This window comes from Danio rerio, chromosome 1 (assembly GCF_052040795.2).
Source record: "Danio rerio strain M-AB ecotype USA chromosome 1, GRCz13ab, whole genome shotgun sequence".
NCBI lineage: Eukaryota > Metazoa > Chordata > Actinopteri > Cypriniformes > Danionidae > Danio > Danio rerio.
The window spans coordinates 21,372,241-21,660,598 of NC_141021.1; the positions used below are offsets into that span (position 1 = coordinate 21,372,241).

General features: G+C 36.8%; 5 protein-coding genes and 4 long non-coding RNA genes across 27 annotated transcripts in view; 4 read left to right on the forward strand and 5 right to left on the reverse strand.

Moving 5' to 3' along the window:
• Nucleotides 1–3,244: 3,244 nt before the first annotated feature.
• On the forward strand, nt 3,245–95,803 carry apbb2b (amyloid beta precursor protein binding family B member 2b). 12 transcript variants are annotated; one of them, XM_087237091.1, is made up of 19 exons: nt 3,245–3,288; nt 35,268–35,313; nt 41,568–41,693; nt 43,229–43,274; nt 44,294–45,253; nt 59,565–59,782; nt 59,861–60,052; nt 62,337–62,411; nt 62,695–62,748; nt 64,805–64,890; nt 64,980–65,040; nt 71,474–71,620; nt 76,394–76,521; nt 82,634–82,748; nt 82,979–83,066; nt 85,515–85,598; nt 89,035–89,150; nt 89,266–89,445; nt 93,476–95,803. In XM_087237091.1, exons 5-19 carry the CDS (start codon nt 44,296–44,298, stop codon nt 93,644–93,646), a joined length of 2,673 nt encoding a protein of 890 aa, XP_087093217.1. In that variant the 5' UTR covers nt 3,245–3,288; nt 35,268–35,313; nt 41,568–41,693; nt 43,229–43,274; nt 44,294–44,295; the 3' UTR covers nt 93,647–95,803. The 12 variants fall into 12 exon arrangements, 8 of the variants coding, with proteins under 8 accessions (XP_087093217.1, XP_087093218.1, XP_087093219.1 ...); XM_087237092.1 differs by having other exon boundaries at nt 85,518–85,598; XM_087237093.1 differs by lacking the exon at nt 62,695–62,748.
• LOC147846796 (uncharacterized) lies at nt 23,511–29,280 on the reverse strand. The gene is made up of 3 exons (XR_015476538.1): nt 27,628–29,280; nt 25,379–26,857; nt 23,511–24,915 (listed from the first exon to the last, which is right to left on the reverse strand). It is a non-coding gene; the product is annotated as an uncharacterized LOC147846796 (long non-coding RNA).
• Nucleotides 95,804–99,399: 3,596 nt separating the features above from the next.
• Nucleotides 99,400–153,676, reverse strand: LOC101882573 (protein NSUN7). 4 transcript variants are annotated; one of them, XM_087237103.1, is made up of 13 exons: nt 153,457–153,676; nt 153,247–153,373; nt 149,361–149,816; nt 143,035–143,093; nt 142,816–142,952; nt 141,190–141,342; nt 140,411–140,594; nt 140,125–140,338; nt 137,952–138,095; nt 137,756–137,857; nt 135,014–135,131; nt 134,456–134,555; nt 99,400–103,835 (listed from the first exon to the last, which is right to left on the reverse strand). In XM_087237103.1, exons 2-13 carry the CDS (start codon nt 153,251–153,253, stop codon nt 102,981–102,983), a joined length of 2,529 nt encoding a protein of 842 aa, XP_087093229.1. In that variant the 5' UTR covers nt 153,254–153,373; nt 153,457–153,676; the 3' UTR covers nt 99,400–102,980. The 4 variants fall into 4 exon arrangements, with proteins under 4 accessions (XP_087093229.1, XP_087093230.1, XP_087093228.1 ...); XM_087237104.1 differs by lacking the exon at nt 153,457–153,676 and having other exon boundaries at nt 153,247–153,439; XM_087237102.1 differs by lacking the exons at nt 153,247–153,373; nt 153,457–153,676 and having other exon boundaries at nt 99,400–103,832; nt 149,361–149,843.
• On the forward strand, nt 107,458–129,054 carry LOC137495487 (uncharacterized). Of its 3 annotated transcripts, XR_015476540.1 has the most exons (9): nt 107,458–107,838; nt 108,900–108,963; nt 109,132–109,300; nt 109,386–109,504; nt 109,629–109,713; nt 109,941–110,014; nt 128,285–128,553; nt 128,620–128,799; nt 128,932–129,054. It is a non-coding gene; the product is annotated as an uncharacterized LOC137495487 (long non-coding RNA). The 3 variants fall into 3 exon arrangements; XR_015476539.1 differs by lacking the exons at nt 128,285–128,553; nt 128,620–128,799; nt 128,932–129,054 and adding an exon at nt 110,810–111,696 and having other exon boundaries at nt 107,458–107,528; nt 109,150–109,305; nt 109,383–109,504; nt 109,941–110,675; XR_015476541.1 differs by lacking the exons at nt 128,285–128,553; nt 128,620–128,799; nt 128,932–129,054 and adding an exon at nt 110,810–111,696 and having other exon boundaries at nt 107,458–107,528; nt 109,237–109,300; nt 109,383–109,504; nt 109,941–110,675.
• LOC147846797 (uncharacterized) lies at nt 131,001–135,261 on the forward strand. The gene is made up of 3 exons (XR_015476544.1): nt 131,001–132,043; nt 132,393–132,872; nt 133,732–135,261. It is a non-coding gene; the product is annotated as an uncharacterized LOC147846797 (long non-coding RNA).
• Nucleotides 153,677–160,650: 6,974 nt separating the features above from the next.
• On the reverse strand, nt 160,651–165,903 carry mettl14 (methyltransferase 14, N6-adenosine-methyltransferase non-catalytic subunit). Its single transcript, NM_207071.1, has 11 exons — nt 165,746–165,903; nt 165,519–165,607; nt 165,233–165,320; nt 165,050–165,127; nt 164,373–164,460; nt 164,204–164,294; nt 163,159–163,300; nt 162,582–162,674; nt 162,262–162,378; nt 161,918–162,128; nt 160,651–161,191 (listed from the first exon to the last, which is right to left on the reverse strand). Exons 1-11 carry the CDS (start codon nt 165,809–165,811, stop codon nt 160,887–160,889), a joined length of 1,368 nt encoding a protein of 455 aa, NP_996954.1. The 5' UTR covers nt 165,812–165,903; the 3' UTR covers nt 160,651–160,886.
• Nucleotides 165,904–167,840: 1,937 nt separating this feature from the next.
• Nucleotides 167,841–238,733, forward strand: prss12 (serine protease 12). 2 transcript variants are annotated; one of them, XM_087237106.1, is made up of 13 exons: nt 167,841–168,617; nt 171,334–171,472; nt 177,613–177,791; nt 177,877–178,027; nt 185,949–186,127; nt 187,568–187,709; nt 188,441–188,637; nt 203,236–203,377; nt 207,742–207,944; nt 212,728–212,806; nt 212,958–213,080; nt 225,782–226,080; nt 234,734–238,733. In XM_087237106.1, exons 1-13 carry the CDS (start codon nt 168,302–168,304, stop codon nt 235,039–235,041), a joined length of 2,457 nt encoding a protein of 818 aa, XP_087093232.1. In that variant the 5' UTR covers nt 167,841–168,301; the 3' UTR covers nt 235,042–238,733. The 2 variants fall into 2 exon arrangements, 1 of the variants encoding a protein (XP_087093232.1); XR_015476534.1 differs by lacking the exons at nt 212,728–212,806; nt 212,958–213,080; nt 225,782–226,080; nt 234,734–238,733 and adding an exon at nt 211,164–212,397 and having other exon boundaries at nt 207,742–211,053.
• LOC147846798 (uncharacterized) lies at nt 188,441–197,961 on the reverse strand. Its single transcript, XR_015476542.1, has 3 exons — nt 194,964–197,961; nt 192,579–193,968; nt 188,441–191,362 (listed from the first exon to the last, which is right to left on the reverse strand). It is a non-coding gene; the product is annotated as an uncharacterized LOC147846798 (long non-coding RNA).
• A 4,837-nt stretch (nt 238,734–243,570) lies between the features above and the next one.
• ndst3 (N-deacetylase/N-sulfotransferase (heparan glucosaminyl) 3) overlaps nt 243,571–288,358 on the reverse strand; it is a 403,362-nt gene continuing 358,574 nt past the window's right edge. For both annotated transcript variants that reach the window (XM_087237100.1, XM_087237099.1), the window contains exons 7-14: nt 271,096–271,278; nt 268,143–268,239; nt 267,425–267,548; nt 263,490–263,664; nt 257,869–258,039; nt 257,615–257,724; nt 246,229–246,331; nt 243,571–244,573 (exon numbers count right to left, since the gene is read on the reverse strand). In XM_087237100.1, the coding sequence (XP_087093226.1) occupies nt 244,454–244,573; nt 246,229–246,331; nt 257,615–257,724; nt 257,869–258,039; nt 263,490–263,664; nt 267,425–267,548; nt 268,143–268,239; nt 271,096–271,278 (1,083 nt within the window). In that variant the 3' untranslated portion in view covers nt 243,571–244,453. The remainder of the gene's footprint in view (nt 244,574–246,228; nt 246,332–257,614; nt 257,725–257,868; nt 258,040–263,489; nt 263,665–267,424; nt 267,549–268,142; nt 268,240–271,095; nt 271,279–288,358) is intronic.

Genomic DNA, 288,358 nt, shown 5'->3' on the forward strand with positions numbered 1-288,358 from the left:
ATCTTTTCTGTTTCCACTTCTCATTAATTAAATTAATACCTGCAACTAAGCATAAAATCTATTGCATGAGGCCCTTCTTCCAGATTTATAACAAAACATTTATCAGAACTAATTTCAGACAAATAGATTTCTCTATTTATTGACTTTCCAACTTGACTGCTATAATACAAGCATTTAGTTAACTCTTTATTATAGTAATTGGAGAGTCTGAATGACTAAGTTCAAGGGTGAAGAGCCCAACCAAACCAGCCCCTCACTCCATTACGGTGACACAAAAAACACCTTAATTTCTGTTGGATCTCAATGAGAATAGTATGGAAGTCAAATCAGTCAGTAATAAGTGTGTGTCTGCTGTTGTTTGTGGAGTTGTTTAATGATCCTCTGCTGAGACTGAAGCTGTTTTATTTTATTTGATTTTATTTAATGTTGTAACTCAAGTCACTGTTTGTGTTTCTTGTTTATTTTCTTCAGTAATTGTAATTATTAACAGCAGGTGTTCATCAGTGTCTGAATTCACTCATTAGTGTTCATTAAAACTGTCAGGTGAACTATATTAGTTAACTAGTGTATGAAATAGTGAACAAGGACACAAAGCGTGATTTCAAACACAGACTTCAAAACATTGAATCTGAACTCTGTTAGCTCACAGTTTTCTGCAGTTGGTTACTTTCTTGAAAACAAAAATGTTACCCAGAAAGCACTGTTTTTAACAGAATATTACTGTTTTAGTGAAAAAACATTATTTTACCGTAGAATCTGACCGTTTTTCAACAGCAATTTTTTACAGTGCACATGTCATTCATGAACTACATATCCCAGCATGCCTTTGCACAAACCAGTCACCATTAATCACACACAGCTGAATATTGTCATCATCAATTGTTTGGACTATTTATACACATTGCACACACCAGTCTATGCGGAATCTTTGTTTGTCAGTACCTGTATGGTTTCAGTGAGTGTCGTCCTGTTTAGTTTTTCTAGTTATGTTTTGATGATTGTTTTGTAACTTTTTGTACTTTGATCATTGCTTTGTTTTTGCATTTTTGATGCCCTTCATGATACCCGAGTTCTTGTTTTTTGACCTCATTTGTTTTTGCCTGCACGAATAATCTTTTTCATTAAAAATTGCATTTGGATCCAACCTCTTGTCTTCGCTCCCTTGACATCCGGTGACAGAAATGCAGTTTAGGTCTAACCAGGAGTGCAGTAGCAGCAATATTGGATAAAGGATAAAGGTATAAGTTATAAAGTGCAATTATAGAAAAACTATGGTGATAATTACAGATGGATGTACTATGAATATATATATATATATATATATATATATATATATATATATATATATATATATATATATATATATATATATATATATATATATATGCAGTTTGCTATTAATAATGAAAGGTATGCAGATAGATATGAACATAATTACAGATGCATATGTACGGTAGATATGTACAATAGAATAGAATAGAATAGTACAATAACTGCTTTTGAATGTTTTGTGACTTTGCAATTTCTAAAAATCAAAGGATCTATTTGTAAACACTACAACATAAATATTCATTTGTTTTTGGTAAACAAACTGTCAGTTTTACGTGCGAGTTTGTCTATGTATGGAGTGAACGCGCTCAACACCGTTTGTAGAGGCTGTGTTGGACAGGCCGAATTGTCTCACATTGACACATGATTACATTTTATTTTGCCTGTATGTGTTTTATGTTATTATTCTTTTTTTCATTATAATAACAAAGATTTCAGCTAAAAAAACAACAACTTTTATTAGGTAGGTTAACGTTAAATAAATGACATGTTTAAATTATCGCTTTAAGTAGCAGGTGTCTGTGTGGGCTACATTTGCTGCAGTTGATTCCTGCCTGATTTGAGCACGGTTCTCTTACTGACTCTCATTCGGCAAACTTTTGGTTGTGCTGGCTCTTCTCTCCGGGAATGTGTTTCCTGTGCTCCGCTGGCCGATTGGTCCGCGGCCTTCCGGAGAGACGCGGATTGGAAGGCTGACTGCGCTCGACATCTGGAAGGGAGGGGAGTAGTGATGGGAAGTCCGATTCATTTCTTTGAAACGATTCTTTCGAACTACTTGAGTAGGTTTAAACGATTCAGCAGATATTTTACTTCAGGTAATAGTATGAAGTTATATGTGGAAGTAAACGGCTTCCTCTAACTCTACAAGCAAAGTAGCCTATTTATAAAAGAATGGGTCGACGTGCTGCTTATCTGTTCATTTAGAAGAAAACAGTTGCTTATTTTGGTATTGTGTTTATTGTAATGAATTTAACCTTTTGTATTTAGCCATGGACGTACGTATTTAATTTAATAAAATATACACTTTTTCATAATTGTTTAAAAAAAATCTTCAAAAATGTAATCAGTCTTACATTAAATGTAGATTAGATGCCAAGATATATACTGCCTCAGGCTTCTAGTAACTGTAAAAGTGCAACATATTTCATACACGTGCTGCTTATCTCCTCACTTTGAAGAAATAGTTACCTATTTATTTTGGTACTGGGTTTATTTCAAAGAGTGCAATCTTTGTGTAAAAGTGTATTTTATTTAATTAAATATCATTTTCATATTAAGTATGATATGTAACTTTTTGGTTTCTTAATATTCATTTAAACTAAATGTAACTTAATGTAAATGTTACTTGTTAGCTTGTTAGTTTTTTTATAGTGCAATTCTTATTTTAATATGATTTATTTTATTTCAGAAATATAGAAATATTGTAATTTATTCCAAACTTTATAGATTTGTTTTTGGTAACTAAAATATTTTAAATAAAATGTATAATTACTTGATTACTATTCCTTTTCAGAATTCTACAAAGGTTATTATATGTACAATAAATGCAGCCTAGATCATTTATATTTTCAAAACTCTTTCCAAACAATTACCAATAATTTTATGATAGACATATATTTTGGTTCGTTTATTTGGGCTTGCTTGTAATTGTTGAATTATTATTAAAATCATTGCTTTTAATTAACATTTTATTACAATTCACATGCCATAGTATATGTGTTGCTGTTATTTGCAACACATAAATGTCATAATAATAATAATAATAATAATAATAATAATAATCATCATCATCATCATCAGTAGAGATGTAAGGAACGAATCATTTTTGCCAACCAATTCACTGAAAAGATTCGATTCAAATGAACGACTCGTTCGCGAATCGTACATCGTTAGAGGAGGAGAACGGACGAGAGGTAAACCAGAAAAAGAGGAGAACGGGAGAGGGTGCTGACATCTGAGGTGAGTGATGTATTACGGCAAAATATTAAACCTAAACTTAAGAGCATCAGAATTTGTGATCCGTGACTGTTTAATTTTTTTTTTGCCACTTTTTTATGACGACAAGTGTTATTGGTTTTGCAATGCGAAGTTGTGGACGTGCTTCGCCCAAACAGCGATAGCAGAAGGCGGATAGGCGCCTCGGCGGACGGGCTTACAACTAACTGTTCCCAATATTATCCTTACAATTAGTCGAATGAACGTTCAAGCATTGCTACAGCAACATACACGATACGCCTGGAAACGCTGTAACGATTTTGACGCGCATTTCGTGCTGTTCTGTTCTGTTGGCTTCAGTTGCGATGGAATGGTGTAAACGGGGGTCGTACGTGTGGTCGCAGCCCTCCTTCTCAATATCCCCTGACATAACTGTTTGCTCAGGTTTCCCTTTCGATTCGTCTCTTTCACATGTAATGTCACTTGAACATTAGGTTATAAAATATTAAATAAGAACGATTTACGAACCATGTTTTTGGCCATGGTTATTGGTACGCGCCTCGCCTCTCCCCTCGCAGGTTTTATGGCAGGCTCCAGCCCCCTGTTCAAGGCCAGGCCAATGGAAAAGTCAAAGCAGCGGGAATCGATAATCACACACGACTGAAGCAAACGCGCCCGTATGCCCAGTTTAAAGCACCAGCATGTGCATTTATAGAATCATCATAATAGTGTGTATGTGTGTGTGTGTGTGTATATCCGTAGGCCCATATATATATATATATGTGTGCGCGTTATCGCTGTTGCTGTAGGTGCGCGTCGCAGTGGCGAGACTCCAGCCCGGTTTCATGACGCCCGTTCTGCGGCAGGCACCGGCAGCTCTAGGGGCAGACATGCTCACATACGCCGGTCTTCATAACCGTGGAGAAAACTACAATAGCCCGTTATATTGAGTACCAACATAAAACCCTCCACTGTAAAGGCGTTTGTGAGCTCTAGCTGTCGTATATGGTTGTGATGTAGAAAGCGCACTCTGAGAGCAGCTCTGGGAATTGTTATTACTTCAAAGTCTTTGCCACATTTCTGCAAGGCAATATTGGTTTCAGATGAAATGGTAGCGGTGGCTTGTTTGTTTTGTGTTCTGGTTAGTGTGTTTGTAAATTACAAGACGTCATTTCCACCGAGTTGCATCCCTAGGCCGTTCTCTGTTATACACAAGAGATGTAGGGTGTGATTTTGCTTCATGGGATAATTTTTCCTCTCATTACTGCACTGTTTATAAGCTCACAGTAGACTGGGAGATGAATTCATAAATGTTATTAACAGTCTGATTTTTAAAAAATGTATATTAAATTAATGCTGCTTGTACGATTGAGCTGTCTCTATTGTTCAGAAAAACGTGTGGTGTGTAGGTTTGCATCTCATCTTCTAAATACAAAAGGAAAGGGATTAGTAAAATTGTTTGACATTTATTCTTTAATAATATAATATATTTCATAATTATTTTTAATTAAAAAGGATAAGAATAGTAATTACTCAGCAAGCAGATGTCAACATGACGTCAGATTGATTTTGTACCCCAATATCGTGGGACTTAGCATTTTGATTGGAAATGAAAATTAGGTTGACGTCAATGTCCAACGTCGAACAGAAATTGCCTTTTGGTTACTTTCCAATGCAACTAAAAAACAAACAAAATATCAACATCTAATGATGTTATAGCTTGACGTTGTGTGGATGTTACCAATATGACGTTGGATTTCAGTTGTCATACCTGATGGAATAAATGTCAATATTTGATGTTACTTTGACGCTGGTATAAGATGTTGGCTCAACATTAGATATTGGTCAGTTTCCGACACAACATTAAAATCAATCAAATATCAACATCATTCACATCATTATAGGACGTTAAAATAACATTGTCCTTAGATGCTGCTGACCTAAATCTAACCTAATATTAACATCTTATGACGTTGTGTGGCTGCTGGGTAATTCTGTCATAATTTGTCAATTTAAAAAAAAATTCTTAGAAATTTCCTTTGAAATCAATAATTTTTTGCACAGACTTTTAGTTTTTATTTTTTGTATTGATATAAACAACATTTGCAAGGTAATATGTATTACAACAGTAATACGAATTTTGCTGTTTAATACAAGTGTTCTAAAAAGATATATTCACCGTATATGAGGACGTTTTTCAATGAAGTTTTTATTCTTATGTAAACACTGACGAATGCAGCACAAACATGCATGCTTGATGAAAAAGCCTCAAGGTTTGTTTTTTGTGTCAACTTCAAGGCAGTTTTCATATGTGAATTAAAACTATAAATATTTATGCATCCTTCAAAGTTTTATTTATGTAGTGATAAGAGAAAGAAGAGATATTTGTTGTTTGAGTTTATGAGAGTGATGACAGAGTTTTCAATGTGGGATAAACTGACCTCTAACAACATTGTGTTGTCAATTTCGGACCAATTGAGTCATTTTGGAAAAAAATAATTAGGATAATCTGGTCAGTGGTCTAAGTGGTGCTTTGGGGGAAATCTAACAAACACTACTGACTTTTAATATGAACTTTTATTCTACCAAATATATTATGTTTTCATTCTGATTAAAAAATATTATCTGGAAATCATGATATTAATAACAAATATGAATAGGTATCTCATTGTTTATGTTAAAGGCCTCTAAATCTAAGGCTCTAATTGTATTCATTGGCCTAAGTTCCTTGGCAACATTAAAGCAAGGTGTTTCATTACGGAGGGATTTATATCACACGTAACATTTTCCTCATGAAACAGCCAATGCATAAAAACATACAGCTGCCTTTGGATTTTTGTAAGGTGTTTTTTTTGTAAGGGTGTTGTAATATCTGCTTTGTTGGCATCAACAAGAGAATGTCAAAAAGTCCAGCGACTTTTTAGGTGTTAAAGATTTTAAGGTTTTTCATAAGATCGTTTTTTGATGTTCTCTTGGAAACATTCAAACTGCCATCACATTTGTATTGAATTAGTGATCTATAAATAGTGCAAAGTCTTTGTTTATTTGCTGGTTTAAATAATAAGATGTTCAACTTAGACTCTTAGACTTCAGCAGTTGTTCCAGTAAAAGTTGTAAAATTACTTTACAACATCAAGTTTCAAAGACCGAGTGCTGCTGTTATGATGAGTAGGAATTTAGAAACATACCATTTCTTTAAAAATGTGGCCATGCATACTGTTTGCGTAGCGTCGGAAATCTCAGTGTAAACATTTGTCCTTTTCAATGGCGCTGGATTTTATCCTTTCACTGCTTGTCTGTTTGTTGTGCAACAGGGTTTTTTTTTTCACTCTGCTATAGGAATAGTAACAGTATCCTTGTTAAGGATTCAGATTTCTTGTGCTCTGGCTGGGATAAGGTCGCTGTGTCGGGAATGTGAGTCTTCTGGAATGTTTTGCTGAGGGCTGTTGTGGTCATACAGTCCGGTGCTCATCGGGGTTCATTGTATGACGCAATGACATAACATTCATCATGAGGTTGTATTTCGGTTTGCTGCTTGCACTGGGTTATGGCATTTTATCCAGTTCTCAGCATGCAGACTGCCAGCCTATGCAGAAACAGGATTTTGTTTGGGTGCAAATGTGCTCGCCACCACAGGGTGTTTAGGCTGGTGCTTCTAAGACATTGTTGAAAGTTAAAAGAAATGGATATATTTAAGGCATGTGTTGGCTGCCTCATTCGATGTACATGTCATAAATGAGCAGTTTTGTTTTTGTTTAAAGTTTTTCTCAAATAAAGCTGTACACCATGGGCAAGCTTCTGTCAAGGTTGCTCCGGGAAACCAAACCACACCATTCATTCACACATACACAACATCACTCTACAGTATATTTAAAAAGTGTGTTTGCAGTTCAATATTTAGACACTAGTCAGTGTTAGTCTTGTCAAAAGTATCGATTTTGATACCAATTGGTACTAAATAAATTAAAGTAAATAATTTATTTCTCATTAATGTAAGCGCTGTTGAGTAGTTCTTAAACACCACGCACTGGCCATTGTGTTCATATTATCAACAAATAGGACTAAAGGTTGTCGATTTACCACTCTTCACTGCTGTTTACCCAGCACTAGCACAGATACACAGGCACTTGAGGGTTTGAAAGTCCATCAGCTAATCCATCAATGAGCAGACATATAAGGGATCTGCTGAGAGATCAGCTAATAGACGCAGCTTTCAAACACTTTCAAAAAGTAATGGCCTTCAGAGCAATCACAGTTATTTCTGTTGCGCATGTGAGCACAATAATGGTGTTTAAGGACATCCTCAACAGTCCTAATTAAGATTTCCTTTCTGGATTCTACTATTTTGTCTGTGTTTTCCACATCACATAAATCACAGGGCTTAACAATTTAGTTTTTTAATGTTTTACAAATTTACCACTTAAATTGCATGTCCTAACTACTCACAATGAGACACTGCGAAAAATGATGAAAGCTATCTTTTCCATATTAAAGAGTTTTTTTTCCCTAAGCCTAATATGAAATTTTAATATGAAAAAGACAATGCTCTAATTACGAGTCTACTATGTAAACAGTGATTTTTGATTACCTTAATCTAACTTAAGTTATAATCAAACTAAACAGAAATCAAATTTAGGCATGTGGAGTATTCCTATTTTAGCCGCATTATTGAAGTGCAGTACAGACATGTAAACATCTTAAACGAACAATTACTATCGTGTAGGATTTTAGCCGCATTAGTCTATACACCCGTGGCTGTCTGACACTATTCTTTGCACCTTCCGAGTCAGTAAAGGGCACAGACACCTGCATCGCAAAATATGGAGATTTTTTTTCCCATGCGGCGTGCGGTGTCAAATTCGATTAAAACTAAACTCTTCCAGCAGTTTATACTTGCATCCAATATCTTGTTTGTCACGGGGGAATACTTGAAACATTCCTAAATGAAAGTGAAAGTGCCAAACTGCAGTTAAAGTAAATGAAAAATGAAACACCCAAAACTACACGAAACTCCAGAGAGAGAGTGAATAGTGTGGTGACCCAATGATGTTAATTGTACTATGTGCAATAACATGTAAAATGGGATCATGAAAGGAATATTCAAAAAGCAACTCATGTAGACACCTAATCATATTATTGTCCTCAGATTATGGCAAATAATTTGATTACTGATGTTCATATAAACATTGTCAGTGTGACTGGATAACAGCATAAACTGTTATAACATTCATCACCTCAGATGCTGAATATGTATTTTAAGTAGCATAAAAAGTTATCAATGTGAGTTTAAAAACAACTTTACACTGCATTTATAGCCATACTGAAAGCACCATTACGTATTATTAGTTTACCTCAGATCTTGAAAATAAAATAGCTAGCAAACATATAGTTTATTCATGAACATATAGACTGATTTCATGAGGCCACCATTTTTAAAAGCGAAATCGAGGCTGCGGTAGGAAGAAACACGGAAGTATCGTTGGGAGTTACATAGGAACCTTGTGTACCGGGCTGTATATCTTACCAGCGAAGAGAAAGTGACTCCGGTTTCCCCCACAGTCCAAATACATGCGGTACTGGTGAATTGGGTAGGCTAAATTGTCCACAGTGTGTTAGTGTGCATGAATGTGTATGGATGTTTCCCAGAGATGGGTTGCGGCTGGAAGGGCATCCGACGCGTAGAACATATGCTGAATAAGTTGGTGGTTCATTCCGCTGTGGCGACCCCAGGTTAAAAAAGGCACTACGCCGAAAAGCTTATCTGTAGTATTTAAATGTTTCTGTCGTGTTGCTTCCGGTGCGGACAGCAAAATTGCATGTCACTAGAATATTGTGGAGTTGCATGTTGTTACGACTTGTTAGTTACGACTACTGCTGATATTTTGTAACAGAAGGATTAGTCTCAAATGGTTCAAATTTAAAACAAGCTAAAGATTTGTTAACTATCATTGTATTCACATTAATGTGTGATTCATTCTCGCCTATTTTACAAACTGAGGGGCAAATATTTTTTTTCTGCTGGCACAGATGCTGTACATGGAGCTTAACTTGTGTTAAACCCAGAACATTCCTTCATGCAGCAGCTGCTGTCATTTTCATACTGCTCCATCTGCAAGTCTTTTTTTAAGGCATATTGCAACATTAAAATCCATCCATTTTTTTTTTTCAGATTTTCAGTTGCCCTTGCAATATTTTTAATTGTCTCACCACAAACAAAACAAATAAACAAAAATAATGAAACAATTACACGTTTTGTTTGTGCTGCAAAATGCTTTATATTCCTTAATAACACATCTGTTGTATTTGCTGTAATTTGCTTGTTTTGATTACTTAATAGCTGGAAATTACACAGCTGTTACCGTCATTATTACCGCGCTTTGATTTGCCTGTAATTGTTTCATTTTTTAATCATTTACATTTTACAGCTCAGTAGCCTTATATTTATTTGTCTTTAACCAGTATTTTAATCTAGACTTAATATTTATGTTATTTTATCTTAATGTAAATACCTGATGAGACAGTATGTTTTTTTATATTATTTATGTCACAAAACATTTGTTTTTATTTAATTTTTCAACACCTGTCTTTTTATTTTTCACACACACACACACACACACACACACACACACACACACACACACACACACACACACACACACACACACACACACACACACACACACACACACACACACACACACACGCACACACACGCGCGCGCGCGCGCACACACACACACACACACACACACACACACACACACACACACACACACACACACACACACACACACACACACACACAGACTCTCACGACCTTCTCCAGCAGCAGATATGTCAGTGGATTGGTAAGCTGTCATTGTTGCAGCGCCTGTGTGGTTTTTTTTAGGTAAGTGACGTGATGTCACTGCTAATAGGAGCGTCCTCTGGGCACACACACTCTCTTTCTTTATGTGCGTTTTGTTTTATATTCCAGCAGGCTGCTGCACTGTGTCTCTGTCTCCCTCTTTAAGGGTCTGGACTTGCTGACTGAGGAAAAAGTGAGTCATAGGGGGATAGAGAGGGAAAGAGAGAGAGAGAGAGAGAGACTGCAGCTGATGGCTTAGAGGGGTGTGTGCCTGCACCCCTGTAGTACATCTGCACTGTTGGGTTATTGCTCTCTTATATTGTTTTACAGGAAGGGGCTTTTACTGCAGGCATTCTGAGGTCTTCATTATTATGGGAATTGAATGAAGGCTTTAAATGTAAATATAATTATTTGCTACTTTAGTTTTGTGAAACTTAAGTACCCACAGGGCACTTTGAAACAACATAATTCAGCTCAGATTAAACATTTAGAAGGCTGATTAGTATTTTTAGCTGACAAACCGCACAGCAGTTTGATAAGGATGGTTAGTCAGAAGTAGTTTGGCTTTTATTTGATTGTGCCATTGTTGTAATACAGATTGTTTTGCATTTGTGGTTTGTTAGAAAAGTTTGATGCTTGCTCTTTAAAATGTTATTTGTTTTTGTATTTTTTGCATTTTGGCAGAATGGTGATGAAATTATAATGATTGGAATAATCTCTGCAAGCAGTATGAGGCAGGTGGATCAAATGTTAATGAGGGACACTCTCCCTGACCATTCACACCGGTCTTGGGTCCCACAGAGAGATGTAAGGAGGAGGGATGACAGTGGAATATGAGAGAGGAGCAGGCCTCAGCTATTTGTTTATGCTCATGCAGAAGTCATCAGCGAGGGGCTGCTGTTTACTTCATTTTGCTGTTTGTTTATTTTATAAGTGAAGTTTGTGTTCATTGTTCATGTGTTTTCATGCAATCTCAATAAATGGCCACATAGTAGGGCTCAATGACGACCTGGATAGGCAAATGTTTTTTACTTCCTCCACCAAAAAATAAAAATAGTTATTTCTTAGCCACATATATAAACTATTGTGTCAAAACAAGTCAAATATGCGGTAGTTTTCATATGTACACTTTTCATTCAACATAGCTTTTCTTTAACATTTTTTTAACCTAACAGTCATGTAAGAGTATGCGCAACAGTCCTAGAAAGTAAACAAGTAAACTCTACATAATCTTAGAGGACTCGTGTCAATGGAGTTGTGTTCAGTAAAGTTTTATAAACTCATTTCGAGGGGAGCATGTGATGTGATTGATTGCGGCTGGCCTTTTATCCGTAATCAGCAATAATCCAATCAGATTGATTCAAGGTTACAATAAATAGATTGAAATCTCCCTACTACCTTATCTTTGTTTTGGAAGAATCCCTCCTTCCACCCCATCTCCTCCTTTCCCTTCCTTGACCAGGGGGAGCTCTCGAGACCTACCTAATCTCGTACTAGAGCTGCACAATTAAACGAAAAAAGATGGCGATCTCGATTCAACCCCCTGGACAATCTTAATCCAGCATTTCTACGATTCTGCCAATCATATTTTCAAGTTCAGAAGAGAGGAAAAGGCGGCCGGACAAGTCTTTACATTGTTTTACATACGTTGTTCAGCAACATGGACACCAATGGTGTTGAAATGGTTTTGAAAGAGTCAAACATTGTATTTATAAGGTATAATTTACCCAAAAATGCCATTTCTGTCTAAATGTAATGATGTATTCGCGGCTGCGTGACGTGACGTGGGCTGCTGACCGTGACCTGTTACCACAGAGAGGGCAGGCACGCGCATGTGAATGAAGTCTAATTTAGTGAACAGAACCTGCATAGTCTGTGAATGAAAGGTAATAAAGTTGAAAATAACATTCAGTTTGTGAAACAGAATGATTGTTTGAGAGCCGTGCGTGAAGTATGAACCGCACTTAGCAGTGGAAATGAAACCGAAAGTGCGCACGTCATTTAAATTATCATATCGCATTATAGAGTTATGATAATAAGCATTTGATATGCTTTTTTTCTTTCTTAGCGAACACAAAGTGTTGTGCATGAGAATAAATGTTTAAGTCACAGTATAACTACTCTAGCCTATATAATGTTGAATATAATGCAGGAGGGAATCTGATAATGACAGATGTCTGATTTTACCAGTAGAAAAAAAAATGGTCTAACAATGTTGTCAATAACAGATTGCAAGCATGTCTCAAACATATTAATTCAACATCAGAATTATGAAAATTGTATTCTGATGTCATCACTTTACTGTGCATTAATGACCAGGACCAATTTAATGTCTGTTCAAGTCCACCATTCCAAGTCTATACAAAATTGAAAATTTTAACCAATAGTAGATCTACATATAATACTATTATAATTTTTTTACCATATGTTTGAGAAATAACAATAAGAATAGCCGACTCATATTAACCTTTATTTTAAATCTACATAATCGTGAGAAAATCATGATCTTTATTTTAAGCAAAAAAATCGTGATTTTAATTGTAGCCAGAATCGTGTAGCTCTGTCTCGGACCCCCTTATATGCTTATTGACCAGGCGAATGCCCTGGGCTCAATTATCTCCGAGGGTTTTCTCCCGGGAAAGCATGCCAAACCTGCTACTAGCGTCAAGCATATCTAAGGCCCTGTTTGCACTAATGCGTTTTAGTTTGAAAACGCATAAGTTTTGCTACGGTTACGCCATCCGTCCACACTACACCGGAGTTTTCGAGCGCCGAAAACTGAGCGTTTTGGAAACGCTGAAGAGGCCGTTTTCATTCTAAAACGCTGCTGCTTCGTCTCAGTGTGGATGGGGCAAAACGGAGACATCTGAAAACAGAGCAGGGCTGCCGACATTCGCCTCTCTGATTGGGACTTTTCCTCAATATTAAGTAGTCTACACACAGTTAAAGTTCTGCATCCTCTTCTTGTAAGTTCAGACTTCGCAAGTTTGATATGGAAAACAGACTCCCAAGAACATGTCGGGTAAATCTTCAAAGGGAACAGTGTACTGTATAACCTTATTTACATCATCCTGGCTACAATGTTTCACTTTCTTAACAATAAAATAAAAACATGAAGGAACAGCTATTTTAATTTTATTATTAACAACTTAACAGACAGCAGAAATGTTAAGGCGTTGTGCTGCATATTTGAACGTCATCTTCACTGTATGCGTATTTATAACAAAACGGAGCTTATAACATTACTGCCTCCTTTCATTTTCAGTGAAAATACGAAACAAACCCTATCTTTTGCTGAATATCAGTTTTAATAATCAAAAAAATCTAAAACGCCATTTTAAAACTTAAACGCACTAGTGTAAACGGGGCCTAAGCGTGAACTCTTGAAAGGAACATTATTGTAATGATAATTAAACCATATTAGTAAAAACAGTGTTATCAAACAGTACTTGGGTTTTACTGGTATGAATTGTCAGTGGTCTTGATCAAAATATAGATCCACTCATGAAGAAACAGGAGCTTGTACAGTAAGTGTTTCACTATGCACGCATAATCATCCTCTCATTTTTGTGCTGTTTTCACCTGCTTGCTGTGACTTGCGAGAACACCGGTAGCCTATTTTCATCAGTCGTGCTGCTTCTCAATTTTTAAGATCACATTTGCATGTGTATATTGACACTTATTGGGCCACTGACAGTCCTGTCTGCTGCTGTGAGCATTTCTCACGCTGACCCGGGACCATATTCTTGAGCCCTGCTTTGTTTTATAAGTGAAGTGAGGTATGAAGATTTCTTTCCTACTAATTGTACATTTTCCTATTTGTACAAATTTAACACCAATTCATCATTTACAAAGCTGTCTGGGGTTGCATTTACATGCTGGTGCGTGTAACACTACACTACACAATAAACCAGTGATAGGGTTACACATTGAATGCGAAGTGCTATTGGAAATATGCTTGTGAGTCAGGAGTTTTCACACTGGATTTATTGGTAATCGGTGGCCTGTTAGAGGCTTGCGATCAGCTTGTCTGTTAGCTGATTTGCAATGAAAAAGAATGGAGATTTGTTGCCTGCGGAAGCCACGTTTGCTGACATTCTGATGCAGGACTTTGACTCCTCCTCTTTATGTCTTGCCTTCTCATTGGCTGTAGCTCATGGCCGATGCAATGTCCCATCAAAACACACATTCCACACTGCAGGGCTCAGAGTTACAGACAGGTCAACATATGTAGCTTTTCTCTGATAACATTAATGATAATAAACATTGTGTATGTGATTTTAAGAGTTTGTTAACACATGATTTTTTATAATGGGGATAAGCGTTGATTTACCTCTCATTTGGACATTTTTGGCAGTGATTTCTGCAAAACTGTCAGCAGGTGAAAATAGTGCAAGGTGTATACAAAATAATAAGTTACTTTTCTAATGAGTTAAATAACTTAGTAAAAGCTCAGAGTCTGAATGATTCTTTGAGTGTAATTTCAAGAGTTTAACCTTATAGCGCTTGATATTGATATTATAAATATTGCTTGATAATAATAGCAGGTTTTGCATGCTGTCCCTAAGAAAGCCCTGAGCTCGGAGATTATTGAGCTTAGGGCTCCCGCTTGGTCAATGAGCATGTAAGGAGGTACGTAATCATTTAGTTCTTGAGAGCTTCCCCTGGTAAAGGAGGAAAGCTGGATGAGGGGATTCTTCAAAAAATGAAGATGAGGGAGTAATGTTAGTCGGGCTATTTATAGTCAGTTTGGAAAGATCCGATTGGCTTACTAATGATTACAGATGAGAGACCAGCTGCGATCAATCATATTACATGCTCCTCTCAAAATTAGTTTGTGAAACATTACTTAAAGTCAGTGTGAAATCAAAATGTACATTGTTTATTTTGCTAATGCACATTGTTTTTATTCAGGTGAACAATGAATCTGTGCAAGTTAATCTTATGAAGAAGGGGTTTTGGTAATCTTCAAAGTCTGACCATTTGGTTTTATATTTGGAGTGGCGGTCTACTCTGTTGATGACAATAATAAATATTATTAACTACGTCCCCTTACCATTAGTTTGCTATGAGTGAATGATGTGCAAAAAGAAAGCCCTGCCCCTACTCGATATTTTGATTAAGTTGGAAGTACATTAACATACTCAAAAAAAGTCAGCATTAATCTGCTAATTTACAAGTCTTTTTAACACACTCATTATAGACAACCTATTTTTTATAGTGTATTTATTACATTTTCAGACAATACAGATACAACAGAAAAAAATTAATAATAAAAATAGTTCAATTAAAATTAAAAAAATTTGATATTGCATATTCATACAGCACAAACCCTCACAAGATCTGACCTCATTAAATTAACGCTCTGATGAGGAGGTTATGTTTAAACTAGTGGTGGGCTGTTATTGGCGTTAGCGTGCTTCGTTAGTGCGAGACTCTTATAGGCGAAAAAAAATATTGCCATTAATCTATTCTCAAAGTTGGGTTGGGAGCTGGGTCTGTTCTACGCAGACTATGATGGCTTTCACCTTAATATTTAGGTGCAGATGTATACTTGGCCGAATTGCACTGTAGGGGGCGAGAACCAATCTTTGAACTTATTCCTACTGTATAATTACCACATCAAACATGACGTGCTTAGATGGATGCAGTTCACTAGAGGGAATCTGACTGCATCTAACTATCAGGCACCTGTAGAGTTTATGTGTTCGAGTAAATCATATACAAAAAAGTGGACCGGGTGCTTTTTAAATGAATGACGGTGACTGAAAGTCAAACCGGTGAGCCGTCTGACAAAAAAAGTGCCCTTCTGAATCAAATCAGCAGGATCTGAATCTTTCACTTACTTCGAAGACACTACTGACTACGTTTACATGGACATCTGCAATCTAGTTATTTGCCTTAATAGACAATAATATAATTGAGGTGTTTACGTGAAGTGCTTTCTTGTAAGAGTTTAATGTAATTTTGGATGACTTTAACTGCAGTTCAGCAGTTTCACATTCACTCCTGAACATTTCATTGATACCCCAGTGACAAACGCAAATAAGTGCAAATAAGGAGTAAGACAGTGAGAGTGTTATGGAATTTAATAACGCATACCAAATGGAAAGAAAAAACTTCAGCATTTTGCGATGTGTGTATGTGTGTCTGACAGCCAACTGTGTGTATATTTTGTCGGAAAATATGGCGAAAAGTTCTAAATGACGGTAATAGTTTGATTGCTGTATTTACTTTAATAATGCCACTAATATGTGCATACTCCACATGTCTTTGCATTTCTGTTTAGTTCAGTTATGACTTTAGTCGGATAAAGGTGATCAAAAATCGATGTTTCGAGTTTATGTAGGCCTACAGTTTAAAATTCATGTTTAACTGAAGAAACCCATGTCAAAGACTTACGTTTAGTCATCATTTAGGTAGCACACATATTCTGAATGCATTTGGCAGAATTCAAATGAGGCATTTGATAATGAGATAAATCTAGTTTAATTCCAAGATTACAGTGAGATTAATCTAGATAAAAAAAAATTTATCTATGCCACCTATAGTTTAAACCCATATGTGACAAGAACCAATTTTTAAATGGCATTTGTTTGTGAAATAAAAAAAAATAACTAGCATACGTAAAAAAAAAAACACATGCATATCTACTCAAACATTTCCCGAATGGTTTCAGTGGTGGGTAGACTTTACCTTATTGATGAAAAAAAAAGTATTTATCTACATTCTCAACAGCTTTAGACTAAATATCGCCTCTGGCTTTTATCTGGAATTTTTCTGTCCAGCTGCTGCAACATTTAGCATCAAATCAATGTGGTGCTCTGTGAAATAAAAATAGGACTACTATACACAGTAGGATGAACCATTGTAATAAACTATCAAGCGAATGATAATGCGATTCATAAAGTAAATTTACTCTTTTAAAGTTGTTCCCTTGTCCTTTCTGCACAATCAACGTTCGCCTTATGGTCTTTGCTGAATTAAAGTTTGGATGGTGTCAGAGAGAAGAAACTGCGCCGACAGACTCCCTGACTCTCAAATAACAGTCTAAATAAAGATTAGGACAGAAAATCGGCTTAAAAATTGTCTAGCGGGACACTGGCCTTATACTAACTTTAGAAAAGCGAGGAGGGAGCAGCCAGACTCATCTTTCATCCCTAAACAGCCCAGTTTCCACGGAGGGGGGTGTAAAATCAAGCCACGATCCCACCGTCATTTTTAATGCGTGTGTAAGATTATCACACTCCTCTCATCTGACCAACAGTTGCCTCGGGCTTGACTCAGGGTTATGAAAGTGCTGTTTCATTCCCGCTGCGTGCGTATGTGTGTTTCCCGACGCCTGTTTTCTATCCCAGCCTAACAATAGGAGGCTTGTATTGTTATTTCTTGCTCCCTATTCCCCTCGTTTTCTCTCTTTCTTTCTTCCTCAGTGTTGCTGTTGGAAGCAGACAGCCATGTGCTCTGTTTTATAAAGAAAGACACATGATCAAAAATATATTGATTTCTTTGGTGTACGTGTTTGAGTTTGTTTGGCCTTAAATGAAACTGATTTACCTGATAATAAATTTCACAGCATCCTTTGACATGAAATGCCACATTTATTGACAAGCCTGACATCACTTCCTTTTTCCTGTGGATGTTTTGACAGAGTCTGAGTACACACTCACTCACTCACTCACTCACTCACATTCCTCAGTGTGTTTGCTCAGAGTGATTGTGTTGGCGTGTTGGTTAAGAGTCGGCCAGGCTTATGTTTCTTCATGCTTTTCTGAGAAAAGCAAACATTCTTATTCTGTTTTCCTGAATGAATTTGTATATTTTTCTGTCTGCCTCTCCTTGCCCGACCTTCGACTATGCTGAAATTTTACTCTACCGAAATGAAATCCTGTCAGGCTGGCCTGTCTGGCTCAGAGATGTGAAGCGCTGCACATCAGCCTTCGAGAGAGTTCCTTGGCTTATTCAATCTTCTCCCTTCTATGAACCCTGTCGACGTCCATCTTGTTTATTTGTATTTTTTTTGACAGAGTGATGAGGTGAGACGCGGGTTACATATGCACATGAAAGTAAATCTGCATTTCCAATATTTCTTAGCTGAATGCGAGTGCGTGTATATATGTTTTGTCAAGGCTGTCAGATCCAGATGGTAATTTTTATGCTAATTTTCATGCCTCGAAGCAGCGCGCTCTCAAACCTGACAGGTCCAAAGGTGTGAGTGTATGTGCGTCTGTTTCTCGTCGGTCATGTCGGCTGCTGTAAATTCATATTCACATTTCACTGTCTTATCAAGATGTTTTATTAATGTGCTGTGCTCTGGGTGGTTTTCCAGGGTGACGCTACATGGTTGATACAGTGCTCCAATTTTTTGATAGTGGTCATTTATATCAAACATGGATTTCTTTCAATTATGAATTCCTAGTATTTAGATGTAGTGGGCAATGTCATTGTTTAGCAATGTCAAGGACCCAATTCATCTAATTCAGACTTGGATTGGGAGCTAAGTCAAATTCTTGCAGTCTCCCACCTTGACTAATCAACCACTGTAATTAATCGATTAACTAATTAATTAGACAAGAGCAGTAAAGTGTATTAGAGTCAATCTTACACAGACACATATGCACATATATAATAAATGTGTACACACACTGCTTAATTGTTGCTTGATTACAATAAATATAATGAGCTAATCAAATAAATACATAAAATAAAAACATTTTTTGTAAAGTTTCTGGAATTTTCAGCTATTTCGAAAATGAATTGTACCATCAAGTGAGATTTAGATGAAAAATAGTTTTGATAGATAAAACTACAATATACCAAAATGCAGTTGTAATTTTAAAACTGTGGGGTATTTAAATAAATTGACTAGGGAACATTATTTCTGTTTAATGTATCTGTATTCATTATATTTATATTTTTAAATGTCTTTAAAGGGAGTGTCCACCTTCCATAAATAACTTTCATAAAAAATCTGAATTCTGTTTTTGACTGGAACTTTCAGGACGATCCTGCAGTACTTATTAGAGTATTATCCATTCTAAAAAAGAGGAACTTTAAAGTCTGTTGTTCACAAAAAGGATAAAGGTGTTTAACATTACATTAGACTGTTGTCAGGTCCTGTTTTCCATGTGTGTTTGTTTTTATCATGTGACCTTCCCCATGTGCTCCTTTGTTCTAGTTCCCGCCATGTGTTAATGTTCATCACTTCCACCTGTGTCTCACCCCTGTATACCATCTGTTTAATCATCTTCAGTGTATTCATACCCCTTTGGGTTTGGTATTTATACTGTTTGGTTCAGTCTTTGACTGGTATTGTCTCAGTTGATGTCTGTTGTCGGTCCTGAGTCTCCTGTGTTTCCTATACGAGTGGTTTTTAATAAATCTTTGTGTTTTTGTTAACTCCTGCGATTCTTGCCTTCTTGATTGAGCCCAGGCGTGACAACTGTAATGTTCATCACTGTGTCGAAGAAATAAAAGCTTTATAAATTTACATTAGATTGTAATGTTTGTGTTTAGACTTGACATGCAACAGTGCAGAAGAAATAAAGGCTTTAAAACTTTACATTGGAGTATAATGTTAAGCTGTGGTCACACTGGACTTTTCTCCCCATAGACTTCCATTCATACGGACGCAAATGCATCAGACCAGAAACGCTGGTTGTGCGTCAAGTTTCGAAGATTGCTGCGGTGCAAAGTTCAAGCTTGGTGAACTTTGACCTGCAAAATCACATTACTATCACATAAAATCACATGACTGCGTGAGACCAATTGAGGGTCAATTGTACAGGAATTCAAAATATGGAGCAATCGCTAACTTTTAATGTCTAATCATCTTGTTTAATTTTGCCCCTTTTTGCAGCACCGTGCTCAAACTCTAGTGTGACTGCAGCTTTTGTGGTTGGCCTTGACACGCAACAGCACAGAAACAATAAAAACTTTGTAACTTTACATTAGATTTCTAGTGTTTAACCTAGGGCTGCAATATATTCAAAATATTACACATTTTTTATTCAGCGAGATATATGTTGTGATATAAATACAATTTCACTATAGGAGTTAAATAAAGTCTGTAAAGAATCTATCATTTTAGATTGATTGGGAAGATTCTGTAAGGGAGTACATAAAATATAAAAATCTGAAGCATAGATGAATTCAATATAAACATTGTTTTATTGTTTTCCGAAGAGTAGAATTCTATTCAATTTCATTATATATTTGATTTTAATTGAATAATCAAATGTAAAATAATACTGCATAGTCTTCATTTTATAAACATGCATTCATTTATTTTCTTTTTAGCTTTAGTCCCTTTATTAATCTGGGGTCGCCACAGCGGAATAAAAAGCGGAAACGTGCTACCTACTGTGCAATCAATTTTAAAAGTTACAAACTGTACATTTTATTATGCCTGAATGGTTTTTAAACACTCACATTCACAGGCTTTAGAAAACACTTGCAAAACTCATCATTGCATATACTCACGACGGACTATTGCGAATGATCGCATTGTGATATCAATGCTGTTAATGCTGTAACTATAATTTATACTTGACACGCAACAGCACTGAAGAAATAAAGGCTTTATAACGTTAGATTAGCTCGCTAACAATGTTATCGCCTGCATGAACACAGCGCAAAGGAAGGGGAAAAAGTTAACATTGGCTGGCTATATACTGGCTATATGATCTTTAACCAAACTGGCATGGCACTTGCATGCAAATGGATTTTCATCTCATGCTACACTTGAGATCATTTCTGTCATTTACTCATTTTCTCCCTGGTCTGTTGATCTGTTGATACCATGGCTTCTTGCCATCAAACAACTACACTTCAGGAAGTGATGCTTTAAATGGAATGTTTTTAAAACAATATTTAGAATATTTTATCAATATTTTTTTGTGATCGATTAAATGGAATAATTCAATTAAAAGTTTTAGCCCTATTCTAGATTTATACACTCATACTGTATACTGCAAAACATTACATACTGTTTGCTGTTTGCATTGTTATTCTTCTAAAATACAAGGTCCACCCACATGGCATACTAACAAGAATCTCTGCTTTTATCACGGTTTAAGAGCTGTAGCTCCAACCACACAACTTCATGATGCTGCTGGTGAATGTTCAGTGTTTTGGGAAACACTGAATCGTTATACTATGTTGTTAATGACTGAATGTTTGGGAAATGCACCCTTAGGCAGCTGTATGTTGTTTACCACACTCCCTCTTTAAATAACCTTCAGAGTGGTCTGAAAGTCTGTTGGCCAAAGGCTTTTTAAACTGCAGATTGTTGGTTTTAATGGGTATTAGTATTAATATATTGCTGCACAGTCTGATCAGGAGTCACAGAGTTTCACAGAATGAAATAGAGAGAGAGAGAGAAAGGAAAAGATAAGCCCTGTGTAAGCTGTTTATGTAATATCAACACTTTTCTGTATGTGTAATGTAATTTTGGCTTTATGTACATGGGTGAGCATACACATTCTTTGCATGTAGTTGAACTGTTTTTCAGAGGAAAAACTGGGAACAATGGGCTCATCCTGTTGGTTATTATAGAACACACTTATTTTTGTACACACACTCAAACACTATGCATCTGACCAACTCTTTTTCTCACACACTTTGTTGTGTCTAGCTGAAGTTCCGCTTGACCTCCTTGTTGTGTGTGTATGTGTGAGTGTGATGTTGCTCTAATAGCTTGTAAGTCTTGTTTATTGTGGCCCATCCGCTCTTTTCATTGTTCGGCATCTGTGATCGGCATCCTGCACTTATATTTTTGAAGTAGCACAAAAAACGTTTGGTACAATCAGTGGTGGAAAGTGTACTGGAAAATCATACTTAAGGAAAAGTACCATTACTTGTCTAAAAATGTAGTGCAAGTAAATTAAAAGTATCTGTTGTAAATATTGCCCAAAGTGTAAGTAAAATGTAGACATTTCGAAAGTACTCAAGAGTAGTGAGTATTACTTTGTAAAAAGCTGATGCGTTTACATGAAATTTGTGCATGTGTGTGTAATCGTAATATTCTGTAGTGCATTTAGTTGTTTCCCAGCAGGTGCACAACATCATAAGATTTTTATATTAGATTAGATTTAGGTTGCGATATCAGGTGACAAATTCATTGTCTAGCTAACGTTATTTTATTGTCCAGTAATAACATCAAATGACATTGATATTTGGTTGATTTTAGGTTGTTAGAAAGTGACCAAATTCCAACGTTGAGCCAACATCTTAAACCAACGTCATATTAACGTCAAGTACTGACATTTATTCATCAGGTATGGCAACCAAAATCCAACATCTGATAGACGTCATAGTGACAATGTCCACATAATATTAAGCTGTAACATTATTAGACGTTGACATTTGGTTGGTTTTAGGTTGGACGTTGGACATTGATGTTGGTCTGACGTCAACCTGATTTTCATTTCAAAACAAAATGCAACTTCCCTATGACGTTAGGGCACAATGTCAATCTGACGTCATGTTGAAGTCTCGTGCCTGCTGGATGTTTAAGGCCGTTTCGGTCATCACTGAGTAAACATCCGTTCTTCTCCATCCATCTTCTCATCAGTGACATGCATCTAAACAGTCTCTGGGTCAATGCATGTTAAGATTTTGGACACCATCTTGGACACTTTTAATGCTTCCAAACAGTTTGCTGCAATTATAAATCGCCCATGTCTTGAGGTAGTTCATTATGATGTGATTTTACCTTCTATGTGCAATTTGATTAGACAGGAATTACAGGACTGAATTTTCCAAACCCCATAGACAAGAAAAGTAGTGACTGCAGGTTAAAGGAAAGCAGTAGAGTAAAAGTACCAATACAGCACTAAAAATGTACCCAAGGAAAAGTAAAAGTACACATTTTTAAAACTTAAATACAATTCCTGAGAAAAACTACTCAATTACAGTAATTTGAGTATTTGTAATTAGTTACTTTAAACTACTGGGTACAGTACATTTTACAATATATGCCTGATGTAAATGTCTCCACAACATCTAATATTCTTGAATAAAGAAAAGACCATAAAAGCGCTATTTAAGTAATAACCCCTGGATTCACCAGAGCATAGTGTCATGTACAACTATAAACGAGGATGCTTCAATCACACGATAAGAGTCCCTGTTTGTGGACATTTAATCATGTTTATTTTATACAGTAAAAAAATAGATCCCCATGAAGCATTTATTTAGTTGATCATCCTGTGATTTGCTGTGAGTAAACATACAAAATCAGTGAAACGTTAAACTCGTGTGTGTGTGTGTGTGTGTGTGTGTGTGTGTGTGTGTGTGTGTGTGTGTGTGTGTGTGTGTGCGCAGAGCGAACATTTTGTGTGGCTCTGCACACAAAATATGGAAAAGCTTAATAAACTCCACAATAGGGCTGCACGATATTGGAATATAATTGACATTGCAATACTTTATTTTTCAACGATATACATTGCAAAATGATATATATTTTACCAGATAGATTGAATAACTTTTTTTGGGAAGAATTCCCAATTTCAGATGGTTTTGGGTGATTTGTAGTGGAGAGTGTCTGCATAATTATTAAATTGAAATTTAAACTAGATTTTTAGGGGGGAAACATACAAATGAGATAAAAGTGCTTCATATCTGTCTGGCAAATCTTAATGGCAGTTGAACACAAATATTTAAAAATCTAAAGTAAAATGACACGTTGCAGTCTTCACTGTAAAATTAATTGAACTAGTCTTTGTTAAAGCTACAAACGCTATGGTTTCTTGTGCCTGTTTGCTGTAAACTCACTTTATTTTTAACAGGCAAAAAACTAAACGAATGCAATAAACTTTCCTAAAAATCTCCAAAGCCAACTCTCTAAGCCAGTGGTCACCAAACTTGTTCCTGGAGGGCCGGTGTCCAGCAGATTTTAGCTCCAACCCTAATCAAACACAGCTGAACCAGCTAATCAAGGCCTTACTAGGTATACTTGAAACAACCAGGCAGGTGTGTTGAGGCAAGTTGGAGCTAAACCCTGGAGGGACACCGGCCCTCCAGGACCAAGATTGGTGACCCCTGCTCTAAGCCATGCTTGACATTGCAAATCCAGTGATGTGACCATTGTGGATACGCATATTGCGATACTAATGCTAAAACGAAATTTTGTGCAGCACTACTCCACAACAAAGGCATCACATAACCATTCGGAAACATCCTGGTACATACTTACTGTGATATCTGTGACTGGTTCCTTTCTGTCATTTTGCTGTTTATTTCCCTCTGACCTAAAAAATTACATTCTTAGCAGGTTATAATAAATGATCTAATGGGTATTTTCACAGAACTGTAAGAGACAGACAAAGTTTATAGACACCAAAAGGGGCATAATAGGAGCCCTTTAAAGGGTAAATATACAGAACACACTCATTAATCACAAGCTAAGTGTTAATTAACGGATAATTTTTACAATGTGCATTGCTACAAAAGGCTGTATGACAGCACTTTCTATTCATCAATAAAAAGCAGCAGTTTCAACAAAAATATTAAGCAGCAAATCAGCAAATTATGACGATTTTTAAAGGATCACGTGACACTAAAGCCTAGAGCAGTTGCTCCTGAAAATTCATCTTTTAATTAAGCAGAATTCCTTTAAAATGTACTAACCACAAACATTTGAGTGAGACCTTATATCAAACCTAAAACTAAGTGGTATATCATACACTACCTGACAAAAATCTTATCACCTATTCATGTTTTAGGAACAAGAAGTAATAACTTAACTTCTAGTTGGTCATTTCCTATCAGAAATAGCTTACTGTATATAAAAGGGAAAGGCCTCTAGATCAGGGGTTCCCAAACTTTTCAGCCCGCGACCCCCAAAATAACAATGCCAGTGACTCGCGACCCCCAATATCCTCTAAGGTGGTTATAGATACAGAAACCTTGCATGCAATGACGCAGACACACCAATTAAATTTGTGTCAGTGCTTTAAATGTGCCAGAAAGTATAACCTGATGTTATAAAATCAAAATGCATCTGACGCTATTGCTGCCTTTAATATAATGTAATTACCCCAGGGGTCGCAATCCAATAGAACTAGTAACTATAAGCTACTATAGTAACTATATAGTATATAGTAACTATAAACGACTATATTTATTTTCAGTATAGTTATAGATAAAATATGTTAATTCCTATGGTTTAATAAAAATAAATCGATTTGTGGAAATCACCAGGCGACCCCCCCCTTCATTGCCCCGCGACCCCTTGGGGGGTCCCGACCCCCACTTTGGGAACCACTGCTCTAGATTACACTTATTTTACCAAAATAAAATATGAGCTTGCCTTGATTTTTTTAATTATTTACCTAGGACAGTAAGGTCTGACTTTGCTTAAACAAAAGTCTTGTCACTTAACAGATATAATGCACTGTGTAGAATATACCAAGTCATGGTGCAGTGGAAAAGAATTAATATTGTTTATAACTCTCATGAGCTTGGACGACTGCATCCATACATCTCTGCAATGACTCAAATAACTTATTAATAAAGTCATCTGGAATGGCAAAGAAAGCGTTCTTGCAGCACTCCAAGTTCATCAAGATTCATTGGATTCATCTTCAATGCCTCCTCCTTCAACTTGCTCCAGATATGCTTAATAATGTTCGCGTCTGGTGAATGGGCTGGCCAATCCTGGAGCACCTTAACCTTCTTTGTTTTCTGGAACTTTGATGTGTTCAGGTAGTTGATGTTGCCATCCACTCTGCAGATCTCTTGCATGCTCCCATAATGAATGTAACCCTAAACCATGATTTTTCCTTCACTAAACTTGACTGATTTCTGTGAGAATCTTGGCTCCATCTGGTTTCTAATTGGTCTGCAGTATTTGTGATGATGGGGATGCAGTTCAACTGATGATTATTCAGAAAAATCTACATTCTGACACTTTTCCTTATGATCAACTAGAGGTCAAGCTATTATTTTTTGCTCATACAAATGGGATTGACCAAGTCTATAACTCAGTCAGGCCAGTATACACTTCTGTTGCCAGACACTTTAAAGTATTCATAAGTTTATTCCCCACCACCAAATTAATTATAGAATATAAAAAAACTAAATGAAGTGACTATGTGGGATATCGAGTGTCTGCTTATTACTAGCATTACTAGTCCAGAGCTGTGGAATGTCACCACCATCATGATGACATCACTGAAACATTATCCAAAGTGGTGCAGGGTTGTACTTGTTGCATGTACTCTCTTTGAATGTGCGTGTTTGTTTGTGTGTGTGAAAAAGAGCGAAAGCCCACTCCAGATGTTTGGCATTAGTGATCAAGTCTGAGAAGGATGGACTTGTTTTTAGTGACGCCCACCATCTCCCTCCCCCAATTCCTGTGAGCTGCTGGAACAGGAAATGGGTTTTTGGGCTGATTTCAGCTCCTGTGCTGTGCCTCTGGCTCTCACACAGCACACTGTGGTCATGTGTTTGTCTGTGAAAGGGACAAGAATGCTCCTACATGTGTGTTCCTGATCCAGACCTGAGCCTTTTATCTTCTGCACTGCTTTATTGGCTGAATCTTGAGACATTTTTGTATGCACTTAAAGGGATAGTTCATAAGCGAAGCTTAAGACAATTTAAAGTAATTGTCATTTTAAATGTGTGTAATTCAAAAAGAATGTGCTAGTTGCTCTTTTTCATTTTATTCTGTCATAATGAATGGGAACTAAAGCTTTCAAAGTTTCAAACAGAATATGCAGGGCCATACGCAACTGACAGGGTTCTTACGGGTGCTGGAAATCCTGGAAAATGCTTGATTTTTAATATAGTGTCTTCAAGGTTAGAAAAGTGCTTGGATTTTGGACGAAGTGCTTGAACCAGCTTGAATTTGCAGGGGTTGAAATTGTAACTGTTTTAGTTGCATATGTGCACAATTTTGTCTATGTGACCTCAATATATATGCTTTAATTTTGTATATGTGACCTACATATACAATATGTGATCCCAAATATATTTGGGAGCATTTGTGCGAGTGGATAAATTGTTGTCGTGCGACCAGTTTTCATTGCAAAATGTTCATCGCATGCGTGCATTTATGGAGCTAATAAATGCCAAAACAGTTTATATTTGAATTGTGTTAAATTGAATTATTAACAATTGTAATTTAATAATACTGATTATATACTTTTAGAAATGTTTTGAATTTGTATTTCTTACCTTGATTATTGAACATCTGAAATTTAAGACAACTACATTTTGTAAGTCAGATTTTTATAGACCTATTTTAAAACCTGAAACGACAATAGAAAAAAATAGCAATGCACATGAAATGTCATGAAGGACACCCAAACAAAATCTGACTGTAAGCTCATTTTTTGAGATATCAACTTAAGTAGAAAGAGACCAAACTTAAAAGCATTTTTAATGTATTTTTTATCATTTTTGGGTAAACTATCCCAATAAATCCAAAATATCTCCAATAAATCTAAAGTTTTTTTAAATAGCACAGTTGATTTGAATGTGAAAAAAAAAAAAATATATATATATATATACCGATGGCTTTCTCACCTGAGGTTTTAAAATTTCCTACCGTGACTGTATAACATTTGGCGGAATGAATGATTTTTGGTATCTTTGAACCACAAGAATTGGGGAGGTTTTTAGTTCTAGATTAATTTTGTTGAATGCAGCATCTGATATTGCTGTCACTCTGTTTACCTCCCTGATGTGGGGAGAGGGGTCTGGCTGCAGACTCGGTGCAGTGCAATCGGAGCTACCTCCAATGCTTTTTAATGCGCTCACCTAACCCCACCCCTAACCCTACCCGTCACAGTAACGTCACTCATTCCATTAAGTGCATTGTGTCTGACATTGCATCGGTGAGTGATGCAATCTCAGCTTGCATCATAAAGGCTGCATCCAGATACTATTGGATGGGGGTGTGAATGCTACGAAGGAAGTACTGTAGAGGGAAGTTTATATAAGGTTCTATAGGTTCATGCACACCAGGACAATTTTCCCTCCTCCTCATCGTACACATTTTTGAGAACATTTATCATCATTCATACCTGTGTGATTTTCACTCGAAGTGAAATTAGCTCCCTGCCATTCGACGATGCTTAATAAAAAGCATACTTGAATTTTGTTCAATATTTTCTTTGTTTTCTTTGAGCAGGTAAAGTTAAAGATAGAATTCATATCAGTGTTTGTGAAAATCTGTTACGCCTGTGTGGCTTGGAGGATAAAAAGAGCAAAACATAATTATGACGACCCAATATCTTTTTAAATTCCCCTGAGACATTAGCTGCTATGGATCGACACAGACAAAGGTCTGAGCAAAAAGTGAGTCACTTTATTTACAAAAAAGATAAGAAATTTAAAAAAAGAAGATTTAATTACCCAAAGTATATTTACAAATGTTTGCAAATTAATCAATTAAATCAAACCTGAAAGAGGGAAGGACAATAATAGGTGCCAAATCAAAGAAAATAACAAATTAAACACCCACTAACTACACCCTTCCCTTCTCTAAATGACTAAAGACAAATAAAAAAAAACGTCTTCGGCGTCACATAGTGAAGTTTATTCATAAACTAATTTCGAGAGAATCACGTGATCATGATTGAAAACGGCTGGTTCTGCATTAGCATGTATGATCCACCAATCAGGCCATTCCTAAGCCACTATAAAGAGCCAGGGTTTTTCACTACAGTCATCTTCGATTTGAAGAATCCCCCCTTCCACCCCTACGACTTCACCTTTCCCTCTATAGGGCGGCACGGTGGCCCAGTGGTTAGCACTGTTGCCTCACAGCAAGAACGTCACCAATTCTAGTCCGTTAACAGGCCGGCTGTCGTTTCTGTGCGTAGTTTGCATGTTCTTCCCGTGCTCGCGTGGGTTTTCCCCAGGTCCTCCGGTTTCCTCCCACATTCCAAAAACATGCACAACAAGTGAATTGATCAATCTAAATTTAGCACTACTGTCAATCTCTCATCCAGCAGCATATATCTTTATAGCATTCATTTAAGTCATCAGCTCTTATCAAGGGGGGAGTTGTCGAGATCTACCTGAGCTCAAGGCTCCTCTCTCGCCTTGCAAATGGGAGGGAGCCCAGGGCTCTCTCCTGAGACAGCCTGCCAAACGTGCTTATAATCAATCATCAGCTAAGTGTGAACTCTTAAAACAATATTAAACAATATTAAACCGAAAAAAAATTGAAATATGAAGTTTGCGTGTTCTGCGTGTGTAAAAGGACAGCATGGTATGGTCTATGACACAAACATGACACTTATCTCTTTATGTTTATAGTCATGTCACTGTTTTACCATTTTTTGATAGAAAAACTATCATAATATTATGTACACCAAAGTCCCTTTAAGGCAAGTAATTTTACTCAGCGGCCATCTTTGAAGCACCTCTCGGCCAGTATGCTTTGGCATTCTGTCCAAATAGGGAAACATCAAATTCTCCAAAACTGTTCGCCAAGCTTATAGTCACCGACTTGGTCCCAGTCATTCCCCTCGCTGGCCAGCAGAGGTCATCATCACCGGACTTCTAACATTAAGTCATCCACTTACACTGACAGCATTCACACCTGCAGCTCATTCAGTTAATGACCCACGCTCACACATATAAGCAGCACACACACTCCAGTTCATTGCGAAGTCTTGTTCTGCCCCGGCTAACACTACTGAGCGTTTCTCATCCTTGCCTGCTTCCCCGTTGTTACCTTGCTTAGATTATCGACCTTGTCCTGCCTGCCGCCTGCCTTGTACCTTTGCCTGAATCCCGACTCTGATCCACGCCGCCTGCCTTGAACTCTAGCCTGCTCACTGACTTTGATATTAGCCACCTGCCTTTCACCCATGCCTGCATACTCATCCTGTGTTTATCTGCCGCCAGCCCTATGACCATACTGTGTTTGATGTGAGTTCGCACAAGCATTACATCTGTGTGCTATTTGTTATTAAACTGTGTTTCAAGAGTTCACACTTAGCTGATAATCAATAAAGCGTATTTGGCATGCTGTCCTGGGAGAGAGCCCTGAGCTCGTAATATCCTCGAGCCCGGGGCTCCCTCCCGTTAGAAGGGTAAGAGGGGAATTCGAGGTCAGGTAGATCTCGAGAACTCCCCTGCTTGTCACCGTGAGAAGTGTAAACTCAGGTTGTATTGGGTGATAATTTGTTTCAGTCGATTGGCTATGGTTTATGTTTTTGGACGGTGGGAGGAAACCGGGGAACCCGGGGAAAACCCACGCGAACACGGGGAGGACATGCAAACTCCACACAGAAACACCAACCGGCCCGATGGGTTGGACTGGCGGTGTTCTTGCTGTGAGACAACAGTGCTTGCCACTGGGCCACCGTGTCGCCCGATCAGAAAAAGTAGGAGGATGTAGGGGTGGAAAGGGGGGGAAGCTTCAAGATGAAGATAACTGGAGTAAAAAACTCAGGTTATTTATAATGCTTCTGTAATCATCTAATAGGGCTGATTACGGAGCTAACAAGGAGCCAGCCGTGTTGATTATAAGCACGTGATCCTCTCGAAATTAGTTTATGAATAAACCACACTTAATAAAAATACTGCAAATGGATCCCTCTGTGTCAGCCACTTCGTTACACTTATGATTATGTTACAAACTTGGAATCACCAATACAATTAAACAACATCTGTCTCATAAGTTTAGTTTCTAAATGTTTGAATCAAACAATATCGCCATTTTTTCAGGTTGCCCAAGCTACTGCTCATGCACACTCAAAAGTAACGAGATCACAACACCAACCTAATTTATGGCCATTCTACACATTATCATCCTCTGGATAATGATCATCTGATCACGCTGCTCTTCAGAAGTAATTCACAACTTTTTCTTGATGGCGAATCTCCTCCAGAAATGACAGCGACTCTTTATTTACAAGTTTGTGGGTGTTCGTGTAGTTGCTGTCATGTGATGTGCGTTTGACAGGACTGTACCTCACGTTCATTTCATACAGATTACAAAACCAAAAAGCTTTTGTTATCAAGTGTAATTGGTGTGTTTAAAAGTAGTGATTTCAAACTTTATGTGGGTATATTTCTTATGTCTGTGAAGCAAGTACTTGCTAAGATTCCAGTGCATTTGTTGACCACACAATCTGTCGTAAGAGCACACAAAAAATGAAATGTCAGTCTATAGCGATCACTGATTGGCTCTTGTATTAGTAGGTGGGGCTTCATTTGCCATATTGACTGTTACATCCATTCAAAACTATACGAATCCCACGTCTTGTATATTTTATAGTCTTTGTGTACACACAAGTGTCCTTACAACGATCAATTAAAATAACACTTTAGTTCATCTTTATAACTGAAATATGACACTACTACTAATACAAATATTAATAATACACTACCTTTAGGAATGATTGTATAATTTATATAATTTATAATGAAATTTAGATTTTTTTAATTCATAACATACATTTTTTGTTAAACAATAAATGAGCTCTTTCAGTATTTCTGTTTAACTTTTAAGAAATTGTTGTCAAATTCAGCAAGATCATATTTTCAATCAATTGTAATGTTTTTAAAATGACTAAAACTCATTTTTTAATCACTGAAATGGATTTATTATTTTAGGTAAATACTTTTCTTCTCAAATTGCAGGAATAGATTATGTAAACAAAATTCCGGCCACATTGGTCATAGCAGCGTCAGTCTATCAATATTCCTCATCTGATCCTTACGTAACTTTTAGCTGTGCGTTTGTCCGGCTTGACAGCATTGATTTATGATGCTCCATCATGTTTCATCTTATGCTGGTTATTAGGGAATGATATAATCTATGCGTACTTGTCACTCTTTATATGAGCAGTATCAGAACAGACTGCATTAGCCTTCAGACTGAAGAAACAGCCTTCAGTTGATGCCTGTCAGCATTTTCTGATCAGCAGCAACACAGCAGATATGAACTATTGAAGTGCTGTGCATGCATTTAATCCGACCCAGCTACTTTTGGGGACAGCATTTATGAAAGTTTTTTTCTACACAAGTGTTACTTATAGTCATTAGAATTTGTTTAATTTATAAACTGTGGCAGTACACAGTCATCAAAAATAGTTCCTGAACGATTGTTTGCAGTAGTCCAGAAGAACATGTGGGGTCTCATGGGACTTCAGTTATAGTTTAATTCATCAACTTTGCCACAGATGTGTCTTCTAGAAATAGAAATGAGGAAATTGTTGATGTAGATTTATAGAGAGTACAGGTAACACTTTAAGGCAAGGTTCCAGTTGTTAAAGGTATAGTCCACACTAAAATTTTCTATTGTCAACATTTATTCACCTTCCATTTTGTTCCAAACACTTCTTCTGTTGAACACAAAGGAACATATTTAGAACAATGTTGGAAAATGATGGACAAAACATTTTTGTCCTACTAAGTCGATGTGCACCATTTTCCATTTTTCTTTTATGTTTGACAGAAGATGTAAACTGTTTTGGGTTTTAACATTAGTTAAGTATTTTAAAATTAACCAAAACAATTGTTCTGCCACATATGTTGATGTTGTATCTGTCAATTTTATTTTATCACACAAAGCATTTAATAATGTTAGTGAATGAGACTTTATATTGAAAGTTGTGAAAAGAATATGTCTTCCATAACTTATACTTGAGAGACTTTGATGAGAAATGTTTGAGATTTTGATTCAGAAATTTTTGTCTTTTTAGGACAAAAGTTGGCACAGTTCTTTTGTTCAAATCTGTTCTGAAGCTTGCATGTGAAAACACATTTGGGATTACTGGGGACTTCTTCAATAAGTAGCGGATTTAAGCAAAAGTCCCCATTTGGTGTCTGTTGCTGGCAGTTGACTCATTTGGTGTTGTTCAAAGCCACATATCCTTCTTTTTCAGACAACAGAAGAAAGATTTTTTAAAAAGGCCTTCTTTTTTCTGAGCATAAAGCATTTTAAATAAAGAAAATCTGAAAAAACACAAAAGTATCTCATGCAGCTCAAGCTTTATATTCCAATTTTCATTTGACAGTACAGTGGAGTTAGTTGAAAATCAAACTGAAATAACTTCATTATGTATCAAAATCTTGACTATGGCTGTTAGTCTTTTGTACAAACATTTTTAGAAATCAAAATGGGCATAAAGTAATATCAATGCACTGTCTCCTCTGAGCAAAATAAACTGTTTGTGTTATTTTAACGAAATTTAACTTGAGTGCAAATCCATTTTGGGCATTTCTAAGCATTTGCTTCTGATGTTTTTGTAAATTTTTGTGTGTAGATTGTTTAATTTGTGTAGATGTGTAGATATTATTTTGAAGTAGTTAGCATCACAATCAAAGTCCCTTTCTTTCATATAAGTCGTTCATTGATTATCGTTGTTTCATATTATCGTTAATTGATTAAAAAGCTTGTTTGGCATGCTGTCTCGGGAGAGAGCCCTGAGCTCATAAAATCCTCGAGCCTGGGGCTTCCTCCCTCAGGCGAGAGGGGAGTTGGAGCTCAAGTAGAACTCGAGAACTCCCCTGCTGTAGTTGCTGATGAACAGATAGTGATTGCTCTTAATAGATAACTACTTACTTAAATCATGTCTATAGTGCTGATTTGGATTAGTCAATTAACTTAAGTTGTATGTTTTTATACGGTGGGAGGAACCAGTGACATTCTTGCTGTGAGGCATCAGTTCTATCTACTGGGCCATCTTGCCACCCATCTAGGAAAGAAGGGTGGAAGGGGGATTCTTCAAAACGTAGATGGCTGTTACATGGAACTTAGGGTGTTTACAGTGGCTCAGGAATAGTCAGATTGGTAAATCATAAATTGAATAATACGGGATGAGCAGCAAGCAATCATAAGCATGTGATCCTCTCGAAATTAGTTTATAAATAAACTTCACATAATTTCCAACGTAATCCTGACCACAAATTTCCTTTCAAAATGAGAGCTACCTCGTTGTTTACAAGTTTGTGCTTCAATGGCCTGTACCTCACATTTTTTTCGCTACAAAATAAGTTTATTTGTTTTCAAGTGCAATTTGTTTATTTAAAAGTAGATATTTCAAGCTTTATGTATGTGTCTCATGTCTGTGAGGCAAGTATTTTCTGAGATTCCAGCATGTTTGCTGATCACGGAGGGTTTAAATCAGTGAAGCTGAAGAAACTGTCGTAAAGGACACACATCTGGACTGAGTCCTGCCCCTGGAGAATCATCATAGACTGGCTGCTTTACTAGAAGGCTTCGCTTCCCTCATTAGAGTGTCCATGTTGACTGTTGTATTTTTCGCTGAGTGCATATTGTATTCTACAGTTTTGTCACAATGGATCATCCTCATCTTCTATAATTTAGGTTGTTATGTTTGTTAAATTCTATTCTGAAAAACTTTTATTGTATCTTTATCATGGGTTAATCAGGCTGCGTGGATAATGCTCATTGAAGAAAGTATAATCTGGCAACCAACTAATAAACGTGTCTGAAAGCTTCGCGTAGATTGTTTATACAGATGTTGATGGAAACCCTTAGCGCTATGGCTTTTCTCTTTCTACTTTTCCTCTCTGTTGCCTTTGCACTCAATCTCTCTCTCTCTCTCTCTCTCTCTCTCTCTCTCTCTGTCTTTTCCTCCCTCTTTTCTTCTCTGTCATTTGGCAGCTGTTTTCTCGGTGCAGTCTGCTGGAAAGCGAGTCTTTGATATAAGGCCTTGGATTTTTCCTCTCTGAAATACGATCTCGACCTGCCTCTTTCCCAGCATTCATCTGTGTGTTTATGCGTGTATGTTTATGTGCATGCTATGTTTGTTTTTTTTCTTCCTCGACACTGATTGGATGCACTTTAATGGCAGGGCCGAGATCTGTCCAGTTTTGAGCAGCAGTTAACTGCAGCGTTGCATTTTTCTGCAACTAAATAAACGTCCTTTAATCGAATCAGTCCGCCTGTATGTGAGCGCAAGTGTCTGTCTTGCTTTCTTTCACCCTCAGCGGGATGTGCTTTACAGAACCGCGCTCTCTGTTTTTGATTTATTCAGTTGGATTATTCAGCAGGTCATATTTACTTGTGTTCTGTGTGGTTTGTTTAACATTTTATTTTCAGCTGCTGAAACTGCCCGTCAGTAACTGCGCTTTATTTAGCATGCTAACATTTCTGTGTAATATTGTTATTTATTGTGACACTATGAATTCACAAATGTATTCTTTTCTCTGTTTTACAGGTGGAAACCTCATCTGTGACAAATACCTCTACCTGCAGATACGTAGGTATGTTTAAGTGTGTATAAGTGAGACGGGTGTGATTGTGTTTTTTTCCCAAATGGGTAGTTAAAGCCTTCTTAAAATGACATGCCAAGAATTCTTCAGCTTTCCCTCACATTCCTGCTTTTTTTTCACTCCTTGTAAAGACTCCAGTGGATTTAAGGGTGTGTGTTATGATTATAGCTGTTGCATCCAGACGCCGAGCTCTGTCTCTTTTAAGTGCTGCAGAATTCATTTCTTTAAGTGAAGTTAGAAGTGGAAAAGAACCGAGCTATGAAGCTGTATTTCATTCTGTTGTTTAGTGTGCAATAATCCGGCTTCAGCTGTGGAGTCTGTCCTCTCTGAAGTTTCAGTTGCAGCAATTGCATTTCGTAAGACACATTCCAGGGAACAATAGCCAGAACATTTTTTTTCCCAATCAACAGAGCCTTGAAAGCTTTATTTTATAGAATGTCAATTGCATTACTGTTTTGAAAGGAATATTTGACACACAATAAAAAAGGTTGTCATCAGCATCAGATTTAAATCATTGCTTTATTCTTTAGCACAAATCTTAAGCAGAATAACAGTGCTGCTGTTTGCAGAACAAGGAGAGTGGTGGTGATTTATACTGCCATCCTCTAAAAAGACAAAAAGGCTCTATAAAAGTACCATTAAAGTAGTCAACATGACTCATGTGCTGTGCTTTAGTCTTCTGAAGCCATTCTATGGCTTTGTGTAAGAAACAGACATCATTTTCTCATCCATTGTAAAACATTCAAAAACATTTTTACATCAAAAAATGTGTAAATTAATCAATCAGTATGTAAGGAATAATTTATTATGTCAGACTATAGTATATACAGTATATAGAAGGCAGAAAACATGCCACTTATATAGTTGTATAGCAAATCATCAAACATCAAACACTATCGAATGATTATTCTCTGTGGGAGGGGCTTGTTTCAGATGTGTGTTCTTATGACAGTTTCTGCAGCTTCATTGTTATGGCTAGTGCTCTGGAATCTCAGTAAATACACACAGCAAATGACCTTAAAAGAGCAGTGTCTGTTATTCAGAGGATGATACAGTATGTCTAACACACAAGTTACAAATTCTTAAATACTTTGATTGTCAGGATGATGTCTGATCGTTAGGGCCAGATAGAATCTGCTGACATTTTTTGCTATTTCTGCAGAGAATTTTGTTAAAATCTGTGGATTTATGTGGAATGATTTTAGGAGTATCATAACTAAAAACTAAATATATAAAGTCAACAAATAATATATTTTTAACGTTTATTTAATGTTTACAGTGCAAATCCAACATGATCCACTTATTTGATAAACAAAGCAAGTCTTTCATATAATATCTCTACTAAAAGACAGAACATAAACTTTCCAAACTGTATTCTAAACAAATCACATGAACATTTTAATATTATTATTATATCACAATAATATTAGTGAAATTAATTAAAAAACGTAATAAATATTTATTTACACACATTTACACAATTAAATACATGCACTTAATGAGGGGCTAAAACTCTGTGCAGGCCTTATAATTCTAAGGTGACGATTTATAGCTTAGGCAGCATGAAAAAAAATGCTGTTTTTTGTGGTTGATTAAAACATTTAGAAACAAAGTGTAAGATACAGTAATCATTTCATTTAATTGGTGATTCTAAATATGAATTTAAATTTTGAACTTGGGAAAAACTATTGGAGATATTGATGTATCCCCAATCAAAGAGATAGGAGATGCAGCATTTTTTAGATGCAAAGATTCATGCTGTATGAAGAGCCAATCATAATGAAGCATTTCTCAACACCAAGTATAAATATGAATAATAGTTTTTATTAATTTTAAATTTGTTCACTTGTAAATCAAGTTTCTTTAGTAGATGTTTATACTGTTTTAATATAATTTGTATGGGAAAAGATCATATTTATAATGTCAAACTTTTACCTGAATTTATTATTATTATTATTATTTTTTGTAGTGTGAGATTTTCCTTGAGTTGTATTTAATACAATAAGGGTCAATTTGACCAACATCATAAAAACTGTACCCAGAAATCAAACATAACATGAAGCTTAAGTGCTTTGAGGCTTTTCTTTGTGATAAGTGTTTCATTTTGAATTTACTTTGCAATGTCACACTTCATTCAAGTCCAAGTACTTTAAAAGTACATTTTACTGAAAACCACAATGTTCACTGTAATCCTTAATTCATTTTTAAGGCTAGATCTGTGGAGCTTTCCTTCAGTGGGTAACAGTAACCAAAGGGTGCAGAGCTTAGCAAAGGGTCAATTACTGTGGTCAGGCTCAATTCAAACACTCAAACATACACACACACACACACACACATGCTTTCTGTAAGGTCATGAGTGCGAGCGAGAGTAGGATGATGGTGAAAGAGGGATTTCAGGGAGGTTTGCCACCAGTCTGACATCTCTAATTAAAGCTCACCACACTCAACTGCTCTACTTCTGTTTGTTTTCTGGTCTGGGTTTTGCACAGATACACAAAGTAGCAAACTAAATCCAAATTGCAGTGCTTATCTGTCTGTTTTTTTTTCACACTGTATCTTTGTTTTCCCCTCCCGCTCTTTTCTGTGGAGGCTTGTTTTGTGCCACTGATAAAAAAAAAATCGGAACTGCAGTGTTGGGCAAGCTACTTAAAAAATGTAGCGAGCTAAGCTATCAGCTACTCTACTTAAAATGTAGCTTAACTACACTAAAAACTACCCTCTGGGAAATGTGGCAAGCTAAGGTACAATATATTTTTTAAGCTACTTTTGCAATTTTCATTTTTAAATCGAAGCAACTTAAATCCAAGTCAATCATATCATAGTGATCAATAAAACTGTCAAAAAACATATGAGGCATAATTGTTCATTTCAATAATTTACTGCAAATAATATGCTGTACTAAACAGAAACAAATGATAGTATATAACAGCAAAAACAAAACATCCAATAAAACCAAGTGTTACACAATTAAAATACTATAGGAATTTATAGTTAAGAGAAATATATAGGAATAAGCATTGTATTCTATATATATTTACAACTCTTCATTAATGAATTGCACTACATAATGTAGTATCATTAGTAACTATCATGAACTAATAGTAATTACCATAGTATACTTTAGCCTTTACTATTAAACTATATATATCTGGTTGGCGATGTCACCTACCAGAGCGAGAGGTGGCAGTAATGCACCAAAAAGTTTGTTGTCGGATCACCGTAAAACAGGAAGAAGAAGAAATTGTCATTCTCGCCATCATATGGATTTACTTTCATGGGTTAGACATTGGCACTTTGAATGTCAATGCCATCACTTATTGATCCGCGATCAGTAAATGTAGCTTGTGTGGACCAAGTGTGCCGCAAGCCTACGTTTGAGTGAAGGTTTCGGCCGTTAGATCGCCCCCTGGGGGCTGGCTGCAGTACAAGTCATAAAGCCCGCCTCCTCCGTGTTAATGAAGGAGACTTGAGCCCAAATAAAAAAAAATATTACACTTGCAATAAAATGTCCCGAAAGATAGTTCTGGTCGATTAAGGCACTGGTTATTGTGCTAAAATAGGTGCAGATCTTCATTTTTGTAAACAGTTTGTTTTTAGCAGTAATTTAATGCTGGGCGTGTCATCGTGATTGACAGCTGTGATTGACAGTTTCTCAAAGCGCGGCGTCTGAGCTTCGGCAGGAGACTGAAGTAGACTGAAATGTTATTATTCGATTTCTGTGTTATTTTACCATGACAAAATGAGTTCAGCAGTAAACTATAGTTTCTGACATACATGATCCTGGTGGAACACTGTTTATTCGCTAAGTTCAGGGCTTTTTTCGGGCTTTATTAGTTTGCTGATACACGCCTAGCCACCCAGATAGCAAAACACAGTTCCGGCTAGGTTCTCGCCTGCCGAAGACTTATCTCTTAGAGCTCAGACTGACTAATGTTACCTCTGCTGGACCTACTCCGGATGCCTGGACTCACTGCCCGATTCCAGTCCGAGTCAATCGAGCCAGATGCGGCGGCCAAACGAGCAGGCGCTGCCGCATGCGAGCCGGAATCAGCCCGCGACGCCGCGAGTAAGTTATGCGCTGCGGCCTGGAGCTGGCGCGATTGAATATATAAAACCCTCATATTTGTTAACGTTATTACATCCATTTGTGTTGATATGACAGCAAACGCATGCTGAGAAGTTCGGGGGGCGTAGTTGATTTTACATAAAGCGTTTGATTGGAAGCTCGACTCTGCTCATTTTCGCGGCTCCTCCTCTGGCTCCATCAGACAATCCTTCTGCGCATGTCTGGCTCCAATTTCAGCAGTCTTTTGCGACAGTTTGTGCCCGTCAAGCAGGCGTTTTGCCCTCAAGGCGTTCAATGGGAAAAAGGGCTGTCGCGTCGTCCATATTTTTTACAGTCATTGGTGTGGACGCTACTGCGCTACTTGACTAAAAAATTGCTTCGCTACCGAAAACCTATTTGATTTAGAAAGTAGCAACGCTTCCTCCATGCTACAAGGAATGTAGTTAAGCTAGTAGCGTCACTACTTGTATTGACGCTACTGCCCAACACTGGTTAATTGTGTCTGTGTATCTCACAATTCTGACTTTTATCACTCAGTTCCAATTTAGATCTCACAGTTTGGTGATATTTAATTTTTTTTTTAACTGTGATATATAAAGTTATGAGAATTTTTTTATTTTGAGGAAACAGAGTCTAATATGTTTTTTCTGCCTTTTTAATTTACAATTATAAGATTTTTCTTGCGACATGTCATTGCACAATTCTGAATTTATAATTCTAAATTGTGAGGTTATTATTTTTTAAACTTATGTAAACTTGCAGTTCAAGTTATCCTATTTATTTGGCATTGGAAACAAGGTTTCATAATGATCAAATAAAATAAAATAAAAAAACACATGATTTTACAGCTGGGTAATTTTATATCTTAAAGTCTATGTGAAATCCAAATTTACAATGTTTATTTTGCTAGTGCACATTGTTATTCTTTAGATGAACAATTAAAGCATGCAAGTTAATCCACTGGAAAAAAAAAACTTTCAATCAAAGACAATTAGTTTCTGGGTTTGTATAGTGGCAGTTGTTGCCGTTAGTTTGATACAAGGGAATGATGTGCAAAATGAACTACTTATTTCTACTAATAGCTACTAATATTTCCTTTAAGTTGGAATTGCATCAATACACTGAAAACCTCAGGAACTTCCTTGACAATAACAGACTTTAATATTTAGCATCTAAAATAATACAAATGCACTATTATTATTATTATAAGTCAAAAGCTTTAAACATTTTTTAGAGATATTGATAGATAGATTTGAACACACACACACACACATGCACACATACAACACTCAGCATAATTGAGTACACCCCATTTTTTTCCATTTCTCAGTGAATATAGGCCATGTATTTTGGTGCATTTAAACAAAACAGATTTATTAAACAGATATATTTAATAAAATAATACAATCACCAAACATATTCAGAAACTGAAAAATAATACAATTAAATTCAATCAAATTATTGCAAAAAAATTACAACCTACAAAATTTCAACAAAATTTTTCCTTCTTTTGTTTCTCTTGATTTTTTGGGTGTCCTAGTTTTTGGACTGTTATCGTTAAGTTATTTTGTTAGATAACCTCCAGATTTGGCTTTAGTACTGACTAACCTAATGTATATGCACAAATATAATATTGTATAGCTTCCTATTAAAATATGAATTTAAACAATAGATTTGTTAGGGGTGTACTTATATATGCAGAGCAATGATTATATATTTACTAACATTTAATAAGAGATGCTGCTGCTATTAAAACATTAATCAGACTGCTCATATTCATAAGTGCATTCAAATTCTTGTGACTTTTAAGAGGAGGTTTAAATTTGACACATTTAGTGTGGATGTATTACCCAGCCCTAGTTATTTTTGGTTCTAATGTTTATACATGCATGCCCTTTGATCTGCGCGGTGAAAAATGATTTCATTCATATTCAGCACCCAGTTAGGTGATTCCCCTGGAGACTGAGTGTGTGTTACTGTTTGTGCCTCCACCCTGACAGTTATTTTTGTCATTGCGCTCCAGATACATTTTCCCACCCCATGCTGTTTACACGCACAGCTGGAGAAGTCACACACACACTCACACATCACTAACCTTAGCTGAGGGATGGGCATAGTGAAAACCCATTAAGTAGAAATTTCCATACGCTATCTAATCATATTGTTTTATTGTGTGCAGAGCATATGTCTTGAGTGCTTCCATGGTGATAACCCGCTGCTGATTCGCTGAAACCTTGATGATGCGCTGACTCTACATCATGGCCCATGAGGCTCTGTGGAAATACCCACAATCCTCAGCTCCCTGGTGAGTACGGCTGACTGCTCGTCGTATAGAATGGGTTTGTGTTCACTTGTGATGATACACAGATATGATGTGTTCACAAAACTGTAATTAAAGCTGCACATTTTCAATTGTGAATTTTAGATTGGATTAGATTAGATTCAACTTTATTGTCTATGCACAAGTGCAAAGCAATGAAAGATAGAAAAGAAAGAAGTGCAAGTGCAAGAACCGGTCAATTTATTAGGTACACTTTACTAGTCCCGGGTTGGACCCCCCCTCCCCCTCCCCCAGATTTTGGTTTATATTGACTTGATCTCCTGTTCCACCACATCCCAAAGGTGCTCTATTGTATTGAGATCTGGTGACTGTGGAGGCCATTTGAGAACAGTGAACTCATCGTGATGTTTAAGAAACCAGTCTGAGATGATTTGGGCTTTATGACATGGTTTGTTATCCTGCTGGAATTCTTGGGCACACTGTGGTCATAAAGGGATGGACATGGTAAGCAACAGTACTCAGATAGGCTGTGGCGTTGACACGATGCTCAGTTGGTACTAATGGGCTCAAAGTGTGCCAAGAAAATATCCCCACACCATTACACCACCACCAGCCTAAACCACTGATACAAGGCAGGATGAATCCCTGCTTTTATGTTGTTGATGCCAAATTCTGTGCTGCTGTAACCCATCTGACTCAAGGTTGGATATGTTGTGCATTCAGAGATGCTCTTCTGCAAATCTCAGTTGTAATGAGTGGTTATTTGAGTTACTGTTGCCTTTCAATCAGCTTGAACCAGTCTGACCATTCTCCTCTGATAACTGGCATCAACAAGGCATTTGCACCCACAGAACTGCCGCTCACTGGATATTTTATCTTTTTCGGACCCATCTCTGTGAGCCCTAGAGATGGTTGTGCGTAAAAATCCCAGTAGATCAGCAGTTTCTGAAATACTCAGACCAGCCCGTCCGGCACCAACAACCATGCCATGTTCAAAGTCACTTAATTCACATTTCTTCTCCATTCTGATGCTGGATTTAAACTGCAGCAGATCGTCTTGACCATGTCTACATGCCTAAATGCATTGAGTTGCTGCTATGTGATTGGTTGATTAGAAATTTGCGTTAACAAGCAGTTGGACAGGTGTACCTAACAAACTGGCCGGTTAATGTAGGTAAATAGTTATTAGTGTATTTGTAGAAAACTCTAGGTAATATTTACAGATGGATTTACTATGAACATAATATACAAGTTGTATTAACAAGAATCAGAGATTTACAAATAGACGAACATACTGTGCAGGTTGCTATTAATAATCAGGGATATGGAAATAGATTTGAACATATTACACAGGTTGTTATTTGCAAACTATTGAATATTTACTGAATATTAACAGCATTTAAATAATTTTAATTACATGAATAATAATTACTTAAAAGGATATGATACATATTTAATTCATAAACATGTTAAATGTTTGAATTTGCTTGTGTGCAATATTGTAAAAATGTTTTATGTCTATGGATAATAAAAATCTGTAATTATGTTCTTTGTTGCAGATATACACTGACAGTGTCTCCGGCTCAAAGAGAAAACCTGTACAAGGTCAGACAGCCCATTGTGACAGAAGGTTTTTTGTGCAGGGCTCTTCACTAAAAAAATCTACTAGAGATGTACTGGCTACTAATTCCTGACTCATCACATGGTGTTATTTGATTAAATTAATGTGAAGCACATAAAGAGATCCCTACTGTTGCCAACAGTAACTAGATTTGAAATTCAAATGAAATCTCAATTTCTTTTAGTATGGAGCCCTGTTTGTGTCTGTCTGTCATTATGTAACATGTCGAATTACTGCATGATTGGTTAAATTCTCTTTTGTAATGAATGCAGTGTTTCCATGAATCTACTCTTTGAGTGTTGGCAAAAATCAGCTCATCTTTTGGCACAAACCTGATTTAATTTTCCACCCAATCGCATCAAAGAATGAAGCGCTGGGTTTTAAATCAGCTGTAATCACATTCAATTCCCATCAGATTAAGTTGATTTTAAATGTGATAATTCAGTTAGGTAGCACAGGAGCAGCACGGAGCAAATGGGAACGTCATTGCAGATTCAGTCCTGGCGTCGATCTGATATTATTAGCATTTTATATTCCTTCACATTTAATAAAGGAAATGATGGGTGATCCCCATGTAAAAATTGCTTCTGCATTGCTTAACTTGGCTGCTTTGACCCTGTTTACACCTAATCTGTCCTGACGTGTCCTGACCAACAGCAAGGGCTGCTGCTCATCTGTCAATCAGCTACTGGACAAAAACTTTGCCAAAATGCTGCTTTTACTTGATTATTAGATGCACTTTAAAAAAAAAAAAACAGATTTTTCTTATATGTTTTATAGTGATATCTTTAATGTATTAAAACTTTGTTTGCTTGTCTGTTTGAATAATTGTTATTGTATTTATTTTATTTGTATAATTCTAAATTGATTTTGCCAAAATGATGGGCATTGAAGATGAGATAACATTAAATTATATATATAATACGACACTATTGGTCTCTGTTTGTTGAATACAGAGTGTGTGTGTTGTTTTGACTGCTTTTTTTACCTGTTCTCTCCTTAGCCATGATGTCAGTCTGCGTGCCCTCACCACACAACTCCTCCCCTTCCGTGGATGCAGCCAATCGCAACGGGCCCTCTGCAACTCCTCCCACTTCCCTCAGTTTGCGTTCCTCACACAATCAGTTACTCAGTGGTGATGTTATCAAACAGGGCCAGGCCACGCCCCCAAAGTGCCGGAAGAAGTACGCTCTAACAAGTATTCAGAGTGCAATGGGTCTCGGCGAAGGTGTGATGCCACCATCATCATCATCAGCAACTACTGCCAACCCTAAACTGGCCAAAAACGGTGCAAATCAGTTACGCAAAGCTGCCGAGAGACAGGACCACAACAAAAACACCACTGAAGAAGAGGAAGAAGATGAAGATGGAAACACAGCAGCCCAATCAGAGCTCAGCATCGACGATGAGTTGAGGAATATTGAGGAATTAAGTCTGGACAGCGAGTCTAATGTCGACGACGTTCACAGTGACTTTGACGCCAACAACGAGCTTGTCGATGAGGAAGTAAATGAGTTAATTGAAGATGACACTAATGAGGAGGATCACGTTGAGAATTGTGATGACCTGCTCATTCTATCTGAGAAAAGCGAAATCGTTTCAGACAAGAAGTCCCCTGAGCACCTTAAGACCAAGAGTTATCTGGAGTCATGCCTGGATGGTCTGTCATACCAGCTGCCTGATTCGCAAGACGACGACATCACTAAGCCTTTGCTGGAGAACAAGAAGGATCCCTGTCCCGCATCTCCAAGAAAACCACAGAGCCCCGAGGACACACCCCTGCTGTCTGTCGGCTCTTCATCTTCCTCTTCCTCGCCAGAGACAAAAAAAGACAGACCACGCACAGGAGCCAAGACAGACAGGGCACTAAACCGCATCCAGAACCTTCCACACAGCGATGAGGAGTCTAGCTGGACCACGCTGTCACAGGACAGCGCTTCGCTGGGCTCACCTGAAGAGAGCGGTCAGTAGTACACACGTTCACATATGCGTATGTGTGTTTATAGCTTGCTGGTTTTCTCAGTGTGGTTTTGTGTGTGTGTGTGCTTTGGCTCAGTCTCATGGATGTGTGGCACTCATGTGGTATGTGTGGTTTCCAGTTTGACTGAAGTGCGTTGGCAGAGAGGTTTTTGTGTGTTTGGACTTTACACTTCACTGAAGTGTGATCTAGGTGAACGCAGCACAGTGTGGGTCGGGTTTGAAGCTGTGAAGGAAAACTTGTCAAAAGTGGTTTTCTTATTGCGTGTGTGGTGCTGTGTAGTTTACTTTAAATTATCTGTTGAAGAGGTAAATTGCCCATTTTAATAGCTGTAATTGATGCTTATAATCTGAATCAAGAATGTTAAATAAGGTAGAGACATACAAAGGTGTTCATAGCAGTTGGTCACCAGGACTGGAGTTTACAGTCTGCTGTTGAGTGGTCTCAGTACCCCTCATTTAAAGAGTTGCTTCACCCAAAAAATGTAAACCTTGTAAGTTGTTCCAAACTTGTAATACTATTGAGTAAAAGTATAATACAATATTCTTTGTGAAGTTTATTTAAAAACTAATTTCGAGAGGATCACATGCTTATGATTGATATTCAATTTATGATTCACCAATCAGACCATTTCTAAGCCACTATAAATACCTATAAGTTCTATATGACAGCCATCTTCGTTTTGAAGAATCCCCCCTTCCACCCCTACTCCTCCTTCTTCTATTCCTAGATGGGTGGCACGGTGGCCCAGTGGTTAGCACAGTTGCCTCACAGCAAGAACTGGTTCTAGTCCTTACCAAGCCAGCCGACGTTTCCTTACGGAGTTTACACGTTCTCCCTATGCTCACATGGATTTCCTCGGGTTCCCCGGTTTCCTCCCACCGTCCAAAAACATGCAACTCAAGTTAAATGACTAATCCAAATCAACACTATAGACATGCTCCTAGTAAGTATTTATCTCTTAACAGCAATCACTATCTGTTTATCAGCTACTATAGCAGGTGAGTTCTCGAGTTCTACCTGAGCTCAAACTCCCCTCTTTGCTCCCGCCTTGCAACGGGAGGGAGCTTCGGGCTCGAGGATCTCATGAGCTCAGGGCTCTCTCAATTCAATTCAATTCAGTTCAGCTTTATTTGTATAGCGCTTTTACAATGTAGATTGTGTCAAAGCAGCTTCACATAAATGGTCATAGTAACTGGAACAGTGTAGTTCAGTTTTTAGTGTTTAAGCTTAGCAGTTTAGCTCAGTTCAGTGTGATTTGGATAGCATACCAAATAAGCTTTATAATCAATCATCAGCTAAGTGTGAACTCTTAAAATTAATATGTGAAGGTTGTTGCATAACAGAATATTTTTTTTCTTGCACTTTTTGTTTTTCAAGACATTTTTCAGCATTCACACCCAAGCAATTTCCACTGGTGATGAGCAAAATCACACTATGACTGTAGATGGTGTTTGTGGGAAAAACCTGCATGCCATGAAAGAAAATTAAGTGAAATGATACGAATCCTATTTGATTTGCAATTGCTCTCCATACAACTCCCTGGTTTTAACATTTTGTAGTCGCTTTCACATTTATCATACAGCTCTTTGTGTTCAGACAACAGTAAAACAAACCACTCCACATTCATCTTGCCTTGATGCATCTATTTCATCATTTGGAGGGTATGCTTGCCAAGTTTCGTGCTTAAAGAGTAACAGCAGGTCTAGACACATGAACAAAAGTGCGTCAAATCTGTTTTGTCAATCAATCAAACAAACAAAAACTTTGAATGTTGGTGTACGTGATTACATTCACATCTTTTGTTTAGTTACCAGGTATTAAACATGATCACTGAACATGTGCACAGCAAAATAAATATCAGATATATGGCAATATATGCAGATTACATAAATGGCATACAAGTTCATATTTGGATTTCACATATAAAGTATATATTATACGTATATACAAGATATATTTCAAAATATTGCAAAAAGGATTGGAACTAGCTGCTGATATTGAGTACCGATTCCTTGTCATGGTGATCAGCCGATAGTGAGTACCTATTCTAATGCTTCAAGCTTCATAATGCTTTAAGCACATTTTCCCTCTTAAGTATGAAAGTGGAGTGGAGATCTCACCTTATCTAAGAGAATAAATTAAGGATACTGCATATAATACCTTAAACACGTCTTTTATAACCATTTAGGTATGAACATGTCATGGCTAGAAGCAGCTTTACAGAAAATAATTAATCCATTTATTTGACTTCGGCTTATTCCATTATTTGTCAGGGGTCGCCACAGTGGCATGAACCGCCACAACAATTGGTAAGAAAACTTACAAACAATGCAATTTGGAAACATTGCAAATGATGAAAGAAGAATTCAACATATCTCAATGTAGAAAAAATTTGGAGCGCAAATTTGATGGATAACAATTTGAAATGCACATCTAGAAATTCTAATACATCTTTACAATGAACTGTAAACAGAGGTCGCACCGCAACAGCATATGCTTTAACGGCTGTAACGCGAGGGCTCATGCCCCCACACATCATGCACCTCCTGTTGTGGCTGCTGTACACACGCGTCTACCTCTGCTTGTAAACTCATAAACAAACTCCTGCGATCGGTTCATATAATCGGCTAAACTGGTGAGTACCGATCGAGTCATGAAATGTGATTATCGGCCGAACGATCGGAGTATCTATAATTGGAACCATTGGATTGAAACTATTGGAATTACAAATTTTTACATATATGTTCAAATAAATTAGCTATAATTTGATATGTATTCATATATTGGCATTTTCTGCTGGAGATAATGGATCTGCACAGAGAGAGGCAATGTAACTGTAGCTTGGTGTGGTCCAACATGCATACAATTTAATCAGACTGCAGGTGGCTTGTTATATGTACAATATTCAGTTAGACATTGTAATGCTGAGAAAGACAAATAAAAACAATAACTTGACTACTCAACACCTATGCTTAAAGTCAGATATGCCTAAAGGAATAGCTCACTCAAAGTGGTGATCATTTGATGCTCATCATTTACTCACCCTAAACTTGTTCCAAACCAGTTTGTGTTTTTTTGGTTTTGTTGAACACAAAAGATGATATATTTAAAAAAGATTTTTGAAAATAGTTATCTATTGACTTAAACAGTATTTGTTTTTACTATTATGCATGGAGGTTTCCAGCATTCTTCAAAATAGTTTCTTTTGTTTTTAGCAGAAAAAAAAAGTTTGGAATAAGTCAAGGCTGAGAAAATGGTGACAGAAATTTAATTTTAGGTGAACTATCATTTAAATTGTTCTTAATCATATGTACTTAAAGGCAAAATATATTGAAGCTGCACAATTAGTAGAAAAAAGATTGCGATCTCAATTCAACCCTACACACAATCTTAATTCAGTTTTTCTTCAATTCAGCCAATTATATTTTTAAGTTCAAGTAAGAAAGGGGGTTGATTTCACATTGTTTAATATGTGTTGCTCACACAGTAAAATCTTCAGAGTAAAATTTACTCAGTTCAGAGAACATTTGGTCCCTCTCTAAATTGAGTAAAATTTACTTAGCAGCAGGTTTAAAGTTAATGAGACAATGATGGGGTTAATTAAGTGATGATTGAGGACTGATGAAGAACACCTGCTGTTAATAATCAGAAACAGAGAACATAAACACAAAACTACATCTACCTTCAGTCAGAGCCGTACATAAAATAAACTAAATAAAACACATCAAATCTCTCAAAATCTCAGCAAAGGATCATTAAGGAACTCCACAAACAGCAGCTTTACTTATTAACAACCTGTTTGGTTTGGTCAGGATCAGTCAACTTGATCACTTGTTCTTTCTTTATACTTGTCATCATAGCAAGCAAAGAAAAATTTACATTAGAAATCGAGTCCAAGTAAATCAACCACTTTTCTCCATGATGGTGACATCAGGGGAAAAAAACATGTTTTTTTTTTGTAAAATGTAAATAACTAAAACAGTTAATTCTCAATAAATCTCATATGGACTTTTGTGAACATCTGACAGAAATAAAGTCAATCAGGTAAGCAATGAGTAAAGCTGCTGCTGCTTCTCTTCTGTTTCTGCTTATTAACAGCAGGTGTTCATCATCAGTCCTCAATCATCACTTAATCAACCCCATCATAGTCTCATTAACTTTAACTCTGCTGCTGAGTAAATTTTGCTCAATTTAGAGAGGGACCAAATGTTCTCTGAACTGAGTAAATTTTACTCTGAGGATTTTACTGTGCAGCAACATGGACACCTCCAAATGGTGTTAAAAGTATCACATACTGTATTTATAAGGTATAATTCACTCAAATGTCATTTCTCTTTTTATAAAATGATATATTTGCGGCCGCAGAATCATACAAGAGCTGACGCACTGTTTGTTTACTACAGAGAAGATGCATGTGTGCCCGCCAATGATGACTACTTTAGTGAACAGAATTTGCATAGGGTGTGAATAACAGGAAATAAAGTTGTAAATAACGTTCAGATTGTTGCACAGATCGATTACCATATGTTCAAGAAGTAACATTAATAATACCCTAATCATATTACTTTTATTTACATCCACGGAATCGTTAGAAAATCTTGATCTTGATTTTATGCAAAAAAAAAAAAAAAAAAAAAAATATATATATATATATATATATATATATATATATATATATATATATATATATATATATATATATATATATATATATACATACATACAATAACACAGGACCTGACAGTGGCATCATATCCGAGAAATCTTTAATGTTTTTTCTTTGAACCGTTGTAGAAGCCATGAAAAATTGCACATCCTGAAGAAATGTGAATGTAGCAGTTGCAGTGTGATATCTAGCAAGCAACTCATTAATTATCATTGCTGCATGTTCTGTTCTCTGATATAATTCCTTACAACAAAAAATCAAATGAGTAATACATTGCACTAAAAAGATGTCGGTATACACCAAGGATCATTATTGTACAATATAGATGCTAATCTTGTATATGTTTAATTAGACGTGATCAACTATTTGGATTTGTTTACATGATGTTCTAATATCAATGTTAGTGTCTCATGCTAGCCATCAAGCTAATGCATATAATAATGTTACAGCATAACAGCATTCAACACATTCAAACTGGTTAGTCCAAATGTGTGATGCTTGCCATGAGGGTTTTAACTGGTGCCTTCCACATGATGTGACACCATGTGTTTGTTTGGGTGTTTGCTTTAGAAGGGTTTATGCTAGAGGGAAACAAGACCTCTAAGTTGCAATTTGTAAAAGATGTTGGGAAAAGATTGCATTTACTTGTATTGGTTTTGTTTTGTAATCAGGCTGAGAAATACATTCTAAATTTGATAACGGCCAAAAAGGTAATTCATTTTGCCACATCCCGGCAGGCACACAACATCATAAGACATTAATATTAGGTTAGATTTAGGTCGTGACGTCAGTTATCCAAAAATCAATGTCTAGCCAGCGTCTAAGGACAAATTTATTTTAACTTCCAATAATGACGTCAAATTACATTGATATTTGGTTAATTCAAGGTTGTGGTGGAAAGTGACCAAAATCCAACATTTGATAGATGTCATAGTGGTAACGTCCACACAACGTCAAGTTGTATCATGATTAGATGTTGATATTTGGTTGATTTTTAGGTTGGACGTTGGAAATTGTCATCGGCCTGGTGTTGGGTTGTCACGTCAATGGAGTTTTTATTTCCAAACAAAATCCAACGTCTCCACGACATCGGGGTAGAATATCAATATGACGCCATGTTGAAGTCCTGTGCCTGCAGGGATCCGTCTATTTCATTAAAGTAAAATTCATTAGCTTGAATTTGAATTCTTAAATCACATTGTTTCTAAATCCTAAATTCATTCAAGCCCTGTCTGATTGATTTCCGTTGGCTTTGGAGAACTCCTAACATAATTCCCAGTGATTCTGTGCTCTTTATTCGCATTATCAAGCAACATTTTTTGTTATTGGTTGTAACAAGCAATAGCATGAAGTCTTCCATATTGTGATCTGAAACATTGTTTTGATAGTTTACAAAAGAGCAGTATCAACATTCTTTTAAATATCTCCTTTTATGTTTCACAGACGAAAAAGTCATTCGCAACATGAGGGTGCATAAATAATTTTTGTTTTTGTGTAAATTATTCATGATGGGGTGTCACGGTGGTGCAGTGGGTAGCACGATCGCCTCACAGCAAGTCGCTGGTTTGAGCCCCTGCTGGGTCATTTGTGTGTTGAGTTTGCATGTACTCCCCATGTTGTTTCCCCGTGTTGGCTTGGGATTCCTCCAGGTGCTCTGGCTTTTCCCACAGTCCAAACACATGTGCTATGGGTCAATTCAATTAACTAAATTGGCCGTTGTGTATGTGTGTGAATGCAGATGTGAATAGATGTTTCCCAGTGTTGTGTTGTGGCTTGAAGGGTTTCTGCTGCGTAAAACATATGCTGGAATACTTGGTGGTTCATTCCGCTGTGGAGACCCCTGATTTATAAAGTTTGCAAATATTTAAACACTTGCAAATATCCACTTAACACAACGCAAATGTTTCTAGGAGACCCAGAAACCATGACGGACCCTGCTGAGATACGGATGTGTTATTATGCCACCTGTGGTCATGACAATGTGACTGTTGCTCAGTGATGTGATTGGTGGTCTTTGAAAGGTGAGTTGTTTTCCGTTTATTGTAATATCCTGATTAACATCCATATCTCAGCAAAGGTCCAAAGGTCTGTCATGTTTTTGGGTCCCCTTGTAATATTTCCGTTGTGTTACCTGTATATTTGCTAGTGCTGTGACTGATTTGCAGTGAGTTTCTTCAGTCGTTTGTGTTGTGACCAATTTGCAACACATGTGCTTTCAAACTGATGAAGATTGTTTTGTGTAATTGCAGCACGTTAAGCTCTCTCGGCCACCGTAATAAAAGGTCTTAGCCGAAAAGAAAATGAATGAATGAATGAATGATGTCTGTGATGGGACTCATGTTGTACATGACTTGCTACACCGTGGTGAGTCAAAATGGCTGTTTCTGTGGTAACAAGTCTCCATTGCTCTTCGGACTGTCAATCAAAGCAGTTTCTTATTGATACCGTGTCAGTCAATATCTCCCACCGTAGACAGGAAAACCTCACAGGTGTGTGGCAGGTCTGTTTGGCCAGCATGCTGGGTAATGGACAGCTGCGAACCAGTTTTACACCCATATGTTAGCTGGCATCCCCACAGCAGGCTGTGTATACACACAATTTCTGCACATCAATTCCTCTCCCACAGTTTTTGTGTCTTGTCATACCAAGGTCACATGACCACTCGTTGGGTGACACTGCAGGAAAAATGATCTCGGGGGTTGCCTCGGTGACCGAATCTGGAGGCAGGTTTTGTCCGAGTGGTGTGACCAATTGCGTGCCCTGGATGGACAGGAAGCTAAAATCCCTCTTCCTGCTACATTCGGATAAAAAAAATAAATAAACACCAAATAAACAGAGTCTGGCTGCTCTCGCAAGCTCACCCACCCCGTCTCTCCCTCTCTCAGGTTTTTTCTCCCATCAGTCGCTCGCCCCCTCTGTCTCTCTCCGGCTCTACCTCTGCTTTCCTCTCTCTTCTCATGTCATCCTCTCCTCTTGCGGCTGCTCAGTCATGATGCTGGGTAAAGACTACATGTTGGCCATTGTTATAGTGAATTACGAGGGTAGGTACCGCGCGTCGGTGTGTCTGTGTGGATGTGAGTCAGTGCTGCGCATGTAGCTACGCGTCTCCGTTGCGTGTGCATGCTCATAAATGCAGGCGGAGAGGAGAGATAAGGAAGGAGGGAGGATATGCAGCGAAGGGTGTCACGAGCTGTGTGCTGAATACTAAAGTTTGTGCATATGTTCGTGGCACTTGGGTCCGTGAATTTTACAGCTGGCCTCCCCTCCCCCTCCGCCACCACATTCTTTATAGACCGCAGAAAGAGAGTGAGAGGCGTTATCAAAAGTGGGTCGAATGGTAGATCATACATTGAAAACTAGGATCGAGATCGTTTTGTGTATGTCGTGTTTAAAAATGAATTTGCCGAAAAAGTCAGCTTGTTTCCTTTGTACTGTGTATTTAGGTTTTGTTGGCTCTGAATGCTGTATTAAGTTTTTAAGGCAGTCGTAGTGACCCACTTTATATATCACGGACTACAAGTCCCACCTCAACATAATAATCAGTATTAAAGAATCTGTACTGCAGTGCCTAATCTCAATTGAAAGGAAACTTGGGTAGAGGAGGAATCCTAATAAGCACTCGTGTTCATTTAGCATGCTGGGAGATTAGATTAGCCGTACATGACTAGTGCTGGCTAATTGCTCTTTCACTCAGTTAGTCAGTTCTGTTGGCTAATTATTAAGTCTCATTGAAGTGAGACGTGCCTTAAAGTGACAAGGGGATTGCTCAGCTTGTGCTTTCATTGTTTTTATATTTGAAAGGAAAGGTATTGGATCATTTGCTCACCCTCACGTTGTTTTTAACTCCTATGACTATTCTTCTTTAGTGGAACATACATGAGAATATATTTTGAAGAATGTTGCTTCCCGCTGTATTTTGCTCCTGCAATTGAAGTTAATGGGAACAGTGACTTTTTTGGCTTTCCTTCAAGCAAAAACTAAAGCCATATAAATATTTTCATTACTTAAAAGGAATGAAATATTCAGTCAAATGAAGTGAAAGAGCCAACAAAATAGGCCAATCTCCTTTAGTTTTTCCCCTCTCAGTTGTCAGTATGCCATTTGTAACATTGAGTACGTTTACTTGGACACCAATAATCCAATTAAATTAAATACTGCGATTTTTGATTAATTTAATCCGATTAAGGTCATAATCGAACTAAAGAGAAATTGAATATAGACATGTGGAGTATGCCGATTTATTTGCATTATTGAAGTGTAGTAGAGTCATGTTAACACCGAAATCAAACTATTACAGTTATGTAGGACTTTTTCCTGCATTTTGCGACAGGATAGTTCACACACACACACACACACACACACACACACACACACACACAAACTATTCTTTGCACCTACCGAGTCGGTGAAGACCACAGACACCTGCATCGTGAAATGTGGATTTTTTTTTCTTCCATTCAGCATGCGGTATGAACTTCCATTAAAACAACACTCTTCCAGCAGTTCATAGTTGCATTCAATGTGTCGTTTATCACGGGGGCATCCATGAAATGTTCCAGAATGAAAGTGAAAGTGCCAAACTGCAGTTAAATTCGACAAATTAAGAATAAAAACGCCCAAAATGACATGAAATTCCGGAGGAAATGCAGATAGCGTGGGGACGCAATGACGTTAATTTAATTATTATGTGCTATAATATGTAAAACGGGATCATGAAACGAACATTCAAAAAGCAACTCATGCAAGCGGTTAATTATATTATTGTCCTAATTAGATTAAGGCAAATAATTTGATTACCGATGTCCATAAAACGTGTAAACGTAGTCACTGACACCGGTACTGTGGTTTAATTAGGACTGTGCATTAATGCATTTCACAATTCTATACATAAGCTTTCAGATACTGTCTGATATTAGGGTTATGCCAATAGACAATGGCATTTTTACATCGCTTGAAAGTCAGACATCCGATGTTGAGTCGACATTAGGGCTGCTCGATATTGGAAAAATCTGATATTGCGCTATTTTATTTTTCTGTATTAAACATGGTGATATGAATACAGTTTCAGATTTCAATTGCACTATTTGACGATTTTCTGGGGAGTCTAACAGTATGTGGTAACAGAAATTCACAATGCAACAATCACAATGCAAACAAATGCTTTTCTTACTATATACTACTTCTATCAAAACAAATAAGTGAAAATTAAGAGTTTTTTGGCTTGTTTTAAGGTAATTATCTGCCAGTGGGGTAAATTAAATAATCCTATTTTCCCTTTAAAGTGTAGATATTTGGTCTACAAACAAGACAAGTAATTTAAAACAGTTCTGTGGCTTTTGGTCAGCTAGAATTTAGACTGGACATTGCATATCTTGAAGTGATTACCGGACATATTGCATCCCCCCTGTGAACACGGTCCTTTGACCTGTGTGTCCTTTGAGTAAAATAAATAACTTTGGCATTGTGAAACATGTCTAAAGTGCTTATATTGTAGATGTGCATGAGGTCAAATGATTTCAAACAGCTGCTAAAGACCACCTGCTCTCCACCCAATGATCTCAGTGCGGTCCAACTGAGTTTGTCATGGGGCATCATTTGATAGTTGAATGAGCCTTATTATTAGCCTTGTCATCTAGCAGTTGAAAATGGCTTGTTCATGTTCATCAGTAATTTGAATTAAACACAAATAAGACAAAACATAATATTATTTGTTAATAATACATGCATATATATTTTTAATTATATTCAACAGGGAATACTTGAAACAACAAAACAGAGGGAAGAAGCCGTCAGACTTAGTACATTAAAAATAACTTATGTGTCAAACGGAAGCATTTAAGGCAAAACTTATATTGGTTTATTGCGAGAGAAAATAATATTTATAATTAAAATGTTTTCTATGTTCCAAAATATTTGTTTAATGAAGATGATCAAGACAAAAAGTATATACTTGTTAAAACATTGTATAAAGCTTTATTGGTCAACATATCCCTGATTTGAATTCAATTAAATTCTATATCAATTAACTTACATTTATATTTAGTAATTTAGCAGACGCTTTTGTCCAGAGCAACTTACAATTGAGGAGGCATTCAGCAATTCAACAAGGAAAGGCAATACACACAATATACTTATTACAATATACTTATTACATACTTACTATGCAAAGGAACTGTTAGGGCTCAGAGAATTAGGGGCTAGAGTAAGGGGGAGGGGGAAGAAGAGTGTTTCTACAGGTGGTTTGTGAAGCCCACTCGCCTGTGTGAGGCACACTCATTTTGGGATTGTTTTGGGATAAGATTTTGTTCAGAGGGGTTCAGGTGATCTGAGAAGAGATGCGTTTTTAATTGTTGTTGTTGCTACATTTTATAAAAGATTAAAGTCAGATACCGACACGGTGGTTAGCACTGTCACCTCACAGCAGGATGGTCGCTGGCCCCCACAGTCCAAAGGCATGCCATACAGGTGAATTTAATAAACTAAAGTACCCTTAGTGTATGTGTGTGAATTAGTGTGTATGGATGTTTCCCAGTACTGGGTTGCAGCTGGAAGGGCATCCACGGTGTAAAAACATATGCTGGATAAGTTGGCGGTTCATTCCGTTGTGGCAACCCGTGATGAATAAAGGGACTAAGCCGAAGGAAAATAAATGAATGAATAAAAGTCAGCCAAGCAGCTATTAAACCTGTGTGACCACCTCAAACCCAATGCAAAATCTTGAACGTGAAATCTTTTGCCTTTAAATGAAGGTCCTGATAACATACCAACTGAAATGACTGTAAATGTGTAAATGTGACTGCACCTTTGGTTGATCAAAAAGCATCATTTTAGTAAGTTCTTATCTCTCAAATGCACTTGATTGTCCTGTTGAAGGTCTAATGAAACACGTTTACAAAGTTTTGCAGTTTCCAAGTTTTTTTTATGACAGTGAAAGCAAAAGTACAGCAAGTATATGATACAGCTTTGTGAATTTGGATTTATTTTGGACCAACAAGATTTCATTGTGAAAGGAATTACCCAAAAGTGATTTCCGGACATGTTGCATCCACCCTGTGGACTTGGTCCTTTGACCTGTGTGACCTTTGAGTAAACAAATGACTTTGGCATTGTTAAACAAGACCAGTTTATGTATGAGGAACAGCTTTGTGTTGCCTAAAGCTTGTGCACTGTAGATTTCCCGTCATTGTGTTTTTGAGTCTAATGGTTCCTTGTGACCTCATAGCAAGTGTCAACAATTTAGAATCTCAGTAGATTCATTTAACATCTATGTGCTGTTTGTCAACCTTATCATAGATAGATATGAAGCACTTGGACAGCCTACTCATTCTACCTCATCTGTTCATCAAATTAGAAGATGTCATCTTTCATAACTCATTATTACACTGTTGCAGATATCGTTTTACTTCAGTCATTTGCTATATTCAGTTTTCGGAGGTGGTGATTGCATTAATCATGCACACATTGACAAAACCCCTTTGAGAATCTCTTTAGAGCTGTTTTAAACACACACACACTGAATGTCACGACTCCATGGTTTTGGTGAGGACGTGTTTCCTGGTTTGAATCTGTTCAGCATATGTGTGAGTAACAGACTGCAGTGGTTTACTTTGTGTGTGTGTGTGTGTGTGTGTGGTTTTCCTCACCCAGATTGCATTGTGTGAATAATGCCCTTACTAACAACTGAAACATGAAACAAACATTCCCAGCTGCTGAGTGAGGACAGACAGAACAGTAGCAAGTTCATGGGAGAGAATACGATTTTAGACTACGATACTACTTTCATAAAAAAAAAAACACATTTTAATAAAAGAAAAACTTTATATTATCATACTAATGTTACACAAAATGATTATTATGGCATTTGTCAGGTGTTTAATTTTCTTCAACGTTATAACCATGTTGTATTAACAATGAGTATTCAGTAGCTATCTTACTGCTCGTATATATCACAGAAACGCACCAAGATAAAAAAAGACTCATTATTCCAATAGTATCTGGCTTCAGGAGCTTTAATTATGCAAGGTTGACACTTGAAAGGCTCATGTAAACAGTCCATAGACTGGCTGGTCATTAGCATGCTAGAAATTTGTAAGGAATAGATATTTTGCTGTACTGTTTGTACCATAGTGAATAATAGCATAATACTGACAACTAAGTTGGCAAAGCAGGACATCTTTACACTGAGACAAATAAATGTTAAATAATGTAATATATTTAAAAAAAAAATTTGTTGCTTGTTTATTTAACAGGGACAATAGACTTGACATTGTTATACAAAGATAACCAATGTTGTGTACATATCGCAAACAAATCAAGACATACGAGAAATTATAAATGCATGTCATTTGGCATATGCTGAAATGGCTTTAGTGTAATATAGTGACCCAAAAGAATTTCTCTTAGATGGCCGGCCAGCCATAGGAAGAGTCCTGATGGTTCCAAACATCTTCCACTTACAGATGATGGAAGCCACTGTGCTCATTGGAGCTTCCAGGGTTACAGATTTTTTTCTGTACAGAATTACAGAATTTACAGAAATACAGAAGGTTACAGAATTTTTTCTGTAACCTTCCCCAGCCTTGTACCTCAAGACAATCCTGTCTCAGAGGTCTACAGACAAGTCATTTGTCTTCATGCTTGGTTTGTGCTTTGACATGCACTGTCAACCCTGATACCTTATACAGACAGGTGTACGCCTTTTTAAATCATGTCCAGTAAACTGAATTTACCACAGGTGAACTGCAATTAGGCTGCTGAAAACATTTCACGAATGATCACTGAAAAGAGAATGTACCTGAGCTCAATTAAGAGCTTTACGACAAAGGCTGTGAATACTTAAGTACATGGGATTTTTCAGGTTTTTTGTTTTTAAAAAATTTGCAACAATTTCAAAAAACTTTTTTTACATTGTCATTATGGGCTATTGTGGGTAGAAGTTTGAGGAAATAAATGAATTGAATCCATTTTGGAATAAGGCTGTGACCTAAAAACATGAAGAAAAAGCGAAGTGCCATACTTTCCGAATGCACTGTATATGCACATGATAGTGCTCATGTTTTGCAGAGTATAGCTGTTTGTGAATGTAAAAGATAGACTTTTACAAAAGATCTAAGAGCATAATAAATAAAATATTTTCCTCTAAATGAAAACTGTGAATGGACAAAATTAGTTGTCAGCAGTGTTTTCTCTCTATAAGTAGACAGATAACAAGCTATTGGATCATTGGGTTTATTGTTCGAATAAACCTTCTGAGACTCCTGAGGTAAAGGGAAATATGTGTGGTAAACCTTGGATGCAGTCTATTGAGTTACACCTTTAAAACTGAAAACAACCCTTTAACACCATGTCAGTGTTTAGTCTTTTTAAAAATATCAGAGTAATTGTCAATTATGTATATTGGACCATCCCACAAAAAAGTAGAATGCCCCAAATCGTTATATCAAACATTAACACTCTTGAAGTGTAGCTCAGCCAATCAGATTAGAAAAACTAAATGATATACATATCATACTTAATGCATACCCATTACCATGTTATAAATGCATGCTTAGTGTTTTTTTTTTTTTGTAGCGGCCATTTGTAGAAGTCTTGGGTATGTTGGTTGACCTACTATATTTGTGTTTACAGATATCTGGGGCGAGCAGTCATTTCAGACAGACCCTGATTTGCCTCCAGGATGGAAGATGATGACAGACATGGCTGGTATTTATTACTGGCACATTCCAACGGGCACCACACAGTGGGAGCGGCCAGCCCCATGCCATCCAGTGCCAACTGGACCCAGCCATGCCAGCCGCAAACACTCACTGGGTTCCCTGTCGCCTTCACCCACCCCAGATCATGAGGTATGATCCATTTGAGGCCACATGATTAAGAAAATAATAGTTTTATCCACATTGACCAATCACTTTTTCTGTATCTAGTCGATGTCTCATGCCGATGTGTTTTTTGGAGCGTCGAGTCGTTCGGGCAGCACCACTTCTGACAGTTCGTCTGAGCCCGCTCCCATACCGTCTTCTTCATGTCTGGACCCGACCCCCATCCTGTCCTCAAACTCATCCTCATCCTCTGACGCAAATGTTCCTTCCTGTGGATTCGTCAACAGCTGCTACTTTGTAAGTTTTTTCTTTTTTTCTTTTTATCAGTGTCCCATTTGACAGTATATGTGCAATACTTTATGGTCATAACCTGCCATACTTTGGGTGCAGAGCTTTCACAATGAGTGTGTAGAATTTCACAGTGATTTAGTTGTGTAGAAAAATTGATAAAACACCACATTAGCATTAAGTTATCGTTTATAAAAGAAACAGAGTTCTTGCTGTTACATATGTGACTATGCATAAGTTGCCATGGATTAAATAGAGCTTGGTAAAAAATATATATATATCTATCACACTTATTTACTTTATATCTGTAATTTCAGTTATCTGAAAGAAAAAAAATAAACAGGCATATCAATAAATCTTAATGGCCTAGTTATTTTTGAATTTCAATTGCTTCTGGGCTTATTTATAAGTGGGTTTGGATCTCTTTTTGGTCCTTTGAGTCTTAGTCTACTTTACAGATATGCTGTCTGCTTTAGTGCGAGACGAGGTTAACAGCACCTCACATCCTTTTCTCTGTTTTCAACATGGGAAAGTGATACATACTGCATTTATTACAACTGTCAAATAAATACTTTAAAAGAGACTTTTTAAACTTAAATTCAAATTTTACTTTTGTAAAAAAAATCTAAAGTTAGTAGGTTAGGTAGGAATTATTGGTTGAAACCATTTTTACTTGGTTGAGAAATAAGTCTATTAAGATGTAGTTTTCATGTGTAATTTATTGTAGTAGTTCCCAACAGGGGGTACCAGCCCACAAGGAGACCTCAGTGAGCTCTGTGGGGGGGGGTTGCATCATATTTTAAACATTTTTTTAGCAGTGGACAATTAGGAGAATGATCATGTTGCCTTAGTTAATTTTATCTCCTGGCTGACCAAAAAATTGACAAATTTGTAATTCGTCCTCCACAAAATTAATAATTCGTCCTCGCCTTCTGCAGTTAATAGTAATGACCCAAGAACACTGGACCCAGGTGAGTAAGCTCCAAACATTTCTGGTCACAGTGCTAGCAATACTGGAAACACGAAATGCAGGAAATACCAAGATAGTTACCTAAACTATGGTTTTATTCTACTTTCTTGAAGCAAAGAGTCTCTGATCCAGCCACAGAGCATTATCTGCGCCAAAGTTCTTGCTAACGAATGCATGAGGCCGTCCAAATTAATAACACATTTGCAGGCGACTCATCCCCAATACTGCAAGGTGTACCCAATACAAATGACCTACTGATGATTGGTTTTTATATTTTACATTAGGCTATTATCTGTGCGTAAACATATCTAGATGTAGTAATAAACATACCGTTGGTTCGAAAACAACATTGTTTTTTTGTCATACCTACTCCAAACTTATATGAACGATAATATCATTCAATGTGGAGGGGGACCTTACAATATTTTCCGGGGGGAAAGGGAGTCTTAGGCAAAACAGGTTAGGAACCACTGATTTATTGGTTTATCTAAAAAATAGATATTAAGGCATGGTTATCAAAATATAAATAATGTTGTTGTTAAAAATATTGAAATGTTGTTGAAACACCATTCATAAGTTTCTTTTGCACTACTGGTGAAAAAAAGTATAAATATTTTTATACATTAAAATAACTATTTAATATTTATTGATTTATATATATATCGTCACCTTGGAATTATGGAAGGTTCTATCTGCGTTCTGAATAATTTTTAATTTTGGATATTGAGCTTCAAAGTTTTTGCATTCCATATAGCAAACAGAATGTGTGTAACATTTGTTTTTAAATAAATACTTTTAAAATGTTAAAAACTTCTAAAAAATATCCAATAATTTAAATAAGTTGTCATTTAATATGAATATGTCAAAAACTCAATTTTTACAAAAATGTCAGATAGAACCTTATAATTCTAAGGTGACGATAGGTATATCTATTAGATATTATTAAGCAGAATTTTCAGCAGCCTTTACTCCAGTTTGCTCTTGAATCTTTCATGATTTCCAGATTTTGTGTTAAGAAAATAATTAAACACTTAAATAAATGAAGTCTTAATTACAGAGTTGCTGATTTTTATTTGTGGAAGCTGTTTTTTATTCAAATAATATTTTGTAGTAAATACAGTCGTCAACATTTGAAGTCAATCAAAAAGTTTTTCAGAATAGTCCTAAGACAAGAAAGGGTGTTCAATAGTTTTACATTCTACTTGATCCACTTCAAATGTTGCCTCTATGTTGTACTTTCGAATATAAATATGTTGTGATGTATAGACAGAGACTGGTCATTCATTTGGATAAATCTAAAACTGTGCATGTTTGTGTGTGTAGCCTCGCTCCTCATCCCTACAGATAATGCCAGGGAAGGACAGACACTCAGAGGCTCGCCATCGGGAAGAGGACAAGGTAAAACTAACAGTTTACTCTAATAATGTTGTGGAAAACAGCTTGTGTTATCATACGACTCTTGCAACATAAAAGATTGCAACATCCATACTTCATCCAATCAAATCTTAACCAAACAAACAACATCCAGCAGCTCTACACATCCAGTACACACACACACACACACACGCTTGTGGAGTGATCTAACAACCCTGTCTTGTCTCTCTCCACACTCCCACCCCTGACCCTTCAACCTCGTCCTTCCTTTTTTTCTGTTTGTTTGTTTGTGTGAATAATGGTGCAGAAACAGCCATGGAGTGATTTTGCAGTGGGAAAGATTGATAGTGAGATCTGGAAGGTTAGTATCTCAGGCAGGTTTTTTTATTGAACTGCTGAGCCAAATACACAGTAGAATGTTTCAGGAGACAGTGCTTACAAACATTAACTATATTAGTATATCCTTTTTGAGGCTCAAAATGCCGGTTTTGCTTATTAATTTGCAAGTATTAAACAAAAATAATAATACAATATTATTTTGCAACTTTTTTCTGCATTATAAAAAATTCTCAAACATACTGAAGCAAAAATAACCAAACATAATGTTCTACTGGTGTAGGTGTGCTCTGAGGTTCTGTACTCCGTCAAACCTTCCTTACGTTTTGACCTTTCTTCTGTGCATGGTTTTTGTCTTCTGTTGTCTATCTACAAAGCAAAAATCATTTATAGAACTAAATTCGTCTTTCTAGCATCTTCGTCAATTTTTTGTTGATTTAAGCATAAACTGAAGTTTGTAAGTGTCATGCTTAACAAGAAATATATTGAGGTAAGACAAAAACTACAGATTCTCAAAACTAGTTTTAGGGTTAATATTTGTTCACACTTGGCAGGTTTGGTTGCTCTGTTAATGTGGTTCACTTAAATAATTGTGAACGCTAAGCTCTATACTTTGATGCGCACCAAACTAGTGGGCGTAGACATAAGATGATGGATCTTGGTCCGCTTCCATACAAACTCTGTTGTGGGTCAATGGAATAATTGTTTTGTATATCTGGTAAGTTCCTTTTAAAATACACAGTATAAAAACTATGGACTCTTTTTACATTTTTTAATATCTCAGGAGCAGAAGTCATCATAGTTGGGCAGTGAACGGGAGAGTACTCCTTGTATTCCTATTTGCTCAAGTAATAAAAGAAAAACTTCATTATACTGTTTTCATGATTTTCAATAAAGGCAAAAAAAAAGTTTAAGATTGATAATGGCAGTCGGAAATTAAATGTGCCACTGATAGACACTGCATTACAAACATTTAGCATATTTCAGTTCAAGTTTATTTGTATATCACTTTTCACAATAATTATTGTTTCAAATCAGCTTTACAAAAGGTGTACACAATTGCATTACAATTAAAATAAAAAAGTTCAGGTTATTAGTTACAATAACTTTATTAGATAATAATTTTAATAGCTTATAACTTGAACTAATTACCTAGTAACCAATAGCTATTAACATTTATTTTCCTTTTTTTTTTGTAATTTGATGCAAAATCTATATAAATAGTATAGCTTTATAAATTTACATACATTTACGTACACAAAGATATCAAAAACATTCAAGGAATTAAGATGCTGATGACCCTTAAATGAACCATCACCATCTTGTGAAAAGGGTCCATTGCAGTGGTCACCAAACTTGTTCCTGGAGGGCCGGTGTCCTGCAGATTTTAGCTCCAACCCTAATCAAACACACCTAAACAAGCTAATCAAGGTCTTACTAGGTATACTTGAAACATCCAGGCAGGTGTGTTGAGGCAAGTTGGAGCTAAACCCTGCAGGGACACCGGCCCTCCAGGGCCGAGATTGGTGACCCCTGGTCCATTGCCTTAAAACAGGAACAATGTGAACTCTAAGTGAACCAGATAAACAGAGACCTGGACTTCAAGTGTGAATGCGTTAGATAGATATATATATATATAATTAAAAACATTATTAAAAAATTCTCATGAATTCTTTTATATTTAGATTAACATCTTAAAGTTGACAATGAATTAAAAATATATTTTTTACAAATCAGACAATCGCTTAGAAATGTTTATTTATTTAGATTGAGTGAATAGTTCTGAATAAGTAAATGATTTTTGCTGTGATATTGCATTAAATCTATGTATTATTACTCTGTTTCTGCTCATACTTTTAATTGTATCCTTTTTAAAAGGCACAGGGTTAAACTTGTGTTTGTTTTCAAACTGGTAATCATTTCCAATTCAGTTTTCAATCACTCATCGCAGGATCTTTATATTCCTGTTTTGTTTGGAAAGATCTGCCCATGAAACACAGATCTCAGCACTCAGCCCACTTTCTCCAGGGTGGGTTTGTGCGCTCGTGTTTTAAGTAAACCCTGCTTTATCTCTGCTCAAGGATCTGCAGGCGGCCACAGTAAACCCTGACCCCAGTCTGAAAGAGTTTGAAGGCGCAACTCTCCGCTACGCCTCCCTCAAGCTACGGTTTGTGAAAGAGAATAAATAAACATATACGGGAGAGAATGAAATGGCAGTGAAGTGAGATGTAAAACTGTCTATATGCCTGTTATTAGAAACCCTGCTCCTGTGGAAGAGGAAGATTCCAGCAGCATTAACAGTGACCCTGAGGCCAAGGTGAGTGTATGAGTTTGTTCTGCACAGATAACAGATCTTCACACATAAACAGCCCTACACAGAATTTATTTTAGTCTTCTTGAGGACTGCATTCAAATGAACACCTGCCAAGCTATGAAGAAAAAAAAAAAAAAAAATATATATATATATATATATATATATATATATATATATATATATATATATATTAAGGGTGGAGCCGAACCCGAATACGGTATTCGGAAAGGCACGAATAGCGTGTTTTTACGAATACTTGATTCGAACAAATACTTGAAAAATTATTTGTATTCGGGAGCAAGAAAAACACTATATCAAAAAGCAGCGTTTCCTCATGAGACCACAGTGCATGCCCGCGTGAGTGAGTGAGTGAGTGAGAGAGAGAGAGAGAGAGAGAGAGAGAGAGAGAGAAAGACACACGCTCAGTGCAAAACGCGCCAAAGCCCGAAACTGAAAGCGAGACGTGACTTTTAAGGGGTTGTTTCATATGGATTTATTAATCATTCTTACTGTTCAGTGATCGCAAACTGCCGTAGTTTATTAAAGACGCAAACCCCTCACTGCACGTCAGCTGCGCGCCTTCAGCAGACCTCCTCCTTCCTGCAGCACGAGAGCTTTATGATTGTTTATGCGCGCCAAAAGTGGCGGATCTTTCCGGTAAAATATCTGACTGCGTGTCACCGTATCCCTAAGGACTGTTAGGCGAAATATTTGACTGCATGTCACTGCATAACAAACGACTGAAACGATATAACTAGAGAAATCTCCACTGTGCCGCTGTGCCACTGTGCGTATGGCAAGCCGTTTTAGCATTTAAACCTTGTTCAGACTATCCATAAATATATTTAGATATATCTCTAATTATATTTTGACTTGTCATAATTATAATTCAGATTGGAAATATCTGCAAATATATTATGACTTACTAGTCATATTCCTCCATTGACTTCCATTGAAAAATATTTGCAGATATCTCTAAATAAACAAACAAACAAACTTTGTGTCTTTTTTTGTGGCTGGCAGATGACAATAGCAGGGCTGTATCTTTTAATATTATATAGAATACTTTTGTTCTGCCAGATCTCCCAGGCAGGGTTTTATTTAGATTTATTTAGTTAATTTTAGTTTTTGGAATTCTGCCCATTGGAAAGAAGTTCTTTCAGAAGAAGAACAGTTTTTTGAAGTATTATTTGTTTTTATTCTGTCTATTCAGTGTCCTTCAACAAGAACGGTGGTGGTGGGGTTCATAATATTCACAATGGTATTTTATTAGTTGTTGGTTTAACCATGGATGAGATAATGGCTTCTATGTTATTTTCTTTTCAATGACATTTCTTATCACATGTTCAAAAACAACAGCCAATATTGCATATCTATAATTTATATAATGGGTATAATTAAACAATACTTTCAATATAACGTAAATTAGAAGTGTAATAGAAAAAATATATATTTTTGCGCCATTTTGAATTTTACTCGAATACAAATACAAATACAAATACAAATACAAATACTTTTCCCCTCTCAACAAATACAAATACAAATACAAATACCGGCTGCTCCGCACATCCCTAATATATATATATATATATATATATATATATATATATATATATATATATATATATATATATATACACACAAGATAATGCTAACACTTTAAAATAATGATACATTAATTAATGTCTTTATTAACACTAACAAACAATTAGTAATATATTCATCTTTGCTAAACATAGTTTATATTAAGTTAAATACCATTAGTTCAAATTAGTTTATGTTAACTGACAGTACATTTAATTTTTATAGTGCATTAGTTAAAGGGATGGTCCAGAGTGTATTTTTGAGGCTTGGTTGTGTTTATAAGATGAAAAGCAATGTATGATGATGCTTCTTTTGTGGAAAATAACATTATTTTTTCACGTATCTTACTTTGATTATATACAGCTACTCAGATAACATGAAAACGACAATCATATTAACTAGTTCCTCCAAAAGCCCGCCTTCAAGAGGCTCTAATTGGTCAGCTAACTAAATGAGCTGTGATTCGCTGGTCGGCTCCTAAACACTGTTAATCAGAGTAGCTGTTAGCCCTATCAGTTTGTGCCTGAATCAGACATAAAATGAAGAGGACACAGCTAAACCTCACACCTGCTCTCCAAAATAAAATCTGACAAGTGTCTTTTACATATATTCAGAACAAGCATGTGTAAGTAATATGAAATGTTCACATATCCTTTGTTATTTGAGATGTAGAACGCAGGGAAAGCAGCCGCATAGAGAGACACTGGTGAAGATTGTGGGTGTTTACAGTGGTTTGACAGATAAATATAAATGTGTAGCTAAATTGTTAACGATGCCAAACAACATTTATTATTGTTTACATCCTTGTTTGCATCATTGCTACAACATATTGTTAAAGCTAGAATTGATGCATGTAATTGATGTATTTTATAAAATACTTAAAATACTTGATGTAAACAAATAAAATACTTAGAGGTTGTGGCTCACAATCCACTTCTTCTATTATGGTTGAAGCTGTTTTTTAGCTGAATCCAGCACTGAACTTAGGAGAGATTCTGAAAGTTCTCCTTTGTCAATTGCTAGCTATATATTTGCGTTTGGACGGCATTTTAGCTCTCTATGTTATAACATTACAGCGCCTCTGGCCATGCCTCTTTGCTGTGTGTGCACATGTTAAATGCGCATAACCTGAAGCGCTTGTGATCTCTCTAGCCAGGATGTATTTTTTTGTAGTTCCCAAACTTCGTTCGCTGTAGGCTTTGCTAAGCTAACACTGTAAAAGCCAATGTCTCCATTTGCATCGAACTTTGAGCGTATTACATTCAGAGGTGTTGTTTCTGTTCACACAGCTACATCGCACATGCACTAAATTTTAAAATATGATATCGTAGTGAACCATGAGCAATAAAAGCTTTACAGGATTATTCATTCTTAGATAATGTTAGTGAGTACATGAGCTAACATTTAACAATGGACCGTTATTCTAAACTGTTACTAAGATACTATACTGCTGAGTTTCAACATTGTATGGTTAAGGTCTAATTATAAGAATCTTGCCATAGTAGACAAACATAATAAAATCAACAAACAATTACTTTAAATTTACTTAAAAATGTCAGTTTTGTCTCTTATATGATAAACTGTAAAACGTTTACCTCACTTTAAATTTTATTAGATGTAACCGTGTACACATTTTTACACCAAACATTTGGGTCGCCACATCGGAATGTCCGCCAACTTATCCAGCATATTTTACGCAATGGATGTGCCCTTTCAGCTGCAACCCAACACTGGGAAACACCCACACACACTTTTCATACACATACACTACGAATAAATTAAATTCACCTATAGCGCATGTCTATAGCGGAGCACCCGTAGGAAACCCACGCGAACAATGGGAGAACATACAAACTCCACACAGAAATGCCAACTGAACCAGCCGAGGCTCAAACTAGCGATTAGTTTTGCTTATTGTTAGAAGGTTTGAAAAAAAAGTATAATTTATGGGATTTGTTTGTATTAACACAAAGTTTTTAAAGTTCTCTTTAGCTGTAACGTTAACTAGTATTTACATGTATTTATTTGTCTGTAATAAGTACGATAAATGTATATTTTAAGAGGATAAGCTCAAATTGTTTTATAAACATAGTATATTGGTGGAATTTGGTGTTGCTGCCAGTTTCCAACATCTAATGTAATTCTAGATGTATAGTGCCATCTAGTGGCTGCTCAGTGAAATGCAAATACTTGTCGTGCTTGGAAATGAAGACTCTCAACCATGATCTTCATTTTCTTGAGTCAGAAAGCCAGTATTGAGGTAATAAAACATAGATGCTAATATAATAATATAATATAATATAATATAATATAATATAATATAATGTAGTATAATACAATAAATATAATATAATATAATATAATATAATATAATATAATATAATATAATAAAAATAATACTAAACACTATGTCTAAAAAAAACACATGACATTATTTGCTACAGATTTATGCATCAAAACACTCAATGTAAAATATATCAATAATACAAAAAAATGCTAAATTAATAAAAAAAAAGGTTTAACTACAAATTTTATTTGATCTTTATCTTGTTGATGGACAAAAGTTGACACTAAAAATTTCACAAAATATATGTTATATGGTTATACTTACTAATTTGATAATAAAAATACAATACAAAGAATATCTTTTAATATATTTTTTAAATTGTTTTATTTATTTATATGTTTTAATTTATATATTTTTGTATTTTAAAAAATGCCATTTTAGTCTTTACTAGCATATCATAATCTGTATATATGCATGACTTTATTTTTCCTCATTTTAACTATTTTATAATAAAATAAAATAAAATATTTATAATGCATAATATTTTACGTTAATTTTTTTCAGCAGTCATTCATAAATATAAAGTGTAAAAGAAGAGTTATTGATTTAATTGATCATTATCAAAATACATTGTGAACATTGTCTTAGGAAGTTCAAGTTATCCATTTCTTTCCAAAAAATCATACCAAGACTAAACATTTGAACAGACATTTAAACTTGATGGCATATGGTGCACTCAGGTCTGTGCATTGCAACTGCACGGTGACACACTGTAAGTCAATTTTTAACTGTAACTGGATTTTTAATTGCCAGATAACCTCATCTAATATTCAGTTCATACTTTCTCAAAGTCGCACTCTTACTCTCCCCGTTCTCTCTTCCTCTATGCATGTTTCACACTCTTCCTCTTGAGGATCTGTCCTTTCAGCAGCAGTTAAAATCAAACCCATAGAGCACGACAACATTCTGCCTATTATTAATCTCCGTTACACATAAACTCTTTCATTATGGAGGCTCCTCATCACCCATTGTCAGAAAAAGAGAGAAACTGAATAATGGATGATGCTGCTCTCAGAATGCTGGGAGTGAGATACCGATAGGAGAAAGGAAGATGAAAGAAAAGATCTTCCAGTAACAGGGGTCTTGGTGTTTGATCTCAGCATTCTGATATTTGTGTGTGTGTGTGCGGGTGTGTGTGTGTGTGTGTAAATGATCATGCATGTGTATGAATGCACTCTGTCTCTCTTTCTCTCTCTCTCTCTTGTTCTCAGTCATTATAACTGAAGCTATTCTTAGAAGGTGCCATTTGAAAGTTTAAAGAGGTGTTTCCTCAGTTCAGTCTTTCTCACTGTAGAGTAGGAGGATTTCTGAATATGAAGCATATTGTAATGCAGTATGTAAACACATAATGGATAGGACATAATCTTTTACATAATATAGTTAAAGTCAGAATTATTAGCCCCTCCTTTAAATTGTTTTCTAGCTAATCCTTTAAATGTCAATTTAAACTGTATAGAAGTGTCTTGAAAAATATCTGGTAAAATATAATTTTACTGTCACCATGACAAAGATAAAGTAGATCAGCAATTAGAAATTAGTTATTAAAACTATGATGTTTAGAAATGTGTTGAAAAAAAAATCTTCTCTCCATTAAACAGAAATTGGAAAAAAAAATAAACGGGGGCTAATAATTTTGACTTTAACTGTATATTTAGGATTTGTGACCCTGAACCACAAAGTCAGTTATTAGTGTCTTTTTCTAAAATTAAGATTTAGGCATCTGAATAAATAAGCTTTTCATTAATGTATAGTTTTTTTACGATTGGATTATTTTGACCTGGATACAACTATTAAATAATCTGGAGTGTGCGGGTGCAAACAAAAGAAAATGCTGAGAAAATCACCTTTAAGTTAACGAAAATGAGGTTGTTAGCAATACATATTACTAATTTTAAAAAATTTCAAGTTTTGATATAATTAAATCAGGTCAATTACTAAATACTTTCAAGGAACATGGTCTTTATTTAATATTTTAATGATTTTTGGACTAAAAGAAAGATCTATAATTTTAACCTATTCAGCATATTTTTAACTCTTCCCACAAATATCCATGTGCAACATAAGACACGTCTTATTGTCCAGAGTCATATTTGAATATGTCAAACTCATAATAATCTTCAGTCTTAACTCATATATAGGCATGGACAAGGAAATTAAAGAGCACTTGAAAACTCTCCTGGAGTACTGGAAGAGCATCCGCTGTGTAAAATATATGCTAGATAAGTTGGTGGTTCATTCCGCTGTGGCGACCTCTGATAAATAAAGGGACTAAGCCGAAGGAAAATGAATGAATGAACGAACGAACGAATGAATATCATTTTGTTTTAATTTCTTGACATTAAAAATCAGGGTTAGCTTGGCATATATTGGTATTGTGTTGTCTTAAAAAGTACTACAAATCCGTCTGAATATAACAATAGAGTATATGTTTTTGTCTTTTTTTTGGCAAAAAGGAAGTTCTCTAAATGAAATGTTTCATCAGTGGGTGTGTTTTTTTTATTCCAGTGTTTTGCCGTGCGCTCTCTCGGTTGGGTAGAGATGGCTGAAGAGGATTTGGCTCCGGGTAAAAGCAGTGTCGCTGTAAACAACTGCATCCGTCAACTGTCCTACTGCAAGAATGACATACGAGACACTGTGGGCATCTGGGGAGAGGTGAGCTACAGCTACACACACACACACACACACACACACACACACACACACATACAGAAACAAATACATTTCTAAAAATCCTTTGCACAATCTTTGCACAGTCAAGCAGTTTTACCAGAACCTTTGAAGTTTGAAATAGTTATGCTGCTTTACTCAAATATTTTTTTAATATCCATATGCTGGGGCAAAGGAGTGGCGCAGTAGGTAGTGCTGTCGCCTCACAGCAAGAAGGTTGCTGGGTCGCTGGTTCGAATCTCGGTTCTGTGTGGAGTTTACATGTTGTCCCTGCCTTCGCGTGGGTTTCCTCCGGGTGCTCTGGTTTCCCCCACAGTCCAAAGACATGCGGTACAGGTGAATTGGGTAGGCTAAATTGTCCGTAGTGTGTGTGTGAATGTGTGTGTGTGGATGTTTCCCAGAAATGGGTTGCGGCTGGAAGGGCATCCGCTGCGTAAAAACTTGCTGGATAAGTTGGCGGTTCATTCCGCTGTGGCGATGCCAGATTTATAAAGGGACTAAGCCGACAAGAAAATGAATGAATGGATGAATGATCCATATGCCTGCCTTTAAATAAATTCAATTAGAATTTACTTAAGGATAAAGATAAAAATTATATAGCGATCACTAATACTTGCATATTACTATAATATTTAAAGTTTCAATTAAAAACAAACCCAAAAGTCCAAAAGTACACAAAGTTCAGTTTCTATTTATTGTTTGATATACAGGCAGTAATCTACATTTAAATTAAAAAATTGTATGCAATCATGTAAAAAATAAGGCAGATATGGTTCAACAACAGTTTATTGTTATAGTTAGGAGACCACTTAAACATTCAGAGTTTTTGTAGATGTACTGAATTTGCTACAGTAGGTGTTTGTTTAAGTAAATTTTACTGTTGGTTTTATTTATTTTATTCAGCATTTCTTTACCTTTCAGATAGAAAATATAAATATTTTTTAATCATTCATTCATTCATTTATTCATTTTCTTGTCAGCTTAGTCCCTTTATTAATCTGGGGTCGCCACAGAATGAACTGCCAACTTATCCAGCAAGTTTTTACGCAGCAGATGCCCTTCCAGCCGCAACCCATTTCTGGGAAACATCCACACACACACTCATACACATTAACGTTAAACATTAAATATTGAAGATAACAGGTTCAGATAATTATAGTTCTAGACTAATTTCTAGACCAATATAATCTGCAGTGCAAATATTTACAGAAATACTTTTCTAAACTATATGAGCTGTGTAAATCGAAACTTTAAATGTAATGCTTTGTGACACATTGTCTACACGCCATTTAATTACATTGTTTCACAATCACAAAAACTGAGCGATTATAAGATTTTTTTATAAGATAAGTTTATTTTGCGTTTACAGTTGAAGGCAAAATTATTAGCAACTTATTAGCTAAATAATTATCTGTGAATTGTTTATTGTTTTACTATTTCCCAAGTGATGTTTAACAGAGCAAGGATATTTTCCCAGTATGTCTGATAATATTGTATACATATATAATGGATAGGATATAATCTATTACATAAAATATACAATTGAAGTTAGAATTATTAGCCCCCCTTTGAATTCTTTTTTCTTTTTTAAATATTTCCCAAGTGATGTTTAACAGAGCAAGAACATTTTCACATTAAGTCTGATAATACATTTTTTCCTCTGGAGAAAGTCTTATTTATTTTATTTTGGCTAGATTAAAAGCAGTTTTTAAATTATTTAAAAACATTTTATGGTCAAAACTATTAGCCCCTTTAAGCTACTGTATATATTTTTTTGATTGTCTACAGAACAAACCATCGATATACAATAACTTGCCTAATTACCCTAATTAACCTACAGTACTAAAGCCTCTAAATGTATATATATATATATTTATTTTATTTTATTTTATTTTTTGCCTAGAATAAAATGTTAGTTTATTTAGGTCAATATTAATAGCCCCTTAAAATTTAAGTTTTTTGACTGGCTACAAAACAATGTCTTTATATTGCACTTAATACTAGTGTCTCCCAAAATAACTAGTACAATAATATGTAATCCTCATGGCAAAGACAAAATAAATAAGTTATTAAAAGAATTATCTTTAAAAATGTCTTTGTTAAACAGCACTTTAGAATGTTTGATTTTTTTTCAAAAAGGGCTAATGATATTGCTTTTAACTGTAAAAAGAACCGTTAAAACTGCATTTATTGTTTGAGTTTCCTGATAGAAAATGTGCAGATTTGTAAAGTTGAAACACTTTTTTATTAAAAACACATTTTTTATTAAGTAAGCTCTGCTATAAAGGGTTTTTTATTGTTTTATTTATGCATAAGCTGAATCAATATAGACTAAAGATAAATCTTGGGGTTTAAGATTCAATATCTATTCATTATGATGAAGAAAATATCACATGTGCAGTGGTTAAAACATTTCTTCAGTTCATACAGTATGTGTATCATACTCAAAGAACCCTGGTAAACACTTGTATTTTTACATCACTAGTTCTCTTTAACTAATCTTTTCAGTATTCTTCATATTCACATTCATTCAAAATATGTACAAGGTTTCTAAACATACCTTGTGTCATTTTGATAGAGGAAAACAGAATTTGGGATAAAATGTAAAAAAGTCAAGGCGAGAAAGAATAAGAGTAACAAAGAGGAGAAGCTGAAAATGTCATGCAGGAAAAGCAACTGAATAGAATGGGAAGAGGAAGAAAGAGAGTTTAATGTGTTGTGACAGGACACAGGAAGAGAGCCTCTGTTTTCCTTCTGCCTTTTATTTTCTGGTCTGATCATTTATTCATTACTTCCAACATGCATACAAGCACAACCATGCTTAGACCTTATAGCTGTGACATTGATTCCAAAACCTAGTGAGTTGCTACATGGGCAGTATTTCAAGGCACAATGGCTGCATTTATGTCTCAAAAGCTGTTCCAGATCATAGACAGCATTAGTATTTTATCTCCACTGTTTATGGACCTCTGTATAAAAATAGTTAACTAAACCATGTTGAATGGTAGCGAAGCAGTGGCGCAGTAGGTAGTGCTGTCACCTCACAGCAAGAAGGTTGCTGGTTAGAGCCTCGGCTCAGTTGGCGTTTTTGTGTGGAGTTTGCATGTTCTTCCTGCGTTTGCGTGGGTTTCCTCCAGGTGCTCCGGTTTCCCCCACAGTCAAAAGACATGCGATACAGGTGAATTGGGTAGGCTAAATTGTTCGTAGTGTATAAGTGTGTGTGTGAATGTGTGTGTGGATGTTTCCCTGAGATGGGTTGCAACTGGAATGGCATCCGCTGCATAAAAACTTGCTGGATAAGTTAGCGGTTCATTTCGCTGTGGCGACCCCGGAATAATAAAGGGACTAAGCTGACAAGAAAATGAATGAATGTTGAATGCTGAAAATCATAAATAATATATATTTAAGACTTGAAACTTGATATTTTTACCAGGTGTTGATAACAACCAAAGAAATACGCACGCACGCACACACACGCACACGCACACACACACACACACACACACACACACATCTAATTAGTTTACAAATGAAGTTATGTGTAATAAAATTAAATGACACAGGAAAAAGTATTAAACACATGAAGAAAGACAGCTGTAGAATGGCAGTGATAGCCCAGACAGCAGCTGAAATCTCTCTGTGTTATTCAGCAGCCATCTGCCTTTTGTCATTGTAAATTAATATTAGCTGCTTCAGCCCAACATCTATATAATCAGGATGATGAAGATGAAACCAGAGTTTATGTTTAAGCAAGACAATGATCCAAAACGCAATCAAGGAAACTCGCAAATGGTTTCAGAGAAAGAAAATCAAGCTGTAGAATGGCCCAGCCAATCACCTGACCCGAATTCAATAGAAAATGCAAAATAAAGATCAGATTTAACAGATGAGGTCCACAGAACCATCAAGATTTTTACACTCAGTTGAAGTCTGTAAAAAAATCACACCTGAGCAATACGAGACTTCATTCTCCATATAAGAGTCATCTTTAAGTAATTTTATATATATATATATATATATATATATATATATATATATATATATATATATATATAAATATATATATATATATATATATATATATATATATATATATATATATATATATATATATATAATGTTAAATGCTTTTAAAATGTTTTGTTTGTTTGTAACACAATAAACTTGGTAATAAAATTTAGTTTTACTTAAAAATGAAATGAAAATTCCCTCAACTTGCTCCAAACATGATTGAGCTTAAACACAAAAGAAGATATTTTGATGAATGTAACACAATGGTAGCTATTGACCTCCATGGTGTTTTTCACTTTTATAAATTTCATGAAAATATATGATTTTGTTTTCCAGTGAAGAAAGTACGTTCGTAAGGTTTAGAACAAGTAAAGTGTGTTTAAATAAAGAGTAGATTTTCACTTTTGGGTAAAATATTCCTTTAAAAATATATATACCATGATAAAAGTTTTGTGTTATGCATACAACATGTTCTGAGTTTGAAAAATTACACATATTTAATTTTTTGCTCAAAACTAAAGTTTATATCTAAGGGAAAAAAATATATTATTTAATCCATTTTTATGATTCCATATAAAGCAGATTACCTTATTGGTAATAAACAGAGAAAGCTCACTAGATTTTGAAATTGAATGTTTATTTTGTGTGTGTGTGTGTGTGTGTGTGTGTGTGTGTGTGTGTGTGTGTGTGTGTGTGTGTCTGTGCGTGTCTTTGTGTGTGTGTGCGTGTGCATCTGTGTGTGCCCAGGGGAAGGACATGTACCTCATTCTGGAAAATAACATGCTGAATCTGGTTGACCCAATGGATCGGAGCGTCCTCCACTCTCAGCCAATCGCAAGCATCCGTGTGTGGGGCGTTGGCCGTGACAATGGAAGGTAATCACCTGTTCCCATTTTTTATGTGTTAGTCAAGGAGAGCATATTCAATGGAAAAGGATTTGTGAAATGTTTAATAAATGACAGAGATAAACTGGAGGAAACTAAATGTTTTATAATGCCCTCTTTATTCATGAAGATGTGGGAGGTGATTTTAAAATTTTCTTAGTTCATAAATGTCTGTTTATGATTTTTTGAAAGTGCACTGAAGGGGCGAAAAGGGGATTTTATATCGGTTAAACGGTCACAGCTTTCAGCCACCGAGAACATCATCAGCTTCTTATTTACGAGGAGCTCATTTTCCACTGTGCTGATCCTGTTCAGCTGACTGCTCCTTTACTAACACTAATAATGTTTAATCTCTGTGACCAAGCAAACGCTGCCTTTATACTTTAAGAAAAAAATACTGACTAGTTAAATCAGACCTCTTCAAAAATTAGCTGACCTACAAAAGCCATTGAATAGAGGGGAAGTAAATTTGCCTTTCAGCATTAAATTTTTATCACTAGGCAAATTATTTTATCCAAAGTCATTTACAAACGAGGACAATTGAAGTAATTAAAGCAACTAAAGTACAAGAAGATATAAATTATATGACAAAATCTCAGCTATTTAATAAAATCCCAGCATCATACAGTATATATATATATATATATATATATATATATATATATATATATATATATATATATATATATATATATATATATATATATATATATATATATATATATATATATATATATATATATATATTAGGCCTGCAAGATATTGAAAAAAATCTGACATTGTGATATTTAGTTTTTCTGCCATACATTCTATATTGAATACCATTTCACCAGATGGCTTGAATAGATCTATTGTGAAAAAAAATATTAATTTAGATTGGTTGGGTTGAAAAGAGACTAAGCGGAAAAGAAAATGAATGAATGAATGGTTGGGTTGATTTTGGAGGGTGTGAATCATACGGTGGCCGAGAGAGCTTAACGTGCTGCAATTTAAGAAAACATGAGCAATAAACAACACAGGCAAATTAATGAAAGACCTTCATCCGTTTGACAGCACACAAGCTGCAAATCCTCACAGTGCAAACATTTAACGTAAATGCACTGCATTTTCTCACAACACGAAAAGAATGGAACACAACGGAAGTGTTTCAAGGGGACCCAAAACATGACGGACACCACTGTGCCGTGACTATTGCTCAGTGATGTTGTAGGTGATCATTGAGTGGTGAGTTTTTTGTTTGTTTATTTTAATATCCCAATTTAAGTGTCCTTAGTTTTTATTAGCCTAAATAACCATAACCTAAATAGCCGGGTCCGTCATGTTTTAGGGTCTCCTTGAAACATTTCCGTTGGGTTCTGTGCAATTTAAGAAGTGTTGTAAGAAAATACAGCTCATTTTTGTAAAATGTTTGTGTTGTGAGAAAATGCAGCATGTTTTATTCATTTGTTTACATTGTGAGAAAATGCAGTGCGTTTTATTAGTGTTTGTGTTGTGAGGATTTGCTGTATGTCTGCTATGTGCTTTGAATTTGCTGCCATTTTTTGTAATTGCATGTGTATTTTAGTGCATTAATCTCTCTCAGCCACCATATAATCTTGTATGAAAAAATAATAGAATTGCAAGAGTAATTATTGTAGAGCAAAGAAAAAAGTAAAATTAACAGTTGTTTATGGTTTTTCAGTCAAACAGCATTCCAGAAATTTAATAATGTATTTACCACCATGGACCAAACCACACTTAGAGCTAGCCTTTATTGTAGGGATGAAGGGGATGGTAACAGTAATACAAGTAGTAAGAACAGTAAGATGAAGAGGAAAGGAAGTAATATGATAATCTGTGAACAGGTAGGTAGGTTAATCGGGCGTCCTACGATGATGCCCAGAGACTCAGAGTGGGGGTATCGTATTTTGGTAGAGTGATTGGACCCCCCTGATTTACTCTAGGAGTGAAGAGAGGGTTATGGGATTGTTAATAGGAAGCGAGGAAATAGAGGGACGGTGGGTTTGAGAGAACAAGAAGAACAGTGCTAGAGGGCTAGTCTGCCTTAAATAAGTTTCAGGCAGTGAGTGATTGGTTAAGGAGACAAAGTGAGGCGTGGTTCCGGCGCCGAACCTTTGTTAACAAGTTAACTCCATATCTAATGTAAAATAACACTGTATAGTCTTCATTTAATTAATAATTCAGTAAAATATTTCGGTCACACTTTACAATAAGGTTCATTAGTTAATGTTAATTAATGCATTTACTAACATGAACAAACAATGAACAATACATTTACTAACGTAATTGTTCATGTTAGTTAACGTTAGTTAATGAAAATACAGTAGTTCATTGTTAGTTCATGTTAACTCATGGTGCATTAACTAATGTTAACAAGCATGGACTTGGATGTTAATAATGCATTAGTAAATGTTCAATAATGATTAGTAAATGCTGTACATGTGTTGTTCATGATTAGTTCATGTTAATAAATGCATTAACTAATGAACCTTATTGTAAAGTGTTACCAATATTTCTTCATTAAAGTTACGATTGTTTTATGTTATTGTGCCTGATCGCTTTACATTTTCTTGAATGCCTTTAAAACCCATGCAAATGAGAAAGTTTCACTTTTCACTATTCTCAATTGTTGATCGACTATAATCCCAACTTAACATTTTATATTCTGCGATGTGACTATTGCGGACACACACGTTGCGATATTGATGCTGAAACAATATATGTGTGTGCATGTGTTTGTGTTTGTGTGTGTGTTTGGGGGGGGGGGGTATGGGGGGTTATATTTGTAAATGCATTAGTATAACAATACCTAATGAGTAGCAATGTTTAATAAAATGTCAGTGTTTAGGCTTTTATTAAATTTTGAGTGAACACTGTAATTAAAAAAAAAAACAAAAAAACTTCCTAATATGATATCATTAGCAAAGGAATCGCAAATGCACTGTGACAGACCATTGCAAGCTATAGCTTGTAACATATGTGCCTGGAATTCCTCGTGTTTCATTTTAATTAGAGATTGCAGATCTGCAAGCATCAGCACCTTTGCACCTGTGACTTCCCTCATGCGTTCATTATCACTAGCACATAAGAGGTTCACTTAATGTGTCTATGCTAATGTATTCTGATATGGAGACGCTCCTCCAGCCCCTTCACGCTAAAGGTCACCATAATGATTTTGGATTGAAGAAGTCAGGCCAGTGAAAGGAGGACAGAAATAAAAGATTGATGATCAAGAGACAAGTGCTAATGAAAGTTTAATCCAGCGTTATCGGGACTGCCTGTGTGTGAGTGTTTGTGAGGTCATCCAAATAAATCTCCCACACTCTCCAAAAAGCTGTACTTTTCCTGCTTTAGTCCCAAAAGAGTTGATTGGTTTGTGTGTATGCGTGTGTGTGTGTGTGAATGATGCAGGGGTTGAATGCAGCATACTTCATCACGGATGCTGAATCACAGTTTTGCCTCACTGAGTGTTCGCAGTACCACTTTCTGAGCAGCAGATGGCGCCCTTCATATGTTCATTAACAGGAATTGCGCTTTAGGCTTGGTTTTTGGTTTCCCAGATATAATGTGCAGTCTGCATGTGTAAGTATTTTTTTGCAAGTGATCATCATGTCCTCCAATGCTAATACGCCACTAAGCCCATCAGTAACATTTTCCTCACCAGACCCCGGAGGAGGTTATAGCGTAGCGACAAGCCATACGGGAGGGGGAGGGTAGAAGGAATGCTGGGATTGGATGGAAGGAGAGAGAGAGCGAAAATGAGAAGGGGGTAAAAAAAGAGAGAGGGAGATTGAGCGTAGAGAGGTGAGCTGCATGTTTTTAACAGAGCAGAGGATGAGTCGAGGAGGTGAAAATCTGTAGAAGAGCGCTACGACATAATGCTGTCCAAGGAAAAACACATTACTTTAAAAAGATGTGAGTATTTTTCTGTCACATTTTTAAAAAATATTGTGCTCTCTTTTGGTCACTTATTTAAGACCCAATGTTTTTAATACTGTATGGCATTTTTATACTTATCCAGTGAGGCATTTGTTAAGTAGTTTCTGTTGAGGAGTTCTGGAGTGAGAACGTGGAAGTAGTTTGGGCTGATGGAGTGGGTGGAATTGCTCCAGATGGTGTAAATGAGGAGGTGGAGAATTTCACTAGAGGATTAATAATGCGTTGTTGTCATTTACTGTGGCAAGGATAGTATAGAGGAGTACTGCATGTGCAGTTATTAAAGTAGGTCACGGCAAGATGTTCACATCACTAAATGGGTTACATTGGAAAGAGACTGCAACTTCCTTACGTGTTCCCTCAGATCAGGCCTTCCCTCTGATACATCCCACACATCCATACAAACTAGAGCACTTGGCTTTTTTCAAATTCCTTAGGGAAACCTCAGGGTTCTGTTCTCGGTCCATTTGCGTTGTACCTCCTTGTAGTTTCTCCTTGACCCTCCAGCATGTCTTTTTGTAATATTTATTTATTTTTAATCCTTCTGAGATGCTGAAAAATAGACTTTTTGAACAGGTTTGCAACCTGAGGTTCATTCTAGGCTTTATTATATGCACTAGGTTTATTCTCCCTGCCTCACTGTCTGTTAGATCTCTAATTATAACACTGTTCCATATTCATGCCTTTTACTGACTACACACCGAGAGCTTCATGGTTTGAGGTGTCATACATCGAGGAAAATCTCTGAATTCTCTTGTCACACCTGCTGGTCTTTCATACACGCATACATACACACAAAGCTCTGCTTTTCTTATCACAAAGTCTGGAAAATAAAGAGCTGCCAGAAAATGAACCTTTTCTTAAAATAAGAATACACTCATGCCACAGGAAGTTCTAGCAGTTGTTTTTTAAGCTGCACATCTTGTCAAACCCATTTTTGTTGGTCTGTTTTTAATTAATAAATTGAAGTACCTTTGAAGCTTGTTCATGAAACACAAGCAGAACATGCCTAATTCATAATATGTGTGCTATCATGTTGAAATGTCATTAGCAGATTTTTTTTAGAAAGGTTTAGTTGGTGATTTTGTTGAAATGTTTTGCTTGTCGTTCAATAATGAGTATCATTGTGCTCATAATGTTTTTCATTTTTTACTCTGCTGCTTACCGGGACTCAGAGAGAGGTAAATTGCTTTACCCTTTTGTTATTTGTATTCTCATCATTGTCTTGTTGTAGTCTGTTGCCGGTCATTTAGTTCATAATAGTTTATTTTTAGCTGTAAGAAAATGCGTATGATACAGCTGAAGGTGTAAGTTTAGAGACACTCATTCATCTTAGACAGCCACATGCACCTGCATACAGCAGGAGAGGTGCATGCATGCATTTTTTGAGCACTTTTATTTTTACACCCTTTTTTTTTGTATGCTTGAAATTAGGGTGTGCATTTCTTTAAGTAATTGTTTTGAAATTGATTGTCGCTGTTAAATCTAAAGGGCACATCATCCATCAGTGTATCTGAGGGCAGTGATTAGCATATTAACACAAACACACTTTTCACATTCACACTCATTTTGTTTATAACCAAGTGTCCTAATCGATGCTATATGTTAATATGCGAATCAATTCCTTCAAGTCAGTATAAAAACATGATGGTCTTTGTTTACATTTCTAATGTTTATTATTTTATTCCAATTTTTATTTATTATATTATTTTATTTATTTATTATTTATTATATTACTCCAAATAAAAAATGTGTAAAACACTGTATAGTGACACACTTTATTTCTGTGGTTCCTTTTTGGAAATAGTAGATTTTGTGAGTTAAAGGGATAGTTTAACCAAAAATGAAAATGTATTCACTATTTACACCTTCAAGTGGTTCCAAATCTTTATGAGTTTCTTTTTTTCTGAAACTAAAAGCTGGAAACCGGTTACCACTGACTGCTAAACTAAGGAAATCAATGGTTACTGGTTTGCAACATTCTTTAGAATATCTTTTATTGTGTTCATTAGAAACTCAAACAGGTTTGTTACAAATTACGGGTAAGTAAATGATGACCCAATTTTCCATTTTCTGTGAACTATCCCTTCAAATGAGTTTGGGCTTTACTTTAAACAGCTGTTTACTTCATGTTTAATCTTGTCTCATTTTAATTGTGTGCAAACAGGGATTTTGCATACGTGGCACGAGATAAGGACACCCGGATATTAAAATGTCATGTTTTCCGCTGTGACACCCCTGCCAAAGCCATCGCCACCAGTCTGCACGAAATCTGCTCTAGGGTAAGATTTACATGCTAAACAAACAACATCCAACACAGAATTATCCTCAATGGCCTATTCTAAGCGGATTAATGAAAAAGTTACATTAGATTAAAGTGAAAGCTACTCATAGTCTCAGGTCTGTGTGAAGGGGAAAGAGTACAGCTGAGAAGCGAGAAATAAGGTTCACATTCTGTTAAGGCTGCTGATTTAGAGCAGAGAATCTAATGAGTTCGATTTCTGTGTAATAGATCATGGCAGAGCGCAAGAATGCCAAAGCTATGGCTGGAGGATCCCTACAGGACAGAACACATGCTGGCCTCGACGTCCCATTACAAGGTAACACAAAATCTAATACACTAACAGTTACAAATTTGCAGTAATTGGATTCTTAATGTTTCTGAAATAAGTCTCTTATGCTCAGCAAGGTTATATAGAGTTGACGTCAGAATTATTAGCCCTTCTTTGAAATTCAGTTCTTTTAAAAACGAAGTGCTGTTTAACTTAGAGAAGTTTATTAGCAAGTTTTAGAGTAGTTGTATTATATAGCTATTGGATAACAGTGGTTTGCACTATATTCACCTTATTCTTCGCCGACGAATGGGCGCTGCCATTTGAATCTTTTTGGCTTGAGACTTCTGGTCTCATTCACTTCCATTCATTTTTTGACGTTAAAAACTGCTCATTATGCTGCTTGATGTTGCAATTTGATATTTTCTTATTATATTATTCTACTTGGTCTGTACAGTCATGCAAACATTTGTTTGCAAAGCAAGTAGTTTGACCGTTTTCTGCCGTTTATTATTCCTAGTAATTTCTCCCATAGGCGACTGAATCGGAAGTTCTAAGACAATCGCGAAAACAGGCGCACTTCCGCATTTTAGAATAAGGTCAATACAATTAAATAAATAAAAGGGCTTAAAGGGCCGATAATATTGACCATAAAATGTGTCTTTAATCCAACCAAACAATAAAAGACACTTCCCCCAGAAGAAAACAGTGTTAAATGAAATACTGTAAATATATATATAGCAATAAGACAGTAAAGAATGTAATGTAATAAAGCATTTTTTTGTTGATTAAAGTATGAAAAGTCTTCATCACACCATTCTTTATAAAAACTAACATTGCTCATAAAAAATTGGGGTAAAATATTTATGGTTATAATATACAGTTTTAGGCATTCTATAAACCAAAGTATACTCTAAAAAGCATTTTCCACAAAATAGTTTCTGAAAAACATTTTAACCATTGATAATAGTATACAGTTAAAGTCAGAATTATTAGCCCCTCTTTTAATTATTTAAATTATTTTAATTTAATTATTTCCCAAATGATGTTTAACAGAGCAAGGACATTTTCACAGTATGTCTGATAATATTTTTTCTTCTGGAGAAAGTCTTATTTGCTTTATTTCGGCTAGAATAAAAGCATTTTTAATTTTTTAAGAAACATTTTAAGTTCAAAATTATTAGCCCCTTTAAGGTAATTTTTGATAGTCTACAGAATAATATACAATGACTTGCCTAATTACCCTGACTTGCCTAGTTAACCTAATTAACCTAGTTAAGCCTTTAAATGTCACTTTAAGCTGTATAGAAGTGTCTTGAAAAATATCTAGTAAATTATGTACTGTTTTCATGGCAAAGATGAAATAAATCAGTTATTAGAAATGAGTTATTAAAACTATTATGATTAGAAATGTGTTGAAAAAATCTTTTTCTCTATTAAACAGAAATTGGGGGAAAAATAAACAGGGGGGATGATAATTCAGGGAGTTTTATAATTCTGACTTCAACTGTAAGCCATTATTAGTAGCTGACAGCAAATGAAAATATTCAAAGACTGGAGCAATGGCTGCTGAAATATATCTTTGCCATCCTAGGAATAAATTACAATTTAATTTTCCTCTCAACTACAAAAATGTTGGCCCAATTCAAATTTAACTTTTTTTTTTACTTCTACACCTTCCCCTTGGCCCTTGAGACAAAATGTGAAGGGAAAGGGCTTCGACCCCTAAGAAATGGCACAGCACTACAACACCTCCATACGTCATCATATGTCATTGCAATCTCTTGTTTCATACGAGGTTGACGATGCCAACTGCTGTAGTTATTCCAACATTTGCAATATTTTTTTGGTATTTGTCTTCAGGAAATCACTGAAGGCAGTGACATCATATTATTATAATGATATAATGTGGCAATAAACTTATAAATGTACTGTGCATTTACACCGGGGCCATATTCATCTAAACAGACAAACTCAACATCAACATTATACTAGACACTGTAAAAAGATCATTCGCAAACCACTAGACTTTTCTGACAGGTTATTTGAGTGTCAGATGTGAAAGTATGTTGTGGGACTACTATACAAGAGTTATTATTATGGATTATAGATAGCTAAATTTATTGTTTTTTATAGTTTTTTTAGCATGATGCTCAAACATGAACGCCGTTATGAATGTTTTAAAAATATGTTTGTTGTAAAAATTCATAATCATGACAAAAAATACTAATTTGAAAATACTAATTTGTGCAGCCACACCTTCAAGCTAAAGAGAATTGAGACAGGGTAAGGGAAAAGGGCTAAAGGGTAGAATTGTGATTTGGCCATTATTTACATTTTTTATTTATTTTAGATCAAATAAATGCAACCTTAATTATTCTAAATGAATACAATTATATTATCATCTCAATTATTCCAGACCTTGTGCAGTTGTGTATGCTTTTTTGTCTTGAGAAACCAGTGTGTATTAATGTGTATGTTGTGTTTTATTCTCAGCAGAGTTTCCCACACCAAAGACTGAACTGGTGCAGAAGTTCCAGGTGTTATATGTTGGCATGATGCCAGTTGCCAGACCTATAGGTGAGCAGATACACTTACTTCATAGTCTTGCACTTACAGCTTTCATGCTCACTCTCTCTTTTTAACACCTTCATGCTGCTTTTCTTTATAACAACAATTCCTCTAGGTCAGACTTAACAAAACAGTATCAGGCAGCTCAGTCATAGGTTTGATTTCTTGCATCTTTCTTACATCAGTAAATGAAGCAATAAATTGGTCATACATTTTTATCTGATTGTTTACAAGACAAACACAGCCTGCTGAAACTAGGAAACAAACATTCGTTGTCATGTCTTTATTAAAAAATATTTTAATAGCTGGCTGACCTTCCACTAAATCACCTATACAAAACTGCTGTTACAAGAAGTTTTACAGTGCACTAATGTCTAATAATTTAGAAATGTCAAATATGCATAACAGTTCTTCTTCTGTAGTTCTTTCCATCTTCATGCAAGTCAGGAACAGTTCTTCATCTTAAGCTGTTTTTGAATGGGATTAGTTGTAGATAGAGAGGTGAGGTAAAGTGGTTATTACCACAGCTCCTGAGTGATTTTATTGTTGCCCGAAAGTGTTATCTCAGTAATCATTACAGACAATGAGAGCAAAGTTAACTGCAACTTTTGCAGCTTCTACTTTTTGTAAAAAAAAAAAAAAAAAGAATAATGACCTTGAATGCTTGTCTCATCTGATAGACCATTCATTCTCTCTATATAAGGAGTTTACTTTAGGTTTTTTCAAGTATGGAGTCACTTGAAGCATTCAGTTGAGCTCTAGATTTTAAGAAAAGACTGTTGAAACATTTTCCACATAACATAAGGTCAACAACCCTTAGAAATAAACAGTTCAGTTAGCTGTAGGTAAACGGCTGCTAGCAACATTCAATCAGAATGTAAATAATTTAATTAATAAATTGTTAGAGATTTTAATAGTAACTTACAGTACTTACAGTAACTGTTTATAATATGTTCATAATACATAACTTGTGTGCATGCGACAACAGAGAGATACTCCTTCAATTGTTTTCTGTTTGTTTTAACTGAGATGTCTTATCCCATGTGAATTGGCCAACATATTGTGTCTTTTGCTAGCTAAAATTCATTATAGAGGAAGAAGTGTCTCAGGTGCTTTACACACATTAAGACTTTTTATACAGTCTATGGTTTAGACACAACATGCGAACAGCCATTTAAACAAGAATGGAGGACACAAATCCTATTTTCGATTGTGTTTGTCAAAAGAAAAGGCAAGTTTTGTTTGACCATGGTTCATTGGTGTGCACCCTCATTATATTTATTGTGGCGTCATGTTTCGGCTGTGTATTTAGGGTGTACTCACACTAGGCTATACGTACCATGCTCAAACATGTTTGACCCTCATTTCCCAGGTTCATTTGATAAGTGTAAGTGCTCCGAATTGGGCCCAGGCGCAGTTCAGTTGGTCGGCCCTGGCCCGATTGAAAGAGATGTGGCAGAGCACAGTTGGGTTGGGCTTTGGTGTGGTATGCTTGTAGTGTGACTGTAAAGCGTGCCTGAGCCTGAAACTGATAACGCAACATCACTTTTAAAGCACTGTTTCAGATGGATTTATTAATCCATCGATAACCCTACGATGACTTTCATGAACATTTATGAGCATCAAATGTCTGTTCAGCAAAAGATTTGACTATGTGTCACTGGATATCAAATGACTTAAAATAATAAAAAACAATATAACTAAAGCAATCTCCATTGTACGAAGCAAGAGTGCTTCTCTTCTGTTAAACTGAACAGTCACATCATCGATGATGTAACGTGCTTGGGCTCAGAAGGCAAAAATTCAATGTGAGTGCAGGTCAAGAGAGGAGGGGGACAATCGCACCTTGGGACGTTTCAAGACAACAGTACCTAGTGTGAATACACCCTTAAAAATAATGCTTCCTGTGTGGTTGTTCTCTTGGCTTGTTGTATGCACAAGTGACTTTGTAAACCAATAGCCTTCAGTAGCAAGTCTAGCTCCATCCTTTAAGCACAATACCGCTGTGCTCTGTCCCTCATGAAAGAGTGCCAAAAAAGTGGTACAGTATGGTTAACTAGTTTGGTACTTCTAACAGTGGAAATGAAAATAAATGAAAGTGAAAGTAAATCATTATAGACATTTTGTGGTAAAATTACATTACTCCGTCCTGTCCTTAGATCTTATGAGATGTCTTTTGTTAAGTGGATTCAGTGTTGTTTTATAGGACATCATGGCTCTGATTAGACTCTAGATTGGAGAACTCCCCACTCTGGAAAACGTTTAATGAAATAATTTCTACCATACTTAATATATCATTGTGCCGTTTTACCATAGGTTTCTAAAAATTTGGAAAAATGTGTTGCAGCCTAGATTCATCGTCATTTATTTGACAATGAATTGTTTGAGTATTTTAAATCATCTTTGCCATACTGCTAAGCCTCATCTTGTCAAAATCACTGCAGTGGACATTGGCTTACTAACTTCAGTCATAATGTATATGATCTCAGCATCGCATTAACACCATCTCAGATAGCAGATAGGCTGATTTCTGTCAGAATTACCAATACTGTTTGTTTATTTGGTTCAGATCATGTACTTCTTGTGTTACACAAAGATCATTGTTGGGACCTTTACTTTTATTATATACTTAACCCTCTTGGTTTCATTTTTTATAAGATGTGGTATTAGTTTTCACAATAATTCTATGGCACTGCTAATGAAAATAATTTAATATTACACAAATGATTCCTGATTTGTGTTTGTTATAATTATTATTTATTATTTAACATTTATGAGTTATTGTTTAAAATGTTACTCTTTGGTTTGTTCTAAGTTCACCTTGAGTGCATTAAAAGGTGCCAACAATTACATATATTTATTATATTATATTATATTTATTATTATCATTTATTATTGGTATGTGTGATTGTACTAAACATTTTCAGTATGGGTTTTTAGGTTCAGCACATATTTGAATTAAACAAATATAGTGTTGTTTTAGCCACTTCATGTGCAGAACTTGATTTAAAACATCTGGGTTTAGTTATCTTCATTCTAATGAGTAAATAATAATTTTTAAATACCACAAAATACCTTTGAGTCTCCGCTTGGTTAGTAGATGCATGGTTAAAATGTGATACTTTATATATTTGTGCTTTATTTCCTTTAATAAAGAATGAAGCCTCACATTTGGTCTATTTTTTAAGAAATTCAAGCAATTAATGTTATTTTTTGTAAATAAATTCAAACAAAAATGCTTCTTACAAATCCTTTTACTACTAGTAATAGCACCAAATATACATTAATACATGCCTCACATCCCATGTATTCACTTTGTTGCTAATCGGTTTGCCTATTGTTGCAATTTAGTTAAAAATAAGTTACAATTTCATGTCTGATTATTGTGGAATTTCAGGTTCACAAACTTTTTCCTGTTTCAAAGGTAGATGTTTCTGTTTTCTAGGCATGGACATTCTCAATGGCGCAATAGACACTTTGGTAACATCATCAATCCGAGATGACTGGATCCCTGTGCTGTTGAATGTAGCTGATGCGACAGTCACAGTCATCAAAGAAAAGGCAATTTCAGCTCTCTTCACCTGTTCATCCCAAAGACATTTTACTAGTTTTTGTGAATTTATTGTGTATATTATATGTGAAATGTTAACTCATGCATGATTCTTGTTGTCATTAGGAGGAAGACGAGGTCCTAGTGGAGTGTCGTGTGCGTTTCCTGTCATTCATGGGAGTAGGAAAGGATGTGCATTCTTTTGCGTTCATCATGGACTCTGGGAACCAACACTTTGAGTGCCATGTGTTTTGGTGTGATCCCAATGCTGGCAATGTGTCAGAGGCTGTCCAGGCAGCGTGCATGGTGAGTTCTAATAGTTTTGCACTGCATCAAATGTCAAATGTGTCACAAACACGCAATGTAAAGGACCAATAAATTAGGGCTATACAGTGCTTAGCATATATAAGTGTACCCCTCACAAATCTTCTATTTACATTACTTTTTCTATAGGAAGCTTTAAAATACTATATATAGGCATATACATTAAATTAGTCAGTACCGTTGTCAAATCTGGAGCTTATCTAACAAATGAAATTATAACAACAGTCTGAAATTAGTACACCCAAATTTATATGTAAAAGAAAAATATTAAATACAATTTTAAAAGGAACAAAATTCAAGAGAAACAAAAAAATGTGTAAAAATTTGTTGAAATTTTGTAGTTTGTATTTATCAAAATATTGATTTATTAATTTATCTAAAATTTTGCATTAATTTAAATGTATTATCTTTCTATTTCTAAAGATGTTTGGCGACTAAAATATTATTTGACTAAACATATATGTTTAATAATTCTGTTCTGTTCAAATGCACCAAAATATTTGACCTATATTCACTGAGACTTGGATGAAAATATTCATTTTCAAAATGGGGTGTACTCAGGGCTTAATTTGTGCCGGAACAAGCCACATCTGGTTGTGGCACCTCTGAAATCTGATCTGGCACCTCATTTTACCGATCCCCCTCCTCATGACTCTTCTGTGACTCCCCACCTCGCTCTTCACTTCCCTCTTCACTTTTTCCACTTACCTCGCAATTTACAAATTAAGCATAATTTGTACTCAATTATGCTGAGCACTGTATATTCAAACACAATGTCAAGACCAAAGTTAAGCCTATATCGTACAGCCTGTTGAAAAACACAACTGTTCGCGTTTAGGGTCATTTTTTAAAATGTTTCTTAAATGATATCTCACTTACTCACTTTCTTTGAGTTTAGTCCCTGCTTTATCAGGGAGAATGAACTGCTATTTACTCTGGCATATGTTTTACACAGTGGATGTCATTCCAGCCACAACCCAGTACTGAGAGTACAATCCTCAGTGCTGGGTAACACCCGCACACTCCCGTTACACACTAGAGCCAATTTTTTATCTAATTACTCTATACTGCATAACTTTGGACTGTGAGGGAAACCAGAGACCCCAAGCAAAAATATGCAGAACATGCAAACTCTACACAGAAAGGCCTTCTGGACAAGCTGGATCTCGAACCAGTGAGCTTCTTGCTGTGAGGCCACTGTGCTTATCACTTAGTTTTGGTTCTACCCTAAATTAAATTTCATATTCACCAGAATGATGAAAAATACAGTAAAAAAGTCAAATATTTTTACAATTTAAAATAACTTTTCTATTTTAATAAATTTATTCTTGTGATGGAAAACATTTTTTAGTAGTTGTTCCTTATAAGTTCTGAACAAATTAATATGAATTATGAAAAAAAATTGTGAATTATCATCAGTTGTTTTATTTTTCTAGAGCTTCATGTTTAAATGTACACATGGAATACATGTGTAGAAAAAAGCCCATTTAAGACTTTTATAATATTAAAAGCATTGCAGTATTCTTCATAAATATTAAATGGATACCCCACCCTTGACTATCATTTTCTTTTACCAACTTATGCAAATGTAGTGTCCAAACCACAACTAAACCTGCCAAATTTTTCGAAAATCAACATTAAAAGATGTTATCTAACCCAGTAGGGCTGGGCGATTAATCAAAAAGTAATCGAAATCAACATTCATAACCTAAAATCAATCAAATTTTTCTAGACAGATTTTTTTCAATTACTTTTCCTACCGCACGTGGAGTCACAGGACCTTGCCTTGTTAAGACTGATTTAAAGACAAATTACCATGTTTGTAAACATTCAGGATGCACTCGCAGCAAGGTAGCAGAAAAAACCTGGGAGCGCTAGCATTTACGTCGAGGGAATAACATCTGATGCGGTACAAAGTTTGTTGTTGTCTTAGAAATAAGTTGTATTGATTACATTCATTCATTCATTTTCTTTTCGGCTAAGTCCCTTTATTAATCTGGTGTCGCCAAAGTGGAATGAACCGCCAACTTTTCCAGCATATGTTTTACGCAGCGGATGTCCTTTTAGCTGCAATCCATCTCTGGGAAACATCCATACACACTTATTCACACACATACACTACGGACAATTTAGCCTACCCAATTCACCTACAGCGCATGTATTTGGACTGTAGGGGAAACCGGAGCACCCGGAGGAAACCCACGCGAACGCACGGAGAACATGCAAACTCCACACAGAAACGCCAACTGACCCAGCCGAGGCTCGAACCAGCGACCTTCTTGCTGTGAGGCGACAGCACTACCTACTGCGCCACTGCGCCACCGTATATTGATTACATATTATATATTATTTACATAATGCATTTAGCATATTATAACAGCTTGTCAACCAGTGATAAGCACAGTGATTGTGCAAAATTAACGTTAAAGTGAGTGGCGTTTGTCTGACAGGTCCATTTGGATAGCACCCTCCCAATGGTTATTGGATGTGACGAAATGGCCAACCATCCAGCCCCAAATATACAATCTTATTGAAGCTTCGATGTTTTAACTAGAGAGAAGTTAAAGGCCCACAAGTCTTTGGATGCCAGCAAATTTGTTCTGTGTGGAGATGTGCAAGAAATAATGTTCCATGATGACAAGATTAAAAACTATGTAGTGCTAAAAACCGAGGTTCTGCCTAGCCAAAGACAAGGAAAAAAGACGGAGCTAACGTTATACAAGGCCTTAGCAATCATTGACGAGCAAAACTACTGCATTCTCACTGTAAACTACACCTGCATGACAGAGTACGTGAACTTACACATAAAGGTTAAGTAGGTTTTATATTCGCACATCAGACTTTCTCCTTAATAATATAATTTCATAAAAGTATTATTTGCAAACTTTAAATAAAGAAATCCCATTAGCATCCAGTGACTATTAAAGTACAACATTGTTCACTGTCAAATAAACAGTGTTAATGTTGTTTGTAAGTCACACTTGCAGGTTATTTCAGACCGAATATTTAAAGTGCCGTGGTAAACAATATAGGGAGTGTGTCATAAGTTGTCACTGAATGAATATGTGTGAATATTAAACCAACTTTACCTTAATAACTTAAACTTTCACATTTCATTCTTAGTACTCAGTGTCCACAGTTTAATTAACATTGCTTGAATGTTTTTGCTGAAATCATTGCTGCAATCAAAAACGAGTAATGTGTGTGATTCAGCATAGCGTGAACTTACCTGATTTAACATGAGTCCATCATTTTTAATTAGGTTGTCACTTCATTCAGCTCCCTTTTAGCTAAAGACGTCTGCAGTTGGCATTAAAGCAGTGTGGTGTATAGTAAATGTTAAGTTTTCTATCCGAATTTGGCATCCTACCGCACAACACGACATGTTTACTATTGCCAGCGGTCTCTTTTTGCAACCGGGAACCCCTGTGATGTCATGTGTGACGTAGGTTGGTAATTCGTCTATACATCCATGTTGAGTGCACGCATATGGTCCGGACCGGCACAACCTATGTGCGGTCGCTTATCCGCACACCTCTCAAAAAAATTTAAACTACACGTCGCACAGGCTTTGTAATTGGTCAGTTTGACAGCAGTAACGGCCTGGATTAATTTGTTGTTCAATGTTGAAGTTTAATAAATAGTTTAATAAATAATCATAGACAGTAGATAGTGTGTGTTTCTATCAATTGTTTTAAAATCAAGTAATGCAACCTTCCTTAAAAAATCTCTCACTGGTAATATGTGAACTTATTTACTGTACAAAACCTGTCAGTGAACTATGAAGGCAAAAAAATAAAATAAAATAATTGTTCATTATTTATAATTAATACGAGTTAAAAGTATAATGTTTAGTTAAAGTATAATAAAAAGTACAATATAGAGTTAAAATGTTCAAGTAATCGAGATTTTGATAGGCCAAATCGCCCAGCCCTACAACCCAGCCTGTATTATTATACTCAACACATACATCCTCTCACTTTTTGACTCTTTTTCTCCTTTATGTCTGCAGTTGAGGTATCAGAAGTGTCTGGTGGCGCGTCCTCCATCTCAGAAAGCCTGCTCACAGGCGGCCCCTGCTGATTCAGTCACCCGCCGCGTCTCCACCAGCGTCAAACGTGGAGTTCTGTCTCTCATCGACACACTCAAACAGAAGAGACCCGTCACTGAGCTGCCTCAGTGATCTGACACACATACTCACCGTCACGCTCTGCATGCTTATAACTATCCGAATGTCCTGTACATACCTGTCCGGTCACATGGTGGAGATGAAGAGGATCACAAGGATGAAAAATCAGAAAATAAAGCTGATGCCAAGAAAATACACCCTTTACTCACACACTCACAAGTACATCAGATCTACTATACAAGCCTCTCTCTCTCTCTTCCGATGTCAATCATGCATATATTTGCATGGGAAGCCACGCCTCTCCAGCATGACAGCAATCAACAGGCTCTGCCCACCTAGAAGAACCACCTCATCTAGAATAAGCCTGATCAAAGAGAGAACTTGATTCGAAGAATGTTTGTGCATATGAGAACAAATACGACTGCTTGTTCATTTCATCGAGTTCATCATCGCTGCATGATCATATGTAAGTGTGGATGTATAGAAGAGCTGAAGGATTCTACTGTCCTAAAGTGTCCTAAAAAGCAAGGTTTTATTTTTTGTTTCCCTCTTTATTATCCTGCCGAACACAAAAGCAGATTCGATGGATAGGAGATGGGGATTTCATAAAACTCATAACTTGGTTGCGTTGCGTTCGATTCAAATTATGATATTCCTGTTTGATACCTTTTGAATGTTTAATGCTCAGTGTATGGTATGTAAGGTGCGGTCACATTAGCAATATTTTGGCTGGATTGGTTGGCACTAAGGTCTACTGTCATTAGTGTAGTGATGTAGAAAGCATTTATAACAGTACTAGCCATTACTAGGTGTTCAGGGAGCATCTGGACTTTTGAATGAACACATTGGTGGGTGTTTATTTTATTTGCAAAAAGACGATTTGAAACATTATAATTGCTTGCAACAGAATGCATTATTGCATACATAAATGAAAATACACCTCTATATACATTTCTGGAGATCGCAAAATATGTCCCAGCGGGTACGATTTTTTGCAGTTTTTGTTTTTTCTAATCCACGAGAAGCTGCTTCGAACGCTTTTTGAGATCTCGAATCTTTCTCGCGAGTGCCATTCACTGCAGTTCTTGCGTAAGCTCACTAGAGGACCCTCATCTGATTTTTACCACTGGACTCGAACCCTGTCGTCGTGGTCAACTCCTCTCTGCGTCTCAAGTCCGCCAACATACATGGCAAGCTAACGGCACAAACTTGTTACAGTGGGAAAGCTGTCCATAGGAAGGAATGTAGTCAGCTGGTAAGTGCGAAAAGGAATGGCGTCATACCGCCATATTTAAAAAATGAAATGCAGCCATATGTACCTCCGGCTACATATATCGCAGTCTTCAGAAACGTGTATAGGGCTACAATTTCAGAATGAGCCTATGTTGTTTGTTTGTCACCTGGCTTTTTTCCATTGTGTGCGATTTCTGTCCAAAAGCGTCAAAAAAAGTTTGTGCTTTAAAATCGAGTTGCGGTATGTTTTGATCCGCTTAAACATGCAACAATGGCGTATATTGTTTGTACCAATTAGTTTGTTGTTCATCTTCCATCTCTTTTGTTTTTTTATTTGCGAAACACTGGACAGGTTCAGTGTTGACACCTTGTGGGCAAATTAAATAGTGCAAAAACAGTTGAAGAGAACACATTTTCAAAGCATCGGTGAGATAAAGCGAAGGCCTCAAGGTGCAACTTTTTCAAGGTTGAGCTTTTTTTAATGAGTGCCACATTTTTGTAACATCCACTGTCCTATTGCCTTATAACAAGAGTGTCACATGTCAAAAGAATGAATGAGAGACATGCATTTATTACAGTCTACATGCATCCATTGTAGACAGAATAACTGATTAAACTTGCCCCACTCAGGTTTCGCTCCAGTTTTTACTAATGTTATTAGATGAGCTAGTGAACCTTTTCCATATATAGCTGGGTTTCCACTCTAATGTAAAGTAAATCTTTTCAAAGTTCACTAAAAATAAAAATAAATAAAATCCCAAATGTGAATTAGGTGCATTTCCGTCAAGTTGTTTGAGCGGCCGACTGTAGTACTGGTAACCTCATAACCAACAGTAAACAAGGCAAACATAATGGAGTCATGTGAATTTAATATTCACTACGTCAGAATTTATTTGGCAAATGTTTCCATCTCTCGTTTTTCACGTTAACCCTGTTTCACACAAGTCCCAGACCACCTAAAGTGACTGTGAAAATGTTTTTAGAAAAAAAATACGAGATTTATTTGAAATTTGGCTTTGCGATGCTCCTTTCTCATGTGACACTTCAAAATGCACATTAACACACAGTGATGGAAACCCAGCTTTTCGTGTGCAATGGCTTCAGTGTTTCAGTCAATTTTCTGTAGCATAGCATAGCTGCTAAATGTCTCATAAACAGATTGTGTAGTATCTAGAGTTGATGCTAATTATATTTCACCCTCAAGGAAAGTTTTAGATGCCTGGAATAGGCAATTACAGTAAGTCTTGGCTGTAAAAATTCGCTGAACAACAGTATATGTGACCGCACCTTCAGGCAACAACAACAAAAAACACCATAACGCAACCAAGTTTCTAGCAAACTGCAGAGAATAAATGCCACTACATAATGAACAAGTTAGAAGGTGAAGTGATGTTCCTTTACACTTTTCCAAGAAAGAAGATAAAATGTTGCATTTTATCATCAAAAGTCATCGATGCTCTCAACAAACCATATATTTTCTTCATGAATATCTTCAACATCAGTTAATGAGGAGGCTTGGTAAAAAATATCACCAACAACAACACACATGGAAGGACGTGACCTGTAGATGTAAAGTATGAATGTGCTTTTTATATTTCCAAAGTGAAATTGCCTTTCGTTTCTTTGAAAGAGAGAATGTCTCAGAGGAGAACAGACGTCGAAAACACAAGAGGCGGAAATAACTTTGCTTAGAGCCAAACAGTTCAATGGTGTCAATTCTGCTTCGAACCCCAGTGTAGTGCTTAGCTCCTTCAGAGCTTCTTCGGTGACTCAAAGTCCAAAAATAGCTGACTAATAGGAACTAATCTGCTAGTGAAAGAAACTCGGATGTCTGTGAAGAGCTATTTTTGAGTTTCAGTATCTACTCCTCACGTTTGGATGCCATTAGTGGCTCTACATCTCCTGGTTGCGCTTCACAAACGTTCCACGCGCCACCTTGGTCTTGCTGTACTCTGGCGTGCCACTTGTAGTCCTAGACTTGCCCTTTTTTCCACAAGGGTTTCGACGAGTCACTTTTGTGTGTACATAAAGTATCTATATATAGCAATTGTCATATCATAAGGCTTTATTTTTCAAATGTCAGATTCTCTTATTTTGTCACGATTTATTTTTCTGTCATGTTATTTTGGTCATACTTGCCTTGGCATGTCTTGTGATCCCGTTTATGCTGCCCACATTGTAAAAACAAAAGAAAACGAAATCATGTACGTGTTGTAGATAAATCAATTGACAACAAAACAAAAAAAACTGCAGAAGGCCGAATGATGGTAGAGATTGTGAATATGAATTTATTTTATGGTCTTTTATAGGAGAGCTAGCTCTAGGGGAGGAGATGTGAACTGTACGTGTCTATCTATGCATTCTTTTAGCTCTAGAAAGATTCGAAAGAGAGAGAGAAAAAAGACACATTGCCTTGCATGTCCTGGGACATTTTAAGAAGACAAACTGTACTGAACAGAAATGATATTTTTTATTTTATTTATTCTATTTTATATCGGTATATACTGGTTTCATTGTGATGTATCATATGCTTAGACATTCTTTACCCTGTTTCAGACAATAAAGTAAGCTACAAATGTCAATCCAAAAACACACTGTACAGTAACACAGAGCTGCTGATGCGCAGCGCTGCCTGCCATGGTTACGTTACAGTCGGAAGGCCTTTAGGACCTTTACATTCTGCCCAAACAAATATTAGATACAATATAGAATACAAATACAATATAGAATACGCTATCAATTGATTATTGGGATATTTCAGACACAAGTGTTACAGGTTAAGCCTGAGATTAATGGATTATTTACACAATAGCCTTGTTTACACCTTGATGTATTTTTTTTGTCAATCTGACCACAAGTGGATGATGTTGAATACAAGTGTAAATGGGGTGTCAAATATTTTGGGAGCTCTTTTAGAGGTAGTTGGAAATGCATTTGATCCATTTGCTTGATGCTTACATACCTTATCCAAGCCTTTATGGGTTTCTTTATTCTGTTGAACTCACACACATCTATTTGGGGGCTTCCCATTGATGTAATGATTTTATACTGTACACACTGTATATTCTCTCCCTCTAGCCGTAAACACAAACCTCACAGAATACAATCTGCATTTTCACATTTTCAATATACTTCATTTTGTCTGATTTATGAGGACCAAAATTATAAAGTTCAAAATTTACTGGTATTGCTATATTTGTGGGGACATTTGGTCCAGACAACGTTAGGAATAAAAGGTACACACACAAACAAACACACACACACACACATATGTTTTGAAGGATGAAAATCAGTAAACTTGACATCTATAGTATACTGTAAAAAAAAAAAAAAGTTGACAACCTAAAATTTTAAGGCAAAAAAAGCTCTGTAGCAAGTTGCCTTCAATTTTGCCTACAATTTTAAGTTGAGTCAAACTTTTTTTTACAGTGTAGGATAAAGTAATACCATGGAAGTCCATTAAAAGCGATTTTCATGTTTCTTCCAAATATCTTCTTTTGTGTTTAGCAGAAGAAAGAAACTCAAACAGGTTTGGGACAAGTAATAGGTGAGAAGATTTTCACTTTTGAGTGAACTATTTTTGGACTATGTTGTGAGAAAGTGCATCAAGACAAGGTATTCAACCAAAAGTAGATTACGATTGAAATCTTAGTCGCTATTCACATTCCTTTTGTCATTTGCTCATAAGTCTTTGAAATTTGTTTATCAAATAGAGTACTGCTTTGAAAGTTATGCAGTGAAAATAGATAAAGTTCTTGCAGGAACATTGTTTATAGCTTTGATTCGATGCATTTTAAAAATGGGTTGCCAGAGACTGAAATGTGTCCCTTTAGGAGGGCATTTACATGACACATTTTTTCAACTAAAATAGAACGTTCTATGCATTTTGGCTGTTTGTTTACATGACAACAGTATTTTGGTACTCTGAAACTAAAAAAAAGCAGTATAGCATCCATGGAAATTATTAGAACAATGTTTTAGTGAAAACTGTGCATTGTGTGCATGCATACTTCATGTAAAAGAGATATTGCTAACTACTGGCCTGGTATGCACAATAAAGCACTATAGACATTTTCACAGATCCAAAATTAGATCTGTATTAAAAAAGTCACTTTTTTACATCACTGTAATGTAAACATAACCTAATAATGCATGTTTACATTCACAAAACTTAAAAAGCTGTGCAAATATTTTGGAAGCAGTGAAAGCTCTTAAAGTAACAAAATGGGGGCTAGTATCTTTTTAATAATTGATATATTGTATTACACACGTATATTATGTAATATATGGAATATGATATATATTATATAGTATTTAATATATGTATATATATATTACACAACAAATCACTCTCACAATCTAATTCATCAATGACCAAAATGAAATATTTGTTTGGGCAGCATGTAGATGTTCAGCTAGCTCTATTACAACCATTACTCCTTTATCTTGACTGCACACGAGCCATCAAATTCCGTTTTTACCTTGAGGATAACCAGAGTATGAAATGAGATGGCAAAATGTGTAAAACTCAATCTGCCTGTGTACTGCACTCTTTTAGTCTCTCCCACTTCTTCACTTTTGTGGATTGTTTTTTTTTTTTTTATTTGACTCTGATGATGATGGGTCTTTACAACTCAGCATTTCCCTTTAGATCACATTTTAGAGTAGTGTGAAAGGGGTGAATAAGAATAAGAATCTTACTTTCTATTCAGAAACAAATTCTGTGGCAACTGACAAAGTCAGCTGTTGTAAGAGGGAGGAGGCTTATGGGTAATGTAGTCCAGTACAATATCTCAGCATAGAATCGTCATTCTCATGTTAGCAAGAGTAGCGTGTTCGAGTGACTTTAGTGTTCTTGCATGGTGAAACACTCTGATCGATGACTATCAGGGCAAAGCTCATCACAAGGATTAACAAAGCTAAGAATTAACACTCTACTGGTCAAATACACACTCAAACACACCGTTTTGTGGCTTTCTCTGCTCTACACTAATTTGTACACCATATAAATGTAAACTGTTGTGAAAATAAATGGCATATCACAAAATACTTCAAAGTGTTTAAGGCTTGTAATTGATTTCGTATACACAATCTGTTGTTTGAAGAACTGTCCTAATGATATTCTAAGACATGATTCATTTATCAAAGCCCTGTTATCCCACTGAATATTAATTATTTCACTGTTATCATTTTCTGGTAATTCATAGAAAAAAAGTCAGCTGCATTCATTTATTATTGTTTCTTTTATCCTGTGCCTAAATACAGTTAAAGTTAGGATTTTTAGTCCCTAATTTTTTTTCTTTTTTAAATATTTCCACAGTATTCACAGTATGTCCGATAATATTTTTTCTTCTGGAGAAAGCCTTATTTGTTTTATTTCGGCTAAAATAAAAGCAGTTTTGATTTTTTTTAAACACCATTTTAAGGTAAAAATGATTAGCCCCTTTAAGCTATAATTTTTTTTGATAGTCTACAGAACAAACCTTCGTTGTACAATAACTTGCCTAATTACCCTAGCCTGCCTATTATCATGGCAAAGATCAAATAAATCAGTCATTAGAGATGAGTTATTAAAACTGTTTAGAAATGTGCTAAAAAAATCTTCGTTAAATAGAAATTTGGGAAAAAATAAACAGGAGGGCTAATAATTCAGGGGGTTTCATAATTCTGACTTCAACTGTTAACATGCAGGACTATAAACTCAAAATTCACTTTAAACCTGGCTATTCTGGCTTTATTTTCCTTTTTTTTTCAAAGTTTTCAAATTCTGACTTTTTTTTATTTATAATTCTGAAGAAAGGCAGGAATTTCAAAGTGTTAACTTACAATTGTGAAATAAAAATGTTTAAAAATGAGTTTCAAGAGTTGACACTTAGCTGAGGATTGATTAAAAAGCTTGATTGGCATACTGGAGAGCCCTGAGCTCATAAGGTCCTTGAGCCCTTGGCTTCCTCCCATTTGCAGGGTGAGAAGGCTGTTTGAGCTCAGGTAGGTCTCGAGAACTCCCCTGCTTATTTATAGCTAATGAAAAATTAGGCATTGCTAAGAAGATATAATCTGCTCACCAGGAGCACATCTATGGTGGCAATTTGGTTTGGTCAAGTCACCTATATTGTATGACGCCTTTGGACTGTGGGAAGAAACCAGAGATCCGGGGGGAAACCCACGCGAGCACTGGGAGACCATGTAAACTATGCACAGAAACGCCAACTGCCCTGGTGAGGACTTGAACAGGTGACATTCTTATGACACTCTATCAAGGAAAAGGGAGGAGGAGTAGGGGTGGAAGAGGTGATTCTTCAAAATAAGATAACTGAGGTAAAACGTTGAAAAACCTGATGTGTTAGTATTTATCTGATAGGTAAAACATGTGTTAGCTAATGCGGGACCAGCCGTGGTCAATCATAAGCATATGATTCTCTCAAAATTACAAATAAACTCCACAGAAAATCAAAATAACCTGCTTTTGTTTTTAATTTGATGACTTAAAGGGAGAGTTCACACTACTAAACATTCTGTCATCATTTACGCATCATTAATATGTCACAAACCTTTGAGTTTCTTCAGTTGAAGACAAAATAAGCTATTTTGAAAAATGTTGGAAACCTGTAACCATAGTATTTGTTTTACTTACTATGGAAAGAAATGTTTGGTCTCTAACATTTTTCAAAAAAGCTTATTTTGTGTTCAACAGAAAAAGGAAACATGTAAAGGTCTGAAACTTTGTACATAGTGAGTAAATTGGAATTTTGGGGTGAACTATCCCTTTTTAGAAGCATACACAAACTATCTCATTTGTATATTTTTGTGTGCTCATCAGATGTTTTAGGGTTGAAGTGTTATGCATTGCATTCCTCTATAAATAATATGAATAAAACACATACCAACAAAATGGCTAACTTTTAAAATAATTAGGTTTTCCTAAGCTGGAAAAGATGTTTCATGAGTTCCCACTGATATGCTTAGCGTTTATACCAGGTTTGGCATGCTGTCCCTGGAGAGAACTCTGAGCTCGGAGATACTTGAGCCCAAGGCTCCCGCCCGGTCAATAAGCATATAAGGGGATCCAAGATCAAGTAGGTCTTGAAAGTCCCCCCTTAGAAAAGGGAGGAAAAGGAGACAGGGTGGAAGTGGGGGGGGGGGGTTCCCAAAACAAAGATAGGGCAATAGGGAGAAAATGATCCATTTATAGTAAGCTTGGATCACTCTGATTGGATTATTACTGATTACTGATGAGAAGCCAGTCGTGGTCAATTATATCACATGCTCCTCTCGAATTTAGTATGTAAAACTCACACTGCGTAAATCACAAAAAGTCTTATTATAACAAATATTTTCACCCATATTGTGACGGAGAGAAACAGATTATTAAGAGAAACAGATTGTTATATTGTATTCTGAGATTTAACCCCCAGGGGTCTGAGGTGATTTTGGGGCTCCTGAGATGTTTTGACTTGCCCTGACATTTATGCTTATTTCAGCTACTTATTACATAGTACTGGCCAACATGTATATTTTTTTTTATTCAGCACAAACTGTGCTACATTAATATGTGACAAATATTGATCTACATGATTGCATTCTTTTGAAAAACTAAAAAAAATTATGTGTGGTTAGTAAGTTTTGGAGAAAAAAAAGTAGCTGAAATAAGGTCCAAAAAACACACTGATGGTGCCTGAACAAGACTTTTGTATCTTGTAGGTTAGAATATTTACACCCCAGTTATATGAAAACCATTATGTTCTCTCATTCAAAGAAAACGTTACAATGAATTACAATTTGTTAAGTTTTATTTGGGTGATCTCAGCTCTATGTGTGAGTGACAATGGTCATGAATAATTCACAGTGATCAATCAGAAAATAAACCATACATGTGTTTTATATATTCCTTATGTCATTATGTTCTCATATATATTTAAAGCCCAATTAGAACCTTCCTTATTTGGATGCAAATCACAAACAAATGTAATTATGAAACAGCATGTATGATACAAAAATGGTTACAGTATTGTCACCATACTACACGTCACCAATAAATAATAAATCCTTTTTACTCCTGAGAACAGTGCCTTTCCTTCAGTGTATTATATTTTTCAGATAGTTTGTCAGATTACTTTCTACAAACCTTCTTTAGTAGAAGCACAAGGGATGTAGCTCAGTGCCACGTCTGTGACTGTAAAATGATGGAGTCTCTGGCTTTAGTGATGCTGCTGGAAGAGGAAGGACTGCTGGAGAAATGGGACGAGTTGGAGGAGTTCAGCCGATAAGGGGATGAAGAACTGAGCGGATAAACAGGAGGCAAACGGAGCTCTCTCGAGAGGCTTTCCTTAGCCTCTGATTTGATGATTTCCTGTCTTGGTTTAACAGATTCCTTTTGAGACGCGGATCTGCTCTGCAAATGTCTGGATCTGTGTGGTGGTACTGGGGTTCGAATGGCGGTGGGTTTGGTCTGAGGTGGAGTGGGAGTAATGGAGTTAACGGTCATGTGTTGTGATGGCCGAAGGTTCAGGAGTTTCTTACGTGAAAGTCGAGTTTTGCTCTGTTCTTTATGGGTTGCTTTTTTTCTTCTGGACTGCTTAGATTTAACTTTCACCGATGGCTTATGAGATTTTGATCGCTTCTTTTGCACAGCTGAAGACTGATTTTGATCATCGTTTGACTGGTCGGGTATGTTGGAATGATTTGTAGTGCTAAGTGTGACATCCATGATTGATGTTTGGCTTTTAGTGATGGAAGCGTGGTCTAGGATTGTGAAACTGTCAGTCGGGGTTGTGGAAGTGGGATTTGGAGCTGGATTGATGGGATCTGGAAGATTCAGATTGATCATCATTGATGCTGGAGCGTCAGTCGTTGAGAATAGTGGAAGAACCGCTGTAGATTCTTTTCGTTTCTTTCTCTTTTTGGGTTTGTCTCCATCTAGGGGGTCTGGAGGCATCAGGCCTCCCAGCAAACCTTTAGCCGCGGCTCGTGCCAAAATATTCTCCACAGTTTCAACTTCTGCTGGGTCCTGCTGTTTGAGAGATAAAACTTTAGGTCTCAGGCGAAAAAAAATAAATAAATAACTGCCCTTTTAACAAAACTAAATTCAATATTCATATTCATTTTTTTTTATAAGAAATGCACATTTTAAACTCAGAACACAAAAATCGTATATCAAATCAATCTTACAATATATTCTCATCAGTAAACAACAGAAAACAACGAGGAGTTTCAATATTAATAAATAACATTGTCCCACCAACTGTTAATAAATCTGTTACAGATCCAAATGGACAATTTTCCATCATCAAAGTTTCTATTAATCATATCACATACACACAAGCTAATATGTATGGCCCAAATAATGATGACCCCTCCATTTTTCATAACTTTTCATTATTACCCAATACAAATAATGTCATTATTGCTGGAGATTTTATTATTGTCCTTGACCGACAAATAGACCCATCAAATTGAACTAATTATACCAAAAACTACCATTTAACAAAAACCATTAAACAATATATGACTTATCTGGGACTTGGTGATATTTATAGAATAAATGATCCCTCCCTGAGAAAATATACATATTATCCCCCTGTCCATCAGTCCCACTCCTGAATAGACTTCCTCATTTATTTTGGTGCATCCCTAAATTCAATTATGGAAACTGTAGCTTGTGAGGGAGATTTAAATTTTTTTTTTTTTGTATGACTGTCATGTTAAAGAGATATACCAATATTTAAAATGTTGTTATTTATTATTCGCCTGCATGTTGTTTAAAACTATATTAAACTTCTGAGAATGGACTTGAGTGTCCAGAGGTAGTAAAAACATCACTGAGGTAGCAAATGTCACTTTAGTGATTCCACCTTATTAATAAAGTTGACAGGGATGTTATTTTTAAAAAATGCTCCTTTGCTTCCAGATCGATTTCCAGATAGGCATAAGATTAAAAAAACTTGTACTTTGAAAGTTTGTTTGACTTGCATATATTAACATTCATTCATTCATTCATTCATTTTCTTGTCGGCTTAGTCCCTTTATTAATCCAGGGTCACCACAGCAGAATGAACCGCCAACTTATCCAGCAAGTTTTTATGCAGCGGATGCCCTTCCAGCCACAACCCATTTCTGGGAAACATCCACACACACATTCACGCACACACTCATACACTACGGACAATTTAGCCTACCCAATTCACCTGTACCACATGTCTTTGGACTGTGGTGGAAACCGGAGCACCCGGAGGAAACTCACGCAAACGCAGGATATATATTAACATTTGTGTAATAAATGAATTATATTTTGGGCTTTAAAAAAAAGAAAAAAAAAACATGTAAGAAGTTTCATTTTAAGGGGCGAAAGAAGGTTATAGTATTTGATAAAAGATTATGAGGGTAAACTATTTAGTACAAAAAAAATTAAGTGCACAGTGCAAATACATCATAGCAAGCACTGCTATTTATTCATTCATTCATTTTCATTCAGCTTAGTACGTTTATTCATCAGGGGTCGCCACAGTGGAATGAACTGATACTTATCCAGCCTATTTTTAAAAAAGCGGATACCCTTCCAGTTGCAACCCGGTACTTGGAAACACCCATTCACTCACACATGCACACACATACACTTCGGACAATTAAGTTTATCAATTCCCCTATAGCGCACGTGTTTGGACTGTGGGGGAAACTTGAGTACTCGGAGGAAACCCATATGAACACGGAGAACATTCAAACTCCACACAGAAATGCCAACTAGCCCAGCCGGGACTTGAACCAGTGAAGGAATTTTTACTCATCACTACTATCATCACTATCATCAGATCAGAACCTGCTGAAAGCTACATATTAAAAACACATTTTGACAAGTTTTTCATTTTCATACAAAATATTCATTGTCCTGTTCTGGAATGCACATGTGATCTCACTTATGACAGCCATACACTCATCTTGGTCTTCTGGTGGCAAAGAGTCTAAGATACTGAGAAATCTGATGTGCTGCAAACTCTCATACAGATGTTTGTGTGCCCTCATGCTGCGGCTATAGTGAGTGATGACCACTCAACACTCCATTGACCCTAGAGCAACAACTTTTAAATCGATGAGTATATCTTGCAGCCCTGCTTCTCCAAATATGCCGAGGTAGGACATGCATGTGTTCAACTCACCTAATCTAATCACTACATGCTGAGTAAATTAATCATCTTTTCAGCGAGCTTGCTGAGCTTTGGCATACAGTATATACATTAGCTTGATCAAACAATAATACTATGATCCTTCCTCACTAAACAGTTACACAGAGACACAATGATTTAGGTGTCTGCCTCTGGGCCCTTATGCAAGATAAATGATGGTTGTGGCATATAGAGATCACTTTTAGGTTCAAATCATCTGGAATGTCATACTTAATGGGCCAGTGCTGGTTCTTCAGTTGGACAAAAAAATCCATGAAATTAGGTTGAACAGTTCAAATGTCACAACAGATTTTGCTGCAGTAATATTTAAATCACCAGCGACCTTCTTGCTGTGAGGCAACAACGCTAACCACTGAGCCACCGTGTCGCCTCAACACTACTATTTAAATATACAAATTAAAACAGCACATTTTTATTACATAGTGACTTTAAAGTTTGGAACATTTGGTCAGACAATAAACTGAAACAATGTTAAATGTTTTTTTTTATTAAGTTCTTGCAAAAATTTATTAAATTAAATTATTTCTCTTTATTTCTCTCTTCTCTTTATCTTTGTATTTCACTGTATACTCACTACCAGGCAAACTGAATACATTTACAGTATAAACAGAACACATCTGTGCAACATGCCAGTCAACTGCAAAACATATGTGCCTATTGCTACTTACTGTAAGTAGTATGCAACATGTACAGTAATGAAAATAAACTAAATGTAGTAAAATAGAGTATACAAGTTCTTCTTTATATAGAAAACAAGCGTTACATGGAGCCAATCGTTTAAAGAATTATTAACATTATTATTAATATTTTTTTCGACAGCATTTCTTAGAAATCGCGTACTGCGCCTTTAAGGTGACATTTGAATTTGGCGGCGTGGTGGCGTTGCTGTGGTTACCTGCATTCTAAAATAGAATAGCTGCGTCCCAAATGGCACACTATACACTATGCACTCATGCACTATGTACTTATGCACTTACACACTCAACAGGATAGTATATGTATGTCGTGGCGTCCCAAATGGCACACTAATGTGTTTTTACTAAACGGAAATTCAAACCGTTTCCCTGATGACGTTTGACGGTTGCCAAATCAGTGAAATAAACGACCGAATTATCAGATAATACCTGCCGTGAGTATTGCCGCATTCACCATCGGGAGGCGCTAAAATCACTCTCGTAGGAGAATTTTGCTTTCACCATCCAAAATAAATAAAGTTATTCAACATGTGCGTCTGATAGCTCCGCCCCTTCCGCTACGTAAGCAAATCTGCGGTCATTGAGTGCGTGAAGTGTCCATCATTACACACTTCAATTTAGCGGCTGAATGAGTGCATCATCCGGGTAATTAAAGTGCACTTATTATTTTTAGAGTTTTCAGTGTGAACACACTACTTACACTATTTATACTACAAAATGGCGTAGAATAGTGCATAAGTATGCGATTTGGGACGCAGCTAATGTGTTCCATGACGTGAAACTGTAGTGGGTTCCCGAGACTTCAGCGTCTGCCCGTCTTTGACATAAACGGTTTGTAAAGTTCTTTATAAAAGTATAATTTTGGATTGTTATATAGCTGTTTCAACGTGTTTTCGGTCACTGAGCCGAAATATGTTTGTATATTTCCCTCTGTCATATACTTTTTGGTTGTTTGATTAACGTTAGTTTTTTTCAGATCCTTTAGTTAGACTATAGTGATTGTCCACCTTTCGGATTGTGAATAACTTCATATATTTTTTATTCTGGTTTGTGTATTATCGTCTTTAGTATTGTAGATAGTCGTTTGTTGTGTTGTCAGGTTGGTGGACGGATATACAAGTGGGTGATTCTGTAATTACAGGTAACATTTGGTGTCCAAAAACATCATTATTTCAGCTTTTTAAAACAAGGGTTAGATTTTTAATTGTTTATAAATGTTTTACTTATTTTCATAGATCACACAATCGCACATGTTAAAACGTTTTAAATTGCCAACATTCACACATTGGTTAATTTAAAAACATTGTAATCTTGATTTTATTAGTACCATGTGCTCTTTGCAAGTGAACTTTTTGGCTACAAACTTGTTAAATTGACTGACAGTCATGTACCTGTGAGATTAAGAGAGCTTATTAAGGTCAAGTTGTTTTTTTATTCACACATTCATTCTGTGACAACTTGTGACACATTCCCTATATTGTTTACCATAGCACTTTGAATATTTGGTCTGAAATAACCTGCAAGTGTGACGAAACAATATTAACACTGTTTATTTGACAGTGAACAATGTTGTACTTTGATAGTCACTGGCTGCTAATATGATTTTGCTATATAGAGTTTGCAAATAATGTCCGAATGTGTGAATATAAAACCAACTTTACCTCTATAGAGAGTTTGTGGGTCTCTCTGTGAAATGTAATGTGTGATGTGTGAAATGTAAAGTCTGTAATCTATGAGAAAGAAAAGGGTTTTTCTTGATATGTTTTTTTTTAATTTCTACACATTACCAAAATTTTGCGTAATAGTTGACAAACAATACAATTAAAATCAGTTTTTCCTTAAAAGTAAAAAACAAAAGTGCTTGGAAAGCACTGAATTTTTACTAAATTGCTAAATTGAATATGTTTTCAATAAGATACTTAAATGAATTGGTGTTTAAAAAGAGTTTATTTACATAACCTATGTGCATGTACCCACAATTATAGAATCACCCAAATATAATTATTTTGCTTGTGTATTCTTTATATTTAGTTTGTATATGCATGTATTTTTTTTTACATTTGCAATTTAACCCATTGATTTTGGTAATGAACACACAAGAATCAACAGAAGGAGACTCAAAATGGGAATGCTGGAAATAACTTGAATAGCTGGAGCTCAGCAATCCAGTAAAACTGTTGGTATTGTCTTTGTTGCTTGCAGTGTGGAGTGGAGCATGCAGAAAAACAAGGGACTTACACACCCCAGCAATGACAGGAGACTCATGGTTGGGTATTCCTGTATGAATGGATGGATAGATGGATGGATGGATAGATTAATGCATTGATGGATGGATGGCTGGATGGTAAATAGATGTCCTTCCAAGAGAAGGGGGTGGTGGTGGGCATATATTGCTAGATAGGTGTCTTCTCTGTGGCAGTAATTTGCATTACAGGTAATGAACAAACAACAGGCAGAAGAAGGAGACTCAGAAGGGGAACGTTGGATATTTATTTGAAGAATGCCGGAGGTAGGGCTATGTTAGTTTTGTCTTTTGCAGATTGGAGTGGAGCATGTGGAGAAACAAGGGAATCAAACACCTCAGAAATGATAAGAAACTGATGGTCAGGTATTACTTATTTACGGTAGATGTACTTCCAAGATGAAAGGGGTGCTAGTGGTCATAGTTAGATGTCTTCTCTGTAGAAGATGTTTTTGCAGGTATTGGACACACAACAGGCAGAGGAAGGAGACTCACCAGGGGGAGGTGAAGATGACTTGAGGAGTGCTGGAGAATAGCTTTGGCATTGCTGGATCTTGGACAACAGGTAGGGCTCTGTTAATGCTGTATTTGTTTTAGAGAGCAAGTTGAACAGATTGAACAATTGAGTTATCATCCAAAGAATGTTGTATTAAGATTAATTATTGACTTGAAATAATTCTCTATGGCAGAATGGCATGGGACACATGGAGAAACAAGAAAACACATCTTGACAGTTACAAGGACATTGTAAAAATGAGATACTGGCTTGAAGTAGTAAGTTTCATCAAATTAACTTTTTTAAACATTTACTTACATTTTATTAAACTGACTTAAACATATATAGCTTGATATTTTTACTGCATAAAACATTACACTGAAAGAAACATTTAACTGAAGTTAAAGTAATAAGTTGATGCAACTTAAAACTTTATGTAACTTTTAAACAGTAAGTAAGCTGGAGCTCACCAAGCATATAAAGCTGTTAATCTTTTCTTTTGCAGATTGAAGTGGATCTTACAGAGAAAAAAGGGAATCACACACCTAAGCAATGACAGGAAACTCATGGTTGAGTTAGGTATTTTCTGGATGGATGGATGGATGGATGGATGGATGGATGGATGGATAGATAGATAGATAGATAGATAGATAGATAGATAGATAGATAGATAGATAGATAGATAGATAGATAGTAGGGGTGGGACAAAATATCAATATGCCGATATATCGATATATTTTTGGCTGCGATAAATTATCTCTACTCTGGTGCCAAGTATCGATATTTGTCTAAATGTACAAAAGATCTAAATTAGTCAATGAGACTTAGGGAGTACTCACATGTACAGTGCACATGTACTATGTACAGTTGCCTTGAACATGGCCAAAGCACGCTTGTCCCCCCTCCTGTCTTCCCTGACGGCCCGCACTAACATTACATTCGGGCCTGGGCACGCTTACGTCATTGATGATGTAAGCTCAGTGGAGATTTCTTTAGTTATATCGTTTAAGTTGTTTGATATGCAGTGACACACGATCAAATATTTCGCCGAACAGACCAGCCACTTTTGATGCTCATAAACAATTATAAAGTCCTTATGCTGCAGGAATTAGGAGGTTTGCTTAAGGTGCAGCTGTCGTGCAGTGAGGGGTTTGCGTCTTTAATAAACTACAACAGTTTGCGTTCATTGAATAGTACAAATGATTAATTAATCCATATAAAACAGTCCCTTAAAAGTCACGTCTCGCTTTCAGTTTCGGGCTCAGGCTCGTTTTGCTCTCACACACAGGCGTACCACGCCAATGCCCAAGTGGACTGTGCTCTGGCACACCTCTTCCAACAAGGCCAGGGCCGGCCAAGTGAACCATGCCTGAGCCCGATTCACTTCCCAACTGATTGAACTTCCCAAATGATCTGAGAAAGGGGCCTGGGCACAGTTTGGATAGCATAGTGTGAGTACGCCCTTAGACTGATGGCAGCATTTAATGTCTTTGCCTGCAGTACACCAAGCCTCCACCAGGCACTTTCTGTAATTGCGGATCAACAATACTTTATGGTCTGTTTCCACTGAGTGGTACAGTACGGTACGGGTAGTACGGGTCACCTTTATCAGGCTTGTGTTTCCACTGCCAAAAGGTTCCCTTTTGTTAGGGAGGGTGTACGACAGACAGTTTCAGTCAACGTCATTATCGCTAGTGGAAAGTGGAGAGGGAGAGGAGGGGTTTGTAGGTTGCGGGGCGACCATTAACTGTTTTATTTATGGAGAAAATTATTAAGTGCTGCAGTGTTTAGGTGCTCTGTGTTTGTTCATGGAAATTAGTCTACTGAAACATGTTAATATTCAATACAAGCTGAAGCTGATCGGCCAGTTATTGGCACGTAACTTGCGGAGCGCTCGCAAAATTTATTCTCTAGGTGAGTTAGGAAGGCGCGAGTGCATCACGCCACTTGTGTGTGCATTGGAAACAATGAATTTGCACGAACACTGGAAAAAACGCGATATGCGCACCGCCCCTAAAAGACTGCAGTCATTTGCAATCTCCTGCAGTTGATCTTTTTGCACAGCCATGGTGGATTCACCTTGTTTGTTGACAAATGTGTGGCAGATCCATTCTTTTGCAGTTCGCGGGTCCTTCACTGGGCCTTTTCCCCTCAGCAAAGAAACTTTTTTAAGACGTCTGTTTCTTTGGGTGCTTAAGTTACTGAGATGTAAGCGAGAAAATATGGTGATTTTTCAAAATAAAACACTTTTCAAAATAAAAGAGTTCAGACTCAGATAATAAATAAAATGGAAATAATTAATAATTTTTTGTGATCCATGTACCGGTACCAGTCCACGGCCTGGTGAAAAAAAAGTAGTGCCACTGCTTTTTAGACGCATGCATGCTTTTAAACCACAGACAGAATCTCAGGCATACGGATACATTCTTCTGTCTAAGCTTGGCCAAAATATTTGTGTTTCAGACATCCTAGCTCTCCTGAAATCTTCCGCAAGTTTCTCTCTCACAGACCTGTTTTCACATTGCTAAAGAGATCACACGTGCCAGCGGTCAGTGCTGTAAGACTTCATAAAGGAATTATTTGATTCTGCCAAAACGTATATTAGATAAAGATATAAATAGGACATGAACATATCAATTAAAGGGCCTTGCATTTATTTATCCATTACACCCCTTGGGAAAGTCTTACAGATGATATTATGAAAACTTTGGCTAAAAATATTAGAGAAAAAAAGCGGATAAAAATCACTTTTTAAATTGATGACTAAACAACTAATGTTCTCGACCGTAATAAGTGTCTTAAGTTTACAGAAAACTAGAAAGCAATAAACAGCTATTTTGAAAGTGCTTTTCTCAGTGTGTATCCCAAAAAAACTGAGATGCTGCTGCTATGACTAATTAAGAGACGTGCCCTTTTCAGTCACAAACTGCTCACTGCACATCAGCATTTTACGCTTGTTTGGCAGCTGTGTGCTTGTTCTACATTGTTGTGTTGCAATTTTATATAATATTCTGCTTACAAAAAAATGTATCATAACTTTCTAAAGCATTTTTTTCATTCATTTAGAAATGTTGTGATATACTGTGGATGGTTTTCATGTGATATATTGCAGAATTGCTGATATTGTGATATATCAATATCGGCAAAATATCATGATAATAAAGTATCATGAGTTAACCTGTGATTCCCACCTCTAATGGATAGATTAATGGATGGTAAATAGATGTCCTTCTTAAAGGAAGATATGCCGATATATTGTGAAATATCTGGCTGCAATATCTATACTTTGGCACCAAGTATCAATATTTGTCTAAATGTACAAAAGATTAATTAATCAATTAGGCTTACGCTGACTACAGCAGTTTATGGCTTTGGCTGCAGTACACCCAGCTGCCACCAGGCATTCCCGTAATTCCGGATCAACAATACATTAGAGAAGCACCAGCATCATTTAAACATTAGTTACGTATGTAACCTTGGTTTTGTGAATTCCGGATGACAGCCAGAGATGGTGTTTATACAGTGGATAATCGCAGCACCAGCTGGATAGGTTGAGGAACAATGTACCAACAAAGTCACATGGTTATGCAAGCTGAACTGAGGTATATAGTCTGCCACAGCTGAGCGCCCCACCAAGATTACATACGTAACCAATGTTTTGTTTAATTTCTCCAGACCACCAGAGACAGTGATTACACGGTATATGACGCATGCCAGCAAGGTCACGAGAAAAAAACTCACGAGTAAGTGGGAATTTATTTAAGTTATTGAAACATTTGATGGAATCAGCTTAAACAGCTTGCAAAATCATCTGGGACTTAGAATAGCCGCATTTCCACTATCGCGCCTAATGTGCTGAAATACTTAACACTTTCCTTTAACACTTTTCTATTAAGTGTCATATAGCCTATAAGGAAAAATGTATATGTTTCAGGTCTCTTCAGAGCATTTAGGCTGAATGTTTGACAGCGTCTATCTAAATGAGGATGTTATAAAATACATTTTCTACCGAGTTATTACCGGAGAATTTCTGTGGTGTTATATTATGGATGGTGCACTCCCTGCGGTGGCGAGACCACTCGATGTTCGATACCAACAGTCGGTTGGCGAGTAAATGAATATGATGAATTAGAACTCACAGGCCTGTCACCTGTGCGTATAGACCAATGACTGTAAAAAATATGGACGGCGCAACAGCCCCTTTTCCCATTGAACGCCTCGAGGGCAAAACGCCTGCTTGACGGGCACAAACTGTCGCAAAAAGACTGCTGAAATTGGAGCCTTGACATGCGCAGAAGGACTGTCTGATGGAGCCAGAGGAGGAGCCGCGAAAATGAGCGGAGTCGAGCTTCCAACCAAACGCTTTATGTAAAATCAACCACGCCCCCCGAACTGCTCAGCATGCGTTTGCTGTCATATCAACACAAATGGATGTAATAACGTTAACAAATATGAGGGTTTTATATATTCAATCGCGCCAGCTCCGGGCCGCAGCGCATAACCTACTCGCGGCGTCACAGGCTGATTCCGGCTCGCATGCGGCAGCGCCGGCTCGCTCGGCCGCCGCATCTGGCTTGATTGACTCAGGCTGGAATCGGGCAGTGAGTCCAGGCATCCGGAGTAGGGCTAGCAGGGGTAGTCAGTCTGAGCTCTGAGGGGAGTAGTCTCCGGCAGGCGAGAATCTAGCCGGAACTGGCCCGAGTGTGTTTTGCTATCTGGGTGGTTAGGCGTGTATCAGCAAACTAATAAAGCCCGGAAAAAGCCCTGACCTTAGCGAAACAGTGTTCCACCAGGATCATGTATGTCAGAAACTATAGTTTACTGCTGAACTCATTTTATCATGGTAAAATAACAAAGAAATTGAATAATAACACTTCAGTCTTCTGCTGAAGCTCAGACGCGCTGCTTTGAGAAACTGTCAATCACAACTGTTAATCACGATGACACGCCCATCATTAAATTACTGCTAAAAACAAACTGTTTACAAAAATGAAGATCTGCACCTATTTCAGCACAATAACCAGTGCCTTAATCGACCAGAACCATCTTTCGGGACATTTTATTGCAAGTGTAATAATTTTTTTTATTTGGGCTCAAGTCTCCTTCATTAACACGGAGGAGGCGGGCTTTATGACTTGTACTGCAGCCAGCCCCCAGGGGGCGATCTAACGGCCGAGACCTTCACTCAAACGCAGGCTTGCGGCACACTTGGTATAGACATATAATATACTGCTGTATAGTCACGTGTCATTTGTTTGTGTCGGTTGTCTTCATTTTAATGGTTTCGTGATGATGCCATGGTGTGCTTTATCTGCCTGAGTTTTGCTGTAGTGGGCGTGTTGTGTGATGTTTGATTCGGGGGACGTTCTGGGGGCGGGGTTTGCATGACGCGCTGCAAGCTACTAGCCCGACAGTGGAAATGCGACATGATTTCGGCCTTACTCCCGGGTGATTGGCCCGGCCCGATAAAAGCCCTGGCTCGCACTGGCCCGACAGTGGAAATGCGGCTAATCAGTACATTTACATGGACACACTCTGATTTTAATATGATTTAGACAATACTCTGATTAAGAGCCTACCATGTAAACATAGATTTTTGATTACCTCATAAGACCACAGATACCCGGGTCACGAAATGTGAAGGTTTTTTCTTTCCATTCGGTGTGCGTTGTCAAATTCCACTAAAACAACACTCCATCATCAGTCCTTACTTCATCCTCGCATCCAATACCTTTTGTCACGGGCATAAACAACATGTTGCTGAATGAAAGTGAAACTGCCAAACTGCGGTTAAAGTCGAAAAATTTAAAATGAAACACCCGAAATTACATGAAACTCAGGAGAAAATGTGGATAGCCTGGTGACGCAATGATGTTAATCAATCCATGTATAATAACATGTAATACAAAATCATAAAAGCAACATTCAAAAAGCAACTCAAACAAACACCTTAATCATATTATTGTCTTATTCAGATTAAGGCAAAAAATTAGATCACTGATGTCCATTTAAACGTAGTCACAGTCAATTATAGCCTTTCCACAGGTTAGTATTACACTATTGTTATGTTAATTGTGTAAAACTCAGCCTGATGAGGCTTCATAAAGTTCATGCTTACCGAGTTTTATTCGTGGGTTCTTCACCTGGTCTGTTAAATCTACAAGATAGAAGAGTCCAACTCAACTTCTGTTGTTATTCGGCATAATCTCTGCATGAATTCACAGACTACTCTCATGCGTCTCTCTCATGCATCTCTCTCGCTTCACTTCTTATTCCTTTTTTTTTATTTCCCCTCCGCACACAAGATAATGCAAGAGTAGAATTTTACTTTACTTAAACACATTTATAACTCTTACAGTTGCATAATACAAATATTAAATTCATGTTAACAAACAAATGATCAAATACATGATGTAACAAAATGAATGATCCTAGATTGTTAATTACACGGAAAAGGGCCCAACCATCGTCCAAAGATGACAAAAAATTGTCACAACTCAGGAGGATGAAAAAATTTGTTGCTCTTATTAGAAAAGCTGCACCCGACGATGAGAATAACTCAATGACCAAATCCAAATGTGAGAAAGTAAAAGAGGCGGGGCTCTGAGCTGCGGCAAATTATATACCTCAGCTAAGCTTGCATCACTATGGGATTTTGTTGGTATATTATTCCTCGAAATAATATACCAACTGGTGCTCTAACTGGTGCTGGTGCTCTAATTATGCACTTTGTAAACCCCCGTCTCTGGCGGTCAGGAGGAATGAAAAAGAACCACAGACAGATGAGCCATTGAAATTGTGAATATCTTAGGCATAAGCATACTTTCTTCTGCCTAAGCTGGACCAAGATATTCATTTAACCTTTTTTAAAGCACTTGACCACCAAAGAGCAGACCAAAGAGCTATACAATAAAATGACTTCACAAAACTACACAAGACTTATAAGAGAAAACAAAACCCATACGCAAGATATAAGATACGTAAACACTATTTAAAACAAATATCAAATCAACTGTTCATGGTTTTTGAACAAAGACAATGAAGCAGCCTGCCTATTGTAAAGAGGCAGAGAATTCCATAATCTCAGTGCAGCCACAGCAAATGCTTGGTCTCCTGAGCGTGCACTTGGCAATAGACACTCTAAAAAGCAACTGATCTGCTGATCTAAGAGCAAGAAGGTATGTAGGGGTAGTTCTGATTAAAATGGAGAGGTAGAACCTCCTATATTTTTAAAAGTAAACAAAAGAGTAACATTTTTCCCTCCAGGGGAACTTCGACATGTCTCTTCACACTTTGGGAGTGTATGTAAAATGCCACAACAGCTGTGCCAATCGTGCCCCTAATGTGAAGTTTGCCAAGCATCACCAAGACCGCATCCTTCCAACATCTTTTTAATTAACATTATATGGTAATAATTTAAAAAGAAATTAGATTGGGAGTCATAAAAGTAATTTTACCTAGCTAATCGTAGTCTAGAAATTTTAAATTATGTCAGTACCTTGAAAAAGCAAATCCCTAAAGATGGAGGACGCTGTGTTCGCCACCTGTAAGACACGGGTTCACCTGAGAAGGGGGAACACTCCATGGCTGATTACATATATGAGATTGCCAATGGGGATTGTGCACGCAGGTAGACCAAGCGGGCATACCAGACATACTGGGTCAGGCACCCGGCTCGGATAGGTTGGGTGCTGGGGGCCATGAATGAACTCTCTAGGAAAGTTCCAATCTCAGGAAAATCGCTCCAAAATACTATCAACACATCACTGCAAAGACGCGTGGGGACCAGACTTTAGTTCATTGCTATTTCCCGTTCCGTGATGCATAAAAATCCCTCCCCCGTCCACCGTTTGGCAAATCAGATCACTCTTCTGTTCTGCTCTTGCCTGCTTACAGGCAGAAACTAAAATGGGAACCACCCACCCCCAGGATGGAGCTGGACAGACCAATCGGATTACATACTTCAAGACTGTTTTGATCACATGGACTGGGATATGTTCCGGGCAGCATGTGATGACGACATTGACGCGTACACAGACACAGACACAGTCACGTGCACACTGCGCGCCCCGCGGCCAAAACTGAAACCGCCATCACACTCCCTGTTTCTGTAGCAGACGTAACAAGAGCTTTATGACGCGTGAACATCCGGAAAGCTACGGGCCCACATGGCATCCCTGGATGTGTACTTAAAGCATGCGCACACCAGCTAGCGGGAGTTTTCACGGACATCTTTAACCTCTCGCTCTCTCTGTCTGTGATTCCCACATGCTTTAAGACAGCGACTATTGTGCCCATACCTAAATCAGCTAAAATCACATGCTTAAATGACTGGCATCCGATTGCTCTGATACCCAACTTCAGCAAGTGCTTTGAGAAGCTGATTAAAAAGCACATCTGCTCTGTACTGCCCGCTCACACTGAACCTCTGCAATTTGCATACAGAAATAAGCGTTCCACTGATGATGCAATTGCTTTCACCTTGACACTGCTCTGTCTCACCTGGAAAACAAAAACACATATGTAAGAATGCTGTTTGTGGTCTAGAGCTCAGCATTCAACACCATAGTGCCTGCCAAGCTGGTGGTGAAGCTCCAAGATCTGGGTTTACACAGCTCACTGTGCAACTGGATCCTGGACTTCCTGTGAAGTAGACACCAGGTGGTCAGAATGTACCACATTACATCATCCACACTCATCCTCAACACTGGTGGCTCATCCTCCACAGGGCTATGTTCTCAGCCCACTCCTGTACTCCCTGTACACACATGACTATACAGCCAAACACAGCTCCAACGTCATCTTTAAATTTGCTGATGACACAAGGGTGGTGGGCCTAATCACAGATAATGATGAGACGGCCTACAGAAAGGAGGTGCACACTCTAACGCAGTGGTGTGAGGAAAACCACCTCTCACTCAACATCAGCAAAACCAAGGAGCTGGTGGTAAATTTCAGGAGAGAGAAAAGAGGACACGAGACACCAGTGGAGAGAGTCAGCACTTTTAAGTTTCTTGGAGTACACATCGCTGAGAATTTGACATGGACTGCCCACACAAACGCAGTCCTGAGGAAGGCACAACAACGCCTCTCCTTCCTTAGGCGTCTCAGGAGGTTTGGAATGAGCCCCCAAATCCTCCACTCGTTCTACACCTGCACTGTGGAGAGCATCCTGTCTGGCTGTATCACCACCTGGTATGGAAACAGCACCAGCAGCAATCGCAAAGGCCTACATAGGATTGTGCGAACTGCTGGACACGTAGTAGGAGGTGAGCTTCCCTCCCTCCAGGACGTTTACACCAGGCGGTGCATTAGGAAAGCCAAGAGAATTATCAGTGACTCCAGCCACCCAAGTCATAGACTTTTCTCTTTGCTACCCTCATGCAGACGATTCCGCTGCATCCGGTCACGCACCACCCTGCTGAAGGAAAGTTTCTTCCCTCAGACTATCAGGCTGAAGAACACTTAACACACCTCACACAGACTCTTCCATACCCCTAACTGCACACCATCAATATGTAGCATGCACTGCACTTTAACCAATCCATACTTAAAACAATACTGCCTACAACTATGTGGACACCTATTCATTGTACATATCACTGTCAAGTTTACATTGTCGTTGTATTTGCTCTGTCTGTATTTTGTACTGTCTGGAGCCAGCACCTAAGCTTTTCACTCATCATAGCACACGTGCTGCTGATGATGTGACAATAAAGTGATTTGATTTGATTTGATTAGGGTTCGCCAAACGTAAAAAACTCATTTAAGCAAAGCAGGATAAGCACATACTGTATATCGCCATGTTAAGGGGGCAAGCGTTTTTGACACCGAGCTTAGCTTCCACTCGATTGACTAGGGTTACCCAGCAATTGAAAGGAAACGGGCTCCACTTAAAGACTATATTAAATCTTGTAAATGTCTCAGGTGTCGCCCAGCTGTACAGAATCTGAGAGGTGCTGCATACTCACACCCAAAAGGAGACAGAGCTCTTTTAACTGTGCTCTCACTCCTGGGGGACACGGCTCACCCTGGCGCAGCAAAGAGAGGGCGATATCATCAAGTGGGCCAACCTTTGCTTTGATACAGCACTGCTTTTCTGCCGACCATCACAGAAAAAGAGCTGCTTAGAGACGTATGCTCTACGTGCAGTCACATTAAACAATGAAAGGGCCGGGACTGCCTCATCCGCAGGCAGGACTTGCAGGTTCACTAAATGTTAAAAAAGGGCAATAAGAACCTTAGGCACAGAATTGGTGTAAAAGAAGGGGACTAGGGCTGGGAAGATTAATCTTATATCAGCCCACACATCACTATCTAGTCAGTCCGGCAGTGAAACCGGGAAGCAAGCTATCTCCAACCCCACTACCGAAGCAGCCCAGGAAGTGCAGTCATCATGTCTGACTCAAGAACTGTGACCACGTATTGCACACCGTAGGATGGTAGCGAGCCCAGTCTTTCATCTAAACATGACCGCTCATCCTCCGATGTCACCATGGGCATCTGATCTCCAGTGTCATCAGGCGGAGGCATTGGCATTACGGGGGATAACTGACTTGGATAGGGTGAACTGAACTTGAAGCTTGGACAGGGTGGACGGTGGAGGAGTGGGGAATCCGTGGGCCCAGAGGTGACGGATAAACTCCCACTGTGAGCCTCAGATCTTCCCGCATGCTAACCACTTTCACAGGAAAAAAAGGGGGTGACTTGCAAGCTGTGATCTCAGCTGGGCAACAGACATACTAGAGGTGTAAACCTGCACTGGTTTCACGGTTAAGTTATAATTATCATGCCATCGATTTGGTTTAATTTGATATCTCGTTGCATCACGGTGTATTGATGATGCTTTTCATACACAGTTTTATAATTTCTTCAAAGCACAATTTTTGTATTAAAATGTATAAATGTGGAGAAAAAGGGGAGAAAACTTGCTTTGCAGACTTGCGCTCTTGTCTGGATCCAGAAGTACTGCTGTAACAGCGGATAGAAGAGGAAACTCATGTCAGCAGGTTAAATGGGCTTTCATGTTCTCAATCACAGTGAAATAGGGGCTTCTGCTGTAAGTGTCAGTGAAAGACTGTCCAGCAAACACACACACACTGAAATTGGGCACAGTTTCTATGTTAAGTAGTTGGAGCATTTTAAATACTTGCTCTCGCCCCCCTCACCATAGTAAGCTGTGGTGACATAGCGCATATGAGATAAATGACGTTAGTACATAATAACCGGTTATGATTATCACTCAACTGATACCGAATTGTCCGCAATGCATCAAAGAAACCATTTATTTTGACATCCCTAAGACATACCCTCACAGTGAGAGCATGAGCTGTCCACGAGCAGCACATCAACATGTTGGACACTCAGACCTGTGATGCAGTACCCATGCCCATCACCCAGAGATAGGAACCACCACATCCAGAAAGCCACAGTCAGAGTAGTTTATTGAAAAAGACGTGCTGCCTGACTATGTCGCTCTCTTCAGGGAAATCTGCTCTTTTATTATACTACTCTTTTAGAAGTACCCAGCAAATAGCCCAGGGACAGGAGAATCACCCAGTTTGACCGCCAATGCTTGCATCATCAACCACACTGGATACATGAAGCTTGATCTCTCAGGATTCAGCTTAGCAGTTGTTATCTCTTCAGTTGCTCTGTGAGGCTCTAAAGCGAAAATCAAACTGCTCACTCGGCATGCGCTGGTTAAATACTCTACTGATAATTAATCACTGGCACCTGCGAAGCCGAGATCTTCCAACTCAATGGCATTCATTGGCCCGTTTTCTTACTCTTCAAAGTGATTGGTCGTCTGGCTAACTTCTAAAGTGTGAAGACATGTTGAAATTCCCTTGATAAGGAACTATTTAATTCTGCCAAAATGTATATTAGGTGAAGGTATTAATAGGACATAAACATATTTTGAAGGGCCTTGCTTTTATTTAACTATTACAGACCTTGGGGAAGTCTTGTAGATGATATAAAAAACTTTGAAAATTTTAGAGAAAAAAAAAATGTAAAAAAATACTTTTTTTATTTGATGACTAGATAACGTTCGAGGTTACTAAAGTAACCCTTCGTTCCCCGAGGAGGGGAACTTCAGCACTATAAGTGGATTTGATGTTCTAAATCCACGTATGGGAGGATTCGGTTCAGAAGCCGCTCGTCTGAAAGAGTATTGAACGGGCCAATGAAAGCAATGAATTGGCAGCGCAAGCTTGCGCAGGTGTGCTGCATCTCCAATTAACTGAGCATATAAGCACACCTGGCGCCAGCAAACGATATCCTTTTTAAGCTGAAGAGACTTTTAACAGCTAAGGGACAGTCATTATGGCGACGGAGTATAGTGCTTCCGTTCCCCTCCTCGGGGAACGAAGGGTTACTTTAGTAACCTTGAACGTTCCCTTTCGGGGGGAACTTCAGCACTATAAGTGGATTTGATGTTCTAAATCCACGTATGGGAGCCCATTGAAAGCGCCACAATGACTGCACCTTACCAACACCCACCATGAGAGGGCAGTCAGGCAAGCGTGACGCACCCAATCATGGGAGGCGCGGTCCTCCAACGTGCCCTTGGCCCTAACTTATCCCCACTTCAAAAGAAGCTTTACGGAATAGGTATATTTTTTGGGGGAGTTGCTAGCGTCTAGATAATTCTAGGAATATACGACCGTACGTTGGGAAGCGTGCCATCCCAGTAGGGAGGACGCTGCGGAGACCATCCGCACCCAATAGGGAGACAAATGGAATTACATATGGACTAACCCTGAGAAGGGGGAGTGCGCATAAGAAGGTGGTTAGCGGATAGGGAAAGCACGGGTCCACCCAGGGGGGGGAACTTGACCGTGGCGGAAAAGCATATGGGGATCACCAGCGGGGATCGGCCATAGCAGGCACCTGAACCCAAAAACGCGGGCTGACCAGCGGGCAGACCTAACGTAGTGGGCCAGCGAGTGACTCCTCCGCTGAGTCAGTGCTGGGGGCCTCGGAGGAATCTGCAGGGCTCACTGAATGGGGAACTATACTGACAGACAGGAGGGTGCACATCTCTCCGTGTTATGGAAAAAAGGCACCGCAAGCGTGCTACAACACCCATCGAGTTGTTTCCTCAAACCGGCTCCACTCGCAGATTGTAAAACCTTGCAAATGTGTAGGGTGTCGCCCAGCCCGCAGCTCTACAAATGTCTGTTAAGAAGCGCCGCGCGCACACGCCCAAGAGGATGCAACGCTCCGAGTGGAGTGCGCACACACTCCCGGGGGGCGCGGCTGACCTCTGCTCAAATAAGCACATGAAATGGCCTTCACAATCCAGTGGGAAAAACATTGTTTAGACACGGCACTTCCCTGCTGCCGTCCGCCATAACAGACAAAGAGCTGCTCAGAAGATCTAAGTACTGAGTACGGTCCACATAAATGCGCAAGGCGCGACTGGACAAGTAAAGAAAGGGCTGGGTCTGCCTCCTCCGGGGGCAGCGCTTGCAGGGTTACTACCTGATCTCTAAAGGGAGTGGTAGGAACTTTGGGCACATAACCCGGGCAGGGTCTCAGGATAACGTGAGAAAATCCGGCCCGAATTCCAGGCACGAGTCACGGAGCGAAATGCCTCCAGGTCCTCGACCCTCTTAATGGAGGCCAACGCGACCAGCAGAGCTGTCTTCAGGGACAGAAATCTTAAGGATACTGAATCCAGCGGCTCGAAGGGATCAAATCGCAAGCTCATGAGAACGAGGGCGAAATCCCAAGAGGGCGTGAGAGGGGGGCGAGTTGGATTAATTCGCCTAGCGCCTTTGAGGAACCGAATGATGAGGTTATGCTTTCCCACGGTGCCGCCAGCCTCCGCATCAAGGTGAGCAGAGATGGCGGCAACGTAAACCTTGAGAGTGAAGGGCGACAGCCTGCTATCCAGCTTCTCTGAAGGAAAGAGAGCACAACACTGATCTGGCAAGATCGGGGGGTCTTCTCTGCGAGAGACACACCATTCAGTGAATAGACTCCACTTCAGGGCATAGGCGCGCCTCGTGGAGGGGGCTCTAGCCTGAGTGATGGTATCAACCACCGAGAGCGGCAGGTTACCTAAGTCTTCCTCGCATCTATGGACCACACGTGGAGGTTCCAGAGATCGGGGCGAGGGTGCCAGATGGTGCCTTGTCCCTGAGAAAGTAGGCCTCTCTCAAAGGGATCTGCCATGGGAGGGCCGTCGCGAGGAGGGAGAGCTCTGATATCCAGGTCTGGTTGGGCCAGAGGGGTGCAACTAACAGAACCTGCTCCTCGTCCTCCCTGACCTTGCACAGTAACTGCGCGATCAGGCTCACTGGGGGAAACGCATACTTGCGTATGCCCCGAGGCCAGCTGTGGGCAAGTGCATCCATGCCGAGCGAGCCCTCGGTCAGGGAATAAAACAACTGGCAATGAGCGTTCTCGGGGGAAGCGAACAGATCAATCTGGGCCTCCCCGAATCGCGCCCATATCAGCTGGACAGACTCGGGGTGGAGTCTCCATTCTCCAGATTGAATCTGCTGCCGTGAGAGCACATCAGCTGCACGGTTAAGCATACCTGGGATGTGAACGGCGCGCAGCGACTTCAGCCGCGGGTGACTCCAGAGGAGCAGACGGCGGACGAGCTGAGACATGCAGCGAGAGCGCATACCCCCCATGCGGTTGATATACGCTGCCGTACTGTCCGTCCTGACCAGCACGTGTTGCTGCTCCAGCACAGGAGAAAAACGGCGGAGAGCAAGAAACACTGCCAACAGCTCTAGGCGATTGATATGCCAATGCAGCTGGGCACCTACCGCAGCTGCATACCCGCGACACACGGCTCCCCAGCCTGTGCTGGAAGCATCTGTTGAGACAACAACATGACTGGACGCCTGTCCCAGAGGCACACCGGCCTGCAGGAACGAGGGGTCGATCCAGGGGCTGAGGGTGCGGCGACACAACGCAGTAACAGAGACTCGGTGTGTGCCCGCATGCCATGCGCGTCTTGGAACTCGATCTTGAAGCCAGTGCTGAAGTGGTCTCATATGGAGCAGTCCGAGCGGCGTGACAGCCACAGCAGAAGCCATATGCCCCAGGAGCCTCTGAAAATATTTCAGGGGGACCACTATATGCTGTCGAGCTCCCTCAGACAGTTCAGCAGCAGGCTCTCCAGAGAGGCGCGCTACCATGGTGACCGAGTCCAGCTCCATTCCGAGAAAAGAGATCCTCTGCACCGGGGCGAGTTTGCTCTTTTCCCAGTTGACCTGCAACCCCAATCGGCGAAGATGCCGGAGCACCTCGTCTCTGTGCGCAGTCAATTACTCCCGAGAGTGGGCTAAAATCAGCCAATCGTCGAGATAATTGAGTACGCGGATGCCCGCGAGGCGAAGGGGCGCTAGGGCACCCTCCGCGAGTTTGGTGAAGACCCGCGGAGACAGAGAGAGCCCGAAGGGGAGGACCTTATACTGCCATGCTCGACCTTTGAACGCAAACCGCAGAAACTGACGGTGGCGTGGAAGAATGGAGACATGAAAATACGCGTCCTTCAGGTCTATGGCTGCAAACCAATCCTGAGGGCGGACGCATCGGAGGATGCGCTTCTGCGTAAGCATTCTGAACGACAGCTTGTGAAGGCAGCGATTCAAAACGCGCAGATCTAGGATTGGCCGTGACCCACCACTCTTTTTGGGTACGATGAAGTACAGGCTGTAAAACCCGCTCTCCATCTCGGCTGGAGGTACCGGCTCGATTGCACCCTTCGCCTGGAGGGCAGCAATCTCCTCTCGCAAGACAGGGGCGGACAGGGGATTGACCTTGGTGAATACACGCCCGTGAACTTGGGAGGCCGTTTCGAGAACTGCAGTTCGTAGCCGAGTCTGATCGTGCGTATGAGGCACCGCGAGGGGCTGGCCTGCGCTAACCAGGCAGGCAGAGCCCTCGCTAATGATGTCATCGCAGCAATCGTTGACGTACCCGCGGAGGGGCAGCGCGGAGCGGGTGTGCTAATCCGGGGAGCACGAGGGTCCCACAGAAGAGCTGGAGGAGAGCAATTCGCTCTGGCTCCGCACCCTGACTCCGGAGGGGGGGCTTGGGGGCTGGGAGAAGGGAGACCGTCCCCCCAGCGCCCGTGAGCCGCTGGCGGAGCATGCAAACCCTGCGAGCTGAGAGGCGGCGCGTCCCAGACTGGCAGGGCCTGCAGTGCTTGTGAGCCACTGGCGGAGTGCACCGAACCTACGAGCTAGAGAGCTGAGCTCAAACTGGCAGATTTCGGGCTGTCACCTCCGGGGAAGTGGAAAAGTGCCATTTCATGGCAGTAAAAGGTGCCGTTGGAAATGGCGCCCCGCCCTCCAGCGGGGAAAGAGCAAGTTCCCTCCTCTCCAGATGACCTGTCCCAGGGACGCTTCGCGGTCCGTTGCCGGACTTAGCGGCGTTCTGGGCAGGGGGAGTTGCCTGCTTCCGAGGTGCTCGACGCGCTCGCTACGCCAGAGGCGAGTGCGGGGGTGGTGCAGCTCTCGTAGGTGGGCGCCTTCGGTGAGGAGCAGGTATGGATGGCACGGCGGGCAAAGCAGGCTTACGGGGCTGCCGATTAGACATCACCCATCGGACTGCTCTCTCACTGCCTCGAATTCCTGGGTGAATTCGCAGACTGTGTCGCCGACCAGCTTGGGATATGGGCGAGTCAAGAAAGCGGACTTTGTCAACTTTGCGCATATCAACCAAGTTCTAGTTAGAGGTGGGGCTCCTGGACCACTAGTGTGGACATCGTCCTCCCCAAAGCACACGCAGCGGACTTAGTAGTCCGAAGAGCTTAGTCGGCTGCGGTGCGAAGCTCATAAGCCTGGGTTGGACCCACCCTCGTGCAGCTCGGCCAGTGCCTGCGCTTAGTAGCGCTGGTAGGTGGCTATCGCATGCAAGGCGGAAGCAGCCTGGTCCGTAGCTTGTAAGCTCTAGCTCCGAGGGAGCCAAACACTCACAGGCTTTGGATGAGAGACGAGGCAGACCCCGCCAAGAAGAGGCGCCGCGCGGATTAACCGCCATCGCACACTCAACCTGATGAATCGCCACATACCCCCTGGCCGCTCCACCACCAAGAGTGGTGAGGGTGGAGGGACACGCAGCACGAGCAGAAAAAAGGTGCTCTTTAAGACCGCGTGAGCCTACTGTGCGTCGCCGGGAAGAAGGGAACGCCCCTCTAGTCGGTCCGGCCGCGGAGCTGGGGGATAAACCATCTCCAACCCACGGCCGAAGCAGCCCGGGAAAGCACGGCTAAAACGTCCGTTTCAGTATCTGTTTTGACAGCGCTCACCTGCCCGAAGGGGGCGAGCGGGTCCGGATCATCGTCGGACAATGAAAGCCCACCCTCCGATGCCGCGGAGGACATCTGATCTCCGGTGTCAGCAAACGTGAGAGCTACCATCTGATTAGACGGATCACTCCCAGCGCCCGAAGCTTGGATGGAGCGCTTGGAGGAGCGAGAGGTCCGCGAGCCCTTAGGCGGCGGATTATCTTTCGCTGGAACCCTCAGATCTGCCCGAGCGCCTGCTGCAGAGCAGGAGGCGACTGGGGTGGCTCGCTCTCTCACGAAAGTTAGCCGCGATCTCAACTGCGCGACGGTCATGGCATCGTAGTGACGACATGAACCGCCCCCGAGCACCACATTAACATGCTGGACCCCCAAACATGTAATGCAGTGATCGTGCCCATCATCCGGAGCCAGGAAACCCCCGCAACCAGAAACGCACAGTCGGAGCGCCGTCCTGAAAAGGACGTGCTGCACGACTGTGTTGCTCTTTTAGGATGCTTTGCAACAATACGCACCACTCTGGAGGACCGGACCCAAAGGGACGCCAGGCAAGGGAGAAACCCAGCTCGACCATCTGCCGCTGTGTGGACTCGCTCTGGACCGGGAGACACTCGTTCGCTCGAAGTGGCTGTAGATCAGCAGGAGGAACCCTCATGAACTCGATCAGAAAAGTCTCTGAAGCGAAAAGGATAGCGTTTGCTGGCGCCAGGTGTGCTTATATGCTCAGTTAATTGGAGATGCAGCACACCTGCGCAAGCTTGCGCTGCCAATTCATAGCTTTCATTGGCCCGTTCAATACTCTTTCAGACGAGTGGCTTCTGAACCGAATCCTCCCATACGTGGATTTAGAACATCAAATCCACTTATAGTCCTGAAGTTCCCCCCGAAGGGGAACTAATGTTCTCTACTGGTGGAGACATTGTAAGTGCTCAGAGGATTATGAGCATTGAGATCAGTTACTGTTCTTGAAGAAAAAATATTAATCAAGTGGTAATGCATGATTTTGCATGATTAAAAATAAACCAGGGCCAAGCATAAAAAACATCAAATAAGTTGGCCAAGTTTTAATAAGTATCTTAAGTTTACAGAAAACTAGAAAGCAATAAACAGCTATTTTGACAGTGCTTTCCTAAATGTATATTCCACAAAAATGAGATGCTGCTGCTATGACTAATTAAGAGACGTGCCCTTTTCAGTCACAAACTGCTCACTTCACATCAGCATTTTATGCTTGTTTAAAAGCTGTGTGCTTGTTCTACATTGTTGCAATTCTATAAAACATGCTGTTAAAAAAATAAATGCATCTTATTATTTTTTGACAATTTTTTTTTTAAATTTTGTTTACAAATATCGTGGATGGTTTTCTTGTAATATATATTGCAAAATCGTTGATAATGTTGATAACAATTTCAGGGGCAAAATATTCTGATAATATTGTGTCATGAGTTGTTAACCTGTGATTCCCACCCCTAATTAAAAGATTAATGGATGAATTGTACAAAGATGTCCTTCCAAGTGGAAGGGGGTGGTGGTGGGCATAGATTGTTAGATAGATGTCTTCTCTGTGGAAGTTGTTTATTTTGCAGATAATGAACACACAACAGGCAAAAGAAGGAGACCTAAAAGAGGAATGGTGAAGATTTATTTGAAGAATGCTGGAGAACAGCTTGTGAATGGCTGGAGCTCAGTCAGCAGGTAGAGCTCTTTTAGTCTTCGTCTTTTGCAGATTGGAGTGAAGCATGTGGAGAAACAAGAGATTCAACCACCTCAACAATGACAGGAAATTCATGGTTGGGTCAGGCATTTCCTGGTAGAGTGGATGGTTGGATGGTAAATAGATGTCTTACTAAAAGGAAGGGAATGGTAATGGGCATATATTGGTAAATAGATGTCTTCTTTGTGACAGGCAGAAGAACGAGACTTACAAGGGGAATTGTGGCGATATGTTTTGGAGATATGCTTGAAGAGCTGGAGCTCAGCAAAATGGTTGAGCTATGTTAGTCTTGCCTTTGTGTTTTACAGACTGAAGTGGATCGTGTGGAGAAACAAGAGAATCACACACCTCAGCAATGACTGGAAACTCAAGGTTGGGTTAGGTATTTCTTGGATGGATGAATAGATAGATGAATGAATGGATGGATGGGTGGTAAATAGATGTCCTTCCAAGACGAAGGAGGTGGTGGTGGGCATAGATTGTTAGATGTCTTCTCTGTGGCAGTTGTTTATATTGCAGGTAATGAACAAACAACAGGCAAAAAAAGAGACTCACAAAAGGAATGGTGGAGGTAAATTTAAAGAATGCTAGAGAACATCTTGGGAATTTCTGGAGCTCAGCCAGCAGGTAAAGCTTTTTAGGTCTTATATTTGTCTTTTGCAGATAGGAGTGTATCATGTGGAGAAACAAGGGGATCACGCACCTCAGAAGTGTCAGGAAACTCATGGTTGGGTCAGGCATTTCCTGGCTGGATGGATGGATGAATAGATGGTACATAGATGTCTTTCCGCGAGGAAGGGGGTAGTGGTGGGCATATATTGTTAAATAGATGTCTTCTCTGTGACAGTTGTTAGATTTTTTTTAGGTACCGAATAAACACCCAACAGGCAGGAGAACGAGACTCACAAAGGGAACGTTGGCGATGACTTTAAGAATGCTAGAGAATATCTTGGTCATTGCTGGAGTTTAGATATCAGGTAGAGCTTTGTTGGTGCTCTTTTTGCTTCAAGTGTAGCAGAAAAAGACTCATAATGGGAACTGTGGAGATATGCTTGAAGAGCTGGAGCTTAGCAAAATGGTTGAACTATGTTAGTCTTGCCTTTGTGTTTTGTAGACTGAAGTGGATCATGTGGAGAAACAAGAGCATCACACACCTCAGCAATGACTGGAAACTCATGGTTGGGTTAGGTATTTCCTGGCTGGATAAATGGATAGATGAATGAATGGATGCATGGTAAATAGATGTCCTTCCAAGAAGAAAGGGGGTGGTGGTGGGTGTAGATTGTTAGTTGTCTTCTCTGTGGCAGTTGTTTATATTGCAGGTGATGAACACACAACAGGCAGAAGATGGAGACACAAATGAACGGTGGGGATAAATTTGAAGAACGCTGAAGAACATCTTGTGAAATGATGGAGCTCAGTCAGCAGGTAGAGCTCTTTTAGTTTTATCTTTGTCTTTTGCAGATTGGAGTGTATCATGTGGAGAAACAAAAGGATAAAGCACTTCAGAAATGACAGGAAACTCATGGTTGGGTCAGGTATTTCCTGGATGGGTGGATGGATGGATGGTAAATAGATGTCCTTCCAAGAGGAAGGGGGTGGTGGCGGGCATAGATTGTTAGATGTCTTCTCTGTGGCAGTTATTTATATTGCAGGTATTGTACACAAAACAAGCAGAAGAAGGAGACTCACAAGAGGAACGGTGGAGATAAATTTGAGGATTGCTGGAGAACAGCTTGGGAATTGCTGGAGCTCAGTCAGCAGGTAGAGCTCTTTTAGTCTTATCTTTGTCTTTTGCAGATTGGAGCGGATCATGTGTAGAAACAAGGGAATTAAGCACCTCAAAATGACAGGAAACTCATGGTTGGGTCAGGCATTTCCTGGGTGGCTGGCTGGATGGATGAAAGGATGGTAAAAAGATGTCCTTCCAAGAGGAAGAGGGTAGTGGTGGGCATATATTGTTCAATAGATGTCTTCTCTGTGACAGTTGTTTAATTTTCAGGTAATGGACACACAACAGGCAGGAGAACAAGACTCACAAAGGAAACAGTGGCGATAACTTGAAGAATGCTAAAGAATAGCTTGGCCATTTGCGGAGTTTAGATATCAAGTAGAGCTTTGTTGGTGCTGTTTTTGCTTTGAATTTAGTAGAAGAAGACTCATAATGGGAACCGTGGAGATATGCTTGAAGAGCTGGAGCTCAGCAAAGTAGTTGAGCTACAGTATGTTAGTTTTGCCTTTGTGTTTTGCAGACTGAAGTGGGTCATGTGGGGAAACAAGAGCATCACACACCTCAGTAATGACTGGAAACTCGTGGTTGGGTTAGGTATTTCCTGGATGGATGAATGGATAGATTTATGAAAGGATGGATGATAAATAGATGTCCTTCCAAGAGGAAGGGGGTGGTGGTGGGCATAGATTGTTAGATGTCTTCTCTGTGGCAGTTGTTTATATTGCAGGTGATGAACACACAACAGGCTGAAGAAGGAGACACACAAATGAACGGTGGGGATAAATTTGAAGAATGCTGAAGAACATCTTGTGAATTGCTGGAGCTCAGTGAGGAGGTAGAGCTCTTTTAGTGTTATCTTTGTCTTTTGCAGATTTACATTTACATTTAGCAGACGCTTTTATCCAAAGCGACTTACAAATGAGGACAAAGAAGCAATTTACACAACTATAAAAGCAACAATAAATAAGTGCTGTAGGCACGTTTCAGGAGTGTAAAGTGTAAGAAGCAAAGCATCAGTAATGTAATTTTTAAAAATTTTTTTTTTAGTACAGTTAGCGGTGGAGCCAGAGAGGCAATTGCAGATTAGGAAGGAAAGTGGAGACTAAATAGTTGAGTTTTTATTCGTTTCTTGAAGACAGCGAGTGACTCTGCCGTTCTGATGCAGTTTGGGAGTTTATTCCACCAACTGGGCAGATTGAATGCAAGAGTTCGGGAAAGTTGCAGATTGTAGTGTATCATGTGAAGAAACAAAGGGATCAAGCACCTCAGAAATTACAGGAAACTCATGGTTGGGTCAGGCATTTCCTGGCTCGATAGATGGATGGATGAATGGATGGTATATAGATGTCTTTCCACGAGGTAGGGGGTAGTGGTGGGCATATATTGTTAAAAAGACATCTTCTTTGTGACAGTTGTTTAATTTTTTTAGGTAACGAATGAACACACAACAGGCAGGAGAACAAGACTCACAGAGAGAACGGTGGCGATAACTTGAAGAAGGCTATAGAATAGCTTGGCCCTTGCTGGAGTTTAGATATCAAGTAGAGCTTTGTTGGTGCTGTTTTTGCTTTGAGCTGAGTAGAAGAAGACTCATAATGGGAACTATGGAGATATGCTTGAAGAGCTAGAGCTCAGCAAAATAGTTGAGCTATGTTAGTCTTGCCTTTGGGTTTTGCAGACGGAAGTGGATCATGTGGGGAAACAAGAGCATCACACACCTCAGCAATGACTGCAAACTCATGGTTGGGTTAGGTATTTCCTGGATGGATAAATGGATAATTAATGAATGGATACATGGTAAATAGATGTCCTTCCAAGAGGAAGGGGGTGGTGGTGGGCATAGATTGTTAGATGTCTTCTCTGTGGCAGTTGTTTATATTGCAGGTAGTGTACACACAACAGGCAGAAGAAGGAGACTCACAAGAGGAACGGTGGAGATAAATTTGAAGAATGATGGTGAACAGCTTGGGAATTGCTGGAGCTCAGTCAGCAGGTAGAGCTCTTTTAAGTCGTATCTTTGTCTTTTGCAGATTGGAGTGAATCATGTGTAGAAACAAGTGGATAAAGCACCTCAGAAATGACAGGAAACTCATGGTTGGGTTAGACATTTCCTGGCTGGGTGGATGGATGGATGGTTGGATGGTAAATAGATGTCCTTCCACAAGGAAAGGGGTAGTGGTGGGCATATATTGTTAAATAGACGTCTTCTCTGTGACAGTTGTTTAATTTTTAGGTAATGGACAGACAACAGGCAGAAGAAGAAGACTCAAAAGAGGAAGGGGATAAATTTGAAGAATGCTGGAGAACAGCTTGGGAATTGCTGGAGCTTAGCCAGCAGGTAGAGCTCTTTTAGTCTTATCTTTGTCTTTTGTAGATTATAGTGTATCATGTGGAGAAACAAGGGGATCAAGCACCTCAGAAATGACAGGAAACTCATGGTTGGGTTAGGCGTTTCTTTGCTGGGTGGATGCATGGGTGGATGGATGGTATGTAAATGTCTTTCCAAGAGGAAGGAGGTAGTAGTGGGCATATATTGTAAAATAAATGTCTTCTTCAGAGCCTGGTCAGTACCTGTATAGGAGACCACATGGGAAAACTAGGTTGCTGTTGGAAGTGGTGTTAGTGAGGCTAGCATGGGGTGCTGAACCTGCGGTCTGTGTGAGTCCTAATGCTCTAGTAAAGTGAAGGGGTTTAACGTCTCATTCCAAAGACGGCAACCACTGACCTACTGGTAGGCTCAGAAGGCTGTTATCATCCATCCACATGGTTAATCAGCTATACTAATAGAGAAGACTCCAGATCCTGATCTTATTTTACATTACTGTGCCGGTTGGGCTTAAGGTAAGGGTAGACGTTAATAAAATACAATTCATGGGAATTTAAATAAATAAAAAAAATAATTCTTCTTAACTTCCGGCCACAGCCATATGTGATCTATAGCTGATTAACCATGTGGATGGATGATAACATCCTTCTGAGCCTGGTGGTTTTAAACTTAAAAAAGGGCTTTAAAAAAATGTTCATTTGGTTATAAATAAATTTAGTTATCAGTTGTCAAGATCAGCTACGTGAATACAATTACTTTAGCTTTTTATTTTAAATTCTGTGTGAAGGCAGAACTGATTTATTTAGCCTTCAGCTTCATATATGATAACCTTCCTGAATATTATCAATCTTATTTTTTCAATTTGAGAATATATCTTTCAAGATGTCCTGCTGAATATAAAGTTCAAAAATCAGTATGTTTCAAATTCAGAAGATTACAAATGGATTTGTGTCACTTAGTTTTGACCAATCTAGTTGTTGCTAAATAAAATGATTAATGAAATGAAGATAGAATAGAATATAGAATATAATAGATTATAAAAAGTATGATTAAATGTATTCCAGGGTTCAATTAAAATAAACATTATTAAATAAAACTATCAAAATGTTCAATTTTTAGATATTCAAAGGAAGCTACAGGCTCATTTCTCTTGCTGTGTGTGGACTTGTGTGGATGCTAATGTGATCAGACACAAGTGTTCATTATTTAGTGAGAACCGGAGCTACACTGCCAGTATTTAGGACAGCAATGCATCAAGCTCTGCTTGAGAGCAGTGTGTGTGTGTGTGAGAGAGAGAGAGAGAGAGAGCTCTCACCATCTCACACACAGACATTCTCCTTCAAGCTTTATCAGTGTATGAATCACAGCATAATATAATAGCAGTGAAAGTAACCTTATGTACATTTAGAAGTCCATCAGCCTCTGCTTAAATGACTGTTCCCTCTTTCTCACCTCTTGTTTCATTACATAAAGGAAGCAGCCATTTTTTTAAATGTGTTTTTAATATGTACATTTAGTTATAAATAGAATTAGTTATTCGTTGTAAACATCAGCTACATGTCATGTGATTAGGGATGCACCGATACCATTTTTTTGGAACTGTTCCGATCCCAATGACAAAATTCTGAGTATCGACCGATACAGACCCAATCCCAATACTGTGCCGTTAATAAACTCAAATAGTATACCTTCTTTAATAAAAAAACAGACTTATAGACCTACTGTATATGACAGATGACACAATCTAAATAAAAACACAATGCTTGCTGTAAACTAGGCTAATTATTTATGCATTAATTACTATTCATATTATGTTTCCTTTTTTAATATTACGTTTTTGTCTTCCTATGAATCACAGCATAATATTATTATTGGTTATATAATATTAATATTTATTATTAGTGAAGTAAGCTTATGTACATTTAAAAGTCCATCAGCCTCTGCTTTAATGATCTTTCCCTCTTTCTCACCTCTCGTTTCATTACACAAAGGAAACAGCCATTCGTGATGTCACTTGCTTCAGTTTTGAAAAACATCTCTTTCTCATCATTCCATCCTGCATTGACCAGCCTTATCCAAACATGAAGACATAGAGAGAGAGAGAGAGAGAGAGAGAGAGTTGTTCGATATTATAAATTCAGTCCAACTTATATCCAATTTCTGTTAACTCAAACACTCATATAATCCTTTCCCCCACTTGCTTTTCCATGGATTAACTGCTGTTTCCATGGATACAGCAACTTTAAATCTGTACAGTTAGTGGCGTGTGACAGGAAAGACTTAATGCCTGGATAGTTTGTGTGTGTGTGTACTGGTCTCGACAAGTATAGTAATACCAGTAATCTTGTGCGGACATTGTTTTGTTAAATAGTGCATAAATCATATAGAATGAAGTGTTTGGAAAATATAGTTTATTTTCTGTGAGGGTTGGGTTTAGGGTTGGGGTAAAGAGATTAAATATACTATATACAAATAATGTCTACGGGATGTCCCTACACAGATAGTAGCATAGGTGTGTGTGTGTGTACCGGAAAGGCAGAGCTTTTGCTTTGCTGTTTGCGTTCTGTAGTGCTCTCTTCACGATTTCTTCATTTTCCTCTGGATATACCGAGCATGTGCAGTAAACCACGGCTTTCACTTTAGGTGCTGCGATTGAAGCAAGTTTAGTCAATTATAATTTACGTTAAACAAATAAACATTCATTCTGAATTGTTTCAAGGTCACTGGTTTTAGATGTTTCATAATGTACAGTGGAAGTCAGAATGTTTTGCCCCCTGTTTATTTTTTCCCTCAATTTCTGTTTAACAGAGAGAAGATTTTGTCAACATATTTCTAATCTGTAAACTGATTTATTTTATCTTTGCTATGATGACAGTAAATAATATTTAACTAGATATTTTTCAAGACACTTTTATACAGCTTTAAGTGACATTTAAAAGCTTAACTAGCTTCATTAGGTTAACTAGGCAGGTTAGGGTAATTAGGCAAGTTTTTGTAAAACGATGGTTTGTAGACTATCGAAAAAATATAGCTTAAATGGGCTAATAATACTGACCTTAAAATGTTTTTAAAAAAATTTTAAACTGCTTTTATTCTAAGCAAAATAAAACAACTAAGACTTTCTCCAGAAGAAAAAATATTATCAGATATACTGTGAAAATTTCCTTGCTCTGTTAAACATCATTTAGGAAAAAAAAATCTTGGGGGGCTAAAAATCTTCAAAGTATAAAAAAAACTTCAAAAGTATATTTAAATTACACACTAATATGGCTGCACAATAAATGCATTGGAAAAATGTAACATTATGATATGTTGTTACTCTCTGATTTATATAACAAAAATACATTTTTACCATGACTTGTAGAGCTCTATTTGAAATGAATTTATAATTTTAGACTGATTGGGATGATTCTGTAGGGAAATGCATCTGTATAAAATCTTCACTTTGGAATGATAAGGTTCTATGTGTGGTCTAAATGATTTTGAGAAATTGAGCTTCAAAGTTTTTGCATTCCATATAGCAAACTTGTGTGTAACAGTTCTTTTTCATACATTACCATGACAGAGACCTTAAATGTACATAATGTAAATGATCAAAATTCTCTTCAGTTTGCAAATCGAGTTTAAGGTTTTATCTGGCAGATTATTCATTGAAGCATTACTTATCAAGAAATATAATCAGTCTGTTTATTCATTTAATAAAAAAATATATGTTGATGCTTGAGAAAGTATAATTTTTGCTTTCTCTAACATTTATTTATTGTTTTAGGATAAATATTTTTTCTTGTTTAAATGAAGCGTACAAGGCTGTGCTAAATATTTTGTCCAGTGGAGCTGTTAATTTTCTGTAATTAATATGGTAATAATTATTGAATTATATGCTTTATATGAACTATTGAATTATATTTATTGAATTATATTGTCCCAGGAATTAAAATAAGTATTTGCCCTTCAAGGCTTAATATCAAATTGAAAGACTTTAAAAGAAAACAGACGATGAGCAAATAAGTTTAATGAAGACTGACAAGTGCTTCACTGACTGTACATACACAAATAAAAATATATTTTACATTTTTAGATAAAACCTTTTTTGTTTTTTTAAATCTAAACAACTTATTAAAAAACATCACATAATATATATATATATATAAGTTGTCTTTTAATACCCTGTAAACTATGGAAGTTTAAATCCTGACAATTTTTAAAAAATCAAATAAACATTGAAAATGAAAATGAAAATCAGATTAACAATTTCATTTTAAAACACTGTTCTCAAAATATCTGCCAAAACTGAAAACAAAATTAAATGTTAAATTGGCAACTTCATTTTAATTATTAATTTGACAGGGACGATGTGTTGTCAAAGTGAAAATGAAAATTAAAATGAAATAATTTCATTTTGTTTTCAATTTTGGCAGATATATTGCGAACAGTGTTTTAAAATGAAATTGTTAATCTGATTTTCATTTTCATTTCCAATGTTTATTTGATTTATTTAAAATTGGCAGGATTTACCTTCCATAGTAAACAGTCAACTTTATCAAATGAAATGAGTGTAGCTAACTCAAAATAAACTGAAAGTGAATTCTACTCATTTGAAAAGAGTTTTGAACTCAGTGTTGAAGGTAATGCGTTTATTAAATAACTCCTGTTCAACGGAAATTAAGTAAGTTCACAGTACTCATATAGATTAACTCAAATGGTTTGTCGCCTTAACTTATTGGGTTTTACAGTACTCAGTTGGTTTGAGTTCTTTTCATTTATCGGGTTTTACTGTGCTCAGATTGCTTTATTTACTCAAAATGATTAAGTTCACAGTACTCATTAGGATTAGTTTTTGAATTTAATTGGTTTGTTGCAATCGGTTTCCTCAAATGGTTTGAGTTACCTTAACTTAATGGGTTTTACAGTGTAAGAATATGTGAATAACTCAAGTTTGACAAAAATGTCAGATAGAACCTTATAAGGTGACGAAATATACTAAACATTTTACAATCATAAATAAATAAAATAAAGAAAAAGATAAACTAAATAAACCACATTTTATTGTTCTCTAAGGAGTCTAAACAGTATTCAGGTAAAGTACTTTAATAATCACATGTAAAATAATACTGCATAGTGAAATTTAAAACAGCTTTACTCAATCGCTCCTTAAAAAGAAGAAGAAGAACAACAACAACAAAAAAAACTTGCAGTGAGTATACAACAGCTTTAAGACATTTACGTATTTAACATCAGGTAGAAAATGTATGTGTATGTGTGTGACTCACAAGTGAGAGCATGGTGGAGGTCTTGCATCTGTTTGCCAACCAGTTCCTGCAGTTTACTGTTTGAGATGGTTCCTTTAGAAAGGCCATGCAGCAGTCCTCTATCTGAAAAAGAGCAATTATCTTCATTCATTCATTCGGTTTGCATTACTTGATGACTTGTCGATAATGAAAAATGAAAGATTATGTGTTGCTGTACCTCCATTCTCATTGATGATAAAGTCAACAGGGTTACAGAGAGCTGACGAAGAACATTTTGGGAGCAAAACGATCACTCGAACTTTCTGAATTCGAACATCCCAATCATTAAGCTCACTGAAGAACTCAGACATCAATTTCACATCTGTGATGAAAGACAAAACACTTACAGGGTATCAATACTTAAAGGTATTACATGCAATAATGAAAACAACCCCATAATTCACTCACAATCAAGTGATCTTCGATGTATATGCATAAGGCATGGGTTAACACCCTGGCACCATATGAGTTTTATGCAGTTTTGTAAGCTTAAAAAAAGGCAAATATTCAACACCATTATACAGATTGTAAGAGGATACAATTTAAAACTACTCTGATTTTGTTAGGGGTGACACGGTGGCTCAGTGGTTAGCACTGTCACCTCACAGCAAGAAGGTCGCTGGTTTGAGTTCCGGCTGGGTCAGCTGGCAGTTCTGTGTGGACTTTGCATGTTCTCCTCGTGTTGGTGTGGGTTTCCTCTGGGTTCTCCGGTTTCCCCCACAGTCCAAAGACATTCGGTACAGGTAATTACAGTGCATATGGAAAGTATTTTTAGCGCTTCACTTTTCCCACATTTTTTAATGTTTCAGGCTTATTCCAAAATGAAGTAAACTTAATTTATTTCCTCAAAAGTCTACACACAATACCTCATAATGACAATGTGAAAAAAGTTTTTTAAATTGTTGCAAATTTATTATAAACAAAAAACCTGAAAAACCATTTAAATAAAAACAGGCACTGCTCATCACCAGGCTAATACCATCCCTACATGCTGTGAGGATGTTTTTCAGCAGCGGGAACTGGAAGACAAGTCAGGATATAGAGAAATATGAATGCAGCGATGTACAGAGACATCCTGAATGAAAACCTGTTTCAGAGTGCTCTTGACCTCAGACTGGGGTGACGGTTCATCTTCCAGCAGGACAATGACCCTAAGCACAATGCCAAAATATCAATGGAGTGGCTTCACAACAACTCGGCGAATGTCCTTAAGTGGCCCAGCCAGAGCCCAGACCTAAATCCTATTGAACATTTCTGGAGAGATCTGAAAAGGGCTGTACACCGTTGCTTCCCATCCAGCCTGATATAGCTTGAGAGGAACTGCAAAGAGGAATGGGCAAAAATTCCCAAAGACAGGTGTGCCAAGCTTATGGCATCATATTCAAAAAGACTTGAGGCTGTAATTGCTGCCAAAGGTGCATCAACAAAGTGAAAGCTATGAATACTGATGTACATGTGATTTTTCAGGTTTTTTTGTTTTTAATAAATTTGCAAAAATTTAAAAAACTCTTTTTTTCACATTGTCATTATGGGATATTGTGTTTAGAATTATGAGGAAAGAAATTAATTTAATCCATTTTGAAATAAGGCTGTAACATAAAAAATGTGGAAAAAAGTGAAGTGATATGAATACTTTCCGGAGGCACTGTACATAATGTTCAAACCATATAATAAACATAGTTTGCAAGATAGTACCACTGTAGAATGTTAATATTAATGCCAAGTGTTCATTGGTGGACTGAAACAAGTATGTAATTGTAATATGGATTAGGGCCCCTGTCTTGCATCATAAATAGGCGCACATAAATCCTGCTCATCTAGACAGGTGGTACTGGAGGAGGTGGAGGATTTTAGAAGAACTTTGATTCAGGACTAGCCAACAACAGTGACTGCTGAGGTAGACTGTGTAAATATTTATATAGTACACTACCTGACAAAAGTTTTGTTGTTGATCCCAGTTGTAATAGCAACAAATAATAACCTCACTTCTAGTTGATCATTTGGAAAAGTCCACTGCTGGTCCTCTGCTGTGGAACTTACAGTGATGAGCTGTGCTGTGCATGAAAGTTGAATTTCTTTCTACTTGACACGGTGTCTAAATAACGCAGTGCTCATGTGAGTGGCACTTCAAAAGATGCAAGACACAAGCATAATGGTCTAACACCTCCATCAAGCGAGTGTTTACGTTGAAAATCATAGAAAATGTAAAAAATTCTAATATGTCTGAGGGATTTATCAACCATCAAAGTGCAAAAAAGTCGACAAAAGTACGGAATAGTGAATGAAGGTATGGGGCTGTTTCATGAATAAGTATGAGATGGTATGTACACTCCCGATAACATAACACTTACTTTTGCAACCAGAAGAAGAGAGGATAGTTTGTAATTCCTCCTTGAAGGTGAGGATATTAAGGACCCCGCACACGTGTACACAGCCAGAACAGGCTGCAGCCTGGATAGCCACATGAGCCACAGTCTGAACAGAGAAGGACCCCACCATGAGAACTTCAGAACCCTCTGTCAACAGTGGACGGACAGCACATGCAGCCAGACTCCGAGATTTATCCTGAAGTCAATCACACAGTTTACATCGATATATGTTTGCCTCATCAGAATGATGCTCATGTGTCTTTATTACCTGTATTATCAGTGTGTGTTCTTTCACTAGTTCGGATTTTTCCAGTTGTTTTCCGAGCCTTTTGGGAAACAGCAGTACATTGGTGCAGTGTTTGTCCTTACAGAACACATTTCCCATTAGGTGTGTGTGTGAGTCCACCTGACTGAAGCCTGCGGTCCTCAGAGTCTCGCACACAGTTTCGGTACTGGATACATTGATGTACAGTTCAAGTCAGAATTATTAGCCCTTCTTAATTACTATCCCCCTGTATATTTTTTCCCTTAATTTCCATTTAACAGACAGATTTTTTTTTCAACACATTTCTAAACAATAGTTTTAAGAACTAATTTCTGATAACTGATTTCTTTTATCTTAGCTATGATGACAGTAAATAATGTTTAACTAGATATATTTCAAAATACTAGCATTCAGCTTAAAGGGCAATTTAAAGGCTTAAGTGCGTTAATTAGGCAAGTTAGGGTAATTAGGCAAGTCACTGTATAACAATGGTAGACAATTAAAAAAAATGCTTAAGGGGCTGATAATATTGAGGTAAAATGGCTTTAAAACATGTAAAACTGCTTTTATTCTAGTCTAAATAAAACAATACTTTTTTCCAGAAGAAAAAATATTTTAGGAAATACTGTGAAAATTTCCATGCTGTTAAACATCATTTAGGAAATATTTAAAACAGAAAAAAAAATCAGAGGGCAAATAATTCTGACTGTACATCTGTACATCTTCAGTAAGAAGTAGATTTGTGTTGACGTACAGCAGATTCAGATAGAGAAATACAGCACCTGGCTTTGAGTGTGTTGATCCAGGCATACAGCGCTAATGTTTTTGATCTCTGATGTTTATCTCTCAGAGCTGGTGGAAGAAAGCTGTCTATGGTCAGTAAATTCTGCTTGATTCTGTATTGTGCCAGTGAGGCTTCCAGTTTGGTCTTGAACCTTGTACACACAAATATACAAGCACAATATGTAAGGTCATTTCATTGTCTAAACTAAGACTGCATAAGATATGATTTTTTTTTCATTATTGATGCTAATTTAATAACAACAACAACAAAAAAAAAACTTTTCCTCTGATTCTGAAACAGATACTAATGTTCTTCCAAACATTTCTGCAATAAAAACAATTTGTTAACAATTTGGTGATTCCTAAATTTTGGAGGACATTTTTCCTCCCTTAAAATTGACACAAATGACACAATAGGTCACATGGCAGTGGAAATGTGAGTGATTTAGTATACACATCTTAAATATGTGGGATACACTAACAGCCTTGAAAGTTTAAAACCAAATTTATTACCTACATTACAATATATGATTTAGGACACATCGCCAATAGAAATTATTAAGCGATTAATGAAGTTCCTCCTGTGGTGTGTCTAAAATTCTTAACTACTAATTTGAATTTATTTCACAACTGTTAGATAATTATGTTCTATATGTATCCATATGAGTAGCATGAATGAAACTTGGACACACATCTATTGTCTCATGACCTGTTGAGTCAATTTATTTACCTAAATAAATGTATATATATATATATATATATATATATATATATATATATATATATATATATATATATATATATATATATATATATATTCTGTTTATATATTAATCTGTAGTAATATTGACTAATATGCATTATGTTTATAGGATTTAGTTACAATACAGTATCTAAAGTACACTGTAAAACTCAACAGTCAACTTTGTCAAATGAAATGAGTGTAGTCAACTCAAAATATACTGAAAATCAATTCTACTCATTTGGAAAGAGTTTTGCACCCGCAGTGTTGAAGGTAATGAGCTAATTAAATACCTCAATACTTCAACTTTAATGGAGTAAGGTCACAGTACTCATATAGATTAGTTTATATAAGTTCATATGTTTATATGAACTCAAATGGCTTGTAGCAATTGGTTTCCTCAAATGGTTTGAGTTGCCTTAACTCATTGGGTTTTACAGTGCTGACTTGATTTGAGTTCTCTTCATTTATTGGGTTTTACTGTGCTCAAATTGTTTTGTTTACTCTAATGGATTAAGTTCATATTATTCATTAGGATTAGTTTTTGAACTTAAAATATTTGTTGCAATCGGTTTCCTCAATTGGTTTGAGTTACCTTAACTTTTTGAGTTTTGCACAGTAATATTTTCAGTGTTTTAGTAGATATATTGTATGAGAAGCTTGCTTTGTTTAGCAAACAAGTGGATCTAATTGGATTTACATGGTAAACCTTAAGTAAAAAATATATTAATAATTTAATGTTTTAAGCTTTTAAGACACAAGTTGCATATCTTTATGTTCATTAAGTCCATAAATTTTTGCTGTCGCCGCATGAGTTAGAATCACATGCTTTTTTCACAAACTACGGTTTGTGCTGCTCAGACACACTGCTGTTCATACTGACCTACAGAGGCCATCCTCAACCTGTCTTACGTCCTTTATAAGTCTCTTCTCTGTTCTGTTGATTGGGCTTCTAGGCTGGAACTTCCTGTCCAGAAGGTCATAGAGCATCACCACCACTAGACCCATAAGGTCATCTGGCTGAACATAAACACACACATCAAACTCATTAGAGTCAGATAATTAAAGATTAAAGTGCAAATGTCAATCATAACAGACCTACCATTTGCTGAGAACGGAGAAAGTAGCTGTCAGTCAGAATCTTCTCCAGTAGATCTTGAACTGTGATGGAAGGACAAACTTTGGGATATTTACTGATGCTAAAATGATGACATCACTGCTACAATCCAAAACAACCTCTCTAGAATAGTTTTCACAGCACTGTATGGAAGAACAATTTGTAACTTTTTTTTTAAAATTTAGGATTTATAAATAACATTTTCCCACTCTAAAGAGATATTTGTTGAATGAAAAAGTTCTTCACGAGCCCATTGATTGCAATAAAAATACTTTATTTTATGAGAGTGTACTGCTGTAAAACAAGAGCACAATATGAAGGAAAACTAAAGGCTATATAGTCCGAAGATCCTAAAATATCCCAAATATCCTAAGAAATGAATTTAAAATAGCTGGCTTCCAACTAAAACTAATAAAAAGAGAGTATTATTATAGTGGACTATGCTTGAAATCTCATTTAAATATTTTTTGTTAGAAACAACTTTTTTAAATTTTAAATTAATACAATATATTTCTAAATAAAAAAAATGCAAATTCTTGCCTTCAGAATGCTTTTTCCTTCTAATTTTAAGCATTTTTATAAACTGTACTTTTCTTTTAGAAGATAAATATAATACTAATAGTTGTTTATTTGTGTTAAAATTAATTCCTCAAAAGAAAAATAAGAGAAAAATAACACACATTTAATTTATTAAATTAAAATATTGTCATTCCTTTAACTTATTAGACTGACAAAGTTTTGTCTGATCCTATTGGAAATGTTTAGGAATATAAATTATTGTGTTTCTGGACAAATTAGAAATTTAAAAATGAATGTAATAATAATAATAATAATAATAATAATAATAATAATAATAATAATAATAATGGAAGTAACTTTGATTTAAATAAATTCAGTCTACATCTCTCCTGAATTATTCCCCCTTTCAGGGGAACAAAATTATTCCCCCTTTCAGAAACAAAAACAGCAACCTTTTCTTAAAAGCATAGATCTCATAATCTTTTGCGATTGAAACATAAAATTTCAGAAATGGCTGAGAATAAAAAAGAAATCGGACCATTTGAGTATTAGCAGTCTGTCTGCTTACAGTTTTTTTGGATTGCTTAAGCACGATTTTCAAAACAGGGCCCGTGTTTTCAAAACAGTACACACAATTAGCACAACCACACACCCAATTAGCAAAACACTACAGATTCTTTGCATAATTAAACACTCTTATAAAAACTATAGACTTCTCTTTAAAAACCACACTTTTTTACCATAACAAAAACACATTTTCACATTTACTACACACTGTTTGCACGAGTTACACACTGCTGTGATAAACCTAAAACACGTTTGGCACTTCTGCTTCACTATGATTAGAGTAGGCTACCATCAACAAAGTACAAATATAAAGTAAATTCACCAAACACTACTCAAGAACAATGTTGCACACTGAAGAAACTCATTTATTCCTCAACATGTCCAACGTGTTGACATGAAGATTCAAAGTACTGTAACATGTCACTTCACGTATTGAACTGTAAGTTAGACATTGTCTCCTTGCCTAGCTGGATCTGGCATGAGAATTATCAATTGCAATGTTGTCCTTAGCAAGACACCTTGGAAAGAAGTGTCTTGAATGTAAAATCTTGTATTGCTGCTACCTCCATCTGGTCACAGGCCTCCTTCATGGCTTGGATGAGGGGTAACTCAGCTTGGAGACGAAGATCATATACTTTCCACCACTATGCCGAGAAAAACTCTTCTATAGGGTTGAGGAATGGAGAGTATGGTGGAAGATATAGGACAGTGAAATGTGGATGTTGCTAAAACCAGTTCTGAACCAGAGCAGAACGGTGGAAAGACACATTGTCCCAGACAACAATGTACTGGGTATGACCAATTTGATTTGCTGCTGTTATGTTGTGCATGTCACCGACTCGGTCCCAGTCATTCCCCTCGCTGACCAGCAGAGGTCACCATCTCCGGACTTCTAACCATTACGTCATCCTTCTCACTCAGATCCCAGCACACCTGTTCTCCATCTCATTAATGACCCACGTACCACATATAAGCAGCTCACACACACACTTCATTGCGAAGTCTTGTTTAGCCCCGGCCAGCATTTCTGAGCGTTCTATCCTGCCTAATCTCCCGTTTACCACTTCAGCCCGTTCCTCGACTCTGCTCTGTCTTCTGCCTGCCCTTGACCTAAAGCCTGATTACACGGACTCTGATTCTCGCTGCCTGCCCCTGACTAAAGCCTGTATTACGGACTCTGAACCACGCTGCCTGCCCTTGACTCAAGCCTGGTAATCACTCTGCCTCTGTTATCTGCTAATCATCGTTGAGTTGTATGTTGTATGTTCGCACAACCGTGCGAGGTGTTGATGTTTAAGTGTGACTTAATAAATACTGCAAAATGGATCCCTCCGTGTCAGTCTCCCCGTTACAGTGCAATTGGTCCAAGAATGTAAGTTTATGTGCTGTGTTGTAAGGGCCCATATGGGCATGGCAGTGGAGGACCCCATTCTTTGTAATGGCTGCACAGAGTGTTACTGTATATTTACCCCATGTTGCCCTGGGACATTGACTATAGCCCTGTGGCCAATGATGTTTCTTCTACTCCGTGTTCACGTCAGGTTGAACACACCATCATCTACGTAAGCAAACTCATGCTATATCTCCTCTCTATCTATTCGTAAAACTACCTGAAGAACAGTGTCAGACAAAATGGTGTATTTCAGTGTAGGTCTAGTATTACAGTACAGTAAAAGATTATGAGACAGTATGCAAGATCACACTGCTAAATTGAATACATACCTCTGCATAATCATGCCACAATCTTTTCACCCTTTCGAAATTGTGCTCTAAAGGCACTCCATAAATTTGCTTCATTTGAATATATATATAATCAAACTGCCATTTTATAGTGCTTAAACACCTGATTGTTGTGTCTACAATAAATCAAACAAGTGTTTGCACACCTGATGACTGTGTTGAACCAATTGGTTGGACGGTGCAGTAATTTGACAGTCCCTGCTTTGGTATTGCAATGAAGTGACTTCATGATAGATTTTAGTGTGTAATGTATGTTAAGTGTGTTTAGTGTTTTGAAAATCACTGTGTGTAGAGTTTTGCAACAAGTGTTAAGTTGACTATGTGCTTATAGTTGTGCAAATATGGGCTGATGTTTTGATACTTGTGTGTAATATTTTGCTAATAGTGTACTACTTTTAATTTTAGTGTGTAAGCAATCCTAAAAAACTGTAATATCTGTTAATACTGCTCCTTCAACAGACATTTAACTGACTAAGAAACTCTAAGCCTAATCCAAACCTACCAGTCTACCAATGTAGTAAGAATTAGTTGCCTTGTAGATGCAATGTAACTTCAACAAACGGACCATCGAAATAAAGTGTGACCATAAATAATATGAATGAATAAACAGATATTTCTTCCTGTAACATATTGTATGCTACATTAGATTGGCATGCTTATGTAATATGATTCTGTAAAGTTCATGAATTCATTTAAATTGTTTGTTAACTTTGTATTTGTGGATGACAGAATGGGCTGTAAGAACTGACCTCATGCTGACAGTTCAGCACTGCCATTAAAGTGTTACAGCAGTCAGCCAACTCATGTCTGACCTGACTACACTAAAAGCAAATAGATGTCCATGAAAAATAAAAAGGTAAAAAAGCCTCCCCTAAGCAAAAAGTAGAAGAAAGTGAACGTGAGTGAGAGAGAGAGAGAGAGAGAGAGAGAGAGAGAGAGAGAGAGAGAGAGAGATGATTCAGAGACATGTGTGGAGAAGATAAGCTACAAGGAGAAACTCGAGCAGAATGTGACCAGACATTCCCAAATTATTGATTCAAGACTTCAGAAATGGAAAGAAGAGGGGAAAAGCAAGGAAAGATGAGGTCAGTGCAGAGAAAAATGACAGGGAACATGAAGAGGCCACGGCTTGGCCCCAAATTTTACAGCCACAGTCACTAAAATAACATTAATAACCTCTAATAACATGTTATCAACAAATCTAAATTTTCTGATATCAAGCTTCTATTACAACTGAACATGTCCTTTATTTAGAGATTTTGAAGTAGCCAATATTTTAGATCACAACACCAATTTTCTGAAGTTTTTAATAGCCAATGTTTTAAAATATTATTTACCACTGAACCCTAAATATGCAGATAACAAAAATAACATTACGACAGCTTTATATGTATTATTTCAAGGTTTTAAAACTGCTTTAATGTTTTCTGAATAAGATGTGCTTAAAAAGAAAAGACATTTTATTATGATTTACTGTGATATGGCAACATTAAAATCGCAAGATTTAATATGATCAATATTATCATTTTATTTGATATCAAAATGTTTAAACAGAAACCACTGTCAATTAACAGTTTTTGTGTGTTGTGATGGTGTTTTCTGTTTATTAACTCTTTAGAAACTGAATCATGGGACCTTAAACTGGGCTCTGACAACTTTAAATAGTATAAAAATAAAACTCTGTAAATAATTGAGATCAGAAATGTAGCAGCTAGTTATCTGATTGTTGTATCATAATTTACATGACCAAAAACACCAATATATTGTGTTTCAAATACATTAAAAATGACAGTACAAGTCACTTTGTTTAAAATTACAACATGAAACGTTATCAGAGCAAGAGATCGAGGTCCCATAATGCATCTCAATAGCAATAAATGGAAATGGCCATTAATCAGCTACAGGCTACTTTAAATGATCTTTTTTGAACAATAGATTCATATAAAATCACTTTTGTTTATTAATTAATTTAAATGTCTTCCCATATATTTTACACATATATAATCAATATTGAGGGGGGCACGGTGGCTTAATGGTTACCAATGTCACCTTACAGCAAGAAGGTCACTAATTTTAGTCCCTGCTGGGCCAGTTGGCATTTCTGTGTGGAGTTTGCATGTTCTCCCCATGTTGACGTGGGTTGATTAAACTAAATTGGCCACAAGTATGAGTGTTTCCTAGTACTGGGTTGCGGCCGAAAGGGGAATCGCTGAGTAAAAACATATACTGGTATAGTTGGCATGTTCATTCCATTTAGGAAGATTCAGTGACCCTGGATATTGCTTTAAAAGTGACAAAGAATAAAAATGTGTAATAAAAGTGTTAAACCCCAATAAAAAACAGGCTAATCCAAACAAAACACCTACTCTGACAATACTCATGGGTTCATTAATATGCAAAGCACAATAGTGTTTGATTGGCCACAACGGTGAGATTGCAGCAATTATGTTTTACTGCTTATTTTCTAAGTTTAACACATCTAATTACATTTCCTATGTATGTAGGACTTTTATTTTGAAAAGAGGACAGGCATTAGCTCCTGGGTAAGTAAATGCAACAGCATCACATATGTTTACAGCTCATTCAGATGTAAAATACAGGAAAGATGGATTATACGTTTATTTAGCACCACCCCAAAAAGGCATATGGTCTATTTAATTGTATATTTTGTTAGTGTATGAGTGTAACATTTTCTGTTTATGTTTGTAATGCAGCAATACACTTTTTTATTTGTAATGAGGCAACAAACACATATACACTAATGAATATTTATGCATCATGTTATGTCACTCTGCTCTTTCAATTCTTTATCATGTACTGTCATCAAGACAGATAAAGAAATTAGTTATTAGAAATTAGTATTTAAAACTATTATGTAAAAAAAATTCTCATAATTAAAAACAACTTGGTTTAAAACAGTTTTAAGACTGTCAAATTTTGAAGTTAAAAGATTCCTTAAAAGTCTCCATAATGTAATCTATTTTGGTATTCTGGGTGGCTGCTTGCTAATGCTATATGCTACCATGTTTCTATCAGGTTTTAGCATGTGGCTAGCATGTTTAAAAATTGAATGAAGAATTTCATAGGTGAGCTAATAATTTTGACTTCAGCTCTACGTTCATGATTTCTTTCCAAATGCACCTTTGAGCCCAGTTTCAGAGGACCTGAATAATTTATGTTAAAGATCTGTGGTCCTCAAAGAGTATGACATCATTGAGTGCAGGGACATCAACTACTGCATACTGCAAAAACAAAAACCTTTGATTCTTCACCCTTCTAAATCACCACTTTATAACGTGCACTCTTCACAAAGACTTATTTCCCTTCTTTAAAGAGTTTATCCAAACAAGATTGGGCAGGTAAACTCACTTTGAGCTGAAGGAGAATACTGAAATATGAACTTTCAAAGGAAACGTAATGCAATTCTTACCCTGATAATCATAAAAACTCATTTTGGATTTGAGGAATAGCTTTTTGTCACTTACATTTCAGAGCGTTAAATGCCAACTCGTAGGCCCAGAGCTCATTCTGCTTGGTTTTAGCCTCATCAACTATCCCTGAATCATCATCATCTTCATCATCATCATAATCTTCTTCATGACCACTGGGACTGATGCGCCCATAGCGAGTAAGTCTCTGAGTGAGGTTTTTCTCCACAAAAGTTTTTAGGAAAATGGCAGCAGCGTGAACATACACTGAGTCTGGGAATCCCAAAGGTACTCCTTCTCTCTCCATCCTGACTGTGTTTCTTTCTGTGGGCATTGCAGTGATCCTCTTATTGAGGAATTGGGTAGATACTTTTCTCTTTGGAGAAACTGGAGTGTGTGCTTTATTTTTATGAGCTGATTCTTGATCCAGTACATTCAGTGATGAGACGTCAGGCAGATCTGAGTCCGGTGAGGAGCTGGGAGTCTGCTCAACCATTCTGATCAGGTCAAACTCTGTGAAATAATACTGCATTAGTGATCATTTATTACACACATTATTAAAGGGATAGTCTAACCAGAAATGAAAGGTCTGTTATCATTTACACTACCTGACAAAAGTCTTGCCGCCTATCCAAGTTTCAGGAACAACAAATGTTAGCTTGATTTCTAGTTGATCATTTGATATCAGAAGTGGCTTATATGAAAGGCAAAGGCCTCTAGATTACGCTTATTTTACCAACATAAAATCTGATCATGCCTTGATTTTTAATTATTTAATTAGGACATTAAGGTCTGACTTTGCTGAGTCAAAAGTCTTGTCACTTAACAGAAATAATGTACAGTATAGAATATAAAGTCATGGTGCAGTGGAAAATTAATATTGTGTATGACTCTCATGAGCTTGAATGACTGCATCCATACATCTCTGCAATGATGCAAATAACTTATTAATAAAGTCATCTGGAATGGCAAAGAAAGCTTTCTTGCAGGACTCCCAGAGTTCATCAAGATTCTTTGGATTCATCTTCAATACCTCCTCCTTCATCTTACAGCAGACATGCTAAAAAATGTTCATGTCTGGTGACTGGTCTGGCCAATCCTGGAGCACCTTGACCTTCTTTGCTTTCAGGGACTTTGATGTGGAAGCTGAAGTATGAGTGGGAGCGCTATCCTGCTGAAGAATTTGCCCTCTTCTGTGGTTTGTAATGTAAAGGGCAGCACAAATATCTTGGTACTTCAGGTTGTTGATGTTGCCATCCATTCTGCAGATCTCTCACACGCCCCCCATTCTGGAAGTAACCCCAAACCATGATTTTTCCTTCACCACACTTGACTGATTCTGTGTAAATCTTGGGTCCATTTGGGTTCCAATAGGTCTTCTGCAGTATTTGTGATGATTGGGATGCAGTTCAACAGATGATTCATCAGAAAAATTTACCTTTTGCCACTTTTCCATATGATCAACAAGAAGTCAAGTTATTATTTGTTGCCCTTACAGCTGGGATGGATGACAAGACTTTTGTCAGGTTGTGTACTCATACTTGTTCCAAACTGGTTTGAGTTTCTTTATTCTGATAAACATAAAGGAAGATGTAGTGAACAATGTTGTAAAAATAAAAAAGACACTGACTTCCGTTGTATTTTTTTGTTCAAATGCATGTCAATGGTCGCTTATTTACAGCATTATTTTTCTTCAACAGAAGAAATAAATTCAGAAAAGTTTAGAAACACTTGAGTGTGAAGAAATGGTTTAAGATTAATATTTTTCAGTTTTGGTAAGTACAATCATAATATCAAAAAAATGTAAACAGCTTATTAGTTTAAAAAAATCTTTAGGGTGTTCGTACATGATATGTAGAGAGTATTGTGTTTGGGGGTCTTTGGTTTCTGATTTTGTTATGTCTGACAGTATGTTGTGAAGATGTCGTGTTTCTGTTTTACAAACATAAAAAATACTAAATATAATGGCCTATTTTATTATTTCACATAACTTGAAATATCAAAATATGGTTGAAATTTATAATAATAAAAGCACATTTTACCTTATATATAGTATTTCGAACGATCAAATGTTTTTTGTTGACAAATGGGTAAAACCTAATGTGTATGAAGAATTTAAAATAATTTAAAATGACTTAAATAAATAGTTATTTAGTACGGTAATGTTGAACATCTGTGAGTAAAAGAAGCACAAATCTTCTTAATATCAACACTCTTATTTATAAAGTTTAAAAGTGCAATGCTCCACATGCCTTTTTATTCTTAAAGAAAACTAATTAAAGAATTGAATGATGATTTATAATCCTATGTTTAATCGACCTTTTATGCACTTCACATTTACATTACATTTGGTCATTTAGCAGACACTTCTTAGAAAAATCACCAAATCTTAAAGAAATTCATTCATTCATTCTCTTTTTGCCTTGGTCCCTTTATTAATCTGCGGTCGCCACAGCGTAATGACCCACCAACTTATCCAGCACATGTTTTACGCAGCGGATGCCCTTCCAGCTGCAACCCATCTCTGAAAAACATCCATACACACTCATTTACACAATACGGAGCACCCGGAGGAAACCCACGCGAACATGGGATGAACATGCAAATTGAAATGCAGAAATGCCAAATGATCCAGCCAAGGCTAGAACCAGCGACCTTCTTGCTGTGAGGCGACAGCACTACCTACTGCACCATTGCATCACTAAAAGAAATTAGTCTAAAATAATCTTTCTTTTTCTTTCTTTCTTTCTTTCTTTCTTTCTTTCTTTCTTTCTTTCTTTCTTTCTTTCTTTCTTTCTTTCTTTCTTTCTTTCTTTCTTTCTTTCAATACTCACATGCAATTGGTAATTTTTTTGGTAACTCTTACTAATATTACATCAGCTAATCAAAAGTGCACATTATTTTAAACATTTTTAGCATATTTTTAAATATTTTAGTACAATAACATTATCACAAAACATCATATTCACTACACAAAATAAGTATTTCATCTATATAAATGTTTAATTTACAGTGTCTGTTTTTCGTAAAGCTATTACTATCAAACGTTTGATTTGCATCTCTTATCTTTCAGTTGAAGACATTTGTCTGTCATTTAATTTAACTTATCTTAATGTTTAATCGGTGAATAATTTTTTAAAGTCCATTTATTTCCAACTTGTCTGATAATTTGTAAGTTAAAATATGCTGCAACAGATTTCAGTCAAGAAATACCAATTACTACAGCAAATACTTTTTTGCATGCATATGTAAATGACAGAATGTGCTTTTTAATTACATTTTAATTACATACAATTTAATTTTATATAAACGTATTTATTTATTTTTAATTTATCTTTTGTCAGTTTCTCTGAATATTTGCTGTGATGGCTGTGCACAGTACAGTAACATTCATTCAGTACAGACAGTGATTTAAAACCTGTACCTTGTATTGTTTGCTACTAAATAACTGATTGTTAAAAGCACTACGTTTAAAAAAGATCTTGTTGTGTTTTGGTGAATAAACCAAATGTTCTCAATTCATATCAAAATGACCTTGTGTTCTGAAATAGTGATTATGTGAATGAGTATATGTGTAAATATAATCACGCACAACATCACGTTTTAAAAGAATTACGAGTAGTACTACAAGTGTGATCAGTTTAAAGTTTTGTACAAACAGATTTGAAAATGTACCCCTAACTTATGAAAAGAGTACTAAACCAATAAAAAACTATTACCTGCTTTAAATCTTAATTTAAACCCCAATCTACTCCCTAAAACTCCTATGACCCAGAAAAACTCCAATATCTAAATGATGTCTAATATATATTACATCAAACTATAGCTTTCTACTCATTACCAGTATGAATTCAAATGCCATGTTTGCATGCAGAATAAACCTTTAAACCCCTCTTTTTATGAACATTCAAAATCTGTTTAATGAAAAGGAAATAATACATACCTCTCATAATGTAAGCGCATTCAAGTTGGCTACAGGTATGAATATGAGAACAGACTGAAAATTACAGTAGGAGCTCTCTAAGTCTCTCTTTCTCTCTCTCTCTCTCTGGCTCTGGGATCTTGTGTCACTACAACAACAAACACATTTGTTCTTGTCAGCAGAGTGTGGATCCTCTCCCTCCAGATGTATCAACAGCTCATCATCACTTACACAAACACAGAGTAAAGAAAAGTGTATTATAGTGCACCCTCAGGTTAGGGAAGGTGTATAAAACAGCACATAGAACGTCGTTTATGTAAAATTTGGTAGTAAATTAGATGTTGCTGGGTTGTGTTTGTTATATCTTATATCTCTGACCCATTTTAACCTAAGAGGTGCTGTGGAGTTTAGTTAAAGAGCAGACAGCTGGCTTTAAGGGTAAACAGACTCCAGAGAAACGCTTCATTTCTGCTCATTTGAAACCCTCTTACGCTTGACGCACGTCGGCTCCAATGAGACAAAATTAGCCTGACGTTTGCATTCATCACGCTGAATGATTCATTGCTTTGGGCTCAAGTACGATCTGAGTTGCAGTCTCCATTGCTTAGAACTGAACTTAAACTAAACTGACCTTCATCACTCACTTCTTTGAAGAACCAACGTTTTTTTTTCTCCTCAACTTTGACAGCCAATCACTTTCTGAAGCTTGTTAAACTCCTCCCAGGCAGCACCTGATTGGTCCACTGTCATTAGTTGACTTTTAATTAGTGATGAGATCTGTCAATCTCTTTGAAAAGAATCCTTTGTTGCTTTAACTCCAGATTAGTGGAACAAACACTGGAACCGTCATTAGAGAGAGAGTGCTTAATTAATAATGTGGGGTGTGCACACTTCCTTGTGTGTCTGTGTCCTGAATTAGTAATGCGAAGAAATACATGGCTTCTTTTTTCCACATTATCCCACCTGTCAGTGTCTCAGGGACAGATCGGTGTGTCCAGTGAATACAGGGCATTCAGCTTCATTGCTATTTAAGCTTCAACAATGCTCTGTTATTATTATAAAGATTTCTTTTGACGTAGTCATCAACACTTGACCTTCTAACAGTCTCAGTTCTGTTTATTTATGGCTTGAGGAAAACAAAACTCTTGATTTTATGCTACTCGCTGGTCTATTTTTTATTCTTTACTTAAAAAAACAGAAACACACACAAAACCTTGCTACGACTATATATATATATATATATTTTAGTTCAAGTTGCTTTGAAAAAAAAAGTACTTTAAAGGGCCCTATTTTACCCATTTTTTCAAGATTTAAGATGAGCCTTTTGTGTCTCCAGAATGTGTTTGTAAATTTTCAGCTCTAAATATCCTTTAGATTATTTATTGTACGCTTCTGAATAAGGGATATTTGAGTTGTTAAGACACTGTAGCTTTTTTGTGGACTATGCCTTTAACGCAAAAGAACTAGTTCTCACAGCCCACCATACCCAGGTGCGTGTCAGAACCATCCGCTTGTTAAGTCCTGACCAGGTTGATCTCACGAGTAAATGTAAGTATTTTACATTTTGCCAGTTTAGTGGCTAATTCATCCAAATTCGTGCGAGTTCAGTCATACGAAATTGTACGATTTTAAAAAGGAGGCGTGGCACCTGACCCAATCCCTAAACCCAACTGTCATTGGGGGATGAGCAAATCGTACTAAATGCGAACAGTAATACTGCTAAATATCCTGAACAACTTTACCAGTATATTTAAAAAAGTGCTGTTCACACAGGCAAGGACGTTATGAAATTTTTCACACATTCATTCCAAAATACCGGTAAATTCTAAAATCATTAACCAGAAATGGCCTCTAATAGGTTTGTCTAATATTTCTAATATTTCTAATATTGTCTAATAGGTTATTGTTTTTTGTAAACATTTAACTACATTACAAACTCTCTATTGTGAACAACTTCGATAAAAACATATGAAGGCACACTTTCGTATGTCGAGATGTACATATGTGTGTGTGCTGGTGCTCACCGGCAGCTTCATGTGCACATGCGTCAAGCAACTGAAGCAGAGCTTGAAGGTAAACAAACAGTGGTTTATCATAAGCATTTTAATGATAACTTTTACACAGTTGTATTATTCAAAGTATATTCAAATATTATTATATTAAAAAAGAATTCAAATATTCAGAAAAATATTACAGGCTTTTACTTATATAAACAGCGTGAATGTGAATGCATCTGAATGGTTTGATTTGCTAGAGTAGACGTCTCACGTCTTTCCGTGAAGTTCCTTTCTGTGTTTACACAGCGCAGCAATTCCAGCAAATTACCGGTAATGTTATACTTTTCTTTCCGGAAAACTGCTGGAACAAATTTACCGGTGTTTTCAAAAAGGGACTCTGTTCACACATACAGATCTTTCCAGAAAGTTGCCAGTAGTTTTCTGGAAAGGTCTGTATGTGTGAAAGGAGCTATGAAATACTGTTTCCGGGTCCAAGCCGCTACTCATTTGAATTGAGAAAATATTCATTTATGACCACTTTTTAGTCATGTCACAAAGTAAAGTTTTATATAAAATCATTGTGTACACAAAAATCTCTGGACACACTGCATCACAGACATCAATATTTTAACAATTTATAAAGAATTGATCACTTTTCTTTCATCAGATATTAGGCATGGATGTATCTATTGTGATCGTAATTTATGAAAGTATTACATCGCTTTGTAAACGTTTATAGGGCGTAGATTTGCTCTTGACATACATCCCTAGAGGACATGCATTGAACATCACAAATTCTGTTTCGCACTTTTAAAAACATAAAGTACTTAATAATACTAAATGAACACTTAATAATACAATTAAAAATGACGTCTCATGCTGCAAAAGTCAGTTAACAGGATTTTTTGCAGTCTGGCTTTGAGGAGGTATGAAATGTATAAAATGTAGTGAGGTGTGTGATGCAAGTTTACTATTTTATCCTGATTATTGTATTTCTTAATCATAAAGGCCAAAATCAAAACCGAATTTTGATTAATTCAGCCTTGGTTAATAGTATTCCAGTAAACTCGTAGCGAACTTAACTTTGTGCATGTGTAGGTTACTAAGGATTGATGGAGCACTACTTTATTTTAAGGTTGATTAAATTATAGGTAGGGACATTTCAGTAATTAGTAGATATTGATGGGGACATGTCTCTTCCGTCTATGCCAATTCTACGCCCTTGTAACAAGTGAATAGAGATCTCTTTCTCTGTTGGTCTGATGCGTGTAATCTTCTCCTGCTGAATCTAACATAGATAAACTCTCAAGCACAGTGACAGACAGAAATGAAGCAGATCTCCCTTAGTCTAGTAAGATCTTTCCCAACAGTTATTTGATGTATTTGTTGTGGAGTTAATTCAAGCCTTTCTGCAATGATGAGTCACACACAATGTTGTTACAATTCATGCGTGCACACACACACACACACACACACACACACACACACACACACACACACACACACACACGCACACACACACATTAATATACTCAATAATATACATTGCTGTATCGATATCCTTCATGTTAATATACAAAATAAACCTGAATTAAGTCCACAAACTGGGACTGATGCATCTTCTTTTATAACTGTTTTAAACTTGTAAAACTCATTCTTGAGGTGCAGCCGATCACAGAGAGTTGAACAGATCTTTTAATCCCAGTTGCTTAGGGTAAGTCTTGTCTTGTGGATATGAATTTATGCGTTAATATGGAGACATGTTAACTTCTCAATCAATTCGGTGGACAGAGGAGCTCTCCTACATTAGGTTGCAGTGGGTCTCAAAATTGCAGGTATTTGGTATGTGCTAACATGTTTAATTCCATAAAAGATTCCGCAATATAACATTTACTGTGGTATTCTAGGTGGCTCCATGCTAATTTCTATGTGCTAACATGTTTAATCAAGTTGCATGTTTCTATCAAATTTTAGCATGTTGCTAGTATGTTTCAAAATTGTAGGATGATATGACATGTTTTAGCATAGTGCTAGTGTTTTAGTAGCTGGTTTACCACATTGCTAGCATGTTTAAACAAGTATCATGGCTTTTTTCTTCTGTTTTAGCATGTTTTTTACGTTTAAAAGATTATAGACTTAAAAAAAAAATCTGATTGCCTTAAATTTTTAAACTGAATCAAATTAACCTTATGAGTCCATTGAACATAAACCATCTTAATCTGAATTAAAACAGCTTGCGTTACTTATAAAATTAAGTTGATTTTTAACATTAACATGATTAACTTTAATAAGGTACAATTAACTAAAAACGTATATATATATATATATATATATATATATATATATATATATATATATATATATATATATATATATATATATATATAATACAGTATATTACATATAGTATATTACATATACTTTTTTACAGTGTAGACTATATATTGATAGTTATGTTTTTTTATTTATTTATTATTATTATTATTTTTTTTACATTGGAAGCATTTTGTAGCATGTTCACCATGTTGCTAGCATGTTAATGCACATTACCTGCTTTAACACATTGCTGCTTTTTGTGGCAATGTGTAGCATGTTACTAACATGTTTACCACTTTGTTAGCATTTTGCTTTGTTATGATTTAACACAAACAGTAGCAGGCATTTTTACTATATTGCTAACAAAACCTATAGGCTAGGCTATGTTTTAGTTGAAGAATTAAAAAACTTACATTTATCAGTTTAGAAATATTAGATGCAATGTTTCAGGGAGTTAAAATTTTAATGTTTGACAGCTGGAGTGTGCTAGGCTGCTAGCTAAGCCACATTTGAGCATTACACAAATCAATGGGAATCCTTTAATTTTTCATCACCCTTTTTTTAGAAAAACCCAAAAAGAAATATAGAAACCAAATTCGAACAGTTTGATGGACCAGAGTCATTCATATTTCAGTTTCTTAAACCAGCATTTGTATGACTTTTTGCATGTTGCACAAATAAGAATATTTATTCATATCTAGGTTACTTATATTAGGCGAGCGGAACAATTGCAGCAAATTTTGAACTAATTTAGAAAACGTTAAGCCTAAAGCTCTGAAGTAGTACTGGAATATTGTGCAAACATGTTGTTGCTTTTGGTAATAAACATGTTGCAGTATGGTTACTTGGATATTCTGGAAGATTGCGAACTGGGACAACTCACTTCTTTCCAGAAAGTTGCATGATCTGATGTATCATCTCTGTAGCACAAATATAAGGAAAATTATTCGGTGTAATTTTTCATGTAGTGTATTGTTGAATACTACAGCAAATCTACGTTATATGCATCTTGGTGTTAACTTCTGTGACAACAAATGTATAGTGGGATACTTGATGTACTAACTTAAACATTAAAACATGCAACTGACCCACATTTTGACTGGCCTAAAACATGCTGTCACTGTCATGCATATATGGAAAAGCCACACTTTATTTAGTATATTCTGCTATATTTAATCAGGCCAGAAAAGAACACTAGAAAAGTGAGAAAATTATAAAACTGGCTACTGCATGATTTAATTGTCCATTATAAGTCTTTTACAGGAGCACACGGTGGCTCAGTGGTTAGCACTGTTGCCTTACAGCAAGAATGTCACTGGTTCAAGTCCCAGCTGGGTCAGTTTCTGTGAGAAGTTTTCATGGTTTCCTCCTGTTCGCATGGGTTTTTTCCAGGTGCTCTGGTTTCCCCCTCAGTCCAAAGACATGCTGTACAGGTGAATTGAATAAACTAAATTAGTGTGGGAATGAGTGTGCATGGATGTTACCAAGTCAAGTACTGGCTTGCAGCTGGAAGAGCATCCGCTGCTGGATAAATTGGCGGTTTAATTCACTGTATCGACCCCTGATGACTAAAGGGACTAAGTCGAAGGAAAATGAATGAATGAAGTCTTCCACATTAAAGGGGTAGTTCACCTAAAATTGAAAATTCTAGCTACATTTACTCACCCATGTTTTTTTTTTTTTTTAAGTTTTTTATTGTTCTAAAAATTTTTCAAATCTGTAACCATTAACTTTTATAGCAGAAAAAAGAAATATAGAATTTTTATTTTGGGTGAACTATTTTTTTTTTAAGTTTTAGCTTTAATCAATCCATAATACCCCCCCCCCCTTATTATAAGCAGTTCCCCACAAAAAAAAACAAAAAAAACTACCTGCTAAGTGAAAACATTCAATGGGCTGACTTTATTCACTCAGTAATTCCACATATAACTACTAAGAGAATCAATAAAGTTATTTGGCACCAATCATAAAACTCAGCCTTGCTGCCCTCCGGAGGACACACAAGAAGTGTGCACGCAAAACACATTCTTTTTTTTCTTCTTTTTTTACTGGCCACTTCATTGGACCCTCTCTTACCTTTAGAACTGCTCTAGTTGTTTGTGGCACAGTTTCAACAAGGTTCTGGAAAGATTCCTCAGAGATCTCAGTCAATATTGAGATGACAGCATCAGGCAGTGCAGATTTGTTGTCTGCACATCCATAATGTTAGTCCCCTATCCCACAGGTACTCTAATGGATTGAGATCTAGTGACTGGAGGTAATTTGAATAAAGTGAACTCCCTGTCTTAAGAAACCAGTTTGATTTGATTTAATGTTTGTGACAAGCATTATCCTGCTGGAAGAAGCCATCATAAAATTAATAAGCTTAGCTCACAATGGGATAGACATGGTCAGCAACAGTACTCACAAAACTCAGCAATGCTTTCGATTTTTAGTTTTGTTTCTAGTCCAAATATTTACAAATTATTAAATCAAGAAGCATTTTTTAGACAAGCCATAAAAGAAAAGATAGTTTTCACAAAAAATAAGTTTTTCCTTAAAGTAGGCAAAATAATCTGCAAATTGTGCAAGCAAAAAAAGCTTATCAAAGCGAAAACAAGATTATTTTTCTTACCTCATTGGCAGATTATTTTGTTTTTTTTAAGAAAAAAAACTCACTTTATTTCGACTTATTATTTCTGAAAACTGGCAAATGCACCTTGATTTAAAATCTGTAGATATCTGAACTAAACACAAGACAAAAACTCCAAAGTATTTTTTTGCAGTGAATAAAATATCTCCCACACGATTACATAAGAAGAAGATGGATTCATGCTTTTATGGTAGTTTATGCCAAATTGTGATCCTATTATCTGTAATTTACATCAAAAACCAAAATAATATATATGTACATACAAAAGATGGTTAAACATTGAAATAATAGCCAACATAATAATCACAACAAGGCGACCCATTTTTTAATCATCTTTTGTCCAGTTTTGGTTAAAATGCATGATGCAATCCCAGCATACTACATGGAAATCCCAGCTGTCTGCTATCAACAACATAAATGAATAAAGTGGTGAGTGAATGGAGGATGAGTTAAGTCATGTGCAAAAGTCAAAAACAAATCTTTGTTTAAAAAACAGGGTTTAATTGAGGCTGAATAAAATCTTTACAAATACTTTTGTAAGTGACTTTACAGAAGTCATTCAGAATTGAGTTGTTAAAATTGAACCCCATCCCTAACCTCTTAATACACTTAACAAAAACAATACAGAGATCAACACCTTTTCAAATTTCAAATACGAAAATATCTCAGAATCCTCACATTTTTTGTTTTCAGTCTGAATGTTGGCACGTTGCAGACTATCGGGGAGGGAATCCACGATGTGGGCCTCCACGGCCTCTGAATCCCCCTCGATCCCCACGGAAGTTTGGCCGATTTCTCTCTCGACCCCGATCACCTCGGCCCGCAGCGGGACCACCCCGTCCTCCTCGCGGTGCACCCCCACCCCTTTCTGCCATAGATTTAGGAGGTGGGGATTTGGGGCGGAGTCTCTCGATTTCTTCAGTACAACCAGACAAGTAAGAGTTGGGCTCGCTGAAGTGGGTGGAGTAAACTTCGATGTTGAAGTTGCTATTGGTCAGAGTGGGACCCACAGTCAGCCATCCTTAAATGAAATAAACCATAACATTTTACATCATATAACATTTACACAAGAACTGAACACATTTGGAGGAAATATTTATATTAATTATTTATTTTTGCATTAATAAAATTTAATGAAATACTTTTTATTGTTGGAACTCTGTTCATCACATACTCGTCACAAAATGAAGCAAATTAGAATTATGAAGGATCATAAAGACTGGAGTAGTGCCTGCTGAAATTTCAACTTTGAATGATAGAAATACAATAAACTGTAAAGCATATCAGTCAATATTTAAAATGGATCAAAACTTTTCAGCAAAAGTGTCCTAAACGCAAAATGTGTACTGAACATTGCCAATATTTTTACAATAATATCAATATTATTTATCATTTTTAAATACATTTAATTATATATTTATTATACAATAACGATCTTTGATCCTCCTTAAATGTTGACTACTGCATATTCACATAGGAAACAGTTATTTTAAATTGTAATATTTCATTATGTTACCATTTAATGAATTTTAGTTTAAAAAAAAAAACTTCTGGCTCTAATCTATTAACTGTAGTGATTAAAAATATAATTTATAATTTACTAAAATATCATTAAAAGTACTGTCTTTTCAAGCCATATTATGTTGTTACTTTTAAAACAATACACTAATTTCACAACTAACATCGTTGAGGAATGCTATGCACAATTTATAGAAATATACATCTATAATATCTGTAAATATTTAACCTGGCCTGATAGTGCTGTCTCTGCCAAACAGGTGCAGCCGTCGACGACCCAGGCAGAAATGCTCAATGATGTGGAAAATCTCCACTGGCTTCTCAATATTGCCCATCTCTGGCTCCTCTGTAATGATCAGGTCAATATCCACATTAGCGTGAATGAAATCGCCATCTGTGCTGCGTCTAACAGTGCCTTTGATACCCATCAGGCAGTGCTCCTGAGTGTAAACACACAAAAAAGAGATGTCAGAAATAAAAGTGTTTACTACAGGAAAGCATCATTATGAATAAGTGAGATTACAATGTTGTGCTTTGCCTATGACTCTATATATTATAGACAATAACTTTTACCTTAGTTCTCTGGAACACTGCTTTAGGGTCCAGTGTTTTGGTTTTGCCGGGGTTGTTTTTGTTGGTCTTGATCCAACATATGTCCTCACATCGCCTGAAGCCCCATTTTCTCAGACACTGAGAGAGAAAGAAGAATGAAAGATGTTTAAATATGTTTGAATAAAGCATATTTGGCAATGATGTTAAAGCAGCATATTTGTATGTGGGCAGGTTATTATGTGTACATCATATCTGAGATAAGTTTAGGTTTATGCATATGGTAGGTGCTGCATGGAACAGAAATCTGCCACGTCAAGTTTGTATATTTGTGAGATTTGTACCATTCGGCCAAGATCAAGGCCTTCTCCTGAGCCACACCACAAGAATACAAAAGAGCGAATGGATGAGATTTCCTCTATGTTCAGCTTCATGATCTAAAGCACACATGAATACAAAAATAAGTTATTATATATGTTAGGACACCTTACATTATTATATTATATAAGCATAAAATATATAATAACTGTTATCTAAATGGATAGTTCATCTAAAAATGAAAATTCTCACCATTTAGTCAGACTCAAATGGTTGTAAATTGTTATCAATATCTTTCTTCTGTTGAACATAAAACTAGATAATCTGAAGAATGTTGGAAAATGCAGCCACTTACATCCATATTAGGAACAAAAAAAAAATACTATGAAAGTCAACGGCTGTTTTCCCCCAGCATTCCTCACTATATCTGCTTTTGTGTTTAACAGAAGAAATGAACTCAAACAGCTTTGGGACAAGTAGGGATGACAGAATTTTCATTTTTGAGTGAAGTATATCTCTAATGTGTATTATAATAATACATAATTGAACTCAAATTCAAAAACATTCTCATGAGGTTGATTTTGAGAATTTGCAGTAACTCACATCGTCCCAGTTCCAAAAGCGCTCATTGGCAATGATGCCTGACTCTCTGTAATATTCCTCTAATGGAGGCTCTATCAGAATCACATCAAACTTGCACTTCAACTCTCTCAGATCAAACGTGTCTGGATCTGCCTGGAGATACCTGAAACGCACACAAACGCAAGAGTTATTACATTCATAAAAGCATTGAAAAAGACCCAATTGTCCCATAGTTAAAAGCTTCTAATTATTATAAAAAATAACTGATTTTATTTGCTTAGCAACCTCAAAATCACTTTTGTTTTTAATACATTCAAATAAAATTCTAGAATCTAAATAAAACCCAGTGTTTTATACACAAATGTGAATAATTTTCAGGTTTCAAAAACTGCAATGGGGTACTGCTGGCCGGTATGGGCCCTATGACAACATTTTGAGGGTGTTGTGTATGAAAGTGAAGATTTTCAGTAATATTTTTATATCAATGTTTGAGTGATCTGTCTCTATTAGATGGGAAACCTTGAACTAAATTGAGCTGGATAATAATAATTGTCTTCTGTAAAACTGTTTTATAGCAGAATTGAATTAGCTTCATAATTGATGAGCTCTGCAACACTATTATTGAACCAAATCAACACAGAACTGACTTGAGCTGAATAATTATTTTATTGTGGAAAGTCACTGCAACACCGTAATTCAGGGGTCACCAATCTCGGTCCTGGAGGGCCGGTGTCTCTGCAGGGTTTAGCTCCAGCTTGCCTCAACACACTTGCCTGGGTGTTTCAGGTATACGTAGTAAGACTTTGATTAACTTGTTCAGGTGTGTTTGATTAGGGTTGGAGCTAAAATCTGCAGGACACCGGCCCTCCAGGAACAAGATTGGTGACCACTGCTGTAATCAAACTAAATTAAACTGAGTAATGATGACGCTGTCTTTACAGAGCTTTTTTAAAGCCAAATTTTAGTTTCATAATCAAAAGTCAAGTGAAGTTGTTTTGAAACCATCTGGACTGTAAAAATGGCTGTGACTTGCTATTTTACATTGACTGAGACCAAGTTTTCTTACATGGGGGGAGTGTTGGTGGCAGAGATGAGTTCATCTTTCAGTCGAATGAGCTCTCTTTGTTTGGGGTATTCCTCAAACCTGTCAGCCAAACCTACAGCACATCAGAACACACAGGTTAACACACTCTCAAAGTGGAAAACTAAAAAGAAAAAGTAGAAAAACACTTTACCTCCATCTCGGATAAAGTTCTGAGGTCTATGACCTGTGTCCACAAAGTGCTGGCAATAATCATTGTGAGGATTTAAACTCTGAGTGCCCTGTGAAACAAGTAATGATATAATAAAAACATTACTTATGTTATTTTAGTAATATTTAGAGTGACTTTGCGTAGACATAAGCTATGCAACTGAAAACGGAAACAGAAGAAATAAATCCCCTATGACGTCTTATACTGATACATAATACAAAGGAATACAAAGGAAAGAATGCAGAAAGCAGAAAAAGCCAACAGGTAAATGAAACTATCACTATCACTAGCTTTCTGTATGTATATACTGAATGTAACACTTGTTTCCTAAAAAAGCTCCAATAATTAAAACTGTTCCTAGTCCTTGCATTACAAACATGTCAAAAGCGAGTATTTCCTACATTGGTTTTAAGAACTATGAAACATACCTTAATTGCAAAACCCAATGCAGTTTACGTTTACTGTAAGGGACAGTTTTTCTGATGGAATGAAAGAATTTAAAGATCGTACTTTTAAAAAATTACCATGTTTTTGCCTTTAATGACAGTATATAGTGGTAACCGTTTTGTGAATATATGTCTGAGTATCCTCACAAAAATATCATAGCTTCTCATACCCGATTGCTCAATTAAATCATATACAATTGTGTTTAAAGATACCTTTAGAAATGTGCTGGAGTCCTTGTACACCTCTTCATATGGTCCACTCTCTTCCTGATGTTGAGGCTCAACATCTTCCTACACCATACAGCAGATTCAAAATCAGTTACACATAGCTCTGACCTGATCAAATGTAAGGGCTTTTCTGAATTAACAGCCGATTCCTGATCAGCGCTCTCTCACCTTTTGCTCTTCCACATCTTCCTCTGGATCTTCACCCTCATTCAGACACTTCCTTTTAGCACCAGGAACTGATATGTCAAATGATGCCCTACAGTAAACAAACCAAATGGTAACTGACCTCAGCATCGTTCTGATTAATACTGCTAGTAGCAGCATCACATACCCGTGCTGAATGTAAAGGTTGTCCTATCAGTACAGTTTTAGCTCTTTTGGGGGTATATAGGTCTTAGTGCTCTTTATTTTTTAGTGCTGCACATAGTCCTTGAATTTAACAAATGGTTTATACCTGCAGGTCTCTCTAGTCTCTTCGATCTCTTTTTGTTCATCTTTACTGTTGAGAACTGCGCCGATGCTGTCGGGACTCTCTGCTCCGAGCTGTAAAACAAATCATTAGTCATAAAACATTCGCAATGCTTCTACGTTCATTGGCGTTAGTAATATAACACCGCGTTAATATGGCAGTGTTTGCTAAACTGGCTTTCTGCAGGAAGAAAAAAAGTTGTGTATTCGTACCTGTTGTGCGAGAAGCTGACGTCTGAGCTTCTGCCTTTCCCGTATTTCTTGCAAGCGGCTGTTCATGTCGAAAATGTTTTGCAGGAAAATAGCTAATCGTGAAATGATCAGATGACAACAATAGTGCGGCAAAAATCCATTGAAAACCTCAACGTGAGAAACCGTCGCATGTATTTTACATCATCACAATGCTTGACGCATACGGTGACGTCAGTAGACGGCCTCTTACTTTTATTTGGAGCAGGGTTTTTCAAAGTCTAAGACAGTGGGCCTCCCTTTTGACACAACTTTTCCATTGGCGCCCCCCTCCTCCCAAACACGCACGCACGCAAGCACACGCACACACACACACACACACACACACACACACACACACACACACACACACACACACACACACATATATATATATATATATATATATATATATATATATATATATATATATATATATACAGTATATATAAAGACACAGACAGATGCCAGACTGTTAACTCACTTTTATCATCATTTGCATGAAAGTGCAATTATTTACAGAGTGATAACAAGTATTTTAATATAACGTTTTTAAAACTAGGATGATGGTTCAATATGAATATAACTGTCCATCCCAGTCAAAACAGTGGAAGTTTAGTGGGTCTCATGCTGTCATTAGCCAAAATATTTTGACAAACCACACATAAAGGTCGTGGTTGATCAGCTGGTCCTGTCCACGTAAATCATAAACTCAAATACTGATCATCATATCGTTGTCTTTTGGGTTTAAGCGCTGAACTTGAAGGCTTTTGTGGCGAGGGGGCGTGGCCGAGCGGAGGAACATAAAAGGAGGAACAAGGGCAGAGGAAGCCGAGAGAGGACCGGACCCGGACATATTTTACTTTTGCTTTCAGTTTGACGGCAGTCTCTGTAAGGATCTGCCGTCCGTTTGTTTTGGTTTAGACGGAGCTGCCGTCATTGTTATTAATAACTCACTTTAAAACTGCTTCGGTTCTCCGCCTCCTTCCCGGCGGCCAAAGGGCCGTGAACTTCATTACAGCTTTGAATCGGGGTAGGTCTCAGAAACCGACCCATTGTATTAGCAGGCATATAATAAACGTTTAAATATAATAAAAAATACATACAATAATTAAACTTAATAATTATATTTTTATTATATTATATTTTTTCCCGCGCCTCCCCTGACATGCTCTGGCGCCCCCCAGGGGAGGCGCGCCTCACACTTTGAAAACCCCTGATTTGGAGTAAAAACAACTACCGTAAACAAAATGTAATAATGATTATCTTTGAATGATTTGACTGTCAGTGTTCCTTCAGCCATTAGTTTTTGGAGATCACAATTTCAAGACGTAAACTCGAACGAGACTTTTAAGATCTCCAGACGTTTTTGTATAACTGAAAAATTAGAGAGGTAACTTATTATTTAAAATTGTTAATCGTTTTTATCATGTAAAACAGGTAATTGCACAATTTTGTAAAGGTGTTGACTTAAAATGTGTTTTTTGTAACGATAAAGAAGAGAGTATTGTTCATTTATTTTATGATTGTATTTATACACTATTGTTTTGGTGTGATCTTTTCTTTTTTTGTTAAGCGGAGTACGAGTATTGCATTGGAATTAAAAGAAATGATGTTTAGTATGAAAATACAGCCGGCTTCAAAATTTGGTATAGTGTTTGCTCATTATATGTGGAATTTGTTTTATTCGTAAATGTAAATGGGCTGTGAAAAAACCTAATTTTACTCATTTTAAAATAGAAATAGGTCATTATATGTACGATATAAAAACAAAAAGTACTAAAACAAAAAGCACTGTTAATTATTTTAAAGCCTTAATTTTAGTCTTTGAATAATTGTATTTTTTCTTTTCTTTTAATATTGTATTTGTTTTGATCTATCCTTGCTGACTGAAAGTAACTGAAACCGATTTAAAAATATATTTTTAAATTAGCTATTATTCTATAATTAATATAATGTTTATAATTTCATAAATGAAAAGCATTGATTCTGGTTGCATTTTACTGACACAAGAGGGCAGAAGTGAACTTTTGGCTGTTGGTCATTGTGATTAGTTCGGAAAGCTTGAGCCGAAATTTTTACACCGTGTTGTCTCGGAGAGACCAACAGTGATGACCAGACCAGACTAGACGCCAAATTACTAATATAACGTGGCAGACTCTCGTTTAAGTTCACTCTGTGGGAAGATCGGCGCGCGCAGCTCGTGCGCTATCGTGGAATGATTTATTTAGCAATTACTATTTGCCTCGTAGATTCTATTTCTATTGTTCTGCAACTTGTCACTATTGAATGAAGGACACTATTGATTTTTACCATCAACTGTTCTCTTTTTAAACTTGAAATCCAGACTGGGCGACGATCATCAATATGCATGAGTCATAAGCTCCGGGCTTCCCCGGTTTCTCTTTTATTGATCCGCGTCTGCTGCTCTGATAACAGCCAAACGACAAGATGAGAAAACTCGGGTACCATGTCTTATCCACGCAGACTGGAGAGTAATTGTCGGGTGTTAGGGTGACAGTCACGGACAGGTTGATCGTGATGGATGTGAGGTGTCGGTTCGTCTTTACGGTCTGCGCGCTTCTGCTTATGATCGCGCGCACTGGCGGCTCTCCGTTCACTGACTGTGTTCAGAGCAAAGGGAAAGCGGGCTTTTACGAGGGGTCCATTGACGCAACCGAATCAGGCGTGAAGTGCATGAACTGGAGCGATGTGCCCGGTGTTAGAGAGCGGTATCAAGGTAAAGGGCTCGGAGATCACACTTTCTGCCGAAATCCGGACGGGAGAATTCGGCCCTGGTGCTTCTTCACGAACAACAGAGGACGCATTGACTGGGGATACTGCGACTGCAAGCAGGGTATGTATGTATACAAAGAAAGTATCTAATTTTCAACAGTATTAGTTCATGCGAAAGAAATTTTCCGCACTTCGTGTGTTTAATTTTTTTTACAAGACTTACCTTCCCGCGCATCACCTATTTCCATAGATTACTTTAATGCTTACTATTACTTGAGACTTAAAAAATTGTCATGTCAAAAAAGAAAAAAATACTGCAGTGCACACAACACATGCAAGCTAAGACATGTCCAAACTTCAATGCATCCACGCGTGGGAAAGGTATGCGCCTCAGGTAGCACCTAAACGGAGAACAAAGCAGCCACTCTCATCCTGCGCAAGACGTCTTGTTGTCATTTGGGTTTTTACTGTGAGACAGTTGTCTCCCACAGAATGTTGGTAATTTCATATATTTGTTGCAGTCATCGTAGCTCTTTTAGGAGTGTACGAGCGCGTTTTGAGCAGTGAACTCTCTCTGACAGATGCGCACGTGCTTATTTATTTCCGCCGGGCTTAGAAAGTGAGGAATCTAGTACCGTTTAATTTGACAGTGACTATTTTACAGCATGACTTGTGAGAGAAGAAAAAGTTTTGAGACCTGTGTAATGTACTGCACGACAGGCAATATCATCATTTTAATCCAGTGAATAAGGTAAGTTTATTTGTGGGCTAGTTTTAGCTGCATAAAAGCTAAATATTTCCACTTTTTACTCTTGGAAAAAGATAATGAAACTCACTTTGACCCTTTTTGAAACCATTAACCTTAGTAGAGGCTGTGAGTGGGATAAGCAACTTCACATGTGAAAACTAGCCCCTTTAAACTAGCGTTTACCATGGCAAAATTTAGGAATGTGCATCTTCAAAGACAGAACTGTTAAACATGGTTTACTACTACTACTACACAAACACACACACGCACAAGTACAAGCACACCATTATTATATTCAAACCGGTAACCATAAAATTAACCACTACCCTAACCATAGTATTAGTAAAACTGTGGCAATACAACTGCTAATAATCTACAAAGCTACACAACCAATTTTTCTAAAGGAGATTTGTCATTTTTTATCAGATAATTTCATAAGAATAATCACATGCAAACGATCATAAATAGTTTAATGATGTAATCCTGTCTTATAATAGCGCTGGAAAGAGTACTTGGAGAAGAGGTATAAAAATATAAGGTTGTGTAATAATATTGCCATATTTATTATTTGTGACATTTGTCTACAGTTCTTTCAGTATTATTGCACGTGAACATCTTATCAGTCTTAAATGACCGGATGAGCTTATTTAAATATTTTGGTATTCAATCAGTTTATATTTCCAGCACATCTGCCGCTTCACATTTTCCAAACATTCTGTGAATGTTTTGAAGCGCTGAAATGTTTGAAGAACATGTGCTGCCATCATGTGTGCTTGTGTGCTGTGTGTGATTTATAACTGCTCTGAATGCAGCAGCTGGCCTGCACATATACTGGATGCAAACACTGGACACATGAAATACTGTTACACACACACTGGATGTATTTCAATACTAGTGTTGCTAATTAAAAAAATATATTAATAAATAAATAAAATTATTTATTCATTAATTTTTTTAAAGGGTTGCCACTGAGGAATGAACCACCAACTTATCGACCAAATGTTTTATGCAGCAGATGCCCTTTCAGCTGCATTACTGGGAAACACTAATACACTCTCATTCACACACATATTGAAGTCACTACGGACAATTTAGCTTACCCAATTCACCTGTACCACATGTCTTTGGTTCATGGAGGAAACTGGAGCACCCGGAGGAAACCCAGGCAAACACAGATAGAACATGCAAACTCCACACAGAAACGCCAACTGACCCAGCCGGGGCTCAAACCAGCAACTTTCTTGCTGTAAGGCAACAGTTCTATGTTGTTACCATGTTGCCTAAAATTTTCATTATGATGTATTTTAAAAAAAATGAATTTTAAGGGTTTATATTATATTATGATATAGATTATACCTATACACATAAAAAATGACTTGCTGCTTGTTCAAACTACTTATTTAAAATGAGTTGAAACAACATTTGTTTTGGGACAGCTTGTTTAATATTCATTACACTTAAGCTTGTAAAAATAATGAAGTTAACATAATCGAAGAAATTGTGTTGAACTCAATATTTTTACAGTGTATTATTGCACTGATTGCACTTATTTACTCTAACTCAGTAACTGATGTCTGTGCAAGATTATTCACCATCAAATCTTATAAAGGAATATCTGAAGGCAATTCTTTTCTAATTATTGTGGTGTAAATCTAATATTATGTCCTGTTAGATTTCAGATATGTATTTCAAAAGCAAAGGACATAGCTTTTCTTATTTGTGCTCACTAGCGTTATAATAGACCTGATTGTACTGCTGTAGTCAATAGCTTACATTGTTTTCATGCCATACATTATAGCTGAGTAATTCCCAACATCACATGCACAAACACACACATTTATTATACAACTGACAAGTGAAACTCATGTGGAGGTTAAAGCATTCCTCTGTCATCACATAAAGCAACTCAAAGATTAATGTTTTCGTGCTGCCTAACTGAGGGAACATTTGTAATGTGCACATTTATCAAAATTACAGAGACGAGCGGAACCAAATGTTTGCAGAACATTCACTTTTATTAGCAGCTTGAACAGTGAAGGTCAAAAGCACTCTCAAGTTTAATTCAGTAACTTTATGTGTGTGATCACAGGCTCTTTGCGACTGCAGGGAGGCAGATCTAAACTGGATGGTACAGTAGAAGTGTATCTCAATGGTGTGTGGGGAACCATCTGCAGTAATGGCTGGGATGACCAAGATGCCGCTGTGGTGTGTCGACAGCTGGGACAGGGGTAAGACACACATACATATATAAAATTGATAGTGTATAATTTTGTTTTGGTGTTTCTGCAATATATTTACTATGGGGCTTATCTGAATTACTTGCATTACAGTACATTTGCCAGAATATGTAGCATACACTCTGATGCAATCTGTTAGACTTGACCTGATTTTTAGCGTGATAAATGACGTTAACAATTTAAAGGGATAATTCACCACTAAATAAAAGTTATCTTATGTTTTTACACCAGTGTGTGGTTTTAAACCTTTATGAGTTTTTTTCATCTGTTGAACAAAAAAGATGAGGTTTCGGAGAATGCTGGTTGCTCAGACACATCAACAATGTCAATGGGTGCCCACTACCAGCATTCTTCAAATTATCTAATTTTGTGTTCAACAGAAGAAAGAAACTAAGTGTGGTTTATTTATAAACTCATTTCGAGGGGATTATGATTGATCACGGCTGGTCCCGCTTCAGCTTCACATATTGCGCCAATCAGATGAGTACTAGCTCACTATAAATAACTAGAGTTTTCCACTTCAGTCATCTTCGTCTTCAAGAATCCCCTTTTCCCACCCCACTCCTCTACTTTCCCTGATAGGGCGGCATGGCAGCCCAGTGGTTAGCACTGTTGCCTCACAGCAGGAACACCACTGGTTCGAGCCCTTACTAGGCCAGTCAGCTTTTCTGTGCAGACTATGCATGTTCTCCCCGTGCTTGTGTGGGTTTTTCCCAGCTTCCTTGCACCTTCCAAAAACATACATTATAAGCAAATTGACTAATCCAAAGTGGCATCACAAGACAAACTCTAGCCAGCTATATCTCTCAGCTATTCCTAACACGTTCACAAGCAGGAGAGTTCTCAAAAACATACTCCCCTCTCGCCCTTTAAATGGAGGATATTCTGAGCTCAGGGCTTTTTCCTGGGACAGCATGCCAAGCATGCTTTATTATCAATCATCAGCGAAGTGTAAACTCTTGAAAATATGTTTTGAACAAGTAAAGGGTGAGTAAACGATGGCAGAACTGTCATTTTTGGGTGAACTGTCCCTTTAAATGTCTCCTTGAAGACTTGTTTAACCAGACTTTCAAAAGTCAGGTGTCAGTAAGATTATTAGTATTATTTAAAGAAATTAGTATTTACATTCAGCAAAATGCACCTTTGTTTGACCTGTGTTGGACCTGTTCCTTTAAAAGGGTAATTAGGTATAGTTGCTACAGTAGTTATTTCTCATAAATAGTAACTTAGTTAGTAACTGAGTTACATAATTATAAAAGTAACTAGTTACAAGAGAAAGTAACTATTGCATTACTTCTAGTTTGCCAAATGACTATAGAATTGTACACTAATCTACATTATTTTAATGTTGTTGTAGGACATTTTGAGATACAACGGCAGCATGTCCTTAACTACAAATCTAGATATTATTGTGTTTAATTCTGTCTAAAAAGTGTTTGCAGTGGAGAAAAATTCAGTTTCATTTGCTTTGACGTCATGGCTTTGTCTCTTTCTCCGAGCTCATGTAAACACCTGCATAGCCACTAGTTTTCTTGCAGCATGAGACATCGTGAGGTGCTTCATTTGCATTTTTTATGGCCAGTAATGGTAATGCAACTAGTAACAGGGAAAACAGTAATTCAGTTGATTACTCGTTACTGAAAAAAGTATCACAATTAGTAACGCCACTTATGTATAACCCCGTTATTCCCATCACTGATCCAAAGTAACAGCAGGTTTTAAAATTGGAAATCTTACATGGTTTTAAATCCTAAATTCAGTCATGGCATTGAATGTTGCAGTGCAAATGAATATTTTCTCAGTGATTTTTTCCAATACTAATGTCTAAACATTCATAAATATTGCATTTGTATGTGATGCAAATACTTTATTTGACAATAGAATGAAAATAATCTTTCTGTTAGATTTATTTGAGTGCATTGACAGATATTGGATATTGTCATAAAGTCACGTTCCAAGACTTTTTCTCTACTGCAAAAACGTCAAAAAGAGCTATTTCTTTTTAAATAGTTAAAATAGCAAAATACAATTATAGGAACTGGATGCCACTGAACTAATATCGAGGTCCTGTCTAATTAAAGGTATTAATTACAAGGACAGTTGAAGTCAGTATTATTAGCCCCTCTTTGATTTTTTTTTCTTTTTTAAATATTTTCCAAATTATGTTTAACAGATTTAGGAAATCTTCACAGTATGTCTGATAATATTTTTTTTTCTTCTGGAAAAAGAAGTTCTGTTTTATTTTGACCAGAATAAAAGCAGTTTTTATTATTTAAACACCATTTTAAGGACAAAATTATTAGCCCCTAGGCAATTTTTTATTTGATAATCTACAGAACAAACCATCCTTATCCAAATAACTTGCCTAATTACCCTATCCTGCCCAGTTAGCTTAATTAACCTAGTTAAGCATTTAAATGTCACTTTAAGCTGTATAGAAGTGTCTTGAAAAGTATCTAGTCAAATATCATTTACTGTCATAATAGCAAAGACAAAAGAAATCAGTTATTAGAAATGAGTTATTAAAACTATTATGTTTATAAATGTGCTGAAAAAATATTCTCTCTGTTAAACAGAAATAACAAACAGGTGGCTAATAATTAAGGTGGGCTAATAATTCTGACGTCAACTGTACATATGTATAATTAATAATAATTACTACAGTAATTATAGGGAACAAGTGCAACTAAGACACCTTAAAGTAAAGTTTTACCCAAACAAGACATATGATGTTTTGCTGAAATAAATATAATATGGCCATCACAGCAAGGGATGTGCCAAGAGACATATGTAAAAGACACCACTGGTGGTTGTAGTCAGATTTTGAAGCCACATGTCATTGGTGCCACAACTGGGCCTGTGAAAGTGATAATCACTGTGTTCTGATGACCATATGCTGCCCGTTCATTTGTTACCTAACCACAAAACAACCTTTGTAAGGTTGTGCATGGAATCCTTTGGTATTTGACCCTAGTAAGCCAAAGGTCAGAGGTCAGTCTTTCACCTATACAACTTGGCATATGCTTAGTGAGTTGTCTATCAGAAAAGGCGTTTGAAAAGATCACAGATTTCCCTGGATACTTCTAATCTCTGTCTTGAACACACCCATATGGTTTGTGTGTATCACGCTGACACACATGCCTATTTGAGAGTGTTTGTCTGAGGTCATTATCGAGCGTGCTCAGACAGAGGTGACCGCAGGGTCTCAAAGATCAGATGACACAATAGTGACAGTTATAAGTCTGACAAAAAGTATTATTTTACCAATAAAACACAAGCGGATGCATACGCATGTGCAGAGTTGTCATCAGTTGACCTCAGTTGCTTAGCCATTTGTCAAGTCTGAATAATTCATTGGGTGTCTCTGCTTTACTAGATGAATTGATCTGAATTATTTAAAAGCTAGAGAGACAGATTGACTCCATGCACTTTGATTTATGTTTGCTATCTTTCTGTTTGCCACAAGCATTTTTTTTATTCATACCCAACTAATGTAGAAAAAGCTGTGCAAATTTAGACGTATCACCTTAACAACAGTTTCAATATTTATTCAGTTTGACTAATGCCACTTTCTTGTCTGCATCAAGGCCAATAAGCTTTAATAAGTAAGTCTTCTGGCGTTTTATTTCCTTCCATCGCAAGTTGTTCTCTTATTTCATGAATAAAAGCATTAACCGATTATGCCACACAACATTTCTGTTATTAATTACTCAATCTCATGTTGAAATTAAGATGAAATCTGAGAGTTCTCTCATTTTTTGCTCTCTTTGGAGGACGAGAAAGCTCTCAGATTACATTTAAAATATTGTAATTTGTGTTCTGTAGATGAATGAAGGTCTCAAGGAATTGGAACGACATGAGTAATAATAATAGAATTTTCATTTTTGGGTGAACTAACCCTTTAATGCTTTACAAATAAAACTTTAAAAAATCTGTAAGATGCTAAGTTTCACACTATAATTCAAAAGTTTGGAGTCATTCAGGTTTTCGAAAGAAAGAAATTAAATAAGGATGTATCACATTGATGAACGGTATTTACAATACATGAACGATTTGTGTTCAGTATAAACTGTTACTTTTTACTTTCTATTCATTAAGCAGTGTGTCATGATGTCATGGTTTCTACAAAAAAAATATTAGTTTCAACACTGATAAATAATGTTTATAAAGCATTAAGTTAGTATGTTAGGATTTTATTTCTGCAGGATTGTGTGATATTGATAAAAAGTAGCATTGGTGAGAATGCCTTGGTCAATTTAAAAACTGTACATACAATAACTTAATTGTGTGTAATTATCAGTGGTGGAAAAGAGTACTGAAAAATCCTATTCAAGTAAAGGTACCATTGCTTGGGCAAACATATATAGTGCAAGTAGAGTAAAAGTATCTGTTTTAAATTTTACTCAAAGTATGAGTGAAAAGTAGCCCTTTTAAAATGGCTACTCAAGAGTAGTGAGTAGTGAGTATTATGCTAGGAATGGATATTGCGTTTACATGTAATTTGTGTGTGTGTGTGTGTGTGTGTGTGTGCGCGCGTGTGTGTAAACTTATCATTCTGTAGTGCAGTTAGTGACTGTTTAAGGCCATTTCAGTCATCATACAGCAAACATTTGTCATTCTATCAGTGACATTCAGCCTAAACAGTCTCTGGATCATTGCAAGTATCTTCTTGGTCGCTTTTAATGCTTCCAATTAGTTTGCTGCATGTCTTAAGGGTGTTCAGTATAATTCCAAAACGACGATGAGGAATTAAGTTTAGGCTGGATATTTATATTAAATTTGGCATGATCCGATTGGCTAGTTTGTGATTACTGTAATTATCCGAATATTACTGTGATTAACTGTAATAAAGTAACTGTAATTGCTCAGTTGACATCTTCGTCAGACAGCTCCTTTTTATTACTATCATGAGTAAGAAAGTGCAGAAATTATTTCCAGGACTGTATACAGTATGGTATATACAGTATGGTATGTACTGCTTTGGTGTACTAAAAAAACAAGATGAAGTTCACAGAAATGGTACCTCACATGTTTCTTTGCATCTTTTTCAATTCCATGCAGGGTCATGACTGCATAACTGAATAGATTAAAGTAAAGGAAACTATTGCAACACAATTTGGGAAAAAAACTTACATTTCAGTTTTTTGATTTTCTGCAATATGTACTGAGATAAAAACTATTTCACTTGATGACTTAAATTGCTCTATTACGAAAGAATTCATATTCTTTTAGGGGCTGGGGTGATTTTGTAAACAAAGCATAAGCATAAGCATAAAACAAATTACAAGCACAGATAAATACAACAGATTTTTCAGTGAAGTCTAACACTTTTGAAATAGAAACTGAATAATCAAATACAAAATAACCCTGCATAGACTCTTCGCTGTATTATTGAAGTATGAGTTTGATAAAGCTACAAATCTTAGTTGTGTCTTGCACCTGAATGCTTTAAATGCAGTACACAACACAGTTTAAACACAGTAAAATACCTTAATCGTATCTTTTGTGCTAAAAAGTAATTAGGATATAAAGAGTTTAAATGCAAAACCTCTAAATGCCGTTTGATAATTTCTTCTAAAATTAGCAATTTTCTTAGACTCTTGTGTGTAGGCTCAGAAATATTTCCTTTATAGTAATGAATAACTTCTTTTCATTGCCTTTAAAGTGAAATACTTGAACATAACAAAGGAGGCTGAGAAAAATGCTAATTTTTGGAGAAAACGTCTGATGGCATTTAGAAGTTTTTGCATCTGAACTCCTCATATTAAGTAAAGATCATCTTCCATTAAGACCTTTTTATAATTTTTTTTCCTGTAAATATCATATGTAATTTTGGATTAGTAATCCTTTGCTAAGAAGTCTGTAAACTTTACACCTGGTAAAGGATTTTCTTATTGTGTTGAATTTTTTAAATCATCAGATTATAGATTTTCAAATAGCTGTGTCTGAGCCATTGTCCTATCCTAACAAACCGCTTTCGTTAATTTATTCTGCTTTCATGGTGTTTAAACCTCAAATTCAAAAAACTAACCCTTACAGCTGGTTTCATGGTTACCTATGTTGTGCAGCTTTGGAAAGAACTGTCACAAAAATGACAATACTGTTCGTCTCTCTCTCTCTTGTTGTCTCAGCTATAGAGCACATGCACGCATGAGTCCTCTGTCACGTCTGGTGGTGTCTGTAGTTCACTGGCAGACTGTGGGCTGTGAAGGACAGGAAGATGACTTACTGCAATGCAATCGCACCGTCTGGAACGGGGGAGAGTGTGAGAATCGCCAGGCGGCTGCTGTTTCTTGCATGCCGGTGGAGAGTATGTATACTTTAACATTTACATACATTTAAACACAATCACAATCCCTAATAAAAAAGAGAAAATAACCTGTGTGTTTGTTTAGCTTCAGTGTTTGTCCCAGTGCGGCTATCTGGTGGTCCATCGGCATATGAGGGCAGAGTAGAGGTGTATCATGCAGGACAGTGGGGCACAGTTTGTGATGACCAATGGGATGATAACGACGCTGAGGTGGTCTGCAGGCAGCTGGGGTTAGGGTAAGACATTTACAGACAAACACACATATTTTTATAGTTGAACATGATATTAAACTGGGTGGCATGGTGGCTCAGTGGTTAGCACTGTCGCATCACAGCAAGAAGGTCGCTGGTTGGAGTCCTGGCTGGACCAGTTGGCATTTCTGTGTGGAGTTCTGTGCATATTCTCCCCGTGTTTACATGGGCTTCCTCCAGGTGCTCCAGTTTCCCCCACAGTCCAAAGACGTGCTATAAATACTCATAATTGAATAAACTAACTTAGCCGTATAGTGTATGTGTGTGAATGTGAGAGTGTATGGGTGTTTTACAGTATTGGGTTGCAGCTGGAAGGGCATCAACTGCGTAAAACATATGCTGTATATGTTGGCTGTTCATTTCACTGTGGCGACCCCTGAGAAATAAAAAGACTAAGCGTAAGGAAAATTAATAGATGAATAATAGTAAACATATGTATTTTTTTTTTTACATTTTTAAACAAATGAACTTAAATATTGTCATATTAATGAGTAGAATTTTTTAAATGCTTTGTTCATTGGTCATTGATGAAAAGAGGTCTTTTAGCATAAAAAACAATGTGTAGTACCACCTCTTAATGTGCTTTGTTTATACATTTATTTTAATCTATGTCTATCATATATATTTTACAGTGATTAAAAGTTGACACCAGAGTCATGTCTAGAATAGCAGAGCTTTATGTCTTTTAACAATCCTGGTTGACTCCATGGTTATATACCAAAAAGATCTGGTAAGGAATATTTAGAACAAGAATCATTTTATGATATATTAAAATACTTTGTTGGTGTATTCCACAAGTCGCCAATGGTCAGTCGTGGGATCGAACTGGCAACCGTCCACATGGGAGTCGGTTGCTCTACCAAGGAGGCTAAAGACCATGGCCTCTAGCGTCTGTCACTAGAGCACCTGTAGAGGTCAGAGGAGTGAGGTTTACTTGCACAACACTTACCTAGCTGGCCTCCGTTACACTCACCCCCTAAACCTCACTCCCATTCGAGACACGGCACCAATGTAACCTCGCTGGTCCAACACCACTCAACCCACTCCGAGCTGGGATTGAACCGGCAACCGTCCGCATGGGAGTCAGTTGCTTTATCAAGGAGGAGTGAGGTTTACTTGCACTGCACTTCCTTAGCTGGCCTCCGTTACATATGCATATATTCACTAATGGTCAAGAGGATTTGAAGTACCCGGATGAGCCTGTGTTATTCAGTGGTTTTTATCTGGGAAAAACATAGTTTAGTGGTGATTGACCAATCAGAATCAAGTATTCCAGTGAGCCATGTAATAAGAAACACTAATTACCTTTGACTTGTATTTAATATATTTTCATGTATAAAAAAAACTACTATGATCAAACGCTAGTTATAATGTGGGTACAGAAAGGGATGTTTTGACTCTGACCCTGATACTTTTTATTTTTCTTTAATTTTTTTATTCAAATTGGTGATAAGATTAGATCTGTTTAGGTAAGAAAATAGTAAATAATTGATTGACGTAAATATCTTGGATATCTACATCAGTTGCCATAGTAATGACAATAAGACATAAAACAGGACAAAACAATGAAATAGAGTTTTATCTTGCCATGGTACTGACATCATGTGATGATGCACAACATTCATGCATATGCTTGCTTGTCTTTCCATACATAGTGAATGCAACTTGTGAGAATAAATGAATGAATGAATGAATGAATTCAGACATGGTTGTAGACACTACTGCGCTTTGTGTGTGGCATTACATTCCTGTTGTGTCCCATATGATGAAAAATATCTTGAAATCTGATGTGACTGAATGCACTGAATTGATTTCAAACAACTGATGGATTAATTTGAATTGCATTTTTTTTAATCAAATTAGTTACATATTGTTAATTTAAAAATAATTTTTTAATTAATAGTTTAATTCTAGACAAATATGTAATGAATAATAATTAAATTAGGAACAATTAAATCTAAAAACAATACAAAAATATAAATAAATTAATTCATCAATGATTAATTAGGAGTTCTAGATTTAATTTAGAGTAATTTAATGTAAAAACAAATTTAATATTCAAATTATTTGTTGTTTTCAATTATTTTGTTATTATATATTCATCTTTTATTAATTAACAGCAATTCAAAAGCAAACCAGTCATATGCCAAAGAAATCTGCCTGCCTAAACAAACCCATGGAGGCTTGACCTTGTTTCTTGGGAACAAACTGTCTATTTAGAGGAACACGGGGGCGTTTTTATAACTGAAATGTGTGAAAATAAAAGAAAGAAAGAGAGGAGGTAGGAGTGATAAACAGAGATAGAGAAAGAGAGGAGAAGAGTGTCTTCCCCGCATAAAAATGTGAAATATTTTCTTGGGAGGTTCCTGACACACAAAGCCAAAGTGTTCTCAGCAAGAAAAGTGAGTGTGTTCCAGACAGACAGAAAAGGGAGATAATGAGAGGATGAGAGCCAGAGGAAGACAGATCGAGAGGGCAAAGAGGCGTAAAGGGTGATTTAGAGGGAGGAGAGGAATTAGAGAGGAACGGAAAGAGGGGATGGAAAGATCTAGATGTGAATCAGGTTGATTGTTTCAAGATTTTCGGCTGTTATATGCTGACCGGTTTAACAAATGGTACCCAAAAGTGAGCTCTGTAGGTGCGTGTAAGTTTGTTTAATAATCGCTCATGTGAAGGGCTCTCCAATGAGCGGAAAAGCTCTTGTAGAATAAAACGCGTGGGTTCGTGCACATGTCAGAGACCGCAGTTCCACCTCATTTGCTTCTCAACCTTCACTGATTATTGACTGCTGAAGGTTTTGCTTGATTGCCTGTTAATCACAGAAAGAATATAAAAAAGTGTATATAATCTCACAGCTGACTCTTAATTCAGCCCACTGGGATACTTTTAACAACTTATAACACAGTCTGTTTTTCTTTTTTTTCTGTTATGCAGTCCCATTTCCCCAACCAACCAATGTGAAGGTTTCCACATGAAGAAGTGGTTCCATGCTAACATTAACTTGAGAAATGTCAAATGCTGTAATATGCATCAATTTTAGTGAGGAAAAAATTATAGCACATATAGTTCTGCCTACATGTTTAATTATTATTATTATTATTATTATTATCATTATTATTATTATTATTATTAGCCATGTAAATGTATGATAAGCAGAAAAATGCTTGGTTAAATAATCAAAATGTTTTAGGAAAAACATGACAAAAAAAAACAATTAAAAATCTTTAGCAAGCTTTAAAAATGATGTCTCATGAAATTAACTATAAATTTACTATAAAAAATACTTAATGTGGTATTTCATTTTGTTCTCAAACCTGCACTGCTGTAGGTAATTTGGCACATTTTTGAAATATGATCTAGCATATGAAATATGTGTACTAAAATATAGCCCCTTCCAGAAGACAGAATGCATTGTGCCCATTCATCAAATGTGCGATTTGTGCAGCTTGATTGGTCAAACATTATTTTCATACTATTGCAACAATCATAGGTCAGATCCCAGGATTTTCTAATTTATCTGTCAAGAGCAGGGGTGCCCAAACTTTTTCTTATGAAGGGCCAAAAACCAAAAGAGCTGGACCAAAGGTAAATATACCAGAGTATTACATTAAAGCTGCTATGGTAATTTCCTAATTTATTAATATTGAAAAATAAATAAAAAAAATACTTCAATTATGTACATTTTATCATGAACTTCTTACAATAAAAACATAAACACATTTTTAACACAATTGTGTTCAATGCTGAGTCATGCTGCACCAACCTTTGCCTTGATTTGCATTTTTTTGAATTGCAAGTGACAGTATTTGGATTTTTAAAGTCCTTAATCAATGTCAATGTTAATTTTATCTATATAGCACTATTATACACAACCAAAGGTTGACCAATGTGCTGAACAATACAAATTACAAAGAACAAGTATAAAATTAGGGCTAAAACAAACAAATCTAACTGATAGTTATTAGAGCTAAAAACAAACAATTCTCACTGATAAAATGCCAAATCAAAAAGGTAAGTTTTCAACCTAGATTAAAAACAGACAGAGATGATATAGACTTAATACAGAGGGGCAGAGCATTCCACAAAGTAGGACTAGCGACTGCGAAAGCCCGGTCACCCAAGCATTTCAGCCTCGACTTTGGAATGTATAATAGTCTCATGTTAGATGACCGAAGAGACCGACCAGGCTGATGTTCAGTCAACAGGTCTGTCAGGTAGGAAGTAGCTAGGCCATTTAGAGATTTAAAAACCAGGAGAAGAATTTTAAAAGTGACACGATAGTGCACAGGCAACCAGTGCAGAGAGCGCAAAACTGGTGTAATGTGGTCATATTTTTTAGTGCCGGTTAAACGCCTTGCAGCAGAATTTTGAAATAGCTGTACGTGGGATAGAGTTGTCTGACTGATCCCAAAATATAGCGCATTACAGTAGTCTAATCTTAAAGAAATAAAAGCATGAATATTTTTTTCTATATTTTTCTAGATAAAATAGGTTTGACTGTTTTTAAAAGTCAAAGCTGAAAAAAGCCATCAGCAAATATAACACTCAGATTTTTTTCACAAGGCATCATGGAATCATGCACAACATTTAATTGAAACATTTAATTTCATTTGCCTTTTAACTTCATTTGACTTTTAATTTCATTTGACTTTTTTTGTTGCTCAACAATCAAACAAGCAAGCAAACAAACAAAAGTTTATGGTAAATTAGAAATGATAATCTCTGTTGAAGACATTTGCCCCAACCTTAATTCTAAATTTCTTCTCAGATGGGATGACGGGCCAAATCAAAGCCATCTTTCACCATGCGATCAATCACCATGCGCCAACTTTGACCTGCGGGCCTTCCTTTGGGCATCTCTGGTCAAGAATTTAAATGTAAATACTGGAAATAAGGAAAATAATGGGTGCATTCATTTAGTGGGATTCATTTCATGAAAGCTTGCATCATGACAATGCCATTTGTCATTGTTATGCCCACTAGAGGGCACATAACTTTAAAATGTAACTGTGTTTTCAGAAAACAAAAGGACTGTTTTAACTGCTGTCACTCGGCCAAATAATGACAGTGAAAGTTTTTGTTCAAATGTAAATAAAAGCTGAGAAATATTTTTTTCACAATGATGCCTCTTGTACATCGTCTTATCTTTTGGGAGATGTCTGTGTCATTTCCGGTCAAAAAAGAATTAGCTGTTTGAATAAAAGTAATATTAGTAATATATCATATTTTTTTATGTTGATTTACGATATGCTACAAATTAGGGATGACAAAATATTATTACAGTTTTTTCAGTTATTTGGTACATTTCTCAAATAAGAATTGAAATTTGCAAAACAGTAAGTGCATTGCTCAAAACAGCGCGTACAAATAACAAAACAGCATGGGTTACCTGCAAAAGCCAGTCTCTTGCTCAAAATCCTTAGTAACTAAATTTCTGTGTCAATGAATGTGTCAGTGTCATCAGAATGACAAATCCTGAGGTCATTGTGTACTGATAAGACAGTCAAATTACTTAGTCATGTTTTTAATATAACAGTGTATTCTGGAGGAATGTTCTGATGTAAACTATGGCTATTTCATTTTTTATTTTTTTGCAATTTGTACTGTAATTTTTGTTGACAGAACTTGTTATTGTGATACAGAAAGGTAAAAACAGCACTGCATAGCAGAAAGGAAAAAAACAAAACAAAAGTACAAATGTGAACATATCTCCTTTAAGATGTTTTTGTTAGAAAAAGTCAAGATTCTTCTGGGAGAATGTCACCAAATGAAGACAGTTTTAAAAAAGAAGTCTAATGAAAATGTATAGAAAAAAATGCATTATGACTTATTACAGTTTTTTTTGTTTGCTTTGATGCAGCCATCAACTGAAACTCCACATTTTCAAACAGTTAACACACAGGCCTAAACAGCGACACTCATGGTCAAAATTAAACATTTTGCTTGCAAAATGCACATATCACGTCAAAACATTTAAAATATGCAACAAAAGCTAGTTTTACCTTTAAACAAAACAACTTGCAAACAAGTATATGAGCTCTTTCAATTAGAAAAGCAGAATTTCAATTCTAACACAGAACAACACAGACCTTCCACCATTTTTAATGTTTGCAGACTGATTGCTAAGTGAAGATTTGTGTGAAGGAGTGTCAAACCGGTGCTTCAGTGAATTCATACTGATCTTGGTAGTTTCTAATGGTTAGGAAAAGATGGTTTCTGTGTGGTTATTGTAGCTAAAACAACGAGTTTGGACTGCTTGAATGACATCCATGTTAACTGTTTTGAAAAATGATGGGGAAAATGTGTCAACCCTATGAGAAAAGGTTTACACATTTGCAAGACCAGTCTTTTGCTCTGCTGGGATAGTGATAATAAAAATGAAGTGGAACCTAGTTTCTTAAACCAGGCCAAAGCAAACAAGAAAAACTGTATTATGACAACTTGTTCAGTCATTTTGCAGGTAAAGACTTACAGTTTTTCTTGATTGCTTTGATGCAACCATCAACTAAAACTCCACATTTTCAAAACATTTAACACACAGGCCTAAACAGCGGCACTCAAAATACAACAAAACACAAAATACAGCACTCACTGTGAATCTGTGCACCATTGCTCGCCATTGTAGCCTATTGCTAGTGACATTTTTTTTTGTCTTTCTATTTGGGCTGTCAAATTTGCCTTTTTGCAAAGAATTTGATGCAGAATAAGAAATGCTTTGATTAAACTTATATTGAATTCATGGCATTTTTCAAACTGTGGCTGAAAACTGAAATACTGTAAAAAAACAGACAAAAGTAATAAAATACTGTAAATATTAGAGAAAACACATGTAAACCAATATACAGTCAAATCTGAGTATAGGACATAGCCACTGACATCCTCCATCCATGCTGGCAAAGAACAACACAGACCTTCCACCGTTTTTAATGTTTGCAGACTGATTGCTAAGTGAAGATTTGTGTGAAGGAGTGTCAAACCGGTGCTTCAGTGAATTCATACTGATCTTGGTTGTGTCTAATGGTTAGGAATAGATGGTTTCTGTGTGGTTATTGTAGCTAAAACAATGGAGTTTGGACTGCTTGAATGACATCCGTGTTAACTGTTTTGAAAAATGGTGGGGAAAATGTGTCAACCCAATGAGAAAGGGTTTACACATTTGCAGGACCTGTCTTCTGCTCTGCGGGGAAATTGATCATGAAATTGAAGTGGAACCTAGTTTCTTTAACCAGGTCAAAGCAAACAAGAAAAACTGTATGCCTATAACAATGGATTTAATGTTGTGGGCAGTGAGACTATTCAACAGAGACAAAATATAAGAGACTATTCAACAGAGAGGGAATATAAGAGAATAATGCATAATCATCTGCATGGATGCATGCAAGCATTTGCAACTTGTTCAAAGGAATGAGAAAATGCTTTTCTAATGTGCAAAAGTGATACAACGACTTGAAGACTGAACAGGTAGTTTTGAAAAGTACAATTCTGATCTGAGAAATGGACCAAAGCATCTTAGAAAAAAAAAGCGTAAAACAGCTTGACATTATTTAATGCTTGGATAGGCTATAGCCTGAATTTATTTATTTTCCATGAGTAGAATCTTATTTAGCTCATTTAAAATGATAATATGCAACATTATGCTGGAATCTTCTAGAGGAGCTTAGCAGGAAGTCTTTACAGCTTTTCACACTGACCTGCTGAGAGACAAGCAACTCCCTCTGACTTCATAATGACTAAATAAATGAAGCATAAGACTGTAAATCAGCTGGAAAAATCATCTAGTGGGATGGCAGCTTTAACCTTTAGCTGAATTATTTCATTGTTTTGCATTCTTTGAGGAATATCAGTGATTTGAATTTCATAATGAGCGTGCTGGTGTTTTGTATTATTTTGTGATTTATGTGTACAGTGGCATTGCGAAGGCTTGGGTGGGAGCGTATTTCGGCGCAGGCTCTGGGCGTGTGTTTTTGGATGAGGTGAGCTGCACCGGAAATGAGCTTTCAATAGAGCAGTGTCCAAAAACTGCCTGGGGGGAGCATAACTGTGACCACACAGAGGATGCTGGAGTGTCCTGTGTACCACTTACAGGTATAAACACACTTCTGGCTCATTATATGATTTACAGTTGGAGCACCCTGAATTATTAGCCCCCCTGTTTATTTTTTTCCCCAATTTCTGTTTAATGGAGAGCAGATTTTTTCAATACATTTCTAAACATAATAGTTTTAAAAACTCCTTTCTTTGAAATGACGACAGTAAATAACATACATAATAAAAGACACTTCTATACAGCTTATAGTGACATTTAAAGGCTTAACTAGGTTAATTAGGTTAACTAGGCAGGTCAGGGTAATTAGACAAGTTATTGTATAGCGATGGTTTGTTCTGTAGGCTATCGAAAAAATATAAAGCTTAAAGGGGATAATAATTTTGTCCCTAAAATGGTGTTTAAAAAATCCAAAACTGCTTTTAATCTAGCCGAAATAAAACAAATAAGACTTTCTCCAGAAGAAAAAATTTCAGACATGCTGTGAAAATTTGCTCTGTTAAGCAATATTTGGAAAATATTTAATAAAAGAAAAAAAAATTGAAAGAGAGGCTTATTATTCTGACGGTAACTGTATGTGTAGGTTTAGGAGCAGAGGGAAATTTGTTCAATTAAAAAAATGTCAAATTCCATTCAGTTCTGTTATTGAAAACACTAACAGTGTTTGTTGACGTGCTTTTTGCTGACATGATGCTGTATAGTTTGGAAGAACTAACGCAATGGTAATGTTTTATACTTAAGTGTGCTTAAGTATTATTTGTTTTAATGTACTTAATATTAAGTATATTGTTTTAAGGACTTGAGTAGAAGCCATTTCACAATCAGATTTATTGTCATATAGTATATTGTGATATATTTCTAAATACACCGACAAGCACTTATAGTAAAGTGAAATACATCTAAATGTCAATATTATAACTTTTTAAAAAATATTTTTAATAAGTTTCTTAAGTTAAAAATGATGTGAAAATGGTACACACAAAGAAAAGAAAAATGAAACAAATGTGTACAGTATATATATGGAGAAGTTAATATTTTCTATTCTCAGTCTTTCTGAAACATAGTTTTTTTTTACGTGTGGGTCATTTTTAAAACAATCTGCAGTCAAATATCTTTAAACTAATATTTTATTCTCATGTGATCCAGCATGTTATTGAAAAAAAAACAACAACTGTTCACTTGTTTCTGATGTTGTTCCTGACTGTTAGAACCTGACATGTTAACTCAAAACATATTTTTTCTCTTCAATTTGGTCTGTTTATCAGCAGACATAAGTGCACAGAGAACATCAGAAACTGATTGTGCATTTGTATATGATATTTACTGTCGATAGACCCTGTTCTATTTAGTTTTTAACGCAACACGATCGCATGTGAAGTTCATGTCATGTATAGGCAAGTGACTGAATGGCAGTGTTTAAATGACCTCTGTAGTCCGCTGATGTATACCATGTGTAAACAGATTTCGTTTCTCTTCCTCAGACGGTGCAGTGCGTCTGGTTGGGGGTGTAAAGGGTTATGAAGGGAGACTGGAGGTCCATTACAGAGGACAGTGGGGGACTGTGTGTGATGATGGCTGGACACAGACTAACACACAGGTCGTCTGCAGGCAGCTGGGTTTCAGGTAATGCACAGACAAAAAAAATCTCTTGGATTGCTTTGCTTTTAATACTTCTGAATAAGGTCAGAAACAAACAGTAGGAAAAAAACTTAGTTTAATTCAATTCATGTTTATTTCTAAAGCGCCTTTACAATGTAGATTGTGTCAAAGTAGCTTAACATAAAGGTTCTAGTAAAGTAAAACTGTGTTAGTCCAGTTTTCAGAGTTGAAGCTCAGTTAAGTTCAGTTCAGTGTGGTTTCATTTTTACTGCTGAAAATTCAAACACTGAAGAGCAAATCTATCGATGTGCAGCTCCACAAGTCCCAACCAAGCAAGCCAGTGGCGACAGTGGCGAGGAGCAGACTTGACCAATTGACAAAAGTGAAGGAAAAAAACCTCGAGAGAAGCCAGGCTCAGTTGGGCATGACCATTTCTCCTATGGCCAAACTTCCTGTGCAGACTTTGATAAACTAATTAATAAAACTTAATTAATGAACAATAATATTTGGTATAATCAACTAAATTTTGCTGTTCACTCATTAGATGAGCATCCATTTATGTTACTGGAGTATCAGATCTTTTAAGCTTTTGTTTTGTTTTTGAGCCATTTTCATTAATGAAATTAACTTACCTTTTTACAATGTGGACACAAGAATACACATTTTTCAACAGTTTGAAACTCTAATCTGTAGATTAATTTTCAATAGATCATGTGCTTATTATTGGTTTTGTTAATTGTGTTGTGTTGATACAGGTCAGGGGAGAGTGTATCAGCAGGGCGGTTTGGGATAGCGGCAGGTCCTGTTCTTCTGGATGATGTGCGCTGTACTGGAAAAGAGCCCACGGTCACACACTGCAGCCGGAGGGGTTGGTTTAAACATGACTGCACTCACAGACAGGATGTAGCCATTGTGTGCAGCCCCCAACGCTCCAGACATGGAGTACCCAACAGTAAGAGCTCTGACACAAACACAAACATACACACTTTAACAAAGCCTTATACATTCCCCCCTTAGAGAAACAGAAACAATCCAAACACTGAGGGAAACATTGTGCATCTCACAGCCATAAATATGACAAGAATGACCTATGACCAGATACTGTTTAAAATTTGTGGAAAATGATTCTTTCTTTTGTTTTAACTCTTAAAACATGTTGATTCTGATCTTTACATCTAAACAGTTTTATCCGACTAGGTAAAGATAATATATTTGATATAACTATGACATTAAATAGTTATTATAGGAACAGAGTTGACATTAGACTTACTTGTATTTCGGTATTTGATATTATTATAAGAACTAAAACTAACATTTAAAAGAGTTAATATAACAGCTTTGAGAATGTTATTTAGGTAATTTGATTTCAATTATCATGAAAATGAATGTTTCAGTTTTTAAAATCTTATTTCGATGGGCATCATCATTATATTTATGACATATAACAATGTAATAAACATATTGATGTACAGTATTACCACTGAAAGTCTTAATTAGTTACAGTCACACTAACATACAATGTCAATTCATATATATAATGATGTAAAGGAATTGGCAAATTTGTCAGGTTGAATAATACTTAATATGTTTTTTTTTTACTTGAGAATATAATAAAAATATTTTATTTAACTATACAGAATCTCACTTGCAATATAGGCTCATACTGAAAACATAGCCCTATATACATTTTTGTAGATCGCAAATTATGTAGCCAGAAGTATAAATGGCTGCATTTCGTCTTTAAAATGAAGGCTACGAGGTGGTACGATGCCATTCCTTTTCGCACTAGCAGCTGACTGATAGTCCCTTAACTCCATATGGACGACTTTTCCTCTGTTACAATTTTGTCCAGTGGCTTGCTATGTATGTCGGCAGGCTTGAGGCGCAGAGAGTAGTTTGAAGGGGTTCCAGTCTAGCGAAGAACGGTTCCAGAAAGTGGTTAAGACAAAAATAGAAGCCAAAAAGTAAAATAAACAAGGAAATAACAGGGTGAGAATTAGGTAAAATCTGAAAACATGGTAAAAATTAGGCGAGGGCTTTTCTTTTTCTAGATTGCTTTTGGATTTAAGGAAGTGGGTGAGTGCTGGTCAGTTGGTGATTTTTAAAACACTATTGGTTGGGTTTAGGGAAGTAGGAGGGTGGTTCAGTCGATCGGTCAGTCAGTCAGTCTTTCAGTTAGTCAGTCGACAGCGGCCTCTGGTGCATTTACTTGAGAAGAGCAGGCGTGAATGGCACTCGCGAGACAAATTTAAGATCTCAAAAAGCGTACATAGCGGGCTCTGGTATATGTGCGTAAACAAAAACAACAAAAAATGTACGTCCTGGGACGTATTTGGCACTCTCCAGAAATGTATATAGGGCTACATTTTCAGAATGAGTCTGGGTTGCTCATTGGAAGTAGTAGGTCATCTGGATACTTCTCACCTACTATTTTTCAATTACTGTGAATTCAGACATTCCAATTGGCTCACATGCTGCTTTTCACATATTATATAGTAGGGAAGTATGTGATTTCAGACAGACCACATGTGTTTCAGATACATGAGCTAATATACTTTTCTATGTGGACTTATGAGGAGTTATGATTATCATAATTGGTTGCCGTGGTGATGTCTTCACATCTGTAAACCAGGTGGCAGAATGGATAGTGTATTCACATCTTTTACACAGTCATAAAACCTGAATATCCATCCCTGAGAAGGTCTGTCTGTAAGCTGAATGTTACATTACACACACTACTGCATATATATGTAAGCAAAATCCACACAGAGAGAAATGATCTGACAGATTCTTAGTAGAAAGAATTCTCGGTAAGCTCATTAAGAGCTTTGGTTCAGCAAGATGTATTAACCATCTCAAGACATGCGACAGACCAGTTCTGCTCATGGTCAGAGGGCATGAAGTCAGACGTTTAACAAGTACAGCTGCCATTAAACTTATCATGCCTGACTCCTGCTAAGCTTTATAAAGAGCTGATGATTTTACCTGACCCAGACAGACACACAATTACACACAGTACATATGGAAAAAACTCCTATACATCCAGACGACCATATTCCCTTCATTTTCATGATTTCAGCTCTGAACTAGACTGTTTAAATGAAATTATGTTGAGGCCAAATCCCAGCTTCACTCCTTAGCCCTTCCCCTTACCCCTAGCTCTTGTTTTGCAAGTTCACGTGAAAGGGTAAGGGTGTCCCAATTCTCTTTAGCTTGAAGGCGTAAGGGGAAACACCAGCTATATAGCTTTACACCAGCAGAATACACCAGCTACAGCGGCAGCACAAATTAGTATTTTTTGTCATTAATTTGAATTTTTACAACAAACAAGCTTATGTTTTAATATATTCATAACCACGTTTGTGTTTTACTGTCATGCTTTAAAAAACACGCTAAAATAAAAACCGCTAAATATCTGTAATCCATAATAATAACTCCTGTACAGCAGTCCCACAACATTCTGTCTCTTGATGACACTCGAATACCCATCCTCACCATCGTCTGATCTCATATGAAGCAAGAGATCGCGATGACACATGACGTGTGCAGGTGTTGTAGTGCTGTCCCATTTTGTAGGCGTAAATTTTGAAGCCCTTCTGCTTCACAATCTGTTTCAAGGGCCAAGGAGAAGCGGAAGGAAAAGGGGTAAGAGTACAAAACTAGAATTGGGATTGGGCCTTAAAGGGTCACGAAACACCAAAACACATTTTTTGAGCTGTTGACAGTGGTATATGTGTCCCACACTGCTAAAAACACTATTAGGACACCTATATTTCACTAAAAAGTGTAAATTGGTTGTTTTTGCGTTATTTCAAGCAAATTCGTACTTCCTGTTTGAAACGAATTTTTGAAGCTGCGTCACGGTCATGACATAATAGCGTTGTATTCCAGCGTGCAGACTGGACGTCTGTGCCAGAGTGAGTCTTATTACGTCTTACAGTGTGATGCATTAATGCATGAGTAAGACTTGGTTCAAACCAATCAGCGCGCTCTATTCTGCAACTTCATTAATATTCATTAGTGTCACTGTTTACACCAGAGACGCCACGTTGTGTTGGCAAAACAAGCGTGGAGTGTTGCTTTTATAGTTTGCTGCCATTAAGTTTCGTTTTCATTTTCTCTCTGTGAGAGCTCAGACTCACGTGTGGATTAACAGTGTACGCGACGCGTGACAACAATAATTTACGTGTCCAAGGAGGATTATTGTTTACCTGAGAGCTGTTCTCATCTGCAAACGCTGAAATCCGGATTTGCTTGTAGTATTCTCTTCATAAAGACGCGGCTCTAGTTGCTGGTGATTGTCCTGTCTCTACAGATTTGGTAAGTGAGCGACCAGTGCTCTTTGTTTATTCAGTTTGTTCGTATTGAATTAAGTTAACTATTGCACTGAGTGCAAACTTGTTAGCACCGCATTTTGTGACCGGAATAACACACGCGGCTTTCTGACGCTACTTGCCGAGTGCATCTAAGTTTCCGGGAATTGCGGAGCTTTTTTTTCTCTCATTCGCCGTGCGGTATCAAACATTGCATGAAAAATACACGCTTAGGGCAGATCCTCGAATCAAATATCGCGTTTGTCGCGAGGGGCATGAATGAATTCCCTGAATGAAAGAGCCAAACTGCAGTTAAAGTCCAACATTTAATAATCTGGCAAATAATTCAACTACAGATGTCCATGTAGGTTAAACACAATGACTGTAAAAAATACACCATCACTTTCTCGTGTGAGTATTTTGACTGAAACTCGCGCGTGCCCAAATAGACACTCCCACACCATCCCACTTTAGTTCCTCCGACACTCCCCCCTAAACAGAGCTGGACACGCCCGCTTTTCTGACTTTTTCCGAAGTAGAGGTGTGGAAACACCCTGCTGAAACGAGGGGGTTTCATGGCCCTTTAACATAATATAAATATAAGCAATTAAAATGAAACAATGCCATTTAGTAAAAACATTTAAAAAATATAATACTGTAATACTGTAATAATAATATAAATGTATACATTTTGTAAGTAAATTCATGAAATTTAGAAAATATTAATACAGTGCATAATGTAAAAGTAATAGATATTTTAGTTTTATATTTTTTGTTTTAGGGTCCTATCATACACCAGTTCAATAAGGCGCAAAACGTGTTTGGAGCGATTTGTTGCTATTTTCAGATCAGCGAAACCCTAATTTTCACATTTTGCGCCACATTGTTTAAAGGGGTGGTCCACTACGATATCATATTTTAAACTTTAGCTAATGTGTAATGTAGTTGTGTGAACATAAACAACATCTCTGAATGTAAAAAGCTCAAAGTTCAATGCAAAGGGAGACCTTGGTTATACAGAGTTAGCTTAGCAAAGCCTACAATGAACGAATTTTGGGGACTACAAAATATACCGGCCCTTGTGAGATCACAAAGGTTCTTTTACTGCGCACATACACTGCGCAGCTAAGGGCCATGGCCAGAGGCGATGTAACATTATAGCAGAGATAGAGGTAAAATGGGTCCAAACACTGCTGTTTCCACAGAGCTTCGTCTGTTTCTGTATTTGGGCTTCTAAAGGACACGACACAAAGACAGAAGTGCTTACAGTTTAATATTAATTATGTTCCAGAGAATTATAAAATACATAGGAAGCATGATTTGACAAAACATGTCAAATCTTTCCCAGTTCAGTGCTGGATTTGGTTAAAATCTCCTCAAAGCAGAAGCTGTGAACTACAACCTGTAAGTGTTTTTATTTGTTAAATTTGATCATGACATGTACAGTGTCTAGCGTTAACGGTATGCTTTAGCAAAGATGTAAACAACAGGACACGCTGTTTTGCAACGCAAACGATTTAGCTACAAATTCATATTTATCAGTCAAACTGCTGTAAACACACACACACATTTCACCAGCACATGCATCATCTCTCTATGTGTGTGCGCGACTGGATTGATTCTCTTTAGGCAGTTGTTCCATGCATTTTACATTTTACTCAGATAATGAAGTCGCAAAAGATATGTGAATGATTCATATTACTTAGACCTGCATATTCCGGAAATATATGAAAGACGTCGTGTAACGTCGCGTCGAGTTAAAAAAAAAATACAGGAGAGCTCACCTAACCTATCAAGGCCAAACAGGTCACATTCCATATCTTGTGCTTTATTCTTCTATCACGATATATTACAGAAAATAACTTAATCCAAGCATCAGAGAAAAAGAAAAATAAATTCCTGCGTATATGCGCTTGTTACAGAAAGTTTACACATTCACACACACACATAGACACACACTGGGGATCTCTCTTAAAGGGCCATGACACCCCCCACTTTCGGTTAAAGTCTACTTCAGAATTTTTTCAAAAGATGCATGATTAATGGGCGTGGAGCTCCGCGAGCATCGGGCAGGAGTGGGCGTGGCCAGCAGGGTAGAAGGGGAGCGAACGAAGCTAGCTCACAAAATGAGACAAACCGTGAGGAGACGCATGAGTTTATAGTTTACAAAGTTAAAATGCAAAGAAATGAACAGTGATTTAATGCCCAGCTACATTTGTTATTCGTAATTTCATATACACATAACCACAATTTATATCATTATAAAGTAAGTGTGTTCATGTAAACCCTATAAATGAGGACTTCTCCCTCAATCCCCGTATCCAGCAGACTCAGTGCAGCAGGTCTCCTGACCTGTCTATTTTAACCGTTAGCCCTGCTGGTAATCTGGAGGATTTAGGCAAACACAGCAGCACGGCGATGTGTCTGAATGTGAATGAACTCCTGATGAAAGACAGCGTCCGCCATTCTCTAATTCTCGTGCTGCTCTCCCGACAAAAATGCTAGCAGCACACACACACAGCTTTGCTGTATGATCGGCCCTGACAAGATCGCGGGGAAAAACATGCAACAAACCGCGTGGATCATGGAAACAAACGCATATGAGCCTTCATGAACGGCTAAATACTGTGTGCCCGTGCTGTGGGTCCGTGACGTGTCTCACAGCTCGGGCTTGACTCTGGTAGGTCTGGCAGGTCTCATGAATAATTAAGCAGCCGGCTCTTCTCATAGGATAAGAAAACTCCGCTTTGAATAATAATGAGAAACCGACGCGTCATACGTCGCCGATTTTGATCCCGCCCCAAAAATCATTTTAAACCCGGAAGCTGAAATTAGCTGACAAAAACTTAAAATTATCCAGTTTTCCCCACAATTAAAGCTGACAGGTGCTAACATCGTCTTAACTGATGCTCAACACACACAAATCTGTTAATATAAAAAAAAAGTTCTCCAGGGTGTCCTGAACCTTTAAAGGAGCCGCACCCCATTTTCACACGGTACAGACACATGTCAGATTTTATTTTAGAGCAGGCAGGAGGTTTTGTTTTCAGGAGGACTGTTTACACAGCAGAAAAGCTTGTGCTTGTACGGGCGTGACGTGGAGCCGATCCATGAATTGCAGCACATTATGATGATGACCAATCAGAGTCACTTGAGGGCGGGCCTTTCAGAGGAACTAGGAAATATATCAGTCGTTTTCATGTTAGCAGAGTAGCTGTAAATAATCAAAGTGAAATATATGAAAAAATACCATGATTTCCTTCAAGTGAAACATGAGCACACATTGCTTTGCATCTTATAAACACAACCAAGTCTTAAAATTACATTCTGCTACACCCCTAAAAAGATCTAAAAAGGAGGTGTGTTAAGCCACATTGTTGCCATGTTGCTATATTGAGGAACTGAAATAGACCACACCTTTGACCAACTAAAACTTTAGCTGCGTACCAAATTGCATACTTGTGCACTGTTCTTAGCCATTTTTTAGTATAAATAATGTAAGTAGTGGGGTAATACTGAAACCTCTAAAAATATGAAGTTCACTTTAATTACCCGGATGATGCACAAATGTGTAATGATGGACACTTCACGCACTCATGTAGCAGAAGGGGCAGAGCTTTCGGGATAACTTTATTTATTTTGGAGGGTGAAAGCAAAATTCTCCTACGAGAGTGATTATAGCGCCACCCGATGGTGAATGCGGTTACACTCATGGCAGGTATTATTTGATAGTTTGCTCATTTATTTCACTGATTTGGCAACCGTCAAACGTCATCAGGAAAACGGTTTGAATTTTCGCTTACTAAAAAACATTTGTGCTCCATTTGGGATGACACTACATACATATAGTCTGCTGTTAAGTGTGTAAGTGCATAAGTACATAGTGCATGAGTGCATGAGTGCATAGTGTATAGTGTGCCATTTGAGAAGCAGCTCTGGTCTAAATCTAGCGCAGAGCTTGTTAGTTATGCGCCTATGCAGATCCAAAACACGTACACATTGGATGTACAGCAATACACAAATATCTTTACATATGAAAAAAAACTTAAAACGTGTGTTTGGATGTAACCCATTTTTTAGACCACACTTATTATTGTTATTATTGTTCATTTATATGCTTGTTGGAAGTTAGAGTTGAAATTAGAAATAGTTTTGAAACAAATCTTTACGCTTAACAGACTAAGCTAAATATGTGGGCTAATAGATGTGTTCAGTGGAGTGCGTACAACACAGTTTTCCAACACGTTTTGCACAAAAATAAAGCAGTAAAGTAAAGAGAAAAAGTAAAGAAAAGAGAAAGTAAAGAGGCATGGTATGGTACAACTGACTCTTAAAAAGTATCAGAGGTAAGGCTTAGATTGGTTTAATGCATGTTATGGTCAAAATGCACCCATAACTCATTAAGAGAATAAGCACAAGCCTGTTAGTCCATGCGCCAGGGCGCAAAACGTATTTTTCTGTCCTTAAAATAGCAAACGTTTTGCAAGTAGATCGTTAAACTAGAGCCCTTAGTTTTTAATTTTCACAAAATAATAAACTGACAGATATATAGGGATGCAAGTCTAAAACTTTTCTACTTTAATATCAGTTAATTTAACGTTCAAACTAACTGAATTCTTATTTTATAGTGGGGTCCTCCATTCATGTGTTTCACTGAATGAAATGTCCTGAAATAACATTACCCTCACATTTTTCTGCTGCTTTTCTCTTCCTCGCTTTGTTTTCTTCTATTTCCCCTCTATCCCAGAACTCTTTTGTAAAATTCAGCAGACAGAGAAAGAGAATGAATGTGTGTGTAATAGATCCAAATGGGCAGATGGCCAGTCAGAGTGTGAATAACAGAATGAGTGACAACACTGGAACTGGGAAACGGTGAGGAGTGTGTCACTTCTACAATCACACGCACACACACTAGAAACTATCATTTGTGTTAATGCCCTGCTGAGGTCTCTTTCCTGGACCTTCTGGCAGATTTAACTTTATTGACTTTGGACAGAGCAGTCAATGTTTTCAAGAGACTCGCTACAGATGAGATTTCCCTGTTTAATTCATTTTACTCACTGGGAATCAAATGAGTGTGGTTTTCTGTGTGTATAAATGAAAGGCTAAAGTAGTTCTTAGTATTCTCATCAAGCACCCATTTCAACATTATACAGAGATTGCAGTTAAATAGGATTTGTCAGATAATCAAGGTAATTACAAATACAGTGTTAATTTTGACGGCAAATTTTGTTGTAGTTTTAGTCTTAGTCATTTGACTAAAATTCCATTTTAGTTTTAGTCTTCTGAATCATTTTAGTTTTAGTCTAGTTTTAGTCGACTAAATCTATTCTATATTTAGTTGACTAAAACATATTTGTTTTATTTTAAGAGTAATTTAATTAAATATTGTGTACATTTATTTATACAAATTTTTCTAACTTTAAATTGAATAAAACAGTCTAATTAAAATATGGAATAAAGCTTTTCCAAAAAAGACCAAACATTAGGTATGCATTGTTTATTTAGATCATAAGTAATATGTAAAATTATGTGTCGGCAAGAATAGTAAACTACTGAAAATATAAGACTTTGCAATTATTTAGCAAACCCTTAAACGACTTGTCTATTAACCAGTCTGTTGAACAGTTTCATACAATTACAAGCAGGTGCCAGATTAACACCAAAACCGGGAGGAACTGAAAATGTTCTTTAAATATTTTTACTGCTCATTTTTAAATACCTCATTTAAGAGTTTTACACTGTACTATAATATAGAATATATGTAACACTCTTATAACTTAAATACATAAATGGTTTTACTAATTTTAGGATAACTCTAAATCAGACGAAGGAGACCTCAATTTAGGAAATTTAGGACACACATGCATACATTTGCATTAAACACTGATTTAACAGTTTACATGTGTCTGTAGCTGTATTACAAATGCACACTGAAAATTTCACTATATACATGCTAAACTAACAAAACATACAGATAAACAGACCTTATGCCTCTTTGGAGTGACACTGAATAAATTTAGAGAATATATGTACTGAGTATATACACTCACGGGCCACTTTATTAGGTCCAACTGCTCAAAAACGCAAATTTCTAATCAGCCAATCATATGGCAGCAACTCAATGCATTTAGGCATGTAGACACGGTCAAGACAATCTGCTGTAGTTTAAACCGAGCATCAGAATGGGAAAGAAAGGTGATTTAAGTGACTCTGAACGTGGCATGGTGGTTGGTGCCAGATGGACTGGTCTGAGTATTTCAGAAACCTGGGTGCCACTCCTAACTTATTTTTTTCTAAACTAGACTTACATATAAAGAGTCCTTTTTGAAATGACACACACACAAAACTATGCATTAGGATTAGCATTTAAGTCACTAGGATGCATTTAAACATTTTTGTCAGGTTTAACTACCATCTGGGGGAAATGTTTTGCAATATATTTGTTATATTTTTACCCTAAGTGTTGCCTGCTGAATAGCTTCTGGAATTCATCCTACACACAAAATACACACACGCACGTACATGGACACATATGCACACATACACACAACCACCCACTGGCCTTCGTCTGTCAAATTGATGGCTTTATGAAAATGCGGTGAGTCTGGCTCTATGGGAAACTCTCAGAGCTTGAATAATGTTTCCTTCTTGCTGAATGAAATTAAATTGAGTTCCTATTTGCCTCGGAGCCACATGGAATCCATAAGGGTCCACATGGAAACTCTGCCCGCAAAACTGTATTTCCACCGATTTCCAAAACACCCGTCCTTTACAAAGTCATTCATCTCAGTATACTCTCAGCTCAGTCTAACACATTCGATCACGTTTAAATGCCTTCTGCAGAAATCAACACACCCCTCAGATGTTTAATGTCACATCTGATTGACAGACAAAAAATCTCATATTGCTATTGTCATTCTATTTGTATGAATTATTACTCTACATCTGTAACTCTGCCTGTTTCTCTTACTAACTCGCACGCCAGAAAACCTTATACGTGGATGACAGATGACCAGTATATATATACAAACACTCAAGTTCTCTCTCTCAATATGCACGCAGCAGAAACACAGTATTTGGACAGTGAATCCAAATAAATAAAAGCGTCTGAGTGTTCCTGTGTGGTTTTAGGAGTGTTTTTCATGTCATCTCATAGACAGAGCTGATGAAAAGACCATATGAAAAAACCATTTCAGCGGCCGATTGCTATCATATGTGAGTGTACATGTGTGCCACTGGTGCAGAAGGCTTTATGACGCAAATTTAATTTAATAAAAAAGTACTCAAATAACTGCTGACAAACGAGACATGACTGTGAGAAACGGACTTCATGCTTTGAAGCAATGATTTGGATTGCAGATGTTCATGAAGCTGTTCTGTGAATGTATAGAATATGTAGTAGAGGGATAATCTATGAACTGCATTACTGAAAATTCGCTCAATTGGTTGTAATAATAATCAGATTGTAAATCTGAAATAAGCTAAGGCTATTGGCAGTTTATTCTTGGCACATTAATGCACAAATATGTGGTCATGAGCATGCATAAATGACTTGGCCAATCTGGATGTACATTAATTGCCATTATCAGTTTTAAATATAAAAAGAAGTATGCTGCTAAATGAATAAATTTATAGTCAGTAAAGTCATGTTTTCTTTGTCTTTGCACCGAGAGTGCCGCTGATATTGCTGACGGGCCTGTGGCTGATGAATGATTGTGTGTGTCTGTGCGTCTGTGTGTTATGTGTAAGTGGAGACAGGTGTTCTGTGAGTGGAAACCTAAAACTGTCCCTCCGGCACCAGGTGTTTTTTTATGCATCGTACTGTGTTACGCACACACGTATATGTGGATGTAAATTGTCTTTCTATAGCCTTCCTTATTTCCTTTATTCTCTAAAATCATTTCAGTAAGTTTTACTTCCTTTATTTCATTTTAAATACATAAATCTTCCAAACATAAAATGTTTTTGCATCTTATTTTTTGTGCTGCACAGAAAAAAGAAAATCATGCAGGTTTGAAATGACTAGAAAATGGTAGAAAATGGTAATGTCTAGATAGGATGCAGCTGTGGATACGCACATCCATATTGCATCATTTTTGTAACACTGTATATTAGGGGTGTAACGATACACTCAGCTCACGATACGATGTGTATTATGATATAATGTTCACGATTCGATATGTATCACGATATTTGGAATAAAAAATGAAAATTTAACTGAAATGCAAATTTTACCAAGTAAACTATTTTTTTATGTATTTCTTTTGTTTCAACTTGTTAAACTGATCCTTCTTTAAGAAAATAAATTAAACAGGCCTGTCTCTGAAAAATAAAACAATTTAAAAACTTCTCAAAAAATATTATTGAAATGACAGTGAAATGAATTATCTCTAAATATATTTATGGATAGTCAGAACAAAGGTTTAAATGCTAAAACGGCTTGCCATACGCGCGCGTCTATTATCCGCCCTCTGTAGTAACAGCTCACGGTCAGCTCACGTCATGTGTGATTTTGCGGCCGCCAATACATCATTAAATGATGTTTTAGGGTGAATTGTACCTTATAAATACAGTATGTGACTCTTTCAACACCATTAGGAGGTATCCATGTCGCTGTGCAAAGTATGTAAATCACTGTGAAGACTTTATAACTTAGGATGTTTGACCCAGTATGTGTGTCAAAAAGCGGACGAGTCTAAAGCAATGACTGTACAACCAAAATGTTGACAGACGTCTGATTTTGAGAGGATGGGCCATCCTCTATTTCAGCTCCACTCATCTTGGTCTGCTAACATTACTGCTGCTGCAATCTGAACTCACGTGCGACAGCAGGTGGAACGTAGCTCACGTGCAAACAGCTCAACTAATAAGAGAAAACGGACTTCATATCGTAATCAAATCGTCATAACGCCACGATGCATATTGATACATTTTTGCATCGCAATAAATCGTACAACGATAAATCGTTACACCCCTACTGTATAGGCTACTAATAATAAATATTATTACATTATTGTGACGGTTGGGTTTAGGGTTGGCATGGAGGTAGGCCTTAATACAATACAATTTAATGGGTAATTTAATAAATAACATAAAAATAACATGTACAACTATTGTTTTACATTACTGTGATGGTTGGGTTTAGGCTTGGGGTAGGGGTAGACGTTAATAAAATACAATAAATGGGAAATGTATTAAAGAATATAAATAGTTCTTGTTAACTTTACTATTCTTGTTAACATGACCGGATCTGATCTAGCAACAACCAAATGAAACTAAATGAAACATCTCTTTAAATCCAAAATTTGGTATGCATAAGACCAGGTTACATCTGTCACATTTGTGTGTTTGGCATTGCATTGATGTTTTATTACGTTAAGTTTTTCATTGTACACTTTCATCATTTTGATCAACACAAAGTTATCTTCATCCACAGTTTGAACACTCAAAAGCACATTAAAGCAGTGCTTAAACTAGAAGAATAAATAACATTCAAACTAGATAACAAAAATTAAATGACAAGTTTTGGATGATATAAAACAGAAATGGAATATTACACAACTTCCACATTCAGACCACCTCTTTCCTCATTTAATCATCTTAAACCATACCAAACTCGAAGTCTACCTTTCCAGGTTCGATCAGAAATTGTACTACTTTGGGGTATAACATTTTAGTGATATTGATTTTATTGGTAGATGAAAGAAAATTTAGTGAAGTCATAAAAGCCTCATAAAAGTCTCAGGAGGACCATTTTAGACACTTCAGACCCAATTTAGCTTCAATAAACTATATCAAACAAATTATTTCCCCAGGTAGCCACTTAGAGCTTGTGAGATTACTCAAAAACCTTTAACCTCAGGAAAATATATGTAATTGCAGTGTAGTATATTTTCTGCAACTGTTGTTAGTGATTGAATTAACACGTTTGTTTAACCATTGAGACTCTCTTTTTAATATTAGTCAAATTAATGGATGGTGTATATATACAGTTGAAGTCAGAATTATTAGCCCCCCTGTTTATTTTTCCCCAATTTCTGTTTAACAGAGAGCAGATTTTTTCAACACATTTCTGAACATAATAGTTTTAATAACTCACCTCTAATAACTGATTTATGTTATATTTTCCATGATGACAGTAAATAATATTTGACTATAAATTTTTCAAGACACTTTTATACAGCTTAAAGTGACGTTTAAAGGCTTAACTATGGTAATTAGTTTAATTAAGCAAGTTAGGGTAATTAGGCAAACTATTGTATAATGATGGTTTGTTCTGTAGACTATCGGAAAAAAAAATTGCGTAAAGGGGCTAATGGTTTTGACCTTAAAATGTTGTTAAAAAATTAATAACTGATTTTATTCTAGCCAAAATAAAACATATAAGACTTTCTCCAGAGGAAAAAATATTATCAGACACACTGTTAAAATTTCCTGAATCTGTTAAACATAATTTGGGAATTATTTACAAAAGAAAAAAAATCAAAGGGGGGCTAATAATTCTTATGTATGTAGTCTATTATTCTCATTATTAGTTTCATTTGCCATCTTCATTTCTCACAGTTGCTTACACATTGTTCTGTGAAACATACAAGATTTTTTGAGAAATGTGTCTGTTTGCTTTTACTATGGAAGTCAATGGAACATAAATATACACTCTGTAAAAAATAAAGTTGAGTAAACTTAAAATTTGAAAGCAACTGGCTGCAAAGAAATTTGAGTTTAGTGGTTGAAATTGTGGCAAATATTTTTTTTTTAAGTTGACTGAAAAGGCTGGTTTAAGTCAAGTATACTTTATGGAATAATTTGGCACAACTTACAACAACCATTGAAGCTAAATAAACTCAAAATTTCTTCGCAGTCGATTGCTTTAAAATTGTAATTTAACTCAACTTTTTATTTTTACAGTGGTATATGCTCAAGTTAAAAAATCAAAATTCAAAGTCTCCTCAACTGGATTTTTTTTTCATTGAACAAACTGTTCCAAACAAGCAGTTAAATAATTTTTATTATTGTTATTCAACTCAGCTAAATTCAAAAATATGTCCACCTAACTTACATTTTTAATCTGAGTTGACAATTTGCACATTGGATGTTTTACAGTGCAGTTTTGATATGGCAGAATTTAATTTTTGTGTGAAACATTTAGAACATATAAGGCACATACTGTTTTTGCATTAGCCCTCACAATACCAAAGATAAATGTCATTTATTTTGCTTTCCCTGTCCTTCAGGTTTACCTGTGAGGCTGGTGGGCGGAGAGAATGAGAGAGAGGGGCGTGTAGAGATCCTGGTGGGTGGCCAGTGGGGGACGGTGTGCGATGATGGATGGACGGATCGGGACGCAGAAGTGGTGTGCAGACAGCTGGGTTACAGGTGACTCCAGTATTTCACCTAATGAGCATTAAATGTTCTGCCATTTCATTATAATTAGACAGTTTCTAATTGTATTTCACTCAAAGATGTAAAGCTGGTAAAACAAAGATAATATAATATAATATAATATAATATAATATAATATAATATAATATAATATAATATAATATAATATAATATAATATAATATAACATAACATAATAATTATTAATATAATTTAATTTTGGGGCGAAGCAGTGGCGCAGTAGGTAGTGCTGTCACCTCACTGCAAGAAGGTCGCTGGTTCGAGCCTCGGCTGTTGGTGTTGGTGTTTCTGTGTGGAGTTTGCATGTTCTCCCTGCGTTCGCGTGGGTTTCCTCCGGGTGCTCCAGTTTCCCCCACAGTCCAAAGACATGCGGTACAGGTGAATTGGGTAGGCTAAATTGTCTGTAGTGTTGGAGTGTGTGTGTGTGAATGTGTGTGTGTGTGTGTGTGTGTGTGGTTGTTTCGCAGAGATGGGTTGCGGCTGGAAAGGCATCCGCTGCGTAAAAACTTCCTGGATAAGTTGGCGGTTCATTCCGCTGTGGCGACCCCGGATTAATAAAGGGACTAAGCCGACAAGAAAATTAATGAGTGAATGATAATTTAATTTTATTCATTCATTCATTTTCTTGTCGGCTTAGTCCCTTTATTAATCCGGGGTCACCACAGCGGAATGAACCGCCAACTTATCCAGCAACTTTTTTTTTACGCAGCGGATGCCCTTCCAGCCGCAACCCATCTGGGAAACATTCACACACACACACTCATAAAGATTAATCAGATTATTTATTATAGCCTCCAGAATCTGTCCATTTTGGTGTCTGCGTGAATTGTAGCTGTTTTTGTAGCCTGTGGCTTTAAATGAAAATGAGTGGCTTCTCACCGCCCACCATTTCACGTGCATGTCTGCTTCTCATCATGTGTTACGTCAGATAAACAGCAGTCAGTGATGGAAACAGACATGGATGAAGCTGAAATAAGGTCACTAGTAAAAATACCAAGTAATTCTATTTGATGTATTTGTGGTGGAGTTTATTCAAGCCTTTCTGAAATGATGATGAGTCACACACAAATGTCATTTGCAGTACACACACACAGACATATTAGCGTTTACTGACACCATGCAGCCGTGGTGATTATAGCAGATAAGGATATTGATTTTAATGTCTTCATTACAAACATGGATTATTTTAAAAAAGTTTTAAAACTTATAAAAATCACAAAGAGATGGAACAAGTGTTTTAATCCAAGTTTATTTGCAATTTTTTTTTCTGTGGACATATGTATACATGTTATTATAGAAATGGAACAAAATGGAGTCTGTCAATCAGTTTGGTGGGAGTGGAAAACCGCACTCCTGTGTCACTTTGCGGTGAGCCTAAAATTTACTGGGATTTGGATCCTGTTTTAATGTCAAGAAATTATTTTGTTTTTTGCTTTTATATCACTCCAATATGACTGTGGACACACTACCTACACACAGTTCTGTCCAAACAGCTTACAAAAGTTGATTTTCATCATAGGTGCCCTTTAAAGATATTGAAACACAAGGCAACATAGTCTTCCTTGTTTTCATCTCAATGTAAAGCAAATCTGAAAAAAAAATCCTGTGTCCATCAAGTTGTTAGAGTGGCTGACTGTAGTATTGGTATTCTAGTAACCAACAGTAAACAATAGTTTTTCATTTGCATCACTCATTTCTCATCTGATACTTCAAAATGCACATTGACACAGGGTAATGGAAACTCAGCTAATGTCAACCCTTCAACTGTTTTTTTTTGCCACACGTATTTACAGAAATATCCACCTTTAAAAATGACTACATGAGTTGTTTTTTTTAAGTAGGTTATTATAACCTATGGCCAAGTGTGGGATCAAACTCATGATTGCTGCTATATATTGCAAAGCTCTATTTGAGCTAGGTCCAGATCTATTTCAGTTTGCTTCTTTTTTTTTTGGAAGTAAAAATGATTTTTATTAGTTCCGTTCTGAATGGTTATTGTTGAGCTCAGATTACAACACGGAGAAGACTGTCAGATTTACACACGCTAATGTGATCAACACCTTCCCTTATCCTCACCTCCTAAGGGGGGTCAGAGGTCAGGTTATGACACTGTAACTGATGCTTATATCTGATGAGCTCAGTTCTCTCAGCTGGAGCTGGCGATGTTTCTCACTTGTGTTATGTTAGATATGCTGTGCTTGTCATTGTATGTGTGTGTGTGCTACGATATATGTTCCTCTTGAGTGAATACACCCAGAACGCAAACAGATCTTTCATTGTGTCATTGTTTTAGCTAACGTTCTTGAAGTATTGAGCTTAGTAAATGTACCTTGCTATACTTCAGGATTATCATTAAACTTAAATCAAATCACTTTTGTAGTCACATCCTCAGCAGCACATGTAACTTACTAAGATGAGTGAAAAGCTCAGGTGCTGGCTCCAGACAGTGCAAAATACAGACAGTGCAAGATACGACAACATACTTCAAAAAACAAAACAATATACTATTAGCAATGTTGACAGTAGTACGCAAAATCCAATAAATATGTGAAAGACAATAAATATGTCAAGAAAAACACACATTACACACATGTAGGCTCCATTGACTGTAAAAGATATGGATGTAGTATCCGTGACTTCACCCATAGGTTTCTGAAGAGCGCAAATGAAGCTAAAAGTCACCGTGGCCAACTGTTGCCATTTTGTTCGCTCGTCATCGCACCAACCGGGGGTAACCAAACAAGGGAAAAAAGGCGAAGTGTCAGTGTAGTTACAGAAACCTGCTAGCATTTTGCTTATACAGGCTTTTCTTTGAGAGAAACCCTTAATACTTCTCCTAACCTTTGACTTTTTTTGTGTTCTGACCACATGTGCTTGGTTATATACTATATCAATAAGATGTTTAGTCTTTTAAAAACACTGCTGTAATACATTGAGCCACTAAGCATTGTTCATATGACGTTTTTCTACAGGAGGAAAATGTGAATAACTCCCAAATACTTTAAATACTGTCCGTGTTAGTAAATGCAAGACTATTTAGGAAATCCAGGCACAACACTGTATGAAAACGTTTCAGTTAATTGTAGGAAATTTTAGGAAAAAATAAAAAAAATTGACTGTATAAATCCACATAAAACAAAACAAAAATACGATGCATATGCCAATCAGCTGAAATCATCTGAGGTGACATGATGGTGACCAGCTGTCACTTAACAAGCCACGCCCTTAATTAAACAGACTTAACATAACTTTATCAAAATAAAATGGATGAGTTATAAAAAAATTCACCCCCACACAGTTGTCACGAAGGATAATATTAACTAAGCACCAAAACCATATATTGTACCAGGCTGTAAACATGTTTTTATCAGCTGTAAAATATGAGACACTGCTAGCTGCAGAGCCGTTTGAGCTCCAGCTCCCTTGCTGGAGCTCAGCTGTGCCCAAGTGGCTCTGCAGTGAGCACCACTTGTAAAATTAGCTAATTTAGCATTGCAGTCAGAGAACATTTGGATTTCCTGAAGCCAGCCCTCAAAAGCTAGTCGATGAATTCCCGTTTCAGTTACTTCCGTATTGCCTTCACGAGGGAGAGCGAGATGTTGCCGCTTGGTAGGCACAGATAGATAAGTACACAATCAAAAACACATAGTTTGACTGTTGGTGGAAAATTATTGTAGGCAATATTGTTTTAAGTAAGGATTTGGCTAAAATGTTGTGCATGCTACATCTTGATTGTATGCAGTGAGGGGTATGAAAAGAGTTCATGTGAGGTGTGTCAAGTGTTTATCTGAAATACGTTTTTCAGGCTGATGATTAAGAATATTAATAATATTATTAGTTAATTTGTGCTGTTATGGCAACAACAGTGGTGTTTTATGTAAGGGATAATGTACGTACAATGTAGCAGGTTGTTCTTGGAGAATAGATCCTGACAGGCTTATTACATGGCTTCATGCTATAAATGTTCAACTTAGCACATTAGACATAAAACACTGATCTAAGCTGTAATAATTACTAATTCTTTTATTAAACGTAAAGCTTTAGTGACCAATCAGAATCAAGTGTTCCAGAGAGCTGCGCACTTAATTTACACCATTATTTTTAATTTACACAATTTTACACAGTATAATTTAGCAGTATTCTTATTTTTGCACTTTTTTTATTTTGTTTAGCTTTAATTTGTATTTATAAAAGTTTTTGTTTTAGTGATTTTAATAATTCTAGTACATCTTTAAATTTTTAACATAACATTTATATTTATAATAACAATTTCAAAATTTTATTTCAGATTTTTATTATTAATTAACAGTACACATTTCCCTGTCATTCTTTTTGCAGTGGGCTGGCTAAAGCTCGTGTAATGGCATATTTCGGAGAAGGCGAAGGTCCTATCCACATTGACAATGTAAAGTGTACAGGCGGGGAGCATTCCCTGACTGACTGTATTAAACAGCCATTCGGGACACACAACTGTCGCCATAGTGAGGATGCTGGTGTTATTTGTAACTATGGGTTGCAGCAGGATTCTCCTGGGGTCAAAGGTGGGACATTCTCCTGTTTTTTTCTCATTGCTGCTGCATCCAAAATATGTCACATTGGGATATTTAGCCAACCTCTATGAAAGTATTTCTGTTATGGAACATTAACAGGAATAGTTTACCAGAATAGACTACTCACCAATTACTCATCCTCAGGCTGTTCCAGATCCATTTATATATGAGTTAAATGTTAAATGGTTTGTCTACGTTTGAGAAAAAAGACATTTTGAGCAACTGTTGGTAACTCCTTGACTAGTATTTAATTTCATATAGAGGAAGTCAGTGGCTACTTTAAATTTACAATTACCAACTTTCTTCAAAATATCTTCTCTTTTGTGCTCCAAAGAGAAAAGAAACTCATGTTTGTAGCAACTTGAGGACGAGTAAATGATACGTTTTTATCTTTAGGTAAACTACACTATTAATGCAGCTTTTTTTTATTCAATGAATTTTTCAAGCTTTACTAATGAAAATAAAAAGACATAATAGTGTCAAGGAGTTGCTGTGGGGACAGGGTTTAATATTAGCATTTACTTATCTATAGTATACACTCACTGGCCACTTTATTAGGGACATCTTACTAGTACCGGGTTGGACCCCCTTTTGCCTTCAGTACTGCCTTAAACCTTCATGGCATAGATTCAATAAGGTACTGGAAATATTCCTCAGAGATTACGGTCCATATTGACATGATAGCATCACTCAGTTGCTGCAGATTTGTCGGCTGCACATCCATGATGCTAATCTCCCGTTCCAACACATACCAAAGATGCTACAGTGAACTCATTGTCATGTTCAAGAGACCAGTCTAAGATGATTTGCTCTTTATGACATGGGGCGTTATCCTGCTGAAAGTAGCCATCAAAAGATGGGTACACTGTGGTCATAAAGGGATGGACATGGTCAGCAACAATGCTCAAGTAGGCTGTGGCATTACTCAATGCTCAATTGGTACTAATGGGCCCAAAGTGCCAAGAAAATATACAATGTGCCAAGAAGATATCCCCCACACCATTACACCACCACCACAAGCCTGATCGTTGGTACAAGGCAGGATGGATCCATGCTTTCATGTTGTTGACGCCAAATTCTGACTCTACCATCTGAATGTCGCTGCAGAAATCGAGACTCATCAGACCAGGCAATGTTTTTCCAATCTTTAATTGTCTAATTTCAATGAGCCTGTGCGAACTGTAGCCTCAGTTTCCTGTTATTAGCTGACAGGAATGGCACCTGGTGTGGTCTTCTGCTGCTGTAGCCCATTGGCCTCAATGTTTGACATGTTGTGGATTCAGAGATGCTCTTCTGCATACCTCAATTGTAACGAGTGGTTAATTGAGTTAATCTTGCCTTTCCATCAGTTGGAACCAGGCTGGCCATTTTCCTCAGACCTCTGGCATCAACAAGGCATTTGCATCCAAAGAACTGCCGCTCACTGGATATTTCCTCTTTTTCTCTGTAAACCCTAGAGATAGTTGTGCATGAAAATACCAGTAGATCAGCTGTTTCTGAAATACTCAGACCAGCCCATCTCGCATTAATAATTATGCTACGTTCAAAGTCACCTAAATTACCTTTCTTCCCTATTCTGATGCTCGGATTGAACTGCAGCAGATCTTGTTGACCATGCCTACATGCCTAAATGCATTGAGATGCTGCCATGTGATTGGCTGATCAGAAATTTGCATAAACAAGCAGTTGGATCTAATAATGTGGCCGGTGAATGTATATTTATGTAGGTTTACATGCATCTATGCAACCTTTTGCATACATAGCATTTTAGTACTGCACATTTTAGTACTATTCTTAGCATTTTATTACTAAATGTACTGTATCTGTTTCTGTAAGGCACATCACATACTTGGAATTTACAAGATTGTATAAAACACTGGTGTAATGTACATGTTGCGGCAGCAGGTAAATGTGCAGAGTGTTCTGTTTATATTCTGATCTGTAAAAAAAAACGCCATCTAAGAAAAGAAAGATGGAACCCATTACCTGAGAAGATCTATAGTTGTTGTAGAGTTGGAGTAAAGTGTGTGTGTGTGTTATGTCTACTCTAAAGGATGTGGTTTGGCTCAGCATGATCACTGGCACTTACTGTAGACTTTTTGTGCTGAATTATTCACTTAGACTTCTTTCTGCTTTATTTTTCTTATAAATCTAATAAGTGTAATGCATGTTAATCCAGCCTGCTTTCTTCATTAAACCCAGATGACACATAAGCAAAACACATTTTTGTGTAATCACCTGTAGGTGTTGTACTGTATATACTTAGGTTCAAGGTAAGGTACAAGTTCTGTCAAAAATCTGATATATGGCCATATATGAACATACAGTATATATAAAATTCAAGATAATAAGTTTGAGGTCAGTTTTTTTCACGTTTTTTTTAAAGAAAAAATATTTTGTTTATCAAGGCGGCATTTATTAAACGTAAAATATTTTACAGTTTTTAGATATTTATTACAATTTTAAATAACTGCTTTCTTACTGTATGTCGTTTCAAATGAAATTGTTGCTTCAGTGATTCTTGCTTTTATTACTATTACCAATAATACTAGTTAATATTAGAGTGATTTCTGAAGGATCATGTGACTTTGAAGACTGGAGTAATGAAGCTTAAAATTCATCTTTAAAATCACTGGAATATAGGATTAAATTAAATGTCAAACTACTTTTGAACAGTTTTTATAGTGCAATAACATTTCACAGTTTTACAATTTGTACTGTATTTTTGATGAAATAAATGCAGCCTTGTTAGCAGGAAAAGCTTATTTTAAAACATTTAAAAATCCTACTGACCTCAAACTTCTGACCAGTAGTGTATATCTGCATGTTCGTAAATCTAAAGCTTGGGGAAAAATATACATAGACAACCATTTTGACAATATTTAAAATATGCAGCATGTTGCATATATGTTTTTTTTGTGATTTGCATATATTGCCATGTATCTTATGTTTGTATTTACCCCAAAATCAAAAAAACAAAAAACAACAACAACATTACACCTATTATTTTCATAAAGATTAATGATTTTCTGTTGTCATTTTTATTGTACTCTCTAAAAATATGTGTAATGTATTTTCTAAAATACAAGTTGCATTTTAAGCTATATATATATATATATATATATATATATATATATATATATATATATATATATATATATATATATATATATATATATATTTAAAATCTATTTTACATTATCGATCTAGCAAAAACGTGTTAAAAGCACACAAAAATATAAATTGTTGCTAAATAAAAGACATGTGAGCATCTAATCAGCACATTTTCCACAAGCCACTTTTTTCCATTAAATGCAGTGGTTTCATAATCAATAAAAGTAGTTCTGGTCAAAAATGAATTGCGATTACTGTAATTGCATCCAAAATAAACGTTTGTTTTGACAAAATATATATGTGTGCACTGTGTATATTTATGTATAAAGTATATAAATACAGGCATACATGCATATATTTTAGAATTTGTTTTAAAAGAAAGTTTACTGAAGTTTCATTAGCACAAGCCAGCTTCAACAACACATACACAATGTTCAAGTAATACGGTCCCACTTTATATTAAGTGTCCTTAACTACTATGTACTTACATCAAAAAAATAAATACAATGTACTTACTGTGTTCATAATGTATTTGAGAACACTTATGGTCCTTTTGAGTTGGGATAGAGGTTGGGTTATGGACAGGTTTGGTGGTATGGGTTGGTTTAAAGGTGGGTTAAGGTGTAAGGGATGGTCAACAGTGTATTTACAAATGTAATTAAAAAAGTTAATTACAGGTGTAATTACATGTATTTAATCAAGAATAAGTACACAGAAAATACATGTATTTACACAATAAGTACATTGTAACAAACTATTAATTCCTGTGTAAGTACATATTAGTTAAGGCCACTTAATATAAAGTGGGACCAGTAATACATATTTACAGATTATATACAAGTTAAAATATCTATGTAACAAAATAGTTATGCATAGTTTTGTTTCTATGTAGTTGTATCACATATACAAAATAAAAATATATAATACACAACCATGGACGTCAGGATCGCCACAGCAAGAAGATCGCTGGTTCGAGCCTTGGTTGGGTCAGTTGGCATTTCTGTGTGGAGTTTGCATGTTTGTGTGGGTTTCCTCCGGGTTCTCTGGTTTCCCCCAAAGTCCAAAAGACATGCGTTATAGGTGAATTGGGTAAGCTACATTGTCTCTAGTGTATGTGTGTGAAAGAGTGTATATGGATGATTCCCAGTGATGGGTTGCAGCTGGAAGGGCATCTGCTGCGTAAAACATATGCTGGATAAGTTGGTGGTTCATTCTGCTGTGGCGACCCCTGATTAAAAAAGGGACTAAAGTTAAAAGAAATTGAATGAATACACACACACACACACACACACACACACACACACACACACACACACACACACACACACACGTATATATAAATATATTATGTCTAAACAAACTTTTATTTTGGATGTGATTAATCACGATTAATTATTGCCCAGCACTAAATAAAAGTTGTTTATAGGGAAAGCCACCATAATTTCTGTTTAGAATATTCTTATATATTTTTTATTCCTTTTTCTGTTCTGTAAAGACTGTAAAGGTGCAGGCAAGAGAAGAGGAGCAGAGCCTCTTAAAAACAGCAAACTTTATACAATGTTTTGCAGGGGACTCGTGGTGAAATAGCACCAAGGCAGATGTTCTTAACAGATTCACCCATGTACGCTTTATAGAAATTTGTGTTTGTAATACATTTCAGAGGCAGTTGGCTCCATGTGTGGTCTAAGACTCTCTCACACACGTCAGAAGAGAATTATAGGAGGAGAAAACTCTCTACGGTAAGCAAAGAAGGTCAAAATGTATATAAACAGCATTGGCATAACAAATGACACATTTCAAAATAATTGTATGTGTGGTCAGAATGAGAAAAGCTGTTTAAATGTTATAGCATGCTCATAGTGTGTTTATGTGTGTTTGTGTATGGCGTAGTGGTGGCTGGCCGTGGCAGGCAGCTGTGCGTTTACGGGGCTCTCAGGCAGATGGACGCTTGGTATGTGGAGCCACTTTGATCAGCAGCTGCTGGATCCTCACTTCAGCTCACTGCTTTAAGAGGTACACATATACTTGTACATATGGACAGGTACATCTTCATTCTGTATCGCATCTGCAAGGTTTGCAGTAAATAACCTCCACCCACGTGCACTCATACTTCTTTCTTGTGTTTCCAACTTTCCACTGTGACTCACACAGCTAGATAACACAACATCAAAACAAACAAATTTTTTAATGGCGGATTTTAAACAACGTACCTTCTTCCCACACTTTTTCTGTTGTCTGTGAACAATTTTGTAATCATTATCTGCAAATAAACACTTAGTCATCCCAGCTGCAAAACAAACAGAGTTAAACAGTTCCAATAATTCAAATCCATTAACAGATGCAGAGGAATTAAATTAAAATACCCTCTATGTGATGAAGGCGATGAAAGTAGATCTGTGTATTAGGTCACACTTTTGTTATTGAGTGTTTTGTACAGCTAAACACAGCTAGTACAGCTAGTACGTATAACTGAACATTTTTAAATGATAGCTATAAATATGTTTTACTTATATAAAATGATATACAATTTAAGAGATGTTGCAAAAAAGTAAGCGAAAAAGTTCTTTCTTCACTCTCTATTGGAGAGTAAATTCTTTGGTCACACTTAGTTTGATGGTCCGTTTGTTGAATTTAAGTTACAGTTACAGTTATCTACATGCCAACTAATTTTCATTAGATTATAAGTAGACTGCTAGGTTGGGCTTACAGTTGGGGTTAGGGTAAGTTAACATGTACTTGCAAAGTTTCTCATAGTCAGGTAAATGTCTGTTGAAGAAACATATCAACAGATATTAAGCAGACAGTCTACTAATACTCAAGTGGCCCATCAAAATAAAGGGTTACCAACTCTTTTAAGATGACATACAATCAATAATATGATATAATATGATGATTAATTCAATATGAAAGTGGTTAGCACTGTTGCCTCACAGCAAGAAGGTCATTGGTTCGAGTCCTGACTGGACTAGTTGGCAATTCTGTGTGGAGTTTAAAGGGCCATGAAACCCCTTCGTTTCAGCAGGGTGTTTTCACACCTCTACTTTGGAAAAAGTCAGAAAAGTGGGCGTGTCCAGCTCTGTTTAGGGGGGAGTGTTGGAGGAAGAAAAGTGGGATGGTGTGGGAGTGTCTATTTGGGCACGCGCTAAGTTTCAGAGTCAAAATACACACACACAGTAGAAAGTGATGGTGTTTAACCTACATGGACATCTGTAGTCGAATTATTTGCCAAATTATTAAATGGTGGACTTTAACTGCAGTTTGGCTCTTTCATTCAGGGAATTCATTCATGCCCCTCGCGACAAACGAGATATTTGATTGGAGGAACTGCTCTAAGCGTGTATTTTTCATGCAATGTTTGATACCGCACGGCGAATGAGAGAAAAAAAAAACCTCAGCATTTCCCGGAAACTTAGATGCACTCGGCAGGTAGTGTCAGAAAGCAGCGTGTGTTATTCCGGTCACTAAATGCGGTAAAAACCCTACACGAGGTTAAAGTTTGGTTGTGGTGGTAACATGTTTACACTCGGTGCAATAGTTTGTTCGATACGAACAAACTGAATAAACAAAGAGCACTGGTCGCTCACTTACCAAATCTGTAGAGACAGGACAATCACCAGCAACTAGAGCCGCGTCTTTATGAAGAGAAGACTACAAGCGAATCCGGATCTCAGCGTTTGCAGATGAGAACAGCTCTCAGGTAAACAATGTTCCTCCTTAGACACGTAAGTTATTGTTGTTGAGCGTCGCGTACACTGTAATCCACACGTGACTCCAGCTGAGCTACAGAGAGAAAATGAAAACGAAACCTAACTGCAGCAAACTATTAAAGCAACACTTCACGCTTGTTTTGCCAATACAATGTGGCGTCTCTGTCGTCTAAACACTATGACAGTAATGAATATTAATGAAGTTGCACAATAGAGCGCGCTGATTGGTTTGAACCAAGCCTTACTCATGCATTAATGCATCACACTGTAAGACGTAATAAGACTCACTCTGGCACAGATGCCCAGTCTGCACGCTGGAATACACGCTATTATATCATGGCTGTGATGTAGCTTCAAAAATTCGTTTCAAACCGAAAGTACGAATTTGCTTGAAATAACGCAAAAACAACCAATTTACACTTTTTAGTGAAATATAGGTGTCCTAATAGTGTTTTTAGCAGTGTGGGACACATATACGACTGTCAACAGCTCAAAAAATGTGTTTTGGTGTTTCGTGACCCTTTAAATGTTCTCCCTGTATTGGTTTGGGTTTTCTCTGGGTGCTCCAGTTTCCCCCACAGTCCAAACACATTTGATATAGGTAAATTGATTGATTGATTGATTGATTGACTGATTGATTGATTGATTGATTGATTGATTGATTCATTCATTAATTCATTCATTCATTCATTAATTCATTCCATCATTCATTCATTCATTCATTTATTTATTCATTTATTCATTCACTCATTTTCTTTTTGGTGTAGTCCCTTTATTAATCAGGGGTCGCCACATCGGAATAAACCACCAACTTTTCCAGCATATGTTTTTGGAGCGGATGCCCTTCCAGCTGCAACCCATGACTGGGAAGCATCCATACACACTCATTCACACACATACACTATGGACATTTTAGCTCACCCAATTCACCTATAGCGCATGTCTTTAGACTGTGGAGGAAACCAGAGCACGAGGAGGAAACCCAACATGGGGAGAATGTGCAAACTCCACACAGAAATACCAACTGACCCAGCCGAGGCTTGAACCAGCGACCTTCTTGCTGTGAGGCAATCGTTCTACCCACTGCACCACCATGTCATATTTGGTTACCTTATAGCCGCCTTTCCACTGCACACAACATTTGGACACGACTGTCGGAATAAGCCCCCTTGTGGCAGTCGCATTGAATTTCCAATTTTGTTGCGCACCATGGGAGAGAAGCTCTTCTGGCAGTTTCTGAAATAAAGTACAAAAGCAATAGCCTTTATTCTCCATGTGTTTACCAAGGTTTAATGAATGAATACTAGAAACTCATAGACCACAAAAAAAATTTGGAGGGAATATGGAGACAGCATAAAAAAAAAAATTAATTTTATTACTCATTTATGAATAGAATTTTTTTTATATAGACTTTTTTTAAATTAAAAAAATGTTGAAAAATATTTCTCAACTTGTGCGCACGGACCTGCTTGGATAACACTGGAATACATCACATCCGGTTGCAGTCTAGTTGCAAATATTTTAACGTATCCGCAGCTCAATTCAGATCTGTATTTTCCTCATACGGAAAAGATCGGAACTTCACACAGCTCCTGGACTACTCTCCATTGGAAATGAATGACTTCCGGTCTGTCGCTTGTCGTTTGTCGTGTGCAGTGGAAAGCAGGCTTATTGCATATATGTGCATGGAGGTAGGGCTGCACAATGACACGATCAGCATCGATATCGCAATGTGTGCATTGAGTCAAAATCTGGGCTCAAATTATGCAGTCTGAACTAGTCATAACCTGCCTATCTCACTATCCCAGATGTATTTTTTTGTAGTCCCCAAACTCCGTTCACTGTAGACTTTGCTAAGCTAACTCTGTAAAAGCCAATGTCTCCCTTTGCATTGAACTTTGAGCGTATTACATTCAGAGATGTTGTTTATGTTCACACAGCTACATTACACATCAACTAAAGTTTAAAATAAGATATCGTAGTGGAACATGAACCTCTTTAAGTGGTTTTAACAAAAAATATTACTTTAAAAAAAAGTTTTGTTTGCAAAAGTACAGAAAATTTTCTACATCACTATCCTCTTAAGGAGTTATTCTCATGTGAAATCTTACGTTTAACAGGACTCATGTTTTGAACATTGTCAAAATAGCACCTTGTTTCTAGGCAGTGATGAACCCCATCCATTCCCATAACACATGCAATTAGCCATAGACCTTTTGTGCGATTTTTGATAGGTTTTCACCAAAGGTATAAAAGGCTATAGCTTTTCACATTAAGGAAGAATAATAGTAGCAGGCCAGAGGAAAGCAATAAAAAGATATATGAAAACAAACACTTCTGCTTCCCATAAGGATCACTCTGGTAAATGATCTGCCTTCAGTTCAGTCTGAGACTCTGCTGCGTGTTCACATTACTGTGAAGAATGTACGCCAGTGAGTTTCCTAAACCATTTAGGGTTTCATTTAAAAAAAAAAGGGTCTCAGTAGAAAGACTTTGGCAATGTGAGAGGTTTAAGTAAGATAGGATCTGTTTTTTATCAACCAGTCCAAGCACTGAGCCTTCAAAATATGATCCATGACATCAGACTACTGCTAAAGTTTCCTCTAGTTGCATGCTCTCCCTCACACACAGACGTGCACACACATACACACAGCTATAAATCTAGAGACCTTGATGCCCCCTCCCTCTTTTTAGTCATACTCGTTCACACACTTTTTAAGGAATGCAATTAATATTATGCAGAAGTGCAACAGTTGTTTTAAATCATTTGAGATCATTTAGCTTGAGATGATTCAAGTTAGTCTCTCACTTCCGAGTTTACCGAGGGTAGCATGACATTAGTGCAAAAATAGCACATACAAACACACACACATTGGTTTTAAAGTTTTTAATGCTGCGTGCCAGGTTGTTGGCCAACCTTAATTAACTCTGGGGTTACAACCGGCATGGTATTATAGGACTGAGAGAGCAATATGCTGAAGACAGCCTCAGTGATGGAACTGCTGTAATGAACAAGCTAAAAGTCAGATAGCTGTCAGATTCAGCTTCTGGCTTCTGGATTTGTGTTACAGCAGAGCAATAGACTATTGAACAAGTGTGAGGTGAGTTAATGAATTCATGGAGTACTGAGCTACTTTATCAGTTATATCGGCGATTTTTTATTTGGTGTCAGCTGAAATTGGATGTTTATTTGTAAATGCTCAGTTTCCAGTTTAAAATGACATTTGCTGTTTGTTTAAGCCCACACACCAATGAATTAAATAATTAGTTTTAATGAAAATAAAAATAATATATAGATTTTTAAACTCAGAATAGTTTTTCAGACTGAACAGAAGTGTGGTCAGGAAAGGTAATTCAACAGATTTCATAGCAAGCATGTTAATGCCAAAGAGGCTTGTCTTAGTATTTCAGAAACAGCTGATGTACTGGGATTTTCAAGCACAACCTTCTTAAGGGTTTACAGAGTATGGTATGAAAATATCGGGTGAGTACGTGTGTCCACCGAAGTGATTTTTTCCCCAAGCTGGGTGTATTTTGTCAGTTGTCATAGAATCGCCATACTTTGTTTAGAACAGCTGCAGGCAGCATCAATAGATGCTGAGCATCTATTTCTCAGTGCTAATTTAAATGCACTAAAATTTAAAGAAATGCTCCCAGATAAGCATTTATGGAAGAGCGCCAGCATTTTTAGCTGTGCAAAAATGCTTCTGTTGAGATGCACACTGAGTGGCTGAAAATGTTATTGGCAGAGGTCAGAGGTAAATGACCAGACTGGTTCAAACTTATAGAAGGCAGCAGTAAACTTTGATAAACACTCATTTTTCATCTAAGTGTGGTTTATTTATAAACTAATTTCCAGAGGATCATGTGCTTATGATCAACACGGCTGGCTCCTCATTAGCTCCGTAATCTGCCCTATTAGATGATTACGGAAGCATTATAAATAACCAGTTTTTCACTCCATTTATCTTCGTCTTGAAGATTCCCCTTTCCTTCCCTACTTCCTCCCCTTTTTTCCGATAGGGCGACATGGTGGCCCAGTGGCTAGCACTGTTGCCTCACAGCAAGAACATCGCTGGTCCAACCTCCTATCGGGCCTTTCGGTGTTTCTGTGCGGAGTTTACGCATTCTCCCCGTGTTCGCGTGGGTTTCCCCTGGGTTCCCCGGTTTCCTCCCTCCGTCCAAAAATATAACCATAGCTAATCGACTAAACCAAATTATCACCCAAGACAACCTTAGTTTACACCTCTCGCACGGCGACAAGCAAGAGACCTACCTGAGCTCGAACTCCCCTCTCGCCCTTCTAACGGGAGGGAGCCCCAGGCTCGAGGATGTTACGAGCTTATCTCCCGGAACAGCATGCCAATTACGCTTTATTAATTATCAGCTAAGTGTGAACTCTTGAAACACTCATCAGGTCTGCCAAAGTTCATATCTGAAGGCACAGCTCATCAAATCTTGAAGCAGAAGAACACACCTCTGCCACTGCTGTCACCTAAGAACAATGAGGATACAATTGCACAGGTTCAACAAAATTGGACAGTAGGAGACTTGAAAAAGTTACCTGGTCTGATGAGTCTTCATTTCTGTTGCAACATTTAGACACAATTTTACAATTCAGTTTGTTGTAAATACCATAAGTACACACAGTAGATCCCTATTGTTTCTATAGCAGCTGCTGATGGTAGTTTGATGGTGTGGGGATTATTTTTTTGCATCTCTCTGTACCAGCTGAGGATTACTTAAACCCTTTAGCTTACCTCAGTATTGTTGCTTACCAATTTGATTCCTTAAGTCAGTGTTTCTGAATCATCACACCCTCATGCTGCATAATTGTCCTTGTCTCTTTTTTAACACAGGTGATTTAGATAACCAGGCCGTTAAAAGAGCTTCATGCATGAACTGTGTAATGACTGACACGTTCCTATGGAGTGTGCATTGTTACTTTGTCCATTTTCCTTCATTGCTCATTACCTGAGAGTTTGCTCAATGCCATTGCCTGCTGTGCCTTACTAGAGAAACATGAAGTGTGACATAATATATTCTCAGATAAATACAATATAAATTCACATATCATACACTAAAATGCATTTTAATGTAACATGCTTCCTTCAAACAAACTGAAGGATGTCAAGACACTGTCACGTCCATATGAAGTCCACTTTGCAGGCCACTTGTTGTTAAATGAGAACAAATGTCTGATGTAAATAGTGAAACAAATAAAATGTGCAGCGAGGGGGTTGTGAGAATCAGGATTGAGTAACAAGGATTGGAAATGTCTACTCTCAGCAGCATAACAAAACATGTTACAAAGCTAAAATCATCTGGTGTTTATGAACATGACAGGGGTTCACTATTCTCATACTGTACTTTAAAGGTGTCAAACCAAGTTACATGGGTACCACAGCTCTGCACAGTTTAGCTTTAACCAGGGGTGTTCAAACCTTGTCCTATAAAGAAAACCCAAACTTCATTGAGGGCTGTGGGCCGAATATACACCAAATGTTATTACATTAAATTTGCCATGGGGAATTTCCTTATTTATTCGATAATATTTAAAAAACATTGCTTTAAATCATATTTAATATCTAATGCAGTATGTTTTTTTTACATTTTATAATGAACTGATTACTGTAAAAACATAAACAATTCCATTTATAACACAATGTAAGTCAATGCTGAATGCATTAGTCAAGCTCCTGCCATTAACTTGATATGCTTGTAAATGTCAGATGTACTGTATGTCAAGAGACAGTATTTACAATTTAAAATTTCATTTACAACATTTAATTGAATAATTTAATTTTAGTTGCCTTTTTTGTAGTTCAGCATAAAACTAAGAAACAAAAGATTACATTAAATTCAAAATTCAAATTGACGATGTTGAAATATTCAATCAATTCCATGTGTGTTCAAGAAAAAAAGGTCAGGAGAGGGTTTTCTTCAATGTTAAAAATTGTAACAATTTATTGGATACAAATGAATAATTCGATTCACAGAATTCTGTTATTCTCAATGCAATGCAACAGTTACATTAAGGAGGTGCGCAGCAGTTTTCATTTTCTGACTTCAACTTATATAGGCAGCTGATATTACAGTTTTTCTTGTTTGCTTTGACCTGGTTAAAGAAATTAGGTTCCACTTCATTTTCATTTTCACTATCCCAGCAGAGCAAAAGACCGGTCTTGCAAATGTGTAAACTCTTTCTCATTGGGTTGACACATTTTCCTCACCATTTTTCAAAACAGTTAACACAGATGTCATTCAAGCAGTCCAAACTCCATTGTTTTAGTTATGGTTACCAAACAGAAATCATCTATTCCTAACCATTAGAAACTACCAACATCAATATGAATCACCGGTTTGACACTACTTCACACAAATCTTCAAAAAGCAATCAGTCTGCAAACCTTATAAAATGGTGGAAGGTCTGTGTTGTTCTGTGCCAGCATGGATGGAGGAGGTCAATAGTGGCTATGTCTTATACTCCCAATAGATTTGACTGTATATTGGTTTACATGTGTTTTCTGTAATATTTACAGTATTTTATTACTTTTGTCTGTTTTTACAGTATTTCAGATTTCAGCCACAGTTTTTTCAGAAAATTGTCATGAATTCAATATAAATGTAATCAAAGCATTTCTTATTGTGGATTCAATTCTTTGCAAAAAGGCGAATTTGACAGCCCAAATAGAAAGACAACAAATGTCATTGGCAATAGGCTACAATGACAAGCAATGGTGGACTAATTCACACTGAGTTCTGTATTTTGTATTTTGTTGTCCATTGTGTAATGATTAATTGAAAGAGCTCATATACTTGTTTGCAAGTTGTGTTGTTTGAAGGTAAAACTATAGCTTTTGTTGCATATTTTAAATGTTTTGACACGATATGTGCCTTTTGCAAGCAAAATGTGTCATTTTGACCATGAGTGCCGCTGTTTAGGCCTGTGTGTTAACTGTTTTGAAAATGTGGAGTTTCAGTTGACAGCTGCATCAAAGCAATCGAGAAAAACTGTAACAGGTGGAGTTTAGTGAAATTCATCATTCATTGTGTCATTTATGTCAATCATTGTCCAGTCCTCTATTGACCGCACCCCAGACATAAGTCCTCTTTTTCTATACGAATTCTTTGCTCAACAATAAAAGCCTAAAACTTTCTGTGCTCTGTGTTCAGTTTTAACACCTTTTCTTCAAAAAGGAAGTTTCTGCAGAGCTGAATTTAATTTTGGACCAGCATTTATCTACTTCTGCAAAAATGCTAATTAGTATGCGCAGCATCCCACACACAACAGTAGAAGTTCAGTTAATATATGACCATTAATTGACTAATACAAATAATTGTTTGATGAAAAGAAAAATAGACAAAAATAATAAAAATACATCCTTTTCCCAATGATTTTTGTCAAAGGCATTCGCCCCAACCACCAACATTCTCTCTCTTTTTTTCAGATGGGATGGTGAGCCAAATCAAAGGTTACCATGGGCCAACTTTGGCCCGTGGGCCCTGCTTTAGGCATCTTTGGCTTTAACCCTAATTAAACACCCCTTGTCAAACTAACTGAGTCCTTCAGGCTTGTTTGAAACTTACTGATAAGTGTGTTGGAGCAGGGTTGGAACTAAACTCTGTAGAGCTGCCGCAAACTGAGTTTGCACTCTTGCTGTACAGCCTCTACAGCAGATTCCAGACCAGCAGAGCATCATTGGAATGTACTGGAATGGTAGATTCACATTATGAGGGTGACAAACCTGCAGTGACTGTGTGATGCTGTCTTAACAATATAAACCAAAATCCTAGAGGAATGTTTACAGCACTTTGTTAAAAATCTGTGAAATTAAAAATTTAAGGCAGTTCTGAAAGCAAGAAAGGAGTCCAACCCAAGATTAAGAAGGTGTACCTGTAACACAGTGGCCTAAATAACCACTTTAAATTTAGAATAGTCCACCAATCAGAGCCTATGCCTTTAATGAAATAAGAAGGTGGAGAGGTGACCCTACAGCGAGCTGAGAACGGCTTGGGGGGTTGTTATTGAGAAATGATCTTCATTCACAGTTGGGTTCAAGTGCAGCATGTCGGAGCAATACCCACTTGGCCGTGTCTCAGACAGAATAACCTTTTAATAACCTGCTCGAGATCAGCACTACAGTATGGATTAACACAGATTGTGAGTGTTAGAAGTGTAATATATTGAGTGTCTCTCATGAAGGGGCTGTGGGAATGTACTGCTGATCCTGCTTCTGATTCCTGCCAGACCAAGAGTGTCATTCCGGACAGGCCAGATCCCTTTCCAGAAAAGACCTGACCGCGTAACGGGACACTGCCGTCTCTCTCTCTGGCACCACATACATATTTCCGTTACACAGCAATGGGTTCAATCACTAACAAGCAGACAGGGTGTGGGTGCATACACACACAACACGCAGGCACGCAGGCACGCACGCACGCACGCACACACACACACACACTAACTAACTAACTAACTAACTAACTAACTAACTAACTAACTAACTAACTAACTAACTAACTAACTAACTAACTAACTAACTAACTAACTATCTATCTATCTATCTATCTATCTATCTATCTATCTATCTATCTATCTATCTAAGAAAATTATTTACTGAGTAAAAAAATGTCCCACTGAAAAAATCTCATGCTTAATCTTATGCATTTCTTTTTTTTGTTTTGTTTATTTGTTTACTGTTTATTAAAAAACAACTACCCTTTTCTAATTTTTTACATTACCACAGGCCATATTACAATTATCTATAAGAAGATACGACAATCTCACCAATGACAGCAAATAAACCTTACATTAAAAAACATCATACTAAAGACTGGTAATCACAGCAGGCTTTCCGTTTCATTCAAATCACTGCTTGAGTGTTTTGAGTATGATGTCATAGTCTTGAGTTTATGGAAAAAAACTTCCTATGTATCTCTGTTTTTACCAACTGATCGTGTGACCCCAGAGTGGTTTTGCAAGTGTGTGTTGGTGTGAATGTGTGTAAGTGCACATGCTTTGGCTTTGGGACCCTAAGATCAGTTGACATGAACTTCCTGAGGAAGGGACCTGATTTGTCATGTGAGGGCGTTTTGAGTGGCATGTTGAGAAGTCATAAATCATCTGTGATAATGTATTACACTGCTGTGCAGGGGCCATTTTCATCTAGGTTTGATGATAAATTCAGTTTATTCTGTTCAGTCTTGCTGAATGCACACGTTTTATTGTATTATTTTCATTTGGACATTTTGCCTTAAAATAATACAATAAAGATATAGTATAAGGAACAATAAATCACGAAAATGCTAAATTAATCATTTGAAGTGAATTTAGGCATCACGTTTTTTAATGCATAGTGACAAATAGATGTTCATATGAATAGATTAAAGATTACATTTCATTTTCTAAATTAAATTATTAGTATTTTTATTGGTCAGAAAAAATATAATATATTATAAAAATAGAGAATGAACCTGCTCAAATGGTCATTTATTATTTCTGATATAAACTGGTTGGACTGGATTTTTTACACATTTTTTTTATGATTTTTTATATTTTTCTACTTCAGTGTAGCATTATAATTTAATAATTTATTTATTAATTTTCCTTCAGCTTAGTCTCTGATTATCAGGGGTCACCACAGTGCAATGTGAGGCGACAGTGCTAACCACTGAGCCACCGCGTTGTCCTTTAATTAAATGATATTGAATACATATACTTTTCAACAATATCATTTTTTAATTATCATGTTGATTTGATTCTTACAACATTTCTTACTGGTTAAATTCTTAGATTTTTGTTTTTATGGAAACATTGGATTTATGTGAATCTTATGATTGATAACATGGTTTTAGAATGATCTGAAATTTAAAATTGTGTAAAACTAAATTCAGTGAACTTTTGGGAAACATTACTTAATGCATTCATTTTTTTTCTGCTTAGTCCCTTTATTAATCAGGGGTTACCACAGAAGAATGAACCACCAACTTATCCAGCATATGTTTTATTCAGTGGATGCCCTTCCAGTTGCAACCCTACTCTGGGAAACACTCATACACTCTTGCATTCACACACATCTAATTCTGTGGTGGAAACCGGAGCACCCAGAGGAAACCCATGCAAACACTGGGAGAACATGCTAACTCCATACAGAAATGCCAATTGACCCAGCCAGGGTTTGGAAATATTGTTACAACACAATATTTAATACTATAATAATAATAATAATAATAATAATAATATTAATAATAAACATTATAATATGCTGACTTGGTGATCATGAGGAGTGAGAAAATTAATTCTAGATTTGTTTTAAAGATTTTTTTAAAGAAAGTAAAATACTATATATTTCTACTCTCATGTTTAATAAATTATTTATTTTTTGTGGATAATAATACAATTTATTATTATATAATTTAATAATAATATTAGTAATAATAATAATAATATAAACACATTTTAATAATAGGAATTCTTTTATTACACATTTAGTATTTGGTAATGAAGAAGCTTAAGATTAAGGAAGTAATTTTGTGGAAACTACGATTTATTTCGGAATTGTTTGAATAAAAAGAAGTTCTAGTATAATTATTTTCAAAACAAATATGAGGTAAAATTATAACTTTCTTAAGTGTCACATTTAATTAATTGGTAACAATTTAGTTTATGACATAATTCATGCTATTAACTCCTGGCTTATTACCTGCTTATTATTAAGATATTAACTATTAATTAGTAGCAGAATTAACTTATTCTGGCACTCTAAGCCTATTCAAAACCTTAACCCAACTTCTACCATAAACAAGTAATTACTTGGGTGTCATACATTCTTGCTAGATTAGGTTTCTAGCAAAGTTTCCAATGAAAGCAGATAACCAATATCGTAACTATATTCTGCACAGATGTTCAATTCATGAGTGGATGTGTTTACAAAACAATTGGTGATGTCAATAACAATTCTGAGGTTTAGTTATACTGAATGTTTGGTATATGCTTTTTCTCAGGTATGGGAACAGCACAGGGCTGTATAAAGTTCGTGTTGGTGATTATCACTCTCTGGTCCCTGAGGAGTATGAGGAAGAGTATGCCGTGGAGAAGATCGTCCTTCACCCACGCTACCATGCAGACAGTAATGACTATGACCTGGCACTTCTGCGTGTTTCTGGACACAGAGCTCATAGGGGTGTCACGGGCCAATGCGTCACACTGAGCCGATCAGTGCTGCCCGCTTGTTTACCAGTGCGGAGAGAGAAAGTGCCAAAGGGCATTGCCAACTGCTACATCACAGGCTGGGGAGATACAGGTTAGAGATACGTAGCATGAAACACACATTCAAGTAATTTTGTTGTGCATAAATATTGTCACAGCAAATATGGCGATAAGTGCTAGTGTTCTCATTTTAAGACCATTTTATGTCCCGAATAACATAATGATTATACAACAGCGTAGAAATGCAAATAGGCATTAACCAGCTCAGGCTCATTGGAAGTATGTGCCTAAATTTTTTTTGCAAAATATAAAATACTTTGCTACGGGTACGTTTTGTTGTACATTTCAGATACATATCCTTGCAGAGCTTATTGGACAGATCACCTAGCGAACTACTGATCTAAACCCTTCTCTAAACCCAACCAATAGTGTTTTCATTAGCAAACCTAATGCCAATGCAATCATGTCACAGATGATTTCACACTGCATGACTATCTGGGCTAGCATTTTGTCGCTGCTTTGTTTACACTGCAAGATGGATCGGCGACAGGGACTTTCACACTGCCCGGCTTTACAAAAGAAGAATCGCGACAACTTTGTCCAAACTACTCTCACAACCAAACACACATAGTATATATTTTGTAATTAACTACATAATGAGAAAGTAGATTTGTTTGCTCGTACAATTGCTCTTTCAGTTTAGTAAATGCTAATGCTAAATATCTACAATACTTGAAAATAAACAACTGTTTATTTTAAATCACGACATGGCCACACATTTATGCATCCACACAGTCCTTTTATCTTTAAAATAGACATTAAAAGGAAAATGGACATGGAAAAAAAGTGACTTTTTTTAAAGATGTAAAATAAATCTGTGGTATATGTAGAATGTGTCTCGATAATCAGCTTAAAATACTCCACAGACTATTTATTAGCTTTTCAGGTGCTGCATAATATCATTGCGCCTGCTGTAGCCATAGTACAGCAGCAAAATTCCGTAATAATTACGCCAGAATGAAAGAATAGTTCCCAGGTGTATCAGCCTAGAAATAGCAACTTTTATTTACCATCTGTTTTAGTACACAATTTAACTACAGAAGTGAAAAGTTTACTTACTCTTACTTACACCCAGGACCATTTATATCAAAGTTGATATTTAGCCACACCATGTTGGTGTTTTGTGACATCTAATTTTTACAAGGTGGGTCGATAGCCCAACGCTCAACCCCCAACCTGGAGGACCAGGACATATAGACATACACTACGGACAATTTAGCATACCCAATTCACCTGTAGCACAGGTTTTTGGACTTGTGAAACAGAAACACCCTAAGGAAACCCTTGTGAACACGGGGAGAAAATGCAAACTCCACACAGAAATGCCTACTGACCAAGCCGGGGCTGGAACCAGTGACCTTCTTGCTGTAAGGTGACAGCGCTACCCCAAAAAAAGAAAATTATCCAACCCAGGCTCATTATTGATATATACCGCTATATACATTTCTGGACAGAAGTCTCAAGTCCGCCGACGTACATGGTGAGCTACTAGGCAAACTGGTAAACAGCAGAAAAACTGTCCACACGGAGGTAAGCGGGCAGCTGTTAGCATGAAAAGGAACAGAAGCCGTCGGGCGTCGTAACGTGCTCATAGTGCTTGTTTTAAAGACGAAATGCAACCATACGTAGCTCTGGCTACATAATTTGCGCTCTCCAGAAAACTATATGGGGGTACATTGTCACAATGAGCCTGTGTTGAAATTATCGGAACTTGTTGGTCATTTTAAAGTGAGATGCTAATGGTCTAATCTGATTTAATGATTTATGCTAAGCTAAGCTAAATTTGTCCTTGCTAGACCCGGTGCTTGTCTGAATGGGTTAAAAACTGTTTAACTAGGTGAATTGGAAAATAGGCAAATTTCTGAAAAAAGCAGTTATCTTTTAAAGACTGGTGATATATAACCAGATCCCCCTTCTATGTCAATAGAGAAGAGAAATCTGCAAAACGAGTTTTTAACACATGCTTACTGAAACTTGCTTTAAAACTCGAGAATTAGATTGAGAAACTGTCATATCAGACGGCCTGACAGCCTCAAGATTTTAAAATAAAGGATGTTTTGACCACAATTAGAGCAAAAGCTGAGGCGGTGTTTGTGTGTGAAATGTAGGTGTTTTGGGCGCTGTTGAATAGTGCAGGCTGACAGGCATAAGATGTGATCAGAGAGTGTGAAAGCAGAACTGACAGCGATGATCACACACCGCAAGATTTCACAGAGTCTTTGTTCAGTGTTCTGTCTGAAACAATCGCTCCCTCACTGTGTCCTTCTCACCCACAGAAAGACAAGAACAAAACTCCTGAGCCAAGTATATGGGATGACACTGCCATTTAATCATTCAAAACTTGCTTTTATCCAAAGCAAGTACAAATGAGGAAGAGCACAAGCAATTTTAGTTCAGAAAATCAAGACGTTTTCACCAATGTGTAATGCCATTTATTTATTTATAATGCCAGTAAGTGCTTTACTTATGAAGTACACTTTAAAACAATTTTAAAATCCTGCTCTTAAAGGAAATTACTTGCAAAACTAATACACTTACAAACATAATATAAAGTTTAACGTAACTGAATAAAAATACAACATGCACTGTTAACATATTTTGGGTTCCACAAAGTCGATTTGTGTTGGGACAAATAATTTATTAATTTATTTGTTTTTACAAATTGTAATGGATTGAACATAAAACAATTAAGTTGCTTAAGAATAAAAAAGAAAAAACTTAAGAATTGTGTTGTTTGAGGTTATTACTTAAATAAGTAGTTTGAACAAATAGCAAATCTAATTTTTGAGCGTAGTATAAAATTCATATGCAAGTAGTTTCTGTGGGTCTTAATAGTGTCTTAAAACATATTTATTTACCTTTCTATGATTTAAAGCTCTTAAATCAGAAAATCACCCTTTTAATTCATTAAGACTTGAAATTATTTGGATCAGTATATTTGTTTTCCAGGACAATTGCAGTAAAACATTTATAAAAAGCCTTCATTAAACCCTGGTTGGACTTTTAATGCTTTTAATACACTTATGTAGGACTAGAGCACAACTTCAAGTGCAGTTTTATAATTTTTATAACTACTTTATTCGAAATAAAATGAATGAAAATTCAATATTGATAAGCAGTAATGGTAAACTAAAATTTTATTACACTACCTGACAAAAGTCTTGTCGCCTGTACAAGTTTCAGGAACAAAAAATAATAACTTGACTTCTAGTTGATCATTTGGTACCAAAGTAAAATACGGTCATGCCTTGATTTTTAATTAGGACAGTAAGGTTTGACTTTGCTGAGAGAAAAGTCTTGTCATTTAGCAGAAATAATGTACAGTGATGAATATAAAGTCATGGTGCACTGGAAGAAGAATGAATATTGTGTATGTCTCTCATGAGCATGGATAACTGCATCCATACATCTCTGCAATGACTCAAATAACTTATTAATAAAATCATCTGGAATGGCAAAGAAAGCGTTCTTGCAGCACTCCCAGAGTTAATCAAGATTCTTTGAATTAATTTTTAATGCTCCCTCCTTCATCTTACACCAGAGATGCTCAATAATGTTCATGTCTGGTGACTGGGCTGGCCAATCCTGGAGCACTTTGACCTTCTTTGCTTTCAGGAACCTTTATGTGGAGGCTGAAGTATGAGAAGGAGTGCTATCCTGCTGAAGAATTTGCCCTCTCCTGGTTTGTAATGTAATGGGCAGCACAAAAGTCTTGATGCCTCAGGTTTGTTGATGTTGCCATCCATTCTGCAGATCTATCACACACCCCATACTGAATGCAACCCCAAACCATGATTGTTCCTTCACCAAACTTGACTGATTTCTGTGAGAATCGTGGGTCATTGTGGGTTCCATTAAGTCTTCTGGAGTATTTGTGATGATTGGGATGCAGTTCAACAGATGATTTATCTGAAAAATCGACCTTCTGCCACATTTTCAAATGATCAACTAGAAGTCAAGTTATAATTTACTTACAACTGGGATCGATGACAAGACTTGTCAGGTAGTGTATAACTATTACTAAACTGAAATCAAATTTCAGTTAAGTTGGTGTCATTAGTAAACTTATCATCTTATACTTTCTCTAGTCTTGTGTGGTTTTCTTTCTTCTGGACCTCACAGAATATATTTTTGAATATAGTTTAAAATGTTATCAATGCAATGACCGTCAAAGGAGTCAAATACAGAGAATTTGCGCTTTTGGGTGAACTGTTTAATTAGCCATAAAATTGTTCTTGTTGGCTGAACATGACAAAAAATCTGTAAAACATCTGCTATTCCACAACATTCAGACATCATCCATCTCAAACCTTTAGTAATTATTTGTTTCCTCACTTGTATTTGCAAACAAGGTTGCATATTTGCATGAGATTGTTTGTAAGCACTGGTTTATGTATGAGCACATGGCGTGAATGCCATTTTAACATGTTCATAATCACCAAAGAGTTTATATTAGTGGTCTGTGGGGTTATGGGGCAGTGAACTGATGTCATTTATAAATATCTCCAGCCAGATGTCCAGTGAGACAGAGAGCGATAACAAAATATTAGCAGCTAGCATCAGTTACATTTATCCTCATATACATAATCTACACTTACAAACAATTTTATAGCCATAAGAAGTTTAGCATATAAAGCTGAAGTCACAATTATTAGCCCTACTGTCATTTTTTTATTTATTTATTTCTTTTTTTCTACCATTAATAGAGCAAGTACTTTTTTTACAGTATTTTCTATAATATTTTTTTACAGTAAAAAGTGTAATTTGTTTTATTTCGGCTAGAATAAAAGCTTTTTATTTTTTAAAAACTATTTTAAGGTCAATATAACTAGCCCTCTTTAGAAATATTGTTTTTTAATTGTCTACACCAGTGGTTCTCAATGTGGGGGTTGGGACCCCTCGAGGGGTCGCGGGACAATGAAGGGGGGGGGGGGGGGGGGGGGGGGGTCGCATGGTGATTTCCGGAAATCTTTTTATTTTTAGTAAACTGTAAGATTTACCATATTTTATCCATAACCTACTGAAGAGAAAAAATAGTCGTTTATAGTTACTATGTACTATACAGTTACTATAGTAGCTTATAGTTTTATTGGATTGCGACCCCTGGGGTGATTACATTATATTGAAGACACAGCAATAGCGTCAGATGTAGCATATTGATTTTATAACACCAGGTTAAACTTTCTAGCCCATCTACAGCACTGTCATACACTAAAAAGATTAAACGAAGAATATACTTGGGTCTATTGGTGTGTGTGCGTCATTTGTTGGGGGTCGCGGGCTAAAAAGTTTGGGAACCCCTGGTCTACACAACAAACCACTGTTATATAATGACTTACCTAATTACCTTAACTTGCCTAAATACCGTAATTAGTTAAGCCTTTAAATTGCACTTTAAGCTGACTACTAGTGTCTTCAAAAATATCTAGTAAAATATTATTTTCTGTCATCATGGCAAAGATCAAATTAATCAGTTATTAGAAATGAGTTATTAAAACTGTTATGTTAAGAGATGTTTTGAAAAAAATTTTTTTCTGTTAAACAGAAATTGGGAAAAAATAAACAGGGGGTTAATAATTCAGGAGTGCTAATTATTGTGACTTCAACTGTGTATCATGGAAGTAATCTACTGGAAAAGAATGCACATAAATATTACGTGAGTGCAAGTGCAGGTGAAGATCTAACAGTTTGACTTTATGTACTTGTTAATAATGTATACAGCTACAGTCAATGTACTGAAAAGTGTTTTTTAATAAACTAAAATATTATTATAATTTCTACTGAAATGTATCCAAATATATTTTTAATTGCACATTTAAAATGACTTTGCAGTTTAGTAAATGTAAAATAAATTAGCTTTAAGTTTTGTTGAAAAAACACACTACAGTGCACTTTTGTATAATCACATGGAATAAGCATAACCATATATTGTATATTGTACATGTTAATTAACAGTACTTACTTAAATCTTCAGCTGTTTTATTTCACAGCTTATTTTTATTAGTTATTTTATTATCCAACATGTAACAGTAGCAGTGCACTTCTTTAAAGCATGACAAAGCTTATTTTGAACCTGATTTACACTAATATTAAGATGCATTTTCGTCAATCCGATAACAAATGACATTGACAATAGTAAACAGTGTAAGCACTTTGAGCCATCCACTGTTAACAGCGTTCAGAAACAGTCAGAAACTTATTTGATCTGATTGATCTTTCAGTGTAAATGGACAAAAAACAGGTATTGTAAAGCTAGCTATTTAACGTGATTGTTATGGGTCGTGTTGAGAGAAAGCACAGTTAAACAAGACAATCGTGCTCAATATGACTGAAAAAATGCTATCACATCCTTTTTTTGCTTGCATTTCCCATTCTCATAAAGCACTGCAACATTGGTTGCTGCATCCCATGCATTGAAATGAAGTTAATATCATGGACAAATGAAAGAAGGTTTCAGAGTATTGCAATGCCATAAGGGAGAGTAATTAAGAAAATTTGTTTTTGGTAAACTAATCCTTAAATAGAGATAGTTCACCCCAAATTATTTATTATCATTTACTCACCCTCAAGGTGTTCCAAGCCTTTATGAGTTTCTTTAATGAGTTGAAAGAAGATATGAAGATATGACTCCATTGGAAGTAATGGGTTTTTGTGACGTGCACATTTAAGGTGTAAAGATTTATATATATATATATATATATATATATATATATATATATATATATATATATATATATATATATATATATATATATATATATATATATATATATATATATATATATATAAAGATATATAAATCTTCTATTAATACTACATACAAATATCCATATTGCCATCATTGTGTACTTTAGTATACTAATGCCTTTTTTACATGATACAAGTACATTTTGTAAAGGGGTGGTCCACTACAATATCATATTTTAAACTTTAGGTCATGTGTAATGTAGCTGTGGGAACATAAACAGACATCTCTGAATGTAATGTAGATCAATGCAAAGAGGGACTTTGGCTTTAACAGAGTTAGCTTAACAAAGCCTGCAGTGAACAAAGTTTGGGGACTACAAAAAAATACATTCGGGTTTGTGAGATTCACACACTTGGGCAGTGAAGAGGCATGGTCAGAGCTGCTATAATGTTATAGCAGAGAAAGCTAAAATGCTGTCCAAACACTGCTATTTCCACATATTCTTCTGTTTCTGTATTTAGGCTTCAAAAGGACACAATACAAACAAAGTAGTGCTTACAGTTTAATCTTAATTATGTTCCAGTTAATTATAAAAAAATATATAGCTCTAGCATTTGACAAAGGACAGCTTTCAGAATATCTTCCAGTCCAGTACTGGATTCCGCTAAAAACTCCTCAAAGAAGGAACAATTCTAACTATAATAGACAAAGCTGTGTATTGTGAGCAACAACTTTTACATGCATAGTGTCTACAGTTAACGGTATGTTGTAACAGTGACATAAACAAGGATGTAAAGAACGGGAAATGCTGTTTGGCACCGTCAACAATTTAGCAAGATTCAATTTTATCCGTCAAACCCCTGTAAACACCCACAATCTTCACTAGCGCTGCTGTGTCTCTCTATGCAGCTGCTTTCTTTGCGTTCTACATCTCAGATGACAAACTCGCAAAAGATATGTGAACGTTTCATATTACTTACACATGCTTATTCTGAATATATGTGAAAGACACTTGTCAGATTTTAGCTCAGCACGTGCTAGAGGAGGCATGACACATTTCTTGGTGATGTAGAGCTGTTCCGCGAATCACAGCACATTATGTTAGCTGACCAATCAGAGGCTCTGGAGGGCAGGCCTTTCAGAGCAACTAGGAAATATGATAATTGTTTTCATGTTAGCTGAGTAGCTGTATATTATCAAAGATTTATGAAAAAATAACGTGATTTTTTACAAATAAATCATGAGCACACATTGCTTTACATCTTATAAACACAACTAAGCCTTAAAAATACACTGTGGACCACCCTTTTAAATTTGAAAATATACTTTTAAGATTTAAAGGGGACCTATTATGTAAAAATCACGTGTATAAGGAGTTAAAACACAGTTGTGTGGCAACAGTGACCAAAATGGCACAATCTGGACAAAACCTATAAAAGGCGTTTCAAACAGTTATAAAAATGATGTGGTATTTTGAGCACAGACACAATGTAGGGACTTATTTTACATCTTTAAAACATGGGCAAAATACAGGTGGGTCCCCTTTAAGGCATACTAGAAGAGCAAATTCAATGCAATTAAGCTTGCTTCGGTATCCTCTGTATCCACACCTGTCCAGCTGTCTGCTCTCATCAAAACAGAAAGACAGACGAGACAGTAGAAACATCCACACAGAGCTGCAATCAGAGGCTGACAGCACAGAACATCAGGAACTCATCACCAAACTGCACTGCCTAATTATAATGTCAGTGTCAAGCATCTAGATGATCATGTGACGTGCTGATAGTAGGGTTTCACTCGAATGACCACGTCGTATTGTAAATCACCAGTGGCGTTTTCGAGCAAGTCCTTAACAGTATTCTGAAGTGAAATGAATGAAGTGTATGTTGCTGCCGCACTAAGAACAAAGTAACTCCACACTTGGTTGCATGCTTGAACAGTTAACCCTGATCACTTCCAGACTGCAAGTTAAAAGGATTTCTGACCTTTTTATCCTCAGGTCGTGCATATTCCAAAACTCTCCAGCAGGCCTCCATTTCTGTGTTGAGCAAGCGTCAGTGTGAGCAGCGCTACTCGGAGCAGTTCACCAATCGTATGCTGTGCGCCGGCTCGTCCCATGATGCCCAGCGTGTGGACTCCTGCCGTGGCGATAGCGGTGGTCCGCTGGTGTGCGAGAGGCCAAGCGGGAGCTGGGTTGTTTATGGGGTCACATCATGGGGTCACGCGTGTCGCCTGCAGGAAGCACCCGGGGTATACACCAAAGTCTCCGCCTTTGTGCCCTGGATTAAGAAAGTTATTGGCCAGTAGAAAATTATGGTGAACAAAATAGTATTATGACTTTGTGGGCATAAACAATGAAGCACATTTTAGATCATATTTTGAAAACTATTTCTTAACACTAGCTGAAATTACCTTTTAAACAAGTCTTAAATGCCAGAGAGAAAGGCTACGCTTTGCTTTAAAGGGGCTATATGTACGCATTTTCATGTATTTTATTGCCATTGTGAGGTTTATGAAAGGTTGTAGACTGATACTGTAGTTATGTGAAGGACACAAAAGGATGTGGTGTTTACAAACGCTCCTGAGAGCCTCTCTTTTCTTCTTTGGCACATGACGTGTGGCACATTACGAGTGCTATAAAAATGCTCAAGATCATGTTTAAAGAGCCGTACTGTAATGTCAATGTGTCATACAAAGAAAGGAGATTCATTCAAACCATGTCTTGTAGATGTTTAGTCTGTAGTAGGGATGTACGATGTTGATTAATTAATTTAATTAACGTTAAAAGTAAACCTTTGTGACTAGTCTAACAAACCCACAGACAGTATTTACGGTATATAGACTCACTGACCACTTTATTAAGTAGCTACACCTTACTAGTACCAGGTTGGACCCACTTTTGCCTTCAGAAGTGCCTTAATCCTTTGTGGCATAGATTCAACAAGGTATTGGAAAATTCCTCCGAGATTTTGGTCTATAATGACATGATAGCATCACACAGTTGCTGCAGATTTGTCGGCTGCGCATCTATGATGCGAATCTCCCGTTTCACCACATCCCAAAGTTGCTCTATTGGATTGAGACCTGGTGACTGTGGAGGCCATTTGAGTACAGTGAACTCATTGTCATGTTCAAGAAACCAATCTGAGATGATTTGTGCTTTATGACATGACGCATTATCCTGCTGGAAGTAACTATAAGAAGATGGGTACACTGTGGTCATAAAGGGATGGACCAAGCAACATTTTTCCAGTCTTCTATTGTCCAACTTCGGTGAGTCTGTGAGAATTGTAGCCTCAGTTTCCTGTTCTTAACTGACAAGCGTGGCACCTGGTGTGGTCTTCAGCTGGTTCTGGTTCTGTCAACAAGGCATTTGTTGCTGGGTTCTTGAGATATTCTTGAGCTCAAACTTCCCTTTCGCCCTGCAAACGGGAGGGAGCCCCGGGCTTGAGGATCTTATTGGCTTAGGGCTCTCTCCTGGGACAGCATGCCAAACTAGCTCATTACCAATCATCAGCCAAGTGTGAACTCTTGCAATTGGCCTCAGTGTATGTGTGTGTGAATAAGAGTGTATAGGTGTTTCCCAGTACTGGGTTGCAGCTGGAAGGGCATCTGCTGTGTAAAACGTATGCTTGATAAGTTGGTGGTTCATTCCACTGTGGTGACCCCTGATAAATAAAGGGACTAAGCCGAAGGAAAAAGAATGAAATGAATGAATATTGCCGCTCTCTTGATACGGATATTGCATATACTTTTTTTAGATATTGTGCAGCTCTACTAGGCAGTCTAGTACCAAAAATTACAAGTTTTAATAGAATTCGTGAACTAAAAGTAAATTGAAATACTGTAGTATATTGTATTTGGGGTGCTTTGTTACATTCAGTCTTCTGTTTCTCTCGTGTGCAGTATGAGCTAGCAGTGGTTTCTGAAATCTACATATAGCCCTTTTAAGTGTGGGGTGATGAAGGGATGAAGTCAAAAACCAGAAAAATGATTTACAGTCAGTGGGTAAAATGTGTTCTGTGATAATTGTATTTCAACATATTTCCCAGAACCAGGCTTCCATAATATATATTTGCTATAATTTCAACTAGTGGGCACTGAACTAAAAATGTAGGTTGCAGAAAGCTTCCCTGCACAACCTACAAGTTTTTGGCTGTTTTTGTACAAGGACATTTAAAATATTTTTTTAAAGAATGATTAGCTTTAGTAGAGTTGGATTTTAAATTGGGAATAAATCTAAATACACTGAATACTGTCAGTATTTGTGGGTTTAAAAATTCATGACAAAATGCGTTGAGTCATTAAACTTTCCTTTTTTTATGAAAGCACTTCAAGGGTTGAAGAGACCACATTGGTGATTGTGGAATTATTCTGATTTCTTTTTTTAATGAACATGTATCCAAGTGACTGTATTCTTCTTACCATTAGGAAACAAGCACACACTTTAAACCATAAACCAGGATGTGTAATGTTTCTCAGTTGATACCTATTTGAGCGTCTTGAAGAACGTTCCGATGGCTTGAAATCACATCAGGCTTTAATGCTGAAATGAGAAGATTCTGGATTTCCTGCCAAGAAATCTATGGTAATTCTAAACTCTTGGGAAACGGTTACCATGCCATTGCTTAGAAACAAACCGCATCACCTCATCAACACATTAGATGACATCATAATCCATCCATGACTTCATTTGTTATAGATCAGATGACGGTGACGATAACTGGACTGAGGCTTGCTGTCTTAACATGAGGCAATTTTACATGCATACATACACTCACCGGCCACTATGTTAAGTACACCGTACAAGTACTGAGTTGGATCCCCTTTTGCCTACAGGACTTCCATAATCCTTTGTGGCATAGTTTTAATAAGGTACTGGAAATATTCTTTGGAGATTTTGGTCCACATTGACAAGATAGCATCACAAAGTTGCTAAATCTCCATGATGCGAATCTCCCGTCCAGTACATCCTAAAGGTGCTCTATTGGATTAAGATCTGGTGACTGTGGAGGCTGTTTGAGAACAGTGAACTCATTGTCATGTTCAAGAAACCAGTTGCGGCCAAATTCTGACCCTACCTCCGGAATGTCGCTGGAGAAATCAAGACTCAGCAGATCAGGCAACATTTTTTCTACACCATCTGGCACCAACAACCATGCCATGTTCAAAATCAACCTTCTTCCCCATTCTGATGCTCAGTTTGAACTGCAGCAGATCGTCTTGACCCTGTCTACATGCCTAAATGTATTGAGTTGCTGCCATTTAATTGACTGTTTAGAAATTTGCGTTAACAAGCAGTTGGACAGGTGTACCTAAAAAAGTGGCCAGTGAGTGTACATCCGCCTAATATTTTTGCAGTCACACTCTCTTCTCAGAAGGAAATGGGAATTATGTGCAATGGCAGACTCTTTAAACAACTTTGTTTTATGACTGTGTTAATTAGAGCGCTTTATGTTAGCATAATAAATGGTCTTCAATTTATGTTTTCTGTGATCTGTGTCTATAATAAACCATCATAAGCATGATTTATGAGCGTAGAGACTAGTACGCCCTTTTTATTCTTTTTATTATTGGTCTGTGTAAAAAACAAAGACCAACCGCAAGCTGTTATTTTGCACAAACTATGGTGTTGCAGTTCAGATTTTTGTACAGTTCTTGTTTTTTAATACATCAGTCATATAATCTCTTGTTAATTGACTGTGCTGTGAAAACTGTTAAGAGTGTTCATTTGTTGACACATGGTCAATAATTCTGTTTTAGTGTTGCTGAATGTTTAAATGTTTCTGAACTTTTGGAGCTTGTATCTTTATCTTTAAAAAGTGTCAAATGAAGTGGCTTGTGATTATTGATTGCTGAAATGTCATCAACAAAGCAAACAATGTTAACTATTTGGAAAAATGTAGTCATAAAAGCTTAAGGTATGTACAATTGTCTTACAACCTCAGTTTTGAGCATTAAACATTTGTTAGTCATGAATAAAGTACTGTCATTTTAAATATGAGTCCTAGATTAAAATGATTTACTATATGCCATATTATCACTACATAGAAAATGTTGTGCTAAACTTGGAAAATCTTTTGAAGCTAATGTTGAACATTTAGCCAAATTATCTGGCTGAAGTAAAGGTCAAATGGTGAAGTGGCAATTATAGTTTCCGGTGGGCAAATAACTTGTAAGCACATAAATAATGACGAATTAGGGAATAATGTGTTAATAAGTAAAAAAAGAAAATCTGAGTTTTGCCTTCTTTTCTTATTTTCTTGCCTTCTTTTTTTGTGGTTGATAATACCCCATTTTAAAATAACCCATTAGCTAATATCTTTAATTTTTTATCTTTACTTAAGACTTTTTAACAATTTGATACTCAGCAAAATGTCAGAGTAAAATTTACTTCTCCTGGTCCCACTCCGACAATGATTTAAAATAAAACAGAGAACAATCAACTCCTGCTGTAAAAAGCAAAATTACTGAAGAAAAATCACAAAACTACAATAGAATTCAGTCTCAACCTTAAGCCCTGCTGTCTACACACACATGGGTGTCAAAATTGCTGCTTTTTCTACATGATTTGTCCATACACAAGCGCAGTATCAGGTCACTAAAACCCTCATTTTTAAAAACTCTTTTCAGGTTGAAGATTTTGAAAAGCACCAGGGTCTGTGTTTTATAGAAAACTGAGAAAAAATGTTAAATAAAAAATGAAAATAAATTTCAATACTGCAATAATTGACTGAAATAATTCTAATTATATTATTAAATATAATTTGTTTAAAAATATTATTGAAACAATTATAATTATTAACTTTTTCTTTTATCTTTTTGACACACAGTACTTTGTTGGGGAAACTACTGTGTGTTTCTCCTCCTATTCAATTTTTACATTAAACATTGCTTACAACATATTAGTCCACTGGCAATAGTTGCTATATTCAAATTTGATTTTCTTGAAAAATAAAATAAAATAAATCAAAAACCTGGAGAAAATAAATGGAAATGTGTTCATATAGGATATATGCATGAAACAATTTTTTTTTTTTACAAATTTGGGCACAATTGGGTTAACATTTTAGTTTGTCTTTTACTTTTTTCATTAGACTATAATACATTAGGCTGCCTTATGGTCATATCACAGTTACATTTTTTGGGGGGTAAATAATTAAAAACTATTCTATAAAACTGCACATTTCTACTGGACAAGTGTAAAATTGATTCTGAAAATGATATGCTTTGCTCTTTCCAGGCAGATAAAGTTAGGTAAATATTGCTGCTTGGTTAATTGCTTAGGCTGAAATGTTAGCTTTAGGTTTTGTAAATCAGCGTCCTCTCAATGGTCTGACAGTTGTGTTAGCACAATCTTTTCCCAAAGCCCTTGACTGTGTACCTGCAAAACCATTGGGTGCGTGCCTGTGTGCGTGCCTGTGTGCGTGTGTGTGTGCATTTACTGTTCTATTAAGCTAATTTCTATGGATACCAGTTTACCGTATGATGGCAAAGACTAAAATGATTTACTGTAGATCATTTGTTCTTATTCATTTACTGTAAAATAAAGCAGTACCTCTTCACTTAGTTAAATCTTAAAGAATCCATATGGAAATCATGATACAGGGGTGTATATGAATATATCAAATTATACTTAAAATGATACTTAAAGGCAAGAAGATATATATATATATATATATATATATATATATATATATATATATATATATATATATATAATGAAAGTCAATGGTTACAGGTTTTCATCATTTTTCAAAATATCTTTTTTGTTTTCATCAGCAGAAATAAAATTTAAAAAGTTTGAAACAAGTAAATGGTGAGTAAATGAGAGAATTTTCATTTTTGGATGAACTATCCCTTGTATGGGATATCATGCATTCATTAATTTTCTTGTCGGCATAGTCCCTTTATTAATCCGGGGTCGCCACAGCGAAATGAACCGCCAACTTATCCAGCAAGTTTTTACGCAGCGGATGTCCTTCCAGCCGCAACCCATCTCTGGGAAACATTCACACACACATTCACCCACACACTCATACACTACGGACAATTTACCTACATGTCTTTGGAATGTGGTGGAAACAGGAGCACCCGGAGGAAACCCATGCAAAGGCAGGGAGAACATGCAAACTCCACACAAAAAGTCAACTGAGGCGAGGTTCGAACCAGCGACCTTCTTGGTGTGAGGCGACATCACTACCTACTGTCCCATTGCCTCGCCTGGGATATCATATGTATGTATATAATTCTAATTGTTAAAATAATATATGGAAACAGCCATTAAAAAAAAAAAAAAAAAAAAAAAATATATATATATATATATATATATATATATATATATATATATATATATATATATATATATATATATATATATATATATATATATAAAATGAAAAAGCACAAGTGTGAGTATGTGTTTGTAAGAGTAGATGTGCAGTTGTCGGGGGAACTGAAGACTCTTCATGCAGTGACATTTTTCTGGAGAGTAAAAGATCAATCCTGACAGATCAGTTACAGTGATTGAGACTGAGAGCGGTGTTACAGCGACACCATGTGGATATTGTTGAATACATATAGTAATAAACCATGGAAGTGGGGTTATTTTAATATTGCCGTTTTAAATATTAGTTTTATTTGAATATTGTTTCTTTGTCTTTGTCTTTTTGGGGATGTGTAAAAATTTATTAAAATGTATGATCAAGTACATAAACAGCCATGTGTTCAAAATGATGTTGTTACTTGAGCCTGATTCACAATAACCGTAAAGTTTTCTCTTTTGAGCAGTACTCACCATCAATGGCTCCATCACATGTCATCTTCACCTCCACAGTTATTTTAAACATTAGGATCCAACAGTTTTACTCCATTAGATTCATCCGCGCCGAGGAGCCGCAGCGACGCACAAGCCACGTCAAAAAAGAGGAACGTTTCGCATTTAGGAGCAACTTTGTTTCAAACTGAGGCCCCGTTTGCAATACAGCGGCAAACTTACAGACTGCAGCTTTCGGTAGGCTACGTAAATTATCTTTATCGATGCTAAAGTAAAGAAGTTCGATTAGAAAGCTACTCAAGCAAAAGTTACAGTTGGCAGTTACAATCTACAAATTGTAATAGTGTGATAGGAGATGACAAAAAAGGAAAATACATTATCATTTACACCAGGGGTCACCAACCCTGTTCCTGGAGAGCTACCTTCCTGCAGAATTCAGTCCCAACCCTGTTCAAACACACCTGAACCAATTAATAGTACCTAAAGCAGCACTTGATAATTAAAAACAGGTGTGTTTGGTCAGGGTTGCAACTGTAATGTGCAGGAAGGTAGCTCTCCAGGAACAGGGTTGGTGACCCCTGATTTACACATTAGGTATCATATTGTTAAAAAACAGAACATTTTCCCCTTCTGCTTAAAAAATAAATAAATCAGAATAATTTTTTGTAAAGCTTTTGGTGTAAAATTGTATTATTGGATTAGTAGCCTATTCTCGAGAAACGTAGAAATATGCAAAAAAAAAAAAAAAAGTATTTAATTACAGTAATGCAGCATCTGTTCTTTGTTGTCATGCACCTCAGCCCACAGGTCATATCAGACTTTCAACACAGTGTAACCCGAGAGCTGATATCTATACTCAGGTGTATTAGAGAGACATGGGCATGCTCATGTACAGTAACCGACCTTCAGTGACACTTATTAAATGCCAGTAAATGTCATAGCCAGTTTGATTTGGACTATGTTGTATTTAAACTTGATTTGATCAAAAGTACTGGGCCTGAAATGTAAATGAATCAGTGGCTAGCCATTTAAATCACCACTAGAGGGAAGTATTTCATTAAAAACTGCTTTGACCTACTGTAGTTGATCCTGTGCACTCACCTTAATAATCAGACCCCCATTCTTCATACTTGCTTAATAAAGTAAGGATAACAATATTAATTAAGGTGACTACGCCAGTGTGTAAATGATGTCATCACATAGTTTTGAGCATTCACACGTACATATAAAGCGTTTCCTGTACTCATGGATGTTTTCTGTTTACTGTATTGCTCTGAGTTTTCATGTTAAAAAGTTTTAACAAAGTGGCTTCTGACATTTTTAACAGTTTGAAACAACACATTATACAGATTTTTTTCTTTATATATTATTTGTATGCAATATACAGTTTCAAAATGCTAAATGTCATTAAAAGTCACTCTGAAATTTCAATATCAGAAGTTGTCAGAGCAGACATTAAGGTCCACACTGTAAAACCCAACAGTCAACTTTATCATATTAAATTAGTGTAGTTATTAAAATTTACTGAAAGTGTACTCATTTCAAAAGGGTTTTGAACTCAGTGTTGAATGTAATGAGTTTATTAAATACCTCATTACTTCAACTTGAATGGAGTAAGTTCACAGTACTCGTATAGATTAGATTCTTTGACTCAAATGGTTTGTAGCAATCGTTTTTCTCAAACGGTTTGAGTTAACTCATTGGGTTTTACAGGTATCAGTTGGTTTGAGTTCTCTTCATTTATTGGGTTTTATTGTGCTCAGTTTGCTTCGTTTACTCAAATGGATTAGGTTCACAGTACTCATTAAAGATTCGTTTTTGAACTTAAATGGTTTGTTGCAATCGGTTTCCTCAAATGTTTTTTTTTACCTTAACCTTTTGGGTTTTACAGTGCAATAATGTAATATAATAATGCAAATAATTCGAAAACACCTATAAATCATGAGCTAAAGCCAACTGGTAATTAAGAGATTTCTTTTTACATAAAACGATGTGTATATTATCATACGTGTACATTTTAAACAGAGACAGAAGTTTGCAAGAACTGCTTTACAGAAACATGAATCTCTCCAGTGTTTATTGAATATATATATAGTTATTTACATATTTCTCAAAGCACTTTCTCACTGTATTGAGGCAAATTGTTTTCAAAAATAAAAGTCACACTTCAAATTCATCAGCCAACCAGTTGCAGTCCAGTGGGCGGGGCTAAGGCTACCTGGCAACAGACATATGCCCATTCGCACATACACACACACACACACACACACACACACACACACACACACACACACACACACACACACACACACAAACACACACACACACACACTAGCACACACACAACAAACTGAAATGATTTCTCTTCAGCTCATCATCTAACAACACTAATTGGGATGTGGACTGAGACATTGACATCACAATGACATCACTCCATTGACCGGTTTAAATCTGACGCAGCAAACTTCACTGCTCTCTTCATTTCTCCATGTTGATTCATTTCACTTTGCATCTTTGCTTTGATTGGCTGATAGATTGATTGACTGATATATTCGCAAGAGTGAGGTTATGAACAGTAGTTGTGCACTTCTTAATCTCTCAATGATGACGTATAAAATCTAAAGCCATACTTTTATATCCAGTGTCTGATGGAGCGACAGTAAATATAGCAGGAAGTGTGTCGAGGTTTATATTTTATTTCTTTTCAGTCATTATGCAGATTTTGTCTGGCTGCATTTGAAGTTCAAGGGTCACAGTAACATCACCGTATCTCGCCCACAAAATTCGACCTTTTTGATCATCCAAAAACACTAGATGATCACACCGCTTCCATTGATTGGTGGGTTGAATTTTTGACCTTGCAGGTATTGTTCAATTGACCACTTTTTCCTTTGAGGGGTGAAGCTGGATCTTTGACCCAGAGGGGCGCTGGTTTGGTTTGGGCTACCTGACCTTCTGGAGCTCTTCTCTGAGCCAGGCTGGTAACGGTTGACCCAGTCTGTGCAGCAGCTTAGATAATTCAATGTTCTGATCCCTGTAGTACCTGGAGAGAAACGCTCGTGACTAGAAACAGAAAACAGAGAGAACAGAAATTGTGTTTAGTGAGCCGAACAGCTATATAATATTGTATAAAATACAGGGGTGAAACCGAGCTCTTTTTCACGATGGGTTTTGCACACGTTAACAACTGTCGTTACCTGCTGTGCAGCTTTACTCTGAGAAAAAATGTCACACTTGCACAATATATACTCAGAAATGAAAGAACAAGTTTATACTATTATTCAGTCTGATTTTTGAGTTTACATCTCACATTTCTGATTTTTTTAGCTTAAAATTGGAAGATATTAAATTAAAATCGCTGAAATTAGATTGTAATATGTACAACGTTTATAAAAGTATATTTCACTGAGCAAAACAAAGAAAACACCTTAATTTATTCACATTAAAGAGTTAGTTGACCCAAAAATTATAAGTAAGTTATTAGTTACGCACTCCCATGTTGTGTCAAGATACTTCTTTGAATTTTGTAACACAAATTAATACATTTTAGATGGAAGCAGAGAGCTCTCTGGCCTTCCATATACAGCAATGGTCCCAAGATGTTCAAAGAAAAGGACTTCAGTGGTTTAAGTGTAATCATATGAAGCTCCAAGAACACTTTTTCGCACACCATTTTTTAAAATGACTTTGCCACCAATGTCTTACTACAGGCAATACAATGTATTGCTATTAGAGTCATAAGCGCAACACAAAAGTATCGTATTGGCCATAGCACAGCTTAATTTGTAAATGAATAATTCCCGCAACAAATCCAGGATGTAAAAGTTACTGTGACCGATGTCCACCACACAATTGTGGTTTCCTGGAACATGATGTAATTTAATGGTATTAATGCAAACAAAAATGAGAGAATCACATTTCTGAATGCTCTTTAATTAATTTGTTCCATATAAGTTATGTCAGTAATGAATAATAAAAGCATGTAGCTACAAACATAAATCATATGAACAATCACTACTCAGTTCACTTTACTACTAGCTACTGTAAGTAAAAAAAAAAAAATGACTCACATGAGAAAACACGTGCATTTTTTTTGACCTATTCCTTTTCTGAACTTTGAATGTCTTGGGGCTGGGTTTATGGAGGATGAAGGAACTGTTAGAGATAACTTAAATGTCTTAGTTTGTGTTCCTTAGATGAACATTGTTATGTAATGAGGGTGAGTAATTAATAACAGAAATTAAATTGAGTGAACTAATCTTTTAATTCTCATGTTGTTTTCAAACCTACATGACTTTCAAACTCCAATGACTTTCAGTGTACAACAACAGTAGAAACATTCTCTGAGACATCATCTTTTGTGTTCTGCAGAAAAAAGTCATACAAGTCTGGACTAACAAGAGGATCAGTAAAGATAAGGATTTATATTTTTTGGGAGAACTATCTGAGTTATTTTTTTTAGGTGTGAGGTGGAAAACAGTGAAAGAAAAACAGAAATCTGCAGCGGGAGTGATAGCTGTTTTGTAGGTATCAGTTATTCAGCACATGCTCTACAGACATGTTATCTACTGAAAAATTGATCAGGCAGAGGTCAGAGTGAGTTCTCCCTCTCTCTTTGACCCATAATGTTCAATGATGGCAGGCCTTGATAATGCAGTGGTAATCATTAAAGATTAAAGGCTCCATTTTGCTCAGAGTTTACTGTTGTTAGGTGGTACCTCAGAGTCCATGGGTGAGTATTTGCGGCCCTTGCTCTTCCCCAAACACTTAGTTCTGCCGCCTTCCAACAGCTGACACCAGAAGCCCTTCTGAGGATCAAACCTGTGAACAAACAGAAAGCTCTTTATACTCTTTACTTTGATTTAAAAAATCTGTTTCCAATACACTATATATCCATCCATCCATCAACCAAGTCAAATCCATCCATTCATCTACCCATCCATCCATCAAGTCCAATCTATCCATCCATCCATCCATTCAGCCCAACCCAACCCAACTCAATCATCCATCCATCAATTCCATCCATCCATTCATCCATCCATCAAGTTCAATCCATCCATTCATCCATGTACAATCTATCCATCCATCCATCTATCCATCCATCCATCCATCCATCCATCCATCCATCCATCTAGTCCAGTCCATCAATCGACCAAGTCCAATCCATCAATTCATCCATCTATCCATCCTTCCATCCATGCATGTCCAATCCATCCATCCATCCATCCATCCATCCATCCATCCGTCCGTCCGTCCGTCCGTCCATCCATCCATCTAGTCCAATCCATTCATCAACCAAGTCCAATCCATCAATTCATCCATCCATCCATCAAGTCCAACCCAACTCATCCATCCATCCATCCATCCATCCATCCATCCATCCATCCATCCATCCATTTATCCATCCATCTATCATGTCCAATCTATCCATCCATCTCATCCAATCTATTCATCCATCCATCAATCCATCCATCCATTAAGTCTAATCCATCCATCCATGCATTATCCTAGTCCAATCCATCAACCAAGTCCAATCCATCAATTCATCCATCCATCCATCCATCCATCCATCCATCCATCCATCCATCCATCCATCCATCAAGTCCAATTTATCTGTCCATCCATCCATCCATCCATCAAGTCCACTCACCCATCCATCCATCCATCCATCAAGTCCAATCTATCCATCCATCCACCCATCCATCCATTCATCCATCCATCCATCCATCCATCCATCCATCCATCCATCTATCCATCCATCCATCCATTCAGTCCAACCCAACTCATCCATCCATCCAGTCTAATCCATCTATCCATCCCTCACTCCATCCCTCCATTCATCCATCCATCCATCCATCCATCCATCCAGTCCAATCCAATCCAACTCATCCATCCATCCATCCATCCAGTCTAATCCATCTATCCATCCATCCATTCATCCCTCCATCCATCTATCTATCCAGTCCTACCCAATCCAACCCAACCCAACCCAACTCAACTCAACTCAACTCAACTCAACTCCAATCCCATCCAAACAGACACACACACACCAACACTCAAAAACACTTGTCTGACAGACAGATGTCTGGTGTAACCTTGTCTGTCTGTCAGATGAGACATGGCCTGGTTTGATAAGGATTAAAATGCATAACAAATCTCTAAAAGCTCTCAGAAAAAAAAAAAAAAATATATATATATATATATATATAAATATATATATAATTTTGTGCACGTTTTACATGACACACTACACAACACATATGTGGCACAATACATTTTTGCTTTACTCCTGTCTTTTGCTCTCTCTCTCTCTGTTATGTCTAACTGTCTTTTTTTTCTTATTTCGGGCTCTACAGCATTCTCAGATATTCCTTGTTTAGTCTTAGTCCCAGAAAATACAGAAAGAATAAAGAATACCAAAGCCTTTTTTTCAACTTCAAGCTCTTTTCTATCCCTGGGGTTGATTTATTTTAAAACTAAGAGAGTATATTTATTTATCTATGATATAATTATTTTGGTCTGAAACTTTTATTATTTATTTATACTTATTATTTTTAGATGCCCTATATGAATACTTGATATTAAAATTAGAGTTAGTTATTAGAATCAGATTATTTGTACATACGACCAAGAGAATAAAGTTCAAAAAGTGCAGGACTGCAGGCCACTGCCTAAATTATGCAAGCTCATTAATTACACATCCATAAATTGTAGGAAAAACTATTTCAATATTGAACTATTTCAGATTTGCTTTTTTGCTAATAAATGCAAAAACAATATTCAATATTTAATTTGTGGGCATTTAGGATAAATACATTGTTGGATAATAAATTAAACATATCTGCTATATTTCAACATAACTGAATCGTTGTAAACACATTCATTCATTCATTCATTCATTTCATTTTCTTTTGGCTTATGCCTGTTTCACACTGCAAGCATGAGCAGAGTATGAGCAGTGCGTATGGAGAGCAGAAACAGCACACATGTGTTTGCATTTCACACCAGATGTGTCAGCAGTGCTCAGCGGATCAGCAGTTTTTGCACAGATCAATCTATCTCTGTCTATTCTGTCTGTTTGTCTGTCTGTCTGTCTACATACCTACCTACCTACACTTATTTTATTATTATTATTTTTTTTACAATTTTACAAATTATGTAGATCCTAAAAAAACTTGGTTCTCATGCTCTATGAGTGTCATTCAGGTATTTTAAGGTGCCCGGTCAGATGACAATCATCTGTGATATCATGTAATTTTGTTTTTAATTGTCAGAGTGATGTAGACCTATAGTTATAATAATATTTATACAACAGTTATAATGATATTAATACATAATCAAACTAGTGTGTAATTGTAATTGTTTTAAATTTGGTTTTGTAGTTCGGGCTCTAATAAATACATGTTGCCGTTTTTAATTGTTTAATCAAATCATTCATTTGATTGAATATATAAAAATCTGTGGATATTATTGATGCATTTATTGGGCAAAGTTGCTACTTTTAACTGTCATTCCATGTGTTTTTGATCATTATCAAAGCACTGTCACTTTAATTGAGCATGAGCATCGCCGCAAAAATAGACCCAGTGCCCAAACTATAGTGGCACAGCTGCTTTAGCGACGCTCACGCCTCGCGCTGACATACTACCTCTGCGTGCAGTATGAAAGCTCTATCTGTTAACATGGACGCTGAAAAAACATATGCTGCTCATGCTCTGCTCACACTTGTGGTGTGAAACAGGTTTAGTTGGCGGTCTGAAATAGAGACTTTTTAGAGGTCACCACAGCGGAATGAACCGCCAACTATTCAATCACATGTTTTACACAGCGGATACTATTCCAGCCACAACCCAGTACTGGGAAACACCCATTCACACACCTTCATACACTATACAGCCAATTTAGTTAATCTAATTCAACTGTACCACGTCTTTGGACTGCGGGGGAAACCCGAGCACCTGGAGGAAACCCACGCCAACAAGCAAACTCCACACAGAAATGCCAACTGGCCTAGTTAGGACTTGATCCAGTGACCTTCTTGCTGTGATGTGACAGTGCTAACCACTGAGCTACCGTACCTCCAATTTCAAAGAGACTACTTTAAAAATGTGGGTAAAATATGCACAGATTGGACCACTGGGTTTTTGGGTTTGTCCACATTTTACTCAAATTTGGTTTAAAACAGCCCAGCATTTTAAAGATGGCCTAATTCTTGGACATTAACTGTTGAACTGTATTACTGTCAAATGAAATAAACCAGTGGAGAGTGTAAAATCAATGTTTAAATACTTTATTTTGGAGCTTAACAAGGCCAAAAATACACAAGGAACAGCCATTAAAGAGATGTAAGCAACAGAAAGGCAGAGCGACTGCTAGATGACGCACAAGATTGATGACAGGCAGAGGAAATGCAGAAGAAGATTGCTGAAAGACAGAGACTGAAACAAAATATGAAATGAGGAAAGCAAAGCCACGGAAAGAAGTGATAGTAAATGAAAGTGACAGAGAACAAGAAAAAGTAGAAACGGGCATGATGAGAGAGAGAGAGAGAGGGGAGATGTGTGGCGAGATGAAGTGAGAGAGACTCAAACAGAGGGAGGTTATTAATAAAAGCTAAAGATTGATGGAGCTGTCTGCGGTGGAGAACACATGCAGAGACACACAGAGCATTTACACGCACATGCGCACACACACAAATGTGCACACACATGTACACGCACACATACAGACAAACACACTGACTGAAATAGACTACACCTGGCCACAGGTAATGCTGGGTTCAATCTCTTGGCCTCTTAAATCAAGGGTTGTAGAATGAAAATCTGACACGACCATTTCTTTATTTTAAAATTATTATTGCGATTTATATATAATTTTTTTTTACCACAAAGCAGTTTTGGCCTTTAGAGTTTCAATGCAGTATTTTACATTATAAAAATATAAAATGTAATAAACACAAAAATGTACAGTATGCATTATTGCAGTTAGAGATTTTCTAGTAGATCTTTCTCTTCCAAAGTTAAAACAATTTTTGAACACTAAAAAATACCAATTAACATTTGCCTGGAGTTTGTGATTCAATACAGTACGTGTTTTCTTCTGATTTCAAACAGTAGTGTGGGACCTTAATCTCTGATCAACTTTTTATTCTGAACAAATTAGAAAATTTAAAGTTGATAGATTTTTTTAGTAGTTTGAAATAAATCACTTTTTTTTTTCAATTCCAAGTTAGATAAAATACACTCACTGGCCACTTTATTAGGTACACCTGTCCAACAGCTCGTTAACACAATTTCTAATCAGCCAATCACATGGCAGCAACTCAATGCATTTAGCCATGTAAGGACAAGGCAATCTGCTGTAGTTCAAACGGAGCATCACAATGAGGAAGAAAGGTGATTTAAGTGACTTTAATGTGGGGGATTTTCACCCACAACCATCTCTAGGGTAACCATCCAGTGAGCGGCAGTTCTGTGGACGCAAATGCCTTGTTGATGCCAGAGGTCAGAGGAGAATGGCCAGACTGGTTGGAGCTGATAAAAAGATAACAGCAACTCAAAAATACGCTCGTTACAACCAAGTTATGCAGAAGAGCATTTCTGAATGTACAACACGTCCAACCTTGAAGTGGATGGGCTGCATCAGCAAAAGACTACACTGGGTGCTACTCCTGTCAGCTAAGAACAAGAAACTGAGGCTAAAATTCACCAAAATTAAACAATAGAAGAATGGAAAAGCGTTGCCTGGTCTGATGAGTCTCGATTTCTGCTGCGACATGAAGATGAGAGGGTCAGTATTTGGCGTCAACAACATGAAAGCATGGATCCCTCTTGTATCAACGGGTCAAGCTGGTGGTGGTCCCATTAGTACCAATTGAGCTTTGTTTCAAAGCCACAGCCTACCTGAGTATTGTTGCTGACCATGTCCATCCCTTTATGACCACAGTGTACCCATATTCTGATGGCTACTTCCAGCAGGATATCACACCATGTCATGAAGCGTGAATCATCTCAGACTGGTTTCCTGAACATGACAATCAGTTCACTGTACTCAAACGGCCTCCACAGTCACTAGATCTCAATCCAATACAGTAACTTTGGAATGTGGTAGAACGGGAGATTTGGATCATGTATGTGCAACCGACAAATCTGCAGCAACTATGTGATGCTCTCATGTGAATATGAACCAAAATACGGTGAGTGTATACCTGCAAAAAACATCTTTTTTCTTTTTTATGACCATTTATAATGCGTAGTTTAGAATCTTCTGTCTGTATTTCACTCAATAGACTGTTTTCCCCATTTACTCTCCCTCAAGTGGTTCCAAACATTCATGAGTTACTTCATTCGCTTAAAAAATAAAGAAGATATTTTAAAGAAAGCCAATAACCTGTAACCATTGACTCCCACAGTAGGGTAATCAATTACTGATTTACATTTACATTTACATTTAGTCATTTAGCAGACGCTTTTATCCAAAGCGACTTACAAATGAGGACAAGGAAGCAATTTAAACAACTATAAGAGCAACAATGAACTAGAACCTAAAGTTCATTGATAAACTTTGATGTTGGCTTGAGAAAGCCAACGTGACTATGCTAGGACTGGGAATGGCAGTTGGCAGGAAGCACGGCGGCGGTTGCTAAGTGGTTGCTAGGTAGTTGCTAAAAATATTATGGCATTGTTAGGTGGTTGCTAAGCAGTTGCTTAAGGCAATGCTCGTGTACATGTTTGATCAAATGCTAATCCTTAGTAGGCATTTCTATGTTATTGCATTTAGATAATCATTCATAGCATGTAGCTAATCGTTTTTAGCACTTGGCTTGCATTATCATTGTTACCATGCATAGTACACAGAAAGTCCCATTTGCTAGCATGAGTCAAACAAGCCAATGCCCAGGTCCCTACGATGTTCTGATGTAGAGATATTGCTATTTTTAAATGGTTGCGAGGTTATACTGTTTTATTGCTATGGGGACATTTGACAGGTTAGTGATGATATATCAAAGCTTTTTGGCAATCTTAATCTTAATCAACCCCGATGTTTCTATGACAGTCTTTATGAGTGTCAAAAACTGGACTTGAACATTATGTATTCCTGGTGTTGGGTTGTGGCTGGAAGGGCATTCGCTGTGTAAAACAAATGCTGGATAAGTTGGTGGTTCATTCCATTGTGGCGACCCCTGATTAATAAAGGGACTAAGGGAATGAACATTATGTAAAAATTGCTTGCCGTATTTTTTTGAAAATACAATGCTTAATAAGTGTGAAAGTGATATATGCAAAAATGGCTTGCCAAATCAGTAAAAAATATGGAGTTTAAGTAAAAAAAGGCTTGCCATATTTAAAAAAAAAAAAACTCTTAAAAATTATTTATTGTAAAACTATAAGTCTCATAAACGTTAAAGATATAGCAACAAAATCTAACGCATCTAAATACAGCTTTTGGCCAAATTTGGGGCTTGTATAATTTTTTTATATGCCCGGATTATAAAAATTTAATATTTAAATTTTTTTATTTAAAAGACAATAAGTCTTATAGGCATGAGGAGATATAGCAACAATCTTGAATGTAGAAGGCACATTTTGACCACATTTGGGCCTTGTGGCATGAACGGCCTAGGAGGAGATATGTTTGTTTTCAAGGACAGAGTAGTATAACAGTATGTTGGCCTTCTTAAGCCTTTCTGATGAACGCGAGCGTTCGGGATTTCTTCCCTCTTTGGGATGGAACTACGAGGCGACGTTCATTCACAGAATGCAAGTTTCTGGAGGGCACATAGATCTGCAGCAGTGAGAGCAGATAAGAAGGAGCAAAGCCAGAAGTCACTTTGTAGGCAAACATCAGAGCTTTGAATTTGATGCGAGCAGCAACTGGCAGCCAGTGCAAACGGATGAGCAGCGGAGTGACATGTGCTCTTTTGGGTTCATTGAAGACCACTCGTGCTGCTGCGTTCTGGAGCAGCTGAAGAGGCTTGATAGAGTTAGCTGGAAGCCCAGCTAGTAGAGAGTTGCAGTAATCCAGTCTGGAGAGAACAAGAGCTTGAACAAGGAGTTGAGCTGCATGTTCAGATAGGAAGGGTCGGATCTTTCTGATGTTATAGAGTGCGAATCTGCACGATCGAGCAGTTCTAGAAATGTGGTCAGAGAAGTTTAGTTAGTCATCAATCGTTACTCCAAGGCTTTTCACCATTTTGGATGCAGTAATGTTTCCCCCATCCATCTGGATTGAAAAGTTATGGTGTAGAGTTGGGTTGGCAGAAACTACAAGCATTTCCATTTTCGCGAGGTTAAGCTGAAGATGATGATCTTTCATCCAGTGTGAAATGTCCGACAGGCAGGCTGAGATGCGAGCCGGAACCGAGGGATCATCAGGATGAAAAGAAAGGTATAGCTGGGTATCATCAGCATAGCAGTGGTAGGAAAATCCATGTTTTTGGATGACTGGTCCTAGAGATGTCGTGTAGATGGAGAAGAGAAGTGGCCCAAGAACAGAGCTTTGAGGTACCCCTGTGTTTAGATGCTGTAGGTTGGACATCTCTCCCCTCCAAGACACCCTGAATGACCTGTCAGAGAGGTAAGATCTGAACCATTGTATAACATTGCCCGCAACGCCCAGTGACTCAAGCGTAGATAGCAGGATCGGGTGGTTTACAATGTCAAAAGCAGCTGACAAATCCAGCAAGATGAGGACTGATGTTTACAGATTCAAATTACAGATTTCCAGCTTTCTTCAAAATATATATATATTTTTTGTGTTCAACAGAAGAAAAAAACTCAGGCTGGTTTGGAACAAGCGAAGGATGAATAAACAATGGCAGAATTTTCAGTTTTGGATAAACTATCCCTATAATGTGAGAAATATTCCTCATATATGTGTTACCACATGGTGTTCTGGAGAAAAGAAAAAAGAACAACACTTCACTTCTCTGTTAGAAGATGTGTTTCTAAATATGTTTTCTTTTAGACAAGTTGGAGCTCGCTTGCACTTTAAACATGACTGAACATGCCAAGTGTTCATTTTGAAATATCATTCATGAGAAGGCGTGGCCTTGTCCTCTGACAGGTGTATTTTCAGTTATTCATAAGCACTGTATGACACTGAATGACACTTTTGCAAATTATACTGCACAGCATTCCCTCCTTCCCTCACTTTTCTTTATGTTTTCAAAATTTTGAGAATATACAATGACACTTTAAGTGCAATTAAACACAGAAAGTGTCAGATGCCTAATGAGCTGTTTTTAATTGGAGAGGCCAGATGAAGTTAATCCTCTTGCTCTCATGCTGTGCTAATGACTACAGCCAGATTATCACAATTAATCTCATTCAAGCTCTGTATAGATTATACAGAAATCAACCGCTGAGAACACGGATCTGTGAGCTCGCTTTATCAACTGATTGTCTAACAGCATGGATGGCAGCATTGCTCCTGTTTCACATCTTTGGATGAGCCTCTGTCCATCTGGGTAATCTGTGTATGGACACATTTGTGTATCCATGTGGGAACCAAATGTTCCTAAAGTGATAAAAAAAATCTACAAAAAAAAAAAAAACACACATTACACAAACATATTAATGAAGCAATTATTATTTTATTTTTTTAAGATAGCATAATTTAAGCTTTCTTAATAAATGTTAGAAATAGCTCAACTAAAAAACTGATAATTGTGTCATCATTTACTCACCCTCTTCCTGTCAAACCTCAAGTGGTACTAATCCTTTATTACTTTTTTTCTTCTGCTGAACAGAAAATTATATTTTGAAAGAATGTAGGGGGGAAAAAAGTACTTATTGTATTATGTTTTTCCAACCGTGGAAGTCAATGACCACCAGTTACAAAAATTCTTCAATATACTTTTGTGTTTAACCCCAACAAAAATGATAACAAAAAGTAAAACAAAGTATTGGATACCCTTGAGGATCAGTAAATGATGAGTACATTTTTATATTAAAAATAATACTCCTGAATTAAGCCTTGCCATTCATTGCAAATAAAATAAATGTAAAAATAAAATAAAAAACATTTGGCTCTATTTTAACAATCGAAGCTTGATGTCTGAAGTGCGTGGCGCAAAAGCATTAAGTGCATGACCGAATCCACTTTTGCTATTTTAAGGATGGAAAAATAAGGTTTGAGCCCCGGCGCATGGTCTAACAGTGTTGTGCTTATTCTTTTAATGAGTTAAGGCTGTGTTTTGACCATAACGTGCATTAAACCAATCAGAGTCTCATCTCCCATTCCCTTTAAGAATCAGTTGCCTTGCGCCATGGCACATTTACTATTTACATGGCGGACTTTATAAGTCGAAAACTGAATGGTTCACTAGCGAGAAAACAGTTAAACAGACCATCTGCAGCACGAGAATAAAGAACGAGCCTCCTCCATTTGCCATTTTTACTTTCTCTTTTCTTTCCTTTTACTTTTTACTCCATTACTTTCATGCAGTAAGAAAACGGTGGAAACTCACTCCACTGAAGACATCTATTAGCCTACATATTTAATTTAGTTTCTTAAGTGCAAAGATTTGTTTCAAAACTATTTCTAAATTCAGTTCTGAGTTGTATCCAAACACACTTCCTATTGCTCCATATGGTGAAGCAGACGTCTCCCAAACCGGACAAATCTAGACTTGTTTTTATTAAAACTAATATAAATAAGAATATAATAAATACTACTAATACTAATAATATTATACAAATGCAAATTGTCATGAATAAACTGAAAAAAGCCACCCGAGGTGAAAAAGGCATGCAGGTAGTGTTTTTTGTATTTATGAAGAAAATAATAATTTTTGTAACTTTTTAATCCTTTATTTTTTCACGTGTAAATATTTTATGTACTGCTGTACATCCTGTGTGTATTAGGTGTCATTTGGACCTGCATAGGCACATCATAGCCTTGCATCTTATTGTGCCAGGTGTATGATAGGGCCCATAAAGTTAAACTCATAAAATGTGTGAAAATAATATTTCTTATTGAATAATTGGACATTTGGCTTTTCATGTCTAGAATTCCTGCACATTGAATTGCAAAATATTTCCATTTCACACTCACACCATTCAATTGAAAACAATCTTTTTAAAAATACTGGATTCATGATAGGCGACGCAGTGGCACAGTGGGTAGCACGTTCGCCTCACAGCAAGAAGGTCGCTGGTTCGATCCTCAGCTCAGTTGGTGTTTCTGTGTGGAGTTTGCATGTTCTCCCTGCGTTCGGGTACTCCGGTTTCCCCCACAGTCCAAAGACATGTGGTACAGGTGAATTGGGTAGGCTAAATTGTCCGTAGTGTATGAGTGTGTGTGTGTATGTGTGGATGTTTCCCAGAGATGGGTTGCAGCTGGAAGGGCATCCGCTGCACTTGCTGGATAAGTTGGCGGTTCATTCTGCTGTAGCGACCCCTGATTAATAAAGGGACTAAGCCGACTAGAAAATGAATGAATGAATGAATGATGAATGGATTCATGATAAGAGTAAGAGAGAGTAAAACTGAACTAATGGCAGCTGAAAATCACAAGAACACTAATAAAAACATGAAAACTCCAATCCCAAACCATTGAAAGATACTGTACTACTTGTAGGCTCAGAAGGCTGTTATTATCCATCCACATGGTTAATCAACTATTCTAATAGAGAAGACTTCAGATCTAGATTGGTTTTTACATTATTGTGATGGTTGGGTTTAGGGTTGGGGTAGGGGTATTAGTTAATGAAACACAATTAATAGGAAATTTAATAAATAATATAAATAATTCTCATTAACTTCCAGCCACAGCCATATGTGATCTATAGCTGATTAACTATATAGAATGATGATAACAGCCTTCTGAGCTTACCAGTAGGTGCCAAAGGTGCTGGCCCATATCTACCAGATGATAACCACTGATAATAATGCCTATTCATTAAAGTGAGAACATTCAAATCGGCTGGTAAAATTAACAAAAACTTAAGCTTGAAATTAAGAGTAATTTATAGTTATGTCAATTTACTGAGAGATACTAAATAAAAAACATACAGTGTGTGTAGTGTGTGTGTGTGTAGTGTGTGTGTGTGTGTGTGTGTGTGTGTGTGTGTGTGTGTGTGTGTGTGCATGTGGCCCTTACGTCAACGCCTGGGAGTAGTTGTAATATGGAGTGACACCCAAAAATTTTTGAAGCTCGTCCATCACTTTAGCTGGGTCATTTCTCAGCTGCTGTCCATCAATAATCATCAGCTACATGAAGAGACAGAGAGACAGACAGAGAGAGAGAAAGAGAGAGAGAAAGAGAGAGAGAGAGAGAGAGACTGAATGTAAAAGCAGATTCTGATAACATACATTAACAAAGGTAATTCAAGAGTATAGGCAGGTGTGTGTTACCTGGTTTGGAGGGTAGTATGTAAGCCATCTCTCTAGGTGCGTGGCGTAGAGTCCGGGTATGAGACAGCGGTTCTGCAGAGAGCGCAGCTCAGGAGGAGCCTGATTATCTGCTGATATCACCTCGTAGAAACTGAACTGCAGAGCTGCTGGGTCTTCATGAGCCCTCTGATGCTGCAGATGACAGCAAAACCATTTCAAACCCAAAACCTCAAAACGGCAACTACAAATGTGCGTTTGCTTTATTCTGAATCACTACAGTAAGCTTATATTAAGTGGTTGTATTTTGGATATGTTGGGTTTTGTGGGAAATTGCATAGATACACAATTTACTTTTGTATGTTTTCAAAGCATTACTTTTATGCAACAGTTCAACAACAGCAAAAATAACTGCATTAGAAGACAGTCTTGAGTTTCATCAACTATAATTCCTAACATAACTGAAGATTTTGTGTTTTTTTTCCAGAGCAGCACTACAGTGTTGGTTCCTAAATTCTTTTGTTTTTGAAAAGAAAATTTAAATGAGTAGCTGGGCTTCCATTCTAACATGACGCAAAGACAAAAAGAAAAAGAAAAGTTTTAAAACAGAGAAAAAATCCCAAATGTAAATTTGTCAGGCTCCTGTGTTTGTGTCATGTGATCTTCCCCATGTGCTGTGCTCCATTGCCTTGTTTGTGTCATGTGATCCCTTTGTTCTGTTTCTTGATGTTCATGGGTTCCACCTGTGTCTCACCCCTGTTTGTAATCAGTTCCATTGTGTCATGTGTATTAATATCCCTGTGTTTATTTAGTCCATTGTCCTGTGTTGCATTGTCAAGATCCCATGTTTCCTGCGTGTCCATGGTTTACATGGTCTAGTCTTAGTAGTAAGTGTTTTTGTAAATAAACTTGTGTTTAGTTTGAGAATTCCTGAGTCACCATTGTCAAAAGCAAATGTGACAAATTTAGGCGAATTTCCATCAAATTGTTAGAGCGGCTGACTGTAGTATTGGTAACTTAGTAACCAACAGTAAACAAGGCAAGCATGATGCAACCATGTGGGCAAATTGTGCACTACAAGAGTTTATTTGCCAAATGTGTTTCCATTTCATTCATATTTGTCCAAAACCACCTCATGTGAGTTAAATATTTTTTTTTTGCAAATGAAGGGATTATTTCAAATCAATCATTTCTCATTAACATTTCACATTAAAACTGGGTGATGGACATCCAGTAAATGGTTCAATGATGTCTTCATAAATATAGTCACATACCTTGTTTTTAAACCAATAAGTGTTTTGAATGAATACCTTGAATAACAAGTCAGTTAATCACTCATCAAGACAGGGGAATTGCTGTCACCTGCTGACAGTTTTAGTGTCACATTTGTTATATATTATCCATGACAAAATATTGTCTAATTATCATTATTGTGAAAAACTAAAACCATTTATCTATCTACATATAGGCCTACACTCTCTTGCCAAGTTTTGGTACACTACTCCAAATCATTAAATTCAAGTGTTCCAACTACTTCCATGGTCACAAAAATCAAACACCTAGACAGGCAGACTGCTTCTACAAACAATCGTGAAAAAATGAGTCAAGTGAAATCAAGCATGGAGCTGTTATAAGTGGCCACCTGTGCATATTCCAAGCCCATTCGTGATATTTCCTCACAACTAAAATACATGGTCAGTAGTTTTGAGCAGCTGCATCCAAGCCTTACATCAAGTGCAATGCAAAGTGATGTAAAGCTTGCTGTCGATGGACACTTAAGAGTACGGATGTGTTCTCTGGAGTGACGAATCACACTTCTGATGGACAAGTCTGGGTCTGGTGGTTGCCAGGAGAACAGTACTTGCCTGACTGCATTGTCCTAAGTGTGAAGTTTGATTGAGGGGGATTGTAATGTGGGGTTGTTTTTTAGGGTCCTTTCCTGTCCCAACATGACTGTGCACCAGTGTATAAAGCAGAGTCCTGACCTCAACCCAATGGAACACCTTTGAGAAGAGTTAGAATGACTGCAAACTTTCTCATCCATCGTCAGAAAATAAGCTTCTGAAATATGTTTCTTGTAATTTAGGTTTTTATGGTTAATAAAAACATAATTATGTGCAAATTAACATTTCACAGAAGGTAATCATGCGTTATAAATATCCGGCCCTTAACCTGAAATGAGTTTGACACCCCTAGTTTATTTGATAAGAAGCTGTGCAAGAAGCGAGATAATGTTGAAGGCTTCAATTGTATTTAATGTGTAAAACTATTTTTTGAGTACAGGAGATGAGATGAAGAGATGAAATGTTTTTCTTTTCCTATTGTCGTGATGTGTGGTAGAAGTGTCATGCTGTGCCCTCCTGTGCCTGCTGTTGATGAGATTTCTACCTCACGTTTACACCCAGTGATGTTCTCACTCACACTTACACGTATTCAATCTCTCCTCAATATCGCACATGAACATGTGCATGCTTTTCCAGCAGAAATTCACCCAGCACACCATTATGCATGCAGAAAACCTGAATGATTTCATTCATAAATATATAACATTTATAAACTGTAAAATAAAATATGTGCATTCCAACGCTGCATCAAACACACTGCCCTCTTTAGGTCTGGATGAGTGTTTTACACTAAACAGATTTAGTTTATTTTGTTGTTTTTATTCAGCTGCATTTCAATCATGCTTCACAGTATATTCTCATTCTCATCAATCACATTATTGTTTTATGTATTCTGATGAATTTGATTGACAGCTTCACTCTTCACAGCTGCAGATAATACAAAAGCATTCATACTGGATATTCACAGACATTTTTACTACTGCATTACTATAGAGCACTAAAAAAAGATGCTTTTGTAACTCAAAAGTCTGACTAGTGATGTATTCTTCTGAGTCGAACTCAGAAGCTCTTGTAGCAGCAACATAAAAAAGTTGAAAAAAGAGAGATTTTTTATTCATATTAAAACTTTAAAAAGTCCAGAGACCCACTCCTGCCTATTTTAAAATAAGATTCTGAAAAATAGGATTACTATGCGCTGCATTTTTAGGGACATACATTTCTGTATTTGGCTTTGTTTTCCAATTTGCATAAATAGGGCTGGGCGATTAGTTGTAAAATAATCTAAATTGTTATTCAGAACCTATAATGGATCTAATTTTCCTAGGTCGATTTTATCAGTTATTTTCCCTACTGTGTGTGGAGTCACGTGACCATGCTCTGTTAAGGCAGATTTATATCGAGAACATGCGTATCGTCCAGTGCAGCCTTTGCACGGCTGCATATCCACGCACCTTTAAAAAATGTAACTACACATGGCGAAGACACGTAGCGCAAGCTCTGTGATTGGTCGCTTTGGTAGAGTTGACACACATGGGTAGTGCGAAGAGCCTTAATGTAGCTTCTTGTACATTGAGGTACTGTTCAGGAAAAACAAAACCTACGTGAAGAAACTCGACACAGAGGAACAAATAAAACTGCTGCCATCTAGCATTTTAGAAGTGTTATTGCTGAGCAACACAAACAGCACGCAGAAGTATATCAATGCAAGGCAAGGCAAGCACCGTGGGCCACGGCGATCACTTGATGCAGATGTAAAAATCTGCCTTTAAAGTCTGAGGCTGATTTATTCTTCTGCGGCCAATTTGCAGCCAGATACTCTCTGGTCATGTAAGATGATGGACCCATTCTTGAACCTTACTTACACTAAATTGATGTAAGCTGTGCCAGAGATGCCTTGAGACGGTATATTTTTCATTACATTCAAATTATTATTTACATTACATTATTTACATTATTTACAAAACGTGCTGGATAAGTTGATGGTTCATTCCGCTGTGGTGACCCCAAATTAATAAAGGGACTAAGCCGACAAGAAAATTAATGAATGATTTAAAATATTTGTTTTACAGAAGATGCAAGATATGCAACCCAAGCTCATTCTGAAAACGTAGCCCCGTGGACGTTTCTGGAGACCGCGATTTATGTGGCCGGAGGTACGTATGGCCGCATTTGGTTTTTTTGAGCGTATTCTACGGGGCGGTGTGACTCCGCTCCTCTTTTTTGCGCTCGCCGGCTGTGTTGGCTCACCTCCGTGTGGAGGGCTTTCCCACTGCAACCAGTTTGTCCGTTTAGCTCGTAGTGTTACGTCGGCGGAGCGGAGGCCCGGAGGGGGAGGAGCCAGCCGCGGCGACATTCAAGTCCGGGGAAGAGCGGTTCTAGAAATCAGGTAAGATGAAAAACAGAACCAAAAAATAAAAGCGAACGAGTTTGTAACGGGGCGAGAATGTGGCGAAATCCGAAAACGCGGTTAAAATCGGACAAGGGCTTTTGCTTTTCTTTTCTGGATGGCTTTTGTATATTGTCGCTTGGGTTTAGGGAAGGAGGAGGAGGAGGGTGGCTGGATTGGCCGATTGGCCGATTGGCGTGTGAAACGCGAAAAAGCGCACAAAGGCGAAAACTGCACAAATAGAAGAGTTACTGCTTATTTTCTACTTTTAATTTGAAAAACATTGAAAATAATTAATTGTGTATCCAAAAGTCAGAGTTATTAATGTTCACTTTCTATGAGAAAAAAAATGACTGTTATTTTTGAACATTGATGTTCAATAAATAATCATAGATAGTAGATAATGTGTGCTTCCTTTAATGATTTTAAAATCAAGTAATGCACCCTTCCTTCAAAAATCTTAGACTTGTTATATGTGAGCATGTTTCCTGTAAAAAACTTGTCAGTGAAGTATGAAGACAAAATAATCGTATATTAATCTTAATCGAGTTAAAATGTTCAATTTATCGAGATTTTGATTTTAGGCCAATCGCCCTGCCCTATTCATACCTGAAGTTAAAAAGTGAATTTGCAGTTGCAGTAAAAATTGAAAAGCAGTTTGAACAATAACACTCAGACATTGTGTATAATCTACCAATCGTGACCCGTGTTAAGGTGTGATTTACAGAGAAATGCAAATATGCCTATACATTAGATGTGTTCATTCAAGTGATGCTGCTCAGACTGATTGTTGTATGACATCAAAGTACCCTGAGAGTAAATCTAAAATGTCCTACAACCATTAGTCTATGCAAATCCAGCCACAGAAAATATGGCATATATGTTCAACCTGAAAATACATGGATAGTGAGTTGGTTCATTCTATTCTGTAAGACCAAAAATAAATGAATACAAACAGCATGAAAGAACAATTTAATAGTTTAAAAATGTCAATTATTTTCGGGTTAAAAAAGCTGAATTTTCAGCAATATTACTCTTGACGAGATTTGCTGCTCATGAAACATTTCTTATAACTGTATTATGCTGAAAAAAAGTTATGCTGTTTAATATTTTAGTGGAAATTTAAATATAGTTGTTAATAATTAATGTAGTTGTAAAAATATAGTTGTTAAATAATTTTACTGTCCCTTTTGATGTGTATTCACGATCAAATTGAATGTGTCCTTACTGAAAGTCATATTCTTTCTTCTTCAAAACACTTACTAAACCAAAATCAATAAGCAACAGTCTATATATTTATTAATGGAGGCAAAATCGCACTGACTTTTACTGTACAGCAGCCTCTTTCACCCACCTACATAGACCTCTGATTGGCCAGTCAGACTAGTTTGTGCTCTGTGATTGGTCAGTTGTACCTGGTACCAGCTGTATGCCCGGTCTGAAGGGTTGATGAGCAGCGTGAGGATCTTGGCTTTGGGAAGGAGAGCAGCGGCTCGTTTGGGCGTCTCCTCTGATGGAAAGTAATTTGCGCTTTTCTCAAACAGGAAATCGGTGCTGACATTAGATGGAACTGGAAAGAACTCCATATACCTTTGAGAAAGAGGTGTATCGAGTTAGAGGAAACTCGCACAAAGACAAATGCACACACAAGCAGACGTGTCATTCACTGTGGGACATTTTGTCATAGCAGATTTTGTCCTGTACACTTTATGACCTAGCTTGAGGCGGAAATATATCTGGGTCAATGACAAATACAAATGTACAAGATAGAAAAATAAAAAAATAAATAGGTAAAAAAAATACCCAGTAGTTTAACCATCAAAAAAGTAATGACATGATGTGTGATCGGGGCAAACAAGCAATTATAGTCACAAATTATACATTAGTTCGTGCAATTTATTAATTTGTTGTAATTTGTTAAAATAATCCCTTGTTGTGTGTAAATTGTGGCCACTCTGTACTAATGGTTCCTTTGTTTTAGTTATATTGCAGCCATGATTTAATTTGAAACAAGGGAACTAATTAACACAACGAACCAAAATGAGGGAACAAATGAATCAGACAAACTAATAAGTCAAGGGAACGAATTCAGTTTACTGCCACAATACATTTTTCTCCCAAAAAAACGTGTGTATAGTTATTATCCATTCATTCATTCATTTATTCATTCATTTTCTTTTCGGCTTAGTCTCTATTAAGGGGAAACCCACATGCAAACTCCACACAGAAATGCCAACTGACCCAGCTGGGGCTCAAACCAGCAACCTTCTTGCTGTGAGGTGATTGTGCTACCCACTGCGTCATTGTGCTACCTCCCATAGATATAATAATAATAATAATAATAATAATAATAATAATAATAATAATAATAATAATAATAATAATAATTATTATTATTATTATTATTATTATCATTATAAATATTAGGAGTAGTAGTATGTATATTTTGTAAATTTTGCAGTAAATTATTTAGCAGAGTTATAAAAAAAAGAGTCATGATAGGGCAGACTAATGCATGTAACTGTCTGTATTAAGGAAGACATTATCACTAGACCAACAATTTATAATAGTTCTTCAGCTGTTGATCCATACATTAATCTGCTGACCTACAAAAGCTTGAGCTTAATAGCAGCAGATGCAGAATTGAAGTTATCAAATTAAATATGCCACAAGTTCACTTAAGCACTTAAATGGGTCAGTAAGAATAATTGCTCCCTCGAATCATTATGCAACGAGTACTTAAGCTGAATAGCAATTCAAACAGAAATAGATCTTTTCTTTACATGATTGCTTTATGTAAAAAATATTCTTTGTGCTATTTTAATGTTGACTTGGATTATATATATACAGTCTGATCCCCAAATCAACATATTAAACAGAATACTTCATCAAAGCAAAGTGAGACCATGTCAAATTATTTGTCACAACCAAATTAATATTCCTAATCAGAGTCTACAACTAACCTGCTACACCTGCCAATGCCCAAAAGCATCATAAGCCTATGTAGATCATAACAAATGACCATACCACTGAATTTAATGTTGTGGTCTGTTTCCCAATGTTACATAATTGAAAATCAGCATAGATTACGAGTTCTTTGACGTTATTGTTAAATCCATTGGCAGATTGCACCTATTATTTGTTTTTACGTGCAGTGTGATTATAATTTTCTTTTTAATATTGTACTTTATAAACAATTTAAATTTAACTAATTAATTATTTTTTTAATTAATTAATTTTTAATTATTTTTAATTAATTTCTAAATGAAGTAATTAAAATAGGCATAAAATAAATAAATAACCAAACAAAAAAACTGAAAAAAAGTAATGGTGGAAATTAGCTTCAAAGACTAGAAAAGACAGAAATAAACAAACAAAAAAAATTGTCAATGACTTGCTGACATTCACAAAAACCAGGACATTTCTTATACACGACATCCTGTTTTTAAACCTTAGATTTTTTGTTTATTTTTTGTTACCCAGGTTGAAAACATTGTGTAATCAGAAAGTAAATCATATCAAATCACCTTCTCAACCAAAGCTAACCAACTTTAATACAAGAAGTTGCTAGCTGATTGGCAAATAACCAACCCAGGCTCATTGGAAATATGTGACTTGGACTACATTTTTATGATCCTACAGAAATGTACCCTGGACTAATTCCCTGGTCCCAATAGTATTTTTGTACCCTTACCCCTTCCCTTGGCCCTTGAAACAGAATGGGCTTAAAAATGTACCCCTAAGAAATAGGACACCACTACAGCATCTGCACAATTCATCATATGTCATCGCAATCTCTTACTTTATATGAGATCTGACGATCACGACTGCTGTAGTTATTCCAGTTGCGTTATTTATTTTTTTGGTATTTATCTTCAGGAAATCACTGAAGGCATTTGTCATGTTATCATAACAATATAACGTGGCAATAAGATCGCAACTGTACTGTGCATTTACACAGTGGCCTTATTATGCCATGTAAACACACAAAAACAACATTAACATTATAGCAGACACTGTAAAAATGTCATTCCTAGCCACTAGACTTTTCTGACAGGGTATTCCAGTGTAATCGAGTGACAAAATGTGCTATACAGGAGTTATTATTAGGAATTATAGTAAGCGAAGTTTAGCGTTTATTTTAGCATGTTTTTTAAAGAATGACGGTAAAACATGAACGTAGTTATGAATGATAAACATAAGCCTATTTGTTGTAAAAATTCATAATAATTACAAAAAAAAAATCCTAATTTGTACATCTTCTTACTTTCGTGTGCAGCCATGCTGCCGTTCTTGCTGGTGTATTCTGGGAATTTTTTTTACCCCTTGGTTTCGAGTGTGGTCCTGAAAAATCTCAGTTTCAAGGGGTATCTACCCCTTCCCCTTATACCCACATCTTTAAGCTAAAGAGAATTGGGACACCTCTATCCCTTCACGTGAACACACAAAAATAGGGGTAGGGGTAAGGGCTAAGGGGTAGAGCTGAGACTCAAATCTTCTTGACAGTTTTTGATTTTACAAGTCCAGTAGAGGGCACCATGTACAATTTTGACTATTTTAAATACGTACATGTAATTGTGACACGTTTTATCATGTGTGCCAATTCTTGCAAATCCCATCGAGGCAGCTGTGCACATTTCAAGTGTACATATTAACATTCTTCCCGTGCATGTCCATCAGAGAACGTTGTATAAAATGCATCTTACATCAGCTAGTATGTACCAACCGATAGTGTTTATAATAGCAAACTAGAACACAAAAGCAATCATGGCCATGTACTCCAATCTCACTCTGCATGTTTTGGGTTTCATTTTACATGGTTTCTAGAACCTTTCTTCAACCGACTCGAAACCCCGGTCTGCTCTGCCTTAATTCTTAAGTCTGGCACTGTTCGTGGTGAGCTACAGAGCAAACCAGTTAAGATTATTGCACACTGAATTTGAAATTTTTGTCCGCAATTTCTGCACGTTAAAAAATAAATTCAACCTCATGTTGTGTGAATCGTATTTACACACTGCCTTTGAAACTTTTGCCGTCATAAAAAAAATTCTAACCGTGTTCGGTTTCTTTCTGCTTTTCACATCCGAAAAAGCATTTTTAAGAGGTGTTTTGATAGTTCAGAGCCACCATACAAGCAAAAAGCTAAATACAGAATGCCGTCATTTTCCCAATGAACCTATGTTGCAAATAGCACATCCTCATAACTCACCAACACCCATTGTACTTGCATTTAATGCATGGTGAGGAGTATTAATTATAGGCCCTGTTCATGATCCATGTCATTTCCACCAGTGCATATTACACCCAAAACGACAAAGTGAAACCCGCACCAAAGTGTTTTTACACCCACCAGTCGATGCCTTTATGGTAGTTGTTGGTGTTGAAAAACTGAACCTCCTCAAATGTTTTGACACTGGGGAAGTTGCTGGAGATAAAGGGATGCATGATCAGGAAGAGGTAGAGAGCCGTCGTGCCTGAAGAGAGAAAGAAAGAGAGATGAACAGAGGGAGCAGCAGGGCCGGAAAGAAAAGAAGGAGGTGGAGAAGTAAATCAACGAGTCCTTCCCCTGCTAATGATGAAATTATATGTGTAGCTGATAGCGCTGAAGAGAAACATTTCGGGCAGGGAGACTCAGCCCACAGACCGAGAAACTAAGAGACATGGGATCAATACGCCATTTACCTTATGGATTTTTTCCCTTGTGTGTGTGTGTGTGTGTGTTGTGAGTTTGTGATATAGCAAGAAAGAAGATGAGTGCAGAGAGGAGAAGTGTTTAACAAGACAGTGTCTTGACACCAATCAAAATCTTACAGCCCCAAAACAGCACTCTGTATTTTCCCTTTTCTACCCCCCCTCAGGCCTCTTGGGATGCGTCTGTATTGTTCTCCTCTAGAGCTGAACGCCCGTAGTTGCACTTTCATCATTTCTAGCAGCACAAGGTGAGATATGAAGCAGGATCAAGGGGAACAGCGAAGCGAGAAGATACGTGAACACACACTCAGAGCTTTGAAGCTCCGCCAAGGAGAAGAGGGAAGAAACACGCTCCTGTAACAGAGCAACAGAATTACCTGTCTTCTGAGGCCCGACCACCATGAATTTGGGCAGCCTGTCGCAGGTCTTCTCTTTGGACCAGATGTCCTTATGCCGTTTGTCATCGCATGGGTTCTAGAACACAATATGGTGAATGAGCTGAGGGATAAAGTTCAAGCAAATCAATATGTGATCTGTAAACTGGAGCAGAGATAGAGGACAGGTCAGGGTCTGGATGACTGCAGTGTATGGATCTTCATCTTCAGAGATCGTTTGACAGATATTAATGGTTATTCTTATGCCCTGTTTGGACGGGATTGGTTTTCTGGACATATAGTATTTCTGCAATGCAACTGTTCTTGCAGACGTCTGTAAGAATCTTCAATTTACACTTGATAAGCAGTTTATGTTAAAAAAAACTTAATATGAATGTATCTAAAAATGAGCATAACAGCTGTTAAACACTTTTATTGAGCATAGTTGTAAAATATATATTAATAAGAGCAATTGCAAATATGGCTTAAGAAAAACAAACACGCTATAATTGTGCAAAACCAACATACTTCCATGTTTGTCTCTGTGTGGAGTTGTAAAGGTCATATTTTTATTTTCTGGCTTTTCATTGGTCAGTGTCCTCTTGAGACACATGGAGTGGCTCATGTACAATGCTAATTTTGTACATGGATTACAGGCTGCAGAGAGCAGGCATTTTACAAACATACCAGTTTGCAGAAGTATGGCTTTTATTTGTTGCCATTTTTGAGAACATTTTGTGTTGAAATAAACCAATAAAAATAAACAAATAAAATAAAATATACAGTTGAAGTCAGAATTATTAGCCCCCCTCCCTGTTTATTTTTCCCCAATTTCTGTTTAACCGAGATAATATTTTTTCAACACATTTCTAAACATAATAACCCTAGTTTTAATAATTCATTTCTAATAACTAATAATTTATTTTATCTTTGCCATGATAACAGTAAATAATATTTTACTAGATATTTTTCTATACTAGATACTTTTCTAGACACTTCTATACAGCCTAAAGTGAAATTTAAAGGCTTAACTAGGTTAATTAGATAAACTAGGCAGGTTAGGGTAGTTAGGCAAGTCATTGGGCTAATAAATTTGTCCCTAAATTATTTTTTTTAAATGTAAAACGGCTTTTATTCTAACCGACATAAAACAAATAAGACTTTCTCCAGAAGAAAAAATATTATCAGACATACTGTGAAAATGTCCTTGCGCTATTAAACAAAATTTGGAAATTATATATATATATATATATAAAAAAAAAAAAAAAATTCAAAGGGGGCTAATAATTCTGACTTCAACTGTACATTTAAAAATAATTCTCTTTGGTTCACCAAAGCTGCATTTCTGTTATCAAAAAAATACATTCATTTATTCACTATTAATTTATTTATTAATCAGTAGTACCTTTCTAGCTGAAACCCATCACTGGGAAACACTCATATACTCTTGCATACACATACATACACTATGGACAATTTAGCTTATTCAATTCACTTACAATGCATGTCTTTAGACTTGTTAGAGAAACTGAAGCAGCTGGAGGAAACCCACGCAACCACTGTGAGTCCACACAGAAATGCCAACTGACCCAGTCGGGGCTCGAACCAGCAACTTTCTTGCTGTGAAGCGATTGTGCTACCCCTTGCACCACCATGACACCCCAAAAAAGTACAATAAAGGTAACATTATGAAATATTATTACAATTTTAAATACATTTCTATTGAACAAATTTTAAAATGCAATGTATTTCTGTGATGGTAAGGCTGAATTTACGGCATTGTCACTCCAGTTCTACAATGTCACATGACTTTTCAGAAATTATTCTGATTCTGATTTGGTGTTTAAGAAATGTATACTATCTTTAAATTTTTTTAAATAGTTGTGCTGTTTAATTTATATACAATATTTTTGTATGTATTTATTTAAGATCATTTTCTTTTTCGGCTAAGTTCCTTTATTAATCTGGGGTCGCCTCAGTCGAATGAACCACTCACTTATCCAGCATATGTTTTACGCGGTGTATGTACTTCCAGCCAAAACCTATTACTGGAAAACATCCATACACACTCATTCACACACACACTCATACAGTACGGTCAATTTTAGCATACTCAATTTGCCTGTACTACATGTCTTTGAACTTGTAAGGGAAACCGGAGCTCCCAGAAGAAACCCATGCGGACATGAGGAGAACATGCAAACTCCACACAGAAATGTCACTTGACCCAGCCAAGGCTTGAACCAGTGCTGTGAGGCGAACGCACTACCCACTGCGTCATCGCTCGCCTATTTTCAAAATCATTTAACAACATTTAAAAGACCAGCATTTAGTGGAAATATAATTAAACTTGTCATTTTAGTTTCCTTAAATGATTCTATTGGAAGGTAAAAAAAAATCAAGAAATGTTAATCTGATTTAAAATAGACCTATTATAACCCTTTTTACAAGATGCAAAATAAGTCTCTGATGACCCTAGTGTGTGTTACAGTGTGTATATAAAGTTTCAGCTAAGAAAACCCCACAGACAATGTTTATAACTCTTTAACACTGCCCCTTTTAGGCTTTGATCCTATTTATGTAGTTTTGGCAACTGCTTTAAATTCAAAAGAGATTGGGCTCCTAGCCCTGTTTTACAAAAAAGTGGTGCTACAAATGCCTATGTGCCAGCATAGTGGCAGATTCAAAAACAAAAAGTCATATGCTAATGAGGGAGAGATCATAACTAATGTAAATGGGACTTTGATGTTTCTGCAGACTGTTTTTAGAAAGTGTGATTATAATTTTTTTTTTTATTAATACATATTTACCATTAGAAGCTGGTTATATGCACAGACTGTTGCCACATAACTGTACTTAAATTTTTTGTAAAAGTGTTTTTTGCACAATAGGTCCCTTTTACATAAAATAGTGAATATGGTCAAAAGACATTTAGTGTCTCTCAATCATGACTGACCTGCCACAGCGGGTTTCTCTGCTCCGGGAAGAGTGTGAAGTACTTGTGCGCGAGCTGCAGTGGAGGAAGTGTGTGCAGCCTCAGGTTGGTCCAGCATTTCAGGAAGTTTGCCAGATTAGTGAACGTATATAATCCCAAGCGGTCGTTCCCATAGTTGGAGAGATGAGTCATAAATATACTGATCTGCAAAGAGAAATAAAGATAGAAACTGAGTATTCATTCAAAAATAAAAATAAAAAAGCCACAAGATGTGGATGTGATCTTAATTGCAATACCCTAGTTCATCCTGTAGGAAGCAGTATTGTGTATATTAACATTCAGGTTAACGTTCAACCTTTGCTTCTTTATTGTACACTTTCCTCATAAGAGAGAAATCATTAAATACAAATTGACCCACATTCATCCATATACAGTAAGTGTGTTATTTGCATTAATTTGCGCATGATTTCATGTATCAGACAAGTGTTGTAAATGGCCCAGCCGATGTTAAGGAGATGTTGATGATTTGGTTTGCTGGCAGTCTTTGATAAAGGCTAAATGTCGCCTAGCAACCCTATACATGCACCAGGGTGTGCTGATTTCCAGCGCCAGGCCCTTTATGGGGCGGTTCAGAGCACCCCTGGGGCACATTCAATTACTGCAGGCCGATCAGCGCTCTTTCATATGAGGTATAAGCCCAGCGGATGCGTCCACTTCATGTGGAGTCGGGCTGTAATTCTGATGTAATCCACTAGAGTAAGGTCACTCGCGGACAGTGTCTGTGGAGATCAGAATCAATACAATTAACAAGGGTCTGCTGAGAGAAAAGAGAAGATGAGAGGAGTGAGAAGGGAAAGACAGGGGGAAGAGGAAGAGTGAAGAAGTTTTATTGGGTCTCTATGCTTGACTGGTTTAGTAGGTTGCATTGCATGAGGAGAGGAGAGGAGAGGGAATATGTGGCCTAGTTTAAAACAGCCACTGCCGGTAATGCCAGGCGGGGCCGTCGCTGAAATTCAGCCGACCCGGGACAAAGTTATGTGTCGGTCCACACTTGCCCAGGTGCAGGGAGTTGCATTATGAAATAGAGACCCTCAGGGACCCTCCTCATCAGTGTTCGGGACAACATTCCCTGTTGTCTCTCCTCAATGACGTTCCTGAAGCTATAGGCATCCTTCACCTACGTAATAAAATGCACATACATTATAAACCTAGGAGATAATAAGCTTGACTTATTTATTTTGTTAGTGTTTTACAGCTGTTTATATTTATTCATTAGACGTCTTCCCATACTGGTCTGTAAAGAACAGTACAAAGAATTCCATTAAACACTGACTTTAACAGGAAAGTATAGTAATCACAGCTGTGTCTCAAGGACAAACATTTTAAAATAAGTGGATCTTTGTAAAATAGGGTGGACCTCAGCACTTACTTTTAAACTACAGTACATCATTTTGAGATAGAAAAAACTGTTGCAAAATTTGGTGCCATGAAATGGCATTATCAGTTTTGGCAGAAAGAGAAAAAGGTAAAAAAATAAGAGCTATATTTTTGTTTCTGGTGAATGAAATAATGTGGTTTTAATTCATTTAATTAATTTATTCCTTGAAATAATTCAGCAAGTACATGTGCAAACCAAATAAAAATCACTATATATAGTTTAAAACACATTTCATATAAATTTTATTTAATTTTCAGTTATTTTTCACATACTTTTATTGTACAGCATATGGTATATACCATGTCTAAAATTAATGAAGATTAATGAATGAATTAATAAAACAAACAAATGAACAACTGAAAAAACTGATGCAAAATTTGGTGCCATGAAATGGCATTATCAGTTTTGGCAGAAAGAGAAAGAGGTCAAAAATACGAGCTACAAAGATATGCTTAAATTGAAAATGAAAATGTGCCCTGGTAATAACAGATAGAGAAACATAACAGATTCATGTATTCATGGGCTCAAATAACAGGATAGAGAAAAAAAAGGGAAAAAAATAGAGAACAAGCAAAAGCAGAACATTCATTCATTCACTTTCTTTTCGGCTTAGTCTCTTTATTAATCTGGGTTTTACACAGCGGAATGAACCGCCAACTTATCCAACTTATTATTTCTTAAAACAAGACAATATGTTTTGCTTGTCTAGAAAAATCTTGATTTTTGATATTTGGACCAGAAACAAGACAAAAACCTAAGTAAGAAAAGCATTTTTGCAGTGTGCCCTTCCAACTGCAACCCATCACTGGGAAACATCCATACACACTGATTCACACACATACACCACGGACAATTTTAGCCTACCCAATTCACCTGTACCACATTTCTTTGGACTGTGGGGGAAACCGGAGCACCCGGAGGAAACCCACGTGAATGCAGACAGAACAAGCAAACTCCATGCAGAAATGCCAACTGGCACAACTGAGGCTCAAACCAGCGACTTTCTTGCTGTGAGGTGACAGCGCTACCCACTGCGCCTCCGCATCGCCCAAAAGCAGAACAATATATAACATAAATAATTAAATAACACATTTCTCTTATTTTATTTATATTAAAAACACAAATATTACTCAACAGATGGGTATTCCAATAACACACACCACTTGCAGACAGCACACAATAACTTCCATTAGTGTAACTTAGCAATCCTTTTTTTTTTACACATAAATTATATAATTTAAGTTATATTAGCAGCTTGGAGAGTACTGGAATTAGCATGCAAGCTAACAAATTACTCATTATGTTCTCATTCACTATAGCGATGCTGTCTTTCCCATATATTTCCATTTGTGGCAGTCCTTTGAGTTTTCATATGAATGTATATTTGAAGGCTCCTCCAAAGTGCTTCAGAGAAATCCAAAAGTGCTGTTTTCTACTGTTTTTTTTTTTTCAGAAAACACACAAACACACAATGGAGAAAATTAGTTTGTGATAATTGGTTGCGATGCAATGTGTATTCTGGCATATACACACAAAACTAGGCAAAATTGCTTAATCTGACAAAGTAATCAACATTAAAACCGACCGGCAATAACGGCAATAGTCGTCGTAATAGTTTTAATAGTAGTAATAGTAGTCGTCTTCAATAACTTACTACAGTTTCAATCTTATTTTGATATATGAAACCATATTATATACACTAAGTAAATTAATTAATTAATAGTCGTTAAAGTAGTAGTAGTAGTAGTCCTTGTAGTAGTAGTAGTAGTTGTCATCATTGTAGTAGTATTCATCGTAATAGTCATAGTAGTAGTAATAGTCGTCGCCTTAAATAACTCACTACAGTTTAAATCGTTTTTGATATATGAAACTATATTATATACACTCAGTTAATTAATTAATTGTCATTGAAGTAGTAGTAGTAGTAGTAGTAGTAGTAGTAGTAGTAGTCGTCGTAGTAGTAGTCATTGTATTAGTCGTAGTAGTAGCCGTTGTAGTCATCGTAATAGCAGTGGCGCCCCAGAACATTTTCTTAGGGGTGGCCAGAAGAGGCCATACCAAACCCTGGGGTGGCACATAAAATATGATGAGTTCAGTGTAATGTTATATTTTTGTTTCTAGTGAATGAAATAATGTGGTTTTAATTCATTTAATTAATTTATTCCTTGAAATAATTCAGCAAGTACATGTGCAAACCAAATAAAAATCACTATATATAGTTTAAAACACATTTCATATAAATTTTATTTAATTATCAGTTATTTTTCACATACATTTATTGTACAGCATATGGTATATGCCATGTCTAAAATTAATGAAGATTAATGAATGAATTAATAAAAAACAAATGAACAAACTGAACAAAAGGCGTTACTGTATTCACACACACACTCACTATACAGACCCTAATAATATCATTTATCCATATTCCTTTTTTAGCCACAGCATTATTAATACAGCTTCTTCTATTGACGCACCTCAAGATAAATATTAAATTGCCATTGCTGTCTATTGAAGATGTGTGCATGCTGTCAATAATGATCGGGAAGGGGGAGGGGCAGTGAACCAGCTACATCAGTGGCACCAATTATTCAACGATAATTTAGTGGCTGCTATTTATTTATTAAAATATTGGGAATTTATGTGAGTATATTTCAATTAATAATATCAACAGCAAAATCATATTAGGGTGGCCAGAGTTTACCCCTGTGGCCAGTTTACCTGCATAATAGTTGTCGTCGTACTAGTAGTAGTAGTCATCGTCATCCTAGCAGTAGTAGTTGCGCCACCGTGACGCCCAATAATATTTAAAAAAAAAAATACAATTACTGATCCCAAACTTTTTAACAATATAATACAATATTAAAGCGTAAAGCACAATAATAAATGCATACATGTAATGCTGTTAACATGCAATAGTGTAGATAATGACAACAACAATTATCTAATTACTTTACAAATATTCAAATTGCCAAAACATCATCGCTGGTAATAGTAGACAGACAAAGTCTATCAAAAGTTACACACACAATTGAATTAGGCATCCACAAATTTGAGCCGAACTTCAGCCCTGACATCAATTCATTTTCCATAAAACCCTTAGATTTATCACGAAATGAGATCTGCTGCATTATACATCTGTTTATTAAATTGAAGGTAAAAGAGAAGAGTGAGATCCATTAGAACAGACGGTCTCCTGCAAGCTGAAAGTGTTTTATAATCAGCCAGGATCTGGCTGGAGCGTGTAATGGACTGAGTATCAGGGCCTGAGTGTCGCTCCCTCAGAAGGTTGCAGTGGATGTGTTGGCGGAGCGGCACTGCCAGCAGCCTTTGATTGATGGATGGGATGCTGGGTGACCGTGAGCAGGGCGGGGAATATTTATGGGATAATGAGACAAGTTTAGCAGCTTCTGTCACACTGGCATGCTTTATGCCATGCTGAAGTAACACACACTCCTGTGTACACACTCGTGGCCGCCGAATTCAATTTAACCCTCACGGGAAAACGAATGGGACCCGTGATATTAAAAAGATGTCAAGCATTATAAAGTATTTTGGTGGGATTGTGGTGAATGTTCGCCTTCGCTCCACACACATAAGAACACAGGCTTTTCTCATACGTACAACATCAATCTGACCACTGAACAAGTTCTGCTGTACCACAAACAGACTGATCAAGATATGATTTATGCTGCGCTTTCAGCAATCTATAACAAACACACACACACACACATATATAGGCTTTGTAAAATAGACACCAGAAGCAGCAACCCGTATACACACACAAGCACAGCCATGGGTCGTATGATTCATTTACCTAGCGCTAGCAGCCAGGGCACAGAAACAGAGCAAGCAAAAGAGGAAAAGAGAGAGAGAGAGCGGGGAAAAAACATCTTTAAAGGATCTCAGGTCCAAAAGCATCTATCCTGCTTGTCCAACACCCACTTGAGAATGCCAGCACAAGCCACCATTTTAACAGCTAAATTTGGACTACCTATTGAACATGCACACACACTCACACACACAGACGCAGCAAGAGGATCTAAAGGGTTCCAAACAGATGTTCCTTCTGGAAGAGGTTCAGGACCTGACAGAATTATAAATCACTAGCCTGGAAAAGACATGAAATTTTAACCAGCAAACACACATGCACTCACTATAACACACACACACACACACACACACACACACACACACACACACACACACACACACACACACACACACACACACACACACACACACACACACACAAACATGCACACGCACACACAAACAAGGATGAGAGGCTCCAATTACTGCTGTTCACCTTCCACTGTGACTATGAACAATTGTACGGAACAGTGACGTGGCTGGAGTTTTGGAAAGATTAAGATACTCAAGATACTTAAACTGTGATGTGATGTTCATCAATATGACTTAATACTTAATATCTTAATACTTAGTTATAATCTAATAAATACTGGTAAATTTCTCCCAGAACATTTATTCAATCATTTTTCTTCTGCTTAGTTTCTTTATTCATCAGAGGTCGCCACAGTGAAATGACCCGCCAACATATTCAGCAAATGTTTTACACAGCGGATGCCCTTCCAGCACTGGAAAACACCCATACACTCTTGCATACACACACACACACTCATACACTATGCCCAATTTAGCTTATTCAATTCATTCTTGACCTTCTTGGTGTGGGGCGACAGTGCTAATCACTGAGCCACTGTGCCGCCTGTTTCAAACACACTACTGTTTAAATGAGGGTAAAATATCAAGCCACTGGATCACTGTGTTAAAAATGGATTAAAAATGTAATCCAGTTTTTGGGTTTGTCCATATTTTACTCAAATTTGGTTGGAAACAGCCCAGCATTTTAAAGATGGTCTAACTCTTGGACATTGAACTGGATTACTGTCAACTGAAATAAACCAGTGAAGAGAACATAACTTCACACAGAAATGCCAACTCGTCAAGTCAGAACTCGAACCAGTGATCTTCTTGCTGTAAGGCGGCAGTCCTAACCACTAAGCCACCCAGCCACCCTCTCCCAGAACATTATCTAAAAATTATATGTAACACTTTAATGAATCCTACAATGTTATGCTCTGCAGTTAAACGAAAAATACTAGTGATGCATTCAATTTCAATTGTTTTGTCAAAAGCCCAGTACGAAAATAAGTTATTGGTCAATTATTTCTTTTTTAATTTTGTTGTAGTTATCCACAATTGATTTTTTTAAATGATGTCCTTCACCTCATGTGACACGCTGCATCGGAGGAAGGAAAAAGGATCCCATTGTAGTTCTTGATCTTTTTTTTTTTAAGACAGGAGTAAAAAAATCATCACACTGCCACTTTTGATCTCGAAAGGCAATTTATATAGACAATGTTTCGACCTACAAGGTCTTTATCAAGTCACTCAGAATATACAAGAGGTTAGGGATGGCCGAATAGTCATTCCATATAAAACTAATAGTCCTCATTTCATTACTTGAGTCATTACATACAAAAATGTTGAACCAGTTATTCTTTTGCACAATGCTGTGAATAAATTAGAAAAGCAATTTATTCAATGTATTCAATGTCTTGTACTCAGATAGCTCACTAAATGCAGTGATGTCTAACTTTACAGTAGTTTTCAAATGGCTCTGCAAATAGTATATAGTGCTGTCTTGAGCATTTTCAGGAAGTGTCTCCAAAATCTAACATTTTTGCATTGGAAAATATGTAAGTATGTAAATATGTAAGTATGTAAATATGTATAGACAGAGTAAACTGTCATAATGAAAACATGACAAAGCCATATGACTATCTTATAAACAATGCTGTCAAACTCAGGACACTTTCATTGACACAAAATACTTGCTTTTGAGGAATGAGCTATTCATTTTAAGCAAGTGACATGCTTTTGCAGGTTATCAACTAGGTTTTGCAGTTTGTACTAATTGTTTTGAGAAATGCATTAACTGTTGTGTAAATGTAAATAGTGTTGTGAGAAATGCACCAAAGCCACTGAGAAAAACTGTAACAGAGGCTGTTTCTCAATTCCAAGAATGCAGAGAACGGACTTGTGTTCTTGTGGAGACCAGTCTTGATAGGTGTCCTTGGAAGAACTAACTCAGGAGAGCGTGAGGGCAGAGAACGTGTCTTCTGGGAAATGAGATGTTGCATTCTTCCTGATGGTCACATGACCTTCACGCGTTTAAATGGTAAATTATTTAAACATTATAGCATTCATACAATGATGTACTTTTTCCCCTTTTCAAAATATATACTCTGCATAAAAAATTATAAATATACATTGCACAATATAGATAAAACAGATTTTAATACGAATTTCAGCAAACAAACACTCTTAATGTGTTTATTCCTTTATTAAGATGTTCATGGTAATGTTTACTTTCACCTTTTCCTTTAGGGAAACTCCTGAGGTAAATAAGTGATATCTCTAAACTTTAATAATAAATCTAAATAAAATGCTGCGCTTGCCTCCTCCAGTCACAATGACTTCTGGGACTTCCAGAGCGAGTTTGGTGCTCAAGTCTGCATCGGTGCGTCCTCGATATCAAGATCAAATCTGGGAAGCTTCATGGGTCCTCTGTTCTTGAGTATTGAAACTGAACTTTGGCAGCTGATGATGACATTACACGAGAACACGAGGACGCAAGACCACTGAGGAACGCATATTGAGAAACAGCCAGAATGTATTATTAAGCTTAATTACTGTTATCGGCTTCTGACTAAAGAGTTTTCTTTATTGGCCAAAATGTCTGTTTGCCTTATTTTAACATATTCATAACATTTTCATCAATTCATGTTTATTTCTATAGCGCTTTTACAATGTAGATTGTGTCAAAGCAGCTTAAAGGTGCAGTAGGTTATTGTCTTCAGAAAATTCCAATAGTAATGATTACAGTAAATGATCTAAATGTTTTTATATGTATTTTTATATTTTGAGTAAGGCATAAAACTAAAAAATGTTTATCCAATTAAGTCAGGTCGACATCTCTCACAATTCCAATAAGCAGGCAAAACTGTCTGTCAGCAAATTTGAACAACTGCGAAGCCTTTTGTACGCAGCTCCGCCATCCTTTCTCCGCTGGAGAAAGGATGGCACAATGACTGAAGGATTTCTCTTAGACAGGTAATGTTCTGTTTTAGCTTCACGCAAAGCTGATGTAACGTTAGATGGTGTTGTTACAAATGGCAAATGGGTTATATCTTCACAGAAGTGTTGTTCAGCCACTAAAATCTTTCGATGAAAGATTGATAAGACTATTTTCAGTTTCTTAAGGGACCTTTTACAGCATCGATAATGTAGATTTTAATTAGCTTAACAACAAAAACGCTATTCCGCTTTGTCTCTCCCTATATTGTTTACCACAAAGCTCTAAATATTCGCTTTGAAATAGCATATCAGTTTGGCTTGCACGCCACCGGACAAGCACTAGTCGATAACACATGAGAGAGGGTTCTTTTGCTGTGCTCATGTTTAAGGAGGCGTGGCTTTAGACTGCAGGGGAGGGACTGTGATTCAGAGATTTATGCTATGGAAGATCACCTACTGCACCTTTAACATAGATGAAATTCAAGTAAATTGAAACCGTGTCAGTCCAGTTCTCAGAATTGAAGTTCAGTTTAATTCAGTAAAGTGTAGTTTAATTTTCACTGCTGAAAGTCCAAACACTGAAGAGCAAATCCATTGATGCACAGCTCCACAAGTCCTAGACCAAGCAAGCCAGTGGCAACATTGAAACAAACTTCACCTTTTGACGAAAATGAAGGAAGAGAAGAGAAACCAGGCTCAGTTGGGTATACAACAATTTCTCCTCTGGCCAAACTTTTAAGCGCCAGTTCTATGTTCTATTTTTGTTCGAACATACAGCAATTAGATTTAACAATCCAACAACTACATACAAATGTGTTTTTTCAAATTCAAATGTCGTTCATTTGTTAGTTCTTTTGATTTATGCTACAGTCAACATTCCACTACAACTAAATACATTAGTCTGTGCTTTCGACATTAGCATATGTTTAAAAAAAACTGTACACTTATTCTCATTCTACCTATTTTCTACTGTACGCCTGCAATATCCAACTTGATTTCTATTTTTGTACTATGTAGCATTAATCTTGACCTACTTGTTCAGATTGGTGCTACATGATTATCACATTTAATTGTAATGATACTTGCAGACACGCAGGCACACATGCAAGCACGTATGCATGCACACACGCATGCATGCACGCACGCACGCACGCACGCACGCACGCACGCACGCACGCACACACACACACACACACACACACACACACACACACACACACATACCCACACACATACACACACACACACACACACACACTTCATCTATCAGCATATAGTATTAAAGGAATAGTTAATCTAAAACTGTTTACTCCCACAACCAGATCATTGACCAGTGAGCTGAACTTAGTAGCTGGATCAGTCTGATTCACAAGGGAATGACTGAATCTTTGAACTCACTCTGTGAACTAGATCAACCAGTTTCATGAAAAAACATCTGACATTCACTTCATCGGTTACTTTCCTACTGAAATATCTAATCAAATCTTTTCCCTCTTATCAAAGTTCTATGGCACTAGGCCATTATTCCTTTGTGAAAAAAAAAGTATGGTCCAGTATAATTCTGCAGATGACAATTTTGCATTTAATCCCTACACTGTATGTTCGACAATTTAACGATCCAAGAATTTTCATCTATGTGTATTTCAAAATATCTATTCTACAATCCTCCATGTATTGTTTACCACGTTTAATATACATTTTCAATACTGTACATACAAGAGCTAGATGAGTGTTTTGGTGTTTGTATCATACTCTAACTTTCCCTAAGCTAGTGTGGCTTAATAAGACTGAAAATCACACACACACAAACCATCGGCTCATTTAACAGGAGAGTCCAGCTGGAAAATTTTGTCCTCAAGCGTCATTCCTCTTTTACTGTTTCTGTGCTTTATGCCTTCTCCCTTACACAAACAAAGCCTTACTCTCTCTCTGCTTTTCTCTGATTTGACACTACTTGATTTCCTTTAAAAATTGCTTAGTACCACTCTCTCTCTCTCTCTCTCTCTCTCTCTCTCTCTCTCTCTCTCTCTCTCTCTCTCTCTCTCTCTCTCTCTCTCTCTCTCTCTCTCTCTCTCTCTCTCTCTCTCTCTCTCTCTCTCTGTCTGACATTTCCCTTGACTATTCATTATCTGGATAATTGAAAGCTGACATCAACATATATGATATCAGCTAAACTTGTTGTTTTTCTCTGAAATGATTTGCTCACTGGAGCTATTAATAAAAAATCAGCAACTTTTTTTACAGGATTTATTTTCTTTGACTTCAGTGTTTCCCATTACCTGTAAAGGCATACTACAACAATCTATTCTGTCCTGCCACACTTTCACAATAACTCAAAGAGCCCCTATTATGCATTGAAAAAGGTCATGTTTTGGTTTCGGGGGTCTCCAGGCTGATATGCATGCAAGGTCTTTTTTTTATTATACTATCCATTATAGTAAAAGCAATGGTCCTGGTGACATGAACAGAGCAACAATATACAGTAACTGTCCAAACTGTACTGTTCAATATCAAAGTTGCATGACTTGAAATAGCAAATTTGAAGACTTTTTTTTTTTTTCATCAACTGCATGACTCAAAAAGATCAGTTATGAAAACGCCAGCCACCAATCAAATCAATGATCAGAGTGTGTGACTGCATGACACTGCACAAGCACAGTAAACTACTTCAGTCCACTAGAAGGTAGATGAGAATCTCCCACAGTTTGTTTTGGATATAAACACGTTACAATTGACCATGTACATCAAGAGAGATTTAATTGCAAAGCCTTGGTACTGAACACAACAACCATAACATCCACATTCATTATTTTTATTATCACAATGACATTATCACTTTTGTAATACAACTGCACTACAAAACAAAAAGGGCCTTATGGGAGAGCATGCATGTTTGATTTGACAGCTACGGCTAAAGGCAAAATTAATCAAGAGTATACATGAATTTAGGTCCTCAAAAGAATGTAAACTTTTTGGTACAACATAAAGTATTCCTGTTATGGACAGCCCATGCAAACCTTCCTGTTTTCCAGGATGGGCACAAATGAGGGCAAAATAGAGTGTCAAAAACACAATGTTCTCCCCTCTGTAACTGATCTTATGCTCTGTTAACCTCATGCTTTCAAACACACACACACACATACACCTTGTTTCAGGGAGGACCTCAATAATGAATGGGCAGATAAATGAGTTTCCCTTAAAGCCTTCTGGACAAGGAGACAAAAAGAACACAAGGCAGGATTTTTTTTTCTTTTCCAATCAATATTGTACCAATGTTTTTTTTTTTTTTTTTTTTCCGGTGTAATAACATTTTTATCACTGCCATAAAATGTTTAATTAATGCCACTGAATGAGAAGAGAAGTGAGGAGAAGAGAGGAGAAGAGAAGAATGCAATACTGTATGCCATTAATAAGATAGTGATGTGTCTACATGTTAACAGTGATTCATTTTAACACAGAAGAATGTGGCTGTGATAAATAAATCAGAGAGCCTACGGTCAGATTAATGTATGTATGTGATGGGTTTGAGCTGAATGTAGTAAGACAGATGTGTGATGATGTTACTGGTAATGCGCTTCAAAAGGAACTCTCACAGCACTTTTCAAACTCTAATAGTTTAGTTTGGATTGTGATGTGTATTGTACAGGGATATTAAAAAAGATCTACAAAGCAATCTAAATGTTGGCTTTGATTCAGTGTCAAGTTCTGATTTGACAGATTGCTTTTAGAGTTAAAAATGTTTAATTGGCTAGGGGTGGAGTTCAGACTCTAAAGCCACACCCCCACAACTTTCTTGTTAACACACATTCCAATGCAAGTACAGGAATAACTATATTTGCATCTACAAAAGAAAACATCATAACTCTGTATAGAGTCAGTATCAATCTATTTTATCTGTTTTATCATGCTACATTTCTAGTAAGGATGCACCGATCCCGATATTAGGATCAAATATTGGTTCGATACCGCCTATTTTTGCTGAAACGGGTATCGGTCAGATGGTACCGATCCAAATCCGATCTTGCACGTGTGCTATATTCTGTGTAATTTATAAGCCAACAAAAGCCATGAAGGTAGCCTATTATAAGATACTAGAAAGTTGTCATGCAGGCCTACTTGTCATGCAGATCCTCACAAACTTATTTCTACCCTTTGTGCTGCTGTTTTGGAAGTGTCTGCAGATACCGGAGAGCTGCGCGCTGTCTCAGATGCATCAAGTGCTTCATTCACGCACAGACGCAATGTGCGCCTCTCTCTCACAATGAGTTTCTCACAATAAGTTTCTGTTCTCTCATCCTTTCGTGTGGGTTTATTTTTCTGAGGGGAATACTTTCAGTGCTGTGAATAGTTTGTAAAGCCTGGCTCATTGTGGTCAAAGTAGTTGATTAAATTAATAAAAGTGAAACTGAAGGATGCAATATGGATTGTCATTAACAGAAAAGGGAATGCTTATTAAGTAAAACTGGCCTCAGACAGTTTAGTTTAATCTACGTCAAACCTGCAGGAAAATATCAGGCTTTGCTAAAAGGCTAGCTATTTTACTAGAATTTAGGTCCATTAGTGGTAGCTTATTACAGATTTCAAAGAAAAATCTTAGTATTAAAAAACGAACATAAGTTGGACCACAACAGATCAATGTCATAATGATTGCTCAAATAATGTAGCCTGGTTTACAGCAAGAATATACTATTTGAGTTTATCACCAGAACTACTGTATAGAAACTGTATTATGCTTTAAAAAAATAAAAGGCACAGTATCAGGATCGGATCTGTATCGGTCGAAACTCAAAATTTTGGTATCGGGATCATTTAAAAAAAAATGGCATTGGTGCATCCCGAATTTCTAGCATATGTAACAAGTCAATCGGGCTAGTGTAATCGATCCATTCTAAAACTAAATTTAGCTAATTTCCTGTAGTAGAATAAAAAACATAACAAAGATTTTTTTTCACTGCAACTTCAGGGGACACCTGAGGAATTTTTATTGTTTTATTTAATTCAGGTATTTATTTCCGCTATTGTTCTATATTCATCATTACTTACAAAGAATTGTATCATTCTAGTTCATCCTTTGTTTGAACAACTCTTTTCATATTACAGGACTCATTGAAAATACGTGCTTTAACCTACATTTTTGTTAAACTATAAAAACATATTTAAATATTTAAATTCAGAATCAAACAAAGAGTGTCGGATCTCTTTGGATAATGGGTTTATGAAAAGTTTCTGAGAGTTTCTCTGAAATAAAGGCACAAAAGCTGAAACTGAGGCAATACACTTTTAAAGGGTACACTTTGTACTTAAAGGTGCAAAACCTTGAAAAAACTCAATATTGACATGGTAAAAAAAAAAGTCTTAAATCAACCTTTAGGCTCGATAGTCAGGCTCGCTCCTGTTGGTCTTCAATTTGGCAACCTGCGTTTGTGTTTGTTTTAAACCAGGATTGCAATACCTAGTTCAACCACTGGGTGTCAAATCTACATACTGCGCCTTTAAAGGGTACATATTGGTAACTAAAGTATCCATATTTTGGGCCATAAAGTTATATATTAATATCTAAAGGGTCTATATTGTACCTTTGTACCTTAAAGGCATGTTTTTGTACTCTTTAAATGTACTTTTACCCTTTTTGAAAGAGTACTGCCTCAGTGACAGTTTTGTTACTTTATTTCTACGAGTGTAAACCCATATAAAGATAAGAAACATCTCTGCTGCTATTCTATAATAAAAAAATATTTTTCCTTCACAAAATATTTCAAAAGGTTAAAATAATCATCATTCATAAATTATACAAAAGGTATAGTGTAATGTTAAAGTTTTATTGATGGAGTATGCAATAATGACAACAAACAAAGCATACATGCTTAAAACCAACAGCACACTCCCAGTGTTATCGTGGATAATGCTGATATTCAGTCAAATGAAATGATGCTTAAACAATAATTACCCTCTCATTCTCAATTAAGTGTAGTCATCCACACTAACCAAAAATCAATTATTCTCAAAATCTCTTTTTCAAAATTTTCAGCTTCCAGTTTCTTCAGCCAGCCACACACACAAACAGTTAACACACTATTAACACAAAATCACACACTGTAGGCTTTGGCGAGGTACGTGTGAACTGAACAATTTTATTTCACACACACTGACTACACTATACTACAGTACATCTTCACACCTCCGTATCTCCTTATGTTCGCTTCACCCCCTCTCTCTATCTGTGTCAGTGGGTTGTTTATTACTGCTGATCTGAGCAGATGATCAGGATCTTTGCGAACATGAGAACACACATAATCTATGATTACATTCGGCTTGTTTTTCAGGTCAGCGCAGTACCATGGGAATGAGTCAACCCTTAGAAATGGCCTTTAGCCAAAGCAGAAGACTCACTCCTGAGCTTTCTTCATACACAAACACACGGTGTGACCCTTTAAACATTAAAATTTAATATAATATGTACATAAAGAATGCACAATAGGGCAAACAGTTCATGGATACATGCGTCTCAGTCTGTAAGTATAAGTCCATCTGTAGCATCCATTAATGATCAATAATTGTTTAGGATTTTACATTCAGAGAGGTCAGGTGCCATGTGAATATACCAACCCAGGCTCTTTCTGAAAACATACCGCCATATACATTTCTGGAGAGCTCCAAATACATTAAAGAAGGTACTTTTTTTGCGTTTTTTGTGAATCCACCAAAGACCACTGTGTAAATTTTTCTTTTGCGAGTGCCATTTGCACCTGCTGTTCTTGCGCAAATCCACAAGAGGCAATTGACTGACTGACTGACTGAACCACCCTCCTCCTTCCCGAAACCCAACCAATAGTGTTTTCAAAAGCACAGTTTGACCTGCCCACCCACTTTCCTAAACCCAACCGTACCCAACCCTCGTCTGATTTTTTTACCATGTTTTCAAATTTTGCCACATTCTTACCCTGTTATTTACTTGTTTATTTTATTTTTTAGTTTCTGTTTTAGTCTTACCCACTTTCTTGAACCGTTTTTCGCCATACTCAAACCCCTTCGTAGAGGTAAACTCTACTCTGCATGTAAGTCTGCTGACATACATGGCAAGCTAGTGGGCAAAAAGTAAGCATAAAAAGGAATCATTCGTATCCGTATCACTCATTTTAAAGACGTGCTTCAGGCTAAATAATTTGCGATGTTCAGATATGTATATAGGGCTATGTTTTCAGAATAAGGTTTTGTTGTAACCAAGCGCAAACCTCCCGCTCTCTTTCGTAAACAAATAGGGAAGTAACTGAAACTGTAAATTATCAAAATTTTGCTAGTCCTGACTCCATAATAGAGCACATTTCTATTGACCCCACTGTTAAAAATGGCCAACTTCACAGCAGAAAAAAAAGGTGTTTGTACAGCCTGGTACAAAGAATGATTTTGGTTCATAAAGCTAATATTACCCTTCATGACAACTGTGAGGTGGTGAATTATTTTATAACTCATCTGTTTCGTTTATATTAGGTTATATTATGTCTGCATAATTTAGGGAGTGGCCACTTGAGTGAGAGCTAGGTCTCGCTGGTTGCAGTCACTTCACTCAGTTGATTCTGGCTGAATAGCTGCTGAACTCTGCATATACTTCCTATGTTTGTTTTGTTTTATGTGGTTTTTCACAGTCTTTTTGGAATTATTTCTTACAATTATCAGATAATATGGCATGCTGTGTGCACTTAATTGTGCTCACAAACCATTTACGTGGCCTTCATTTCCCAGGTAAGTGAAATTATATAGTTGTATACCATCTTTATAAATGTATTTTTTTATTTAAGATAATTTATCATTTATAAATTTCCTTAAAATTTGAATGCAGGCCAGGGGTGTCCAAAGTCGGTCCTGGAGGGTCGGTGTCCTGCTAATCTTAGCTCCAACTTGCTTTAACACACCTGCCTTGAAGTTTCTAGTATACATAGTAAGAGCTTGATTAGCTTGTTCAAGTGTGTTTGATTAGAGTTGGAGCTAAACTCTCCAGGACACTGGCCCTCCAGGACCGAGTGTGGACAACCCTGCTGAAGGCTATAAAGCAGTCATCTGAAACATTGCCATACAGTGTTATGCCTGGATTTCATAAATAGCCTTGCATTTACTAGCACAGACTATATTTAAAGTATTGGGAAGTAGTTAGCTTTTTCCTCCTGTAGAAAAACGTCATAAGAACAATGTTTAGTGGCTTATTGTGTAACATCAGTGTTTTTAAAAGTCTAAACACTTTATTATTTACTAGTATATAGTATACAACCAAGCACATATGGTCAGAACACAAGCGAGTCCCAGGTAATGAAGCATTAAGCATTTCTCCCAAAGAAAAGCCTGTATAAGCAAAACACTAGTAGGCGTCTGTAGCTCCGCTCACGCTCCGCCTCTTTGCCCTTGTTTTGTATCCCCTGATCAGTGCTATGATGCGCAAACAAAATGGAGATGGTTGGCCAAGCCAACTGGTAGATTCTTTTGTATTCTTCAGAAACCAATGTGTGACGTCACGGATACTACGTCCATATCTTTTACAGTCTATGGTTGCAGCATACAGTACAAAGATAAACAATGTTTTCAACCACATCTTTTTTAATTTGTGTTACACAAACTTGTAAATGACAGAAGCACTTTGATAATGTGGGTTTTAAACACTTATAGCAATTAAAATTAAAGTATATTGACACTTTTATGATTGTAACACATGCATGTCCAGTTATTCGAAGTTGTGGCTGTTTTAAAAAAAAT

Bases quoted from the DNA above. Each gene is read 5' to 3' on its own strand.
- prss12 (XM_087237106.1), top strand. From the start codon at position 168,302: ATGGATGTGAGGTGTCGGTTCGTCTTTACGGTCTGCGCGCTTCTGCTT. The intron at 178,028-185,948 runs GTAAGACATTTA...TTATGTGTACAG, and splicing joins TGCAGGCAGCTGGGGTTAGG to TGGCATTGCGAAGGCTTGGG. The intron at 207,945-212,727 runs GTGGGACATTCT...AATACATTTCAG, and splicing joins GGATTCTCCTGGGGTCAAAG to AGGCAGTTGGCTCCATGTGT.
- LOC101882573 (XM_087237101.1), bottom strand. From the start codon at position 149,835: ATGCAGTATTATTTCACAGAGTTTGACCTGATCAGAATGGTTGAGCAG. The intron at 140,339-140,410 runs GTAATAAAGACA...GATTGACTTCAG, and splicing joins AACACACACTGATAATACAG to GATAAATCTCGGAGTCTGGC. The intron at 103,836-134,455 runs GTGAGAAAGAGG...TCTCTCAAACAG, and splicing joins TTTGTGTAATGAAACGAGAG to CAGGACCCAGCAGAAGTTGA.
- apbb2b (XM_087237091.1), top strand. From the start codon at position 44,296: ATGATGTCAGTCTGCGTGCCCTCACCACACAACTCCTCCCCTTCCGTG. The intron at 45,254-59,564 runs GTCAGTAGTACA...TTGTGTTTACAG, and splicing joins GGGCTCACCTGAAGAGAGCG to ATATCTGGGGCGAGCAGTCA. The intron at 59,783-59,860 runs GTATGATCCATT...TTCTGTATCTAG, and splicing joins CACCCACCCCAGATCATGAG to TCGATGTCTCATGCCGATGT.
- mettl14 (NM_207071.1), bottom strand. From the start codon at position 165,811: ATGAACAGCCGCTTGCAAGAAATACGGGAAAGGCAGAAGCTCAGACGT. The intron at 164,295-164,372 runs GTAAAGTGTTTT...GATGTGCTGTAG, and splicing joins GAACTTTATCCGAGATGGAG to GTTTGGCTGACAGGTTTGAG. The intron at 162,675-163,158 runs GTGAGTTACTGC...TGTGTGCTTTAG, and splicing joins GCTTTTGGAACTGGGACGAT to ATCATGAAGCTGAACATAGA.